This window comes from Pan troglodytes, chromosome 3, assembly GCF_028858775.2.
Source record: "Pan troglodytes isolate AG18354 chromosome 3, NHGRI_mPanTro3-v2.0_pri, whole genome shotgun sequence".
Taxonomy (NCBI): domain Eukaryota; kingdom Metazoa; phylum Chordata; class Mammalia; order Primates; family Hominidae; genus Pan; species Pan troglodytes.
In genome coordinates, this window is record NC_072401.2 from 151817765 (window position 1) to 152106122 (window position 288358).

A 288358-nucleotide genomic window follows, 5' to 3' on the forward strand; every position below is an offset into this window, starting at 1 on the left:
AAACGAGAATCACTGGGGATAAGGCTCCTGCATCAGGACTTTTAAATAGCTCCAAAGATGATTATTATGTGCTGCCCAGATTGATAACTACTGCCCTACTGCATCCTTTCCAATGTAACATGCATATTATGTATGAATACTCAACATTTGATGTGGGGCTTATATATACATAATACCATAACTCAAGCAATGTTTCTTTATCATTACTGCTGCACACAACCAAACTATTATTGTCACTGAAGTTAGGATAGCCTGTGTGGAAAAGACATGAGAAAGGGGATGGAGGTTTAGGTAGAAGACTTCTCCAGTAGTCCTGGTAATAAGCCCCCATGAAGACAGGCAGTATCACAGGGGATGAATAGAAGGTGATGGATATAAGATAATGGTAAGGAGGCAGAAGTGGCAAGACTTGATCACAGATGAAAGAAGGAGAAGGAGAGATCAACAGTGGCTCAGAGGTGGTTTGAATGATTCTGTGGATGAACCTAGCATAAATTTTCCCACCTAAAAATATTCAGACCTCACCCATCTGTGATGGTTAATTTTACATGTCAAATTCACTGGGCCAAGAGGTGATTAAACATTATTTCTGGGTATGTCTGTGAGGGTGTGTATTAGTTTGGTTGGGCTTCTATACTGAAATACCATAGACTGGTTAACTTATAAACAACGGAAATTTATTTTTCACAGTCCGGAGGCTGGGAAGTCCAAGATCAAGATGCCAGCAGATTTGGCACTTGGTAAGGATCCACTTTCTCTTAAGTGATACCTTCTTGCTGTGTCCTCCCATGGCAGAAAGGGTGAATGAGCTCTCTGCAACCTCTTTCACAAGTGCACTAATCCCATTCATGAGGGCAGAGCCTTCATGACTTAATTACCTCCCAAAAGACTCCATCTCTTCATACCATCACCTTGTGGGTTAGATTTCAACATATGAATTTGTGGGTGGGGAGGACACAAACATTCAGTCCATAGCAGGATGTTTCCAGATTAGATTCGCATTTAAATTGCTGAACTCAGTAGGCTGCTGTCCCCAGTGTGAGCAGGCATTATATTTGAGATTCTGAAAAGGGAGACAAAGGAGAAATTAGCCCTTTTTGCTTCCTGCCAGCTGCATGAGCTGGGATATCAATCTTCTCCTACCCTTGGACTGGAGTGTACACCATTGACTCCCCTGGTTCTGAAGGCTTCCCAAGTAGAATGGGAATCACACCCCTGGCTTTCCTCGAGCTCCAGCTTGCAGACTGCAAGCCATGGGACTTCTCAGCCTCCATAATCAGATGAGCCAATTCCTCATAATAAATCTCTTCCTGTTTATAGACATATCCTATTGATTCTGTTTATCTGGAAAACCTAATACTCTATCCTACCAAAACCAGCAGAAGCATCGTTTCTTCCATGCAATCCCTGCTATTCCCAATAGTGATCTCTTCTTCTGACCATCCATAGAAACTTACCTTTATTTCTCTGTAGTATTTAATATTTCTAGCCATTTACTCAAATAATGCACACGTGAATCTATATGGTAGGTGATCCATTAAAATCTCTTTCATATCTAAGGACTTAAAATTCTGTTTGGTGAATAAATGAAAGTTTAGCTGTTATGCCTCCTGGAAGCTCCTACTCTGAGATATTGGTTCAAAGCCAGTGTTCTTAATCCTTTTTGTGTGTCTGGATCCTGTTGGCAATCTGGTAAAGCTTAAAGATCCCATTTAGAACAATGTTTTTAAATGTATAAAATGAAATTCACAGATTTATTTTAAAAAATCATTTATACTGAAATATAGTTATCAAAGTAGTTTTGAAAAACAAACTTGTAATATAACACCATTTGAATCTATATCAATGTATCAAATAAAATATATTTAAAATATAGACAAATTAAAAATAAATTTATTTTTTAAAGACTTGGGAGGATGTTGTTTTTATTCTTAATAAGAATACTAAGCTGTGGAGAAGTCTTTGAAAAAGCTATAGGCCTGTCATGTTGGATAAAAAACTGATTATGGCCAGGTGCGGTGGCTTACGCCTGTAATCCCAGCACTTTGGGAGGCCGAGGCAGGAGGATCACGAGGTCAGGAGATCGAGACCATCCTGGCCAACATGGTGAAACCCCGTCTCTACCAAAAATACAAAAATTAGCTGGGTGTGGTGGCACACACCTGTAGTCCCAGCTACTCAGGAGGCTGAGGCAGGAGAATCGCTTGAACTAGGGAGTCAGAGGTTGCAGTGAGCCAAGATTGCGCCACTGCCCTCCAGCCTGGCAACAGAGTGAGACTGCATCTCAAAAAAAAAAAAAAAAAAAAAAAAACTGATTTTAATTTTTTTTTTATTATGTGTTACAGGTATTAAAAATCTTGATTTGCAAAGGTAAGTTACTACAAATGAATTGAAGCTTTCATAGCTACTTTACAAGACAGAGATAGCTTTTTTCAAGAAACCCATGAATTCTCCATGATTTTTTTTTAGTTAAATCTCAGTTGTAGTTCAGTTTTTCAACAGAAGACTAATAAATTCCTCTTTGGGTAGATTATCAACTTAATATGCTTTATATTAAAAAGAAAAAGAAAAGATGGTCCATGGTTCAACTTTGATGCCATCAAAATAAAATTACTTGTAAAGCTTTCTGGAATGTTTCCAAATTTCTCTTTTAAAGAAATTGGCAAAGAATTCTGCATCTCATCCTCAGAGGGTAAAGCATAACCTCCAGTGTTGACAGCTGGCAAGGATGTTCCATATTAGCAGTTTAGGCAGGAAAGTTTGTATATTTCCAAGGGTATCCATTATGGTGACATTAAGACCCACGTACTGTATTCAAAAGGCTCTTGTCTTATAGACCATTAAGAATTCCTATTTAAACTAGTTTTGAAAAAAGTTTTAAACAATAAAAATTACTCATCTCTTCCTCATATTGATCAACAAATAATTGTAGATACAAAATACTGTAAAGCAGCATGAATGTGCAGGGCACCACTGAGAATACACGACTTCATGTTTGAGGATAGTAGAGTTGATCAATAGCTGGCTAACAACATTGCACACTATTTATAGTCATAAAGATTATGATTTCATGTGATCTTTCTAATTTAAAAGTAATAACAAGTGTATTTTTGTAATATCCACAACAATTGTAATGTGATATGAAAATGTCTGAGTTTTTTTTGGTAACAAACTCACAGGCATACCTATACTGTTGTGGTTTATTATTAATAACTAAGCTCATAATTGAAGGGCAGTTAGAGTTAGTGATCACAAATGTATATTTTTTTCTATCCAAGTTCATGAGCCCCCAAAATTCTGACTTCTTTTCACAGAAGCCCTATGCTAAAGGTAATTGAGACTACAAGTTTACTTCTGAAATTCCAAAGAAAAAATATCAAATGTGATACCCATACATTTTCATTGTCCAAACCACCTTTGGAAGCAAAAACAGACATATTAATATGCCTTCAGTATATTAATAATTACACCAGAACAACATTCTGCAAATTATCATTCTGGACAAACTGAGATGTTTGGCCATGCTACCCGAGGTAGAAAGATTAAAATATACTACAGAAGTCAATGATGGGTTTATTTTGACAGAAATTCAATTCACCCCTTTAACAAAGAATCACAGAATCTGAGAGAATAAGTAACTCCAATTCAAATTAATAGTTAGAATTTTTTGCTTGTATCTTAGCAAATGTAATAAGCCATAGCCATCAATAAAGTATTTTTCTCATATGTGAAAATAATTTAAAGGGCTTTTTTTGGCACTATGCAAAATTTGCATTTATCCAATATCCACTTTCTATTAAAAATTTATCCTGGTTTGGGCAAATTATCTTGACAGGCAAATCTAAATTATTAAAATATTTAGAAGATGATCTTTTTGCTCAATTACTGTATCATTTCCTGTTGTCATCCATGATTCTATGGTGGGTGCTTTATGAGTTCCTTATGCAAGAAAAGTAGGATAGGCATCAAAATGGTTGACCATAGGCCTATAAATTGGTATTCAAGAGCTGGAGCAGGCAAGGTAGGTAGAGATTTGCTAAGTGTGACATTTTTCCCTGCAAACTCACCAGACCATAGCGTCGCAGTTCTCCTGGAGACACAGGTGCAAGGAAGAGGTAAACTGCTGCAGCATCTGTAATTCTTCCCAAGAGCCAAAGGAATCTCAGAAGTCCTGGTAAGGTCACAGGCTCTCCTTCATGGAGATGGAAAATTAAGTGAAAGAGAGAGATTGGGTCGGAAAGAAGAAAGGACTACTTTTTTAGAGGTATACTGTATACCAAATATTTAGCATATTACCTCATTTAAAAATAAACCTGTGAAAGTGCTGTTATTCCCACTTTGTAATTGAGGAAATTTAGGATCAAAAGAATTAATTTGCTGAAGGTTACAAAGCCAGAAAGTGCCAGAGTCAAGTTTTGAACCCTATCTTTCAGTCCCCTGAACTCTGCTCCACACTGATATCTCAACTCAGTTTAAGACATCAAGAAGGAAATGGTGCTTCCTGTGCCTCCCTCTTGCCCCAGGAATAATGCCTTCACTTCCTTCCAAATCAAAAGATGGTGAGGAATGGAAGCAGAAAGGCTTGAGTTTCTGAGAGAAAAAACGCAGGTCCTTAGGAGTATCAATCAGGAATATTAAGGTTAAGTAGCCCCTGCTACAAATGTTGTTGGGCTGTAAGAACAGAAAGTCAAGGTTTTTCCACAGCCCAATGCTATTCTCACTATGATACGATACACTCATCAGGTTTTCAACCAAGTCAATTATGATTTGTATTCATTGAAATGCCAATACAGATTCATCGCGACATATGTAGAAAACCTGACTTGAAATATTGTTTCATCAATTCCTTCCCATGCTCCTATTCCATCCCACATTTTTTAGGCCTGAGCTATGTAAACGGAGCTAGCTGTTTCTGATTAGCAAAATTAGCTTCCCTCCCTTGTGGGTTAACATATAACACAAAAGCCTTAACTTGAAGATAAGACTGATTGCCCTTTTTGGTTAAAAAGCTTTCAACAGAAATCACAGTTAATTGGAAAAGTTTCCCTTGTGATATAAACCAAAGGGGGAAAAAACCAGGCACTACAATAAAAAATTATCAGAAATTTAATATTTATCCTAAAAGGCAACATAAATTTAATAGCAATGGGAATTATATGGTATATATTTATCTATTATAATTTTCTGTCAAGGTACTCCATAAATGTAAATAAGATTAGAATATTTTAAAAAATAACTGAAGAGGGAGGCTTCATTAATTCTTTCATTGATTAATCCATTTATTTAGCATAAACAATTTTTTACATATCCATAATATGCTTGGCACAAAAAAATATAGAAATAAATAAGACAGACATAATGCCTACCCTCATGGAGCTCGTAAAGTAATAAATACGAAAACATTTTTCAAGTATCCAGTCTTTAATCCTCATTTCTGTCAGTAGAAGTCTATGCAAACATAGCCAGGGAGGTTAAAAGGAGCAATAGATTTTACGTCAAAAGGCCAGATACTGTTCTCACCCCAATTCCACCACTATCTCCATTAACATCTTACTTAAGATCCCTTTTTAGAAATGGTAGGAACCAACTCACATCAGTTTAGGAAAAATAATGGAAATTTACTAATACATATGGTAGGGATGATATTTCTTAACATGCAAATATTACTAGTTTCTCTCAAAACTTCTCCTCTTCCCTCCATACTCTTCTCCCAAGTTTCCATATTTTTATGCTGGACAATGAAGATAATGAGAAGAAAGAACAGGAGCAGAAAGAAAGGAAAAAACAAAGTGGGAACAATGAGACATAAATCCATGCCTGTTGGAGTGGAAGGGAGAATTTTTTCAATGTGTCCTCTGAGTAGTTCCAAAATAGGACTGGGGAACTAGGATCAGATGAAAGTGGTTTTTAAACAAATGTTCCTAGGGGTTACGAATTGATACTTAAGAAACCCAAGAAAGATAGGAATTCCTTTTAGATTACTTTTTATGTGCTTCTTTATGATTCTTGCAGACACTGGGTCAAGTGGAAGCCCTTCTTCCATCGGAGTTAAATTCAATAAGCTCTTTACTTCGTTTTCAAGCACTACATTTCAACAAAAATTTAAAATGTCTTCTTTAGTCCATCCCACGTGTATTCCAAGCTCTCTCACAGATGCTGTGAGAGATGCCTGTCTCAGGAACCTAAGTGCAGCTATAAAGTTTGAACTCTGAACACAGGACTCTACAGCAGTCCTCTTTTCTCTCTCTCTCTCTCTCTCCCCCCGCCCCCTTCCTTCCTTCTCCTCCTCCTTTTTCTCATCCTCCCCCTCCTCCTCTTTCTACAGCTTGCTGATTATAATAGGTAGAAGACAAACATCTCCAAGCCCTGTGGGGCAGACAGTTTGGGTTTTGGTCACAATTCTAGATTCACATAGAAGACCCTCTGACCTAGTTCGAGGAAGATACCCACTTCGAGTCCAATCATTTATGAGAGAGGAGCTCATCTCTGAATCTTTCAATCACCCAGAGCTCAGCTCTAAAATGGGGATAACAATAATTATAATATCTAACCTCAGCAGAGGATTATTGTGATTTTTTAAATGAGTAAATATAGATAAAAGTGATTTGGAAACAATAAAGTTCTCTTTAAATGCATTATTTATAGTACAGTACTCAAAAGCAATCTATTTGTTGTTTATAATAACAAGTAATAGCATGTTGACTCCAACCCTGCGTCTTCTCTCGAACAACCTTTTTGATTTAAAGCCAGTGTGACCGCTTTGGTGCTCAGGTGACTGGATTGCAATTCAAAGGGGCTTTTTCTTTCTTAGAGCAATGTTTGTTACCCTTTCAGAGTCACAGCATCCTGAGTCAATGATGAAAACTAGGGGAACTCTTCCCACAAAAAAACACTCACACATTCCCACACACAACATTTTGCATGTGATTTCAGGGACTCCATAAACCCACTGAAGCCCGTACAGGTAACAAGCAAAGAACCTCTTCTCTAGCTCAAGACACAGAGAACCCCCAGAGGCTTAGTAACCTCCAGCTCTTCTCTCTATTAAAAGAAGAAAGGGAAAAGTCACTTTCAATAGAGTTCACTGTCACAAATGAATGAAAGCAGAAAATCCAAGGCATGAGTAGAGAAGAAAAAAAGGAGAGGGAAAAAAACCCCCACATCCTCTTAGAAGGTTACAAATTTCATTTTTATCTCTCCAAAGATCCTTTGTTTTTCAATTTGACAAACAGTAAGCATTCTTCCTCATGTCATGCTGGAATGAGAATTAATGTATTTCTGTCTTGTTTATTTCCTTTGGTAAAAATGGCTTTTTAAAAATTCTTGATGGTAACACTATCTAATATGATGATTCATTCATTATTAGTTTCTACTGTAAAACAACAAAAATATGAACATGAAGGTTATATAATATTTACAATCAGATATATATATATATAGACTCACACAAAATGAGATGTCAGTATGTCTCCTCAACTTGCATTAAATGACTAATTTAAATCAGTTTAGAGAGTATTCTACTTGAACTAGAAATTTGATTATTCCACTAATTGTGCGAACTACTCATAAAGTAAATGGATAAATTTTGTTAGCATAAACATGCAATCTAGAAAATTTGGGCCAAAGCCACTATTTATAAATAGATTTTCAGCTTGAATTATGTGAAAATTGTCACATTTACCAACACAGAGTTGCAAGTATTTCAACAGAACAAACTGTCAAATCAAATTTGTTGTTATTATGTTCCATCTAACATACTAAATCATATGGACATTTACCTAAATCATGTGGAAATCTAGCTAGCATCTAGTCTCCCAATATAAGGCATAAATTAGAATCATCCTTGATATGAATTAAGCTGTAAACGGCTTTAGGCTTTCTTCAGTGCCCTATGGCAGTCCTTTGCTGAGTTGTTTACATTTGCCCTCACTACACCAGAATTAAAATCCTAGCTATGGCTTTTACTAGCTGTGAGAACTTTCACAAGTTACTTGGCTTCTCTGGGCCTCAATTTTCTTATCTGTAGAGTGGGGTGACCTGAAGGATTGTTGTAAGGACTAAATAGGAAAATGTGTGTGCCCCATACAATGCTAAGCACATATTAAGTACTCAACAAATGATAAATTGTTAATGCTAGAAAAGTTTACAAAAGACAGTGGATGAATTTCCCAATTGTTCTCCCCTGCTGTGGACATTACCCTGCACTCAAAAGACACACACACAAGGATATTCTCATTTTATAAAATTTAAATACTCATGTTAAAATTAAAAATTAGGTAAGTATGGTGCTGAAAGAAATAGTTATTGAACATTCATATTTTCCCACCTTATCTCAGCAGTAGCTCTTATGATCCAGAAGCTAAGTTTACTACCCGAATGTATCTTCTTCAATTTTTTCTATACATTTTAGTAATTTACTACCATTTCAAACATTTTATTTTTCTGCACATAATCCAAATATACTTTAAAACTCCACATTGAGGGGCCAGGCATGGTGGCTCATGCCTGTAATCCCAGCACTTTGGGATGCCAAGGCGGGAGGATTTCTTGAGGCCAGGAGTTCAAGACCAACCTGGTCAACATGGAGAAACCCTGTCTCTACTACAAATACAAAAATTAGCTGGGCATGGTGGTGCGCACCTGTAGTCCCAGCTACTCGGGAGGCTGAGGCAGGAGAATCACTTGAGCCCAGGAGGTTGAGGTTGCAGTGAGCTGGGATCGTGCCACTCACTACACTCCAACCTGGGTGACAGAGTGAGACTCTGTCTCAAAAACAAAACAAAATAAAACAAACAAAAAAGAACCTCCATATTGAAATTACCAAGATATGGGTCACTTACTTGTTTTAAAAATAAATACTAGAAGTTATATTTGAGAAACTAAACGTAATAGATATTTACTGGTGTTTTTAATGATTGTTTTTGTCCACCTGGCATGTGAACCCCCATATAGGTCTGTGTGGGAGGCACTTCTCATTCTAGAAGCCTAGGCCAGATGGCTGCTTTCTCAAATACCCCTGCAGCTCTGGGAAAAGCACAAGAAGAAGGTCCTGTCAATCAAATGCCCCATTACAGATTTTGAAACAGACATTCATGACACAAAGAAAGGGGGTGGGGAATAATCTGTTTGGCAATAGCCCCCAGCCTCCAGGAGTGGTGCAGACAGAAGGGACATCCAGAGTTCATCTGACAGCAGTTGATTCTGTGGCATAATTCTTATCTGTGGTCCTGTGTACTGCCTATTGTGCAAGTCTGACTTTCTAGCCATTACAATTCAATTAGGCACTGATTGCCTTGAGTCAATTCCTTTTCGGCTTAAATCAGCCAGAGTCAGTTTCTACTTTTTGTAAACAAGAACACTGACTGATACACTAAATTTAAATTTAGAAATGAAAACTTGAACGGCATTTTATAATAGGTATGTTGAAGAACAGTGGAATTTTCCCAAAGATTATAGTATCGAATTCCTACTCATTGAATCATTCAACTTAAAAATTAACAAAATATATTGACTTTGTACCTATCCAACGTAATGCCCACTTCTCTGCTTTGATTCTGCATTATTTAGGAATAGATGTGGTTAACAGTGGGGGCGAGTGGAGAATAATGCAAGTGTTTCTTCTCTCATGTTAAGGAAGTCCAAATGTAGGAAATCCATTGAGTTATCAGACACCTGGATCTTTGTATCATTTTTTTTTCCCACTGCATTGGATTTGGATGTCATGCTCTAAGTTACTTCATGGCCCAGAATGGCTGCTTTTGTGGTGCTAGTCATCACATGACACATTCCAAGCAGTAGGAAAAAGAAAGAAGGGAAGGGCAAAAGTAGGACTCTCCCAGGTGAATCGCTACCGTTTTAAGAAACCTGCCTGGAAACACGATGTCAAGCACCTGGTCAAATGACCACAAGGGTGGCTGGAAATGAAGTCTAGATAGCAAAGTCTAGGAAAAATGTGAGGCTCTGCTTCTAGACAAAAGGGGAAGATGGATGTTAAGAAGGCAACTAGTGTGTTTTCCACGCCTTCACACACAGCAACACTTGTCAGAAAAGGAGAGTAGTTGATATTCATGCTCCTCACACTTACTTCACTCAGTATTCAACCGCCTCCACTCCCCTGAAACTATTCTTGTCAAAGTCACCAACTTCCAAATTGCCACGTTAATGAAATGCTTCCATCTTCACATGTTTTTGCTTCTGAGCAGCACATGGCACCCTTTACCAGTCCTTCCCTCTTGAGACCTTCCCCCTTGAGACCTTCCCCCTCTTGGCCTTACTACTCACATTCTCCTGGTTTCCCTGCAACCTCTTGCCTATTCCTTCTGTCTTCTTTGCCGATTGCTTCTTCTCTGCCCTCTTCTTTGGCGACATACTCCCTCCAAGTGAACATAACAATCCGCAGCTTTAAATATCATCTACATTCTAATGACTCCTAAAAGCACATCACCAGCCTGACCTCTCCTCTGAGTTAGATAGCTATGTTTACAAATGTCTACTTAACGCCTACCCATTGGATCTCAAATGCAGGCTGTTCAAAATGGCACTCTTGATTTCTAAACAAAATAAGAACAATAAGCAACTGCTATTCAGATTTCCCTACCTCTGTAAATGAATAACCATCCACACAGAGTTGCTCAAGCCTTAACACCAGTAGTCTTGGCTCTGGTTCTTCTTCCGCCCTCAGACATTCAATTCACAAGTAGAATGCTGTTAGTTCCACTTCTAAAACATATTCCAAATCTGCCCACTTCTCTCTACCTCCACTGCTGCTACCCTGGTGCAAAGTTCCAAACCAACACCATTTTTCACCTGGAATGCAGAACTAACTGCCTGCAATGAACTGAATGTTCATGTTTCCCCCAAACTCTTAAGTTGAAATTCCATCCCCAAGGTGATGGTATTAGGAGGTGGGTCCTTTGGAAGGTGAATTAGGTTATGGGGCAGAGCCCTCAGGAATGAGATGTGTGCCCTTATCAAAGAGGCCCCAGAGAGCTCATTCACCCCTTCCACCATGTGAGGACCCAGCAGGAAGGCACCATCTATGAACTGGGAAACAGGCCCTCACCAGATGCCAACCCTGATAGTGACTTCATCTTGGACTTTCCACCCTCCAGAGCTATGAGAAATAAGTTTCTGTTGTTTATCAGCCATGTAGTCTGTGGTATTTTGTCATAGCAGCCCCTACAAACTAAGACACCACCTAACTAACTGATTTACCAGATTTCACACTCCCCTGCCCCACTTTTAAAAATATAAGCCAGCAGAAGATCCTTCACTGGCTTCCAATTTTGCTAAGAATCAAATCAAATGGCTTGCAAGGCTCTTTGAGATGTAGACCCTGCCTACCTCTCCGTCCCCAGCTCATACCTCCCTCTCCACCTCTGGCTATACTTCAGCTACATTGGGCTTCTTTCTCTTCCTTCTATATATCAGGTTCATTTTTGTTTCAGATTTCTTGCATTTCCATCTATAGCATTGTTCCCTCCAGAGCATCACCTAGTTGGTCTCTTTTTGCCGTTTATGTCTGTCAGATGTCACCGCCTCCGAGAGCCTCCCCTACCACCTCATCACCTCATCTGACATGGTTCGCCATTCACCCAGCCTCATCCCTCTGCTCTACATGCCTTTTGCTTTGTGTTAATATCCCTTACCCTTTATTGTTTTTCTGCATATTAGAATGTAGGCTCCATTACAACATAGAGCTTGTCTGTCTGGTTTTCACTACATCCTTAGCTATGTCTAGGATAACTATCTGTTAGCTGAACACATGCACGCTTACATGAAGAACTGGGCAGAAACACTGTATGAAATGCAGGAGGAGATGGAGAGAGACTCTGAAATACAGAATCTTCACATTCAGTCATATGAAAGCAACTTTTACCCAAGCCACTCCAAGCGGTTGTAAATAAAGGAGAAATTAAATCATGTCCAATGTGGCCCATAAGATAGTTCCAAGCATCAGGAAAGGCAGAAAATGGGGAAATTAGCAATTAGGTCAGGAGCAAAGCAGGTATTTCTGGAGGAAGGACTGTAGCAAGTGGCTAAAAATCAAGCCATGAACAGCCCAAGTCTATCAGTTTCCCTATTATGTGAATTCTGGGATGTGAGGCAGCATTGGGGCTCACTTCCTATAGGAACTAGGTAGGAGTTTAAACTCAGGAAGAAGCTATCCCAGGACAGAGAAGACATTTGTACCTTGGGCAGATAGTGTCATTTAGCCAGTATGGGTCATGTGACAATGGATGCAGGGAAACTGGTAAGTGATACCCATTGCTGCCAGTGTGTGAAAGGCTGTCTCCATACCCCTGCAAATATTAATGCTCTGTCTCTTTTCCCAAAACAAACAAGAACACAAGCACTTGTGCACCAGTGTAATCAGTATTGCACATGGCAAGTTTAATATCAATGATCAGTGTGGTCCTACACTGTTACTGGATTGTAAATTTATTATTTCTTTACGACTATTCAGGCACTGAAAAACATTCCTGGATATAATTTACCCTCACATGTAAACTAAATAAAGTGTGGGTATTTTTAAGTAATTAGAAGTAAAAATCATAAAATATTTTTACCCATAATCCCACTACTAGAAGCATATACTTGGTAAATATTTCCACAGAGGAAAAACTAAAACTGTATAAATATGTTTAATATAGACTTTATCATAATTTAAAACAGCAAATAAATTTCCAACAAAAGATATATTTAAATATACGTCTGGTTTATTAATGAATGGGCTATTAAATTTAATAATGAGAAAATGAAATAAGCTAAATGGAAAAAGCAGAATACAAATTGTATCTACACTAAAAGCATGACTATGTATACATTGCACATGTGCTGTGTGCATATATTGCAGCAGTGTGCTGAAGGTCATTTGTATCAGCTTATAAGAACCAGTTGTGGCTGGGTGCGATGGCTTATGCCTGTAATCCCAGTACTTTCGGAGGCTGAGGCAGGTGGATCACTTGAGGTCAGGAGTTCGAGACCAGCCTGACCAACATGGTGAAACCCCATCTCTACTAAAAATGCAAAAATCAGCTGGGCGTGGTGGTGGGTACCTGTAATCCCAGCTACTTGGGAGGCTGAGGCAAGAGAATGGCTTGAACCCGGGAGGCAGAGGTTGCAGTGAGTCGACATTGTGCCACTGCACTCAGGCCTGGGCAACAGAGTGATATTGGGAGCAAGCCCCCCAAAACTGGCCATAAACAAAATCTCTGCAGCACTATAACGTGTCCATAATGGCCCTAATGCCCAAGCTGGAAGGTTGTCAGTTTACGGGAATGCGGGCAAGGAACACCTGGCCCACCCAGGGTGGAAAACTGCTTAAAGTCATTCTTAAGTCACAAACAAAAGCATGAGCAATCTGCGTTTTAAGAGCATGTTCCTGCTGCAATTAATTCGGCCCATCCCTTCGTTTCCCACAAGGGATACTTTTAGTTAATTTAATATCTATAGAAACAATGCTAATGACTGGTTTGCTGTTAATAAATATGTGGGTAAATCCCTGTTCAGGGCTCTCGGCTCTAAAGGCTGTGAGACCCCTGATTTCCCACTTCACACCTCTATATTTCTGTGTGTGTGTCTTTAATTCCTCTAGCGCCACTGGATTACAGTCTCCCTGACCGAGCTGGTCTCGGCAGAGTGAGACTCTGTCTCAAAAACAAAACAAAACAAAAGAACCAGTTGTTAAATTTTCAGGAATTTTGCAAGCCAGTTGTCAAACACAACCATTATTAAAAATCAAATGAAACAAATTGTATTATAAAAGTAAGTAACACATTTATCATGTCCTAATTATTTTACTGCATTATCTATAGCCCTCAAGTTATTTACATCTATTGTATCTGTGTAGATGAACATTACTATGTCAGGGCATAATACTGCACACGTCTTCCAACTCTGCCTTATTTGATATTGCATTGATAGTCTGAAATTTGCCACAATGGGAGTGTTTATGACAAGGAAATTGACAAATATTACGCCAAGGAAATTGACAATCAGGATTGACTTTTTGTTTTGTTTTGTTCTTTGTCTAGACTTAGGAAAATGGTAAAGAACATGTTAAAATGCAAATTAAATTGTAAAATGTATCATGTCTGTTTGAATGGCATAAAAAACTGAGGAAACATCCCTCCAGTATTGGAAAATTATTATCCAATTTAGTAAAAAGTTTGCTCCTCTAAGGCCAGGCACAGTGGCTCACACCTGTAATCTCAGCAGTGTGGGAGGCTGAGGCAAGAGGATCCCTTGAGCCCAGGAGCTCAAGACCAGCCTGGGCAATATAGTGAGACCCTGTCTCAAATAAAAAGTAAAAGAAAAATAAAACATAAAAAATAAAAATGTCCTCCTCTAATTGATAAATGAGTGATGTTCTTTCAATACTTTTTAAATTTTCTCACTTTATCTTAAACGTTAATGTAAATGAAAATATCAACTAATATTTGTGTTATAACCACACTTAAAGAGCTAGTTATTGAACATTTAACAGCACAACAATGCGTGTGCATGTAAAACTACCAATCATGATTGTAAGGAAGCAACTAAAAAACTAAAATTATGGATGAAATACTAGTTTTAAATATTTTCATTTGTAACGATTTAAAGATAAAATAACACTAATAATTTTTAGAGAGAAAAAATAACAAATATTCAGGAAATTTAACATATTTCAAAAGAAGTAATATTATGTTATAAAACAATTGTAGGAGTTCAGTCAGGGTGGTGGGAGAAAGTATAAGAGAAAATTATAGGAAAAACACAAACCTTTTTGGAAGGCCAGAGGGTTTTGCAAAAGCTTTAGGAAAGGGTTATGGCTGAAGGCAGCCTCATCCTCTTACCTTGAGCTAATAGTAAAAAGCAAATAACAAAGGAATGTAGAGGAATTTATCTAAATAGCTTGTTTACTCATGTTATCCTGAGACTGATCTTTGATCATTCATGCACAGAATTGATCTGGGGAGGGCGACCATGTTAATTATCCACAGGTGTGTTGACTCAAAGCCTTTGTCATTAAATCTATACCAAATAAATGCCCACAGCACCAGCTGGTCAAGGCCATGACTGCTGACTCTTTACAGCACCCTCCTCAGTGCCTGTGGGCAGCCCAGTCCCCTAGCTCACTCTTTCACTGGATATTTGTGTCTGAGTGCATTTGTTCATCTGTCATTCGGCCAGGGTCTGCAGGTCAGACCCACCAATAATTAATCATCTCTAAATTATTATTTAAAACAATTAGTTATTTATGTCTTCCCTTCCCTTTCTTTCCTTCCTTCCTTCCTCAAATATGTACTGAGCCCCTACTGTGGGTAAGGGACTGTTTTACCATTCCTGACTTTGTGTAGCTTATATAATCTTGTGTAGAGTCAGAAATAAAACAAATAACTACGCAAACAAATATTTAAATGTCAATTTTGCAAATGCTATAAAAGAGAAGATCAAGGAACCCAGACTAGGAGTACAAGGAGGGCATCTTTTATGAAGTGACTTTGAGCTGACACTAGAAGAAAACATAGGAGTTAGGCCAACAAAAAGGGTAGAAAAGAGTACCCCCAGCAGAAGGAAGAGCATAAGCAAAGGCTGAAACAGAATACAAATCTCAACCTGTAGGTCAGCCTAAGGATAGGTTAGGGTGGGGTGGGGTGGCCAAAAGTATGTCTGAGAGTGAGTAGGAACAAAGCTGGAGACTAATTGTACAGGGCCTTGTAGACAATGGTAAAGGCTTTCATTGTCATTCTAAGAATGGTGAGACACCATCACTGAATCTTAAAATTGCCTAGGGAGTTGATGCAATGAAAATTAAGAGTCAAGTTAGCTCCACTGGGCTCCAGTTTAGAATTATCTACAACATAGAAAGTGATATAATCTCTTTTTTTCTTTAGCTTTATATTATGCTCTAGATAGTAGATATAAAAAAGGAGACCAACATGTCTCAGCCCCATCATACTGTAATCTAAGGAAAAGAATGTCATCAGATGTTTTGGTTTGGCCTCACTATATTAACCCAGATACAAGTAACACAAGCCACTCATCCCACATGGCCCAATCTCTTCCCAAGATTTCCACAGATTCCCAGGGACTTCAGTTTGCTTAGTCATTCTGACACATGAAGTTATTCCAGGCACATTTTGTACTTTCCTATGGCAACCCTGGAATCAGCCTTACTTAGCTTCCTTCCTTCCTTCCTTCCTCTTCCTCTACCCCCTCCACATTTTCCTCCTCTTTTGTCCTCTTCCCTTCTCTCTCTCTCTCTCTCCTCCTGTCTCTCTCCCTACTCCCCTCCCCCATAAAATCCATGAATGTATGCTGAGGCAGGAGGACTGCTTGAGGCCAGAAGTTCAAGACCAGCCTGGGCAACATAACAAAAACCCACTTCTAAAAAAATTTTTTAATTACCCAAGTGCGGTGGCACATACCTGAAGTCCCAGCTACTTGGAAGGCTGAAGCGGGAGGATCGCTTGAGCCCAGGAGTTTGAGGCTGCAGTGAGCTATGGTCATGCCATTGCACTACAGCCAGCAATAGAGTGAGACCACATCTTAAAAAAAAAAATTGTGAGTTTATTCTGATACTTCCAACATCCAATCCAACATTGCAGGTTTCATTCCTGTTTCTCCCTTTCCATATTTATAAATCCCTTTACTTACAATAAAAAACTTGGCTTCTGATATGGTTTGGCTGTGTCCCCACCCAAATCTCAACTTGAATTGTATCTCCCAGAATTCCCACATGTTGTGGGAGGGATCCAGGGGGAGGTAATTGAATCATGGGGGTCGGTCTTTCCCATGCTTTTCTCATGATAGTGAATAAGTCTCATGAGATCTGATGGGTTTATCAGGGGTTTCTGCTTTTGCTTCTTCCTCATTTTTCTCTTGCCATTGCCATATAAGAAGTGCCTTTCACCTCTCATCATGATTCTGAGGCCTCCCTAGCCATGTGGCACTGTAAGTCCAATCAAACCTCTTTTTGTTCCCAGTTTCAGGTATGTCTCTATCAGCAGCATGAAAACAAACTAATACACCTCCCGTTATTCTCAATATATTTTTCTATTTGCTCATGCCTAGAAGACATAGAAAATTATTTTAGAATTGCTACACCATACTACTGAGAAAACAATCATCTATATTTTTTTAAATGAAGCAACTGCAGTTCAGAATAACTTAAATGATTTGTTTGAGGACTTGTAAATGGCAGAGATAAGATTTTACTTCTCTTTCTCTGACTCTTCCTTCTATGTTCTTCCCACCATTTCAGTTTTTTCAAGACATGAAACAAAATAATAGCTATAAATATTTTATCATTACTTTTAATTTATCAATCCCACACTCTGGAACAGTACTCAAGGTGTCAGAAACATTAGGGAGTGTGGATAGTGCCAGTTTTTACTAGACTTTTGTGGGTAAATTCTACACTTTTCATGAGGCAAACATTAAAATACAGAAGAGGTTTTTAAAATAACTTATAACTTTTGCTGCTTCATCTTCTAAAAACTAGCCAATGAGATTAGTGAATTAATTCTAATAAGATAGATACACATTATTGTGAGCTTATTCTGATGCCTGTGAGCCTTTTCTCCACCATCTGCCCACTCACATTCCACAGAAGCAGGTTAGGCAGTGAGGGTAGAAATTACCCTGCTTCCCTAGATGGGGAGGGTGTTACTTTGCTAGAGAATTATAGGGTTAAGATTCCAAGATTTGAGATCTGGTACACAAAATCTTAAATAATGAAAAATTACAATTGCACTGTATTGTCAGTTTGCATACCCTTGTCACCTCTGAGTGGCTGCTGGATGTGACATCCATGGCAGAGCCCAGGTATCACTAGGCAGGTCTAGACCTCAGCATATAAACAGGCTGAAAATAGAAGTACAGTTGTGTTTTTCTTTGAGCAAGAACACCTAGATAAGAAAGATAAGCATTGCAGTAAGCATGTGTACAGTAATTACAGATGTGTTAACAGAGCTTGGGTATTATATGCCTCAAGATCTACTACTGTTTGGGCTTTGAAGCAACCATTATGCCATGATGGTGAAGCTATAATTAGAAAATATGTCATACCAACATATTTTTGCAAAACTAAGTGAAAAATCCCACTCTTCTCCTCTATAGAAGGAGTGAGAGGATTTTAGCCACAATTTTTAAAATTAAGAGGTGTTAGCAACAGGAAAGGCAATGCTATGTCTCATTTTGTGTGCCCCTGGAGTGTGGTTCTGCTCACTGTCCCTTCCTGGGACTGGGTGATGCCACCAGGAAAAGGATGCAATAGGCATGAGATAAACAGGAGAAGTCAATGAGTTGCCATGTATTCCTACTTCTAAAGAAAGCCATTGTCCTCGAGGCCTTATTTTTTAAAAGAATTAAATGGACTTTCAGTGAATAAAGCTTTTGCCCAAATAATCCACAGGGAAAAAAAATAATAGAATAGTACAATCTGCTGTGGGTGGTGGGATGTGATATGGTTGGTGGAATATTGTCTCCCAGATCAGTGTGTCTCCCCACCCCATCTTCTAAAGGCATCTCAGGACATGGCTTGGGGCCTGGAGGCTTAGAGATTCACTGGCTCCATCTCAGCCTGAAAAAAAAGCATATGTAATGAGCTTCACCTCAGCTTCCCAGGGCATCTAGAAGATGATGAGTGCTTACATCTCATCCTCTCAGCCACAGCTGGCAGGTGTCTAGCTCTCTGAAACTAGCCTAGATTTTGCTGCCTGGAATTGGTTTAAAAGTAGCTCCTGCCAAACGGTGCAAACAATGCAACTATCCATTGAAAAATGAATGAATAAACAAAATGTGGCACATTCATACCTACAATGGAATGTTATTCAGTCTTAAAAAGGAATGAAATTCTGACACATGCTACAAGATGGATGGACTTAAAAGACATATACTAAGTAAAATAAGCCAGTCACAAAAGGGCAAATACAATATATGATTCCACTTATGTAAGGTATGAAGAGTAGTCAAATGTATGGAAATGGAAAGTAGAAAGATGGTTGCCAGGGGCTGGGTAGAGGGGGAATGGGGAGTTATTGTTAATGGGTACAGAGTTCAGTGTGGAATGATGAAAAAAGTTCTGGAGATGGATGGTGGTAATGGTTGCACAACAGTGTGAATATACTTGATGCCACTGAACTGCACACTTAAAAATGGTTAAAGTGATACATTTCATGTCCTGTGTATTTTACCATACTTTTTTAAAAGTAGCTCTTGTAGTTTACAGGTTGTAATTGTTAAGTTTGAAGTGCATTCCATCACTACATTTTCTCATCAATTTATCAGATTTGTATTCAAAGTAAAACACTAATGAATCAGGAAACTTAAGAGCTCTTTGGGGGACCTTGCTGTTTTCACCACAGACACACAGTCTTCAACCTCCCTTGTATAAAAATTGTCCCTCTGGCTCCTTAACCAAATTGAATGTCTTTAGCCCTTCTAAAATAAACCCACCAAGCTCACTTTTGGCAGCTCACTAAGTGAGCTGTGCACTAGTTCAATGCGTCAAAACACAGGGTGATGCTGCCTTCAGGCTTCTACCTTATAAGACTGATAAGCCCCTTTTCTGGAAGTTTTAGGCTCAGGTTAACCCCACCTATTCCACAAATTCTTCTCATAACTTTCCCACCAGAAGTAATCTTTCTTTCTCTTTTACCCACATCTCACTCAGTGTGTGTCTTAGTCCATTTTCTGCTGCTATAACAGAATACTAGAGATTAGGTAATTTATAAACAATAGAAATTAATTTGCCTCACGATTCTGGAGGCTGGCAAGTCCAAGAGTCTGGTGATGGCCTCTGATGAGAACCTTCCTGCTGCACTATCCCATGGCAGAAGATAGATGGTAGAGGGCAAGTGAGCAGAGCACATAAGACAGAGGAAATCTGGCTGAACTCATCCTTTTATCAGGAGCCCACTCCCTCAATAACTCACTCATTCCTGTAATAAGGGCGTTAATCCATTCATAAGGACAGAGCCCTCCTGACCTAATCAACTCTAAGATCCCACCTCTTAATGTCATCATAAATGCAATTAAATTTCAACATGAGTTTTGAAGGAGGCATTCAAGCTGCAGCAGCATGTAATTCTGTTGTAATACTTCCTAAGGTACTTATGTGTTTATCACTGGATTGGAAGCACACCAACAGTAAAGTTGCACTCTATGATACTGGAACAAGTAGGCCACTTTTGACGTATAAAAACAGCAATTTCGGGTAATTCAACTAACTACTATTGTATTTATTACTGCATCACAATAATTATTTATTATTCATCTCTGTATCCTCCATAGCCTCTATTCACAATATTTTTCAGTAGTAGCTGCTCAGTGAATAATGCATGAGAATCCCAAATGAATGATGTACTACACAAAGCAATAAGTTTCAGGGAATGAGTAGAAATCCTTAGAGAGGAAGGGGAGGAGAGTACTAATTACTGGGTACATTTTTAAGCTAGAGAAGACAGGAAGACTTTGTGTTTTGCATACATAAATTTAATCTTTACCACTATCTGCTATTACTTTCTCCCTTTGGCCTATTAGGAAACTGAAGCTTAGAGAAGTCTGAAAACTTGCTCAAGTCACATGGCTAATATAGGATCCCTTTGCTTGTCATACTCTAAACTCTTACTCAACATCATGCCAGGAAGCTATTTTAGCTGATGAAAAAAAATTTTGTCTCTTTGGAATAACATTTGTGACTGAGCAATGACAATCAGGTGATCATCAGTAGATAAATAAACACTGCTCTCATCAGGGAATGAAAACATTGTATTTTTGCTAGGCTAGGCTGGCAGAAGACCTGTACATCTGACTATTGATGTCCCACATGTGAATACAAATGGGTGTGTTAGACTCCATATATGCATACCTCAGATTGGCTTGGCTCCACCTGCTTGCTCAATAAAGAATCCTAGCCACTGCCATTCATTTCCCAACTCCCTGAGCTATCCCACATCTGCCTTGAGGGAAGGCCAGGCTTCAACATAATCTCCATTACACCCATAATGACAGGACCTACATCAGCCCTGGGACCCATGCCTAACCTACCTAGAGCCACAGAAGTTTTGCCTCTGGTAAAGTATAGTACCACCAGGCATGGACTCTGGCTTCCCCAAGGAGGGTGTATAATTCAGCTAGTGTGTGTTACAGGAGGAACTGGAAATAATTCATTCAAGAGAATTTTTTTTTTTTCGAGATGGAGTCTCACTCTATTACCCAGGCTAGAGTGCAGTGGTGCGATCTCGGCTCACAGCAACCTCTGCCTCCCAGGTTCAAGCAATTCTCATGTCTCAGCTTCCCAAGTAGCTGGGATTACAGGTGCCCACCACCACGCCTGGCTATTTTGTGTCGGGCACTGTTCTAGAACCTGGGGAATCCATAGTAAACCAAAGTTCCTATTCTTGAGATGCTCACATTCTCTTGGGGAACCTGAAGTTGTCTGGCTGGGAGCATGTGCTCTTACACTTTGTAGCATATTGCAAATTCCAGTGACCACTTGGAATTTCCATTGCAATATTTGGCAAGAAAAGATAAACTGAATATATATAAGGATCAGATATAACAAAAATGGCCCAAAACACTGCATCTCTAAGAGTTCTAATATAATCCTAAATAACAGTAGAGAGTGTACTGGGCATGTTCAATGTAGCAAGGAAAAACCACTCCCCATATTTTAAACGGAAAAGGATTTAACACATGGAATTCATTGTTAAGAAAATCCCTGACAGAGCTTGGTCTCTAGAAATGAATCCTAGATCTACTCCTTAGAATCAAGTCACTATTCCTCTGAGGCCACCACTGGAGCAATTGGGTTCGAGAACACATGGTCATAGCTGTAATAAAGAAATTAGGAAGTGGGAATCAAGAAGCTGAACATGGCCTTCAGCTTCCTCTCCACAAGGAGCTGGAGAATAGACACAATAACATTGCTACCAGAAAACTTCACAGTTCATGACTTTGTTTGCCAATGAAATCAGGCAAAAGTCAGGAAAATAGGCTCCACTTCAATTTTGCATCCCAGATCTCATGCAAGTATACCAAACTGGAAAAATCTGTCTTGGGAAATGAAATCTTCACCTTTCCAAACTCTGAGTAGAGAAAAACATACTAGAAGAGTGATGAACTACAAATGGAATTAGCCAGTCCACAATATATACCACATAGAATAAAAGACTGAGGTTACCATGCTGAGGGACCACTACGGAGCTACTAGTCAAGTCACATCTCCAGCTCAGTGCCTGGCACAGCATCTGACACACATTAGGTGCTCAACAAATATTTAATAGATAAAGGAATGAATCAATGAATAAATGCATTGTGGACAACATAAAAATGAGCCATAATTGCTTGTATCTTTTATGCTTTTTAAAAAATATATTCTTAAATGATGCAGTGATGGTTGGTTGTTCACTCCTTTCAAATACAAACTGTAATATTCTTGACTTTCCCATTTTCCTTCTTAATCTAAGGAACTTTTAGAAAACTCAGCAAGTAAAATAATTTTTTTTAAATGGAAGGAAGCTAGATTTTTCTCCTTCCTCTTGTTGGACAATGAATTTCCCTTTTGAACTTTTGTGGTTGTTGCTAAATGTTTCCTCCAAGGAGAAATCTTCCTATTTTGTTTATTTTTAGAAACTGAAGCCTCCATACAGAGAAAGCTCTTGAAAACTGGAATCTTAAAAGGGAAGTGCTAAGCAGTGTCTCTTTTTTTAAGCCCAGAATAGCAGCAACTTTGAATAGGTTATAAAATAATAGCCCTGTAATGGATCAACCTGATTCTCTTTGTTCTGACCAACAGATTATTTTTGTGCTGACCAACAGCATTTTTCAAGACTACATTTCACTTTCTTTCCCTATGGCAGATAGACAACCAAATTCATTTACTCTTAACAAAACATTATCTACATGTTTTCCTTGCTTAAACTGGAACTAATTAGGATTGGTATTAAGTTATAGAAATTGTTGTTACAGAATATTAGAACCAAAAGTAGTTTGAAGGGTCTTACCTTTTTACTCTCTTGTTTTTAGGTGAAAATACTGAGACACAGTGAGGTTGAGTATTATTCTGCATACTCAGCCTCCACCCCTTCTCTTGGTGACATTCTTTCATGTGTATTTGTTTGCCTGGTAAATATCTAGCATGTATGACACACAAAGCACCATGAGAGACCTTGTATGTAAGCAAGGTTTTACACATTCCCCAAAGACGGCCTTTAATAAGGCTGTATGTAAGTCCAACCACATAGGACTATAATCTACTTCACAAAATGACAAGCATCTTCATGATCGCTCATTCCTTATCTGGGATTTCCTCTACCAGGTACTCAACTCTTCTCCCTCTTCATGTTAAAATCTATCCATTTTTCAAAGCCCAACTCAACTGTTATTCCATTAAGACTTTCTCAAGCCCTCAACCATAATTAATGACTACCTTTTCTGAATTTCCACAGGATTTTCTTCAATTGCCTATTATGGTATGTATCTGGTGGGGTAGATATTATGTAGTTGGATACATATCTACTTTTTCTTCTGGTTTCAGCAACATGGTAGACTAAGCTACTATGAAAACTATAAGTCCTTAGGAGCACTGGGTTTAAAATAGCCAAAAAAAAAAAAAGTTAATTTTTAGCTGATCTGTCCAGAAGAAACAGGAGTCCCCAAGGGCCAGAGGGCCAGAAACACAGAGGGAATTAAAAGCCAGACTGATAAATATAAGAAGTGAGACTGCGACAACCTTGGGAGGTGAATGGAAGCAGCAGTATTGATTTGGTAACAACTAGGGTTTTAATGCCATCAGGTCCAGAAGGCCTCTTATCCTCACCTGAGCAGAGGTCAGGAACTGAGATGTCTATATAGAGTTAGGCCCCTCAAAAGCTTTAATCCCTGCCAAAGAGTACTAAAAATCTCAGCCAACAAGATCAAGCAGATGACAATTAAATCTGTTTGGGGGAAAAATTAGTCTTTTGTGAGAAAAAATATTCCAAGCCTGTTGCTTTCTTTGGTGTATAGTCTGAATTTACTTGTTTCTGAAAGAAATCTCATGCCTAGAAATTATCATGGTCCTGGGCCAGTGGTGCCTCTGGGACACTGAAGGATATCAATGCCAAATTTCATCACCTATGCAGCATGAGATGAGCAGAGACAAAAATAAGCCTGACTAAAGGGGAGCTCAAAATAAAAATTCACAAAGAATACTTAACAGAGACTCAGGTAACTCATTCCATCTCAAAACTTGATATATAGGAAAGCAATCTAAAGGACCATGATTAAAGTATGTGTTTTAGATTTTTGAAATATAAAAGGCATTAAAAAAAAGGCAAGTCACTGTGAAAAAAAAGATAAAAATTTAAAAGAAATAATTCAAACTTTTGGAAATGAATAGCCATTTAAATTTACCATGGGTAAATTGGTTAAGCAGCATACTAGACTAAGCTGAAGAAGGAATTAGTAAACTTGAAGACTGATCTGAAAGATAAATTTCTATTTATCTATAGCTGAGTAAGACAGAGATAGATAAGTAGAACATAAGAAAAGACATGGCGAATAGATTGAAAGGTCCAACTTATATCTAACAGGAATTCCAGAGGGAGAGAAGAGGCAGGGTATAGGAAACAAAATATTTGGAGAGAATGGCAGATTGATACAAAGTATTGATAAAAGATGTATTTTACTCTTTTACTAAATACTTGGTTGCCTTGAAGCACAAAGCAATTATTCATATTTGTATTCTTAGAACATTGTTAGAGCTCATTAAATATTGATTTAATTAATATAATTTGTGTTTAAATATCAATAAAGGACAAATATTAATACACAAGATGTGACAGCTATCATTAGAGAAGTAGAAAGTACTCTCTGATGAAGAATTTATAGGGAAAGATTACTTTGAGCTGGGATTATTATAGAAAAATTCATGGACGAGATAAATAAGTATAATCTGACAAATAGAAAGAAGGGCTGGGCATTCCAAGTGAACAAAATAACCTAACAAAGGCACAGGGTGGAAAAATGCAAAAGACATTTGAGGAAAAGCAAGTGTAGTTCATTCTGGTTAACATGTATATACAAGGATTAATTGCAGAAGATTAAGAAAATTAGAACCATATTATGCAGGCGTTGAATGTCAGACTAAATATTTTGGACTATTAGATGAAGAAAAGACATCTCAGGTAACTCATTGCTGGCAGCTTTTTTAACAAAGGGGTAACAAGATCGGAACTGTCATTATGAAGAATGATTCGCCCCACAATTATGTACAAAATGAACTAGAGAGGAAAGACACGGGGGAAAAGCAAATGATTTGTGTGTCACAAAGGATTCTTGATGATGACAAAAATGCAACTCAACCTGGCTTGAGCAAGTAAGAGTTTTGTTAGATTGTAAACAAAACCTCCAGGGTAGATCCGGTCAGGTATGTCCTTATACAGTGTTATATACTCAATAATTTGGTGGCCCTTTATCCCTGGCTCGTGGGAGGTAACCTTCAAATCCATGGAATTTACTGAGTAATAGGAGTGTTTTTGTTATTCATGGTGGTCTCTTAGGTAGTCCAGACTAAGGAGGTAATTCATGATGGGAGCTGACCATGCCAGAAAGACCACCTTGTGATTAGAGGGTTGGGGATTTGAGCCATATGATATCAGCCTAACCTCCAGAGAAAGAAGATGGGCTGAAGGTCGAGTTCAATTATATGGCAAATAATTCAATCTAGCATGCTTATATAATGAAACCTTAATTAAAACTTGGGACAATGAAGCTTGAATGAGCTTCCCTGTTTAATGATATTTTGTGCATATGCTACACATAAAGGTGCTGGAAGGGTGATGCATCCTAACTCTGCAGGGAGAGGACATAAAAGCCAGAGACCCTTCCAGATCTCACCCTATGCACCTATTCTTTTGGCTGGTCCTTGTTTGTATCTTTTTTGGTATAATAAACCTGTAATCATGGCTATACCGCTTTCCAGAATTGCATAGGTCATTCTACTAGATTATCAAGCCTTAAGAGATGGTGTAAACTCCTGAATTGTAGCTGTTGGGTCAGAAGTGTAGATGGCTGGGGAACCTCTGAGCTTGCTGCTGTTATCTGAAGTGAGGGCAGTCTCATGGAGGACTGTGCCCTCAGCCAGGGAAGCTTGGCCCACCTTCAGGTAGTTTGGGTCAGAAGTTATTGCATCCAGCAATGCAAAACCCTGAGGTGAGATCCTGCTTTGCATGCTTAAGGAACCACATGGAGGTCTGGGTGACTGCAGTGAGTGGTAAAGAGTAATAATATATGAGGCCTGACAGGTAGCCAAGACCAGATCATGCAGGCAGTGGTCCTCAGCTCTGGTTGCATTTTAGAATGACTGGGAAGTTTTTCAAAGAAACCAGTGTCCAGGTCCCATCCAGGTCCATAAAATCAGAGTGGCTTTGTAGTTTTCTAAGTTCTTCAGGGAATTATCGTTGTGGTACAGGCACTGGTTGACCAGTGTATGAAGTAATTAAATTTTGTTCTGAGTATAACAAGAAGGTGATATAGATGGAACATTTGTCCCTTCCAAATCTCATGTTGAAATTTTATCCCCAGTGTTGAAGGTGGGGCTTAGTGAGAGGTGTTTGGGTCATGGGATTGGATCACTCATGAACAGCTTGATGATGTCCTTGCAGTAAGGAGTGAGTTTTTGCTCCATTAGTTCACACGAGAATTAATTATTAAAAAAAAGAGCCCAGCAACTCCTCTTCTCTCACTGCCTCTTTCTTGCCGTGTGATCTCTCTCTATTCATTGGCTCCCCTTTGCTTTCTGCCATGAATAGAAGCAGTCTGAGGTCCTCCTCAGATGCAGATGCCAGTACCATCCTTCTTGTACAGCCTCAGAACCATGAGACAAATTAGCCTTTGTGAAAAATAAAAATTACCCAGACTCAGATATTCTTTTATAGCAATGCAGATGGACTAAGACAGAAGCCAATGCAGGCTGTTGAGCAGAGGAGTAATATTTGCTTTCTTCAAATTTTAAAAGACTCACTTTGGCTACTGTGCCTAGTCAACAACAAGGGTCACTTGAAGCAGTTAGAAAACCATGCCCTATAGCAGAACAGGACCAGAGGTAGGAAGGAGGCCAGGTGCAAGATGAGGTGGCTTGGAATCGGCCACCTCTGTAAGTAGGTACAAACAGATGGCGGAGGTAAGAGAGAAATGGTTATATCTGGGGTATGTTTTGAAGAAGGACAATTTGCAGATGAATTGTATGTGGAGTATGAGAAAAATAAGTCACATATGAATACATGAGTTTTTCATCTAAGCAGCAACGTGTAAAAAAAAAAAACCCACAAAAAACAAACAAAAAAACAAATACTAATCACTGTTGCCAGGAGAATGCAGTTAACGGGCCAGGATTGAGTCACATGCTCACCCTGCAGCAGGAGGTGAAGTCAGTCTTGCTGAAAACACATGTACTCAAAGGGACAGAGGATATTTCACGAGTAAAAATCAGGGCATGCTACCAATAGTCAATCAGGGAATGCTACCAACTGCAAACTTTAGGAACAAAATTTATCTCTTCCTCTTTCCTTTTCAAAACAACCAATCCTAAAGCCATTAGGTGGGGCCAAGCAAAGTAGGCATCTCTTCCAGTGGCAGAAGGGGGGTAGCCACAGGGTTAGGGGGTTGAGTAGGGCGTCAGACCCTGAGTTGGGGCAAGGGAGGCATTCAGGTCAAGAGGCAGCAGTGGCAGCCAGCAGGGTATGTTGGAGCCTGGGTGAGGTGAGAAGGGCACTGCATAGGAGTGGGCCTTCAAGTTGACCTTGAGGGGCATCAGAGCCCAAGAAGGTCAAGGAGGAGTGATGCATGGGAGGCTGCCCAGTGCGGTATCCAAGTACCAGGGGGATGCGGACAGCACCCGTGCCAGGAGGCAGCCCAACCTGGGGTGTCAGGGTCTGAGTGGGATGTGAGGGAGGTGGCGGTGGGTGTGAACTGATGGCTATCAAGATATATGTGTGTGTATTTACACATACAGATATTCACTATTTCTGTCCGCTGCAAGGATCAAGATTTGTAACCCAACAGCAATGAGTATATGTATTGCTCAAATCTTAGTTCCTAAATATTCTCCAATAAAAGAAAGAGAAATGGGAAGTCCAGCACTAAGGCAGTAAAAGTATAACGTGAGTCCAGAGCACACCACCAAAAATAAGGATGTGCTCAAAAATGATGGGGACAACAAAAAAAGCACGTAGGATTCAGCTCAGATCCACTGGTCAAATTGGGAATATTTTGAGTATCAAATAAGTAATGGTAGTAACTGAACAGGATACTGTGAATCCAAACTGAAAAAATAAATGAATATATTGAAAATCTTAGGAAGGGTCGGGTGCAGTGGCTCACTCCTGTAATCCCAGCACTTTGGGAGACCGATGCAGGCAGATTGCTTGAGCTCAGGAGTTCCAGACCAGCCTGGCCAACATGACGAAACCCCACCTCTACAAAAAATACAAAAATTAGCAAGGCGTGGTGGCACGCACCTGTACTTGGGAGGCTGAGGTGGGAGAATTGCTTGAGCCTGGGAGGCAGAGGCTGCAGTGAGCCAAGATCACGCCACTGCACTCTAGCCTGGGTAACAGAGTGAGGCCCTGTCTCAAAAAAAAAAAAAAAAAAAAAGAAAGAAGAGAAAAGAAAAAGAAAGAAAGTCTGGAGAAGAATAAGATATTTACATAAGTTTCAAAATGCCTTCCTACAAAGTAGGTACTAACTACAAAGGGAAAAACTGTAGCTTTACAATGAAGAAGCTTGGCAGGGACCACTAACTCAAGTGATCAAAGGGAACATTAATGATGAGACAAACTGAAATTAAGCCACGCCTGATATGATGCAATAAAAAGAACATAGCATCACTTCTGTGATATTTCTGCCAAAATGCATAACTTAAATCTAAATCTGAAGAAAAATCAGACAAACCCCAAATTGAAAAATTCTACATAATAACTGGCCTGTAACCCTCAAATGTGTCAAGGTTATGAGAGCCTAGGAAAGACTAAGGAAATGTTCTAGGCTAAAGGAGACTAAAGAGACATGACAAGCACAAACCGTGATTCTGGACTGGATTCTTTTACTGAAAAGCACATTGTTGAGACATGGCAAAATTTGAATGGGTTCTCATGATTAGCTGGTGCTAGTTTATGGATGTTAGTTTCCTAACTTTAATAGTTATATCATGTTGTGTAGAAGAATGTTCTTATTTATTTAAAAAATACAATAAATTATTTAGGGTTGGTGAGACATCATGTTGTTGGGAATTTATTCTCAAATGATTCATCAAAAAAATTCTTTGTACTGAACTTGCATCTTTTCTGTCAATGTGAGATTGTTTTAAAAAAAGCAGCAGCAACCTTACTGGTAATTCTATTACAATAAATTTTTCTGTTATTGAATGAAGATACATTTCTTTGTATATCATCTTGGAAAATCTTGCATTGGAACACACACTGAAAGAGATCTGGGGATTGACCACAGTTTCTTCTTGGAGGAATTTAAATTAACTTTAGCAAACAACTTTTTATCACCCCTAACAAAACCCACATTAGGGTAAAACTTTTGCTCCAGGGAAAGTCTTTGACCATACCAGTAATAAGGAAAAGGTGACTAATTTTATCATCCATTCAAACAACACGTCTAACAGCAAAAGTTTAGACACTGTTTGAATTAAGATTTATTAAAATATAAAGCAGTTGTGTGTAGAGACAGATCAGGGCTGCCATACTGCATTTCTCTGCTGGACTTGCCGCACTTACCATTCCAAGTGACTTTCAAAATTTCCCACTGAATTGTGTGACCAAGCTGGTAAATGACATGAAATGAAGTAGGTAGTTTCAGGACAACTCCAAGAAAAACAACTAGGCTATTAATAGTGGTTTATGGTATCTCCATACTGTTATGGGACCTATAGTTTACATATTCTGGTTGTGCCAGGTCTATTAAAGAAATCTGAGAACGCTGAAGACATTAAGACAGTCCTTTTTAACAAGTAAGAATTTGAAGGAGAATTTCTTGTAATTACTTCAACATAGCCTATTTTCTATGTATTTGCAATTCTATAACCTAAAGGCCAAAACCAATCATTCCATGTCTAAGTGGTAAAGAAGATAAACACCTTGGAACAGATTTTTCTTTCCAGTTAGTAGATGTATAGCAAGTCGGCACGATGACTTTATTTTATTTATTTGTTTTGGTGGGGGTTGGGGAAAACCCTTCCTTCTCCATACCTTCTGAAACTGTTTCCGGGCCTACAGTTCCAGCACTTGCATTGGTCAGAAGAGGGTGTCAGACAGTGTGGGGCACTGACACAGCAATGGGAGCTGAAACAGAGGTCCCTGGAGGACTGACTCACTTTAGAGATTTTTCTTCATGAGGATATTGGCTAAGATTTTGAACCAACTAAGATCCTAGGGGTTCATGGGCTTATCACTAAAGGGAGAATGCCCAAGGAGAAAAATATTATTATTATAGTAATAATAATAAATAATAATTATAATTAATTTTAATACTAAAATGAAATGTAGCTTTATATCATAACCAAGTTATTAAGGATGAACATATCAGTTACATTAAGATAAAAACAATCAGGTAATCACATGCATATATCTCTTTGCCTTAAGTGTTTAATCTCAGATACATATATATATTCACACACACAGTGTTTCTGCTGTATCTTTCATACAAACGGTAAATCATGATCAATTAGTTATTTCAGATAGGGTGACAGGACTCTGGGAAGTACCAATGAAAAACTAAAAAACAAAAAAAAAAACTAAATACATAGCCAAATGAGTACAGATTTGCTAAGGAGTGTTGACTAAAGTCTGAGTAGATCCTTATTTCCATTAATAAGATATATATATTTTAACATTTGACTATTTCAAATATGTGTGTGTAGGGTATACAGAATGTTTGTCCTAAAATAACCAGATAATTTGCAATATAAACTTACTGCAAATTAAAGAATCATTAATTTTAAGCTATAATTCCTGAAGAGACAGACATTCTTGTGATTAATGAATTTTGAAAGCTTGAAGTGAACATTTTCTGGAGTTAGCATACCCTGGAGGCAATTTCTATCTCTGCTGCTTAATCTTTCTTATTTCCTTGTCTATAATCTGTTTCCTTAACTAGGTCATAACAACTTATTAATCATTATAAAATATTTATTATCCTTTAAGTACTCTTGACCATCATTGTTTTAATCTGATATGTAGAATGACATGAACATAATTTGTCACATTCAATATTTGTATAAACATTGAAGGTACTACCGAGAGGAGAAAACCACTAAAATCATGATCAATTTTAACAAAAATAATTTTTTAAAATTTTAAATGAAGCAAAGAGCCTAGATTTAAAGATTAAATTTTATATTGGGTTTGGGAAATTTCATCCTACAGAAACAAAATGAGAGTACTGTGGTACTTTTCATGATCTTTCACTTTTATGCCTAGATTTCCTCATCTGGAAAGTATGAATTCTACTAGTTGCCCAGATTTTCTTCTTACGAAGATTTAAGAGGAACAAATTCAAATTCCTAAGAAAAAAGTTGCTATATGATTTTAAAGTTGTTATTTTTCATCAATAATTGTTGCATCTGAACTGGCAAATGACAAAATAAAAATATAATTTTGAATATATAAAATTTACATGACATATAAATTTACATTATATGTATGGAGTCTTTGTCCTAGACACTTTACGGAAGTTAAATGTACCATAGAAAGAATCAGAATTTTCTCATGGAAAAAAACAGTAGTTGTGTGCCACATATATTTAAAGCATGCATATTTGATTATTTTCTTCAATTCTTCTGATATTTTCATTTAAAAATTAAACTTACAATTTTTTTTTTCAAAAACAGAGTTTCATCCCTCTGTCACCCAGGCTGCAGTGCAGCTGCACAATCACAGCTCGCTGCAGCCTTGACCTCCTGAGCTTATGCAATTCTCCCACCTCACCCTCTGCAGTAGCTGGGACTATAGGCACGTGCCACTGCGCCGGTCTAATTTTTTTTTTTTAATATTTTGTAGAGATGGGAATCTTCCTATGTTGCCCAGGTTGGTCTTGAACTCCTGGGCCCAAGTGATCCTCCCGCCTCAGCCTCCCAAAGTGTTGGGGCTACAGGCATGAGCCACAAGCCAAAATTTAGATTTTCTGAAAGACTTAACCAAACAGGTACATTCAAATTTTTTGAACCTGAAAAGGTAGTTTCAATTATTCCCTCACTTATTTGTGAAGAAATCATTAATATCTATGTAAAGTGCTGCAAGAATCAGGGGTGAAAAGGACAACGAAGCTCCAAAGGCAGAAGAACTATTGAGAAAACAGTTTGAGCCTTTTTTCCAGTCTGGGTACAGATTATGGGGTAGAGATGGAGAGTCTGCTTTTGAGCTGCCTTACCTTATACCCTTCCCCATTAAAGCTTAACAGAAAGCACTAGAACTTATAATTATTAAGATTGAAATGAGAATCATGCTTAGTTTCAAAAATTTAAGTCTATAGTCACCGGGTGCTCTCACTTAAAATAGTTTAGTTATTTCATCATTTTTTACTTCTGGGAGAAATTCTTGGCACATAGTGAACAGGAATGAAAACATGAGACAGCAAAAAGTCTCAGCACAGTGCAATCTGAAAGGTTCAGAGGCATCCTTTATGTAATAAGTAATGGAGTCACTGGAAAACTGCCTTTAAAAACAGAAGTCTCTTGCCAAAAGTGAAGACTAACCATAGCATTTGAGAAATAAAGCAGCATGAGGCAAACACCAGGAAATGTTCAAGGCAAGTTTCTTATGTAAAGACCCATAATGAAATATTTAATAAAGTCTCATTTAAACAAATTATGCTAGATAAAAATTTGCATTGTATTTCTTAGTCAAGGTGGAGTGGGGTTGAGGGAGTAAGCAGGAGAGGGAATTACTACCTGGCTAAAAGCAGCTCTAAAATTGTATCACAGGTGTGTGATACAAAGAGAAGTGTAGAGAACAAAGAGAACAATTTATTTTCCTTTATGCCCAGTTGAGTTTCTCTGCCCCAAGTGGTTTGTAGAAGACCCTTCTTGCATACTGCCAACAAAATTTTCACATCCACTAGATATTCCATGATTTATAAGTATTATAAATAAAAAGCAAAAGGGGTCATTTCTAATTACACAAAAAGGGGAGAAGAGTTTTTGGGCTGAAATTCTCCAATTGCCTTTAGCAGAAAAATGAAGCCTTTTAAAAAATACTTGGCACAAAAGTTTTTATTCAAGTAAGTGTTAGGTTAAGGGGAGTTAAAAAGAGGGTTTTTCTAACAACACTTTTTACAACCAAGAGACATTTAAGGTTAAAGTGGGCTTCCAGATAGTGAGGAGGCATCTGTGGCCAGCTCTTCCTAAAGAAGCTCCTTAAATCAGGGTGTGGCAGACAGAGTTGGTGGATCTTGTAACCACCAAAGGGAATTAGACCATCTCTGGAAGGACCAATGATTAATAATCAGATGGCCTTTCTTCGTTAGAAAAAAATGAGTATCTCAACAAAGAAAACGCCCATTAAAATGTCTTACTCTGCAAATTCTGCAACTTCACGAAAGGAAAAAAATCTGCTTCGGTTCTATAAATTGAATATCATGAAGTAAGCCAAGTTAAGTAATAGTTGTCTACCTAGAACCTACAAATTTTGTTTGCATTAGAATTTGAATACTGAAACTAATTTTTTCCTACCTCAACAAATCTTCAAATGTTGACCAACTGGGTCTTTATATCATATTTTTTCATAAATACCTTATGAAAAGTGATTGCATCTCAATTCTTATAAGAGGATCACAAATAAGATTCTTCAAGAAAACAAATGTGGAGAGTAAGATCACAAAAACATTTTTTAACTAAGTAACAGCTTTGGAAATACTTTCTCTTTTTCCCCTACCCCTGTTGAAAAGCAGTAACCTTTCTTTAACTTAAGGATGTAATGTAGGGAATAATGTTAAAATACTGGCATATTTTTATTTTTTTTAATTTTACTTTAAATTCCAGGATACATGTGCAGAATGTGCAAAGGTATACATGTATACGTGTTCCAAGGTGGTTTGCTGTACTTATTGACCTGTCCTCTAAGTTCCCTCCCCTTGTACCCCACCCTCCAACAGGCCTTGGTGTGTGTTGTTCCCCTCCCTGTGTCCATGTGTTCTCATTGTTCAACTTCTACTTATGAGTGAGAACATGGGGCATTTGGTTTTCTGTCCCTGTGTTAGTTTGCTGAGGATGATGGCTTCTAGCTTCATCCATATCCCTGCAAAGGACATGATCTTATTCTTTTTTATGGCTGCATAGTATTCCATGGCGTGCATGTGCCACATTTTCTTCATGCACTCTATCATTGATGGGCATTTGGGTTGGTTCCATGACTTTGCTATTGTAAACAGTGCTGCAGTAAACATACGTGTGCGTGTGTCTTTATAGCAGAATGGTTCATATTCTTTTGGGTATATACCCAGTAATGGGGTTGCTGGGTCAAATAGTATTTCTGGTTCTAGATCCTTAAGGAATTGCCATATTGTCTTCCACAATGGTTGAACTAATTTACATTCCCACCAACAGTGTAAAAGTGTTTCTATTTCTCCACAGCCTCGCCAGCATCTACTGTTTCTTGACTTTTTAATAATTACCATTTTGACTGCCATGACATGATATCTCATTGAGGTTTTGATTTGCATTTCTCTGATGATCAGCGATGTTGAGCTTTTTTTCATATGTCTGTTAGCTATGTAAATGTCTTCTTTTGAAAAATGTCTGTTTATATCCTTTGCCCACTTTTTGATGGGGTTGTTTTTTTCCTTGTAAATTTGTTTAAGTTCCTTGTAAATTCTGGATATTAGACCTTTGTCTGATGGGTAGACTGCAAAAATTTTCTCCCATTCTGTAGGTTGACTGTTTACTTTGGTGATAGTTTCTTTTGCTGTGCAGAAGCTCTTTATTTCCATTTGTCAATTTTGGCGTTTGTCACAATTGCTTTTGGTGTTTTCACCATGAAGTCCTCACTCATCCCTATGTCCTGAATGATACTGCCTAGGTTTTCTTCTAGGGTTTTTATGGTTTTGGGTTTTACATTTAGGTCTTTAATCCACCTTGAGTTAAAAATACTGGCATATTGTATAATTGTATTCACTATTTAAGAAGGGCCAAATCTCTTATCAAGGATCTTTGAGTGAGGAAGTGCGTGTTAGTGTTCTAAAGATTGAAAGATTGAAACCCGTGGTACCAGTCTGCAAGATGACCCCAATAATTGCTGACTCCTAGTCACACCCTAGTGTAGTCTCCTCCCACATCAAACAGGGCTGCCTTGTGTAACCTACAGGATATTGTGGGAATAACAGTGTATGACTTCCAAGGCTATATCATAACACACATTGTGGCTTCCACCTTGTGCTCTCTTGGATGCTTTCTCTAGAGCAAGCTTGTCCAACCCATGGCCTGTGGACTGTACACAGCCCAGGACAGTTATGAATGCAGCCCAATGCAAATTCATAAACTTTCTTAAAATATTAAGAGATTTTGTGATTTTTTTTTTTTTTTTTTTTTAGCTCATCAGCCATCATTAATGTTAGTGTATTTCCTGTGTGGCTCAAGACAATTCTTCTTCCAATGTGCCCCAGGGAAGCCAAAAGATTGGACACCCCTGCTCTAGAGGAAGCCAACCGACAAGTCATGGTGACACTTAAGCAACTCTATGGAAAGGTACTCATGACAAGGAACTGAGGCCTCCTTACCATTCATGTGAATGGGCTGTCTTGGAAATGGATCTTCTTGACCCAGTCAAGCCTTTAGATGGCTGTGACCCCTGTCAACATCTTGACAGCAATCACATGAGGCTTTGAGGTAAACTGCTCCCAGATTTCCGATCTGCCAAAAATGCTGAGATTATGCATGTTTATTGTTGTAAATCATTAAGTTTAGGATAATTTGTTTCTACAGCAATAGTTTACAAAGTCTTTTTCCCCATAAGAAATACTAACAGTGATACAAATGAACATGGCCATCTTAAGGCAAGTTGATGGGCTCTGTGGAGTTACTAGTACTTAGATGGAATCTTATCTCAATAAATTTGCAATTTAGTTTCTTGTTTCTCAAAGTCTTGTACCAAGACCAGCAGCATTGGCATCACCCAGGGGCTCATCAGAAATGCAGAATCTCAAACTCCACCCCAGAGCTACAGAATAGCAATCTGCATTTTAATGAGATTCCCCTATGACATGTAAATATATTAAAGTTTGAGAAGAAGCACTGATTTATTTGATTCCTGGTGTTACAGCCTGTGGTTGGAAACTTTGGATATACCTTAGGGGTACTTTTAAAAAAATACTGTTGGAGAAGCCCGTCTCCAGAAATTCTGATTTAACTGATCTAGGTTGAGGCCTTTTAAGGTGGTGGACCTAATGATGCTGCAGGATTTTCCTCTAGAAAAACTACATTGAAGCCTCAGAACAGCTCTGACTTCCTAGCATGCCCCAACCCCGCAGGAAGTTAGGTATGCCCAGGTGTAAGCCCAGAACTGCCTTAGAAGTAGTATTGTGCACCGAGCAGGAGACCTTTCTGGAGCTGCCATGCAGGGTGTGTATGCGTGTGTGTGCGTGTGTTTGGTGGGGCGCACCAACTTCACAGATGCTAGACCGTTGCATGTGCTTCTACCTTCTTTTATTCATGCTCTTTCAGGACTCAGTTCAACCCGAAAAAAAGCAACTATGCCTTTCTTCCTGAAAGGTCAGTTTGGATTGCTGTCTAGGGCTGCTCAGAAAACCAGGTGTTGAATGTTCTAAGGTTTCACGTGCCAAATTGGGATCAAACATATTTGAGCTTTATTTTTCCTAATAACAAAATGCAAGTAACTAGTATTTCTCTTAAGTCTTGGAAAAGATGTTTTTATTGTTGAATAGACACTACGGCATTAAGATTTCCACTATGATGGGTGCTCACAAATGATAGGCCTCTTAGGTAAGAAGCTTTAATTGACAACATTAAATATGCGGGGTGGGGGGAGTGGGTGCAGAGTCTCTCTTTCCTTTGTTAGGGCATCCCAGTGACAGAAACAATGCCTGACACATGGTACGCTCTCGATAAATATTCGTTGATTACATAACCCCCTCTACCACCCAATAACTTCTCATCATTCATTCAAAGTTACTGAACGTACCATATTCGCGAATCTGCAATGGAAACAGTGGAGGCTGTTTTCTCAAAGGATTTTCTAATAAAGCAACAAATCTTTAAAAAAAAATGAATGGTGTGCCCCAAGTCAATGCTGGGCTACGGATTTCTGCGGTAGTTTGGCCTGGGGTCCTCACTGGGAGGCAGGCTGGAGATGTGCTCCCTGCCCTTGAATCTCCTTCCTTTGTAGTTTTTGGCCTGCGCGGTTACGTTTCCCAGGCGGAGGATCCCGCGTCGCGGCTGCGCCCATTAACGCGCGGCGCCGGGCAGGAGCCGTCAGGCGGGCGGGGCTGCCCGGGACCCGCAGGAGCTGCTCCTCCCGCGCCGGCGCTCGGCCCCCTCCTCCGCCCCCTCCTCCCCTTCTCCGCGGTTTGGCATCCCCGGGGCCGGGAAGCCTCCTCCAGCGCTGACAGCCTGAGGGCGGCGGAGGGAGGCCAGAGCGCGGATGCTTGCCGGTGGGCCGGGCCTGACCGCTGCGTGGGAGGCGGGCTGCATTATTTCCCGCTAGGGCCGCGCTCCAGGGGAGGAAGGGGCCAGACACGGCCCTCTCAGCCCCGAACGGCGCGCGCTGCCCGGCGGGCGGGATCCGGGCGCGGCCGAGGCGGCGGCGCTGCACCCCGGGCCTGGGACCGCGCGCGTGGGCGGGGGCCCGCGCGACTCCCCCGGGGGCCTCTCCCACGCTCCGCGCCCCGCCCCACCCTTCCTTCCTTCCTTCCTCCCCTCGGCGCTCCCGGGAGCGTTCGGCAGACGCCCGAGCTTTGTGGGCGCCCGCGGGCCCAGCGCGAGCCTCGGGCGGCCCAACTTTGCCTCTCCCGGCCGGCTCCCGAGCGGGACTTGTGAGGCGTGGCCGGGTGGAGGAGGCGCTTGCGGGGGCGTGGGGCTCCCCGGCAGGCGGGAGGTACGGAGCGAGTCGCACTGGACAATGAGCTGGGCAGCTCCGCGCTGCGGACACTTTTAGCTGAGGGCGCGGGCGGGTCGGCTCCTCCGCGGCTCCTCCGCGGCTCCTCGGCCCCACCTGCGCGGAGAGGGCGGGATGCCAGAGCCAGGTGTCCCGGCGCGTTAAGGGCCCTCGCAGTCAGACGTCCCTGCACCGGCGCTCGCACCCTTAGACGGCCCGGAACGTCTTTTTGCGGGCGCCCTCGGAGCAGCCGCAATGGCCAGCACCAGGAGTATCGAGCTGGAGCACTTTGAGGAACGGGACAAAAGGCCGCGGCCGGGGTCGCGGAGAGGGGCCCCCAGCTCCTCCGGGGGCAGCAGCAGCTCGGGCCCCAAGGGGAACGGGCTCATCCCCAGTCCGGCGCACAGTGCCCACTGCAGCTTCTACCGCACGCGGACCCTGCAGGCCCTCAGCTCGGAGAAGAAGGCCAAGAAGGCGCGCTTCTACCGGAACGGGGACCGCTACTTCAAGGGCCTGGTGTTTGCCATCTCCAGCGACCGCTTCCGGTCCTTCGATGCGCTCCTCATAGAGCTCACCCGCTCCCTGTCGGACAACGTGAACCTGCCCCAGGGTGTCCGCACTATCTACACCATCGACGGCAGCCGGAAGGTCACCAGCCTGGACGAGCTGCTGGAAGGTAGGAGGGGAGGGCGCCGCACGGCAGGTGCGGCGGAGCGCCGGCAGGTGCAGTGGGCGCGAGCCGGCGCAGCGGGGAGCCTGCGGGGTGCTTTCCAAGCCGCACGGGAATTGATGCTTCTGTCTGCTTCTCTAGAGATTGGCTGGGGGTGGGGGCCGGTTGGGTGCCCACATACACGCTAACTTTCCTTCCCAAGAGGTTTGTCTCTTAAAGAAGGAAAAAATTTCCTGATGGTCAGGCCAATTTAGGCACTGGTGGCATCTCCTAAGATTGTTGAACTTATTTGTATTGAAGTGCAAACTGTTTGAGAAAATGGTTCTCCCATGGGGAGCTGGGTAATCCCCTACTAATAAACTCTGTTGGACCCTCGGTGTGGACCCTGGTGCAGGCACCTGTCATGTTCCAGTATTCGGGGTCCTGTTGTGACTGCTGTCAGAAGCTGTGGTTGTGAAATGCTCTAGGTTGGCTTTCCTAGTTTGCCTTGCAGCAGAAGTTACTTGAGATGAAGAGGGATGATCTTAGACAGCAGGTCTCAACCTTGGCTTCATCTTGGATCACACTGGGGACTTCGAAAAATATGGGACCCTGATCATCCCCCAACCCCCAGATATCCTGATTAAATTGGTTGGGTTTGGGGTGTGGGTTAGGCGTCTGGAGTCTCAAAAGCCCCGCCCCCCCAGGTGATTCTAATGTGGGACCCTGGTTAACAATCACCGTGCTAAAGGGTTTTCCACATTTGGTTGGGAAAAAGGTAAATCAAGGTCAATCTCTCCAGCCTTATCCTCTAATAAGAGTACCTAATTAGAATGATAGAGGCCATTGGATTCAGCAGTGGGGACTTATTAAAAATCAGTAATTCTGCTGTGTCAACCATGCCTCGGTCAAAGAGACTGCTTGGCTGGATGTTGGGTCATCCTTGAATTCCTGCAATACTTATGCCTCATCCTTTTCAGGTAGAAAAGGCATTATTAGTAGTTAAGAACCTGTTTCCAGTTCTAAATAACATCCAGAAAGACCAGGCAGAACCCAGGTATGTGCTGACTGCGTGTTTACATACAGTCCGCTCTTGTGCATCTTTCTTAATGCAAATGGCACATTCCATGTAGTCATAGCAATAGCTTGGCAGGGAGAGGAAGCTGAACATCAAGCCAAATGTTTTTCTTATATTATCTCAGCATGCTTTTCTGTCCTGAAGGCATTATCCCCATTTTGTAGATGAGGAAACTTAGGCAGCATGCCTTGCCTCACAGTGCCTGCAGCATATACTTTCTCGTCTACGATTCACCTCTACTGAGCTAATGGAGACACATGGAGGAAAACTACAGGTCGTTGAGTTTGTCTATTTAGTCAGAAGGTTTTGCTGCCCTGCCTAGAACGCGACCCAGCCAAAATTAAATTGTCTCTTCAGTCTACATATGTATGTGCTTGTGACTTCACCCATTCTGTCAGTTGTGTGTTTTGGTTTTAAGGGCTTCTTGAGGAGGTAAGGGGATAGCTGGAGGAGTATAAGTAAAAAAGGAAGATACAATGTTCAAAGGGCCTTGTTGCTTTTCTTAATCATGTTAAACACTTAAAAGCAATATTTGCCTAGCTATTTTAAAACAGAGTAACCAGTTGTTTGACTGACCCAAGATCAGATTTGCAGGATCAAGGCAATGCCTGTTTGCTTAAGCACTTGTTACTCAACATGCCCTTGGGATACTGTTGCTGGTATGGTTTCTTAAGAGTCAACAATGTTAATATCCTTCTCTAAAGAAATTTTAACAATGGATTTACTACATAAAATTGACATAACGTAAAGATGAATCTCATAGGAGAGATGATAAGATGGACATTATGCATGTCCATTAATAGGAGTACTTAGGATAGATTGCGTCTTTTACCGCCCACCGCATGCGTGGCCACTGGGTCTAATTCTGCAACTGTAGTTTCAACTATAAATTGACTTAACAAATTTCCTTCAAATCATTCACGGATTTTTAGTGGATGGGGATTTGGAAAAAACATTATCTATGGAGTCCAAATCATACCAAAATATGATAAATAATATAACAAATAGTTGCACAGCCAAAAATTTTTTTATGGCTTTGCCCACTTCTTTGAAGAAGTTTTTAATACAATAAAATTACTGCAAAAGAAGAAAACTTGGACACTTTTTTTGTCATATGGAATTCTCTCTGACAATGGGTCTTTGTTTAATTCTTCAATTTTCCCCCAAATTAGTAGAATACTCCATAGCAATGCAATTTTTTTTTAAAGAAAATATAGGTACAATAGTTCACGTCTGTAATCTCAGCACTTTGGGAGACTGAGGCGGGTGGATCACCTGAGGTCAGGAGTTCAAGACCAGCCTGACAAACAAGGTGAAACCCCATCTCTACTTAAAAAAAAAAAAAAAATTAGCCAGGTGTGGCGGCAGGCGCCTGCAGTCCCAGCTACTCAGGAGGCTGAGACAGGAGAATTGCTTGAACCCAGGAGGCGGAGGTTGCAGTGAGCCAAGATCACACCACTGCACTCCAGCCTGGGCGATGGAGCAAGACTCTGTCTCAAAAAAAAAAAAGAAAAAAAGAAAAAGAATCACGAATGCTTACTGTCAATCATTCCAGAATGTAAGTAGTTTCAACTTTTAATTAAAATTGTGTGCTCAGATTTTTCATGTAGGAGAACTAAGCAGCTATCTGTGAAGTTATTTGCATTAGTAAAAATAAGTCTGTAATATATTCACCACATTGTCAAAATTGACTGCTTTATTTCGTTTTGGTTGATTATTTTTAATAAAGCTCTCTCAGGTAGTATTTTACAACATTATGTTCAACTAGGCTCTACTTCTTCGATCCCATGAAACTTGTAGTTTAAGAGGTATGTTTTTTTCTGAAATGTCTTGAGTGAAGAATAGAAAGTGATGACTCAAAACAGTAGGACATGAACATTCATTCAGAGCCCCAGTCTCATTGAACTCAGATGACAAAAGAAATTTGCATGGCCCAAATTATTTTTTCTTCTGCCCTTGACCTTGAGAGTCTCTGGAGACTAAAAGCTGTTCTAGTGTGAGCTGGCGCTCCTCCAGCACTACACTAAACCAACAAGCACCTTCAATTTATTGATTTATCCATCCTTGCTGGATTAAGTTTGAGTTGATGCTGTGCAGTCCTGTAATCCTGTTTATTCTTTAAAACTAGATGGGGGACCTCTTCCGGCAGGACTGTGGCTCTTAATCAATATTGGAAAAATTAGTTGAGCTGTCTTAAGCTGTGAGCCTGCTGAGCTCAGTATCTATAATAACCAACAGAGAATGTCCAGATGACTTGTTCTTTAGCTTTCTTATTAGGGACTGATTCAGAATTCCTAGTTTTAGTTCTGTTCCATGTGTCTTCTCTCCTTCTGAGCGTTTGGTCTTCTATCCTTCTGGGCATTTTGAAATATTTTTAAAGTTTTGATGACCTAAAGAGAGATAACCAAGGACAGTAGAAAAAGTGCCTGACCAAGTCAGGATTCCTAAGTTCTACTGACTAGATTTGAGAAAAATTTCACCTCACTTCCCTGGCCTTGGCGTCTTTTTCTCTAGGATGAGAAGTTGGCAGACCACCTCTCTAAGTTAGGTCTCTTCTGATTTAAAAATGTGTATGTACCCGTTAATTATCTGAGGGGTCATTGGTGGAGCATATGATGGCTTGGGCTGCCATTCCCTAGCCAGAACCCACCTTTCAGAAAATCGATGAGGCTGCACATGTCCAGATAACAATCACAGAATGGGGTGTATATCTCTGATGAAGTACTTGCCAAGAGTCAAAGGCATTAAGAGCTACCTATGTCTGCCTCTCTCATTCCAAAATAAAATGTCGTTTTGTTATTTCTACCTTTTATCCCTTCATAAACAATAAGCTGATTGTTTTTTGGCATATGAGAGAGTTTTGGTTATTTTGATAATGATACTTTCATTCCTTCATGAAGTTAACAGGAACATGTAAGAAAAATAAGATTGTAAAGAAAACAAGCCCCTGAAGTTTGAGGTCCTACCAAACCTATCTACTGCATCTGTTTGGTTAGGTCGGTTCTTTGAAAGTGTTAAATAAACCAAAATATGTTTCTGAGAGTTTTTAAGTAAAAATGAATTTCCATAAGAACCTAGATTATACTTAGTTGTTTTTTCCTGAAAAATGAATTTTATAATAATAGAAACTGTGGAACTTATTATGGTAAGAAGGAAATAAACTCATGAGTTACAAGGTATTTGCACATAGGAATCGAAAATGGTACACACTAAAGTCATGCATGGTGATTGGACTTGGAAAGTTAATATTGAATTTTAGGGCTGCAAAACGTTCTTTACCTGTGAAACCCCTGGATTCTTCAAGGCCCACTTCAAATAGCACCTATGAAGTCTCTTCCCACTTCTCTGGGCAGTTGGTCTCAAATGGTTAGTTGAGGGCATACTATGTCCTAGACATGGTCACATGCTTATGGTCTCTTCCTTCAAAAAATGCACATTCTCCTGGGAGAGAGACAGTAAACATACAAACAAGATGGCTTCAGCTAAAGTGCTGTAAATGAAGTGGTGATGACATGGGGCAGGATGGCCATATTGGCCGGGGTGATGTGGAGGGCTTCCTAGAGGAACAGACATTGGAGCCAAGGCCTGAGGTCAAGTTTATAACTCTTTCCTCTGCTTACAGCATTTTTCTTTACTTCTATTATAACCCTTAGCTTTGTAGTCTCATGATATATTGGATCTGTTTTTGCACTCAACTGAGAGAAGCCTGAGGTCAGGGATCTTAAATACAGTAAATTCATTGATTAAATAACTCAGGCAATGATTTTACCTCTAAGTCCCTTAGTTGTCTAGGGAAGTTTTGTATGAATTAAGCTTTAATGGGATTCCTAGATATTTGTGAAAATATATGTTTTTGGAAAATTGGATTACATGTTAGATAAACGTATAATTTTGGGTGAAATTCTGCGCTAACCATTTTGGAGGGAATGACTCTTCCATAGCATCCTCTTCTATAAATCTGGTTGTCCCATCTCATTTCCTTAAAAACAAGGAAAATAAGATGTTCTATAATACAGCTGCATAAGAAGCTCTTTCCTGAGGTAAGAGGAAAATTTTCATTTAAAGAATAAATGAATCCTAAAAGGTTGGGGGAGGAAAGGGGATATGTGGGAGAGCATTTATGAGATTAGAGTATGACACAGTGATACTCTGGAAGTTATAAGACAAGATTAATATCTAATGGGTTTTTAAACTATGGAAAAGGATATTTTTATGGTCCTGTAATATGAAATAAAGGAAACCAGATTCTCTTGGGCAGTGATCATCTAACTGCTTTCTTCATTGCTCGTGAGGCTGAGAGGAGTTGCTGCGGGGTGTGTACCGCCTGGCTAGGTCTTTTTTCTGTATCCCTTCCTGCCCATGCTACCACTGCATCTGTGTTTTTATGTCTTCTACTTGTAAAGGAAACCATTACCATAAGGATTAGAGATGCTTTTCTTCTCTGCATTGCTACCATTTACTAGATGTTTTTTGAGCAGTCATTGTGTGAGGTACTTTACATATTTCATCTAACCCTTGTAATACCCTCTGAAATATGGCTGCATTGTCATCCCCATTTTACAGATGGGGAAGCTGAGGCTCAGAGATGGTAAAGAAATTGCTGCATTGTACCAATGTAAGAGGTAGAGCTGGCACTTGAGCCCTTTCTCCCTGGCTTTGGAAACTCTGTGTTCTTAACTACTACATTCTACCACCTGAGAGGAAATGGAGTCCATTCTGTTGGTGGGGTCTTTGGGAGGTGTCTTGGTTCATTTTCTCTTGCTATAACAGAATACCACAGACTAGGTAAGTTATAAAGAAAATTTATTTTATTTTCTAGTTCTAGAAGCTAGAAAGTCCAAGGCACGGCACTGGCATCTGTTGAGGGTCATCCCATGGTGGAAGGGTGGAAGGTGAAAGCAAACGTAGGATATATAGAGAAGAAATGGGGCTAAATTCCCTCCTTTTATAACTAACCCACTCCCACAGTAACAGCCTTAATCCATTCATGAGGGTGGTGCCCTCATGATCTAATCACCTCTTCAAGGCCTCACTTGTTAATATTGTTAAAATGGCAATTAAATTTCCAACATCTGAAGCTTGGGAGATGTGTTCAACCCACAGCAGGAGGTGAATAAATCATAAAGGCAGAGACTTCACAGGCTAGATTAGTGCCCAAAGAGGCCCCAGAGAGCTTGTTTTGCCCCTTCTAGCATGTGAGGATGCAGTGAGAAGCCACCATGAGTGGACCAAGAGCCCTCACTACACACCATATCTGTCAGCACCTTGATCTTTGATGTCCTCACCTCCAGAACTGTGAGAAATTGATTTCCATTTATAAGTCACTCCGTTTTTTTGTATTTTGTTATAGCAACTTGAATGGACTAATACAGTCTTCTTTCGCCTCTAAAGTTCAGTGATCTTGGGAAATGCTTCTAGGGGTGGGAAAGAGAAATGATTTTGGCTCTATCTGGCTCCATGTCTCTCTTTGAAAGTTGGCTGGGTACTTGACACCTCAGTAACATACAGGAGGATCTTTTTCATAGACTATCCTCATGAAAGGGAAAATTACAAACCCAACAGGGGGTGGGACCACAATTGTCTTGTTTATCCCTTTATCCCATGAAACAAATGCTTCTGGCACGTGATGTTTTTTGAATTAATTTTACTTTTGTGCCCTATTTAAGATGTTTTAATAGTTGGGTATAGGTGGATGTAGATGCTTTAAAAAACCTTTATTTATTAAGATAGCCAGTTGGACAGTTAGCCAGATTTACAGAGGTAGCATAAGTTCATGTTAAAGGCAAATATTCCTTGCCCCTTTGTGTTTCAATTTTTTAATATATTTTTCTTCAAGAAAAATGATGCAGTATATTTATGTCCCAAGAATTTATCAGTTTCACTAGTATCTGAGATTGAGATGTCTGACTTGAGTTTTCTCTTTGGACAGCTATCACAACCAGATTCTTTTTATTTTTATTTTTTTTTTGAGACTGAGTCTCACTCTGTCTGCCAGGCTGGAGTGCAGTGGCGCAATCTTGGTTGACTGCAAGCTCCGCCTCCCGGGTTCACGCCATTCTCCTGCCTCAGCCTACCGAGTAGCTGGGACTACAGGCGCCCACCACCACGCCCGGCTAATTTTTTGTATTTTTAGTAGAGATGGGTTTTCACCGTGTTAGCCAGGATGGTCTCGATCTCCTGACCTCGTGATCTGCCCGCTTCAGCCTCCCAAAGTGCTGAGATTACAGGCGTGAACCACCATGCCCGGCCCACAACCAGATTCTTTCATATTTATTTCTCATTATGTGTTTAAATCCCAGGATTATTCTAAGCCCGCTAGTATTTTCAGTGTCTACAGGAGTTCTCTGCCATAGCTAAGGCTTAGTTGTGTTCATCTTTAGCATTCTCATTTTAAGCAATTGTTTTTGCTAATTTTTTCATGCTTAATTTTAACACAATCCTAATTTTTTAATTTTGTGAGTCAGAAATAAAGTCAAGAGCTTAAATGAATATTCGTTTATTCCTTAAAACATGTTATAATTCAATCCTAATCCCCGGAATATTTTGTCCTATTTGCCGTGTTTTCAACAGCCTAAAGGAGAAGTCATTATATTGTAATTTGTCAGAAGCTTTTCCTTATAAACTAAAGGAATGGTAAAATACCGGTTTGGTGAGGTCGCCCTAAGTACTTTTCATTACACTATAACATTTACTGACATTTCAAACTAAGTGACTAAAATAATCTGCAATTTTGACCTACTCTGTTACCTTTTGTTTATTTGTTATAGTTACTTGCAACCAAAATGCAAAATGTTCACAATAGATGTTTTAAAATATTTTCATTGATCTCTTCCTTCACTATATGTTTTTAAAACTTCAGATTACTTTGTTAACTTTTGAAATAGCAATGTGAGGAGGCCAAGGAGGTTTGCTGAGAATCACTGAGATGAGACAGATTAATAGAAGAAAAGGCATGCAAATTTATTTAACATGCATACACAGGAGCCATCCGAATTAAGACCCAAAGATACAGGGGAAGTTGTCCATTTTTATGCCTAAATTCAACAAAGTATGGACAGCCATGTAGAAATATGATTGGATAAAAGGGCATGATTTAATGTTAATAGACTGAGTTGGGACACCCAGCAAGGCCTGTCTGTCTAGATTCTTCTTGGCCTCTGTGAGCAACATTCCTTTCTTCTGGGTGTGGGGCAGGACCCTCTCTGGAATGGGGGTCTTGTGACCTACAGTCAAACCAGGTAGGTCAAATCATTTCTTTATAGCCAGTTTTTACATACAAAGTGAAGGGGAAATTAGAGTAATATTTTTAGATTTTATGGCTGGCTTTGGGGGAAAAGGGTTTGGGTTTCTATGACCTTCCTTGGAGAAGAGGGATTCTAGTTTTTATGGCTAGCTTTGGAGGTGAATGGGACTAACAGCCAGGAGGGCGGCAGAAGATCAGAGAAAAACGTTTGCCTCTGAGGATGCTACTGAGGCCTTCATTTTGGGGTATTGTTTTCTGAGCCCCAACAGATGCAGTTATTTCTCAAAGGCAGTCATTGAGAGTCTCTCCCCTGATGCCCTTGCTCATCATCTTGGTCTCTTTACTTAATAGTATTTTGCCTTATCTGCTGAAGAATCAAGAAAAAAGGGGTTCTAGAAACTTTTTACTGGTTATATTGTTGTTCATTAAGCCTGTGTGGGAGAACTTGAGAAATAGTACTGTGTAAACTTGTCTCTTATTAGTTTAGTGATCAAAGCCAGTTTCTGGAAGTTTCTACCTAAATTTTACAATGTATTTAAACATTTAGCAGAGTCCTAGCATGCAGTGGCTGCTTGATAAATGGTGGTGGTCCTCAGCTTTTTTTTTCCCTATATATATATATATTTTTTCTGCTTATATATGACAGCCTTCAGATTTTTTTCTTTTTTCTTTTTAAATTCTTTTTACATTTTATAACTGGAGACAGAGTCTTTGTTGCCCAGGCTGGCCTCCTGGCCTCTAGCAGTCCTCTCGCCTCAGTTGCCTGATTAGCTGGGATTACAGGTGAAAGCCACTACACCCTTCAGATGTTTTGAGACGATGGTCATGCTTTCCTCTACTACTGGTTGAGTGTCCCTCATCTGAAAATCCAAAATGCCTGAAAATCTGAAACTTTTTGAGTACTAATGTGATACCACAAATGGAAAATTCCATACTTAACCTCATGTGACAGGTTGCAGTCAAAATGCAGGTGCACAACATGTAGTTTATTCAGCCTCCCCAAGGGGAAAAAAAAGATCATTCCAGCCCCTTTCAGCTCTGATAAATATTTTCTGTGCATGCCCAGTTCCCCCACGAAAGCACACTCACAAGGAGTAATAAAATGGCACATGCGTAGGCCGGCTGCACCAATGGCAGGTTCTCAACAATGCTCTACGTGGGGTTAAGACCTATGTACATTACTCACCGTTTTGCTTTGTTTATTCTCTGTTCTGTGGTGTAAAGATACTGTTGAAAACATCAGTAATACTTGCATGATACTCGTAGGGTAATGCAGATATTCCAAAATCTGAAAAAAATCTGAAATCTGAAACCTTTCTGGTCCAAGCATTTTGGATAAGGAATACCCAACCTGTATTTCCCCTTCTCTCTCTTCCTCTAAACACCACATCACCTCTTTTTTGGATAAACATCTGGTTTCTGAATTCTTTATCACTTGCACTGAAACTTTTGAGTTACCATCATTATCAATCACTTGCTTAAAACTGAGGGCTAAGCTTTCCTCTGACTCACAGCAAGATTAAAATAAAGGCACAATGGAGAAAGGAATGAGAGATTAAGGAGGAGAGTGTTCAGCAAAGGTCTTCAGAAGCTGAGGAAACTTTTGAGGAAAGTTTTACCTCTATTTAAATGCACCAGTTGAAGGACTGACCCTATAAGTACTATGCCCCGTTTATTTACAAATATTAGGTGGCCACGTTTCAATTTGAAGGTTTCTCTGTCTCAGTATCCTTAAGGTTGCATTGTTTCTCAAACTTTAACAATGGTAGCCATTTAAGATTAAAAACAATATAAAAATCCAACATCCAAATTGCAGAAGCCAAGTATTGCCTTAATTACTTCAGTTACTTTAGTTACATTGTCACTTAAATGTTTGTAAATATAAAATTAGGTATGCTTATGTATATAGGTTTTACATAGTGATACAACCCAAACACACTGACAGTGTAAATACCAACAAAAGTGCATTACCAGTAAAAATGCAAAATAGCAATATAAAGCTAGAGATACTCTGCTCAAACTAAATTGGTGTTCCCAGTGTGACCGTGGCACTGAGTGCTGAGTTAGGTATGCTGTATGTCAGAATGCCGTGTAATGAGTCAGTTTTGCACAGCTAATGAGTATTCCTGTAGAGCAAAATTATGTCCTCTCGCCTTAACTTGCTGTGAACATCTCTTTTATACGTATGAAGTCCACTTCCCTTTTTCCTTGTTAATTCCTGGCATAGTTAGAGTAATTGAAGCCAAAAGACTGTTAACTTAGAAGTAGTTGTTCAGATGTTCCAGAATAGGATTACATAAACATTTTAAGTTTTATCATCAAAATAAACGCCCTATGGGCTGGGCACGGTGGCTCATGCCTGTAATCCCAGCACTTTGGGAGGCCGAGGCAGGCGGATCACCTGAGGTTGAGAGTTTGAGACCAGCCTGACCAACATGGAGAAACCCCGTCTCTACTAAAAATACAAAAATTAGCTGAGCGTGGTGGCGCACGCCTGTAATCCCAGCTACTCGGGAGGCTGAGGCAGGAGAATCTCTTGAACCTGGGAGGCAGAGGTTGTGGTGATCCAAGATCGCGCCATTACACTCCACTCCAGCCTGTGCAACAAGAGCAAAACTCCATCTCAAAATAATGATGAAAACAAAACAAAACAACAACAACAAAAAAACGCACAATGAAAATTCCCATAGTGACCTCCTGTAGATTTTGGGATATGCTTGGCCCCATGTATGAGGAGCAAAAAAACCAGATCACAGATCTGATCTGCTGGTTCCATCCTACCCAGGAGATTAGATACGATTTCTTCCTCAGTGGGTAAGCTACAAAGCTTTTTGGTTACTGGGTGGGTTTTCGTTTTTACATTTAGCTAATTTATTTGGCCTTAAGTTAAACTCCTCCCAGATTTCAATGCTAAAACATGGATTTGTGGACATACCTATTTCTTCATAGATATTCATAGGGTCAAAGTAGATTTTGTACCCCCTTCTCGGTAGAAGGTATCACAGACCATACAACTGGATGTGACTTTAGGAGATGATTTGGTTCAGTCACTTGCCTGCAGGTGTATTGAAAAAGTACTGGTCTTTGAGGTGATCTTATTTTGTGTCCCCAGCCCCGCTCTGCAGAAATAGGTGTTATATTCATTGAGCAAATATGTAAGTAATGGTTCAGAGACAAGGCAAATGAGTATGGAGTGGGAACAGTATCTGGGCCAGAGCAGTGCACTTTGTGTTAGTCTGCTAATTCCTTTAAGTTTACATTCTGTGCGGTTTGGCCAGGAAACTCAATTAAGTTGTTTGCCATGACGGAATAATAAATCAGTCTTACTTTTTCTTACTCTGTATTTTTTCTTAGCCAGCTGGATGTGGGAACTCATCTGTGATGTATTTAAAATGGACCTTAAAATTATAATCCACCCGGTCTCACACAAACGCTGCGCTTGATGAAGGGTATCGAATCATCTTGTAGAGGCAAATATGCTCAAATATCTTTTCCTTGGTTACATTCTTTTGGAAGCAATGTTTTTCTTAATTTCCGAAGTTAGGAAAAATTCTAGGTTCCTAAGATTTTACTGATGTTAGACCTGAAGTGTCTTTCCTTTTCTTTCCTTTTTGTCTTCCTTTTTCTGTGTTACCATATTTAAGTATGTGTGTGTGTATCCTTTTCTCTAAGTTTGAAGAGTCCTTGCACTTTAGATTTGTAAATAAGTTTTCCTTTTTATCATTAAGTTCAGTGGTTGCTTCTACTCATAGAGTTAGGCATAGTCTCAGTGTCCAAATTTTATACAACTCAATATCTGCCACAAATGTCAAGACAGTTTGTAATTACAAACTAGTTAGTTGTGTTAGGCAGTTACTGGACATACTTTAACAGAGGTGTAGGAGAGACTTTATAGTAACTGATAGAAAAGTAGCCTAAAACTGCTATTGTTAAAATTTCCACCTACATAAGATTCCATGTAGTTCTTTGTCCTAAAAGGAACATTTATGTGTGTGTGTGTGTGTTTGTGTTAGGAACACTTAACATGAGATCTGCCCTTTCAAATTTAACTGCAACGTATGGTAGTATTAACTAATAGGCACAGTGTTGTACAGCCGATCTCCAGAACTTTCTCATCTTCATAACTGGAACTTCATACTCATTGAACAGCAGCCTCCCATTTTCTCTTCCCCTCACCCCCTGGCAAACACTATTCTAGTCTCTGTTTTTATGAATTTGACTTTTTAGATACCCTGTGTAAGTGAAGCCATGCTACATTTGTTCTTCTGTGGCTTATTTCATTTAACATAATGTCCCCCAGGTTTGTCCATGTTGTTGCATATGGCAGAATTTGCTTCATTTTTAAAGACTGAATAATATCTCATTGTATGTATATACCACATTTTCCTTATCAGTTCATCCATCACTGGGCATTCAGGTTGTTTTCATATCTTAGCTATTGTGAATTATGGTGTAATGAGCATCAGAGTGCCAATATCTTTTTGGGATGCTTATATCAATTCTTCTGGATATATACCCCAAAGTACAATTGCTAGATCATATGAAAGTTTTATTTTTAATTGTTTGAGGAACTTTCACACTGTTTCCATAGCAGCCATAACCTTTTACATTCCCACCAACAGTGTACTAGAGTTCCAATATCTCTACATCTTCTCTAATACCTTTTTTAAAAAAACCCATTCATCCTAACAGGAGTGAGGTGACATCTATTGTGGTTTTGATGTGCATTTCCATGATAATTATTGATGTTGAGCATATTTTCATATACTTGGCCATTTGTATGTCTTTTTTGAAATGTCTATTCAGATCCTTTCTCTTTTTAAAAATCTGTCTGTTTTGGGGTTTTTGTACTATTTCTTATACTTTTTGAATATTAAAGGATAAAGATCACACAATCTTAATAGATGCAGAATGCAGAAAAAGCGTTTGATAAAATTCAACATGTTTTCATGATGAAAACACTCAATAAACTAAGTATAGAAGGAATTTACCTCAAAATAATAAAGACCATATATGAAAAGCCCACAGCCAATATCGTAGTTAACAGTAGAAAAGCTTTTCTCTAAGATCAAGAACAAGGCAAGGATGCCCACTCTTGCCACTTCATTCAACCTAGTACTGGAAGTCTTAGCAAGAACAACTTGGCAAGAAAAAGAAATAAAAGGTATCTAAATCAGAAGGGAAGAAGCACAATTATCTGTTTGCAGAAGACATGATCTTATATGTAGAAAACCCTGAGGACCACACAAAAATTGTTAAACTAATACATTCAGTAAACCTTTAGGATACAAAATCAGCATACACAAATCAGTTGTGTTTGTATACACTAATAACAAACTAATAAGGAAATTAAGAAAATTTCATGTATGATAGCATTACAAAATTAAATACTCAGGAAAATTAAGGAGGTGAAAGCTCTTACACTGGAAACTATAAAACATTGAAGGAAGTTAAAGAATACACAAATACATGGATAGACATCCTGTGTTCATGAATTGGAAGATTTAATATTGTTAAAATTCCCACATTTCCCAAAGTGATTTACAGATTCAATGCAATTATAAAAATCCCAATGACATATTTATTTATTGAGACGGAGTCTTGCCCTGTTGCCCCAGGTTGGAGTGCAGTGGTGCCATCTTGGCTTACTGCAACCTCCACCTCCTGTGTTTAAGCTACTCTCGTGCCTCAGTCTCACGAGTAGCTGGAATTACAGGCTTGTGCCACCATACCTGGCTAATTTTTGTATTTTTAGTAGAGACAGAGTTTTGCCATGTTGGCCAGGCTAGTCTCGAAATCTTGGCCACAAGCAATCCACCCACCTTGGCCTCCCAAAGTGCTGGGATTACAGGCATAAACCACGCCCAGCCTCGATGACATTTTTTACAGAAATAGAAAAACAACCTAAGATTCATGCAGAACCACAAAATATCCAAATAGCCAAATCAATCTTGAGAAAAAAGAACAAAACTAAAGGCATTACATTTCCTGATTCCAAAATATATTACAAAGACACAGTAATTAAAACATTATGATACTATCATAAAAACAGACACATGGAACAATGTAACAGAACCGAGAGCTTAGAAATAAACTCAAATATGTATGGTCAGCTCTATCTTCAACAGGGTTGCCAAGAATACACAATGGGGAAAGGACAGATTCTTCAACAAATGGTGTTGGGAAAACTGGATATCCACATGCATAAGAGTGAAACTGAAACCTGGAACCTTATACATAAAAACCAACTCAAAATAATTTAAAAATTTAAATATAAGATCTGAAACTCCTAGAAGGAAAACAAAAGGGAAAAGTTTCATGACATTAGTCTTGGCAATGATTTCTCAAGTATCACACCAAAAGTACCAGCAACAAATGTAAAAATAGACAAGTGGGACTACATCAAACTAAAAAGCTTCTACACAGCAAAAGAAACAAATCAACAGAGTGAAAAGGCAACCTACAGAATGAGAGAAAATGTTTGCAGATAACATGTCTGACAAGGGGTTAATATCTAACAGTGGAGATTTTAAATGTAGAGAGATTACTGTGCTTCAGCTGTTTAAAAAAGAGTATGTAAATATTCCATTGATTAAAAGGCATATCACATTCGTTAGACTACAAAGTGCGCTTGTACTCTTGGGACTCTTGGTGTTTTAATGGTCTGAAATGGAAAAGATACTGGTAGGTACTTGGTGTCTTCATCTCCTGCTAGTGCCCCTAGATACCTTCAGTTGACTTTTGATGGACTGGCATGACCTACGAGTGTCTCAGACCATGCATGAGGCCCTTCAGGAGCCTGACCCTGAGCCTCCCAAAGTCATTCTAAGTAAACAGTAACACTATGTACTTATTTTGCCTGGATGCAATGCAAATGCAAACCATGAAATGTGTAAGTCTGTTTTGGAAATATGCATTTTCTTCATTACTTTGACAAACATGTTTTAAGTGCCTGTTGTATTCCAGGTCCTGATATAGGTGTTGGTAATATGAAGAAGGTACAGTCAGTTTTTTGAGGGAGCTTCTAGTCTAGGCAGTGGCTTGTAACCAGGGACTGTTTTTAGAGTCATTTGTGAAATCAAAACACCTTACCCACATGTTCAGTTCACTCTCACTTTCCAGTGATTGGCTTAGTTGAACTGGGGTGAGGCTTGGGTGTCTGTACTTATGCAACAAAATCACCTGATTTTTAAAGAAATTCTCCACTAAGAACCACTAGCAGAAACAAATAATAAATTGTGATTATGAGAAATTAATATGTTGTAAGCTCAGTACAAAGAGTGAGGAGTGACATAATTTTTATTTTTCAACTATAATATACCTATAGAAAGTTCATAAAACACACACAGCCAGAATTATGAAGTGAACCTCTTTGTGACTACTAGTCATGTCAAGAAATAGAATATTGCCGGCATCTGAGAAGCTCTCCCTGTGTCCCTTTCCATTTACAAGTCTTCTCTCTCCCATGGCAACAACAGCCTGGCTCTTGCTTTTCTTCATGGTTTTACCGCCTATGAAGGCATCCCTAATCGATATAGTTTACTTTTTCCGTTTCAAACTCTGTATGAATTAAATCATAGCACACATATTCTTTTGTCATCTTTTGCTCACCATTGTTTATAAAACTCATCCAAGTTGTTGCATATAGCTCTCATTTGTTCATTTTCATTAGTATGTAGTAGTTCATTAGTGACCTCACCACAATCTGTGTACCCATTCTCTTGTTGGACATGTGGGCCGACTCTCATCTTTGGCTATTGAGCAATGCTCCTATGAACATGTGTGTGTATATAGAATGTCTATGTGAATGAGTTTCTCCAGGCTGTTTTCCTAGAGTGTATTTCTGGGTCATTGGATGTGTGTTGTTGACTTAGCACTAGATAATGCCAACCTAAGTGATTGAACCAATCAGTTTTTCCTAAGTGATTTAACCAATTTAAAAGCTTTTCAGTGTATGAAGGTTCCTATTGCTTTACTAAACTCTTTGCCAGAGGTGCTTAATCTTGAAGGGTCAGTGGAAGAGAGACAAGGAGAGAGGAGGAAGGTTATTTCCAGCGTATAAGAAGGAATGAGAATAAAGAGGGTATGAGAAGTTTGAAAGGAAATTGCAAGCATGCTGATATGACACTAATGTAGGAACCTGCAGGGAAGTGGTGGGACATGAGGCTGGAAGTGTGTGATGTGCTGAAGAGTTTGGCCTTTGTTCTAAGGGCAGTAGAGAGACAAGAAAATCAAATATACATTTTTTAAAAACTTGTGACAGCTGTGTGGAGGGTGAGGCCCTGACATGGGGCTCTTTACTACTCTAATCCGGGAAGAAACGAGAGAAGGCAGGGTAGAAGGAGTTGGTTTCTAGTGGGGTTTAGACCAAAGTCAACAGTTCTGCCAATTTTGTTGAATGTGGGGGAAGGGCAGTGAAGAAGGAAGCTTGGTTTTTGCTTAGATGACTGAACAGTGGTTATTCCGTTCAATACTTTGGGGACTTTAGGAAGAGGAGAGTGTGAGATCAGGGTGGCAGTAATGGAGAGTGAAATTCGTTTTAGATGTGTAACGTGAGATATTCATAGATATCTAGAGAGGGATATTCTGTTAGTGGGTTGAACTCGAGAAAGATCTAGGCCAGAAATGTCGTCGGTGTTTGATTCCTCAGAGTGTAGATGGTGGTTGAAGCCATGGATAAAGATGCAGCTGCCCAGAGAAAGTCTAAGGAGGATGAGGGATGCCTGGGTGGGTGTGGAAAGAGGATCCTGAAAAGCAGACTGAGAAGGAGCAACCTAAGAAATGTGAGGTAAAGGTAAGGGAGATCATAGATGCTAGGGAAAAAAGGATTTGCATGAAGAGGATTAGGACTGGTGTCCAGTGCCCTCAGAAGACACTGAAGACACTGAGTGAAATTAGACAGAAAATGTGCTTTGCATTTGGCAGTTAGGTAAGAAGTACTTGGGGACTGGGGCTAGCCACATTTCAGCTAGCAGAGCCCAGGGAGCACAAGTGATGCTCCAGTGGCTTAAAAGCAAAGAGTGGGCGATGAAGTGGAAAAACAGATGAGGACTGGCAGTGAATGGAAGCCAAAAGCACATTAGGTAGAGTAGAGTGAATGGGGTGGGGCTGGGCGGTTCATGTGTTTAAGGTGGGACACACTTGTGTATAATCCTATAAAGAGGGCTGGAGAGGAGAGAAAGAATGGCCCTGAAACCTCAGCATGGGAGGAGAGAAGGACCCACGTCCTGTTAGAGGGATTTAACTTTGAATAGGAGGAGAGCACTCTGTCACTGAAAGGAAAAGGATGTGCGAAAAATGGGCACAGATGGAAATAAATGTGTAAGAATGAAGGTTTGCAGAGAGTGAGAAATTGGAAATTTCTAGCCTTTTTTTTTTTTTTTTTGAGACAGTCCCACCCACTCTGTCACCCAGGCTGGAGTGCTGTGGTGCTGCAACCTCCGCCTTCTGGGTTCAAGCGATTCTAGTGTTTCAGCCTCCGGTTAGCTGGGATTACAGGCATGCACCACCACTTGTGGCTAATTTTTGTATTTTTTAGTAGAGACAGGGTTTTACTGTGTTGGTGAGGCTGGTCTGGAACCCTTGGCCTGAAATGATCTGCCCACCTTGCCCTCCCAAAGTGCTGGGATTACAGGCATGAGCCACCGTGCCTGGCTGGAATTACCTAGCTTTTAATGACCTCTTTCTTCTTGAATAAGAGGCAGTTCATTTGGTTAAGTAAGGATGAAAGTTAACGGCCTTCTAAACATATACCCAACCAAGTTGTATTACATAATTGTAAACACTGAGTCAACCTGCTATATATGCAGTAATGCAAAGTGTCTTTGAATGGACATCAAAGGTAAAAAGCCATAGCTGTGCCTCTGGAAAGAGTCTTATAGGATATTGAAGGAATGCTTTCTGTTCCATTACCATGCCTGAAAACAGTTAAGTTTTATAACCACCTTACGCTTCTGTTTTTCCTCTTTCTATACAGAGACCAAAACCCTCTTTGTATATAGTACTCATATGATCAGGATTTGCAAAATGATTTCCCCTAAATTTTTTACAGTTTTATGGCCAAAGAACTTGAAAGAGAGAGAAGGCAGGGAAAGGAGAATGAATATGGATATATGTATCTAAATTCCCTTTAGCCAAAGACCACTGGGCACACACATGTAGTTGAACAAGTTGGGTTTATTACTTGTTCCAATGAAGAAGAACACACCTTATAAGATACCATGTGGTGTCTTAGTAAGAGGGTGTTAGAACCTATCATAGCATTTGGGCTCTGGCTGAGTAATATTAGGAAGGATCTAAGGAAACGGGGGCTCACTCTGTCTTGGGTGCTGTCAGAAGGCAGGACAATCCTATGATTGGATATCTCTATAAATCTTAGTTATAGGGAGGGCAGACTAGATTGAGGAAAAAACTACGGTGGTAAAGAAATGGCAGTCACTCACTTAGTGGAAGAGGGGGATGTTTGGTATTGTGGATTGCACAGTGACCTTGTTTTTGTGTCACTTTATCATAAAGTCTTAGAGTGACTTCATATGATATAGTCTGTGAGATTATGTCTAACAGAAGAACAAAATGGCTTGACTGTGAGTGACAGACCAGCTTGTAATAACATTGAAGTCTAGCTATAAGTCAGCTCAGTTCTGGGACTGCTTTATCTACTTATGAAAAAAATACATATGCGTGGTCCTAGTTGAACTCTAATTTTTATTTTGTTAATTTTTTATTTCAATAGCTTTTGGGGTACGAGTGGTTTATGGTTACATGGGTGAATTGTCTAGTGGTGAAGTCTGAGATTTTAGTGCACCTGTCACTTTGTTTTGGTGAGGGCAATTTTAACATACGTTGGCAAGAGTTTAACAAAGTCTCTCATACTGTGGGGTTTTTTCTTTTTCTTTTTTTTTTTTTTTTTTTTTTTTGACAGAGTCTCATTCTTGTCACCCAGGCTGGAGTGCAGTGGCACGGTCTTGGCTAACTGCAATCTCTGCCTCCTGGGTTCAAGTGATTTTCCTGCCTCAGCCTACTGAGTAGCTGGGATTACAGGCGCCCGCCACCACATCTGGCTAATTTTTATGTTTTTAGCAGAGACGGAGTTTCACCGTGTTGGCCAGGCTGTCTCAAACTCCTGACCTCAGGTGAGCCACCTCCCTCGGCTCCCCAAAGTGCTGGGATTACAGGCATGAGCCACCGTGCCTGGCCTCTCACACTGTTATTTTTATATTGGTACATTAAGATTTAATACTGTAGGATGCAGGATGTACTTTTTCAGCTATGTCCTTGTGAGAATGGAAGAAATGGGAGACCTACAAGTTGGCAAGGGAGTCACGAATCTTAAACAAGAATCCCTACAGTACCAAGAATCTGTGTAGGGGGAGGCTGATCACTTCTAATCAATCTTGCAGGTGCATAGTATCTAACCAAGAATGATTATTGATTTCTTTTTAATAGAGACATGGTCTCTCTGTGTTGCCCAGGCTGAGCTTGAACTCCTGGGCACAAGGGATCCTCCCTCTTTGGCCTCCCAAAGTGCTGGGATTACAGGCATGGGCCGTTGCACTCAACCTGATGGATTAACATCGAGAGTTGTAACTAACTGCCCAGGGAACCAACATCTTAAGTTCTTTTGTCAGCATATTCTCTCCTTGTAGGCAAATCTATATAAGAGACAAAATTACAATCTGCAGATTGTTTGATTTGGATGGGGACATTATAAGACAAGCTAGCTTGGGTACCTTGATGGCTGTTGTCGTCAAGGTATATGACATCTATACTTTAGGGGTTTGTGTGGCCAGTACACAGAAACACTAAAACCATGTGCTGAACCTATGTGCTGTAATGTTGAATGCCAAGATTACTAAAGTGGGTTTCATACCGTGTCAGCACCTAACATGAGAGCTTGTGCATAGTAGGCACTCAGTGTACATTGTAATGAGTTGTCTAGGCTTAAAGAAAACAGGGCCATGGGTGCAGAGAAGAGGGTGAGGCTATTGAACTGTTATTTGTGTCTGCCATGGATGTAGAGAGCCCTATCTTGTAGGCATTTGTTAACCTTGTAGGCATTTGCCAGCCTGCCTCAAAACTTTAATACAAGTTTATGATGGAACTAGTCTACAAGTTTGGTTTGTTTGCTTTATGGGGACAGGGTCTTGCTCTGTTGCCCAGACTGAAGTGCAGTGGTGAGATTATATCTCTCTGTAGCCTTGAACTCCTGAGCTCAAGTGATCCTCCTGTCTCAGCCTCCTGAGAAGCTGGGACTACAGATGTGTGCCACCATGTCCTGCTAATTTGTGTATTTTTAGTAGAGACAGGATCTTGCTATGTTGCCCAGACCTGTCTTGAACTCCTGGCCTCAAGCATTCCTCTTGCCTTGGCCTTCCAAAGTGCTGAGATTACAGGCATGAGGCACCATGCCCAGCCTACAAATTTTTAATGGAAACATTATGAAAGGAAGAAGGGAGAATGGGAAGGAATTAAAATTTATCTGTAATTGCACAAAAGCAAATTAAGGAGCTTCCTTTACCTACTTCATTCTAACATTCTGAACTTGTGTAAGGAAACAAAATGCAGAGAAATTTAGGAAGCATCTCTCCTTGTGGATATGTCAACTGTGTAGAAACAGGTTGACCAAGGAAATCTGATATATGAAATCTGCTCTTGTTTTGTTTCTTTTTTCATTGTTACTCTTTATGTTTGGACAGGCTTTCCCCCAGCTGACTTACTACTTATCCCTGCCCTTTTTAAAAAAAATTACCTTCTTTTGCTAAGATTCTTTTTTCTCTTCCATCTTATATTTTGAATCGAAAATAGAATTAAAGTTTTATGATAGATAAAAATAGTAAGAGCTTTTTGATGTGAGAGTTACTTTCTCTATAAAGTTAAAGCAAAATTCTGTTTTGCCCATTAATGCATATGTGTGGTTATAGTTATATTTTATTAAATTGATAACTGTTTTTGAAATTATATGACATTTTCCCAGATGATCATACTGTGAAAAATTATTTAGATAAGCCTACAGAGATGAAAAATCTCTAAACAGTGGTGGTTGGGCTAGATTTCACTTTACTGGTGTAGAAATGGTGTTAAAGCCTGTGATTGGTTCCCCAGTTATCTTGGGCAGTGCCCTAATTATACCCTTAAATAGAAGACATTGCTTCTCTTTTTAAGCCATTCTTGGGGCCAGGCATGGTGGCTCATGCCTTATAATCCCAGCACTTTGGGAGGTCAAGGTGGGTGACTTGCTTGAACGCAGGAGTTCAAGACCAGCCTGGGCAACATAACAAAAACGCTGTCTCTACTAAAAACACAAAAATTTAGCCAGGCATAGTGGCATGTGCTTGTAATCCCAGCTACTTGGAAGGCTGAGGTGGGAGAATCACTTGAGTCCAGGAGGTTGAGGCTGCAGTGAGCCATGATTGCGCCACTGCAGTTCAGCCTGGGCAACAGAGACCCTGTCTCAAAATAAATAAATTAATTAAATAAAAATAAAATCTTCTTGTATGCCTTATCTGTCACTGAATTATTCATGTGCCTTCGGAGACTCTACAATTCTCCATTAATCAGGATTTCAAGAACATTATGATAATAGTTAAATATAATATGGATATTAATAGGTTTTTCTCAGGAATTCTCTTTCACTATTTGGGTTACTTCTGTTTTAAGTATTTATAATATTTAAGGTTCATGTTAATATTGTTAACGATGAGTGTTTCACTGAATATGTGAAAAAATAATGGATTCTTTTTAGAAAAACCTTAGTATAACCCTCTTATCTTGTATGTCAAAAAGTCAAGAGTATAAAAACCTTGGGTGATTCTGACTTTCCTAAAAGAAAAATTGTGGTATCTCAACATATAATTTTTGGAAATTTTGGAACTTAAAATATCAGTAAACATTGAATTAATAAGCCACTTGCCAAATAATATAGCTCTTATGTTGTACTTAATAAAAATTAAGCAGAAGGTTTCATGAGTAATGAACACATCATTTTAACTACTTCAGGTCCTCTCCTATTTAAGTAGATACAGAAAAGCGTATATTTAAACAATAGTTATTTTAAATTTACATTGTGTAAGAAGAAAAGTAGCTGAGGTATATTTCTTTTAGCTGCCAGAACTCTTCCATAATGTTTGTGGTGCTTCATTAATTTAATAAGTGACCTTGTACCTGAGTATAATTGAGTCAGCTATGTGAAGATGTTGTGATTATTCTTTGATTAGGGCTGAAATCTATAATTGGAAGAAATATATTTGTATTTCTTTATATCAATATGTTGTGATATAATTATTTCTACCAGAATGAGATTTCTAAAACTAATTAGTAAATAGGAGGTTTGGGGAATCAGGAAGTACTTTAGAATTCAACTGGTTCATCCACTTCAGTTTATTGCTAATGATACTGAGGACCAAAATGTGGAGAAATGAATTATCCAAGGTGGCACATTTGGTCAACATATTTGGTCCAGTGCTTCTCACCCCGTAATCCTTGTTATTCTCTCAAAACCAATCTAGACTATTTAAAAGAAAGGGAGGTGAGAGAATGCCAAAGGAAAAGGGTGAACATCCCCTTTTAGTGAACCCACTAAGGTTAAGGGTTCACTTAATGGGTTTCCAGCATCTGTTCTTTAGACCAAATGCTTCTATGATAGAGATAATCATGCTAATAAAATCAAATTTTGCTTTTTAGGTGAGAGTTACGTGTGTGCATCCAATGAACCATTTCGTAAAGTCGATTACACCAAAAATATTAATCCAAACTGGTCTGTGAACATCAAGGGTGGGACATCCCGAGCGCTGGCTGCTGCCTCCTCTGTGAAAAGTGAAGTAAAAGAAAGTAAAGATTTCATCAAACCCAAGTTAGTGACTGTGATTCGAAGTGGAGTGAAGCCTAGAAAAGCCGTGCGGATCCTTCTGAATAAAAAGACTGCTCATTCCTTTGAACAAGTCTTAACAGATATCACCGAAGCCATTAAACTAGACTCAGGAGTCGTCAAGAGGCTCTGCACCCTGGATGGAAAGCAGGTAAGATGCTTCTAGCTCCCAGCTCTCCATCTGACTTTTAAACTCCCTGTGCCATGGTGGCTACATAGTCAACAATAGAAATTTAGTAGTGTGCTAGAAATCCTTCTGGGAGTCATACTTGTGTGTGTGTGTGTGTATGTGTGTGTGTATGTATGTAAAATTAACCTTTTTTGTGAAAAATGTAAGCGACTTAAGTACCTCAAAAGTGATTATAGAGAAGTCTATCATATACTTCTTTTGGTTATTGGAAGGAAAATGTAAATTTCTGAGGGAAAAGTATAAGTTGAGACACCTACGTTAAATGGCATGTCATCTATTTATGAATAACTGTTGATTTGTAAAGTCATTATGGACTTGGGTATCACAGGAGTCAAAATTAAAAGTATTTAACATTCTTAGAAAAACCTTTTCTTCCCCACTTACATATAATAGGGAAAATGTATTTCAAAAGAAAGTACTTTTATAGGAATGTCTGTAAAAGTTTCATAGGGAGCAATGGAGGTAATTAGTGAGCATTTTTGAAAAATGAAAAATTGCACAGGAAAAAGCAATTAAAATTATGTCAACAATGTATCAGGGAACCTAAGGGACAAAAAAAGTTGGCATATTGCAAAAACACATGAATAGCCGTTATGTGAGTGTTGAATTTTGCTACAATCAGATTATCATTGCTAAAAAGAAGCTTGGCTTCTGAAGTGTATTTTCCCCCAAATTCCATAAAGTTAAATTGTTTATATTTACGTTGTATTAAAATTATAGTTTCCAAAATTAAATTTGTTTCTTTGTTCCATTTTGCCTCTTCCCTGTAACATACTTAATTTATTTTGAAGTGTTCTGCTCTTGAAGTGCTGAGAATGAATAATATAAAACATTGAGCAGTGTCTTTGGGAAAAACACAATCAAATTAGTCTCCAATTTTCTAAGACCAGATCTAGTTAGTACAGTGCTTGCTGAAACATTAGCAATTTTTTAAAAATACGTTCTAAAGATTCCAGTAGATTATGGTAAAATTAGAATAACATTTCTAATTAATTAATAAGGTATATAGTACCTCATAGCCGCCTGCCCCCAAATATGTGTGAAGGATGATAGACACTTCATATAATTTAGTTAATAGCACAGCACAACACAAAACACCTTAAGATTTACTCTGCAAGTAAGGAAAAATAAATTAGGCTACAGGAAAAAGGTATTTGATAAATCAAATAGTTGATTCTTGATGGGCACAGGGAAGACACATATAGAGACAAAAATTTAAGATACCTAACCAAAGAAAAAAATCTAAACTCACCAATTTAGGGGAAAAAGGCATATAAACAGTAAATACAGATGTGATTTGAAAAATTAGAGCTCAAGTTTGGAAATCCCCAAATGAATGACATTCAGGGAAAATATAGGTGAAATAAAAGAAGTTGTAGTCAGGTGTGGTGGTGCACTCCTATAGTTCCAGCTACTTGGGAGGCTGAAGTGGGAGGATCCTTTGAACCCAGGAGTTTCGGGCTGCAGTGAGCTATGATTGTGCCACTGCACTCCAACCTGGGTGCTGGTGACAAAAAAGACCACATCTCCTAAAAAAAAAAAAAAAAATCGAGCATCTAATTCAAATATCTAATTGAAATAGTAACCATTGAAATTTAAATAGTTATCAAAAAAATTATCCTTAAAAAGGTTCCAGACTATAGATGTAAAAATGTTAACTAAAGCACATGCAACTAAAAATCAACATTTCAAAACAATACAGTGTGATGAATAGGACTTATGCTGGTATTTAAAGGATGGCTTACTATCGAGAAACTTCTTTATTCATGAGATCTATAGGATAAAGCATAATAGCACATATTCATAATCCCAAACAGATGTTGCAAAGGCCTTTGATAAAATACTCTATATTCAGTTAAATATTTAGTAATAAAAATGGGTGATTTTTAAAAATTACACTACAAAAAAAATTTCTATCTGAAACAACAAGCCAATGTATTACAAAGTAAATAAACACTGGAAGTATTTCTATGACAGGTCCAAGATAAGGATGCCTGATGGCGCCAGTATTCAACATTCTTCTATACATTCTTTCTGATTTTTATTTATATTTTACTAGAATTTCAGTAAGAATCTAAATGAGACTTTTTAGGAGGGGTAGATGGGGAACCTAACAAAATGATTTTTGAATTTAATCTGGAAAAATAGGAAAATTTTGGAAATAATAATTAATGGGCTTTCATGCTACCAGATACTAAATCATCATTCTCATACCACACCAAAAATAAATTCCAGGTGTGTTAGAAATATAGACGTCAAAATGAAACAAAAGGACTAAAAGTATGTCAATAGTTATGTTGAAATGGGAACAGATTTTCTAAGCATAACGTGATGGGAAAATCACAAAGTGTAAGGTTGAATGGACAACATAAAAATGAAAGATTTCTGGATGCCAAGCAAGGGTTTATATGCCTTAATATTGAGTTTAGTAATTTAATATGAAAAAGACAAATGCTACAATGAAAAAGATGAATAAAAGTCTAAACAATTTGAAAAGACAGAATTAGTGAACATTAAAAAATGTTGTTTCACAAAAAGGTGAATTAAAGAAGTGAGATGTTTTAATATTTAAAACTGACAAGCTCTTAAAGAAAATGTTCAATGTTTTTGAATATGCAGTGAATTGGTATTCTCAAATGGTGATGGAAGTGTAAAATTCATAAGCTTTATGAAAAGCATTTTGTTAATATGTATAACTATACAGATGTTCTTACTATTTGAACTAGTATATTAACTTTTGGAATTTATCCTAAATGACGTGACATGCAAACATAATTACACATAAAAATTTCATCGCAGCATAAAAGCAAAAAATTGAAAGTAGAAAATAGTTGTTATATTACCATGGAATTCATATGTACTGGCCATTGAAAATTATGTTTGGAGTAATATTTAAAGACATGAGAAAATGTTAAATGGAAAAAGCAAGAAACAAATTCCATGTAATATGTTTTCAATTCTTTGTACAGTTAAAGAAAAGTGGCAGCAGAAGTATTTTTAAAGCTAATTCAGAAGGAAACAAGATTATACTTGCCATCAGAAATTGAATATTTGCTGTTCTGATATCCACTACTACTTCCTCATATCTGCTCAAAAACAAAAACTCAAGCACTGAGAAAGAAAAGACTGATCTCAGATTTTAGAAATTCATACACATTATGAGTTAATTATTTTTTCATGTGCCAAAAAAAGATCTTTTAAGACTTTCAAGTAAAATATTTCTTTGGAAAAATTAGATTTAATTTTTGATAAACACAACATTGGATATTGCATTTTCAGCGAACCGGGTATTCTTAAAAGCTATAGTTTTCTTGGTGCTGAGTCCATGTTGTACTATATAGGTGAACTCGCTAATCTTCAAAACTTCAAGTCTGTTTTTGGTTGATATAAGTATAAAGATACTATGAAATCTGCAAACCTTTAAATGAGCAGTGCTCATTTTGATCTTTTTTTAATAAAAAAATTTCTATGGGTATGCATGCTTGATCTTGGCCAAAAGGCCAAGAAGCAATTCTACATGTATGTAAAACTATCAGCATTCTGAGAATTCTCAAGGAAAGGACACCTTTCCTTAGATGAAGAGAAAGGAATGAGAAAGGAACTAAGATCCGTTGATAAGTTGTCTGTGTACAAAATTGTAAACTGTCTGCCTAAATTTTATTTTTTCCTGGTTGCTTCCTACCCAGATTGGTTGTTTTCATTTAAAATTTTCCTGATCGTCAACACAAGGATAGAAATTAAATAACTTTTAGGCAATTCACCATGAACAGTCACTGACTGCATCATGACACCTGTGTGAAAGTTTTAAGGGGCTGGTTATCCTTTGAGTTTGAACATGTTTCTGATTGAAGACATGATGGTGTGTCATGTGCCAGTAGCATTTATGGGGCTAAAACAGTGTCCCTTGAATCTTTTCTTCCTTCAAAATGGGTGAACACATCTTGCTACTAGCAATGACTCCATTTACAAGGTCTGACTTCGTTATTAAAACTAACTAAATTTTATGTCTGTTTATAAAATCACTTCAAATAAAATCATATTTAGGATTTTGTCTGTATTAATTCTTGGGTTTTCTTTAGTGTAGAGCAGTGATTCTCAACCAGGGACAGTTTTGTCCCTAGGGCATGTATGGCACTGTCTGAAGTCATTTTTTGATTGTTGAAGCTGGGGTTGGGGATTCCACTGGCATCTGGTGGGTAGAAGCTGGGCATGGTGCCCATCATCCTACAACGTGCAGGACAGCCACGACATCATCCTTTCTTGTCCAAGATATTAACAGTGCTGAGATTCAGAAATCCTGGTGTAGAGTAAGTGAGCTGATTCAAAAGAAAGTGCTGCTTGTTTGAATAAATATTAACTGTGTTATTAGGCCATATGCTAAGCTTTATTTCAGAATTTATAGAAGTCCTGATAGTCTCTCTGTCTATTTCTTATCTATTTATGTGACTGATGCAAGATTGTTAGAATGTCATGGTTTGTAGGGTTTTTTTGGTTATTTTTATTTTTTTATTTTTTTTGGAGGCAGAATCTCACTCTGTCACCCAGGCTAAAGGGAAATGGCGATCTCGGCTTACTGCAGCTTTGACCTCCTGGGCTCAAGTGATCCTCCCACTTCAAGTTCCTGAGTAGTTGGGACTACAGGCACATGACACCATGCCTGGCTAATTTTTGTATTTTTGTAGAAATTGGGTTTCCCTGTGTTTCCCAGGCTGGTCTTGAACTCCTGGGCTCAAGCGATCCACTTACCTTGGCCTCTCAAAGTACTGGGACAAAGGCATGAGATGCTGCACACCCAGCCAGTTTGTTGTCTTTATTGTCTTGGATTTAAATCTATTTGTCTTCATTGTGTGAGGCTGAGATATGACTGAGTAGTACAGCTTTGCAGGGGATTAGATAAAGACATCCCAAATGGTTTTACTGAGAATTGAAAGTGAAGTGTAAGGTTAGCTGGGCATGGTGATGTTTGCCTGTAGTCCCAGTTACTAGGGAGGCTGAGGCAGGAGGATTACTTGAGCTCAGGAGTTCGAGGCTGCAGTGAGCTATGATCTCACTACTGCATGCCAGCCTTGGGGACAGAGTGAGATCCTGACTCAAAAAATGAATGAATGTGAAGTGTAAGGAATCATTTAATCTCATGAGTTTTCAAGTACTGTACTTAAAAGTGATATCATGGTTACTGATTTTCTAAAAACAAAATATATAACTATGTTGTTTATAGATGTGATGACCAGAAAACATGATCTGTAAAGAGGAGTCATGGTTATTCTCCACTTAAAGTAATTTTATTTTAACTTGTAATTAATTTTGATTAAATGCTTCACTTAAATGTTTTTAAAAATAAAACCTTCTTGGCCGGGCGCAGTGGCTCACGCCTGTAATCCCAGCACTTTGGGATGCTGAGGCGGGTGGATCATGAGGTCAGGAGATTGAGACCATCCTGGCTCAATCTCCTGACCTTTAGTTTTCACTGAAACAGGGTTTTAGTGAAACCCCGTCTCTACTAAAAATACAAAAAAAATTAGCTGGGTGTGGTGGCGGGCGCCTGTAGTCCCAGCTACACGGGAGGCTGAGGCAGGAGAATGGCATGAACCCAGGAGGCGGAGCTTGCAGTGAGCCGAGATCTCGCCACTGCACTCCAGCCTGGGCGACAGAGCAAGACTCTGTCTCAAAAAAATTAAAAAAATAAATAAAATAAAAATAAATAAAACCTTCTTGCACTTTTAAGTTAAAGGGATTGTATAGGAAAACAAATTTACTTTTTAAATTTTTTGAAAGAGTGACATTCTCATAATAAAATACAGCAAGGAGAATTTTTTTTTAATGCCTGTATTCTGTTGAGAGATGAAAAGGTCCAAATATAGCTTTTGTCCACATGTGTAAAAAAAAATTCTTGCTTTTAGCTTTCCCAGAAACAGCAGAGTTTTAACATAAAAGAAACATATTTTGTGGAATTTTGGAACAAGTTGATTCTTGTCATGGGCAGAGGCAAAACAGACCCAGAAATTGCTTGCAGTTGATGCTTTAGGGGTAAAACACTTCCAGACTTTGGGACCACTGCCAGCCTTAGGATGCTCACATGCAGCGGGTCCTCTTTGGGGAACATGGCAACTCCTTGGAGTGCCTGCTCTTATCAGTCACATTAGAGTTTATGAAGGTTCCCATCTTCACTTTTTAAAAAGTTTAGCTATTTCATAGCTACCATAACATAAATAATATTTATTTTGTACTTTACCTTTCTGGAATCACATTTTCTAGTGAAGATTCATTTGTTTTGAATCACCTAACCATATTTAGATAAAGCAATCTCTTCTCAAAAATTGCTACATAAAAGTCAAATTGTTGATAAGTATTCATAAACATTTTCTACAATTTATTTAACCTTGTTTTAATTTTTCCTTAAAGTAGGTAAGGACAGAATTTGGTTTTAATTCTCACCCTGCTCCCAATGCATGCATTTCCCTTTTTTTTTTTCTTTTGTGAGACGGAGTCTGGCTCTGTCGCCAGGCTGGAGTGCAGTGGCATGATCTCGGCTCACTGCAGTCTCTGCCTCCCTGGTTCAAGCGATTCTCCTGCCTCAGCCTCCCGAGTAGCTGAGATTACAGGCACGTGCAACCACACCCAGCTAATTTTTTTGTGTGTTTTTTGTAGAGACAGGGTTTCACCATGTTGGCCACGAGAGCCTCGATCTCCTGACATCGTGTTCCGCCCGCCTCGGCCTCCCAAAGTGCTGGGATTACAGGCGTGAGCCACCATGCCCGGCTGCATTTCCTTTTGTAGATGATAGAAATCTAGACAACTGAGTTTTGTCTTACTAAATACATTCGCACTTGCAAAGTGTGGGTAGCCCTGGTCTGCCTCAAGCAATGGAAAATTTATCCCAACCAAGAATCAACAGACTAAGAGCAACTAGTAGGATATTTCTGTTCAGCAGGAAATACAAGTATAGAAAGGGAGGAAAAATGTTATTTTGTTCTTTGATTCCTGATCTAAGGTGACTTACCTTAAATTAAAACAAAAGGTGGAGGGAGGTAGGGCTTAAATCTTCGCTTTTGATGAACCCCTTTTTAAAGGGTAATCTGAAAAGTGTGAAGAAAGAAGGAAATGTTTAGATATCCCTCTTCTTTTTAAGCTTGCATTTTGATATCCATTGTAAAGCAATTTCCTTTGACCTTAAATATTTTCTCCCTTTTAATGGGAAACTGGAGGAAAACACTAAAATCCTGTCAGTTGCAAATTAGAAGAGATATTTAGGAGAAACAATTTTAGCTTCCAACAAATTATGCAATGTAAAGTGTAGGTGGGATAAAAATGACATCACTGCAAACTCTCTTGTTTCCTCAATTATTCATTTGATGTCTAAGGGGAGTAATGCATGCAGCATAAAGATAGTGTTAAAATTAGTTATTAAGCTGAAATTTTACGCACTACCAAATTTTGTTATAAAATGTATTTTTCTTGGATTATAATAATGGTTATCACAATATTAATTTTGTTACATATGTATTTGACAATGTGTAGAGTAATAGCTAACAGCTTAATTAGGTAATAGATAACAACTAATAGCTTACTATGCCAGGCATTATGTTAGTGCTTTTTTTTTTAATATGTGCATTTTTGAATTTCAGTAGCTTTTAGGACACAGTGGTTTTTGGTTACATGGATGAATTGTATGGTGGTGAAGTCTGAGATTTTATTGCGCCCGTCACCTGAGTAGTGTACATTGTACCCAATATGTAGTTTTTTATCCCCTACCCCCTTCCACCCTCCCCACTTCTGAGTCTCTAAAGTCCTTTTTACCATCCTGTATGCCTTTGTGTTCCCATAGCTTAGTTCCCACTTAAAAGTGAGAAAATACACTATTTGGTTTTCTATTCCTGAGTTACTACAGGTAGAAGAATGGCCTCTAGGTCCATCCAGGTTGCTGCAAAAGATATTATTTCAGTCTTTTTTATGGCTGAGTAGTATTCCATGGTGTATATATACCACATTTTCTTTATCCACTCATTGGTTAATGGACACTTAGATTGGTTCCATGTCTTTGCAATTGTGAATTGTGCTACGATAAACATACACATGCAGTGTCTTTTTGATATAATGGCTTCTTTTCCTTTGTGTAGATACCCAGTAGTGAGGTTGTTGGATCAAATGGTAGATCTACTTTTAGTTCTTTAAGAAGGCTTTGTACTGTTTTCCATAGAGGTTGTACTAAGATACATTCCCACAAGCATTGTATAAGTATTCCCCTTCACTACATCCACATCAGCATCTATTGTTTTTTGACTTTTTAATAATGGCCATTCTGGTAGGAGTAAGGTGGTAGGTATGTCATTGTGGTTTTAATTTGCATTTCCCAGATGATTAATGATGTGGAGCATTTTTTAATATTTTTGTTGGCCATTTGTATATCTCTTTTAAAAATATCTATTTATGTCATTTGCCCACTTATTGATGGGATTATTTGTTTTTCTCAATGATTTGAGTTCCTTGTAGATTCTGGGTATTGGTCCTTTGTTGGATGCATAGTTTGCAAATATTTTCTCCTGCTGTGTAGGTTGTCTGTTTACTCTGATAATTCCTTTTGCTGTGCAGAAGCTTCTTAGTTTAATTAGGTCTCATTTTATTTATTTTGTTTTGTTTGCATTTGCTTTTGGGGTCTTAGTCACAATTTCTTTACCTAGGCCAATGTCCAGAAGAGTTTTTCCTAGGTTTCCTTCTAGAATTTTTATGGCTTCAAGTCTTAGATTTAAGTCTTTGATCCATCTTGAGTTGATTTTTGTATATGATAAGGGGTAGGGAATCCAGTTTCATTCTTCCACATGTGATTATCCAGTCTTCCCAGCACCACTTACTGAAAAGGGTTTCCTTTCCCCAGTGTATGCTTTGTCAAAGATCTGTTGGTTCTAAGTATTTTAATTTGTCTCTAGACTCCCTATTCTGTTGTGTTGATCTATGTTTGATTATACCAGTACCATCCTGATTTGCTAACTGTAGCCTTATAGTATAATTTGAAGTCAGGTAATGTGATGCCTCCAGATTTGTTCTTTTTGCTTAGGATTGCTTTGGCTATCTTGGCTCTTTTTTGGTTCCATATGAATTTTAGGATTCTTTTTTCTAATTCTGTGAAAAAATGATATTGGTATTTTCATAAAAATAGCGTTGAATTTGTAGATTGCTTTGGGCATATGATCATTATGATAATATTCTTCCAATCCATGAGCATGGTATGTTTTTCCATCTGTTGTGTTATCTTTGATTTCTTTCAGCAGTGTATTGTAGTTCTCCTTCTAGAGATCGCTCATCTCCTTTGTTAAGCATATTCCTAGGTATTTTATTTTATTTTTTGCAGCTATTGTATAAAGGATTGGAGTCTTGATTTGATTCTCAGCTTGGTCATTGTTGATGTATAACAGTGCCACTGATTTGTGTGCTTCGTAACCTGAGACTTAATTTATTTACCAAATTTAGGAGTCAGAGAAATCTTTACAGTTTTCTAGGTATATGATAATATCATCAGCAAACTTAGACAGTTTGACTTCCTGTTTTCCAGTTTGGATGCCCTTTCTTTCTTTTGCCTTATTGCTCTGGCTAGGACTTCCAGTAACTATTGAATAGAAGTGGTAAAAGTAGGCATTGTTGTCCTGTTCCAGTTCTTAGGAGGAATCCTTTCAAGTTTTCTCCATTCAGTATAATGTTGGCTGTGGGTTTGTCTGATAATGGCTTTTATTATTTTGAGGTATGTTCCTTCTATGCCTAGTTTGTTGGAGGTTTTCTTTTTTTTTTTTTTTATCATAAAAGGATGCTGGCTTTTATTGAATGCTTTTTCTGCATCGATTGAGATGCTCATATTGTTTTTTTAAATTCTGTTTATGTGATGTATCTCATTTATTGACTTGTATTTATTAAATTATCCCTGCATGCCTGGGGATGAAACCCACTTGACCATGGTGAATTATCTTTTTCTTTCCCCGCCCCCCGCCCCGGACAGAGTCTTTTTCTGTTGCCCAGGCTGGAGTGCAGTGGTGTGGTCTTGGCTCACTGCAACCACTGCCTCCTGGGTTCAAGAGATTCTCGTGCCTCAGCCTCCCAAGTAGCTGGAATTACAGGTGCATGCCACCATACCTGGCTAGTTTTTGTATTTTTAGTAGAGACAGAGTTCTGTCATGTTGGCCAGAGTCTCTAATTCCTGACCTCAGGTGATCCACTCGCTTCGGCCTCCCAAAGTGCTGGGAATTACAGGTGTGAGCCACTGTGCCCAGCCTGAATTATCTTTTTGATGTGTTGTTGGATTCAGTTAGTATTTTGTTGAGGATTTTTGCATCTGTGTTCGTCAGGGATATTGGTCTGTAGTTTTCCTTTTTGTTATGTCCTTTTCTAGTTTGGGTATCAGGCTAGTACTGGGTTAATAGAATGAGTTAGGGTGGATTCCCTCTTTCTCAGTGTTTTAGAATAGTTTCAATAGGATTTGTACCAATTCCTCTTTGAATGTTTGATAGAATTTGGCTGTGAATCTATCTGGCCCTAGGTTTTTTTGTTGTTGTTGGCAGTTTTTGTATTATTTTGATTCAGTCTCACTACTAGTTACTGGTTTGTTCAGGGTTTCTATTTCTTTCTGATTCAAGCTAGTAGGGTTGTATGTTTCCAGGAATTTGTGCATTTCCTCTAGATTTCCAAGTTTGTATGCATAGAGATGTTCACAGTAGTCTTGAATGATCATTTTTATTTTTGTTGTGTCCGTTGTAATGTTTCTATTTTCATTTCAAATTGAGTGTATTTGAATCTTCTCTCTTTTATTGGTTAATCTAGCTAATGGTTAATTTTTGTTTATCTTTGCAAAGAACCAACCTTTTTTTTTTCATTGATCTTTTGTATTGTCTTTTTTATATCAGTTTCATTTAGTTTTGCTCTGATCTTTATTTTCTGTTTTCTTCTGCTAGCTTTTGGTTTAGTTCTTATTTCTCTAGTTCCTTGAGGTGTGACATTAGGTTGTGAATTTGTGATCTCTTTCAGACTTTTTGATGTAGTCATTTAGCTCTGTAAACTTTCCACTTAGCACTGCTTTTGCTGTATCCCAGAGATTTTGACAGCTTGTGTCACTATTACTCATTTCAAAGAATTTTTAAATTTCCATTTTGATTTCAGTGTTAACTCAAAAATTATTCAGGAGAAGATTGTTTAATTTCTGTGTATTTGTATAGTTTTGAGGGTTCTTTTTGTAGTTAATTTTAGTTTTATTCCATTGTGGTCTGAGAAGATACTTGAAGTAATTTTGATTTTTTTAAATTTATTAAGATTTGTTTGATGGCCTATCATATGGTCTATCTTGGAGAATGTTCCATGTACTTATTAGAAGAATGTATATTCTGTAGTTATTGAATAGAATGTTCTGTAAATATCTGTTAGGTCCATATGTTCTAGAGTGTAGTTTAAGTCCAGTGTCTCCTTGTTGACGTTCTGCCTTGATGACCTGTCTAGTGTTGTTAGTGGAGTGTTGCGTTCTCCCACTGTTGTTGTGTTGCTGTCTATCTCTTTTCTTAGGTCTAGTAGTAAGGTACTGTTGTTACTAGAATGTAAGGTACTGTTCCAGTCATCACGTTGATTATCACTTAGATACTTTTCTTCATCGTGGTATTTTTTTATAGGCCCTGTGAGTTTTATGCTGTCAAGAGGTTCTATTATGGGGTGTGTTGACCGTTTGTTTCAAGATTTAGAACTTCTTTTAGCAGGCTGGTCTGGTAGTAACATTTCCTTAGCATTTGCTTCTCTGAAAAAGACTTTATTTTGCCTTCGTTTATGACACTTAGTTTTGCTGGATTCAAAATTCTTGGCTGACAGTTATTCTGTTTAGGGAGGCTAAAAATAAGACCCCACTCCCTTTTGGCTTATAAGGTTTCTGCTGAGAAGTCTTCCATTAGTCTGATAGGTTTTCCTTTACAGGTTACGTGATGCTTTTGTCTCACTGCTCTTAGAATTCATTCCTTTGTGTTGACTTTAGATAGCATGATGACTGTATGCCTTGGTGATGTCCTTTTTGTGATGAATCCCCCAGGAGTTCTTTGAGCTTCTTGTATTTAGATATCTAAATCTCTAGCAAGGCCAGGGAAGTTTTCCTTAATTATTCTTTCAAATAAGTTTTCCAACCTTTTTGCTTTCTCTTCTCCCTCTGGTATACCAATGGTTCTTAAGTTTGGCCATTTTATATAATCCTGTATTTTCTGGAGGCTTTGTTCATTTCTTTTAATTACTTTTTCCTTGTTGGATTAATTTGAAAGCCTTGTTTTTGAGTTCTGAAATTATTCTACTTTAGTCTGTTAAAAGTTTCCACTGCATTTTGTAATTCCCTAAATGTGTTTTTCATTTCCAGAAGTTCTGATTGGCATTGTTTAAAATAGCAATCTCTTTACAAAATTTGTCATTCATATCATAAGTGGTTTTTAAAATTTCTTTTTGTTGGTTTTTGCCTTTCTCTTGTATCTCCTTGTGTAGCTAATAACCTTTTGAATTCTTTATCTAGTATTTCAAATATTTTATCTTATTTTGGATCCATTGCTGAAGAGCTAGTGTGATCTTTTGGTGGTGTTATAGAACCCTGTTTTGTTGCCAGAATTATTTTTCTGGTTCCTTTTCATTGGGTTAGACTAATTTTTCTTGAATTTATTTTTGTTTCAGTTGTTTATTTTTGTGGGGTTTTTTTTCCCTTGAGAATGTGACTTTAATGTTTATTGTAGCCTGACTTGGCTCTTGGTTCTTTCAGGGATGAAGACACTGTATGAGTTATTTGGTTATAGAGAGTCTTTGTGTGATGGCTTTCTCAGATGGTTGTATTAGCAATGTGCTTGGTGTGTGAACAGGTTGATTGCTGTAGGATTGAAATGGCAGAGGTCTCTTGAAGCTTATCTCATTCCCTAGTGGTGTACCGTTTTTAATTAATTTATTTTCCGCAGTATTTTGTTTACTCAGTTGAACAGTTCAGACTTCAGGCCAGTAGGGGAAGTATCCATGGTTAAAAACCGGTCGTGGCTAAAGCAGGTGGGTAAATGTAATATCCAGTGGTGAACAGAGGTCCCAGCTTTGATGGAGGTAGCCAGGGGAGCTCTCAGTGAAACTGCTGAAATCTTTTCAAAGGGAAGGGAGGGAGCCAACTCTGCTTCCCTGCCACACCAGCAGGAAAGTGATCCACCTCCCAGTTACATTCCTGACCCAGTGTTCAGCTATTCAGATCAGACAGGCACCTCTTTTCATCTGCAGGCATGTTGCTGTTCTATGTAGAGAGGAACTGTGACTTTATACCTCGTGCAAGCCTGAACCTGGAGGGCACTCCTTCTGTGGGGATGCAGTCACCCTGAAGGGTTCCAGAAGGGCTGTCTACAGGTGTATGTATCCATGCTGAGCTCCCATGGGAGAAGCCCCTGCTGTGTCTTCAGCAGTAGGTGAGGGGGAGAAGAAGCACTCCCTTCTCCAAGATCCTTCACAAGCACCAGGGCTTCCTGGCTATTGGGGTAGAGGTGCAGACTTTCCCTGCTGAGCCCGGCACTGTGCCTATGCCTCTGCTGAAACTTCCCACAAGCGGAAAGTTCAGGGACTCAAGGCCTGTGTTTGGATTCTTTTGTCCCATGTGATGTGCCCTTCCCCTAGAAGTAGGAGTCCCTGAGGATCAGACCACTAGGAATGCTGCTGCTCCTCTAGGTCTAGCTACCCAGTGGGTACTCCAGGCTGGTGCTAGGGAATGTCTGCAAGGGATCCAGTGATGTGACTGGTCCTCAAGTGTCGCAGCAGCAGGTACCAGCACCAGCGCTGATAGAGGTGGCAAGGGAGTGACATAGACTCTAAGATTCCTTGGTTATAAATAGCCTTAGTGTGTTGGCTTTCTCAAATGCCAGATTGTAGTAGTAATGAACTGGTTATGTGGACAGAGTCAGGGCCTCTTGGTTAGCCAGGGTGATGAAGGCCATGGTGATAGGTGAGGTTACACATACATTTTTCCCTTCCTGGGTGCTGTGTTCTTCTACCTGGAGATGCTGTAATGTATTGGCTATGTTGGTTGACTCCCAGAGTGCAAAAGAGTGCCAGCTGTGGTGGTGGTGGTGGGATTTGTGTTTGCCATATGTTATCCAGGGGAGATACTCTGGTGTCTTAGGTGATGGGCAGTGCCATAAGGCTTCCAAAAGTTTCTGTTCTTTGTGTTAAGCTACCAGGGTGGGTGGAGGGACAATGCCAGATGGGGGCTGGATAAGGCAGGACTGCACTCTGGTTTTTCATGTGCAGGTGCATGCAGTGGCCCCAGTGGGGATCAGGGGTCAGTTCTCTGGCTACTGGGGTAATGGTCCAGGGAGGAGTGCAGCTGCATCTGCTGTGTAGAAGAATCTGCCTGGGGAGTGGGGAATAGCAGACGGCAGTAATTCCCACCAGCTCCCACGCACTTGGCAAGGCAGGTCTCTCGTAGGCAGTGTTCCACTAGCAGCAGCTAGCTAGGTTCCAGGCAATCTGTGCTCAGAACTCAAAAATGCCTCAGGCCATAAACCTTCCTTGAGGAGAAGGAAACCAGGGCTTTCAGGCTATGCCCTTCTTGGTCTGCCTATGAAGCAGGGGTGCCCAGCTCCTGTGCTCATGGCTGCAGCACACTTCCCACTCACCCCTTGGTTCTGGCCAAAGGGGTTCATCCCCCCCTTAAGATTATATCGCAGATCTCAGTTAGGAGCTTCTCTCAACCTGTGATTGCTGTCTGAGTTAGCTGGCCGACTTCTGCAAGGTCCCCTGTGAGGTGGGATCAGAAATGGCTTCCCTCCATCCCCGCTGGAGTCTGGGAATGCATATAAAGCCCGTCCTGATGCCACTGCTTCTCATATATTCCCCACTGCTCACTAAACCAGCTCCAGCACTGGGTAGGTGCTTATAGTTTTCCACCTGGCTCATAGTGTAGGCTGCAGCCCACTGCTTTTTTCAGAGGGTCTGTGGTTTCTTTCAGTTTTCATGTTAAGTTCCTCTGTTGCTTCTTGGAAAAAAGTTCACAGCATGAATCACCACACACTATTTTGTCTTTTCACGTGGTAGAGGCATGCAAACAATCCACCATCTTGGAAAAATTGTATATTCATATTCTCCACTGATCCTTACAACTTTGAGAGTTAGGTACTGTAATTCCCATTTTACAGTGGGGAAATTGAGGCCAAAAAATTCAAGTACCTATTCGGAATTACACAACTGGTGATGGAGCTAGGATTCATCCCCAGGAAGTGTGATTCTGGACCCTACACTCTTCCTGGCTGTCCTGTAAGCCCCTATGATCAGGCTCTGGGAGAGGCTTCAATGGTAATGACAAGGGACAGGTCAAATAAGCTGATCAGGCTCTGGGAGATGCTTCAATGGTAATGACAAGGGACAGGTCAAATAAGCTAATCAGGTGATTTCAAAAAAAAGTTGTTTTAGGTTTTAGAGTGATGCAGTTTCACTTGGTGTTTACCAGATAAAAACCTGGGTAATAAGTTGTGTTGCAAAATTATACTTTGAGTAGGATCTGAAAAATGAAAAAGTAGATTAAAGAGTGATTAGTGCTAGACAAAAAGATGACCCTTAGAGTTATTTTATAGATTTAATTTTTAAAATTAGGGAATATGATGCTTCAGAAAATTTAGAAAATACAGAAAAAATCCTTCAATTTTAATGCTATATTTTTATAATTGACCATACATATTTTCATATACAGTATACATGTATACTGTACAAGAAAAATGCTCAAGTACATTTGCATTAGAAAAATGTAAACAATTCAGAAATACGAAAACTGAGAGTCTGTTCACATCTGCCTTTCTTTCCTGATCCCACTCTGCTTCTTAAAGGGGATCAATAATAACAATTTTGTTGGCCAGGCACAGTGGCTCATGCCTGTAATCCTAGCACTTTGGGAGGCTAAGGTGGGCCTCCTGGCCAGGCTGGTCATGAACTCCTGATCACTTGAGGTCAGGATTTAGAGACCAGCCTGGCCAACATGGGAACACCATCTGTACTAAAAATACAAAAATTAGCTGGGCATGGCGGTGGACACCTGTAATTCTCAGCTACTTGGGAGGCTGAGGCAGGAGAATCACTTGAACCCAAGAAGCGGAGGTTGCAGTGAGCTGAGATCACGCCACTGCACTCCAGCCTCGACAACAGTTGAGTGAGGCTCTGTCTCAAAATAACAATAATAATAATAATAATAATAATAATAACAATTGTGTTAATGCAGTTACATACATTTGTGCACATACTTTTTAAATAGCGTGATTTTTCCGTGTAATCATGTATCCTGGAGTTCTTTCTTACTGTACTCTTCCATGTTGTTGTATCATCTTCATATCGCATACCTGAATGACTGAATAATGTTAAATTGGCTAGATATACCATGATTTATTCAGTCTATCTGTGGATATTAGGGGTGTTTTTAGTTTTTCCTTCTTTTATCCTTTGAGCGACTTATTGTGCATAGATTTCAACATGCTTTAGATCATTGTCTTTCCTTAGGATAGATTCCCAGAGGTAGGTTACTTGAAGAGGCTCTTAAGCATTTTGTGATTTGAGAGATACTATCAAAGCTGTAGACAAAAAGTTGTTCTAGTTGGTAAAGTCATGGATATATGCCCCAGTATTTCTATACCTGGGAAAGGCTTACAAATGGATTAGATATGAACCAGGTACAGTGCACGCACTTCATTTGTTTTATGGAAGAATACATAGTCTGTGAAATTCCTATTGTGTAAATTGAGGCCTGCATTCCTCTTACCACCTCCACCTCTGCTACTTTCTGCTCTAGAAACTACTTTAATGAAAAGAGAAGAAGCTAGTTGACTAGCATGTTGATTTTATGCCCAATGCAAATACAGACCAACTGACTCATCCTGAAAATATTTAGCAGGGAGAAAAAAAAAAAGAAGAAAATTTTTTTTAGTGAGTAGCCCACATTATGATACTTTGTCACTTTAATCTTGAACTAAAAGACCTACCATTTCATTAAATGTTTGCTTTATAACATTTGCCTCTATGCCAAAAGCCCTAAAAGTGAATTCAAGTGACTTTTTGCTTTGTGACATTTGACTCAGAATTGAGTTATAGATGCTTTGAAAAGTTAATTAATGTTTTTGGTCATGGCTAACTTCTGAATTTGTTTTATTGTTTTTGTATCTTATTATGAATGCCTGCTGATAGCAATTTTTACCAGTATGTGTCATATATAATATTACTTTACAAATTTTATTACATTTAATGAAAGGGTCATTTATTCATCATGCCTTTTGAAAACAAGGACAGCTGCAAAGTCAGTATAGTATTTTAGGATGTATAACCGATACAGGAAAATATTTAGTCCAGCTTTCTAATTTTGTAAATGAGAAGTTTTTGGGGACTCACAATAGCTTTTGGTAGCCTATTATAAACTGTGGTTCTTGTCTTCCATGTAAAACCCCAACTCAAAATTTTATATGTGATCACCTAGTTTGCGGGTCACTGTGCAGTTTAAGAAGCTCTCCTATGGCTTGTTTTACTCTGTTCTGTTTAGTTGGAGGAAGTGCTTACTTTCAACCTTATTGTCATTGATTTCTCTAGAGAGAAAAGGCTAGGCTTAACTATGTGTGTCTATATTCTTAGTGGTCAGCCTTAAGAAGAGGAATTAATTGAATCTAAGTTAAAAATTGCTTGTTGGAGAAAAATAGTGCTACAGTCCATACAAGCATACTTCAAAGATATGGCAGGTTTGGTTCCACACTGCTGCAATGAAGTTAATGACACAATAAAGTGAATATAAAATAAAATGAATATTGTAATAAAGTACATCACACAAAATGTTTGGCGTCCTAGCACAGATAAGTTATGTTTGAGCTATACTGTAGCCTGTTAAGTGTGCAGTAGCATTATGTCAAACAATGTACCTACGTTAATTTAAAAAGGTTTACTGCAGGCTGGGCACGGTGGCTCACACCTGTAATCCCAGCATTTTGGGAGGTCAAGGCAGGCAGATCACCTGAGGTTAGGAGTTCGAGACCAGCCTGGCCAACATGGTGAAACCCCATCTCTACTAAAAATACAAAAAAATTAGCCAGGCATGGTGGCAGGTGCCTGTAATCCCAGCTGCTTGGGAGGCTGAGGCACGAGAATTACTTATACCTGGGGGGCAGAGGTTGCAGTGAACCGAGACTGCGCTATTGCACTCCAGCCTGGGCAACAAGAGTGAAACTTTGTCTAAAAAAAAAATACTGACAATCATCTGAGCCTTCAAGTCATAATCTTTTTGCTGGTATAGGGTCTTGCCTTGATGTTGGTGGCTGCTGATTGATCAGGGTGGTGGTTGCTGAAGGTGGGGGTGGCTATGGCAGTTTCTTAAAATAACACAAGAATGAAGTTTACCTCTACCTTTCACGGAAGATTTCTCTGTATGTGTGATATGCTATTTGATAGCATTTTAGCCACAGTAGAACTTCTTTCAAAATTTGTCAATCCTTCCAAGTCCTGCTGCTGCTTTATCAACTAAGTTTATGGAATATTCTAAATCCTTTGTTGCCATTTCAACAATGTTCATGGCATCTATTCCAGGAGTAGATTCCACCTCAAGGCCACTTTCTTTGCTCATCCATTAGAAGCAACTCCTATTCTATTGAAGTTTTATCAAGAGACTACAGCAATTCAGTCATATATTTAGGCTCCACTTCTAATTCTAGTTTCTCTTGCTGTTTCCGCCACATCTGCAATGACTTCTTTTGCTGAAGTGTTAAACCCCCTCAGTCATTCATCAGGGTTGGTATCAACTTCTTCCAGACTCCTGTTAATGTTGATATGTTGTTGACCTCTTCCCATGAATCATAAATGTTCTTCATGGTATCTAGAATGGTGAATCCTTTCCAGAAGGTTTTCCATTTACTTAGCCTGGATCCATCAGAAGAATCACTACGGCAAGTATAGCCTTACAAAATGTATTTCTTACATCAGACTTGAAAGTTGAAATGACTCCTTGATCCAGGAGCTGCAGAATGGATGTTGAGCTAGCAGGCATGAAAACAACATGGATCTCTCTGTACCTCTGCATCAGAGCTCTTAGATAACCAGGTGCATTGTCAAAGAGCAGTAATATTTTGAAATGAATTTTTTTTCCAGTAGGTCTCAACAGTGGTGCTTAAAATATTCAGTAAACCATGCTGTAAATAGATGCACTGTCATCCAGACTTTGTTGTTCCATTTATAGAGCACAGGTAGAGGTAGATTTACTATAATTCTTAAAGGCCTTAGGATTTGGGGAATGGTAAATGAGCATTGGCTTCTTTTACTCTATTTGATAGCATTTTAGCCACAGTAGAACTTCTTTCAAAATTTGTCATTCCTCCCGAGTCCTGCTGCTGCTTTATCAACTAAGTTTATGGAATATTCTAAATCCTTTGTTGTCATTTCAACAATAGAGCATATATGCTATTACTGGGTATATACCCAAAGGATTATAAATCATTCTACTATAAAGACACGTGCACACCTATGTTTATTGCAGCACTATTCACAATAGCAAAGACTTGGAACCAGTCCGTATGCCCATCAATGATAGACTGGATAAAGCAAATGCACATATACACCATGGAATACTATGCAGCCATAAAAAAGTATGAGTTCATGTCCTTTGCAAGGACATGGATGAAGCTGGAAACCATCGTTCTCAGCAAACTAACACAGGAAGAGAAAACTAAACACCACATGTTCTCCCTTGTAAGTGGGAGTTGAACAATAAGAGCACATGGACACAGGGAGGGGAACATCACACACCAGGGCCTGTCAGTGGGTGGGGGGCTAGGGGAGGGAGAGCATTAGGAGAAATACCTAATGTGGATGACGGGTTGATAGGTGCAGCAAACCACCATAGCACGTGTATACCTATGTAACAAACCTGCACATTCTGCACATGTATCCCAGAGCTTAAAGTATAATTAAAAAATTGGTTGTTTAATGTATCCACCTTCATCAGTTGTCTTAGCTGAATCTTCTGGATAACTTGCTGCAGCTTTTTCGTCAGTACTCGCTGCTTCACCTCACACTTTTATGTCATAGCAAGGGCTTCTTTCCTTAAACCTCATGAACCAACTTGTGCTAGCTTCCAGCATTTCTTCTGTGTCCGCATCAGGTAAGAGCTTTGTCACCACTCTCAGCCTTCATAGAATTGAACAGAATTAGGACCTTGCTTTGGATTAGGCTTTGGCTCAAGGGAATGTTGTAGCCGGATTGATCTTCTCTTCCAACCAAACGTTCTCCACATCAGCAATATGCCTTTTAATTCATGTGATAACTAAAGTAGCAATTTTAATTTCCAAGAGCTTTTCTTTTGCCTTCATAACTCAACTGTTTGGGGGAAGAAGCCTAGCTTTTGGCCTCTCTTGGCTTTTGACATGTTTTCTTTACTAAGCTTGGTCATTTCTAGCTTCTGATTTAAAGTGAGAGATTGACTCTTCCTTTCACTTGAACACTTAGAGGCCATTGTAGTGTTATTAGTTAGCCTAGTTTCAGTATTGTTGTAACATCTCAGGAAATAGGGAGGCCCAAGGAGAGGGAGAGAGATGAGGGAGCAGCTGGTTGGTGGAAAAATCAGAACACAAACATTTATAGGTTAGGTTTGCTGTCTTACATGAGCGCAGTTTCTGGCGCACCAAAATGATTACAGTAGTAACATCAAAAAATATCACTGATCACAGATGACCCTAATGGCTATAATAATAATAAAGCAGTCTGAAATATTGTGAAAATTACCAAAATATGACAGACGTGAAGCGAGCACAGGCCGTTGGAAAAATGATGCCAGCGAACTTGCTTCATACAGGGTTGCCACGAAACTTCCATTCGTAAAAAGCTCAGTGTCTGTGAAGTGCAGTAAAGTGAAGTGCAGAGATATCCCTGTGTTTGCCTTTTCAGTAACCCTCTGCAGTTTTTCAGATTTAAAAATTAACCTTGGACTGGATGTGGTGGCTCATGCCTGTAATCCCAGCACTTCGGGAGGCCAGGGCGGGAAGAGTGCTTGAGCCCAGGAGTTCAAGACCAGCTTGGGCAATTAGTGAGACCTCATCTCTACAAAAAATTAAAAAGTAGCCGGGTGTGATAGCACATGCTTGTAGTCCCAGCTACTCGGGTGGCTGAGGTGGGAGGATCGTTTGAGCCTGGGAAGCAGAAGTTGCAGTCAGCCAAGATCACACCACTGCACTCCAGCCTGTCTCAAAAAAAAAAAAAAATTAACCTCATACTTTTGGTTTTAAATAAAGAAGAGTGCCACACTTGAAAGAGCAAGACAAACTTTCATGAATATTCTCCCTGTGTATTTTTAGGACATTTAATTGTAGTGTGATGCAGCTGCCAGACTCTCAGCACAGTGTTGGAAAGCTCTGTAGTCATTAGGCATTCGCCTCCACAGAAGTTTAATTCTCTGAGCCTGAGGACTGTTAGCGATGAAGCAACGCCCACCCAGAAGGAGCATTTCGCTTTTCTTTATGCATTTCAGGCTCTTAAGACTTTCAAGAAGATTTTATTTAAAATTTTCTTTTTTTGTTTTGTAGTGGTTTATGGCAGGCTTCTCATAATGTGAACATAAAGACATTTGATTATATTTGAAAATATTGTTCTTTTAGTTTGCCCACATTCTAAGTCATTAAAATGCCATTTTAAGAATGAGTTATGGAAGATATTTAAGTATCTGTGCATCAGTGCATACTGAAGCTGACGTTAGTTACATGGTTGCATTTTTGAATCATTAAGTTTATTAAACACCTAGTCTTTTACATTGTATATTTTTGTGGTAAAATATTATGGCTGACACATGCCATTTTGAAAATGCAAATTGAAAAGTTTTTATAAAAACCAAAAGTTGCATAAATGGAAACTTATAAAAGCCCACTTAAGTAACTTAATCCAAATTTTAACATCTTATATGCCTCTCAGCTTAATACAGTAGCCCAAATTTTACATGTAGACAGAAGATGAAAGTTTAAAAGTTTTTCTGGAAGTTAAAAGTGATTTTCTCTTGCAGAGCATTCCCACCTAGGCAGTACCAATCAATGTCTTAATTACTTCTTGAGCTTTTAAGACTTGAAAAATGTCAGTATAATTTGTGCCCCCAAGGAGCTGGTTGCATGCATTGGAGTCCAGAAAATACAAATTAAAATTTGATTTAAATCTATTTATTTCCCCTGACACACAATTCCATTATGAGACAAGTTTCACACGTGTACAGTAACAAATGCCATTAGAGATGAGAAAGACACCAATGTTTACTGGCAGTATTGTTTCAGACTATGCATGTTGTCATGTCGTTCTCAAGATCATCTTGTGGTAGGTATATGGTTGTATTCCCACATAAGGAATGCCACAGAGACATTCAAAGAACGTTTGTCCTTTGGTTTTGATTTGTCATATTGGATATAATCAGGATGCATTTATCTTATGAATCTCTGGACATTTTTTATTTGCTCTCAAGGCTCATTTCCAAGATTCAAAAATCAGTTTTACCACTCTATAATTATTCCTATTTTCCAGAATATGTTATGTAGTATAATTATTTATTCAATAGACTTGACTCTGACTAGCTTCTTAAACTTTTTCCAGAACTTTTATTGTATTCACCCTCAAATGTTGAAGAGTGACAACCATCAATGATATTCAAAGAATATGATATAGAAGTAAAACATTTCCAGAGTTTTATATACTATTTTGAGCCAATGTTTGGTAAGTGGGAAAACTGAATTCAAAATTGTCTATCCTATGTTTATAACTATCTAAAAATGGCTATCTAAAAATAGTTATGCATGTGTGGCCGGGCGCGGTGGCTCACTCTTGTAGTCCGAGCACTCTGGGAGGCCAAAGCGGGTGGATCACTTGAAGTCAGGAGTTCAAGACCAGCCTGGCCAACATGGTGAAACCCCATCTCTACTAAAAATACAAAAAATTAGCTGGGCGTGGTGGCATGCACCTGTAATCCCAGCTACTTGGGAGGCTGAGGCAGAAGAATCACTTGAACCTGGGAGGCGGAGGTTGCAGTGAGCTGAGATCGAGCCACTACACTCCAGCCTGGGCAACAGAGTGAAATTTTGTCTCAAAAAAAAACCACAAAAAACCCACAATAAAAATAGTTATGCATGTAGACAATACTATAAAATAATATAAAAAGAAAATAATTTGTCTTAGTGATAGGATTGTGACTGACTTTTCTTTCTGAAAATTTCCTTTATTGTTACAGTTATGCAATAAATTAAAGTCAGTATTTTAGGCAGTCTCAACATGTTTGGATACTATGAGAGTGAACTCACAAAGGAGTCAACTGATCTTCAGACCTTTGAATTTTGCCAGTTGCCCCTCTAAGAAGCCATTCTTACAGTGTTTGTGAGCAGTGGGCTAAGATATGACAGAAAATGTTTTTTGGCTAATGAATTAATTCATTCAGCTGTTATTTTGTGCCTATTCTATGGTAGGCACTCTACGAGACACATGAGGAACAAAGATATGTAAGACAAAGTCTCTGTATTTTGAGGAACTCTTATTGTAGTAGAAAAGACAAATGCAAGAACTAATAATAATTTTAAGTCAGGGTGAGTCTATTAATAGCCAGCAGTGATGCAAGAGACTGTGGTCAAAGAAGGGAAGCTAACTCTTTGTAGAGGCATCAAAAATGCTTCACAGAGGAGGTGACAGATTTGTTAAGGGTATTCCAGGCCGTGGAGTAATAGGTTTTAATTTGGTGCTTTAATTTGGAAGAATATCTCAGGAGACGGTAATATGTATTTTAGATCTTTTTTTAGGTCTTTACAATTTTAAAAAAATATATTTTGGCTTTTATTTTGAAATAACTTTAGACTTACAAAAATTGCACAAATTGTACACAGAGATTATATATGCCCTCCATCCAGCCTCCCGTAATGCTAATATCTTCTGTAAACATAGTGTAGTTATTTAAAATAGGAAATCAACAGAGTTGGTGCTATTAACTAATCTACAGACCTTATTTGAATTTTGCCAGTTGTCTCATAAATGTCTTTGTTTTAGTACAGCATCCAATCCAAGATCCCACATGGATTTACTTGTCATATCTCCTTAATATTCTCTAATTTATAACAGTTCCTTTGTCTGTCTTTGTCTCTCATGATCTTTTTGAAGAGTTCTGGCTAGTTACTTTGTACCGTTTGCTTCAATTTTGGGTTCTCTGGTATTCCCCTGTGAATACATTGTGGTTGTGCATTTTTGGCAAGAATACTAAGGAAGTTATATTGTGCCTTTTCAGTGAATCATAACAGAAGGTATATGATCTCAGTATATCTCATTACTGGTGAAGTTAGTGTTGGTCACTTGGTTAAGCAAGTGCCTTCTGGGTTTCTCCACCTGTATACATTTATAATTTTTTATAGAAATGAATATCTTGCAGGGAAGTACTTTGAGAGTGTGCAAATATCTTGTTTCTCATCATACTTTCACCCGTTAATGTTGGTATCCACTCATGGTTCTTGCCCACACCAGTTATTACTGTGGTGTTTGCCAAATAGTAGTTTTATATTTCCACATTTCCTTCTACATTTATTAACTTGATAAGGAAGAGCTATCCCTTCTCCCCTATTTACTTACTTATTCAATTATTTATGTCAGTATGGATGAAAGAATATTTTATTCTATGGGTTATAATTCCTTACTATCATTTTACTGGCTCAGATGTGGTCAATGGGAGCTTCTTCAAGTTGGAGTCTGTGTCCTTTGACATATTTAAGGATATATGGGGAGTAAGGATTATAGGGAACCTTGTTAGGTTCATGATTAGACCGTATGACCAACAAAAATACAGTAGCAATTCTGTATCTCAGTGACTGCTCAAGGTTTACTCTTCTCAGGTTTCTTCTAATGCTGCACCTTCTCTCCGTGTGTGTCTACAGACTCCTGATTTTGATTCTTTGCACACATCTACAGGTTTCCATGCCACTCTTTGTCTCTTTCAGCGTGTTTGGCATTAAGCCCCTAGACACTAGGATATGTCTGATGGAGTTGGTTGGTTATTGCCCAGTATAAGAGCATCATTATAGTACATTAGCCTCCACATTCTTGCCTATAGCTGGCTGCTTTTAGGTGAACACCCATACTTTATTTTAAACAGTTGCTGTGGTTTGAGTCATATGGCACTGCAACCTAAGTGCAATGAACTTGGCTCAGAAGGAGCTGTGGGTATTGCAGGCATCTAGAGATGCGATGACTGCGTGATTCCATGATTCTCAACAGGAGGCAGTTTTGCCCATGAGGAGACATTTGGAAATTTCTGGAGACATTGTTGGATGTTATGACTGGCGTAGGGTGGGGTATGCTACTGGCATTAATGGGTAGAGGCCAGGGATGCTGCCACATATTGTACAGTGCATAGGACAGGCCTCCAAAACAAAGAATTGCCAGCGTTACTGGGCCCAAAACATCAGTAGTGCCAAGGTTGGGAAACCATGACTTAATTTGATGGATATAAAGAGGAAAGATATGGGAGTATTAAGGGAAAAGCAAATGGTTTTGAAATGGCCAGGGTAAGGAGTGTAGGTATGTGTGTGTAATAGAATGTGGGTGTTTGAAATCAAATAGGTAGGCAAGGACAAGATGATGTAGCGCATACAATGCATTTCCAGGAGATTTGGACCTCATCCATTGGGCTATGGGTTACCCTTGAGAAATTGTAAGAGGATTAATTTGCATTTTAGAAAGTTTACTCTGGAGATTATGAAATGAGTTTACAAAGATGATCAAATCCTGAAAGATTGAATGTCCCCAAATGTGGGAAGCTGTTTTAGACAATATTATTTCAAACTTTTAACATATTTTACAGTTTCCTAGATGCTTATGGGAAGTAGCTCCTAAACTGTATTCCAGATAGGAAGCAGACATTCCTAAAGAAATGCCACTGGTTTCATAGGGTAAACATTTGGTTTTGGCAGGAAATGAAAAAGATAAAGTGGGTCAGGATAGTGGAGTCTCTTAAGTCCATGGACAGAGAGTATTATTTGGTTGGAGATTTTACAAAATCTTCATAAGGATTGGAAAGGAGTGGGATTTTATTTCTAATTTTAGGGTTTAGGAAGAGCATTAACTTTCCCTGTGCTTTTTGTTATCAAACTATTTGAGATGTTTGTGGCAGAACAGATATCAGGACTATTACTCAGAAGTAATGCTAGCATTGTGGGTAAACACTACCTTGTAATATGTGCTACTGAGCTTGTCAACATTTTTCACTAGCATATACCTGACATAACTATTCATTATCTGTGTCTGTGAAGTGCAATTATATTTGGGAAAACCTGTTATTGCAGTATGAAAAGTACTGCAGTATTTTACCCCCAACAAGACATTTTATTTATGAATGACTTAAAACAGACACTGTGACAACAAAAAATGTGAATACAAACATGCTTTTTGATAACAAAAGAAAATAATACTTTTCCTTAAAATTGTTTGAGTGCCACAGAAAATAAATGGTCCAGTATTCATAAGACTGGTCATGACAGTCTTATGACAGTCATGTCATAAGTGACATACAGTTTATTGACATAAGTGAAAATGCTTCTGTACTTTGGCTAATCATGTGTGTTATCAAAATGATTATTTAAAATAATTTATTAAAATAATTTTAATGGCCAGGCGCCGTGGCTTATGCCTGTAATCCCAGCACTTTGGGAGGCTGAGGTGGGTAGATCATGAGGTCAAGAGATCGAGACCATCCTGGCCACCATGGTAAAACTCTGTCTCTACTAAAAATACAAAAATTAGCTGGGCGTGGTGGCACGTGCCTGTAGTCCCAGCTACTTGGGAGGCTGAGGCAGGAAAATCGCTTGAACCCAGGAGACGGAGGTTGCAGTGAGCCAAGATTACACCACTGCACTTCAGCCTGGCGACAGAGCAAGACTCCGTCTCAAAAATAATAATAATTTTAATAATTACTATAATTTAACCTAAAATATTATATTAAAATGATCTATGGAACAACTAGCCATACTTTATTTTTTAAAATCAGAAGTCTGTCTTCCGAAAATAAAAAATTTCTTAACTATAGAAAAGGAAATTTTTTTGAAGAGGTGCCTAATCTCCATTAATGATTTGGCTTTTCATGCAGTTGTATTTGCAGTTTGTGTGCTAATATATTTAGGCGAATTTGGTGACATTATATTGTATAATGGTTCCTGGTTAATGGCTTATTTGAGCTGTATTTAGAGCAATTTAACACTGATACTGTATAGGAAAATGAGAGAACGGGATTAAATTCGTGGATGTTTTGCACGGAAGTTTTTAATAGGATAATTTATTTGAGCAAACATCCAGTCTATTTAATGAATCTGGAATGCTGTGGAGCTCAGAAGTCCTTAATATGTATTCACTGAGAGCCCCCCTTACCTGCCTAGCTCATTCAGAATTCAGATGAAGTGAGGTCCCTGTTCTTCAGGCATCAAACTCTATTTGATGAGGAAATCTAAAACACATAATGAGAGAAGTGACAAAGGGCTCGTGGATACTACTAGCCAGCTAGAAGACAGAAGTGTGAGCCAGAAGAGTTGGGAAGTGTTTGTGAAGAAATAGAATGCAAATAGGGCTAGAACTGGGGAGACTGAAGTAGAGAGACTGTTCCCATCCATCACCCAGCCACACCCGTACCCACACATGTACACGAACATGCATGCACGTACAGCAGTAGCAGCAGCAGAAAAGCAAGTACAAAGATGGTTGACAGTACTAAGGGAAATGAGAATAATGTGAGGACATAGTAGGAAATAAGCTGGGAGAAATTTGGAGATGGGGAGTTAAGTTTAAACGGGGGGCTATGTGAAGACTATATCAGTTTTTGACAAAACTGATATAATGAAAACTGCTTTGGGGTCATTCTGCCAGCTGGACTGAGGCTAAAAGAGAAGGAAGACCACCGGCATAACCAATCAGGAGACATGCTCACTCTAGATGTGATCTAGACTAGCATGGCAGAGGTGGGATAGAGGCAGAGGATATGGAGCAGAGAATCCAGACCGAAAGCAAGATCTCTAACCTTGGACCACCGAAACTGGAGAGCACTGAGAGCAATACAGAATTTTTAAAAAGCTTCTTCGTTGCTGTTTATACAGGTGCCAAGCCTGTGTAGCTGGCTACAGGTCCTAGCACAGAAACTCTTAATAAGTCCTGGTTTCCTAAGGGGCCACTAAATGTTGAACAAATGGAAATATCAAGGACCAAAAGTATGCTGCTACAATGATTTGATCATTTTGTTTTATTTAGAGACAGCATCTTGCTTGGTTGCCCAGGCTGGAGTGCAGTGGTGTGATCATAGCTCACTGCAGCGTCAAACTCCTGGACTCAAGCCATCCTCCTGCCTCAGCCTCCCAAGTAGCTCAGATTACAGGCATGCATCACTGTGCCTGGCTTCATTTGATCATTTTATTAAGAGCACATGGCAGCTCACCATTGTGTTAAGGCAGAAAAAAAGCCTAGTACATTTTCTTCTAGGAGCAAATTAAACAAATGTGATTTTAAAAATACATACTTCACTTTAACATTGACCTAATAGAAATGTTTTTGTTGAATTACATGTCACAAATTGCTTGTGTGGGAGGTTTTTAAAAAAGTAGATGTTCTTTGTATGAAGAAAAACTATTGTTTTTACCTAAGTACAATGTAAGCCTACATTATATAGCAATCTTACTTTGCTGTTAGGCTGATATGACCCAAGAAAATGTGACGAAGAACTACATTGTGACTGGAGCAAATTTTATGGAGTATGTGGAACCCATGAAAATGTCTTGTAAGCAAGCAATTGGGGTCCCCTCTTAATGTTGAATTGGCTGTCTTATTTGAGCCTGGGACAATCCTGGGTGTTACTGGAGAGACTGGGTCCCAGAGTCACTGTTCCTTGTCAAAAGCTCTTTTTATTAGAGGTTGAAATGCTGTAGGAGTCCTAGGGAGACATTCCCAGACACTGGTCGCTTCCTTGTTGCATCTTGGCAGGTCCCTGTGTTCCTTCCCTGGGTAATGTGTGCTGCCCCTCCCTAACTCATCCTCAGCAGAAGTGAGCCTCCCTTTCTTGAGACTAACCCCTTTTGTAATACTGTAGGGGTCCTGTGGGCAGAATTGGCTATGTAATTGTGGGACACAGTGTAAAATGGAAATGCAGACCCCTTGTTCAGAAATTACTAAGACATTCAAGACAGCAACAGTATGTTAAACCAAGCCTCGGGCTCTATACGACTATACAGTTTGTACATCCATGAAGGTAGCCCTGTGTGTGAGGATAAGCTGTGGTACCCTTGTGTTCTCTCAAGGTCTTGTGAGGCATAGAAGGGCTGCCTTGCCTTTTGCTTAGATGGAAGAAAGGGCATGCAAGTTGGCTGCTGCTATCCCCTCCTTTTCACATACCCCTGCCAACCATCTAGTGTTAAGAAGAGGGGCAGCTCCTTCCATTCCCTTCTGCACACAGGTGGTTTTGTTAATGGGAATGTCATTCTCAGAGGAATAGTTGACTTCTGCTAGCATTCAAGTGCTGGATTGTATGCCACAAAATACAAGAGGAAATTTAAAATTCAGTGGGTAATGTGGACTGTGAATCAAGGTATGCTGATGGGACTGAACCCTATGCAGAATGCAGCGTAGAGAGGTTTCATTTTAGAGAGCAAGCAAAAGATTAGAGAGCTTTCAATGCCAGGGATGGTATAGTTGATTCTCAATATTCATGGTAGTTCATTCTATGTGTAAACACTGAATTAACAAATACTAAGCCATTGCTCCTAGAGGAAATACAGGGTTCAGTTCCTAAGAGCCTTTGGTTCACAACTTTTTTTTAAAGATGGGATTTTGCTCTGTCAACCAGGCTGGGGTGCAGTGTCACCATCATGGGTCACGGCAGCCTTCAATTCCTGAGCTCAAGCAGTCCTCCTGCCTCAGTCTCCCAAGTAGCTGGGAAGCTGGGACTATAGGCACATGCTACTTCACCCAGCTAATTTTTAAATTTCTTATAGAGAACATACCTGGCTAGTTATTTTACTTTTTGTAGAGATGGGGTCTCACTGTGTTGCCCAAGCCAGTCTCAAACTCCTGTGCTCAAACTGTCCTCCCACCACAGCCTGTCAAAGTGCTGAGATTACAAGGATAAGCCACCATGCCCGGCTAACATTTTGATCAACCAGTCTACATACAAGCTTGTTTTATGTGTGTTTCTGTTTAAAGACACCATAGTTAATGTATACTGATGATTGATTAACACTGAATTCACGGCCAACATCATTATTACTCACGACTTAAAAAAGCTTCACTAACATGTATTTTCTCCATAAGGTCCATTAGAACCTTCTTTCACTTAGGAACACCAGATAGCACTTCAGCATTATGCCTGGGGACCATTTTAAACAGCTAAATCGCCAACAAAAAGGTCAAAGAAATGTGCCATGACCATGAAAAGACCGTGAAAAGGACACGTGTTTACCATATGAGAAATGAAACCAGGTAGAACATCACCTTAACCTCACCTTGATGTGCACAGGGCAACTCAGATTTTTTACCTCTCAGTGCATGTATGAGAATGACCACGAAAGTACCACAAATATTGATTTTGAGATTAAAGATAAATTTTAGCAAGTAGGGTGAACTTGTACTTACAGAATCTGTGAATAATGAGCATTGAACATACTTTGAGTTTCAACTAATAGGTAGCAGTGAGCAGATCTGAAATGCAAAACCACCTATCAACATGGCAAAGTAAGTTTACTGTTTGGTTTTAAAGGGATGATATAGAAGGATATAGTACATTCATACATAAAAAACCAAGGCAGTGTTTTTTAAAATTTGGGAGAACTGGTTCAAAGGATGGAAAAAGTTCCTGTGTCAACATTTCCAAATTAAACATGAAATGTATATTTTTCTCTCTGATAAGAGAATGTGAACAAGGTGTTGTGGGTTTGGTAACTGATTGTGCTAATAACAGTCATTCAGTGTCAGCTAATTACAATGTGTAAACATAAAATGTCCATCTAATAGTAGGTTGCATTAGATTCAGTTCATGAGTCATGTAAACAAGGGTTGTAGCAAAGCAGGGAGATGAAGAGAGTACAGTTGGGATAGGAAAAGGGTTCTAAGGTCTTCGCATGCTTTTCAAGGAAACTCATGTAGCCCCAAATATTGTCCAGTTCTAATTATTTGCTAACTAAAGGAGTTTCTTCAGAAAACAGAATTTAGTAGTTGTGATACAATGTTGAAATTCAGGAAATGAGAATTATAAATTTTGAAAGCATTCTCTCCTGCATGTCATGTTTGTGTATAAACTCTTTTTTTTTTTTTTTGAGACGGAGTCTTGCTCTGTTGCCCAGGCTGGAGTGCAATGGCGCAATCTCGGGTCACTACAACCTCCACCTCCTGGGTTCAAGTGATTCTCCTGCCTCAGCCTCCCGAGTAGCTGGGATTACAGGGACCCGCCACCACGCCCAGCTAATTTTTGTATTTTTTAGTAGAGACGTGGTTTCACCATGTTGGTCAGGCTGCTCTCGAACTTCTGACCTCAGGTGATCCACCTGCCTTGGCCTCCCAAAGTGCTGGGATTATAGGCATGAGCCACCATGCCCGGCCATTTTTGCGTATAAACTCTTAAAATGTTATGGTGGGGTCTATTTTGTGAAATAGATTAGATACGGCAGTGCTTGATGTGTTGACAACTTCACCAAAAATAAGGTCTTGAAGAAAATTTTAGTCATTCATAAGAAACAGTTTATTTTTATTTTTTGTGTGAAGTAAGGGTGCATATGTTAATCTTTTGGAGTTTTTACAATTTTGATTTTTTTTCTTTGGTCTAAGTTGCTTATATTACTTTGAAAACAATCCTTTGCAGTGATGGAAGTGCCTAGGAAGCATGTATAATTGCTTTCTTGCAGCAAAAGTTTTAAAAATATTTTTAAAAATTTGTCTTTCTGCCTTGTAAAAATCCATCCTGTTTTCTGCAGCCTGGTGTGCTATTTGGACTAAAGTTTTGGTTTGTAGTTATTCTTGCCATAGTTCCCCAAATCATGTTTTTTGTTGTTGTTGTTGTCGTTTGTTTTTTTGAGACTGATGTGTTTTTTATTCCTTGCAGTGTTCCATTTCACTGAGACGGGGTGAACAATTACCTCCCTCTCCCTTTTGATACTGTTTTGCCTTTTAGATGAGTATATCTTTTAAAAAATTGTTTGCTGACTTACCTAATCCAAGTAAGAATGTTTGCTATGAGAAAATTCTGATTTAATTCATTTTATAATGAAAAGTCTGCTTAGTATGCTTTTGAACAATTTATGGGCTAAATTTTGGAAGATTGTCTTTCTAAATTATTTTTTGTTCTCTGGAGCAGTGGAAAAAAAACACCTGCCTCTCATACACGTGTACACACACACACACACACACGCACACACACACACACTGTCTCTCTCAGTTTCAGGTTGTATTTGAGAAAAGCTTGCTTCTTGGAGATTCACAGTGCACATTAGCATATCAGAAACTTTTAAAAGTCCTGAAGTGAAGAAATCTGTTGGAACATTTCTCATATTACTCAGCCACAGAACCCTTTAATGCAAGAATACCTTATTAATGTCTCCTTGGACTGGTGTTTCATAAAATGCTGCCCTGAAGACAAACAAGCACTTAAATATTTACTCAAATATAATGAGTAGTACTCAAATCTGTTTAAAGCTCTGAGTTCAGTACAAGACATACTATTGGTCATTAAGACCCATCACTGTCTTCAAGAAGAAAGCAATGAAGGAGAATAAAATACAATGTGTGATAGGTGTTGTGAAAGAGGAAGTGCAGGATGCTGCAGTGAAATGATGTAAAAGGGGCACCTAACCCACACTTAGCAGGGAAAGCCACCTGAAGAAAGGATAAGGATTTGCTCATCCATCTCACAAACTTGAATGGAGTGTACAAATGTTAATAAGACAAAAGTGTCTGCTCTTTCAAAGCTTGAATTCCAGTGTGGCAAGGCAGATAATAGGTAAGTAAACTTAAATTTAACATTTTTCATAGTGAAAAGTGCTATAAAGAAAATGAGGAAATAGCTGATGTTTAGTTAGAAGAAAGCTCTATTAACCAAGGAAGCTGCTTGCTTATGGAAGCAGCTTTGAAAGTGAGATGGAAACCATGGACTTATTAGTGGCATCGTGAACATACAGAGCTTTGTGGGGTTTCTCCAGTTGCATTCACTGACCCAAGTAAAGTACAAAGAATGTAGAGAATTGTGTTGATCAAGGTTTGGAGTGTTCTCAGTTGTGGGCACTCACAGGAAAGTCAAGTCATGGATTTTTGACCCCCTTAAATTGTGGACCATGGAGAGGGGAGTGAAACCAAGGATGGAGGAATCTCGTGGAGGAAGGGAGGAATGTAAGTAAGAGACTTAAATTCCAGAGGTTGATGTATGGGTGTCATAAGGCTGAGAGAGTCAGAAGAACAGGAAGTTTGTAATCATGAGGATATTTTATTTAAAGGATTTAGAAGTATGGTCCCTCTGAATGATAAAGTCCAGGATGTGGCAGTGGGCTGCAGTGGCAGAAGAATTTTAGTGGTGCTGACTACACTGGAGCTGAGGAGGTTGCCTGACCATCACTGTGATCTGTGATATCACCCACAGTAATTGAAGTACCTGGGATGGAGAAGACATGAACCCAGTTCTAAAGCCTTAACTGAAGAGGGGATTGTCAGAACTGAAGAATACAAACTGGTGTCATTAGATGGCATGAGATTCAAAGGAATGGGGTTTTTGTTTTTATTAAGGGTGGAGAAGTGATTGGAAAAGTCACTGTGAGCATGTAGCAAGTGCTTACTTCTCATCCCAACTCTGAGGAAATGAGATATGGGAGAAGGAACAGCTTCCAGGGAACCTGAAATGTGGTTTGAGCATATCATTCTGTGGTCTGAAGAGGCTGTGACTTTTCTATGTGGTTAGCAACTGGCAGACACTAAGCTTCAAACCAAGTCTCCAAACTTGGTTCAAACCAACTCTATACCTAGGGCACTTTACCCTAGCAGCAGAGTTACAGAGGATACAGGATTTTTAAAAAATCACAAATTCATCAAGAAGCCAAATAAATATTAATTTGATGAATGCTGCTGGTGTTGTGAAGTTGTGTGCATAATGGATCATGGAGAACCTAGCATATAACTGTAATTCCAAAAATGTATTTATTTCTCATCTTTTTCTTCTTCTTCTTCTTCTTCTTTTTTTTTTTTTTTTTTTTTGAGGTGACGGTCTCACTCTGCCACCCAGGCTGTGCAGTGGTGCAATCATAGCTCACTGCAGCCTTGAACTCCTGGGCTCAAGGGATCCTCCCACCTCAGCTTCCCAACTCATTGAGACTATGCGTGGGCCACCATGCCCGGTCTATTTATTATCCTTTAAATGGTGGCTGCAGCAGCTCTGCTGTTCTCAGCTGAGCTGCAAGATAGTAGGGAGTAGGGTGGAGTTAGCTGGGACAGGTTGGCTGGGGCAGCTTCCCTCCACATGTCTCTCATCCTCCTTCCACCAGCAGGCTGGCTCAGGCCTTCTCATGGTAAAGGCAGAAGCAGGAGGGAGCAAATGGAAACACATATGGCCTCTGGAAGCCCAGGCTCAAAACTGGCACATTGTTATTTCTGCCTCATTCTGTTGGTTAAAATGAGACAAATGGTCAAACTCTTGAGACAAGGGTTGATGAAATCCCTACAGAGGACATGTATACAGGGAGGGGTGAAGAACAGGGGACAGTGAATAGTGCAATCTGTCATAGAAGCCTGAACTATAAGCTTCTATGAGTGAAAGTTAAATGACTACAAAGGAAAATAAATGTTGATGAAGAGCCTACTCTGTCAGGCTCAATGGTAAAATGACTAGAAAAATTTACCAGGAACTTCCCAATAGAAAGGATTAGTAATTATAGGATTATAAATAAAGGATTAAGAGTTAAGTAGGCCATAGGGGTGGGGACAAGATTTTGCAAGCTTATTTCCATTTATAACATATTCTTCCCCATAAGGAAATTTTTATAGGGTTTCAAATGAGCTTTGGAAAATTATTCATAAAATGTGATGACCATCTGTATTTTCCATATTGCTTAAAATCCCACTCCATAACTAAGTATATTGTCAAATGAGGTTATCAAATCCTAAAATCACATCCTTTTCAGCTACCATCTAGTCAGAAAGTTGCATATCCAGGGGACCCTGTGGGAAGCACTGGCACATTGGATTTTAAAATAGAGAAATTAGGTACTGTATCTCGTACTTTCATTAGGGCTATGTTCATGAAATTTTTATCTCTGCCTGTTCTTCATTTGTAATAATGTCTACCCTTCTGCAGAGGTTAGTTATTAAGCAATAAAGTATTTGGAAGTAGCTTCAAGGTTATAGAATATCATAAACCAGGAATAAATAGGAATAGTTTTGCTAAGAACATAGAAAGTAAGCTCTTAGGCTTTGCAACCCAACTACCTGGGTGTGTCCTGGCTTTGTCACACTCTAGCTGTGGGATGTTGTGCAAGGTAGGTAATCTATGCTTCAGTTCCTCCATTGTTGAAAACAGAATAAGAGGCCGGGTGCAGTGGCTCATGCCCATAATCCCAGCACTTTGGGAGGCCGAGGCGGGTGGATCACCTGAGGCCAGGAGTTTGAGACCAGCCTGGCCAACATGGTGAAACCCCGTCTCTACTATAAATACAAAATTTAGCCAGGCATGGTGGTGCGTGGCTGTAATCCCAGCTACTCGGGAGGCTCAATGGGTCAAACACCAACTTCACATTATTGTGGCAAAAAAAATATTTTTTGACCTTTACTCAGCACTTACAACAGGCCAGGCACTGTGCCAAGTTAAGAGGTTTATATAGACCAGGCCTCATTTAAGCCTCATAACCACCTTACAGGGCAGATGGGACTCTTATTCTCTCTTTTTTTTGAGATGGAGTCTCACTCTGTCACCCAGGGTGGAGTCTCACTCTGTCACCAAGGGTGGAGTGCAGTGGCACGATCTCAGCTCACTGCAACCTCTGCCTCCTGGGTTCAAGCAATTCTTCTGCCTCAGCCTCCCGAGTAGCTGGGACTACAGGCGCCTGCCACCACGCCTGGCTAATTTTTGTATTTTTAGTAGAGACAGGGTTTCACCTTGTTAGCTAGGATGGTCTCAATCTCCTGAGCTTGTGATCTGCCCGCCTTGGCCTCCCAAAGTGCTGGGATTACAGGTGTGAGCCACGGCGCCTGGCCCATTTTTCAAATTTTTGAGTTTTTAAATTAAAAAAAAAAAGTTTTTCCCTGTAAGTAAGAAAATAATACATTGAAAAATTTTTTTCAATGGAGATGAGGGTCTCACTATGTTGTCCAGGCTGGTATCAAACTCAGGTGATCCTCCTGCCTCAGCCTCACAAAGTGCTGGGATTTTACAGACCTGGGCCACCATGCCTGGCCAGGTCTTAGTTATTTAAATGTGAGAATTATTTTACAAATATAAATTAAACAGTCAAACATTTATTGTGGACCTGCCACATGTTGGTGATGTTATGCCTAGCAAAGAACTTAAGATATGATCTCCACCTTCAAGAAGCCAACTAGCAGTTGGGAAAAGCAAAATGATCACGTCTGAAGTGATGCCAGTGCTAAGTGTGATACAGGGCAAACTAGGTGTGTAAAAGGAGTATCCGTCCAAACTCCTGGACGAATGCCTGTGAGGTGATACCTTTAACTTGATAGCCTGGATTCAGATGACTGTTCCTTGGTTAGCCACAGCATATTGTGGTCAGGTGCTAACTTACACAGGAGCACAGTTAATTAATGTGTGGTCTTATAGGGTGCGTTTGCAGTCAAAGTGAGAATCTACAGAAAGAGAAGAGGAGTTTTGTAGTTAATGTTAAAGTGCTTCTGAAGCCTGAAAGGGTCCTTTCTTTTGGGAAATTGCAGAAAAAAGTCAGCACATGCTGTGGTTCTCCTTCCAAAGCTAATGCACCCTGTATCATTAACAATGAAGCAGTTGACTATTGCCAGGAAAAGCAGAAACTGGTTTATTTAGGGTAGGGAGGCTCGGCAGTGCCAAAGCTAATGCCATTTTGAGTCAGGTGTACATTCCAGTACATTTGGTCATTATTGTCTTGTCATTCCATCCTTTTAAATGTATAATTTCAAAGTTTATATGCAATTAATTTTGTTTGCCTATTTTCTATCCAAGTGACATGGTTGGTTGGTTTTACATTTTGACAAATATAGGCAAATTATCCTTCTAGAATGTCACTGCTTAGTTAGAGCTTAGCCTCATACAGTCTATAAAGGTGAGTGTTGGTCTGTATTTCAAAATGACATAAAAATTTTTAATGAACCATTGTATATAATAGAATGAAGGACACTGGTATAAAGAGGGGAATGTAGAATCCAATTTTCCCTTCATAGAAAACTTAAACATAATAAATTTCACGGAAACAATCTGTTAAAGTAACTTGAAAGTCTAAAACTGAACAGAAAGGTGATTTGTTAGCTTATCTTCTTTAATTATTGTTATTATGATACCTTATTCCTTGGAATTTGAGCTTCTACTGAAGAAATTATCTACCTTTTGACCTTGTTTTCTCTAGCTAAGTGGGGCTGAAGAGGAAATAAGTATGTAATAGGCCTCCCCCAGCAAGCATGGAGGCTCTTCCTGCGACCCCAGGATCTCTAGGACCTAGGGGAGCAGTGACAATACCAGCAAAGGGGTCCACAGGGTTGAGGACCCCAATGGTGACGCTGTGTGTAGCAGACCAGGAGCAAGTGGCAGAGTTGCTCACAAAACACACTGCTTGGAAGAAATGGACTTTTTCACAAAAGGCTTTGCGGTATCCATGAAGTGTGCACTGCCTTATGCTCATGACATATCTTACTGAAGATAAGTCAGTGTGCTAGTGAGACACCTACTATGTTCTGTTTATTCTTCCTATTCTTTTCCTATTTACTTTTCACAGGAATCCATGTAGGCACTACTTCTTTATTTTTTAAAATGAGTTTTTTATAGGTTAGTGTATTATTTTAGATATTAAGAAATACTATAAAGAGGTTAAAATCATTTGAGAATAACGATGCAATGATTGGTACTAGTAAATATGTACTAGATTATAACTAACTGTATTTGTGTACTTGATTTTCAAAAGTTTTACAGAATGTATAAAGAAGTTGGATGGAAACTTATTTGTTATTCAGGTGTTTTCCTACAAAACAGTCTACCTAGCCAGGGGAAAGAATAATGCCACTTCATTCTGACTAATTCTCTTCCTTCAAATATGGAGATTCATCTAATCCGCTGTTTTATTTATGGTTTTGAAACCAAAGTGGCAACTGTGTGTGGCTTTGGGTGTTCTTGTTTTAGGGTGGCAGAAGTTGGCATGGCATTTCCTTAGCCTAAGAGTTTTAATTTCATAATGTTTCTTAATTCTTAACACTAGGCAATATGTCAGTAAATTCTCTGAAATTTAATCTTATAAAAGTTCTATGATGATTCATGCTAGCCTTCCTTCCCCCAAATTGTGACTCATTTTCAAACTTGTGTTTGAAAAGCTTTGTAAGTTAGGGTGAAATATTTAGAGTTTGGCACTTGGATAGTTCCCTGAAAACTCAGTTGGTTTCTGCCAGCAGTGATTGCGATGACAGGGTTAGATTTTATTTCTCAGGTGTTTCTGTTGGTGTTTCATTTTGCAGATCTGAAAAGGGGGTTAAAAGGGAGTGCTGAAACAGAAGAATAAGCACTTAAAGTTTTGGTTCTTATGAGATGGAAACCATTCCAAAGGCACCTGGTGGGTAGGGCTTTGTTAGTTTCTGAGCATTGGACTCTTACCATTTTATCAACATCTCTACAAGACCAGGGTTCTGGGAATATTCATTGTCGCTTTTCTTCAGAGAGTTCCCATTGAATGTATCTAAGCAGGTCATGGCACAGAGAATTTTTAAGATCTTAAGGATTAGACAATGATAAACCTGAGGTGTACGTTCATTTTTTTAGCAGAAAGATGTGAAGCAATATGTGATTCCAGAGCAAATGTGAACTACTTTACAAAGCTTTGAAAGATGCCTTTGAAATATGTTTTTGTTTGTGTGGTTTGTTAACTTTGTTTTCCAAGACAAGGAATCTTTCCTTATGAGAGTAGCGTGATTTAATACCCTGGAATATGGTAATTGTGCTAAACCATACAGCTATAATTATAAGACACTAAATTGGCCAAAACCCTACTTTGAAGTTTAATGCTTGACATATTAAATGCTTCAGATCTCTTTCAGGAAAAATTTCTGTAACAATGAAATCATAGTATATTAAATTAAACTGTTTTAGTGTATTTATTTTAGATCATGAAATATCTGATTTTTTTGTTAGTAATAAAAACAGTTTATGAACCTGTCATTGTGAATGAAATATTTAGTGAAGTTTCCATTTAATTCCTTGCACTGACAAATATTCTTTTATGAATCTCTCATTCATCACTCCCTTCTCACTCCCTCTTTAGATTCGCAATCAGTTTTCAGGAGCACGTCTGTCATCATCATGTATATAATTAACACAGTGTCTTAGGTAGTGTCATCTGAATTACTGAACAGGGATAATGATTGGGTAATTTGAGATGTCATGATTGACCCCAGATCTTTCTTCTCTGAAGGGTAATAGTACATAATGGTTTCTAAACCATGGCACCCTTCCAATTGAGTAGAATGTACAATTTAAAAGAAAAATATATAGTGTTTACCTGGATATTTTTAGTTTCTTTTGCTTCCTTTATTATTTAGCATGCTAAGTTTCTAAAGCATTAATATTCATCACTCATATTCCAAATTGCTGTCAGTTTTCCTGTGATATTTGTTGGCGTCAGAATTGACTTCAAGCTTTTTATTTATGGAATCTGTTCTGGAGTTAACAATGAGCTAAGGTTTGGAGGAAATAATATGTTAAATCAACTATCTGATTCGATACCCTTGGATCCGAGGCTCTGTTTAACAAACACGAGAATCCTTAGGATGTGGTTTGTACCTTTAGTGAACTTATATTTAAATAGGCAAACTAAAGAAGCAGCCCCAGTAAGGAAAACTAAAACGCTGATTTTTTTTTTTTAATTTTAGACTCAGGAGGAACATGCACATGTTTGTTACATGGGTATGTTGTATAATGGTGGGGATTGGGCTTTTAGTGTACCCATCAGCCAAATAGCATTGTACCCTCACTCCCCTCTCACCCTTTTTGAGTCCCCAGTGTCTGTTATTTCTGTCTTTATGTCCGTGTGTACCTATTAGTTAGCTCCCACTTATAAGTGAGAATATGCATATGCAGCATTTTTATCTTTCTATGTTAGCTCACTTAGGACAGTGGCCTCCAGCTCTATCCATGTGGCTGCAAAGGACATGATTTCATTCTTTTTCATAGCTGCATAGTATTTCATAGTGTGTGTTTGTATATTCAGTATCTTCATAGTATAGTGTGTGTATATATATTCAATTCCATAGTGTGTATATTCAATATTGAACATTCAATAGTCATTGAAAATGTGATATGTATATATCACATTGTCTTTATCCGGTCAACTGTTGATGGCACTTAGGTTGGTGTCATAACTTTGCTATTGTGAACAGTGCTTCAATAAACATCTAAGTGCAGGTTGGGTGAGGTGGCTCATGCCTGTTATCTCAACACTTTGAGAGGCCGAGGCTGGAGGATTGCGAGAGCCCAGGAGTTCCAGACAAGCCTGAGCAACATGGTGAGACCCAGTCTCTACTTTAATAAATAATTACAACCCAAATAAACATGTAAATGCAGGTGCCTTTTTAATATAATGATTTTTTTTTTCCTTTGGATAGACATCTGATAGTGAGATTGCTGGATCGAATAGTAGTATAGTTCTGTTTTTAGTTATTTGAGATACCTTCATTCTGTTTTCCATACAGGTTGAACTAATTTACATTCCCACCAACAGTGTATAAGCCTTCCCTTTTCTCTGCATCCATGCCAACATCTGTTTTTTGACTTTCTAATAGTAGCCATTCTGACTGGTGTAGGATAATAGCTCAGTGGGGCTTTAATTTGCATTTCTCTGACTAGTTATATTGAGCATTTTTCACGTGCTTGTTGGCTGCTTGTATTTCTTCTTTTGAGAAATGTCTGTTCATGTCCTTTGCTCAGTTTTTAATAGGATTGTTTTTTTTTCTGTTTTGAGTTCCTTATAGATTCTGGATATTAGTCGTTTGCCAGAGACATAATTTGCAAATATTTTTTCCCATTCTGTAGGTTGGCTGTTTATTCTGTTGATTCTCTCTTTTGCTGTGCAGAAGCCTTTTAGATTAATTAAGTCACATTTGTCTATTTTAATTTTTGTTACATTTGCTTTTGGGGTGTTCGTCATAAATTCTTTGATATTTGTTGGCATCAGAATTGACTTCAAGCTTAGTCAAGCCTAGGCCAATGTCCAGAAGAGTTTTTCCTAGGTTTTATTTAGGATTTTTTATAGTTTCAGGTCTTACATTTAAGTCTTTAATACATCTTGAGTTAATTTTTGTATATGGTAAAAGATAGGGGTCCAATTTTATTCTTTTGTATATGGTTAGCCAATTTCCCCAGTACCATTCATTGAATAGGGTGTCCTTTTCCCATTTATTTTTGTCAACTTTGTTGAATATCGGTTGTCTGTAGGTAATGTGGCTTTATTTCTGGGTTCTCTATTCTGTTCCACTGATCCGTGTGCGTATTTTTGTACCAGTACCATGCTGTTTTAGTTACTATAGTCTTGTGGTATCATTTGAAGTTAGGCAACATGATACCTCCAGATTGTTCTTTTTGAATAGGATTGCTTTGACTGATTGGGGGGTTTTTGGGCTCCATACGAGCTTTAGGATTGTTTTGTTTTGAGACAGAGTCTAACTCTGTTGCCCAGGCTGGAGTGCAGTGGCATGATCACAGCTCACTGCAGCCTCAAACTCTTGGGCTCAAGTGATCTTTTCACCTCAGCTTCCCAAGTACCTGGGACCGCAGGCATGTGCCATCACACCTGCATTTTTAAAAAGATTATTTGTAGAGATGAGATGTCACCATGTTGCCCAGGCTGGTCTCAAAATCCTGGTCTCAAGATCCTCCTGCCTTGGCCTCCCAAAGTGCTGGGATTATAGGAGTGAGCCACAATACCTAGCGTGTTTTCTCTAATTCTGCGAAATATGATGTTGATAATTTAATAGAAATTATGTTGAATCTGTAGTTTGCTTTGGGCAGTATGGTCATTTTAACGATGTTGATTCTTTCAATCCATGAGAGTGAGATGTTTTTCCCTTTGTATTGTTGACAATTTCTTTCAATACTGTTTTGTTTTCTCCCTGTAGAGATCTTTCCTCTCCTTGGTTAAATGTATTACTGGTTATTTTATTTTTTTGTTGCTATTGTAAATGGAATTGAGTTCTTGATTTGGTTCTCAGCTTGAAAGTAAAACTTTGATTTCTGTATAATCTTTCAAGGAATGGTGACTCTGACTTTCACTCTCTCCCTGGGGTTGCCTTTGATTTCCTCTGCATTACCAGGCATCACCCCCAGGGTTTACTGGGAGGCAAGTTGTCTGTCAGTTGTTAAGGGAGCAAACTATGGAGTTGCAGTGTTGGGATCTTGGGCTGGTTTTTTAATCTTTCTGTTTTCTTACATGTAAAAGATGATGATAATAAAAAGGTTCCCCAACATTGCCTAGTCCCCTAATAGGTGTTGAGTAAATGTTAAACTGTTACTACTTGAACACTTTAATACTTTTTTAAAGCCCAAGTGTTGGCAGAAAGTATTTTGTTACTTACTTTTGCCACTTGAGTCAGACTGACATTGTAGGAAGTAATTTTTCTCAATGCTAAGGGAAGAGGGATGATAAACAATTAAGAGTACCTACCATGTGGCAGTCATTGCATTAGGTGGTTAGATCTGTTATTTCACTTAGTTCTCATGACACATTTAAGGAGGTAGGTTGCCTTAGCCCAGTTTGATTGATAGCAACGTAACTTAACCCCTTTGAATATCAGTTTCTCTGAGACCACTCAACTACTATGTGCTTAGAGTTGGAATGCCAGCTCCTGATCTTTTTGGCTGCAAAGCTTGTATTTCTTCTGTAATAACTCACAGAAATAGTTATGGAATGACTCTCAAAAATGTAGAGTATCAAAGCTTTTTATAAAAAGAGAATTTTCTACCAAAAACACAGAAACTATCAGTTTCAAACACTGCTGATTCTGAAGAGCTTATGCAACTTCACAAGCAAATTGATTTATTCAAATAATATTTGGAAATAAAATTTTGAGCAAAACAATTTCCTGCCTCCTAGCCTCCTGTTCATCTTTAAGTGCTGGAGGCCATCTGATTTCCTGCCATTGGTGATATTAAGGGCCCTTGACTCATTCTGAGATAAAACCAGTAAAATACCTCACCCAAGAAAGTAATTTACTATGACAAGATCTGCAGGAGAAAAGTAGCATGTGTTTTACTTATTTATTTTTGCATGTGTTTTAGAGCTTTACCACTCAAGGTCTGGTCCATGGGCCCACGTCAGCATTACTTAGAAGTTTTTAGAAATGCAAAATCTCAGGTTCAACTTCAGCTCTCTTGAATTCAGAGTCTACAATTTCACAAAGTCCTCAGCTATTTGTATGCACAAATTTCAGATTCACTGCTTTAGAAGGAAAGACTGGAGAAAACTGTGTGTAGCAATTACCTGAACAATTGTGCTAATTATTAATGTTCAGAAGAGAAGAATACAAAACCATAGTTTCTTTTCTTAGAGAATTTATAAACTAGTTGCCTAGCACTATAGTAGAGCAGTTGAGAGCTTGGTTGTTGGAGTCCAGCTGCCTGGGTTCACGTCCCAGCTCGCTGACTTGCTTAGATGCATGAGTCTGTTGCATCCCTAGTAAAGGGCTGTAGTAAGATCAGATGCCATCATACATGGTCAGTGCCTAGCATAGTGCCTGCCACATAGTTAGCCTTCAATAAGTGTTGGTTATTTACTATTAAAGAATCCTCAGATATATGAGTTCTGTAATTTGATTAGAGTTTAAATGCTTAAAATGTGGCATGATTTGATGTATTTGAGAAAAGAAAATAGTCATAGAGTGAAGATAGGGTTTCAAGTCTTGGGTTCTAGATCTGGTTGTACCACCAAGAGGCTGCATAACTTTGGGAAAGTTACCTAAGGGTTATCTACATTGTCTGTAAGATGGAGATAATGATGTATACCATGGCTACCTGATAGAGTTTTCTGAGGGTAAATTGAAATAATGTATGTGGCCAAGTGTGGTGGCTCATGCCTATTATCCCAGCACTTTGGGAGGCAGAGGCAGGAGGATTGCTTAAGCCCAGGAGTTCCAGACCAGTCTGGGCAACATAGTGAGGCCTGTCTCTACCAAAAATAAAAATAAAAAATAAAAAAGATAAGTTAGTGAAGCATGGTGCCATGCCTATAGTCCCACCTACTTGGGAGGCTGAGGCAGGAGGATCACTTGAGCCCAGGAGTTCAAGGTTACAGTGAGCTATGATCATGCCACTGCACTCCATCCTGGGCAACAGAGCAAGACCCTGTCTCTAAAAAATAAGAAAACAAGAATAAATGTAAAAGTATGTTGTACACTGTAAGGCAGCAAGTGGGAACTGATATTTTCAGACCCCTTTTGTATGGGGGCCTGGAGTTTAGTTACCTTCATAAAGCTGGCTATGTGAAAGACCAGACCAAAATCATTTATTTCTATATCATTATTATGATAGAAACAGGTTGAAATAAAATGGTAAGAAAGTGCAAGCATCAAAAATAAGTTGTACAGATATTTTGTCCCATGTACCTGGTGCTAGCTGGTTTTTGACCCTGACCTAATCGTGACCAGTGTCATTCCTTATAATGTAAATTGTATTCCCTTCAATATTCAGTCCCATTATGTACAATTTGTATTGTAAAAACTGGGCTATAAAAGAAACACCTGGACCTCATAGAAAGTTGCCCTGCCTGTGGAACTGATGCTGGAAGTATGCAGGGTCAGATGTACAATCCACTGTATACTCCATGGCATCTCCAGTTTGGGGAGAACATTGCCAATGCATTTTAGTCCTATTTTTACTTTTGGTGGGGAATTGTAATAAACAGATTAATTGAAATATCAATCTGGGCAATATTTATTGGCAAAGTATTGAAAAAATATTTGTGAAATGATGAATAGGGTAGATGTTGAAATTAGGGTTGCCCTAGAAGGTAAACTATGATAGCGTTAAAAAGTTGCCTCAGAAAGAATTGCAGGAGAAATCCTCTTATTTTAGTGATAGTTTATTGGTAAATGAAAAGTCTTCCTGAAGGGATCATTAAAATTACATGTATTTTTTTGTGGCTGGTCACAGTGGTTCACGCCTGTAAACCTAGGACTTTGGGAGGCCAAGGTGGGTAGATTGAGCTCCATAGTTCGAGACCAGCCTGGGCAATGTGGCAAAACCGTGTCTCCACTAAAAATACAAAAATTAGCTGGACGTGGTGGCATGCACCTGTAGTCCCAGCTACTTGGAGGGGCTGAGGCAGGAGGATTGCTTGAACCCAGGAGGTTGAGGCTGTAGTGAGCTGAGATGGTGTCATTGTACTCCGGCCTGGGCAACACAGCAAGACCCTGTCTCAAAAGAAAATTCATGTCTTTTTTTTTTTTAATGTTTTTAAAAATGGAGGTCTTGCTGTGTTGCCCAGGCTGTAGTGCAGTGGCTGTTAATAGGTGTGATCATAGCACACTGCAGACTCAAACCCCTGGACTGAAGCAATCCTCCTGCCTCACAGCCTCCTGAGTAGCTAGGAGTACAGATGCATATCACTGTGCCTGGCTTACACTTATTTATAGTGAATGTTAACTTAAACGGTAAGTACACTTTGATTCACCACAAATTTGATGTATATCTAAAGCTTTTTCAGTGTGATCAGTGAAGAAGGTTTTACCTTACCTATCTTGTATGACCTACATCTAAATATAGAGTTCATAATTCCTAGTTTCAGTTCTTTGAAATAAGTGGAGGCCAGGCGTGGTGGCTCACGCCAGTAATCCCAGCAGTTTCGGAGGGCAAGGCGGGCAGATCACTTGAGGTCAGGGACTCACGACCAGCCTGGGTAACATGGTGAAACCCTGTTTCTACTAAAAATACAAAAATTAGCCAGGCGTGGTGGTGCATGCTTGTAGGCCTAGCTACTGGGGAGGCTGGGATGAGATGGGAGGATAACTTTAACCATGGAGGCAGAGGTTGCAGTGAGCTGAGATTGCACCACTGCACTCCAGCCTGGGCGAAAGAGTGACAGTCTTGTCTCAAAAAAAAAAAAAAAAAAGAAAGAAATGGAGACCATGGATACCTGAAAGAAAAGAAAAGAAAGAAAGAAAGAAAGAAATGGAGACCATAAGATACCTGTGAACCAATCTGAGGACAGAATCCATTTAAATGTTATCAGACCCCCCACCCCTCAAATGTAAGATATCTTGACAACATTTAATTCAGTAGCAGTTTATTTTAGTAATTATGGAGCTTTTCCAAATAATTTTAGTTAATTTCTATTGAAAAACTTCATTTTTATATTCATATTTTCTCAATTTATATAATTAAATAATGTTGTCAGGCACAACTGGTGTAAACAGGTTTGGGAGGAAACAGAACTGACTCTTGGTATATATTAAACTCAGCTGGTGGAAGTGGGTGTGTTTGGGTATCAGAAAGTAGTCTATGAGTCCTGGGCGTCCAGTGTCCTTCAGCCAGAATGTTTCACAGAGGGAATAGAGAGCATTGTGGAGAGAGAATCAGCAAGGTTTTATTGCATCATTTGTTTTGGCAATTGGCTGTAAAGATGCCTGGCATGAAGGGAGGTATTTTGGTTTTTGGTTTGTGGAGCTTTTTTGCTTAACATTTTGTGAAGACTAACTTAAGGTCATTTGGCAGATGTGTTATTTCACACATAAAAGCTTCTATTCTCATGAGGCAAGGAAGCAAGAACACATTTTTCTTTGCCACTGAATGTCTCTTGCTCTGTTTTGGAATTGTGTTTAATACATAAAATCTGCACTGATTCTGGACTTCATTGAAAGAGATTCTGTAAGGTTGATTGGGGATGGAAATGAGGTGGTCTAGTAATTTTCAAAGTGCTACTGAATTACATAACAGTCTTTGTAAAACCAAAGGAACCCAAATTTTAGAGCAAATAAAACTTTACATTTTAAATTTGTTCATGTTTTTAAATGAATGTCTTTTTGCTTTTTTGTTCAAAGAGCATTTTGACAAAGAACATAATTGAAGTGTATGGGAGTGTATATAGAATATATTGACTTCTTAAAAATGGAGGTTATTTCCCCCCCTCCTAGTTTCCAGCATTTAATAGGAAGTTTAACTAAATGTGTATGAAATAAATTAAAAAAAATAACAATTTATATACTGTGAGTCACGCATATTCTTGCCATTTCAGAAAGGTCAAGATAAAGTATCGTATACTACTGTCACTCCGTTAATGAAGAGAGTATGTGCTGTACCTTGACAGAGCATTGGAATTGAAGGCAGAAGCTGAAGTTTCAGACCCTGGCCTGATTGATGTCTGGTGCAGCATTTAATTATTCTGAACCTCAGTTTCTCCTGTGAAGTGATGGTGATAGGTCTCTTTCATCCACAAAATGGGGACAGTAATACCTACCTCAGGGCTATTGTCAGGATTCAGTGAGATATATTAAAGGCAATTAAGAAAAGAGATAATCATTTTATTGCTAAAAAATAATTTTTATAAAATAAGGAGAAAAATAAAAATAAAACCTATTAAAAGCATTTAGCACTGTGTCACAGAGTATTTGATAAATGTAGCATTTATTTTTTTAAAAATTCAGAGATGAATGAATGCTCCAGGCTATTACCCTTGAGCCTGACACTTCTATTTATGTTGGGCTTAATGCCCTCTTGCAGAGTAATAGCACTCTTGGACATGTTGTTCAAACCTGTTTTCTCCCATGTCCTGCCTAATGCCCCAAAATAGAGTGAAATTATAGCTCAGGGACTAATAGCCAGTTACTTGCACCTTGGCTTTTGTTGCCTTGTGAACTGCTGGCAATTAATGTGCTGTGAGTGTCCTGTGAAGCCCTGTGTGGGAACTTTCTCCAGCTGAAATAAAGGAGGGCAGCACTGAAAAGGCTGGACAGGCTCCTTTCTTCTCTCCCTTCCATTCTCAGCAGTGTGACTGTGGCTACACAGTCCTCCCAGTTCCAATAGCTGGCACCTGCTCTTGCAGGGAAGGCTTCTCTGGGTTGGCAGTGCCTCAGCACCTACTGCCCTGCTTGTCGCCAGCTCTCCTGCCACATCCCAGGCGTCAGACCTCCTAGGTGGTTTTTATTTTTGTTTTGTTCTGTTTTTAGTGTGGCTAACTATATCATGAAGAAATGTTCCCAAAGGAATTGTTTGCTAGTCCTTTCTCATCCCTCCCACATCACATCCCAGCTATGTAGGAGGGAGGGAAACCATTGTTTACAACATTTATGCAACTTTTATTTCTGGAAAGGGTAACAATCCAATTCAACCACCTCCAACAAACGCCACCTTTCCTGTGCAGTTTTTTCTAACTACTTTCAGCAGAATTAATCACTACTACTTGGCTCACTGCAACCTCCGCCTCCCCGGTTCAAGAGATTTTCCTGCCTCAGCCTCCCGAGTAGCTGGAATTACAGGTGCCCACCACCACACCCAGCTAATTTTTGTATCTTTAGTAGAGATGGGGTTTCACCATGTTGGCCAGGCTGGTCTTGAACTCCTGACCTCAGGTGATCTGCCCGCCTCAGCCTCCCACAGTGCTGGGATGACAGGTGTGAGCCACTGCGCCGGGCCTGATTTTTTAATTCCATATTCAGAATAGAGAAGTGAAAGCCCAGTAACTGATTCAAAACAATAAATGACCCATATACTGCCCTGAGAGAAGCTGAATGCTGACTTAAATTTTATTTTTTGGAAGTGCGTTTAGTTAATGGTTAAGATACAACCCAAAATATGCATTATTGCTGTTCAAAGAATAATTTTTTAAAATCCTACCTCTTTTATTTAAAAAGAAAAAATACTCCTTATCATGCTGGTGCTTGAATATACAAAATGGTGCTTTAAGTGGAATAGGCTTGTGGAACAAATTCAAGGCCAATATCATTCATTTGTGAGTACGAACAGCTGAATAATGAGCTTGGCAAATGCTTTAAGATGTTAAACAAAATACTGTTAGAACAAAGGAATGACTCAATCTGACTGTGAGAGAATCTTCCCTCCTCTCCAGAGTTGGAACATTTAAAGCAGGGCTTTGACAAGTGAGCAGGACTTCCATTAGTGAAGGAGTAAATGAGAATTTTATTGGTCTAAGCAAAGGCATAGAGGTACGTGAAAGTCCATGGAGTAGTGGGCCACCATTGAAGGATCTACCATTGCAGATCCCACCATTGCTATGCATGCTTGTTTGCCTTTGAGTATGGGGGTGGGGATGGAATTGGTGACAGGATGAATCTTGTAAGGGAGGCCAGAACCAGATTGTGAGGGGCCTTCCATGTGGTGCTGAAGGCAGTGAGAAGCCTCAGGAGTGCTTGATATGATCTGATAGCCCTGTCACTGGATTGGAGTAATGCTCCAGGCCTGCCAGCCTTGATACCTATTTGTGCACTGTCCTTTACTTGACAAACTTTTTTTTTTGGAGGTAGGGGACAGGGTCTTGCTCTGTCATCTAGGCCGGAGTGCAGTGGTACAATCATGACTCAATGCAACCTTGACCTCCTGGGCTCAAGCAACTTACCCACCCCAGCAGTAGCTGGGAACTACATGCATGTGCCACCACGCCCGGCTAATTTTTAAATAATTTTTTAGTAGAGACGGGGTTTTTTCCATGTTGCCCAGGCTGGTCTTGACCTCCTGGGCTCCAGCGATCCTCCTTGCCTCAGCCTCCCAAAGTCCAGGATTATAGATGTGAGCCACTACAACAAGCCACAAACTCTTACATGTTTATTAAGTCTGTATTAGGACTCTTTCCTTCAGAAAACAAGCACAAACTGGTTTGAGGAGAAAATGGAGGGCTTATTGGCCTATGCTAGATCTAGCTGTGCTAGAAAACCAGGAAGCCCAAGTGCTTTGTCCTCAGGACTCAGTGTGTTTCCTGTGGCTTTTTCCATATGCCCCTGGTAGCTTTAAGGTGGTTCCAGCATAGGTCCGGGTTCCATTCCATCCCTTCCACCAAGCATATCTGAATGAACTTTCACAAAAGGGCGTAATTTCAGAATCAAACTGTGTAATTGGAAACTTGATGCTCTACTGGCACTGATCAAAGGTTGTCCTAGATTGAGTGGAGAGGGATGGTTCCCCGATGAAAAAGTTTGTTCTGTTATCAGAAAAGTGGGGACATGGATGCTGAGTGACAAAAGCCAACTTGCAACATAGACCTGGTTCATAAGGGCTCCTCATCCTTAATCTTTCGAGTAATACGTTTGTCACTCTTTCTCTTCACTTGCCAGTGAACATTGACCAGAGTGTCCTTTATTTACTGTTTCCCGCTCCACTAGACTGTGAGCTCCTTGAAATCGAGGATTCATCCCTTCACGTCAACAGCATTAACACAGATGTTGTACCAAGAATCTTGCTATGTATTAGGTATGCAAAGATAAACCAGATTGGAACCTGTTCTCTTAAGGTGCTTATCTTGATGAGGGACTTGGGTCATAAATGTGATTTAAGTACTCTAGTGTACTTGTGGGACTTCATACCTGAACACTTCATTTTATAAAGATTTAAATTTTTAGATCCAGTATGAATTTCTATGTGAGATATTGTTGTGTGTTTTATTTCCTTGTTTTGATTTTTTTTTAGAAGCAAGCTTTTAATATTATTACCATGTGCCTTTAAACACCTAAAGGAAGCTAATGAACTATTTGTTGAAGCCTCCACTAGACAAATGTACAGAAATGGAAGTGGGGTGATGGTTTTTATTTTTTGATTTTTGCCTTTGTCATGGTAGGAAGCTTATTTTTAAAAAATTTTACCTTCTATGAGCTTTACTGGAGTATGATTTTATATGCAATAAAATGTACCAATTTTTACTGCACAATTAGAGTTGTGACAAGTGTATAGTCATGTGACCACCTCTGAAACTCATTATTTAGAACATTAGCTGATTTTTATAAGCAATACACAACGTGAATGTACTTTCTCATTTAAGTAACAGTAGCTGGTTGGGTGTGGTGGCTCATGCTTGTAAATCCCAGCACTTTGAGAGGCCTAGGTGGGTGGATCACTTGATCCTAGGAATTCAAGGCTAGCTTGGGCAACATGTAGAAACCCCAACTCTACAAAAAATAAAAAAAATTAGCTGGGTGTGGTGGCATGCACCTGTGGTCCCAGCTACTCAGGAGGCTGAGGTAGAAGGATAGCTTGAGCCCAGAGGCAAAGCTTGCAGTGAGCCATGATTGTGCCATTGCACTCCAGCCTGGGCAACAGAACAAGACCTTGTCTCCAAAAAGTAAAAATACTTAACAGTAGCACATGAAAATGACTTAAAATGAATTCAGAAGGTTGAACTCACCAGCATTAACAACCTACAGATAAGAATATGCTGCATAGTTTTCTTCTGGATCAAAACATGTATTTTCCTTCTGTATACAAGCTGAGGTATATAATTAGTTCATATGAACTATACAGTTGGAATATGTGTTTCAAGAGGTTCGGTTTTTGTATGCAGCAAAGCGCTAGTTTATGAAAGGAAGAGAATGATTGTACTGATATTTGATAAGTGAATAAACTACTTACTTGTATCCTGTCTGAAAATGTGTCTGGCAGTGACCATGGAAACGTGGCCTCAGGGAGTCCCCTCTGGAGGGTCAGAAATAGCAAGAGGGTAATAGAGAGGCTGTCTGGTTACTGCCAGCAGGTGTTGAGAAAAGCTTGCAGTAATCATGGGTAAAACTCTTGAGACATCCATGGGAGTAGCTTATGGTGGGCATTGTACATCAATAAGATTGGGATTTCTGAGTTTTTACCCTAGGAGCAATGGGAAGAGGGCAGGCACAAGACTGCACAAATGGGTGGATAGGGGTACATTGAGGAAAACGGGAAGCCTACAGGAAGGTTGGAAACATGGGAATTGATGTCATGAATGAAGTAATCTGTACAGATGTAAAGCAGGAAGGAAGAAGGGGCTAGGACTGAGCCTTGAAGAATTCCACTAGTAATGGCCAGAGGGAGGAAGCTAGGTGGGAGAGGAGTGGCCTGGGTAGTCAGGGAAAGACAGATGAATGTGAGGTAAAAGTCAAGGGAAAAGAGTCTTTTAGGAAGGAGGTAAATGGAGAAATTCTGCCAAGCGGTCATTGTAAGGTGAGAACTAAGACCCACCCACTGGACTTGACCCAAGTGGAGGTTGCTGGTGATTAGGAACCTCTGCAAAGGATGATGGTGCAAAAGCCGTGTTAGATGTTTGTTGAGGTGGGACAAACTTCAGAAATATCTAAATGTTATTATAAATGATCCCATCAAGAAGTAAAAACTGACAAGATCCTGAGAAGGCAGGAGAAGGTGGATTTCAGACCTCACTGCAGGGAGGACACACTGACCCTGTGTAATAAGAAGGAAGGTGTAAAGCAGGGATGTAGGGGCTGGACGTTGTGGCTCACGCCTATAATCTTAGCACTTTGTGAGGCTGAGGTGGGTGGCTTGCTTGATCCCAGGAGTTAAAAACCAGATGGGGCAACATAGTGAGGCCGTCTCTACCAAAATAAATAAATAAATAAATAAATAGCCGGGCATGGTGGCACATGCCTGTAGTTCCAGCTACTCTGAAGCCTGAGGTGGGAGATCAGTTAAGCCCCGAGGTTGAGGCTGCAGTGAGCTATGATCATGCCACTGCACCTGCAGCCTCGACAATAGACTGAGACTCTGACACACACGCACACACATACACACATGTCCACACACCAAAAGAATATGTTGTATATAGGTTTTAGGGAGTAACTATTTTATTTATTTATTTATTTATTTATTTATTTATTTATTTTTTGAGACAGAGTCTTGCTCTGCTACCCAGGCTGGAGTGCAGTGGTGTGATCACTGCAGTCTTGACCTCCTGGGGTCAAGCAATCCTCCCACCACAGTCTTCCAAGTAGCTGAGGCCACAGATGTGCGCCACCTGCTTGGCTAATTTATTTATTTTTTGTAGAGACAAGGTCTTGCTATGTTACCCAGGCAGATCTCGAACTCCTGGACTCAAGTAATCTGCCTTCCTCAGCCTCCCAAAGTGCTGGGATTACAGGCTTGAACCACTGCGCACAGCCAGGAGTTACTATTTTCTAGTGTGTATGTATCAGTCCAAACTCAAACACCGTGATGGAAAATACATTTCTGCGTTAGCTGGTTTAGTGTTTCTCACCTGTTTTTTTTTTTTTGTTACTGTCCTTTAAGGAGGAAAATTAAATTTAAATGAGTTATATTTATTACTAAAAATTTTTTTAAATTTTACATTTTTGAGATTATGAATTTTCTTTGTTTTTGAGACAAGGTCTTGCCCTGTCCCCCAGGCCAGAGTGCAGTGGCATGATCTCAGCTCACTGCAGCCTTAACCTCCCAGGCTCAAGCAATCCTCACACCTCAGCTCCCACCACCCTCTTCTCTGAGTATCTGGGACTACAAACATGTGCCACTATGCCCAGCTAAATTTTGTATTTTTTGTAGAGATGGTTTTTTTTTTTTTTTTTTTTTTGAGCTGGAGTCTCTCTCTCTTGTTCAGGCTGGAGTGCAGTGGTGTGATCTCGGCTCACTGCAGCCTCCACTTCCCGGGTTCAGGTGATTCTCATGCCTCAACCTCCCCAGTAGCTAGGCTTATAGGCATGTACCACCATGCCCAGCAAATTTTTGAACTTTTATTAGAGACCGGGTTTCACCACGTTGGCCAGGCTGGTCTTGAACTTCTGACCTCAAGTGATCCGCCTGCCATGGCCTTGCAAAGTCCTGGGATTACAGGCATGAGCTACCGCTCCTGGCAGAGATGGAGTTTTGCCATGTTTCCGGGCTGGTCTTGAACTCTCTGAGCTCAAGTGATCTGCCTGCCTCAGCCTCCTAGAGTGCTGGGATTATAGGCATGAGCTGCCGTGCCTGGCCCAGAATCTTTTAATTTTATTCTAACGAGATAAATAGTAAGGGTTGAACTTTGGAGGGCCACAAATCATTGTAATATCTACAATGTTTAGCTCCCTTTATTGTTAATTTGCTAAGGCCACCATAATAAAATACTACATACTGGGTGGCTTAAACAACATAAATCTATTTTCTCACAGTTCTGGAGATGAGAAGAAGTTCAAGATAAAGGTGTCAGCAGGTTTGATTTCTCCGGAGGCACCTCCCGCTTTTGGCTGTGTGTTCACATGACTTTTCCTCTATGCATGCACACCCTGGCATCTGTGTGTGTCCACATTTTCTTCTCTTATAAGGACACTGGTCACATTGGATTATGGCCTATTCATATGACCTCATTTAACCCTAATTACCTTTTTAAAGACTGTGTCTCTAAATACAGTCACATTCTGCTGTCCTAGAGGGTAGGGCTTCAACATATGAATTTTAGGGGGATATAATTCAGTCTATAACACCTCCCAATAAGTTATTTTTGCCTCCCCTCCACCACAGAGGCACACTACCCCTTTGAGAATGCATGAGCTAATTGATAAAGGTTACTCTCTATTTTACTTACTGGATAGAGTACTGGGGATATAAAGTTGCATTCCTCTATTGAGCACCTAATATATGTTGGGTACCATACCAGTCTCTGGGAATATAAATGTCTCAAAGGAATTCTTCAATATGTAAACTAAAATGTTGTAATACAATGATAAATATAACAGACTGAGATGTTCATTAACTGTTTCTTGAATGAATAACTGAAGTAGTAGTGATTAATTCTGCTGAAAGTAGTTAGAAAAAACTGCACAGGAAAGGTGGCGTTTGTTGGAGGTGGTTGAATTGGATTGTTTAATATAGAGCTGTGGTTGGGCCACTGCACTCCAGCTGAGGTGACAGTGAGACACCATCTCAAAAAAGAAAAGAAAAAAGAAAGAAATGCAAGCAGAAAAACAACTCAAGGTGCCTCAGGCATGGAGGAATGAAAATGCAGGGCTTACTGGAAGAATCTTGAATAGCGTAGTATTTAGAAACCTTAGGGAGTATGTTAAGAAGAAGAAATAGTGAGCTGTGGAGCCAGTTTCTGAAGGATGTTGAATACGATTTTGCTGAGGGATTTGAATTTTTTTCTTTGAGCAATGAGGAATTAACAAAGTGAGCAGGAGTGTGACACTCCAGGAGTCCATGTCAAATCCTTATATTGTGCCCTCCGGAAGGACAGACACCACATCAAAGGGAGTGCCATTCACATCCTAGACATGAGCTAACATGAGAGTGGCTGGTGTAGAGATTTCAGGCTTCACAGTTGAATCCTGGAGCTGCAGAAGAGAACTCTTCCTTCATGAATTCCACCAGCCCACCCTCTATGCACATACACACACCACTTTATGGTACACATACATGTGTCTGCTGCACCATTGCATCTGCCTCCTGGATGTCCCCAAAGGTGGCTTCTCTTGTCACTTCTTCTCTGCCACTCTTAGGTTCCTAATCCCTGTCTCTCACCCACTTTGAAACCTGACACAGTCACCTTGCCTAGAAGGCATGGGCCGATTAAATGTACGTGCTTACAGCACACGTGCGCTGGCATGTGGTGGGGGTGTAGTGAAAAGCTGAGAGCGTGGGCTTCTCTTTATGAAGGTAAAGCTGTAACATTTGACCTCTTCTTTGAGCAGGGCTTTCATGATGTGCAGTAATATCATAATTAAAATCTTCATTGACGAAGAGAAGCCTTTCCCAATTTGCACGAAGGTAAATTGAATTGGTCATAACAGTGAAAGTGATATGATCATATGATCAGAAAAGTATTTTTAGAAAAATAATCCTAGTGGCAAAATAGAATTTGGATTAGATGGGAGTGGGACAGTGAGAGGGGAGGTGGTCGAGAGAACATGTTTTCATATGTTCTGCTTTGCTAGAACAGGAATCCCTGGGCACGTGACTTAGGAATGAGGGAAACGTAAAACACACAATGATCCAGCATATGAAAGGTAATAAGCAAGTGTGACTTCCTTTTCCTTCTTCTTTACTCTTTTGTTTGCAAACCCTCTTTGATGACTTTTTTTTTTTAATTTTTATTATTTGTGTGTGTGTGTGTGAGACGGGGTCTTAGTCTGTCATCCAGGCTGGAGTGCACTGGTGTGATCGCTGCTTACTGCAGCCTTGACCTCCCAGGCTTAAGTGGTTTTCCCATCTCAGCCTCTTTAAGTAGCTGGGACTACAGACATGTGCTACCACATGCCTGGCTAATTTGTGTACTTTTTGTAGAGTCAAGATTTCACCACGTTGCCCAGGCTGGTCTCCAACTCCTGAGCTCAAGCAATCCACCTGCCTCGGCCTCCCAGAGTGCTGAGACTGCAAGTGTGAGCCACCATGCCCGATTTTGATGACTCCTTGTGGAGAGTGCTTTAAGAGCAGCATTTTTCTCCCCTGAGAGTTACATGTTTGTTATTTTGCAGCTTTTAGGATTTAATTTACTTTCAGTATTCAAGCACCATGTTGATCAGGAGGTCCCAAGGATGCCAGTGAAGTTTATCTGTATATTTTGAGATTGTTGTTGTCCCTGGGCAATTAAAAACCCAAAACTCAAGGAAGCTAAATAACTTGTTCAAGCTTCTACAAGGTTATTGTATGGCTGAGGAAATGGCAGTATTAAATAGCTAAATGACTTGTTTTGTTTCACAGTAAATTGGGATAGAGCCAAGATTTGTAATCATTACTGTGTTCCGCTAAGACTCCAAAGTTGAGCAAGGCACTAATTAGGTAGACTGTCCCATCCAACCATCAGGTTCATTCCTGTTGGACTCTGTTCTGAGAGAAGGAAAAGAAAGGGCCTCTTTGCTCCGGATATTTGGAAACATTTGTGTTATTGGGTCATGGATAGGAAACAGCCTCAGAAATCCTCTGCCCCAGTGCCTCCATGTTATTGGTGAGATAATTAAAGCTCCAGAAAGGCTGTGACTTAAATGACACAGATGTTTGGTGACAGGAAGCAGGACTCCTGATTCCAAATTTAATGTTTTTTCAATTAATATATAATCTGTCCCTATAACTTAAAAAAACAAATATACAAAAACTCAAAGAGGTAAATTCATTTGTGTCAAAAAGAAATGACAAAAAGGAGTGAAACAATTTAAGGTAAACATCTGACTACTTTGTATGAACTTTATATAGATTGTGAACAGGGACTGAAAGTTAGTCAATGAAGATATAGAAAACTTACTTTCAGGGCAAGTGAGGAAGCATCTCTTTTGTGATGTAAATCAGAGTAGAATTGCCCAGATACAGGCTATCTTTTAACTCACAAGGGTCTTGTAAACCAGTAATAAATGTGTTTTCTATTTGCAGTTTCAACTAACCTCTATAAATTAGAAAAATAAATGGATACTGGTGAATCAGACACCTGCAGAGCTACTTGATAGGCCTTCCCTCAAGAGCCAGATACAAGTCTGTGTTTGTGTGTTCAGAGGGTAATATATCTAGGATGTGCATTACAAAGAGACAAAATACAAATTTTTTGGTTCCCAGAGGTCTAAGATGGTTCCCACTTCTTTAGATTATATCAGATAATTTATAAGACGTGAGACTGATAAAAGACAATGTGACACCCCATAATTCAATACAGTAACTCACAGAAGATCTCTGGAATCAGTTTGGTTTTCTAATATATTAACAGTTTGTGAGGAAAGGAAGGAAGCCAGGTTATACACATTGAAAAGTATGCACAGATGCACCCGGAATCCACAGAGATGTGTTTCCATTTGTAAGTATTTTATTACATTGGCAAATTACAAAGGGCTGGGAAAGTGGGAGATGAGAGATTGCAATTTGTGAAACTATTATTTTAGAGCTGAATTGTCCAGGGAACTTCAATGTGAAAGAAAATAATAAGACATTTTGTGTGATGTCTGTGTCTGACTTCTTACCTTTATAGAGGGGTGTTGCTTCAAGGTTGTATCTTGTAACCTTACTGCTAGGGGCTTATGGCTTTGTAATTCTTCCCAGGATTGGTCAGACCTCAGCAGAGTCATGAACATTTCTGACCTTATTGTGACTTTCTTCATGTCACCACCTTCTGTTTATTGGTTTTGATTTATTTACTTATTTTGAAACAGGGTCTTGCCCTGTTGCCCAGGCTGGAGTGCAGTTGTACAAACATGGCTCACTGCAGCCTCAACCTCCTGGGCTCAGATGATCCTCCCACCTCAGCCTCCCAAATAGCTGGGACCATACGCATGCACCACCATGCCTGGCTAATTTTTTGTAGAGATGGGATCTTGCTATGTTGCCCAGGCTGGTCTTGAACTCCTGGCCTCAAGCAGTCCTCCAACCTCGGCCTCTCAGAGTGCTGTGATTACAGGCATGAGCCACTGCATCCAGCCTGATTTATTTTTAATACATTAAAGTTGAATTATTAGGGACAGAGGAGAAACTTTAGACCCTCTGCTCTTCAAGTATTGGGATTTAGGGCCAACTTTATTAAGTAGTATTATCTTCCATATATATTTGTATAACTTTCCTCATAAAATTTCCATCCCATGTTGTGAAAGATCAGAATGTTAATTTTAGTTAACCTAATAAATATCTAGATATTTTAAGTTAATTTATTGAATGTAATTTCAAATTAAATGTATGTCTTAATTATGTTTCTGAGCTTTTTCTAAGTCTTCTATTTTTTTTAATTTTTAAATTTTTTTATTTTATAGAGATGCAGTCTCACTCTGTGGCCCAGGCTGGTCTCAAACTCCTAGACTCAACTGATCCTTCTGCCTCAGCCTCCCAAAGTGCTGGGATTTTAGGCATGAGCACTGTGCCCAGCCTAAGTCTTCTATTTTAAAGGCCTTCCTTGCTGTACGTACTCTTTGCTTCCTGGGACATTGATAAGTTTAACCTAGAAGTAGCTGCAACATAGAGGACAATAACTCAGACCCACATTTGACAGATCTTCTCTTTTCACTCCCTTATTCTGCCTCCTGGGCTTATCATTTAGCTTACTATTTAATATGACATTAGAATTGTCTAACGAATTGTTGGTACTGAGAATTGACTGTGACTGCGCAACACATCTCTCTTTCTTCCAAAATTGGCAAAACGACAGTTGGTTAATCATTCTGCAGGGCGGTACCTAAGCAAATGGAGTCCTATCTTTTGAAACCAGTCATTTAAGGCTGGGCTCGGTGGCTCACGCCTGTAATTCCAGCACTTTGGGAGGCTGAGACAGGCAGATCTCCTGAGGTCAAGAGTTTGAGACCAGCCTGGCCAACATGGTGAAACCCTGTCTCTACCAAAAATACAAAAATTCACTGGGCGTGGTGGCAGGCACCTATAGTTCCAGCCACTTGGGGGGCTGAGGCAGGAGAATCGCTTGAACCTGGGAGGCAGAGGTTGTAATGAGCTGAGCCTCTGCCACTGCACTCCAGCCTGGGTGACAGAGTGAGACTCCGTCTCAAAATAAATAAATAAATAAATAAACAAACAAACCAGCCATTTAAATATCATTCATTCCCTTTTTTCTTCAATAACTACTACATTATAGAGGAGTTCAAAGCCCAGGATCCTTGCCCAACCGCCACCCCATGGTGTGTGATTTCATTATATAACTTAATCTCTCTGAGTCCATTTCCTTGTCTATACTATGAAGATAATTATAGAGCTCAGTTGTCTGAATTAAATAAGATACTATCTAGAAAATATTCTCTCTGGCTTTAGAACTCAGTAAGAACTCAGTAAACATTAGTTATTAAGCAGTTACTATATTGTGCAGGCATGCTCAAGATTATATGTTTTAGGCACTTAATTTGTATCACATTTTTCAATTTCTTAAAGCTGCTGTCTTGCATTGTCATTTGGACCTCAAGAAAATGAATGATTATAATTGAGATGAAGAGTCACCAAAGTTCTTACCAATTTTAGGAAGTTATTTTATTTATAATTATTTTCTACTTTCCATGGTTAAGGACAGTACCAACCCTTTGCAACATCTGTTTTGCTTTTTGTTTTGTAGAGCTGTGATCTCACTATGTTGACCAGGCTGGTCTCAAACTCCTGGCCCATCCTCCTGCCTTGGCCTCCGAAAGTGCTGGAATTATAGCCGTAAGCCACTGCACCAGCCTAACACAGCCCATTTTATTTCTGACATTTCCTTATGGTTTTTAGGCCAGCAATATAAAGTTGACCCTCAGTTTTCCTTGGAAGTTAGAGTATAATGTCTGTCTCTTTAAGACAGTTGATTTTAACCCCAGCTGCTAATTAGGATGACCTTGGAGAGACTTTGGCTGTTACTGATGAAATACAGATGCCTGGCCCCATGCCCCAGAGTCTGATTAAGTGGTCTGGGTTGGGCCTGTGGCATCAGCATTTTTGAACTGTGCAGCCACTGCTCTAAGGAATACTTTTCAGTTTACTTACTTACCCCCCTACCCCCATACCCTACTCCCAAATTAAAAGCCTATAGCTCATCAGCAAATTGCAACAATTCCAGATAGTCTATAGATTAACAGCTGTTAATTTGTAGATAAATGAATTAGCTAAGTACATATATTGTTTAAAAATATTTTAAGGGTCGGATGTGGTGGCTCACACCTGTAATCCCAGCACTTTGGGAGGCCGAGGTGGGTGGATCACCTGAGGTCAAGAGTTCGAGACCAGCCTGGCCAACATGATGAAACCTCATCTCTACTAAAAATATAAAAATTAGCTGGGTGTGGTGGTGCACACCTGTAGTCCCAGCTACTTGGGAGGCTGAGGCAGGAGAATTGCTTGAACGCAGGAGGTGGAGGTTGCAGTGAGCTGAGATTGTGCCACTGCACTCCAGCCTGGGCAACAGAGTGAGACACTGTCTCAAAAAAAAAAATTAAGTCCAGTTATATTTTATTAGTACAGACTAACCATAACATATCTCCTGGAGTACTAAAAATTCATTTGGAGTTGCAATATCATTGTATAGGGTGAAAAAAAATTATCTTGATTCTTGTCACACTGTAAGACCCTTACTGTTCTCCTTTTAAAGATTTTGAGCACACCAATTTATGACAACACTTGTTTTGGTTTACATGAGTAATCTCTGATTTTGTAGTGAATAAATGGGTTTAACCATCCTGAGACAAATTCATTCATAATCTTTAGAGAAGATTCCCTGAGGGCATGAACATTCCATATGCCTGTAATGATGGAATATACCTTCGGGAGAGGAACTTCCTTGTTTAAAAACACTTTTAACAACTGCTGAGGACTATGGGTGTTGTGATTAAATTAAAGTGGTCATTGAGCTGTGGAGTGTTTAATTCTGTGGTTTCTTCTGACCTTTGTCTGCCTTTGAGTACACCAGCACTGTTTCTGTTCTATAGATCTGGCAGCTGTTAGAAATGCCATGCGTGTTTGCTAAGAATTGGGTGGTAATTTTATATACAATAACTGCTGATTGGGTTGCCCAGGGTTGAGTTTTTTTTTTGATTTGTCTTCCCACATGAAGTTGGTTAGATTGGAAAATTTGCTCCAATTGCTAAAGATTGCTTTTAAATGTGCAGTATATTAGCCACAGTTGTTGCCATAAGCAGCTGCATGCTGCATATTAGCTTGAATACACAATAAACATTTTATGGTTGGAATAGTGAATATCGCTGGAGGAGAGAACCTATTTCAAAGAGAACATAAATTGGCCTATAAAAAAGTAAGCAGAAACCTTAAACCTTAGGTTGTTAGGTTTGTGAGTCCTCTGCTTAGAACTGATGGAAGGGCTACCTTGTTACATTTACGGTGTTACCTAGGTTCATTTTAATTGTTTCACCTGATGCTGTGGTTTGAATGTGTCCCCCAAAAGTTCGTGTGTTGGAAACTTAATCCCCAGTACAACAGTGTTGAAAAGTAGAGCCTAATAAGATCTGATTGGATAATGAGGGCAGAGCCCTCATGAATGGACTGTCATTGTTATGGGAGTAGGTGAGTTATGAGAGTGAGTTGTTATAAAGTGAGTCTGGTTCCTGGTGCCTCTGTCTTGTGTGTTCACTTCCACCTTCCCCCTTCAACTGTGGGATGACCATCTGTAGACGCCAGTGCCAAGCCCTTGGACTTCCCAGCTTCCAGAACCATGAGAAATAAATTTCTTTTCTTTATAAACTACCCGGACTGTGGTATTCTGTTGTAGTCACACAAAACTAAGAAGACGCCAGGTGTCCGAGTTTGCATTCTAATCATTTAATGGAGATAATTTAGATATTAATACCAACACAGAAGTTACTTAAAAATCGAACACGGCCAGGAATGGTAGCTCACACCTGTAATCCCAGCACTTTGGGAGGCTGAGGTGGGAGGATAACCTGAGCCCAGGAGTTCAAGACAAGCCTGGGCAACATAGTGGGACCCCATCTCTACATAAAATTTTTTAAAAAAATTAGCCAGGTGTGGTGGCATGCACCTGTGGTCCTAGCTACTTGGGAGGCTGAGTTAGGAGGATCACTTGAGCCTGGGAGATGAAGGCTGTGGTGAGCTATGATTCTGCCACTGCACTCCAGCCTAGTGACAGAGTGAGACCCTGTCTCAAAAAAAAAGTACAAAAAACAAAAACCGATATTCTACTTGTCCCCAGCATTCTTCATTACTTGTGAAATTGCGAGTATATCCTTGTTGTTTTATCTTTGAAGGGGTGAAGTTCTGGGAGCTGCCTTGTGTGATGAGTACACATTTTCATGTTTTCTTTGTGTGACAAATGACTACCTAAGATGCAAATGTTAATGCATAATTTATCTGAGTTTGTAATTAGAGCAAGGCACTCCAAGCAGTGATTAAGTCCTTTTTGTTCATGCAATCTTTGTGCACTGTCATGAAGAGGTGGGTGCTTGCTGGGCTGATTGCTGGTCCTTTTCTGATTAGGAGACAACCCTCAAAAAGCAGCACTTCTGACTTTTTTCAGATCCTTCTGAATGGCAGGGAGCCTTGCCTCCTTTTCAGAGATCTTCCTTGTCTTAAGGATAAGTGGTGGGCGGGACACTGCCTAATGATAACTATGATCATGTAAAATAGCCACTGATTAAAGAGTAGTTCACTGGGCCCGCCTGGGTGCATTATTCTCATTGGGAGGCACTTACTGGGGTGGGGTCGAGGTAATTCTCTTTGATATTCAGGAGATAAATTGTACTCATCAGAACTCCATCAGTTAGTTAAAGGCAGTTTAGAATGTGCTTTCCTGATTATAAGAGGGAAAAATGCCAAAAAAAAAAATATCTCTTTCAATTGGAAGGAGGAGAGAGAAAAGCCATCTTGGAAGGCTGGCAGCAGGCCTGCAGACAAGCAGCTCTTTGGGCTGTTGCAGTAGTTATGTCCTTGACTTATGAAGGACAGACTGTTTGTGACTACACAAGTGACTGCTAAAGAGACTTTTCATATTCATGGAAGGTTTCCTGTGAAGTTGCAGGAGGAAATAGTTTGTATCTGCCCTTTGACTTTGCACCAGTGTCAGCCAGATCATACTACGGACCTCAATTTAGGCCTTAATAGAATTTAACTTTTGAGACTAAATCTCATACTTGAGTGGGAAAGCTAGATCTTACGGTTATCCACACCTACCGGCAAAAAAGGGAGAGGGGCTCATTCAATGCAGTCCTACCATTAGATTATTAGCTGACCAGGACAGGAACTGTTACAGTAGGTAGCTAGTCAGGCATGAGCAGGGCAAGAGATGGCTCTCCCCAACCTCCACCAGGAGTGTCAGGCGACCATCAAGTGATTGTCAGGCAGTTTAAAATAATGATTGGTCGCAGCCAGCGCCAGAGAAAGACAGTCTCCCAACAGATAGAAAACACCCAAAACCGGTGATCAGCAGCTTCCCCATAAGATCTCGGAAGTTGGGCGAGTGGTCTCAAGCATGTGCACTAAGAGGCAAAATGGGAGAGTTTAACTGGTGTATGACCTTCCTCTAGGAATGCTAGATTGGCAAGGGAAGAATGCCTCAGGTGAGCATGCGTACAACTCCAGTAAACACACTGTGCATGCAGGCCCTCCCAAGTGCTGAAAGGCCATTGTGCATGCAGGCAGCCCACCCCAAGGGAAGAACTGGGGGAGAAGGAGGGCGCAAGACCCCAGAAGCATGCCAACGTGTAAAACCCCAAGTCAGGCCGGGTGCGGTGGCTCACGCCTGTAATCCCAGCACTTTGGGAAGCCAAGGTGGGCGGATCACGAGGTCAGGAGATCGAGACCATCCTGGCTAACACAGTGAAACCCCGTCTCTACTAAAAATACAAAAAATTAGCTGGGCATGGTGGCAGGCGCCTGTAGTCCCAGCTACTCTGGAGACTGAGGCAGGAGAGTGGCGTAAGTAAACCCGGCAGGCAGAGCTTGCAGTGAGCCGAGATCGCGTCACTGCATTCCAGCCTGGGTGACAGAGCGAGACTCCATCTCAAAAAAAAAAAAAACCCAAGTCAGAGGTCAAACTGTGCACTTGATCTCTCAAGTCACCTACTTAGCCCTCTTCCAAGTGTAAAGACTTCCTTTCATTCCTGCTCTAAAGCTTTTTAATAAACTTTCACTCCTGCTCCAAAACTTGCCTTGGTCTCTCCTTCTGCCTTATGCCCCTTAGTTGAATTCTTTCTTCTGAGGAGGTGAGAATTGAGTTTGCTGCAGACGCATGTGGATTCACCACCAGGAACATACTTTGGTGCTCTGTGACTTGGATACGTTCTGCTGCTAACAGAACCAAGGTCTATACTTCTGAATGTGTGGCCACTATTGCAATCCCAAAGTAGTGATGGGTTTTAATACTCGTTGGGTAATAACTTTGCAACAATCTGGCAGTGACACTTAGCATTGCGTGTATTTTCCATCATATAGTGAGTGCTCCAGACATGGCCAATCCACAATTCTCACTGATCAGTTCTGCATTTTAGTTCATTCTGACTGTCGAGCTGGTTACCAAGCCAGTTAGCTCAGTTTCCCCAAGGTGATCTTGCTTTTCAATATCAAGTATATGATTTGGCTTGATCTGGAGATGCAGTGTTTAATAGATGTTATGAGCAGTCCATCCTAGGGCTCAGTAAGAGTGTGTTCCTTAATACTACAAAGTTCTGCCCCCACTACCATTGGAAGCCAAAGCGCACCCCCGCCCCACCCCCCGTAATTCCTTGTGTTTCTGTTGGTTAGATTTCACACATCTTTGTTCTTCCTTTCTTAGCTTAAGGCACAGTCTCTTACCCAGGACTCATCTGACACAAGTAGGACCTTTCCTTCTGGAAAATGACAAAAATATTCCCAACATAAAAATTAACTTCTAAAAATCCCTGCACAGGACTGAACTGACTGATGCTTTAGGGTTATCATATTTAGAAGGAAAAAAATGGACTGTTAAAAACTTTAGACAAATTAAACAATTTATTTGAGCATAGAATGATTCGTACATCAGGCAGCCTTCCGAACAAGAAGTGGTTCAGAGGCCGGGTGCAGTGGCTCACGCCTGTAATCCCAGCACTTTGGGAAGCTGAGGCGGTTGGATCACCTGAGGTCAGCAGTTCTAGACCAGCCTGGCCAACATGGTGAAACCCCTTCTCTACTAAAAATATGAAAGTAGCCAGTGTGGTGGCAGGCACTTGTAATCCTAGCTACTCGGGAGGCTGAGGCAGGAGAATCAGTTGAACCCGGGAGACGGAGGTTGCAGTGAGCCAAGATCGCACCATTGCACTCCAGCTGGGTGACAAGAGTGAAACTCCGTCTCAAAAAAAAAAAAAAGTGTGGTTCAGAGAGCTCTACTCTGCAGTGTGGGCACACGCATTTATGGATAGAAATAGAAGTAGGGTACAGAAACAGTTTGATTGGTTACAGCTGGGCATTGGCTTTATTTGATCATGATCTAATCCATTGGTGGCCTGTGATTGACAGACAGCTAATTGTTACAAAAGTATACAGTACACCTAAGTTAGGCTTTCAGTTAAGTTAGGTTATAATTCCTGAAGTAGGGACTTAAAATACAGAACAGCCACAGGCCAAATTTCTTTAACAGGATGTACTTATACTAAAAAATGATTTGTTGCTTATCTGAAATTCAGATTTAACTAGGTGTCCAGTATTTTATCTAACCAACCCTAGATGCAAGTAGTTTTTAAATTTTTATTTATTTATTTTCTTGAGACAGAGTCTCACTCTGACACCCAGGCTTGGAGTACAGTGGCATGATCTTGGCTCACTGCAACTTCTACCACCTGGGTTCAAGCGAGTCTCCTGCCTCAGCCTCCCGAGTGGCTGGGATTACCACCATGTCTGGCTGATGTTTGTATTTTTACTATAGACATGGTTTCACCATGTTGGCCAGGCTGGTTTTGAACTCCTGACCTCAGATGATCCATCCACCTCAGCCTCCCAAAGTTCTGGGATTACAGGCATGAGCCACCATGCCCGGCCAGTTTTTTTTTTGAAAGAAACAAAAAGATAAAGGAAATAACCCTGCTGATATTTAGTTGGGGCGAGGATAAGGTGGGAGGGGAAAAGCAGTAGAAGTGTTTTCCTGAGTACCACAACTGTGAGGAAAATTGACCTCACTCCAGTTCACAACAAGCTAAACATTTTCAAAATTATGCTAGAAACAGTAGGGGAAACGAGGAGGATATACATTTGCAGTGCGAGTAGCGAGGTTCATAGAAGATGTTCCCTCTGATGATGGGAAATGAAAAATAGAACATTACAGCTGGGGAAGTTCTTTATAGTTTACTTGGTCTGATATCTTCCTTTCCCCTAGGGGGAAATTGGAACTGAAATATTAAGAGGCTGAGTTACCTGACCACATTTTCATCATCATTTAGAGGCTGAACAAAGACCAGAATCTTGGTATTTATTTGATCCTTCATTCTTGGAAAAAAACCTGTACAACATGACTCTGACATACCATAAGTTTAGAGGCAATCCATGTAAAATTAAGTGCTTTTGATAATGGAGACATCTAAATTGAGCTTTCTTGTATAAAAGTGATTACTGCAGAAATTAAAGTAACAGTCACTGAAAAAAAAAAATTCTGCCCAGTTTCAGAAATTGCACTTTCGATCCTGCAGTGGCCAGATTCACAATGCCCTCAGCATACATTCTTAATTTATTTGGTCTTCTATAGGTAGCATCCCTATAAACTAAATGAATTTGGATTAAATGATTTCAATGGTAACTTCTAAGTCTGTGACTCAGAAATCTGTATTGTCTGAATCTCTCTTAAGGAATTTCCAGTCTTACTGATTTCAGACATACCGACATAAAATAGAGATGATTTAGTTGGCTGGGCGTGGTGGCTCACGCCTGTAATCCCAGCACTTTGGGAGGCCGAGGTGGGCGAATCATGAGGTCAGGAGATTGAGACCATCCTGGGTAACATGGTGAAACCCCATCTCTACTAAAAATACAAAAAAATTAGCTGGGCGTGGTAGTGGAAACCTGTAGTGCCAGCTACTTGGGAGGCTGAGGCGGGAGAATGGCGTGAACCTGGGAGGTGGAGCTTCCAGTGAGCAGATATCGCGCCACTGCACTCCAGCCTGGGCAACAGAGCGAGACTCCGTCTCAAAAAAAAAATTAATTTTAGTTGACTAAGATCAATTAAAAGTTGGGCTTTGATGCAGCTGTTCATTTAGAAAAAGGTCAAAATTAAAATTCAGCGTATTTAATGCAGAAAGCAAATGTCGGGGTTGAGGGATTGTCATGTTAACTGGAGTGGGTCTTCTTGGAGAATATGAGTTGAACTCAACCTTGCGGTAGCAGAACTTGAGGACTTAGGTTGAGGGTAGGAGGAGAGGAGAGTTTAAGAAAACCAAACATTGGCTACCGCATAAAATTTGTGCTTGGAAATAGTGTCAAATAGCATTACCACAACTTCCATTGCCCATGCTCTTAGTTCTTCCGTGATTATACTTGAATCCCTCACACTGGCTCGTCTACTCATTCCACTTCTTTTCTAAGGAAGCTTTTTCAGGGTCCTCTCAGCCACTCCCTCATCTGAATGGGTAAAAGATAAATTGACAAATGCGTGCATCTTGTGACATGTCCAGAATATGACTTAATAATGTTGTTAAATTATTGCCTTCTCATCTGTGTGTCTCTTATGTTCTGCTTAAAGAGATTGTCAGTTTGTTCAAGCTCTTTTTAGTTGTTGCTCCTCCAGTGCCTAGCTTTGAGCTTTGTACACGGTAGTTATTGAGTTGAGTAACATAGTTTGTTCTGAGTCATTTGTTCCACATGCTTGAAGACTTGGCTTAACCTAGTAGATAATAGGAAAGAAATGGAAATGCTCTTTGATGAAAGAGCCCCTCTCTTATTCATCCTTTTTAAATTCTCTTTGTGCCCATATGCAGCAGCTCTCAGCAAACCTGTATTTGGCAGTGTGGCCTGTATGACTAAAGAAATCCTGGCCGGGCACGGTGGCTCACGCCTGTAATCCCAGCACTTTGGGAGGCCGAGGCGGGTGGATCACAAGGTCAGGAGATTGAGACCATCCTGGCTAACATGGTGAAACCCCATCTCTATGAAAAATAAAAAAAAAAAAATTAGCCGGGCATCATGGCGGGCGCCTGTAGTCTCAGCTACTCAGGAGGCTGAGGCAGGAGAATGGCGTGAACCCGGGAGGCGGAGCTTGCAGTGAGCCGAGATTGCGCCACTGCACTCCAGCCTGGGCAACACAGCAAGACTCCGTCTCAAAAAAAAAAAAAAAATCCGTAGATCATGGACCCAGAAGCCCCTAGTTTTATGAGTGAAGTGAGACCCAGAATAGTTGATAACTTTCTCAAGGTTACTAAACATGCAGTTCTCCTCACTCTAGAGAGTGTTCTTTTTTTTTTTTTGGGGGGGGGGGATACCTTGCTCTTTCTCATCTTTGCCTGGCAGTACAAAAAATTTTGCTAGATCCAAGGGTGTTCAATTATCCATCTCTACCCTTTCCTTGTCGTAGGAGTGGAGTAGAGGAACACCTAGAAGTCAGGAGACTTGGCTGCTTCTTAACCCTGTACTACATTTGTGTCTTAGAGAATCCACTTAATTTCTCCAAGTTTCTGTTTCTACATCTTTAGAAATGGGGTAGGCCTCATGTGAATGCTACGTCTCTTCTAGTTTTATTTAGTAATTTAGCACTAGTTCTGAATTCTGTTGACTTTTTGAGGATCCAAGGATCTTCTGTTCTCCTCCTTCCCTCTTACAAAACATTTGCACAGTTTTTGCTAAAAGTAGAGGGGTGTAACGTGTGGGAGTGAGGGGAAGGGCAGAGGTGGGGTGAGGGAGATGGATCTGGGCTATGGTGTGCAGCAGACCTAGTGCCCTTCACTCTCCTGCCCTTCACTCTTCAGTGGTAGCATGGGATGCAAAAAACCAGCCGACTCAACAGGATAGTCTCTGACTTTTGGACATTGAGTATCTTTTTGGTGTTGGATGCCCTGTCTTCACTTTCCCTTTTCTTGTGGTCTGGGTTGTTTGGTGTCTCGATGTCTGTGAAGCATAATAAGACAAAGAGCAGACAGAACTGCTCTTTCAGAGTGTCACCAGCGATGGAACAAAGGCTCCTAAGGAATTCTGAGGTGTCGTGTGATGAAGCCATGGCAGCTCCCTCTGGTGAGGGAAAGAAATGTGCCCTCTTCACCTCCTTTGAAGTGCTGAGCCTACCCACAAGGATGTGTTTTTTCTAGAAGGAAAAGTCTCCACTTTTGGCAGCAGAACTGAAATAGAAAAATTGAGCTTGACCTATTTCCTCAGCAGTGAGTGCCTTGCATTGTCCTCTCAGGCAGTATGAAAATCCTTGAACTGGGAAACTGACAGCTGCAATCAGACACTTGCACTGGGGGAAACATCATGAATTTTAATAGGAGTGCTGCTCCTGGATGAGGTTGCGAGAGGAAAGAGAGCCAAGCCAATTCAAACAAAAGGAGCAGAAGGGGCTTTATTACATGAACAGCTCATGGCAGTGATGAGAGTAATATTCAAATTATTTATTTGACAACGATTTTGATGATTTAAGAGGGAAGGATTGCTGAACTCTTATGAAGTCGAAGGGGTTATGAATCTTCCATGATTATTAATCCCACTGTACTGAAGGCAAAGAAGGAGGGTATATCAAAACATGAATTGCTAACAGTAGCAGTCCTCAGACACCGCACTTTAGTGATACCCAGGAAATGAACTCCGGGAATGGCAGTCACCACTACTCAGATAAAACTGCTTCCCTCATGGACTCACCACACACAGGCACAGACGCATGTGCACACCCACAGAGCCAGTTTCTGGACATCCTTTCTGCCCTCTTTGATGTACATAGCACTTCCCCTACTGAGTAGCCATGCGGCATCCTGTTTGTCCAGGAAGGAAGTGTTGGAATCTGTTCTCATTGTCAGACCTCTCTTATGAAGCTGCTGCTTGTCAGCATTGATATTCCCAAGGTAGTCTCCTAAGTCAGGAAGGGTATAGAGGGAGTGCTTCTTGTTTTATATAATAGTCCCATCCACTTCTTTCACAACATGCCTTCCATGCCACTCCCAGACTAATGTTTGTCAGAAGTGGGGACTGCTTTTGAAAATTCATGCAACCGTGAGCTACTTTTGTGTTTGCGGCCACGCTTCGTTTAAGAAGGGGACCTGAGGCCGGGCACAGTGGCTCACACCTGTAATCCCAGCACTTTAGGAGGCCGAGGCAGGCGGATCACGAGGTCAGGAGTTCAAGACTACTGAATGTAGTAATTTCAGAGTCCCACTTTTCTGAATAAATCACAAAATAATGTTTTAAGTGAAGACGGTACTTAAAAAAATACATTAGGCTGGGCGTGGTGGCTCACACCTCTAATCCCAGCGCTTTGGGAGGCTGAGGCAGGTGGATCACCTGAGGTCAGGAGTTCAAGACCAGCCTGACCAACATGGTGAAACCCCGTATCCACTGAAAATACAAAAATTAGCCAGGTGGTAGTAATGTGCCCCTGTAATCCCAGCTACTCAGGAGGCTGAGGCAGGAGAATCGCTTGAACCTGGGAGGCAGAGGTTGCAGTGAGCCGAGATCACAACATGGCACTCCAGCCTGGGTGATGGAGTGAGACTCCGTCGCAAAAAAAATAGATATATTTATATCTATATATATTTATATAGATATTTATAATTTATCTATATATATTTTATATATATTTATAATTTATATATTTATATATTTATAATTTATCTATATATTTTTAATATATATTTATAATTTATCTATATATATTTATCTATATTTATCTATATACATTTATATATAGATAAAGCATTGTTCAGCAAGTTCCTGTGTTGGTGGGACTATTTAGCCCAGGAAGATTTCAACCAAGGACGGTTACCTGTGAGAGTGCTGGCTGACTTTCCAAAAACCATTTAGGAAGTACTGAAGAAAACAACCATACGCTGAACAGAACCAGCAATTGTGGTCTCCAGATTCAGGAGGGAACTAATTTCTGGGTGTTTGAGCCAGTCTTTCTCCTGTGGCTGGAGGGGAATGAAATGGGTATTTCCGTGGGTCGGAGAATTGGGACTCATGACAGACTAAGGCAGAACACGTGAGAAATGCACGTGAGGGCTGTCCTTCACCCAGATGAAGAAGGAGCCCCTCTTTGGTCCCCTGCCAGGGCTTGTTGTCAACCGGTGGAGGTGGTGGAGGAAGGACTTGGTGAGTCTTTGTCCCAGGCCTCACAGTTTTGAAGGTTTCATATTTAGTCTTGAAAAATGATCATGTAATGAATGTATACAGTTGTAATTTCTGTGAGCTTAAATAATGTGTTGCATTTACTGTAGAATATGTCTTGATTCCTGTAGCTCATTTTGGCGTGTCTTCATGCTTTCGTAAGGTGGAAGTGGCCCTGCCTCTTGGCATTGGAGAAGCCCTCTCTCTCCTCTCTGTACCGTGCTCCTTCCTAACTCTTGGCCTATTCTTCCAGTCCATAATAGAGCTCCTGCACTGAGGTCTACATGGGCTCCCATTTATCTTTGCCTGTGCTGTAAGCCAGAGTATCTTTAAATCGTGTAAGTTGCCCGAGGCAACCAGCTATGGCAGAAGAAGATAGGTGGCTGGAATTTATTGTGGAAGTAACATTTATTTACGTTTGGGATCCCACTAATGTTCGAATCCTTGCTTCTGTGCTGTCATGCCTCCCTCTTGTCTCATCACATCTGTTCTCTGCCTAAGCCCCATGGTTTTCCATAGCCATCTCCATGCCTATCCTTGTAGTAAAAGCTGTCCTTCCACCATGAATCTAATACTATGAGCCCTGAGCCTGGAGTCCCTGCCTCTGTGCTATTCATCCACTCACCCATCACTAAATATTCCCTGAGTGCCTACGGCACAGGCGCAGGCACAGTGCTGAGTGCTCTGGGTGTAAGAGCGAGAAAGATACGGTCTCCAGGTGCTGGGTGTCTTCCTAACTTTCCTGAGCTGCTGCAAGCTCATGGTGACCTACCTAAGCCTCCACCCTTGATATTCAATCAGGCCATATCCACCTGCCTACGTTCCCAAGTTTTCTTGCCACACCATGAGAATCCAAGGGTGACTTCTGTTCATAATAATGGAGAAATAATGTACCAAAACATCTTCCCGGAGAGGGGCTGAGAGGCCTTAATGCTGTGGTGAGGCAGGGTATTCATTCAGGTGCCAAGATGGATTGGGAAATATCCAAGAAGTAAGGAGGCTCCTCTTCTCAGGCTACATAACAGCCTCCTTGTTGGGAAGGGAATAATCAGTCCCAGCTGGAGAAAAGAGACTGCATTCCCTTTGCTTTTTCATTCAAATCTAATCTTATGACATGAGTTTCTGACATGAGTAGCATTCTTGCCCAGACTTGTGGCCCCAGGGAGGGGATGGTTATTTAAGACAGCTGGCTCCTCCAGCAAAGCATAGAGCTTGATGATAAATGCTTACAGACAACTTCCCTTACTTGCTGGTCCCAGTCCCAGTTTAATTGACACCCCTAGAGATTTGCAAAAAAGAAATAGATGTTTCTTTGAACGGATATCATGTCTCTGAATGCAAGAAAAAGATAAGATGCTACATGCATACAGTTCATCAGTATTTCCCAGCTTAAGGAATTCTTCAGGGAGGGATTCCTTTTATGCATTCCCTGTGAAACAAGTGTCCTCTGCCTTTAAACCCTGTCTTGTGTTATAATGTACAATAAATCTCATATGATTTTGTTTTTCCTTCCGTTGCTTTGTTTTTTTAAAGGAACTATTTCTATGAATCAGTGATTTTAAGACATCTTGCAGGGTTTTTTTTGTTTTCTCTAGAAGCTTAGATATAGCTCCAACCTGAATAATTTTAGGTTTTAGTTATTTTAAAATGCTTTTTTTTCCGAGTTGATGCTCCTTTTGGTCAAGAAACCCTGTTTGGAGTAACAGCTCTGCATAAATATTTAGGCCCAAATGTCAAGCATTTGCTTCACATTTCTTTTCCATAATTAGAGATGTAGTCTATGGGTGAGGAATGAATTGATTCAAATATCTTTTCCTCCATCGAAGAACTTTGGTCACTAAAATGGTTATAACACATACACTAAATTGAACATTCTGAGAAAGGCATTTATTTGAAAGAATTTGGAAGTATTAAGGGTATAAAGAATTTATCTTTGCAGTTTATGAAAAGTAATGATATTAATGATAGAATTATCTTTCAAAAGCAAAAGTTTGAGGAATAGATCCATGAGCCAAAAAGGAGAGAGTAAGAAAAACTAAGAACTGCTTAGGTTTCAAAATCAGTACTTAGTGAAAAAAGCAAATTGTAAAGACATAATCAGTATGACATAACTTACATAAAAGTTTTGAAACATACCAAGTAATATTCCTGGTTGTCTGTGGACAGATACCTCTATAATATGAGGTCTGAAAACCTGAGTTGGAAGGATATATGCCAAATGCTTGACAGAATTGTCCTGGGTTGGTGGGGAAGGAAGCAGGGCATTGGGGCTGGGGACCAGGAACAAAAGAGAATTTAACTTTGTAATGTTTTGTTTCCATGTATTAAAGGGATCTGAAGTAGACATGACGAAATGATATTTGTTAATTCTGGGGGCTGGGAATTATTTGCTGTAACTCTTCAATCCTGAATTAAATATATGAATTACCTTAAAATGAAAACAAAAAGAGTTTTCTACCCTCATTGTGAAGTTCCACGTAAATGGGGGCAGAGGTGCACAGCCAACAGTCATAACCTTTCTGTGGGTATTTGCATATTTAGAGTAGGCATTGATACGCCAATTAATCTAAATGATGAACTATCTTGCTTTGAATTCTTCTAAACTAAGTATTTGCTCTATCAACTTGCAAATCAGTTGTACATATGTTAGCATAAAAAGTTTTGGCTGTATTTCAGGAACAGGTGCCTTTTAAACAGGAAAATTTAATTGTGGTGTATGTCTCAGCCAATATCAATTTCACTTTTAAAATGTTGCCATAAATAATTGAAATGGATGGCATGCTTTTCGTTTCTGAACAGCCACAGGCATGTAGCTTATTCAGAGGATTTCTTCGACCGTAGATATGAGAACTTCATCTACTAAGAAGGCTGCTCTAGGGAAAAAAAAAATCTTATTGCTTTTCTTGTAAGATTTATGTTGGTTTGAAAATGAAAATTTTGATTCCTTGTCATGTGAAAACAGATGCAGCTATACAAACCAAAATCTTGTTTGCAGCACAGAACTGCCCCACTGATTTTGGACTCTAATCTACTCACCTTGCTGGACCACAACTTAAAACTAGGAAATAAGCAGAGAGAACTTTGTCATTCGGCAGTGTGAAATTTGGGAACTGAAGTTTATTTTCTTTCCTCCTAATCAAAGCCTCTAACTTTCAACCAGTTTACTCTTATTTTACACTTAAGTTTCCTAAACTTGAAATATCTCTTTCTAAGCTCACAAATGTTAAATGCAACAAATCGGAAGTTGGTGTAGGGGCTGCTAAAAAAGAGATTAAGATTGTCTTTTGATACAAGATACATCGTGTCATTTGATACACGATGCCAAGGGAGGGAAAATAATTTTATTAAGAAGAAATAAAAATAGACAAGATTTCTTTTCTTTTCTTTTCTTTTGAGACAGAGTCTCACTCTGTTGCCCAGGCTGGAGTGCAGTGGCGCAATCTCGGCTCACTGCAAGCTCTGCCTCCCAGGTTCACACCATTCTCCTGCCTCAGCCTCCTAAGTAACTGGGACTACAGGTGCCCGCCACCATGCCTGGCTAATTTTTTTGTATTTTTAGTAGAGACAGGGTTTCACCGTGTTAGCCAGGATGGTCGCGATCTCCTAACCTCATGATTCGCCCACCTCGGCCTCCCAAAGTGCTGAGATTACAGGCGTGAGCCACTGCGCCCAGCCAAGATTTCTTTTTTTAATAGTGATGATTTTCCTAGAAACCTAAATAGTCCCACTGTAGTAGAATGTAGTCATGGTTTCTTTGCTATTCGTGCTGAATAGTTGTTGTTTTCCAAAGTAAGTATAGAATTAACTAACTTATTTTCAAAATAAGTATAGAATTAACCTACCATGCCTCCTTAATTGAGGGTTCTCTTAGTCTTGATTCCAAGGGTCTTAACTGCCTGGATGTGCTCATTGTATGCTAAACAGACACCAAAAGGGTTGACTAATCTTATTTTTATGTACAGACAATCAATTCCCGAAAAATGCTGCAGGTTTTGCATTGATTTAAAAATTTTAAAGGTCATAATATTATTAATACATATTTATACCCTTAGAATTCCCAGTTTGTCAGCAAATAGACTCCCATTCTGTTATGCCATTGAAAGTAATGATAAAAACTGCAGTTACTTTTGCACCAACCTAATAAAACCATGATTGTAACTTGGGTTTGTAATTTGTTTTTAAAGAGCTAGCCAGTTTGTTTGAAGATATCAATTTCAAAACATATTCAGTATTCCCTAAGGTATGGGAGATTGGCCTAAACTTGTACTGACCTTATGATATTACTTAGAAGTTGATCCTTAAAAAAAATCCTAGATATAAGCTTACATACTTGCCATTCATTTACTCCATAAAAGTAAGATGTAGAAAAATGGTTTGATTATTTGGGTTTTAGACAAGTATAAAAAATTATCCGACTTACCTCAATAAGCCCTGTTATGTTTTTTCATAGGTTGTAAATTACACTGTTAATACTTCTTTAGGGAGACAGTATGTGGTCCAAGTACAAAGAGTATGTTCCAAGTTAGAGTGTAAATCTCAGCTCCTCCCTTACTGGCTGTATGACTTTGCACAAGTTACTTACCCTCTTTGAGCCTCTTTTTGTGTAAAATCGGAATGGTAGTCCCCACTTCACAAGGTAGTTTCCTGGGAGTTACGTGAAATTCATTGTGTCATTGCATAGTTAGGTATTCCATGCTTGTTCCCATTCCATTTCTGTTGGAAATAGAAAATTTTGGATTGGAAGATTGCCACCTTTTGCTTTGGTTCTCAGTTGCCTTCTCTATAACACTTATGATTTCATTTTTTGTTTATTATTTGAAGATGACTGAGTCCTAGAGAGCGTTTATTTAAGTTCCAGTCACATCTGCTTGAACACGTTCCACTCTAGCTTCTTCAGAGTAAAAGCTCATGATCATTGGACTCAATAGGTTTCTTCTGACTTCTTCACCTGAGTTCTTCTAAAACTTTGCTCTATTGGGGCGCAGAACACAATACCCCAAAGCGAAGGCATCAGAAACAGCCTGAGAAGCAAAGTATCTCTCTGACCTTCTCCTGCTCTCTGGTCTCTTACCCCTCTTTCTCCCCCAGGCAGGCCACGGAAACTAGAATCCCTTCCCCAAGGTGGGTCGTAGAAACCAGAACCCCTTTTCCCCAAGGCCAGCCATAAAACCTGAAAATATTCCTCTAACTTTCCCCAAACCTTTCTCTGTAAGAGCTGGCCATAAAGAAATTCTCTGACCTACCTTGTGTGGTAGTAGATCATAAGACCCTCATTCCAGAAAGAGTCCTGCCCCAAACCCAGGAGGAGGGACTGCTGCACACAGAGGTCGGGAACACCCTGGACAGACAGGCATTGCTGAGTTTCTCTACCTCAGTCTGCTAGCATTATGTCACAGTCTTTGTCCAATTATATTTCTACATGGCTGTCCATTCTTGATTGGACCTAAGCATACAAGTGGATAGCTGTATCTTTGGGTCTTCATTGTGAGGGCTTGTCATGTAAAAAATTTTTTTTAAAATTTAATAAATTTGTTATGCTTTTCTTTTGTTAACCTGTCTTTTGTTATAGGAGTGTCTACCGTGATCCTTACGATGGGGAAGAAAGGGATCACCTTTCTGCCCCTACAGTTCCAGCCTTCTTCACTTGGTGGAAAGCTCCAGAGTGGGTTTGAAACCTTTTCCTGTGGGAATTAAGACTGGGGGTAGGGAGTGGCTCTCAGTAGGGGGCAGTCAGAGGACTGACATAGAAATGACCTCTTTTACAGGAAGAGTGATGATTGCTTCTCCTCCCAGAATATATTTAGAAGCTCAATATCTCTGAATTCTTTAAAACCTTTTCATCCTATTGATAGAAAGAGGCACTTCCTAAAGCCAAATCTTTGGTCTCAGTATTCCATGATTGGTCTTAACTGGTGAATAATTATTATGAGAAGGTTGCAGTGGGAAAAGGTTAGATCCAGTGTTTTTTTTTTTAAGGAAGCAAACCAAATGTAGGGAGCTGTCTGCAGATGCCTTTGAGAAGCCCTTTACTGTAAGAACTGTCATCCTTTAGCTTCAGTTCTGTTTCCATGGCAACCACATGGTCCCTGAGTGCCTGGCTGAATGAATTTACAGGAAGCTGAAAAACATTGCTATTCTAAGTAGCTTTCTTCTTCCTGTAGAAAGGGTCCTTCCCTTACTGTAGGCCAGCCAACATTTACTGGGAACAAAGAGGGCTATTTATGCTTATTGTACTCTGGGCCAAGGGTAAAGAAATGGGGAGAATCCCAGCCTCTGCTTACTGACCTGTGAATTTGTTTATCTGGTTGTTGTCACTAGCATTTTGGAAGGACCAAATGATTTACCTTTCCTTTATTTCAGATATGGTTTCCCTGTTCATTTTTTTTTTTAATTAAAAAAATTTTTTTGAGACTGGATCTCACTCTCTTGTCCAGGCTGGAGTGCTGTGGCACCATCTCGGTTCGCTGCAGCCTTGACCTCCCAGGCTCAAGTTATCCTCCCACCTCTGCCTCTCAGTAGCTGGGACCACAGTTGTGCATCACCACGCCCAGCTAATTTTTTGATTTTCTGTAGAAACAAAGTATCATTATGTTGCCCAGGCTGGTCTTGAGCTCCTGGCCTCAAGCGATCCTCTCACCTCAGCCTCCTAAAGTGATGGAATTACAGACATGAACCACTCTACCTGGCCTCCCAAATCATTTGAAGCAAAACTTTTATCCTAGGGATAGAACTGTTTAAGAAAAATGGAGTGGGAAAGAGTCGTGTCTGGAATAGTGTTAGTTACAATGTAGTTAATTTGTTGATTTTATAGCCTTCAAGCATCTAGATGGGCAGTTATTTAAAATAAGTGTCTCATGCCAGCAATAGAAATAATGATAATGGCTCAGGCAGATCTTAGGTCATCGTTTATTGCATGTTAACGTTGTGGTATGTTCTTTACATCTTTAAAAAGTTGTATTTCTGCTTGCTTACATGATAGAAAACTGATATATAGTAGAATATTGTTTGGGGGGTTTAAAATGAAATGCAGCTCCCTTTTGGCGTTTTATGACTTGTAACATGACCATTTCTTAGGGAAAAAAATGAAGGCTATCAATATAGTTTTATTAAAAGCCTATAGAGTATTTTTAGTTTCAAAGATAAGCCATTTACTGGACTTCCTTTCTGAGTTCCTTCAAATCCTTTTTAGAAGCAATGTAGAAATATTTTGTTTTTTTTAACTACTCTTAGATAGAGACAACCTTTTAGCTGAATTCTGATAATGAAAGCATGTAATTTCAGCAGGAGGTAGGGATTTTTATTCACTCTCTCTCTCTTTCACACCACCACCACCCCCTACCACCTGCCAACACAGTTAAAGAAAATCCATAAAAAATGCTGATCTGTTCTATACTCCTGATATCCATCCTCCCATTATGTCTTCTATAAAATGTGGTCCTTGTTCAAAAGATGGACATTTCAAGAGGGCTAAGGTTTTCCCTTTACTCTGTTTAGATAAGTAGATGCCAGTTTAAACCAGTTTCTCACTGAGATCCAGTGATGTTCCTTTTGAATTTTTATCAGGTCTTAGAAAATGTCAATAAAATAGCCGTGGAAAATATCTCAAGAGACCCTCATTTAATGCAATCTGAAGTCTCTGAATAGCACCAAATGTGGAGTGTAATTGCAAATTGCATTGCTTTAAATCCCTTCTACCAAATTGTTGCAGTAGCAGATTTCACAAGTGGTTTTTCTCAAATCATCCTGAAATAATAGTAAAAGAGATTTAATTCTTGAAAGAGCTTATATGATGTAAGATCAGTTTTTAGAGTTATTTTAAGGTGTCCAGGGCCAAAATTTGATCAACCAAGTATTTGCTATATCTTTTATAAGGAGCTACATAGGATTTGACTGGTCTGCCCAAACAATTTATAGGTTATCTTGGGATAGAAAACTAACATCATAAATTTGGGAACCAGGACTACTCTGCATTATAATGAGTTGATAGGAATCCATAGAGTGTGAGATGGACCCTCTAGAGAGGGCTACCTGGAAAAAGTAGGACCCAAGGCATTTCTGTTGATTTCTTTTTTTCTTTTTCTTTTTTTTTTTTTTTTTGGAGACAGAGTCTCACTCTATTTCCCAGGCTAGAGTGCAGTGGCGCAATCTTGGTTCACCACAGCCTCCACTTCCTGGCTCAAGTGGTCCTTTAGTCTCAGCCCTCCAAGTAGCTGGGACCACAGGCATGAGCCACCACACCTGGCTCATTTTTCTATTTTTTTGTAGTGATGGAGTTTCTCCATGTTGCCCAGGCTGGTCTCGAACTCCTGACCCCAAGTGATCTGCCTGCCTTGGCCTCCCTAAGTGCTGGGATTACAGGCGTGAGCCACCGCACCCAGCCTCAAGGCATTTCAATCATTATGCATTCAACAGAAATGTATTAAGCAAAGCCTATATAGTAGGTGCTATGTAATGCTGGAATTATAGTGGTGAACAAGACTGCATGTATGGTGCTCAGTCTGGTGAGAGGTCCAGACACAAAACCAGGCAGTTAACCTCAATGATAACATCTATCTTGAGCGAGTTAGAGTATTGAGGAAACATCTGGATTTGGAGGGGCTTTGAAGATTTCTTTGAGGACATGCAAAGCTAAATCTTGAACAGAAAGAAATCTATGGACATTACTATGTAGCCACTTAAAATAGTGTTCCTTTTACTCTCTCTCAGAAAAATGCATTTCAACTTTTCTAAAAGCAGTCTCCTAAAATATAAATAATAGCTCTTTTAAGAAACTAAAATATTTAGACTTTAGAATCTTAGAGCAGGAAGGGGTCTTAGAGAAATCCAACTTGCTTTGACACCAACTCCTGTGTACTTCTGGAAAGAGTAAGAAACACAAGATTTCCAAAGAGTGTCAATGGGTCAGGAAATGGGTGTCAGTCTTGTGTTTCTTCTTCTTCTTCTTCTTCTTCTTTTTTTTTTTTTTTTTGAGACAGAGTCTCACTCTGTCGCCCAGGCTGGAGTGCAGTAGCGCGATCTCGGCTCACTGCAAGCTCGACCTCCTGGGTTCACGCCATTCTCCTGTCTCAGCCTCCTGAGTAGCTGGGACTACAGGCACCCGCCACCAAGCCCGGCTAATTTTTTGTATTTTTAGTAGAGATGGGGTTTCACCATATTAGCCAGGATGGTCTCAATCTCCTGACCTCGTGATCCGCCCGCCTCAGCCTCCCAAAGTGCTGGGATTACAGGCGTGAGCCTCCGCGCCCGGCCAGTCTTGTGTTTCTTACTCTTAATTCCTAACACACCCCACTCGGGTTCAGAATGTAAGTATCCAGGGAAGATTATCTCTGTGTGTCCTCTTTTTTATGTTTTGAGGAAAGGATTTATTATGCTACTAATATATGCATTGTATTAGTACATTCTCACACTGCTATGAAGAAATACCTGAGACTGGGTAATTCATAAAGGAAAGAGGTTTAATTGACTCACGGTTCAGCATGGCTGGGGAGGCCTCAGGAAACTTACAATCATGCCAAAGGGGAAGAAAACATGTCCTTCATATGGTCCCGGAAGGAGAAGAATGAGCCAAGGTGGGGAAGGCCCCTTATAAAACCATCAGATCTTGAGAGAACTCACTCCCTATCACAAGAAGTGCACAGGGGGACCACCCCCATGATCTAATTACCTCCCATGAGGTTTCTCCTCCAACGCGTGGGGATTACAGTTTGGATTACAATTCAAGATGAGATTTGGGTGGGGACACAGAGCCAGATCATATCATGCATAGTATTTTTTTTTTTTAATCAGACCTCTCCTGGCATGGTGGCTCACGCCTGTAATGGGAGGCCAATGCGGGCGGATCACCTGAGGTCAGGAGTTCGAGACCAGCCTGACCAACATGGTGAAACCCCATCTCTACTAAAAGTACAAGAATTAGCCGGACGTGGTGGTGGGCGCCTGTAATCCCAACTACTCGGGAGGCTGAGGCAGAAGAATCACTTGAACCGGGGAGGTGGAGGTTGCAGTGAGCTGAGATAGCGTCATTGTACTCCAGCCTGGGCGACAGAGTGAGATTCCATCTCAAAAAAAAAAAATTAATTAATAAATCAGACCTCAAGCCTCTTTCACACGTTTTTGTATCTTTTAATAGATACCAAATAGGGGAAGAAAAAGAGTGGTTGTGGCAAGCTGTTACGAGCTAGCACTGAAATTATGGCTGGCACCTATTCACCCTAACCTGATGAATCTGTCTAGTGAAGGATAGAAAAATTACTTTTTAAAGTGGTCCTCATTCATTTGGAAAACTTAGATGGACTCCTGTAGATACATTATTTTTCACTTGGATGTTTCCCCATTAGATCCTAACTGATTGCTTTAATTTTGCACCTTAGCAGAAATATTACTTTCCCCTTGTTTGTATAGCTTGCTTTCACAGGCCACATGGCATCCATTATTCCTGAGGAGCTTCTGGAAGAGTTAATTCTTCCTTGCATTGTAGAAAGAATTTAGAAGCAAACAGTAAGAGGCCTTCTAAACTGATACACTTTTCCTCACCCTTGTTAAGAATGATTCTGAGATGTTATTCATACTGATTTTTTTTTTCCTCAGACGGATTTAGCGACCTGGTCCATACCTCAGTGTTCAACTCGTTTAAAAAATAAATGGTAAAAGGAACATACAGATTACCAGAGTTAAAGAACACAGAATATGTTGTAAAACATAGAAAAATTATCTTAGTGTCCAAACATGAGATATTTTAAAGGTACTAAATATTTTATGGGTTCTGTTTTTATCAAATTGTGTTCCTTTATTCCCATAATAGTCAGGGTGTTCTTCTATAACATTCACCCTATTGTAACATTTTAAACTGTAATTATTAGTTGTCTTGTCCATTTTCATCACTAGACTGTGTGCTTCTTGTCTTTTATTTATGCCTGGCATATTATAGTAGGCACTTGATTAATGTTAGAATGAATGAATGTACAGTAGTACATTCCTTGGTGAGAGTTATTTTACTTTATATCAGATCCTGGGCATTTTATCAGATGTTCTACATTAAAAAGTATCAACTGAATTTGGGCCACTACTAGGAACAGTTAAATACGTAGTCCCAGGCTGGGCACAGTGTCTCACATGTGTAATACCAGCACTTTGAGAGGCCAGAGTGAGAGGATCACATGAGCCCAGGAGGTTGAGGCTGCAGTGAGCTGTGATCGTGCTACTGCACTCCAGCCTGGGCAATAGAGTGACTCTATCTCAAAATGTGTGTGTGTGTGGTTGTGTGTGTGTGTGTGTGTGTGTGTGTGTGTGTGTGTGTAGTCTCATATACTTGTGAAATTTAAGCATGGGCAAATAATGATTGCATTAGACTAAAGAGGTCTACTGTTAAATATGCAAATGTAATTTTAGCATAAAAATAAGATCGATGTGCTTACAATTCTGTTTATTTACAGTATCTAAAAAATGTTCGTATTTTGCATGCAGCTCACATATATAGATATATACCAAACCATTGCTTTGCTTTAAGTCAAATCTTTCTTATCCATTTTATGGTTATTTATTTTTGATTTTTGAGACAGAGTCTTGCTGTGTCACCCAGAGTATAGTGCAGTGGTATGATCATAGTTACTGCAGCCTCAAACTGCTTGGCTCATGCGGTCTTCCTGCCTTGGCCTCCCAAAGCACTGGGATTACAGACATGAGCCACTGCACCCGGCCCATTTTATGACTATTCTAGGGAGCTGCTGGTAGACTGTGTTCTTTAATGATCTTTCCACAGGGCTTTTGTACATTTCTTTCCCTCTGCCTGGAACACTTTCCCTTACAGATGTTCATGTGACTTGCTTCCAGTATTTTGTTCAAATGTCACCTTTGCAATGAAGCCTTTCCTGACCACCCTCTTTAGTACTGCAGCACCCATCCTCTGCATTCACTACTCCCCTTCTGTGCTCTTTATCTTCTGTTGTGACATAAATTTACCTGTGCACACACTTCCTTAATGAGGTCAATAATTTTTGTCTCTTTTTTCTTCCTTTACTGATGTATCCTGTAGCACCTAGAATAGTGCCTGGCACATAATGAATGCTCAATAAAAACACTTTAAATGAGTGGAGGCTGAAGTTGTTTAACATCTTGTGAGATATGTCCCTGTCCCGAGTATACCTGCGACATGTTTTGTTTCTCAGTTGTACTTCTTTTTTTTTTTGTGACAGAGTCTTGCTCTGTCGCTAGGCTGGAGTGCAGTGGTGCGATCTCGGCTCACTGCAACCTCTGCCTCCCGGGTTCAAGCGATTCCCCTGCTTCAGCCTCCCGAGTAACTGGGACTACAGGTGCGTGCCACCACACCCAGCTAATTTTTATACTTTTAGTAGAGACGGGGTTTCGCCATGTTGGCCAGGATGGTCTTGAGCTCTTGACTTCATGATCCGCACCCCTCGGCCTCCCAAAGTGTTGGGATTGCAGGCGTGAGCCACTGCTTCTGGCATCAGTTATATCTTTTATTCACTTTATAGCTGTCATTTCTTTGCCAGTAGCAGTGACTGAATTAAGGCATGTCAGAACCTAGTTGAAAAATTGTGCCCAGGTGTGGCGGCTCACATTTGTCATCCCAACACTTCGAGAGGCTGAGGCAGGTAGACTGCTTGAGCCCAGGAGTTCAAGACCAGCCTGGGCAACATAGTGAAACCTGGCCTCTAACAAAAAATACAAAAATTAACCAAGTGTGGTGCCGCATGCCTGTAGTCCCTGGAAGGCTGAGGTGTGAGAATCCCTTGAGCCTGGGAGGTGGAAGTTGCAGTGAGCCAAGATCGCAACACTGCACTCCAGCCAAGGCAACAGAAAGAGAAAAAGAAAATTGTATAATTTGGTTAACTGCTTAACCAAATAGGCATTCAGTGACTAGAACCTGAATCAGAGGGAGGCAGACATCTTATGTACACTATGTTTGGGAATCCAAACTTAAACTGACAGGTGAAATCATTAAAAGGTCAATTAAGAAGATACAAGGGCCGGGCATGGTGGCTCACGCCTGTAATCCCAACACTATGGGAGGCAGAGGCAGGCGGATCACGAGGTCAGGAGATTGAGACCATCCTGGCTAACATGGTGAAGCCCCATCTCTACTAAAAATACAAAAAAATCAGCCGGGCATGGTGGCGGTGGGCGCCTGTAATCCCAGCTACTCGGGAGGCTGAGGCAGGAGAATGGCGTGAACCTGGGAGGCAGAGCTTGCAGTGAGCCGAGATCGCGCTACTGCACTCCAGCCTGGGTGACAGAGCGAGACTCTGTCTCAAAAAAAAAAAAAAAAAAAAAAGCCAAATAAGCTTCTATGGAAGAAAAAAAGTCACCTTTTTGATATGTTATGTTCCTGAGACTTGTTAAATGCTTCTATTCCAGATAGTAACTTGATTATTTACTGTTATTTATGCTAATCAAATGCCAACTAATTTAGTACCAGGTGAAATATTTCCTTGTAATAAAATCAATTAAAAATTAACTGATTTTTTTCAGATTCATTCAGATATGTTTTTTAAAATTCAGTTATTTCTTCATGCTAAATTAATTGCAAAAAATGCAATTTCCCTTTTTAAAAAAAATTATATTAAACTTCAGTAGATATGTTTTTATTTGGCCAAAAAAATAAAAATCAGTTCAATTCCATTTAAGAACCATTTATTGAATATATGTATGTGAAAAATAAAATAGTTAGAAATATAAGGTAGACATAACTGACTATAAAACAAGACATTAATGACTACAAATAAGGTAAAATGAACAAGAACTGTAAGTAGAAAGAGGACCTGTGGGATTTCAGATGAGAAAGCGGCATGCTGTCAAGTGGAAAGCAGAGATGCAAAAGTAGAGGACTTGCACCTAAATTGCTGGGTTCTCATTTGTTACCTGTGTCTGGGCAAGTTTCTCTCTTTAGATCTGTTTTCTTATTTATAAATGAAGGATGATAATAGTATCAACCTCATGGGATTGTTGTAGGGATTGAGATAATACATGCCGCCATATAGACAGAAAATTCAGAGAGGTTAATTGATGCCTAGACTTAGTAAGTCCTAAATGTAAGTGGTGGTGAGGGCAGTGGATAATGTAGCCGTTGTACCACTCACCTGGAAAAGTTACTCTGGTCTGAGAACTCAGTTCCAATAGGAGAAGCCCATGCAGAGCCACAGTTCATTTAGCAAACCTGTATCAAGCACCCGCTAAAGCCAGGAACTCTACTAGACCTGTGGGAATGATGAACAGGGAATACCCATGCCCACCTGGAGGTCAGGACACTAAAGGGTGGTCAGGCTGTGGGTGCCTGTAATTCCAGCATTTTGGGAAGCCAAGACAGGAGGATCACTTGAGCCCAGGAGTTGAGACTTGAACTCCTGGCAACTCAAACTTATGGGCATCATAGGGAGACCCTGTCTCAAAAAAAAAAAAAAAAAAAAAGCCAAGTGTGGTGGCTGTGGTCCCAGCTACTCAGGAAACTGAGGTGGGAGGATCACTTGAGCCCAGGAGGTTGTGGAGGTTGTGGCTGCACAGTGAGCCGTGATCATGCTACTGCACTCTAGCCTGGGCAACAGAGTTGAGACCCTGGATGGATATAGATAGATGGATGGATGGATGGATGGATGGATGGATGGATGGATGGATGGATAGATAGATAGATAGATAGATAGACAGACAGACAGACGGATAGATGTCAGAAAGGCCTGGGAAACAGTGTGAGGAAAGGCATGGTGGTAAGAGTCAGCTCTGAAGCTAAAAATAACCCAGATGTCCTAAACTGATGAAAAAATGAACAAAATATTATATATCCGTACCATGGACTATTCAGCTACAGAAGGAATGAACTGCTGATAAATGTTACAACATGGATGAACTTTAAAAACGTGCTAAGTAAAAGAAGCCAGTCATCAAATGCCACATATCTTATGGTTCTGTATACATGAAGTGTTCAGAACTGGCAAATCTGCAGAGCTAGAAAGTAGATTATGGGTGCCTGGGATGTGGAAAGGGGTTTATGGGGAGTGACTGCTAATGGGCATGGTGTTTCTTCTGGGGATGATGAAAATATTCAAAGTAAATTGCAGTGATAGTCGCACAACTCTTAATATACTAAAAAAAACATTGAATTGTGGACCTTAACTGGGTGAATTGTGTGGTCTGTGAATTACAGCTCAATAAACGCTTTTAAAAAAACAACAAAACACCAGCAGTTTGGGCGACCAAGGTGGGAGGATCGCTTGAGCTCAGGAGTTAGAGAGCAGCCTGGGCAACATAGGGAGACCCCATCTCTACCTACTTACCTACTTACCTACCTACCTACCTATCTACATAAATAAATAAATTAAGATTTAGCTAGGCATGGTGGTACACACCTATGGTCCCAGCTACTCAGTAGGTTGAGGTAGGAGGATCACTTAAGCCCAGAGGTTAAGGCTGCAGTGAGCCAAGATTGTGTCACTGCACTCCTGCCTGGGTAACAGAGTGAGACCCTGTCTCAAAAGGAACAAACAAAAAACCCATTAGCACTGTGTGGGCAGGCAACCCAAAGTCATCTTGACTTGGCTGTTGGGTGAACAGAAGACATGGCAAAGACAGGGTTGGGGGTCAGTTGAATGCACCCTTTGAAGGAACATTATCTTGTCATAAAAGGTAGCTACTGGGGGCTGAGTGGTACGTGATCACCCAGTCATACCTGTGAGAGACAGTATACCGATACCCTTGCAAACAGAAATGACAGATTCCAGGGAGTGGTGGAAGATAGGTTAGCAAACCTGTTCCAGGGCCATGTCAAGAGTCCAGGTAAGAGAGAAGGAACCAAGGAATAGAAGTAGAGATGCTTGAAAACCATGTAAGAAGTAAAAAGGCCTAAATGTGAGCGGTTGGTGAGGAAAGGAGAAAGGATGACTCCCTGAATTCTAGCATGAGTGAAGGGGTGTGTGCTAACACCAACGGAGATAGAAGAGAACAGGAACAATTGAAAATACAGTTCTTAAAGGCCCTGGACACTGTAGCTAGAGCCGTTTCAGTGAGATACGGAAGCCACATCTTGCTTGAAGAGAATTGGAACAAACAGGCAGTCTCCATGCCTGTTTCTCTTACTGTCTGTGCAGTCAACTTTTTGGCATTGCAAAAAGGCACATCATTTGGGTCACTTAAATAATATGACCTGAGCCATCTACATTGTATCTAGTTCACTTTCTTCTCTCTGGAGCATTGTTTTCTAACTCTGTAGTGAGACCTTTTTTTTTTTCCCAATGAAAAGCTAAATAGTGATTCGGAAAACTTAACGAATATTGAGATTTGTCAGCCTGTTCAAGTACTAGAGCATTGTTTGCTTTTCCTAACTTTGTTGGAAATGGATTACTTCTTAAGAGGAAAGCTTACCACGTATCCCATTGAAAACTGGTGAAAATAAAACCTATCTATGTCCAAAGTCCTAGAAGATGGTTCTTCTGGTCACCACTGGGATAAATGGATGAATGTGCTCCCTGGGATAGATCCAGGTTCTGTGGAACTGAAACTAATACAGTATGGAAGGGAGGCCCTTTTTGAAAAAAGAATGTGAAATTGGGCTGGGTGTGGTGACTCACACCTGTAATCCCAGCACTTTAGGAGGCCGAGGCAGGCAGATCACGAGGTCAGGAGATCAAGACCATCCTGGCCAACATGGTGAAACCCTGTCTTTACTAAAAATATAAAAAATTAGCTGGGTGTGGTGGCATGCACCTGTAGTCCCAGCTACTTGGGAGGCTGAGACAGGAGAATCATTTGAACTTGGGAGATGGAGATTGCAGTGAGCCGAAATCGCACCACTGCGCTCCAGCCTGGCGACAGAGCAAGATTGCGTCTCAAAAAAAAAAAAAAACAAGTGAAATTGAGGCCACATATTTAGATATAGGGCATTAGAAGATCCCTGAAGCTTAAGCCTCATTAGCTTCATGGCAAATCTTCCCTTGATCTTGATAATGCTGGTGGTAGGGATGATGGGGGTGACTATTAACACATTGAGCACTCATGTGCAGACATTGTTCCAAGCAGTTTTTATATATTAATCCTCGAAACAACCCAAGGCACGGTAGCAGAGGTACAGAGAAGTCACACCCAAGGTCACACAGTGGGAAGCAGAGTTGTTAGGAGAGGGAAGAAGGGCAGTATGGAAAAGAATACTAAACTGAGAGCAGAGGCCTTCATGAATGTCAGCTTCACCACCCATCTGTGGGGAACCTGGGGGAAAAATCACGTACCTTTTTGCATGTACGTCCTTGACTTCACCTGTGAAAAAGGAATATTGATGCATGTCATGAATCCTTGACTCTGTTGTTCTGAGGTTGAGAGAATGTGTGAAAGTGCTTTGTGAAGGTGAAGTGCTTAGAAACGTAGTTATAATACACAGCTTTCTCTTCCACTTCAATACTTAAAATTCAGGCTTAAAAATTCATTTAGTTTTGCTTACTTTTCATTTCACTTCTAATGTGTCTAATTTATTTCTTGGACATGATTTTTGTTCTCAGGTTACTTGTCTGCAAGACTTTTTTGGTGATGACGATGTTTTTATTGCATGTGGACCAGAAAAATTCCGTTATGCCCAAGATGACTTTGTCCTGGATCATAGTGGTAAGGCAATTCTTCAGCTAATTCATTTTTCCATCTTTGTAACCCCTGGAATGAAGGCTTGGGATTTAGCCACTCAGTTGGTGCATGTTAAGAAGTCTGACATGTTGAGGAAAGATAGCATTGGCAGTACAATTTTTGAACCAATGAAAATAAAGAATAACATGAAAGCATTTGCCTACTTATAAAAAAAAAAAAGAAGGAAAGAAAAAGGAAAAGAATAACCCAATGCCTAATTCAAGTAGTTTTCACTTTTAGCAATTCAGTTCTCTCTCTTATTGCATTGTTTGCATTGTTTTGCCACTGAAATGTTCCATGCCTTCCTTCAGAATGGTGGTTGGCTGTGCCAACTTAAATGCATGGATAGTGTTGAACATGAAACAATTAGTCGTCCATTTTTTGTGATGTGTATGCATAAGGAAATCTATATTAAAAAGAAATAGATAAAAGGATAATAACTGTCAATGGTGATTATCTGAGGTGTCTTTCAACCTCATTGGGTTTTTTTTGGTAGCAACTTTTTTTTTTTTTAATTGAGACAGTGTCTCCTTTTGTCTCCCAGCCTGGAGTGCAGTGGCACGATCACAGCTCACTGCAGCCTTGACTGTGCTGCTGGATTCAAGTAATCCTCCTGCCTCAGCCTCCTGAGTAGCTAGGATTAAAGGCATAAGTCACCATTCCTGGCTAATTTTTAAATTTTTTGTAGAGACAGGGTCTTGCTATGTTGCCCAGGCTAGTCTTGAATTCCTGGCCTCAAGTGATCCTCCCACCTCAGCCTCCCAAAGTGCTGGGGCACACACACACACACACACACACACACACACACACTTACTTTGTTTATATATAGTCATGTACCATGTAAGGATGCTTTGGTCAATGATGGGCTGCATATATGACTGTAGTCCCATGAGGATTTTTACCATACCTTCTCGATGTTTAGATGCACAGGTCCTTACCGTTGTGTTACGGTTGCCTACAGTATTTGGTACAGTTACGTGCTATACAGGTTTGTAGCCCAGGAGCAATAGACTATACCATATAGTCTGGGTGAGTACTAGGCTACACCACCTAGATTTGTGTAAGTTTACACCATGATGTTCACACAATGAATAAATTGCCTAATAATGCACTTCTTGAATGTATCCTCATGGTTAAGTGACATATGACTATATTTAGAAAGAAAGCTATTTCTTTGGTGAGATGAAAAAAAATCCCCTTTTCCTGACTTTTGCCAATATATGGCATTTTCAAGTAGTATTTGGCAATAATAATCTCAACTATTTCATATGTTATTGGTCCTGGGAATACTGTTTTACCCTGTTGTCTTAAATTGCTTTAAACCTATTTACAGTAATAGTGATTATTTTAGCTGGTAGTAAAGTCAGCTTCCTCTTTAAATGAAGTAAAATTATACACACATCACATTTCAGAGGAGAGGGATCTTAGAGATATGGTCCTTCTCTTTAATTTTATGAATGAGGAAAGCTGGCTTTTAAAAAGGTAGACAGTAAACCACTTCTAGTTGTAGTGTTTCTGACAGTCCAGGATTAGAGAACTGTACTACCAAACAAATACAGTGATACCTAGGCTTTTAAAATTTTGAGAAGATACATTCTGTGGTACCAAACTTCCTTGTGTCATTACTTCTTGTTGCACTGTGTCAGTCATTCATGAGCTTGGGGGTCATTCGTCTACTCTTTTTGTTTTTCTGTTTTGTTTTTCATCTCTGCCAAATTTGATGGTTTCTATATTATATTCTGTTGGACTGGCCCTATTTCAGCCTGGTGACACCACTGGAAAGTCCTTAATTATAGATAATGTCCTGTTACGTTATCTGTGCTAGTGCTCTCCCTCATTCATGTGTGGTTAAGGTTAAATAAAATAGGCATTTATATATAATATTATATATAATATATAATAATATATAATATATATCATATATAATATAATACTATATATTATATAATAATATATAGTATTATATTATATATGATATATAATATATATAATATTATATATTATATGTATGTATCATCTGTACTTTACATCTTTCTTAAATTTAGCTTTAGTTTCATAATATTTCTTTGATGTCAGGTGTCATTTTGAAAGCTGAGCCACTGAAACTAAATATGTTCTGGGTTATAAAGTTAATATGTATAACAATAACATTTGTTGAGCCGCTTACTTTGTATGTACAGGCATTGTACTCAGTGCTTCATGGGTATGTTGTACGTTGATCTAAGCTACTTGGATCGTTGGTAGTTTTTGTGGATGGTGAACAGGGCCTGCAATAGTTAGAAGGTGGTGAGAGCTATTGATTTATTCCTTCTTGATCTCGAGTTACTTAACCTGCAAAGTAGGGATAATAATGGCTGTAAGGTTTTCTGAGGATCAAATGCATTATAATATAATATATGTCATGCAGTTGGGAGTGTGCCTATCACATAGTAATATGCGTCCACTGCTATCTTTGTTGTTGTTAATAATAATATTACACCAACACCATTATGTGGTAAAATTTTACAATGATTTTACAATGAGCAAGTCTCAGACCTAATTCTGCCACAGATACGTTTATTAGGAGGCAAATTTTTTTTTAATCAGTTATTTAACTTGTATTGTAATCTTAATGAGGTCCCAACTCTGTGCTTTTAGGCTTCTGATAACATCTTGTGTTAAAGGCCCATTCAGAATCCATGGAATTCAGTTTACCTGATCTTAGTGAAGTAACTACATCCTCAATTAATCGATGCAGGATTGGTTCCAATTCATAAACCTAGGATATAGTTCTGCAGTTCTAGGTTGTTGGCTCTTGATATTTACATATCCTGCTCATATAAAAGAGTAGCAATGCATTTAAGATGTTTCTAATAATCTACACACACCTTTCAACAGTCGATACTTTCAACATCCACAATGCTAATTAAGCAAAAATTGCTCCCTTTGTGTAAGGTTTTGATTAGAATCTTTCAAATGCTAACTAGCCTCCCCTTGGGTGTATTTTCCTGGTTAGTGTACTTCACTTGTCAGTTTACTGCCCCTGGGGTATAGACTAAAATTAATCCACATTTTAAACTTCCTGCATAAATTGAAGTATTTTAGAGTAAACTACTACAGACAGTATGTTACCTAATTTAACTCTTATAACAAGCCTATGATGTAAATTTTATTCTTACCCCAATTTCACTGGGGCAAAAAAAAAAAAAAAAAAAACAACTCAGGCTTACAGCCAAGGCCCCCTAGTTAACAAATGTCAAATGCATAATTCATTCAAAATCTACACAACTCCAAAACCTATGTTCTTCATTATTCAATTTAGAAGTGATTACTTTAGCAATACTTACTTCTGGTACTCTAAATATTATTTTATTTGGTGATTTATGGAAAGAACAGTTGTTGTTTAAAGCTATTCAGCTGGGCACGGTGGTTCATGCCTGTAATCCCATCATTTTGGGAGGCCGAGGCCAGCAGATCACCTGAGATGAGAAGTTCGAGACCAGCCTGGTCAACATGGTGAAAACCCGTCTCTACTAAAAATATAGAGAATTAACCAGGCGTGGTGGTGGGCGCCTGTAGTCCACTCAGGCCAGAGGCTGAGACAAGAGAATCACTTGAACCTGGGAGGCAAAGGTTGCAATGAGCTGATATCATGCCACTGCACTTCAGCCTGGGCGACAGAGCGAGACTCCGTCTCAAAAAAAAAAGAAAAGAGAGAGGGAAAAAGCTGTTTTCCTCATTTTTGATGTTCCATACTTTGAGAAGATGGAACATAATTCAGGAGGGGGTTCATAAGTTGGAGTCCCATATCCTTTTAAAATAAGGCAATCAAGAAGTTGGAGAGCACAATAAAATTGTAGTCTTTGCCTATCAATACTACTGATTTAAAAAGATAGTTGCACATGTATAGATTAGGCTGTGGATGTTTGTGTGTATGAAGTTAGGACATTGGAATTTCTGTACTTAATTAGCTCCATCTGGAACACTGAGGTGATATCCCAAGATGTGTAGCCTTGGCTGGGCGTGGTGGCTCATGCCTGTAATCCTAGCACTTTGGGAGGCTGAGGCGGGTGTACCGCCTGAGGTCAGGAGTTTGAGACCAGCCTGGCCAACATAGTGAAACCCCGTCTCTACTAATAATACAAAAAATTAGCTGGGCATGGTGGTGGGCACCTGTAATCCCAGCTACTTGGGAGGCTGAGGCAAGAGAATCGCTTGAACCCAGGAGGCGGAGGTTGCAGTGAGCAGAATCGCTTGAACCTGGGAGGCGGAGGTTGCAGTGAGCCCAGATCGCGCCATTGCACTCCAGCCTGGGAAACGGGAACAAAACTCCATCTCAAGAAAAAAAAAAAAAAAAAAAGATGTGTAGCCTGACTGAAGGTAAACTCAGGTGTACTTTTGGGACAATTGCTTTGTATGTTAAATTGTTTAACAGTAATACCTAATTATCAGGTAATAGTTCTGGTCAGTAAACAATTACATGTAACTCTGCTTTTGGTCGTTATTAAAACCAGATTTAGTTAATGCACTTTTGTTCTTTTCTAGAATGTCGTGTCCTGAAGTCATCTTATTCTCGATCCTCAGCTGTTAAGTATTCTGGATCCAAAAGCCCTGGGCCCTCTCGACGCAGCAAATCACCAGCTTCAGGTAGTTAATGGAAAAGGAATAGATGGTCATAGCAGGAACAGATCATTTTCCTTCTGTTTTCTCTAATTTTTATGAATTAATTGTCTTTGCCAGGGTCGTATGCAGCCAAGTTCCAGAAAAACAGAGATGATGTGACTTTTAAAACCAAAACTCAAGTCTGTTTCCCCAGTTATAATAATTCTCCTAAGAGACTTGTGTGGTTTTGTTCTGACACATTTTCTTGGGAACAGCTTGATGATCTAGATTCTGCTGGTATTTACATAGAAGCGTTTCACATTTTGACCCCTGTATGCTGCATTTTGAATTTTGTGCTCTATGATTGTGGATAATTATTTTCTTAACATTATCTCTTTTTTTAAAAACACATGCACATGCACACACTCTGCCCAGAAATGTATTTACTTGATATATTTCCACTGGCTTCTCCCTCATCAAATGATACATTCATAGCAGTGATTATTGTTGAAAAGTGGTATTTTGCTTATTTAAGAGTCAGACTTACCTGTAATTAAGTTTCTTGCAAGTCTTAAGCCTATAAATTTGTCATAATTTTGACTGGACATTTTTAAACATTAAAAACATACATAAATATCTTCATATATTGATTTTATGGGTTTGTTTATAGTAATTAAGAATAAGTCTGTTGATATCATTTCCCCTGAAGGAAAGAATTGTGAAAAACCATGATTTTACAGTTGGTGAATCTAGAACATGGTAAAGTTGTATCAATAACAATGGCCTCAAGCATCAGACTTTATAAAAGACCAAGTTTTTCAGACATTCCACTATTCGCCCTTCCCCCTTTCAGCACCCCCCCCCACTTTCTGTAGGGCAGGTTGTTTTACCCTTTTGAACGCACATTTAGAGCTGCTGAATAACCACTCTCCTTACTGTCTTCTACTCTGTGTATACTGCATGTGTACAGTAAAGCGGGGTGGCCACTACTCCAGTGCCTATTCTACAGCCAAATCCCCAGGTGAGCCATGACTATTGTGGCTTTGTTGCTCTGCTGGGTTTTTGTTTTTGTTTTTTGCCACTTTTCTGTTTCCTTTTGCTCCATTTCCATGAATGTATCTGGCTTATTCCAGTGCACATCTGTGTGGTATGAAATGCTTTGCATTGCACAAGACACTTTAACCTCCTCTATTTATTAGAGAACTGGTTATCATCAGAAGATTACCAAGTACCTGTCTGTATAGTCAGGAATACAAAGCGACTGAGGAGGCACATCACCGCAAGGGGTCCATCTTCTAGTTAATTTGGAGCAATGTTCTGCTACTGAAAAAGGCTGAAGTTTGTTGGTAATATGAAAATAGCCATAGAAGCAATTTTGATCTTCTGTGCTCACCCCCTCCCCACCCTGGGGTTAACAGTTTAGTAATCACTGAAATCTTAGAATTATTAGTACTTCATAATAGCATATGCCAGCGTAGGATTATGAGGTGTTCCTTATACATACAGGGAAGCAACACTGCAATATTTCTAGTTGTCAAATATTTATTTTCCTAGAGTTATAGACTCAACCTGTTCTCTCTAAAAATGTGACAATTAACAATGAGCATTTTTATCTGAAAATATCTCTGTTATTAACCTTATTTCAAATTGTATCATGCTTTCTGTAAAGTATCTTAAAACTGAGAAAGCTAATATAGATATGAGACTTGCATAAATACACTGACCTGGGTTAATCAAAGAGTAGATGTAGTTTTGGTGATAGCTTTACAGATGCTTATTACATCAGTAAAAATAATTAAATAACTGGGCACGGAGGTACCACCTGTGATCCCAGCTACTCAGAGGCTGAGGCAGGAGGATCCCTTGAGGCCAGGAGTTTGAGGCTGTAATGAGCTATGATGATAGTGCCTGTGAATAGCCACTGCACTCTAGCCTGGGCAATGTAGCAAGGCCCTATCTCTTCTAAAAAATTTTAATAAAAGGGAGAGTGGTTCAAGAATCGGGTGTGATTAATTCAATTTTGTCCCCCTGAGGTCAAAAGAGAAAAATTAACATATTGAACTAAAAACATGTCTCATAGCCACATTTGTCCTGCAGGGCAGTAGCTCCAGAAGATAGCCTAATAAATGTATACGTAACTCTTAACTTGAATTTATAATACTTAGAAACTGATTAAGGAAAATCGTAGCATTCTAGTACACACAATTTTCAATTAAGTCCACATTTGGATTTGAGTTAATAGAGTAAGCCTCAAACTCATCAAGTAAAAGTTGTAAGATTTTAAAACCACATTTTAGAGAGAAAATGATCTTTTTTATAAGAGATTAATTCAAAGTGTGTTCGACACTTTAGCTATAGAAAACCCAAAGCCTGAGTCAACCACTGGGATTTGAGTGAATCTCAAGAAAGCTACTATATTTATCTGTATAGTGCTTATCTGTATAGTGCTATATAGCGTGTTCTTTCCACTTTCTACCACCAGGAAGAAGAGGATTTTGTATTATTAAAAGCCATGGTACCCAGGAGTGCTTTTACAGATTACTTTAGCTATGGTGTATTTGTTGCCATTTTTAAAATTCCATGGGACTAATTGGAACTCAAACTGAGCTGGTAACTTTATGAACATAATATTGTACCTTTTCAATCTTGGGGCAGAAGTCCTAAATGAAGTCTTGAGACTGCCTTGAGTGAAGTCTTCTGGTTGACTAAATCCTTCAACAAAACTGTCACAATAGCTAAATAGTATGTAAAAAGCACATAGATATTAAGCTAGGTAACATAAATGGGTAAATGGTTACTGTTGTCCAGGCTGGAGTGCAGTGGTGTGATCTCAGCTCACTGAACCTCCGCCTCAGGAGTTCAAGCGATTCTCCTGCCTCAGCCTCCTGAGTAGCTGGGACTACAGGCGTGCGCCACCACACCTGGCTAATTTTTGTATTTTTAGTGGAGACGAGGTTTCACCATGTTGGCCAGGCTGGTCTCTAATTCCTGATATCAAGTGATCCACCCGCCTCAGCCTCCCAAAGTGCTGGGATTACAGACATGAGCCACCATGCCCGGCCATTATTTTATGATTTTAGCTTGTGAATCTTTCTTAGTCTGCCAAGGTAGAAAGTATTCAAAGAAAACAAAAAAGCCCCCAAGTTTCTTTCTTTCCTTAGAGTTGAGGGGAGGGGGATAAAATTTCGGGAGAGAAAATCCAGGGGTGTAGCAGAAGAGTGGAAGCATGAGGCAGGTGCTGGCTGGCGGAGGCACACCTTCCACTTGCGGCAGCAGCGGAAGTTGCAGGGGGAGAGGGCATGACATGGTGCTGTCCAGGGCCCCCATTAGCCTCCCCAGAACTGGAGAAATGTGCAGATAAGTGAAATTAAGAACTACTCATTCAAGCACATTGTTTAGAACTTTCCAAATGCTATAAAAACTTAGGGGACTATATGTGATTAGTATCTCTTTTAGGATGAGTTATTTTGGTGAAAATACAGACATGTAGTTATTGATACCAGTTAAATCCCTGGCAGTGAGTTTTGTTAAGAAACTAGGCCTGGGCAGGGGATGTATAAGGAGACTGATCTACTGCAGAGATCGCCATCTGCCAGAACTGCTTTTTCTCCTTCAGTCCCTTTCCTACAATCATTCCAAGGTAGCCTTTGCTATCAGTGTGGGATTGGAATACCAGTGAACTCTAACAGTGCTTACTGATTAGGAGCAGATGATCTGTGCAGATTGCTGTGTGAGGTGGAGAAAATACCAAAAAAAAAGGAAAGAAAGGAAAATTTAGTCTCACCTCACCGCAAGCTTACTAGTTTATTGCCGGTCATAATCTCTCTTTTGTGTGAATTCCATTGAAAAAGATTTTTTTAAAGACTTTATTTTTTAGAGCAGTTTTAGGTTCACAGCCAAAGGTACACATTTTCTGTGTACCTCCTTGCCTGCAGACTTGCGTTGACTTCTTCTATTATCCACATCCCCAATTAGAGTGCTGCATTTGTTACAATTAGCCTGCACCTAAGGTCCATACTTTACATTGAGGTTCATTCTTGGTGTTGTATGTTTTCTGGGTTTGGACAAGTTTATAATGACATATATTCACCATTACAGTATCATACAGTCTCACTTCACTAAAAACCTTTTGTGCTCTACCTTTTAAAGAATTTTTTTAGAAGAAATAACATTAATTGAAATTTAACTTGATTGAGAAGTAATCAGGGCTGTTGAATACTCTTAAATATTTTTAATTGTACAGTTAATTGTGCTACACTTGTATTCTAAGTACCCACATGTATTTGTTAATAAAATCTAGATCACTGACCATTATTTTTGAATGAGGGTTTTGAGTCAGAAAAATTAAAGTTTTGGAAATTTAAAAATAACTGGAAAAAGTTTTCGTTTTTACTGAAATTTTAAAATGAGCAATACAATAAATATGACTTCATAAACCCAGATATTCCTGTTTCCAGGTGATTCTTGTAATCATTAGTACTCATTGATCCACAATTTCTGCCTCTGCTCAAGGACTGGTACTCATTTTTTTGAGTCCCCTATTCAGGACCTTTACCTGTGCATTTGGTTTTTTATACTTATTAGTGTGATTTAAAATAATAGTTGTTGCTCTCTCATCTTTTCTTTAAAAAAGAATAAAAAGCAAATGAGCATCTCTTTTCTTTCCAAAAAGATGAATGACACTTTTCATCTACTTTGGGCAAAAACTTTGAAAATTTGTAATAAAACAGATTATAAATACTCTATTTAGAGGAGAAAAACATATCAATACTAGATGTTAACTACTAGTTTTGTGAAATTACTGCAGAAATAGATTCTAATGATACAATCAGGCATAAGTCATACTGAAATGTTTGACCAGAATTCTGTAGTACAGAATCTGCAAACGAACCTTTCCTAGGGGAGAGGTTTCAAAGTTTTCAAAAACTGAAAACTTTTTTCAGTTATTTTTTAAATTTCCAAATTTAATTTTCTGGGGGAAAGGTTCATTTGCAAATTCTATACTACATAATTCTAGCATAGGATCTAAATCGAGCTTTCAACCAAAGAAGTGTATGGAGATTTAGAGCAGATGTGTAGAAAACTACCAAGATTTGCTGACAAATGGGGAGGATAAGCTGTACAGAAAAGAAAAGGGAAGGAATTAGAAATAAGTAGTCTAGATAAAAAAGGTTGAAGAATGTTTTTCACAGACTTTGAGCAAATAAGTAGGAATTACAAGGAAAACTACCAGCAAATTTTCCCTTTTCATTAAGAAAATACTTAGAAAATGTGTTTGTATTATGGTGTACTTGATTTGGGAGAGCCACACAAACTTCTCGGTTATCCAAACTTCTTGGTTATCTTGGTATACACCAAGATAGTGGATATTGAAGGTTATGGAACAGCCTTCATAGTAAACCATTACAAATATAACAGCCATCTCTACCTTTGCTGGCAGGCGGGATACATGGACAAGTTCTCGTTCACATCACTAATTCCATAATGTCTTCTATATTTGTTTATATAGCTGTCAGAAAACTACTATTGAAAATAGTTCTAGTTTCACTCTTTGTGTTTTTTTTTTTGTCTGTAATGCAGTAAGATACATTATTTTTGCTTTTTGCTGATTTGCCGTCTGCTTTGAGCTGAAAACGAGTTGAAGCTCCATTGGACCTATATTGTGCATGCACCTAGTGTATTTATACAGTCTGGTTGTTGTGGGTTTTAATGGGACTTCTGTCTTCTTTGTTGTCTCATGGGCAGTTAATGGAACTCCCAGCAGCCAACTTTCTACTCCTAAATCTACGAAATCCTCCAGTTCCTCTCCAACTAGTCCAGGAAGTTTCAGAGGATTAAAGGTATGAAATAGGATATGTGGCATATTTGTGTGATTTTGTTATTTAGAGTTTCATAGTTTAGCAGTTTAATTTGTTTGGGGGCTTGAGTATAGTAGCAAATTTTTTTAAAAAGAGTTTAGGATTTTGAGCCTGGTAGACTTGACTTCGAATCTTGTGTACTGCTGTAATTTTGGCCAACTCACTTAACTCCTCTGAGCTGAAGTGTTTCTCATCTCTAAAATGGGAACACGGGGTTGTGGTGTTCTTATTTTAGAGATGAACATAATGTGGTAAAGTATAATAAATAGTAGCTTTCCAATTATTATCAAAATGATTCGCAGCGGTGAAGCCTTGGAGAACATCATGATTCTTTAAAAAATCTTGTTTCGAGTCATGACTTTAATATTGCTAACATAATTTGAGTTTGTCAAAAGCCTAAAATGAAGTGAAATACTAGCATAATGTTTATACTCACAAGCCTTAACACAAGGAAAATATGGTCATCTTTGGTGGGAACTTAGAAATAATCTTAGGTGTTGATTATGATGTCCTAAAAATATAAACAGTAACCGTATGATTAGCAGTTGATTTAATAGACAGTTATCTAATAGAGATGAGCAAAACCAATTTTGCAAAATTTCAACAAGTTTTATTTGATGTAGTAGTTCCTAATAATTTAAATTTAGAAGAGAAAATTTGCCTGGTAAAATAACAGTAAATAATTAGAGCTAAAGATGGAATTTCCAGCCAGACATGATGGCTCACGCCTGTAATCCCAGCACTTTGGGAGGCTGAGGCAAGTGGATCACTTGAGGTCAGGAGTTCAAGACCAGCCTGGCCAACATAGTGAAATCCTGACTCTACTAAAAATACAAAAATTAGCCAGGCCTGGTGGTCCAACCTGTAATCCCAGCTACTCCGCGGGCTGAGGTGGGAGAATCACTTGCACCCAGGAGGCAGAGGTTGCAGTGAGCCGAGATCGCGCCGCTGCACTCCAGCCTGGGTGACAAAGCGAGACTGTGCCTCAAAAAAAAAAAAAAAAAAATGGAATTTCCTTTGTAGAAACAAAGGGTTGTCTACATGGTAATGAATTCTGAGAATACTGATGTATACACAGTGTCATGTATGTATACATAAATTAACTTTAATTCCCTTTATGTGTTTTGATTGATCAGATATACTATTAGGAATGTATTTTCCAAAGTTGGTTCCCTAAACACTTCAAATATAGCCCTAGAGGATTTCTTTAAAGATGTTGAAGAATTTTTTTTTATTAGTAAACTTGATGGTTAGAACTCCACCACCCTTGCATGAGTGAGGAATGGGAACCTGCCAAGCCCAGCCTCTGACACCTTCAGAGCAGCATGTGAGGTCTGTGCTTCCCCACTTCTCAGAAGGTTTTGTTCTCCAATTGACTGTAAGGTTTGCTTGTCTTGCCCTGAGAATGTTGTATGTCCTTCAGAGTAGACTTGTATAATGTTTAAGTACCTGAGAATAAAAAGAGGAATTCTGGAAAAGGACAGAACATCTGTTTTTGTGCCTGCTTGCTTATCCTTGGCAGAATTTGGGCTGAGACTAGTAGGACGTTTGGAAGTAGGGAGTATCTAGCTCTCACCTACCTGTAATTACTGCAAGTTCCTTATATTTATCAAAAGAAGCAGGCATTTTTCTGAAGTACTAACTTGACTTAAGTCAGTTCATAATGTGATTTCAGTGGACTTTTAAATTGTCAATTCCCAGAAAAGTTATATAAATTAAGAATTAGTAGTAAGCTAATTATTTTCAGATTTTTCTCCTATTTTCCCTGGAACAGATTGGAAGTACATTGTTATTAATAGAAGTAACTTTCAAGAGAACTAAAATAAAAATAAGTTGATTTACCTCTTTTCGGGTTTGTTGTTTCAAAATTTGTTAACGCAAAAGCGAGTGGCTCCTAGAGCTGGTTAATTGTTCTAGGGCAGATCTAGGATAACCTTTCCAGTGAGCCACATGCCAAGGTCCTTCATATTCCTCCCCCAGGCCATTGCCCCAGGCGGGGCTGAGATCCTTAACCTAGGACTGCTTTGGGGGATCAGATGGGACACTTTAGTGCCTGCTTACTCTGGGTCTTGGTCACTTCCCCATTTTTTGTTACCCATTGGTAATCCCAGCTCCCGTCTTCCTAGTCCATCTTCAACTCTAAACCCAATATTGTCATTTTCTGTTTTTGCCACTAGGCCAGTTGGTGCTGCTTATTAGTAATTACAACTATGGCTTCAGGACAGGACAGCTAACCATTTCAAAGAAATACATGTTAATATTCTGTGCACACACCTGCCTCACACATGCACGCATACTTGTGCAGGGTCACTCACATTTGTTAAGATTAATGGAATTTTTAAAACATAAAAATTGTATTATTGCTGAGACATTAAGTAAAATTGTTCCTTCTATGCTAGGTGTATCTTAATTATTATAGTAACCCCAGCATTTAGCACACAGTAAATGCTCAAGGATTACTTATTCACACCAAGAGGAATAAAGACAAATTTGTTGATTAAGGGAAATGTTGATTACTGGTCAAGATTGAACATAAGATTATAAGTAAGACAAAGAACAGTTGTCTTTCCAGGACCACCCCCTGTTCTCCACCACTATGCCTGAGGCCTGTGGGCTTTGCTAACAGCTGTGATACTTCCTCTGGGTTTTCTTTTTCTTATCTGTAAAACAAGGACTTTCGATTTTAAATGACCTCTAAAATGCTAGGAATATAGTTCTGTTAACTTGCCGAAAAACCTAACTAAAAGGCTAGGAAGTCTATTTTTTGTCCTTTTACTTCAATGCTGTTGTAAAACACTGAATTTTACATTAAACATGAGTAACTAATGTCTCTGCCACACTGATTCAGCTTTTAGGCCACAATCCCAAAGCTCTCTAACTACTACCTATTCTCATGGGTCCTGCCTTATGAAAATTTCATCTCATTACAGTTCCCATAATCTGTAGTATATATTGTCATTGGGATGAAAACCTTCTTTTTAAATAATGCAATTTAGTCAGGTTACTTTACTGTACCAAATACCCTAATTTTGATGTCATTGCAAGGCACCAGCTTATTTTTTTTTATTCAGTGGCATGACAGATGAGGAATTACAGATAATTACCGTGTGTTAGTACTGTGCGTTTCCCTTCCCTTCATTTAAAATAGCTTATTAAGATCAGTTAAGAGGTAATGTCTGAGAATGGAGGATTGTTTTTCGTGGGCAGGAACTCTCTACCACTATTTATCCTAGTTAGATGCTCTAATGGCCTTGCGGGATAGATAATCTTTTTCCAGAGAATCAGAGAATTGATAAAAGCAAGCAAACCAAGCCACGACAGCATGTGCAGGAGCTGACAGTCTCTCTAGCTGCCAGGACACAGCATTTGGCATTGAGGGTTTTGTTACTATCTGGATTTTACTCACTAGGGAACTAAATAAGGTTAAGGGTAAGCAGAATTTGATGTTCTGTCACCGTTTTTCCCTCTTTGTATCCATGTCTGGGAATTATTTCAATATTTTGGTAGGGGCATTGAAAGAACTGAAAATGAAAATAGGATATGTTTAATCTCTGATCATGGATTGTTAGTGACACTTTGGTTTGCTCATTAAGAGAGATATAAAATATAGACAATCCACCCTCCTCTCCACAAAACGTACTCGTAGTTTTCTTGGTACTCTTACGAGAAAGGTGATTCTGCTAAGACTGTGTTCTTTGAGGGGCTGGAAAAAAGCCAGTAGCGGAAGGAAAGCTTTCTTCAACTTGTGAATGATTTCTTTGCAGGTGAGCATGTAAGAAATAGGGTGGTGACCAAGTAATTAAGGTTCTTTAACCTTAAACTGAGAGACTTTAGGACAACTGAGAGTTAGTGCTATCTTGATTATATATTTGTTTTGTTCAAGTAGTATTAAAGAAAAAACACTAATTATTCCAGATACTTGTTAAAGACTATAAGGGAGACTTTATTCAAAGAGTGGGGGTGGTCCCTAGCAATTGGTATAGAGACCACTGTAGTGGAGCCTTGCAGGGAGGAAAAGAGGAAATCCAGCTCCAACAAGGAAAAGTGGGGATTATAACCAAGGAGCAGGGTGGGAATCAGCAGATGGAAGAGTATTAGAGGAACCATCCAGCATAAGAGACTTCTGGCTCAACCGACTTGATAGGCTTATTGCTGAAGGCAGGCTGGGGTGATCTGACATCAGAGTCAGATACCAAGTACAGGGGATTTTCCCTAAACTGACTTAACAGGAATCTTGCTCAGACCTCAGCCTGGATTCTGCAAGGACAGGGAGGGAAGCCCAAGGTTGGGCCTAGTCAAGCAGAGGATTTTGTAGAACAAAAACCAAAAGAGGGGCTAAGCAGTTTTAAAGTGGCCTAACAAAATAAGTTTTGGTCATAAAAGAGTTTTTGTCAGTAGTTACCTAAAACCATAAAGTGTAAAAACTGGAAGTAGTTTCAAACCTTGTTTAGTCTTCAAGATGGAGAAACGGAGTTTTTGTTTTTGTTTTTGTTTTGTTTTTGTTTTGTTTTGTTTGTTTTGTTTTGAGACGGAGTCTTGCTATGTTGCCCAGGCTGGAGTGCAGTGGCGTGATCTTGGCTCACTGCAACCTCCGCCTCCCAGGTTCAAGTGATTCTCTTGTCTCAGCCTTCTGAGTAACACATTTGCTCCACAGGAAAAAGGGTTGAGAGATTGGGAGGGGAATAGGGAGGGGGAGGTGTGGGAAAAAGAGAGAGGAAATCCTGGGGTTAGGGAGGAGGCTGGGTGAAGAGGGGTGGAAAGACAGAGAAAAATACCTGGTGACAACTTTTCCTGAGAGGCTTGGGGGAAAAGTTTGCTAATAGGTATCTAATGGGAGCTCCTTGAAAGTGAAACTGTCCACACTGTGCCCATTATTTCCACCTAACCCCATAAAGCTTTAGTACAATAACAGAGTTCACAATGGTTTAGAGTTTTTGGTTTTCTTTGGAAGACAGTACTCAGTGGAGCTGAGTATTGTCAAGATTGGTATAGATTGGAATTAGCATATCCAGATTCAGCAGATACATGGGTTACAGGGATGTGGGATGATGTTCTGTGGTGGGCCTGTGATGGAAGTCACGCTGTGGGTATGGTGGCATAGCTGGGTGTTGAGCCCATGCTCATAAACACTACCAGCCCCAAGGACACAGTGGGAAAGCAAGATCAGTCTTCTTAAACAAATGATTGGAAACAACATGATCAGACCAAAAATTTGTAAAATTAGTTATTAAAGGCTGACGCCACCCAGCAGGTCCCTGTTAGGCCTCTTCCCCAGAACCTAGCTCCTAGGTATTAGAACTTGGCTTTGCTTCTGTTTGGACTTAGGGAATCTGGCTTTCCTGAAGGTTAGGGCTGCTCCTGGTGATGGTCACCTAGAGAGGAGGCATTTCTGCAGGCCACACACAGCCTCTCTCACTTCAGTGGCCCCAGGCTGCCTCCCACAGCCAGGAACATGGGGAGCCCAGGGGCTTCTGAAATAAAGACAATTCATGCCAAGTTGTACTATGCCTTTGTTACGAGGCTACAGATCTCCTCGAGACTCTGGTTTATTTTCCTTTTGTCTTCTAATTCTTAAGTTTTTTTGTGATTATTCCGAGCTATTCTAGTTAAGCTAAGGGTAACCAGGATAAAGGTCTTGGTCTGCTTAGGCCAGATTATTAAGGTGGGAATGGTGCCCCCTGGTGTGCAGCTACACAGAGGACCTGGAGGAAGAAGGAGACCTGAGCTCCCTCCCTCCTCTGCTGCCTCCTCCATTTGGAAACAGACACAGGATGGTGATCAGAAGCACGTGAAATGTGACAGCCCTTTTAGAATTTGTCTAGCAGGGTTTCTGGTGGTACCAGCAGACTCCACACAGGTAAATCTATTACAACATTTAGGGCCAGGTGCGGTGGCTCACGCCTGTGATCCCAGCACTTTGGGAGGCCAAGGTGGGTGGATCACGAGTTCAGGGGTTCAAGACCAGCCTGGCCAACAATGGTGAAACCCCATCTCTACTAAAAATACAAAAATTAGCCAGGTGTGGCAGGTGCCTGTAATCCCAGCTACTCGGGAGGCTGAAGCAGGAGAATCCCTTGAACCCAGGAGGCAGAGGTTGCAATGAGCTGAGATCCTGCCACTTCATTCCAGCCTGGGCTACAGGGCAAGACTCTGACTTAAAATTAAAAATGGAAAAAAAGCACGTGAAGTCCAAGTGCCTGGGTTTGATCTTGGCATGGCCACTCTTAAGCTGTTTTACCTTGGATAAGTCACATCACCCCTATCTGTGGAAAAAGGGATTAATAGGACCTACCGCACAGGATTGAGATTGATTAAATATGGAGAAAGCAGTTAGGGTAGCCTTGTTATTCTTTCTTACCGTAAACCTTGGCATTTCCAGGTTCCATTTTCACAGGAAGGCAGTTTTACTTACAAAAAACTAACATGCAGTAGTGTACAAGGGGGAAAGAGAAAGTGAGAGAAGTCAGACTCCAGATTTTATTACCTCCTCTGCTTTTCTATCACCAACTTTTCCTCTCAACTCTCCCTTCATCTCTGCTTTCCTGCCCTCTTCACATATTCCAACCCTATCAATAATCTATAAATGACTCTGTTAGAAACAGATTATCCCACCTGGCAGGCTGAGGCAGGAGAATTGCTTGAATCTGGGAGGCGGAGGTTGCATTGAGCTGAGATCGCACCACTGCACTCCAGCCTGGGCAACAGAGCGAGACTCTGTCTCCAGGAAAAAAAAAAAAAAAAGTTATTCTGGCAAGGCACAGTCGCTCACGCCTTTAATCCTAGCACTTTGGGAGGCCGAGGTGGGTGGATCACCTGAGATCAGGAGTTTGAGACCAGCCTGGCCAAAATGGTGAAACCCTATCTCTACTAAAAATAGAAAAACTTGCTGGGTGTGGTGGCACGTGCCCATAGTCCCAGCTACCTGGGAAGCTGAAGCAGGAGAATCACTTGAACCCAGGAGGCAGAGGTTGCAGTGAGCGGAGATTGCGCCATTGCACTCCAGCCTGGGTGACAAGAGCAAGACTCTGTCTCAAAAAAAAAAAAAAAAAAGAAAGAAAAAGGTTATCCCAAAATTTAGCAGCTTAAAACAAAAGTAAAAAATTTATTTTCACACACAGCTCTTACGGGTCAGAAATTCAGGAGCAGCTTAACTGGGTGGTTCTGGCTCAAGATCTCTCCTGAGGTTGCAGTCAAGACGCGTCCCAGGGCTGTAGCCGCCTGAAGGCTTGACTGGGAATGGAGGATCCCCCTCTGTAGTCACTCATTCACTTGCTGGCAAGCTGGTGCTGGCTGTTGGCAGAAGGCCTCGGTTACTCGCCATGTGGACCTCTCTGTAAGTTGGCTTGAGTTTCCTCAGAACACAGCAGGTGGCTTTCCCCAGAACCAAGTGATAAGAAAGAGAGAGAGAGAGAGAGAGAGAGCCATACAGAAGCTGTCCATTCTGTGACCTAGCCTTGGAAGCCAGACCCCATCTCTTCCATAATATCTTGGTGGTCACACACCAGCCCAACTCAGCATGGGGAGAGACATCACAAGGGCATGAGAAATGGGAGGTGGGGCTCACGAGGGCTATTGTGGAGTCTGGCAGTCACATCAGCCTTCTCTCCATTTTCGTCTCTTTATCAGCCACTCAAAATTTCTGCCCTGGGCTGGTCTGGCTTCCTCATCCTGTCCTTTCCAACCTTCCTGTCCATCCTCTTTTTTGAGGGCTGCCAGAGTCTCACCCCATCAATTTTATTGCTTTGTTCTCCTTCCAGTCCTTTTGTTCGTCAGACTGATGACTCCCTACTCATTCTTTTTCCTTCTCTTCAAATCCTAGAATCCCACTCCTGCGGACCTCATTTGCTTCTTTTAATGCTCGTCTTCCTGATTCTCCATTTTTCTGCTTGACCCCAACCTATGATCTTCTGTTCCCTCTGTGCAAGTTCCTCAGAGTCTCTTCAATCTAGCTGATAACTTTTCCCATAGGAATATTTGCTATGCTTAAATCACAGCATTTTCTTTGGGACAGATAGGCAATAAAGAGTAGTAAATGTGTCATCAGCTGCCAGATGGATGAAGAAAGCATTTCCCTGAACTTTAATTCATCATTCATGTTCCAGTTTAAGACTTTTAAGGCAATAGTAACTTCAGGCTTCACAGTCACAGCACATCTGTGGACACTGAGGGATAAAATGTTTTGTGTTTTGATGCTGAAGTGTATGCCTGGAGGCTGTCTGCTGTGAGCATTCTTGCCGGTTGAAAGAAGGAAGAAAAAAGTACATTTGGAACATTATCCAACATCTTGAGATTATGAACTGTCTGATGTGCTGATATTTTATCTGATGATGTCTCCTGGGTCTGCTGGTGGTGAAAGATTTTCCAGATTTGTGAAGTGTGATGAAAGGGCTGGTAGTATCTCATCCTGACTGGCAGAGCTAAAATGTAACTCTTCGACCTTCTGAACTTGAACACTTCTTTTCGAAGCTGTGAAATGTAAATCCACAGTAGCTGCTGACCTTAGACATTTTTGCTTTTCCCTGGAGCTTTGGCTTTTCTTTTGTAATTAAGACTAGTTGATAACCTTCAATACTAAGAAACTGACCACTTCTCATTACCCCAGAGATGGATGGTGACTTCATCTTTCCATATAATTGATTTTGTAGAACAAAAACCAAAAGAGGGGCTAAGCAGTTTTGAAGTGCCCTAACAAAATAAGTCATAATGCATCTCACACTTTGAGGACAGTGATTTGCACATTGTAGTTGCTCAGTCAAATCTGGTGCACTTGGGAAGTAAATGACTCACCTGGGCTGAAGCCCATCTTTCTGAGGATGCAGGGAGGGTTTACCAAGTAAATCAGTGTATAAATAGGATCAATTGTAAGAATTTCATTTGAATACAACTGGCATATGTGTTAAACTTAAATGCCCCATTATTCATGAAAGTGGGCCCAGAAATTCTTCTTGGTAGTGCATTATAGGTAACTGTATGGAGTTAAAGACTTAGAGATTGTCATTGTGGCTGCTTGTAGTAGCCTCCATAGTTATAACAGAAGAGGCAGACACCTCTCTCATCACCCTGGCATCCTAGAAATCAGTGAAACCTCACAGTGAAAGCATGCAGGTATTTTTAGCAAGTAGGCATGGTCACACCACCTGTCTGTTGGTCACAATCCAGTAAGCCAACACCTTACTCGAAAGGCTTACTCAGAGGGGTGCGATGAGATTCTCTGCTGGTTTTGGCAGGCCATGTAGTCAACTGTGGTGGTATCTGTATTTGGAAGAACAGGAAAGCAGAAGTTGGGCTCCATGCTGCCCCTTTGATAGACTGTAGAGCTGGCTGTTGTTTTAAACCATATTCATGTTCAGGCAGTGGATTCTATTTAACACTGTTAACCAACCACAAGTCTTAAGTGCCACTGTTTTTGCCAAACGAAACCAAATCTAAGCATGCAGGCTGTGTTACCACCCTCTGGGTGCTGATTCCGATTGTTTTCATATCTCATTACTCATACTGAAGTATTTCAAATTATCAGAAATCCAATATGAAACTAATAAAGGTTTCTGTTCTTGAATACATTCCTAATTCAGCATTTATAATACTTTACACTGGATTTTATTCTAGTTAGTGGAAACAATGTTCCTAATGTTGAAAAAACCCACAAAAATGCCAATGATGCAAATCTATTTACAAGTACTGTCTAGTGTATTTTTTAAAAAAAAATTCAGTAAACTTCAGAAGTTACCTTTTTAAAGAAAAAATTTATCTTAAATTCTATTTGAGGAAAGGCTGTGAATTTATCAATTTGTGTATCATATGACTGAATTACAGGAATGTTACTATAGTTATATAATCATAAAACATGTTCTAGATATACCATAGTGTGTATTTTGATCAGCAAGTCTAGAATTAGGTGACTTCCTTTAGTTGGTTCAATAGCCTTGCAGGACTTTTCTCATAAACTTAGAGGATAGGACAGTGTGAGAATCGCCAAGAAGCTCTTGGGCTCTGGAGTCAGGCCTGGGTTTGGATTCTGATTCCACATTTGCTGTGGTGATGGGCAAGTTATATAACCTCTCTAAGCTCTGATTTCTTCACAGGTCAATGGAGATGATGACCATACCTAACTCATTCAATGCAAAATACTCACTTCATGACTTGGTACAAAGTAGGATTCAGTAAACCATGTGGGTGTCCTCTTTCCTTTTCTTACAAAGACAAGGTTGTTTGGCTATAGATGACTTGCAGTGGTTAGAGTGACAGAGTGAACTTACACAGATTATGATAGCTGAACAGTTAATTAAAATTGCTGCCAGAAACTTCATCCACAGATGTTCTCAACCTTGGCTGCATGTTGGATCATCTGCAGAGCTTTTAAAAAATCCTGATACCTGAGATTCTTTAATCAACTTGGGATTCAGATTGACAATAGAATTTTTGAAATCTTCCTATGTGATTCTAAGATGTGAGGAAAGAATGGCTGCTTTATAGCAACAACCATACCCTGAAGGTTTTTCTGTTTTAGAGTTTAAAAGTGCAAGAATTATCTTGGAGGAAAAGCTTTCCTAAGAAAGTTCTTGCTCACCAGGAGTTTGCCTGCTGGCCAAATTCAGCCAATCACCTGTTTTTCTGAATAAATGTTATTGGAACATATCCATGCTCATCTGTTCATATATGGCCGTTTTCATACTCCAGCAGCAGAGCCAAAGAGTTGCCACAAAGAACCTGTGACCCATGAAGCCTAAAATATTACTTCCTGGTCTTTCATAGAAAATGTTTCTGACCTGCCGGGCATGATGGCTCACACCTGTAAACTCAGCACTTTGGGAGGCCGAGGCAGGTGGATCACTTGGGGTCAAGAGTTCAAGACCAGCCTGGCCAACATGATGAAACCCCATCTCTACTAAAAATACAAAAATTAGCCAGGCGTGGTGGCACACGCCTGTAATCCCAGCTACTCGGGAGGCCAAGGCATGAGAATCACTTGCACCCGGGAGGCAGAGGTTGCAGTGAGCAGAGATCGTGCCACTGCACTCCACCCTGGGTGACAGAGTGTCTCAAAAAAAAAAAAAAAGAAGAAAATGTTTCTGACTTGACACTTATAGTAGACCATTTACCACTTGAATTGTGATGCCATTTTCCAAAATGCATTCAAGAAAGTCAACTCACTACAGACAAACATTTCCTAGATTCTGTTCAAGTTTGTCTTTTTATTTAAAAAAATGAAATATTAGGGAAAATCTTTCTCAAACCATGTTTTTATTCTGCTCTCACACCAAAAAAACAATAAGCACAGAAGAAGACTTTTGTGACCAAATGTGGGGGATGAGTTTCGTTCCACCACCAAGTGAGCAATCAGTTCTATAGCAGACACTAGGTGGGTGTCCTCCCAATTCAATTCTGATGCTATCTACCTGGAGATAGCGTCAGATCCCATAGGTTGAGGGCCCATTCCCCAAAACTACCCCCTCCTTCAGACACCAGTGGCAAGTCTGGGCCTCTGGAACTTGTGAATGACCAGCTTCAAGTTGGAGTTCCCATGACCCCTCTTTGGGTTTGATTAATTTGCATTTCACTGAACACTTCACTGTACTCAGGGAAGTGTTTACTAATTTATTATAAAGGATATTATGTTACAAAGGATACAGATGAAGATATGCATGGGGCGAGGTATGGGGGAAGGCATGCACAGCTTCCATGGCCTCCCTGGGCATGCCACCCTCCAGAAACCTCCACATACTCAGCTAGCCAGAAGCGTTCCTAACCCTGTCTTTTTGGATTTTTATGGAGGCTTCATTACATAGGCATGATTGACAACCCTGTAGAAATATGACTGGACAAAAAGGGGTATGATCTAAGCCCAGCAAAGCCGGTTTGTTCTGGTTTTTCTTAGCCTCTTTATAGAGCATTCCTTGCTTCAGGGTATGGGGCAGGACCTTCTCTGGAATGAGAGTCTTATGACTGCAGTCAGATTAGAGTCCTGCTTTAGGCAGGTGAAAGGAGGGCAGGAGAAGGTCAGAGAGATTGTTTTCTGAGGCCTAAAGCATCCCAACATTATAACAAGGGCTGTGGGAGTTAATGAGCCAGGAACATGGATGAAAACCAGTATAGCACAAGGGTAGCTAGCATTATACTCAAGTCAACAATAATATGCCATAATGCAGTAAGTAACCACTCTTGCTACTTTTTTTTGAGACTTGCCTATTTCAGAACAGAGAACAGTTTTAGTGTAGTACTTAACATTTCTCCTTAAACTTCAAATTTGTAGAAATTTTGGTAATCTGCTTATCAAAGAAGTTTACCATAGGACCCTCTGACATAACTCCCTGGCTAAAAACAGAAAACTGGAGTGTTGCTCTTCATCAGATGTCCTCCATCAGCCATGAATGCCTTTAAATGATGCTAGCAGTTGAGAGCACTGTAAAGCATCTTCTGCTCTGTTTTCAAGTCTTTTTAAAAAAGTTCTCAGCAGCTGGGTGCAGCGGCTCATGCCTGTAATCCCAGCACTTTGGGAGGCCAAGGCAGGGGATCTCTTGAGGTCAGGAGTTCGAGACCAGCCTGGCCAAAATGGTGAAACCCCGTCTCTACCAAAAATTTAAAAAATTAGTCGGGCGTGGTGGCGGGTGCTTGTAATCTCAGCTACCCGGGAGGCTGAGGCAAGAGAATCGCTTGAACCCGGGAGGCGGAGGTTGCAGTGAGCTGAGATTGTGCTGCTACACTCCAGCCTGGGTGACAAAGTGAGACTCTGTCTCAAAAAAAAAAAGTTCTTAGCAGAAGAGGATTCTTGCACATTTCCCTTCCTTGCTTATTCATAAAAATGGAGCCACTGCTGCCAGAGAAGTGACGAGGTGGTGCAGGGGCACCAGATCCCAGAGAAGACACTCAGCAATATCTTCAAGGTTCTCTTCTGTCACTTTCCCTCCTTGGCCAAGCAGAATCAGGACCTCATTAGGAAATATATCCCCCGCCCCCTTGCCACTGTCAAACACAATGCTGTCTTTCTGAACCAGTTGGCAATTATGAATGGCATCCTGAAAAACCGTAAATGCTGCCATCCATTATGCTTTGTTGAGGAGGACCCTACTAGCATACAGCATCTAGGCACTTTCTTTGTGCTGTCTCAGCATCATAGTTGCTGATGGAAGCGGAATGCTCATTAGCATTTTAAGAGATTTTAATAGAAATTGTAAGTTTGACAATAGAAATGGGACGGGTTTAATCTTGAATGCCATATTTGATCTCTCTGGTACTAATTCAATTCTTGCTTCAGTAAGAGAGTAATTCATTTACAGGAGACAAGGGAATATACACATTTTGCAAAGGAAATGATGAGAATTTTGCAAAGTCACAGCTTTATTTCTTGTATTTTCATTGCTCTTTGTCTGCATGTCTCTCAGGGCACTGGGAATGCTTTGCCTTATATTTAACAATAGATGCTTCACAGTTGCCAGTGATCTGTCCAGAGATCTTACTGAATGCTCAGCTTTTCTTCTACCTCTGGAAAGCCAAGCTTCGTTAGTGGGAGGTCCTATGAACTGAATCACTAGCTGAGCGATTCAAACACAAGCTCAGATTTGTGCTGTAGCAAAATGGCTCCCTCTCACGGCTCTTCAGAGTCATTTGTAACCATCAGCACCTATCCTGAAATGCAGAGGTTTCACTGAAGGTATTAAGCTTAGGTGCACCTATCCCTCCTCATAAGGTTGTAAACATCTGAGCAGTAATAATGATGTGTCTTCATCTTCTTATCCCTTAAAACAGCACAAGTCATTGCTGTAGATTTTACTGAGGAGTGAAGAGGGAGAAAGAAAATTGTCTCTGTGTCTAATTATGTTTCTCTGTTCAGCTGCACTATAATAAAATTATCCTCTTTATTTTTTCATGCTTTTTTCTTCTCTTTAGGAAAGGCTTATTTTCAAATAAAGAAACATATTTGGTTAAGTAATTGGATAAGTCATCCCTGTTAATGCTACATAATTGTTTGTTTTAATGCTTAAGGCTTAACACCTTTTAAAAAATATTAATTTGACAGCTTTGAAAAAATGTCCTTGCCCTTATTGTTTGCTAAGAAGCTGCATTTCCTGGTGTTTAGTGGAGCCTTTGTTAGGTACAGTTGAAAGTGGCCCTTCGCTTGGCCCCATGCCATGCTCGCTGTTGCTCGCTCTCACTCTCTCTGTCTCCTCCCCCGCCGCCCCCCACAACGAGGCCCCCTGTTCCTTCTGAGGCTCAAGGCTTCAGCCCAGGTGCCACTCTCTTTTAGTCACTGGAGACCAGGCTTCCATCACTTGTCCTGTTTCCTGGTCTCTTTCCCTGCTCCATGTCACCCGCAAATCCCAACATATGCCAGGTTTGTAATTGCTGAGCTATATAGGGGATCAGGGTAGGGTGGGAGTGAAGGTTTAATCAAATAAACATTGGGAAAATTACAATGGTTCACAGGAGCTCAACTGATAAACACTTCAATTAGTTACTGATCCACATGAAAATGTACATTGAAGTAGAAATGCCTGTGTTTCAACCCCTCCTGATGTGATGAGTGTCCTTCACTCAGACAACACATCAGCTTGCAGTAAACCAGTGCTTACCCAAATTAGCTCAAGAAAGGGACTTGTTGTAGGACCATTACCTGCTTCCAGGACAGATGAACAAGCAGGCTTCATGGAGAGCAGGGACCCAGGTACAGGTCTTAGGACCTCAGCTGTGAGTGTGGGGACCTGCACTCTGCTCAAAGTCCTGAGGCCTAAGTGCTGGGAGAGGCGGTGGTTCCTGCCCAGTGACCATGCCTGACCCAGATGCCTGTGGCCTGACCATGTGGGGCTGCGTTGCCCTGGGCTGTGAGATTTAAGACATGTGAGTCCACTGGTCACTGTCCACCATGCTTCCTGAGCATTGATTTTCCACCTCCCCTGTTACTTTATTCTGGGGCAGGCAGTGATTAGCAGAGATCTTTTTATCTTCTGAGATACAACTTTCCAGAAAAATCATGTTCATATTTTTATTCCTATTAAGAATTTGGCTGGCCAGGCCAAATGGTGGTGCACGCCTGTAATCCCAGCACTTTGGGAGGCTGAGGCAGGCAGATGGCTTAAGCCCAGGAGTTCGAGACCAGCCTGGGAAACACAGTGAGACCCTGTCTCTACGAAAAATGCAAAAATTAGCTGGGTGTGATGGCGTATACCTGTAGTCCCAGCTACTTGGGAGACTGAGGTGGGAGGATCTCTTGAGCCTGGGAGGTGGAGGTTGCAGTGAGCCAAGATTGCATCACTGCACTCCGGCCTGGGCAACAGAATGAGACCCTGTCTTTTATTTAGCAAAAGGTCTCTTATGGCCATTTACATTCAACAGTTCACAAACATTCTTTTTTTTTTTTTTTTTTGAGACGGAGTTTCGCTCTTGTTGCCTATGTTGGAGCACAGTGGCACGATCTCAGCTCACTGCAACCTCCACCTCCCAGTTCAAGAGATTCTTATGCCTCCCAAGTAGCTGGGATTACAGTCATGTGTCACCACGCCTGGGCGATTTTGTATTTTCAGTAGAGACGGGGTCTCACCATGTTGGTCAGGCTGGTCTCAAACTCTTCACCTCAGGTGATCCACCCGTCATGGCCTCCCAAAGTGCTGGGATTATAGGTGTGCACCACTGCACCAAGCCCACATTCTTAATCACTCATTTCAAGGTTCTGTGCTAGATGATTAAAGAAAAGGCACTGATAAACTAATATTGAGTTAGTGTTACGTGTCAGAGACAACGTGATTTTACAGGGATAAGCTAATTTTTATTCTCTAGCAAATCTTTGAGTTGGGCACTGTTACTACCTCCATTTTCAGGGGAGAAAATGAAGACTTGGAAAGTTTAAGTAACTTTTGAAAGATAAAAGCAAATTGAATTATTGTAAGTATAAAACGCATCAGAACAAGTGGTGGGAAACACATTAGACAAGTAGGTAGGGGGACAGATCATGGCCCGAATGCCACGCTGAAGATTTTGGAGTTATTATGTTGGTAACAAAGACACACTGGGGTTTTTGAATCCTGGAGGTGATATCCCAGCTACTCTTAGGAAAAATTTCTCTGGCAATACTATGTGGAATGGGAGAGACTGAGAGTAACTAAAGAGGCCTTTGATGCAATGCCAAGTGAAGCCGGAGAAGGACTTGGACCAGGGTGGTGGCCGTGGGTGGGGAATGGAATAGAGAATGGTATGATTTTCTTTTAGGCTTTCCTTTTATGTCCCTTCTCTGGACCTTGTTTTTAAACACTGTAGCTTTTTAAACATTCTGCCATAGAGTGCTGTCGATTTGGAGTTGCCTTCAACTTTAGCAGCTGAAAATTAAACAGAACAACAAAAAAATTAAATTTTGAAAAATTGCAGTTGTCCATCAGTTGTCATTTATCATGAGGAAATAAAATGATTAAACTCCTAGGAGTCACATGGTTAGCCTGGAGCCATTAGAATTATCTATAGTTCTAAGCCTTATTGTGCCACTAATAACTATCTTATCCAGCTGTCATGCCATAGAGTCTTTTAATTCCTTTTATGGAAGTAAAAAATAACATAATTTCAAAAAAAGGTAACTGATGATTTTTCTTATGTCTAATCTGAATGAAATATCTAAGGAAGAAATGCACTGATGTGATGTGCATAAGGAGAGAGGTGAGATGAGAAGAAAGGGAACGCCTCCTCGGTTTCTGTGACACATTTTTACATTCTGTAAGCATTTTCTGTGTCAACGGATTAGTTAGCTAAGGATTTGTAAATTATCCTGATAAATAATGGTCATTCTCCTCTTTCAGCAGATTTCTGCTCATGGCAGATCTTCTTCCAATGTAAACGGTGGACCTGAGCTTGACCGTTGCATAAGTCCTGAAGGTAGTTCTCAATCTGATCATTACTTTGATAAAGGAAATCATGCATGGGGACTTGGTGCTCACCTAAAACTCACTTGTGCTAAATTACGATCTTCCTGAAGAGGGATGTGATCACATCACCTGTCAGCCCCTTTGGCCTTAGTAAGAGGCGGGGATGGGGGTTACTTCAAGATAAAGAAAAATCTCATTGTCATTAACTAGGTTATTGAAGCTTCAGATTTTAGACTTGGGCTTCTTTTATTTTTGTGGTGATCTGATCACAACTTCTAAATATATTTCCTTTCTCTCAATTAGATAACAAAACTGTGTTTTCTTGATTTGGTGTCTTCTGTGTGCTGGACACTGGGACATGTAGTGAGAAGTGGGCAGATCTTAACCCTTCCCCCACATACCTTTTTGAGAAAGCTTTGAGCCAGGAATTAGCCTTAACAAGGCATCTATCTTATCTGGGTAGAATTTTCTCTACTAGAAAATCTTGAAGAGAAATCTTGGACATTTTGAAGATTAAATTCCCACCACCATCCTCTTCTCCTTTCTTTGTTTTTTTTTTTTTTTTTTTCTTTTTCTATCATCTTATATCCCCTGCCCCTTTCTTGAACATCGACAAAAAAGTTTGGATAAGTTTTAGTGAAATATCCTTTTTACCTAAGGCAAATCACTTATTTCACCTGATATCTCAGGGATTTGTTAGGTTTATTGATTATAGGTTTCTGATTTCAACCAACGAAGTCAAAAGGAAATTGGTGATTCAGGTGTTCTATTCAGGAAATGTGTGCAGATATTTTATTTAGTTTCACCATAGATTTAGAAATAAATGCATCGCAGTTTACTATTTTACAAATATGTAGGAATCTGTATAAAATGCTGATGTTTTCTTTAGAATTTGCATTTATCCTTTTTGCAGGTGTGAATGGAAACAGATGCTCTGAATCATCAACTCTTCTTGAGAAATACAAAATTGGAAAGGTCATTGGTGATGGCAATTTTGCAGTAGTCAAAGAGTGTATAGACAGGTGAGTGGACAGTGAGGATAATTAATGAATAATGAAAATGATAAATAATGAAAACTGTATCATCTACAGATACAGTTTTCCTTGGAGTTTATTCTTAATTTTAAAAAGGCCCTTCTGGAAAGTCTCTTTCATTTTCCCTGAGTCTGCCCTTGGGACCAGCCATTTCTTTCCTTTTGTTATTTATTTATTTATTTATTTATTTATTTATTTAAAAAAAAGGCAGGATCTCACTCTGTTACCCAGGCTAGAGTGCAGTGGCACCATCATAGTTCACTGCAGCCTCAATCTCCAGGGTGCCAGTGATTCTCCCACCTCAGCCTCCCAGCTAATTTTAAAATTTTTAATAGAGACAGGGTCTTGCTTTGTTGCCAGGCTGGTCCTAGGCTCCTTGCTTCAAACAGTCCTCCTGTCTTGGCCTACTGAAGTGCTGGAATTACAGGCATGAGTGACTGTATCCAGCAGGGATCAGCCATTTTGCATGCCCACAGGAAAAAAATATTATGTATATACATAGAGTATAAAACTGTTTTATGTGCATTTGGGATGAGATATATATAAGGTCTCATCATGAGCCAGAGAGGAATGAGAAGAATAAGTCATTTTTAAGAACATCTCCTATATTTACTGGTGTCAGGCATTGTTCTCAGTCTGTACTTGTATTAAATCGCTTAATCCCTACAGCAATCCTCCCTCTCAGTTAATACTTAATGGAATATTCCAGTAGTTCAGGACATATGAGCTCTGACTCTGTTTAAGATCACAATCAGGCCAGGCCTGGTGGCTAGCTCACACCTGTAATCCCAGCACTTTGGGAGGCTGAGGTGTGTGGATTACATGAGGCCAGGAGTTCAAGACCAGCCCAGCCACCATGGTGAAACCCCATCTCTACAAAAAACAAGAAAAACAAAAAAAAAAAACAAAAAAAATTCCAGGTTGGGTGGCACACGCCTGAAGTCCCAGCTACTCGGGTGGCTGAGGCACGAGAATCACTTGAACCTGGAAGGCGGAGGTTGTGGTGAGCCGAGATCGTGCCATTGCACTTCAGCCTGGGCAACAGACCAAGATTGTGTCTCAAAAAAAAAAAAAAAAAATCACAATCAGCCTACTTTTGCCTATTCCAGATTTTTTATAAACAATATTCAAACCAGAAAAGACTCAGAGTCTTGGTTCAGATTAGAGTCTTGGTGTTTATAGGCTGCTATCCTTCCCATTCTAAGTGATAATTTTTATCATTTCTGGAGATTTTTCCAGAAAGTTTTGGTAACTACAGTTTTTCTGTTTTGTTACATCTCCGGTGAAGCTTTAGTACTCCTTATATTGGTACACAAGATAATGCCTTGTTCTCTGAGTCCTTTTACCCAGCTCTTATACACAGACTGCCACCTAAGTAACAAAGTAAGCATCTAAAGTATGACTTTTAAAGACTAGTCAGAAATCTGAGGCAGGATTTAGTTTTTGTTATAGGGAGAACAATTTAAGGACAAGTGATTCTTCCAGGCCAGGCCTCATCAGTGTGTACTACAACCACCTGGCAAATCCAGCTGCGCTTGAGATAACAAGTGTATTCTATGAGTACTGTTGTGTTCTTTATTGAATGGTTTTTCTATACTCAAAGACATTTTTGGCATGTTAAAATTAAATTATTTTAAAGGTGATTAAAAATTAAATAATGGCTGGACACAGTGGCTCACGCCTGTAATCTCAGCACTTTGGGAGGCCGAGGCAGGAGAATCACCTGAGGTCAGGAGTTCAAGACCAGCCTGGCCAACATGGTGAAACCCATGTCTACTAAAAATACAAAAATTAGCCCAGTGGTGGTGGCAGGTGCCTGTAATCCCAGCTCCTTGGGAGGCTGAGGCAGGAGAATTGCTTGAACCTGGGAGGCGGAGGATGCAGTGAGCCGAGATTGCGCCATTGCACTCCAGCCTGGCTGACAGAGCGAGACTCTCTCTCAATAAATAAATAAATAAATAAATAAATAACATCAAGAATCTTATATCCATGTGAGTGATCTCTCTAGTGCCAGGAAAGAGCATTTAAAGATGTGACTAACTTGGTACCAGATCAGATCCTAGCTGAAGTTTTGGCTGAGAAATAATGAAAGTCAGGGGACTTCACTTTTGAATTATGGGCTAATATTGTTAATGGACTAATGTAAAAATATATTGATAATAAAATTTTCTGTTAATTTGGTTTTTTAAAACTTTATTCTGTCTCCTAAGAGAACTATTTTGAGATTTACATATAAAAAAACTATTTCCTGCCTCTCCCTGATGTAACAGAATTGAAATACTTTAAATATGAGTTTCTTAATATTATAGTTAATATTTATGAAAGAATATTTAATTAACATACAGTATGGCTTTGTTTTTGTTTTTAATTTTTTGGGTACCTTTGTCCCCTGACTCCACTAGATATTTTCTTTAATGCACAGAGGAAGAGCCAAGTTTTTGCTTCCTGGGTCTGTGCTGTAGAATACAACAGGAATGGACCAGGTGTGGTGGCTCACACCTGTAATCCCAACACTTTGGGAGCCTGAGACGGGAGGATCAGTTGAGCCCAGGAGTTCAAGACCAACCTGGGCAACATAATGAGACCTCATCTCTACAAAAAAAAAAAAAAAATTTTAAAGTATAAAAAAGAAAAAAAACAGGAATGATGGTATTTAATTTATGTCTTTAAATGGTCTTCCTCTGATTATTCCATAGGTCCACTGGAAAGGAGTTTGCCCTAAAGATTATAGACAAAGCCAAATGTTGTGGAAAGGTATAGTATGCATAACTCCTTTGTGAAAGAAACTGGAGTAACTTGGTGAGGTGTTTACTGTGATGAAGGAATTTAAGTGGGGACTTGACACAACTATCACAGCAGGAGTAGAGACCAGTAATAGTGGGAAAAACAGTTAAGTGGTTTTATTCCTGCTATTTTTCAGAAACTTTAATCCTAAAACAGTAAATTGATTTGATCTTGGTCCTAACTAGAAAACGTAGATTCTTTTCTCTGGGAGATACCTATTTTAACACCCAACAATACTCAAAAGGTGTGTCAAGAACTCTGAGGGACCTGGGACTTTACTTGCAAGCTAACAAAGCCTTCCAGCTTCATATAGGCCAGCAGAACACAAGATTTCTGAGTCAGAGACAAAAGGATTTGTTATTCCTGACACAGCAGGTAGCATGAGCTTCATGCTTGCATTGGTTCCCCTTAACTCCCAAGTCCCATGGCGGTGAGGCAGAGGGGCCCAGCTGGATGATTTACACACAGTGGGTTTATGTCATAGCTGGGGAACTCTGAGCTTAGGAAACCCTCAGTCTTAGGAGGAGGTGCTAGCAATGCTGCCCAATCTTTGCCTCAGAGGAGAATATTATTTTCATTATCCTGGTCAGGAAACACATCTGCCGTTTGCCCGTAAGGGAGACTCATCTTTGTCTTCCAAGGGTGTTTCCTGGACAAACATCCTTGGAAAGATAGTTTGGAACAGAAGCTGATGCATGATGAGCAGAAATGCTGTGAAGAATCATCTCCTCAATAAGATAAACTTTTTTCTTCTGTCCCACTCTCTAACTGGGGTTGGGAAAAGATCAACCAATAAAATGCTGCTGCAGTTACTGATACTTTAACTATGTTTGAAAAAATAAATATTCCATTGCAGCAATGACAAAGACCTTTTTAGATTCCATTGTGGTAACACATCAATTAAGAGAACAAGCTGTAGAGCGACATCGTTCAACACCAGAGCTACCAGTCACGTACAGCTACAAAGCACTTGAATGTAGCCAGTCTGGATTGAAATAGGCTGCTAAGTATAAAATACACACCAGATTTTGAAGACTTAGTACTAAAAAAAGAATGTGAAATACCTCATTAATATCTTTGTATATGATCACATGTTGAAATGAAAATATTTGGATATATTAAGTTATAATTTTAAAAACCTTGCTTTTTAATGTGGTTCTTGGTTAGAATTACGTATATGGATCATGGTGTATATTTATGCTGGACACTGCTGCTCTAGAGCCAGATTCTATAAAGTGTATTCCTGGCCCTGCCTCTTCTTGGAAAATTTATTTAACCCTTCTATTTCTTCCTTTAAAATGTGGTTATTATCGACACCTAGAACATAAGATTATTGTGAAAATTGGTTGAATTAAGCCATGGAAAACAGAGAAGTGCTAGTATATAATAAGAATTCAACACATGTTAACTGCTAACATTATTAATATGACAGAGGAGTTTAGAATTTATAATTAGCAGGATTTGATCTGATAGTTGTCATTTTATAGTTATGGAACTCCTAAACTGGTCTTCATTGGACTTCCACAAAATAGTGTATTTTTAACAGGAAATATAAAATATTCTGCTCAAATGGTTTAGAAAAATCTTCTCAGAACTCCAGAATGGAAAATCCAGGAGGCAAATTTGTCATTTTTTTTTTTTTTACCACACTGTGATAATTACTGAAGCATAGACTGCATAGACTGTGCAAAATGCCCCTTTTCCTTTGAATAAGGTTTTCTTTCGCTTAATTTTCTTTAAATAATTTGATGTGCTTTTACTTATTGTTCTAGCAATATTACTAATGTTTTTCACTGTAATAGCCTTTTCTCCATACGTGTAAGGGTTCTGCTTTCGATGTGGTGGTGTGCGATTTAAGCAGAACGTATCATAATTTGGTGAGCCAGGTTCTATAGAACTACATTAAAAATTTTTTCAAAACAATAAAAAAAAATAAAAAGGTGCTATGGTAAGGATATGGTTTACGTGATTAAAATTTAAACAGCTGTTTCCATGGTTGGAAAGAAAAGGTCTTTGTATGCAAAAAATTTACACTAAGGGCTGAGGCAAATGGATAAGTCAGTTCTAACATTTGAATCTTATTTTTTCTAGTCTCTGAATGTCATTCTATTTTTATAATGCATGATCAAATATTTTTCCACTTTTACATTTTGCTTATCTAAACAACTATTTCCTCATTAAGACTATACAAAATTATAATTTTAAAACTTGATTAGTTACAAATAAGTTGATTTTTCCCATTACATTTTATTTTTAGAAAAAAATTATATAGAGAATTTTTGTTAATTTGAGGGGGTGGTATTCAGTCACTGTTTTGGAGTGTTGGCCACCTCTGCTTTATACAGAAAATTAATAATGCTGAAAATAATATCTGCTATTTGTTAAAATGTATTATTTATCCAGGCTTGGATATATAGGAACTTTGCACATTACCTTTAATGACTTGCAAAACAGATGCGCCAGTTTTACAGATAAGGAAACAGACTCAGATTAAATAGCTTCCAAAAAAGTCACACAGAGACTGACCTGTGACTGGAATTTTGGGCTGTTTGGTTACACAGCCTGTACATTGGCTGATCTACTGTGTTCCCTCTCTAAGTTCAATTTATTCATTTCTTCAGGTAATACAAACTTGGGAAACATTCTTACTCTCTCTCGCCTTCTGTTTGTTCATCCTTAATATACACAGGCATTGTTAGATTCATGTATTCACCTAAATTTTGGTGCATATTCTGTCTGCAAGACACTGTGCTAAGAATAGGGTGATGTATAAATTAATACCAGTTCTGCAAAGAATGCTGGAGTTCAGGGGAAGCACGTGGGAGAGAAGTAGGTGACCAGTGAAGATGCTACAGAGGAAGAAGCATTTGGGCTGGAGCAGGAACAGTGGGTAGGGAGGGTTTCAGTAGGCAGCAATCAAAGAGCGGTCTACCAGGTGGTGAGAACAGTCTGAGCAAAGGCCCAGAGGACAGAAAGCACGTTGGGCCCTTCTAAGTAGGAGATTATTACAAGAGCTGCGTTGGGGCCAGATTTATAGAGGCTTTTGAGAATGCTATGGTATTTATAAATTTAAGAATTCTTCCAGTTCTAATATTCTCTTTCATGCTAAATAAATATCTATTGAATTCCCACAGTGTACAAAGCTCTGAGCTTTCTGTTCTGGTGCTTAGAAGTGGTCCTTCTTTGTCTTCCTACTGTATACAGTTTTGCATTCATCATCTACATGGGCCCAGGCAGGACATAAATCCAGAAGTGTATTTGGAAGTATTCGTTTCCCCAGGCTGTGGGAATAAATTACCACAAACTTGGTGGCTTAAAACACCCAAAAATTACTGTCTTCACAGTTCAGGAGGCTGAGAGTCCGAAATCCATGCTTCCTTTGGGGGTTTTGGGGAGAATCTGTTCCTTGCCTGCAAGCATCCAGTGACCAGCAGTATTCTTGGGTTGTGGTCATATCCCACCAGTCTCTGCCTCCGTCTTCACGCTGCCTTCTTCTCTGTCTGTGTGAAACTTCCCTGTGCTTCTCTAGGAACATTTGTAGTGACATTTAACCCTCTCCCCGCCACAATCCAGGGTTATCTCTCCACTGCAGAACCCTTCATCACATCTGCAGAACTCTTTTCCCAAGTAAGGTAATATTTGCAAGTTGCAGGGATTAGGACTTGATGTCTTTGTGTATCCATTATTCAGTCTGTTGCGTATATTTATCACAGAAATCACGTGGTGATTTGTACATTTTCTCTCTCTCACCACTTTCTCCTCAGCAGTGTGCTCTGAGCAACACAGATACCAGCTGTGAAGCCATTGTGGGCAGCACAGTGTGTGATGTGTCTACTCCTTCACGTGAACACTTTGGTACCTACTGTTTGTTAGTAACTGTGCTAGTTGCTGGAGAGTGAGGTAACCAAAACCTCCACAAGCTCTCAGTTCCAGAGGGTTAGAGACCAGCACACAAACAGTTGAAAGATGGTGGGATGAGAGCTGTGATTCGGGGCTATGAGAGCAGGTGAGAGGACTACCTGACCCAGCTGTGAGTGAGCAGGGGAGGTGACTTAGAAGAGGAGAGATCTAACCTGGTCCCGAGAAGTATATAGGAGTTTGCCAAGAAGTAGATAAAGAAAGTTCCAGATAAAACTATGGCTGGAATGGTGGCTCATGCCTATAATCCCGGCACTTTGGGAGGCTGAGGTGGGAGGATTCCTTGAGCCCAGGAGTTCGAGACCAGCCCTGGCAACATAGTGAGACCCCATTTCTACAAAAAAATAATTAACTGGGTGCACACCTGTGGTCCCAGCTACTCAGGAGGCTGAGGCGGGAAGATTGCTTGAACCTGGGAGGTTGAGGTTGCAGTGAGCTGGGATCACACCACTGCATTCCAGCTTGGGTGACAGAGTGAGCCTCTTCTCAAAAAAAGAAAACTACCTGTGCAAATGCCTAGAAGTCTAGGTAAGGGATTGGCAAGAGGAACAGAGAGAACTGAATGGATGAATGGATGGATTCAGAGGCCACCAAGGAGGTAAATGGGCAGACATTGGTGATTGTGGGTATATTATCCACCCGAAAGGAGGAATCGGTGCAATTCCTGTTTCTGCTTGGGACAGCCAGGTTTGTTCAATAAGATGGAGAACACAGAGGAAAGGACTGCTTTATGGGCTGGGATGGGTTGAGACAAGATGATTAGTCTGGTTTGAGAGAGTTGTTTTGTCTCCTATTATACCCCCCCATTCCTCTCTCTTTGTACGTTAAAAATCACCATGTCCAAAGATAAGGCAGTGTCCTTTGCCAAGTTAGCAGTTTTGTCATTTACTCTCACACAGAACTGTGGAACACTGCCATGAAATGATTCATATGTAAATTATTTGGAGTTAGAATCATGAATCACTTAACATATATAATGGTAGATAATTGAATAATGTAAGTTCAGTATGGCTCAAGACAAAAGAGATATTCATATTATATTTAGAAATATTCTCTTGGAAAATTTAGTCTAGAGAGCATTTTTTACATATTAGAAACAAAGACTACATACAGGTTGCACAAGAAATAGATAATGTTTGTAACGATTTTTATGCAGTACTTTTATTTTGCTTCTGATGATGATTAGTTTCAAAAGTGGATTGTTCCTTCATAGACAATTTTACAGGGACAGCAAGAGGTTGAGAAAGGCTAACAGCTCCTATGTTTTAACAAAAACATTCACTCTGTGCTTAGAATATTAGCCATTGTCAAGTAGAATTCAGTAGGCTAATAAATGGTGGAGGAAATGTTGCTGCAGTATTTGAAAGGTAACACTGCTGGTGGCGCTTAGGAGAAGTTCCACAATGTATCCCAGAAGACCTTCTGTTGTGCCTTTTATTGAAAAAGATAATAACTTTTGGGAGTTGTAGTCTCCTTATGTGGTAGATATCTTATTTACTTCAATTTGAGAGAGATTCTTGGGGTACTGGTGAGGGGATTATCTTACAGATATCACTAAATTAGCAACACAAACACAGCCCCCAGGGAGAGGCGAATATATAGACTCTTCTAACTTTGGATAAAATGAGGAGCAGGGAGGAGAATTGAAGTGATAGATTCATTTAGCTTTAAAATAAAAAACCTATTTAATGACAGTAGCAACTGTTGTCTTTGCTTCACACGGAGGGAAATAAAGTGATGTGCTTGCTTATACATGTTCACAAAAGTGTATCTAACCCTGCTTTTTAGTGTGATTGAGGATATGCTTGGTGCAGATGATCCAAAAGCTTCAAAATATGTGAATCAATGGAGAGGGTTTGCCAAGTCTTTTCTTTGTCTTTGCAACCACGAGGGGCTGGCTGTACAGCTGCTTCCCAAGGGAGGAAACGGGGCTCTGTGTGCTGCTCTGTAACTTAGACAGGATGGGCTTGGAGACAGGTAGGAGACCCTGTTCTTGACTTCCCAGCTGTGGTTTACTGGGGTCTAAGAAACACTATTCTTCAGATTTTGAAGCGTTTGTTGAGTCCTGAGCCAGCAGTCAAAGACTTCCTAGCCCTGTTCATTAAAAGAAGCATAGATTCTCCTCCTTGCACAAACCCTGGTGTGATTCTTAACCCCCAAATCAGTGTGGTGCTACTGCATGCTCTTATCTTTTTAAGGAATTAAATATTTTCAGCTTACAGCTATAATTTTTATTTTGAAGAATTCCAACTTGGCATTTACTGAATTCTTCCCCTTTGGAAGGTGATAATGTGTGTATAAGAAAGATGGGCTTGGATGTCAGAAACCTAGTTTACATTCAACCTCCAGTGACTGTTTCCAAGGATAAAGTGTTCAAACATTACACAAGTACCTTACACAGCTACTAACAAACAGTGACTAGATTCCTAGTAAATGTTGGTTTCTTTCTTTCCCATACTTCTGTTTAGTAGATTTGCACTGTCACTCGCTAACATTTATTGAGTGACTGCTTGGACAAGCACAGTGCATTCAGTGCTCAAGAAACACAACCTACCATGTGCAGGAGCTTGAAACAGATTTTTCTCCACATGTTATTTATTCATTTGTTATAATTTCTATTTCCAGCTATTGTCCAAAAGGGTGAGGTGGCTCTTAGCTTCATGCATCCATGTGTAAAAATACGTGTACACATGTTGAGAGGTCTTAATGTCTCATTTAAAACACAGCAATCATTGTTCATGATTCATGGGTTGACGTATTAAGAATAATTCATTAATTCTGTAAGTAAACATTTTGCTACAGTGCTGATCCCAACTGTGTTACTCACCAGGATTGATAATCAGGTGGTGTTTTCAGAGGAGAGTGATTAGAGCTAAAATGAGAATAGTGGTCCCCGTGGTACTGTGTGTTTTCAGATTTCTGAAATACAAGATGTTAAAGAACATCCATCTGGTGAATGATTTCATATCCAGTCATAGAGGAAGAAAGTTCTTTTTTTTCATAAATTTCAGCATGAAATTCAAATTCATGTTAGTAACAGTTTAAAAACTAAAAATGCTTAATGCCAGAAGTTAGATGTCATAAGCATGCCAAGTTTTCTTATATGCCTAGTCTTTATTTGTGAGTGTATACCGAAATCAAAAAGTGGCTCTGGCTGAATTACAAAGCACAGAGCTGTGTGCTGAAGCTTTCATAGCATCACAACCTCTTAAGGTGTTAGAAATAATGACAAGCGAGAAGACAGTATGCTTAATACACCACAGAAGTATCATGGAGCCTTTTGGGGGATGTTTAGGAGTCTGTATCTTTTTGGTAATGTCAATAATATGTTCACACTGACCCTGTCCCTACGGGGACAATTAGGTCAGGTTTAGTTGGCTTTGTGCCAAGAGCAGTGCTTTCTTCGGCATCAGATCCACAGGCTGTGTTTGTTTTGCTGTCCTCCAGGCCTTCGAGAGCAGAGGGTTCTGTGATTTCTGATCTCCTCTCTATACCGTTCATTTGACAGGAACACCTGATTGAGAATGAAGTGTCAATACTGCGCCGAGTGAAACATCCCAATATCATTATGCTGGTCGAGGAGATGGAAACAGCAACTGAGCTCTTTCTGGTGATGGAATTGGTCAAAGTAAGAGGATAGAGAGATTTTCTTGGTGCCTAGTCCCACAATTTACAACATCCTTGAAGGACCTAATCAGAAAAGTGTATTGCTACCTCGTAACTTTCATTATTTATAATCGCCGATTTTAGTGGCACTTGTGTCATTCTCTGCTTTATGCCAATGAGCCATCTTTCTTACTTTCATAGGATTGCACTGTTGATGCTTTGATATGTTCTTTTATGTATCGTTTAGGGTGGAGATCTCTTTGATGCAATTACTTCGTCGACCAAGTACACTGAGAGAGATGGCAGTGCCATGGTGTACAACTTAGCCAATGCCCTCAGGTATCTCCATGGCCTCAGCATCGTGCACAGAGACATCAAACCAGAGAATCTCTTGGTATGTCATCCCTGCTTTTTCTGTTCCAATGAATGCCTCTCTTCCTTTAAAAGGAGCACATGCAAATAATGACATTTTATAGTCTATACCAATCCTACATTATGAGACTTTAAATTTAGAAAATTAGCAAGACTCATGTCAATGACCATCAAATACTAATGGAGTTCTTGAATTTTTCTGCATTTGTTATTTACCAGATGTATCATTTCGTTCTCACTCTGCTATAAAGAACTACCTGAGACTGGGTAATTTATGAAGAAAAGAGGTTTGATTGACTCACAGTTCCACAGGCTTAACAGGAAGGCCTCAGGAGACTTACAATCATGGCGGAAGGTGAAGGGGAAGCAAGCACCTTCTTCACATGGTGGCAGGAGAGAAAGAGAGCAAGGAGGGAAGTGCCACACATTTTTAAACCATCATATGTCATGAGAACTCACTACCACAGGAACAGCATGGGGGAAATCTGCTTCCATAATCAAGTCACCTCCCATAAGGTGCCTCCCCCAACATTGGGAATTACAGTTCAACATGAGATTTGGGTGGGGACACAGTGCCAAAGCATGTCACCAGATATAAGAAAATACATTTTCATTTATATTTTAATTGATGGTACTGACTTAAAGGTGAGCAGGAAAATTATTTTATAGGGCCGAAAATTGTGAAGAATAAATTTGAGACAGAATTAGAGGCTCATAGGAGACAGGAGTAGAACGTGGGGGTTCATTTATTTGCAGGGAATAATTTTGGAAATAGTCTAGTCCATTCATCTCAGCTTTACTAAAGGCATGGCAACTGAGACCAAGAGATGCCATTTTTTTTATTAGAAGTCTCTTTTATCCTGTTATTCTACAGAATAAAAAGTCTTATTCCACTATGGTACCCAGAGTTCTTCATAGTCTGATCTCAATTTGCCTTTTCAGCTTCCTGTCCTGTTAATAACTCTTATCCATCCAACCCAACATGGTCTAAGCTTCAAGCCATATTGAACTCACCTTCGTGTTGACTCTTGATAACTAGACACGGCTTGCTAATTGGGAACCAATCCTCGTGACCATGTTATAGAAGAATTTTAGAGAAACTGGTTGGGGGATTTGACATTTACACTCCTCCCAGCCCCCCACAAACACACATGACATAGTTGGCTTCTTTATTTCCACCTTTCAGGGCTCTCATCCTCATTCCTGCTTGGGAGGCAAGCTTATCTGAGTCTTCTACATCATGTTAATCCAAACACAGATTCCTCCATCCTCAGTTTTAAGTTAAGACTTGACTTACCAGCAGCCTTACACCTCCATTGCTTCTGTCCATACTGGTCTTCATTTGCAACGCCCTCTCTTCCAGCAGTGTGGTAAACCATTCATCTTGTAATACATTGAGCAAAAGTTAAGTCTCTTTAACATCACCCTAGACTTTCTAAAGTTCAGTCACAGCCACCTCGGGTTTCTGCTGCACTTGCTACGGTGTTGTGATCTTTATCATATACTTGTCTGCCTCTTTGGGATTGTAAGTACCATGGAGGCAAGGTTTGTGTCTAATTATCTTTATATCTCCAATGGTTTGGACGGTGACACGTAAACACATAATGGACAGCAGAGTGTTGCTCACTGACCACTGACACTCAGCTAGCAACTGGTGCTAGAGCATGAGCCTCTACAGCCTGCTGTGAGCACCACACAAATAACTGTTGAAAGGAATATGCATTGATGCACAGCGTCTGAAGCCATCCTGGGGACTTCTTATTTTTTGGCTAATCTAATCCAGAGTACCCGTCTTTTCTTTTTGGTAATATCTTTTGATGATTTCTGAGTATCCATTTAAAAGTATGTGAAATTTTATCTCACTGTCTTCTGCCTTGAGGGAATTATATTTCATTCCTATATGTTCTTATTAGGAAAAGAAATATCCCTGCTCTGTGTTAAAAAAAAAAAGGGGGGATTGTGGACTTGGTTTTACGAACTCTAACAAGGAATGGAGACAGAGTTGTAAACCGAGCCTCAGGAGGAAAGTTAGGATATGGCGTTCTCTCCTCAAAACAGGCTTCTTGCCCATTGGGACCTTGCAGCACGCCAGGCTCCTCCACTGTCGAACTGAGTTTGGCCCGGGCTTCGCAAACAAAGGCACAGGGCTTTCTCCAGGTGTGCCCAGACACAAACACTGGGGCATTCATAAGGATACCCCCTTGACTGCTTCCTGCTCTCCACAACCTGCCTTGCCCCACTGGCTCCAGTTACTGCATTCTCTGAAAATATGGGAGCCACAGGTTCCCAAGGAACCCCTGCAGCCAGTCTGTCCAACAGCCCTGATTTAAGGCCCAGCAAAGAAGGTGACTGAGGTGCTTGTGAGCTTCCCTATAAACCAGGGAGTCCATTTCCCAGCTCATAGATCTCACTCTCACCTCCTGTTTCTTCTCTTTTCCACTCAGAGTTTCTTAATATATGTAAAGAATCTGACACCGCCTCCTTTTTTCTTGTCACACATCAAGGGTGGATAATATTTGTCACTTCTTCAGGAGAATTGGCTAAAATTTAAAAAATTTAAGAGTAAGTAATGTAATGGGGATTGATGTCTCCAACATCATGAGTCTCAGAATGCAATCAGGAAATCAGAGTCACACTCCTCATCGAATCTCCCCTGTCCTAGATGAGCGTCCACCCCTTCCCAAACCTACAGGAGCCCCCTTGTGTTAGCCCAGAAAGGGAGGAGAAGGAAGAAGAGGATAAAACTGACCTCTGGAAGAGGCAAATGTGTGATGTAGAAAGGCTCTTCTGAGCCTTCAGAAATAACCATAGCCTCATATAGCTCAGTAAAATGTGTTTGCGATTGAAAACCTAACTAGATCACTTGGCAGTTTCTAGATTTAGTCAGCAGGTTGGTATTGGCCTGGGAGGAGAGGGTGCCATTGAGATACTAAAAGTAAATACCCAGAGTGACTGTCGGCCTCTTCTTGCTCTAAGAACTAATTCAGTTTTTAAACACCAGAGCATTCAGACATCTGATTTGCATCCCGCTGTCCGGTAAGCAGCATCATAATTTAAAACCCTGTCAGTGGAGATGTATGGGTAGCTGTGTCAGGGAGCACAGGGGTGGCCGTTAATGCTGTGAGTTACAGCCTGGTGGTGCCGTGTCAGAGTTAAGTATGAGAGACCAGTGATAAATTCAGGTTGTCCAGGAGTTCTGGGGATAGGAGAGAGAAGAGAAGAGGGTTGGTTTCTCATATTTGAAGTCCTTCTAAATCATTAAGTTGACATTTTATTTAGAGAACATGCAGTGTTCATTTTGTATGTGGGATCTGCATTCCTCGCATTTTTTATTTTTGCATTCTGAGAGCAACTTTTGACAGAAGCATCTCACAGCTTGTGGTGGGGCGTTTGAACACTGCAGGGCTAGAGTTCTCACAGTTGTGATTGTTTAAATTCACTCAAAATCTGTAAGTAAGTGCAGGCTATAGTCAGGGTTCTGGCAGGCCTTTCCAGTTATTTTTCAGGTACAGAATCTTGCAGAATGGTGCTGTGGAATGAATAATGATCCTGGCTGGAGCCCCTGCCTGGCCATATGACTAGTAACCTGAGTGCTGTGCGCCTCAGTCTCCTCGTTTGTAAAATGGAGGTAACAGTTCTCTTCCTAGTTGCCCAGTGGGGTGGCTCTAGAAGTCCAGTGAGATAATCTTCGAAAGAATTTTGAAATCTCCAAAGTCCTTGAGAATGTCAGTTTCTGGGGAGACCTGAACTCTGCCAGAAAGCCTTTGGAGTCCCTGTTCATCTAGTCACCTCTTTATTAAAGGCAACTGTTTTTAAAGCAATGATGTATGTGTCTCTGTATCTATCTAGAGAGAGATATATGTATAATTTCTTCCTGCTTTGAAGACAGTCTCCCACTAAGATTTGAAATGTATTCATATTAGACATGTTTGCTTCTGTGTCCAGCATTGGGGAGAGATGAATCAGATAAAATATGATTTCAGGCTTGTCTACCCCTAATGACACTTCCTTTTTGATGTTTAGCCAAGGAATATCACTTGCACAGACATAATTCAGCAGTTATAGACTGTTCAGTCCCTTTCTATATATGCTCCTGCATCTGACTCTGAATTCTTTATAGAGGATGTGAAAAACAGGACTTCAGGGACTTCTGAGTATCTGACAGCAACCTCTGAATACCCCTAGGCATCACTAAATGGAGTCTTTAAAATAAATACTATTTTTCAAAAATTGTACCTAATGAGTATATTTTTAAGTTGTAAAAACAAAATAACAGTGACATTAATAAAACTTTTTTTTAACTCTCATGATGCAGACAGTTAGGAAATTGTGCTTATAACATTCTTATCGCTGTAATTACTTAGGAAATTTCTTTCCAAAGTCTGGGTTTTGGTAAAAGCATTATAAATTCTAACTATAATTATATCAGATTGTTCTTGCTAATGTTTACATTAAACATAATGGGTGGAAAGTTTTCCTAAGACTGTGACGTGACTAAGAATCTGGAATCCGTTACTTTAGGCTGAATCATTCATATCTTTGAAAATGTTTCTGCTGACTTGTGGGCTGACTCAGAGTTGTAAATATCTATGAGGGACTCAAAATCCTCATCATTACTCCTGTGGAACTTTAAAGTCATAAAGATATGTGTTAGAGATGTGTATTCAGTATATAAGACTGGAAAACGTTATTCAGATACTAAAGGTGAAACATGTTTTTATTAAATGGATAAGGACATCACAGGTAAGGGAGGTATTTCAGTGCTGTCCTCTTTAAAATGCCTGTAAAACTTGGGGAATTACTGGCCTGGGAGAGCCCTGCGGTTCTCCATTCTTTTTTACTGATGACTATTTAAATCACTCCCCCTCATTAAGTAGCAGACTAATGGATGATGTTGCTAACATGCTTATCTTGAAAAAACATCATTTTCTAAATTTTTCTCCTTCTATAGTTAATAGTGGTTGAGATAAATATCTGGTTCAGCAAAATATGAGACAAAGCAAACTATGCTTAAAATAGAAAAATAGAAACAGGCATTACAATGAGTATAGACTAGGTCTCTGCAGCAGTTTATTCTCTGAAATTCCATGTTTTCAAAATGGACATCCAAGAGACAAATAGACTATACACTCAGGTTCAGGATTGCATGGTGAAGCTTGAATTATGCTGTCATATGCACTTGTTTGCTTCCAAAACTATTCACTTAGAACATAACTTTCTAAAGTTATATTTATCCCATAGTTTTGCTTATATATGAAATTATTATGAAACCAACACATGTTCATTATAAACATTTTAGAAACCACTGAAAAGTATAAAGAAAATTAAATTAATCCTTCATGCTACCACTTAGAGATAAACTTGTTAACATTTTTGAGTATTTTATATGGAATTTTGCATTTTTAACTCTGCATAATAGTGACTATTTCCCATATGATTAATATATTTGAAAAATGCTTATTAGAAAGTATGTAATATTTTATTGTGGTAATGTATCATAGTCATTGCCCTATTACCCATTTATGTTGCCCTTAGTTTTTAAAAGTCGTAGATAAATTCTGAGATTAGCATCCTTATATATAACGTTTGGGTCCATCTCTATTCCCCTAGAGGAGGTTTTGAGAAGTAGACTTATTGGGTCAAAGGTTATAATTGATATAAAGAAATTTGCTATATATTGCTGAAATGCTTTCTAGAAAGGTTCTTTAAGCATAAATAGTCACGTCTCCACCAGCATTTTTAAACCTTTTCCAATGTGATAATTATCTAATCAGCCAGTCCTTCCAGGAAATGGAAGGAACATTTTTTATTTTTTTACTTTTTAGTTTTTCTCATCTATGATTACCCACAAAGAAAGAGCATTTATTGAGCCCTGTTCTGAGCTTTGTCTCATTTCACCTTCACACCAACTTCACAAGGGAGGTACTGGCATTATCTCACTTCATAGATGAAGGAATGTGCTCAGAGAGGTTATGTGACTTTCAGAGGTCACACAACCAGATGTGTGGACTTGTTATGGAAGTTCAGGCTGCCTGATCCCAAAGGTCATTTTCTTTCTAAACTTCCAAGGTTTTCCCCTATATCATATTTGTATTTCATCATTGACTATCTAGACAACAAGGACCCCATTGCTCCCCCAATTTTATTTTCTGAACTAAACATGCTAGTCCCGTGGAGATCACCAAGTGCTTTGGTGGACACTTAATACACCATTTCTTGGGCTCTCAAGTACATCACACACAGTAAATGCTAAATAAAGGTCAGTTTCTACCTCCAGGATTAGAGGCCTCTCTCACGCCCATCAGGTACACAGCCGCCTACACTCTAACTACTGTGTAAGCAAGCACGTGTGTTCATCGTACTCCTAGGGAAGGAAATTTCTGCAAAAGTGGAAAATATTTTTTCCAAATTTCACACAATTGTGCAAAATCTCTGAAGAGAAAAAAATTAGCACTTTAAAGCAACAAAGATGAATCATGGTGTTAGAATCACAAGGAGGTGTCGGGCACGGTAGCTCATGCCTGTATTCCCAGCACTTTGGGAGGCTGAGGTGGGCAGATCTCACGATCCCAGGAGTTCAAGACCAGCTTGGGCAGTATAAGGAGACCCCGTCTCTACAAAAAATAAAGAAATTAGCCTAGTGTGGTGGCATGTACCTGTAGTTCCAGCTACTTGTTGGGGGTTCCGTGGGGGAAGGATTACTTCAGCCCAGAGGTTGAGGCTGCAGTGAGCTGTGGTCACACCACCGCACTCCAGCCTGGGCAACAAAGCGAGACCCTGTCTTCAAAAAAAGAATCACAAGGAGAGATTTCATTCGAGTTTAATAGTAAATGTATTTGTGTCCTTTCTGCCTAATTCCAAGAGCCATTTCACAATTGTTGAGGAAAAAAAAATCTTCTGATTGTTGGCTGATTTCTGTTTCAGGTGTGTGAATATCCTGATGGAACCAAGTCTTTGAAACTGGGAGACTTTGGGCTTGCAACTGTGGTAGAAGGCCCTTTATACACAGTCTGTGGCACACCCACTTATGTGGCTCCAGAAATCATTGCTGAAACTGGGTAAGACTTCTGGCGGCCCTGGTTAGTACTTTAACTTTGATGAGAAAGGTCTGTTTTGTTGCTATTGCTGCTTGTGTATACAGTTGGTAAGAAAGGTCTGTTTTGTTGCTATTGCTGCTTGTGTATACAGTGCCTCCTGTGAAGGTGGCGAATGGAAAGAAGTGAGAGTCTGTTGCCTGCACCATGATTTTGACCTCAGGAAGCAGATTTTATGCTTACCTGGCCAGAGCCCTGGCCTGGACTTGTGTCCTAAGGCCACTCTTGAGAATATGGCGGTAGTCACCAAGACTGTGGTTAGGTTGGCAGAAACAGATGCCTTTTTCTAAAGTGTGATTCATTCATCTCTATGTGAAATGAAATGAATAATTTAACACTAAAATAATCCTTTTCCTGACAAATAAAGGCAATACTCCAGTACCATGGAAGGTTCTTGGGAGTCATCAGTTCTCTCCCCCTCACCCACTTTGTTTTCCTAGCTATGGCCTGAAGGTGGACATTTGGGCAGCTGGTGTGATCACATACATACTTCTCTGTGGATTCCCACCATTCCGAAGGTAGGCGGCCTTTTGGGTGAAGTATTTGAATTGCAAATGTTCTCCCTTGGGTCCAGAAGCAGATACTTTGCTCCTGGAAGTCGGGACTGTTTGGTCATTAAAAATGCCAGTTAAAAATTACATAAAACACCTTTCACTTTTTAATTTACAGCCTATTAATGTATATTCTCATTAGCATACTTTGGGTGTGAGGTGAAGGCCTTTGCTTTGTGTTTGGTTGGTCCTCTGAGTTTCCAGTGTTCATTCTTTCATAAAAATAAACCCATAATACAGTGTCTACCATGTCCAATTTCTCCATCTTTTCAAATGACAGCAAGATTTAAAGAGCCTTGTGAAGCAGTCCGAATCCTTCCAGGTATGTCATCTTCCAGTTCTTCATAGTGGTCTCTCTCACTCAATTAGACAGCAGTTTTTATATCCTCTTTCCAAGCATTCAAGTTTGTTCTCATAGAAACAGGATCTCTTTCTTCTTAAAATTCATTTTATTGGTTCATGTGACATTTAATTAAGAATAGAATTACAAACACTTGTGGTATAAATAGGCGTGGGAATACACAGACTGACTGAGTCTTGGTAACCATTTGCTTCACATGGTGGGAGCAGAGATGGCCACTGACAATGGTCAGAGTATTTGAGCAGGGCACGGGAGCACACTTATTGGCCTGGCAATCTTTGTGCAGGGAATGAGTGAGGGGCTTCAGCCACAGCTCTTTTGATGAGTTTCATCTCCCCCTCTGGAGCAAATGAATTACTCTGAAGCAGAAGTTCATCTAACCATGCATGTTCTGTTTTCTTCTGAGTTTTCTTGACCTCTTTTCACTTTAATCTCTTCCCTTTGTTCATTTTGTAACTGTCTAATGAGTAGCTACTCTGTGCCAGGCATGATTTTAAGTGCTAGGAATAAAGTGGTGAACAAAACCTGAGGTTGTGGTTTCCCTTAGTTTGTTTGACTAGCCATAACAAAATATCATATACAGTGTGGCTTATAAACACCAGAAAATTCATCCTTCCATTTCTGGAGGTTGAGAATTCCAAGATCAAGGTACTGCAGATTTGGTGACTGTTGAGGGCTCACTTCCTGGTTCATAGATAGCCATCTCCTCACTCTAACCACATACAGTGGAAAGGGCAAGGGAATCTCTGGGGTCTTTTGTAAGGGCCCTAATCTTGTTGCTGAGAGCTCCACCCTTAACAATAGCATGGCTGCCCAAAGGTCCCGTCTCCTACTACCATCACATTGGGCATTAGGTTGCAGCATGTGAATTTTGGGGAGACATGAACATTTAGCCTATGGCATGGTGTTTATAGTGTTGTACTGGGTCACTATGTGAAAAATGGTTTTATCTTCTTTTCTGTCCAACATTTTATTATGAAAACTTTCAAACATACAGAAAAGTTGAAAGGATTATCTTTTTAAAATTCTGTTTTCCCATTGCGTTGAACAATTTTCTAATTGGCATTGCAGTAAACATAAGACTGACAGATGTTAGTCTCTACTTTTGAAAGCCTTATGCTATAGATAAAGACACACCTTACAAGACTATTGATCAAAGAGAATAAGCAGAGCGTGAGGGAGTGCTTAGTTCAGGGCTGGAAATCACAAGGATGTAGCATTCATGAAAGATGTAGCATTTGAGTGAGAACTTTGTGGTATTAGTGGAGTTTTTGTAGGTGGAAAGATATTTCCATCTGGCCGTCAACATCGTGGTCTTCCACCAAAGTCATTAACTAGGTGGGTTACACAGACTGTAGAATTACTGTACATTTCAGTTAGCTTTTGCTGAGTAACACACTACCCCTGAAGTTAGGAGTGTGAAACAATTGCATGGATCAGTTGAGTGAATCTTCTGAGCTGGCTGGCCCAGCGGGGGCTTGATGGTCTAGGATGACCCCACTTGCACACCTGGTAGGTGGCTCAGTGTCCACTGGGACAAGAGAGATGACTTGGCCCTGTGCTTTCATCATGCAGGGGCTGTCCTGGGCTTCCATGAGAGTGGATGCAAGATTCCCCAAAGCAGCCAGAGACAGGGCAAGTTCTACTCCCCGAGCACTTCCTCAGCCTCTGCTCACCTCACACTTGATGTGCCCTTAAGCAAATCAAGTCAAACAGCTAACCCGAGAGTAAATGTGGGAGAAAATGAGCTAAGTATATAGTGGGAAGGGAATAATTTGTGGCCATTTTTAAAGTCACACCGGGCCTTGGCTGGTCTCAGTGATGTCATGTTTTGGGAGAAGGGGTCAAGTGGAGAAGGGGAATGCATCTTGATGACAGGTGATCCTGGGCCAGTTACAGTGGAGTTCCCTTTCCTGGCTAACCCAAGCTGGGATCCGCTGGGAAAGGGTCTTGGGTGATGAGTTTGAGAGGACTGTGTGCTCACAACTCCCTCTAGTGTTTGCAGTTGCTGGTGCAGCCTGAGAGTTTTTTCTTTCACTGCTTTTTACTTTTTAGAAAAAGTGAGACTCAAATTGAAGAGGATGCATTTATCATGGATTGATACTGAACGGGGAGCAGCTTTTTTGTGGGGTCTAGAGATAAGTTTAGCTAATCAAAAGCAATAAAGCTACATTCTGAAAGCTGCTGCCCTTATATGCTGCCTTCAGAAGCAGGTCATAGACCTCCAGGTAGCTTTTAAAAATTAAGATAGCGCTTTCCCTCTTTTATATCGTATTGTGATGAAAGAGAATCTGTAATGTTAAACATGTGTTACCGAAGTGTCTTCATGGCATACAGCGACATTCTGGGTAGATTTTATAACCTACTATAATACAGAAATGTATGTCATTAATTACGGACATGGTACTTTAAATTATGGTAAATAAGTTTGGTATAAAGTAGATTGTCTACATTTGTACTTAAAAGTCCTTCACATATTTCAAAATAGTCTCTTTGTTTTATACAAAAGACAACTTTAACCCAAAGCATTTAAACTACAATCATTACTTGGAATTTACAGTTTTAGCTTCTCTGACGGTAGCATCTTTCATTCTTTCTTCCTTCAGGCTTTTCAGGTTTTAGTTGTAGTTTGACATGTGTTCTCTTTCTAGTCTTTTTTTTTTCTTTTTTATAGGCAGGATCTTGCTCTGTCACCCAGGCTGGTGTGATCACAGCCCACTCCAGGCTCAAGGAATCCTCCCACCTCAGCCTCCCAAGTAGCTGGGACTACAAGCACACACCACCATGCCCAGCTTTTTTTTTTTTTTTTGGTAGAGATAGGGTCTCACTTTGTTGCCCAGTCTGTAAATTTTATTTTTTAATCTTTTTAATTTATTTTTTAAGAGACAGGGTCTCTGTTGACCAGGCTGGAGTGTAGTGGTGCAATCATAGCTCACTGCAGTCTCCAACTCCTGGCTCAAGCAATCCTCCTCCCTCAGCCTCCTGAGTAGCTGAGACCACATGTGTGCACCACTATATTGCACTAGTTGTTGAAGTTTTTCGTTGAGATGGGGTCTTGCAGTGTTGCCCAGGCTGGTCTTGAACTCCTAGCCTCAGGCAGTCCTCCCACTCCAGCCTCTCAAAGTGTTGAGATTATAGGTGTGAGCCACTGTGCCTGAGCCATTTCCCTCTAGTCTTTTTCAACATCAGATTCATCATTACCGAGAAGTAGATTGGTTTTTCAGAGGCACCCAAAATTTTAGTTGTTGTCTAAGCAAGTCTGCTCTTAGGGTCACTGACAAAAAGTATTATTTGTGTGACTATACTGAAATTTTTGTTTCTCTTAAAACACACACAAAATGCTCCAAGTGGAATGTTTGAACATCATTTGCGAAATAGCTTACAACATTTTCAGGTTTACCTTTTCTGAATTATAATGCTTTGTCATTGAAAAGAGAGCATGTGCACAAACTCTTTTGTTGTTTTTCAAGTTTTTCTTAACGGACATTTTTAGACTTATGGCACCTTGGTCCAAAGGCTATATTGTTTTAGAATTTAAAAATGCCATGAAGGATCTCAGCCAGATTGTGGAGTATCAGTGCGATACCGGATCCAGTGTGGATTTAATCAGAGCAGCTTTTCTTACATGACTGCTAAGAAAGATAAATTAGCTTTCTATTTTTCTAGTGCGGAGCAGGCCCCAACTGTCAAAGCTCTTGCAACTCACAGTGGATACTTCAGGGTCCCATTCTCATTGCTGAGACACCCTATGGTTTTGTTTGTTGACTCAGGGTATTTTGCCAAGAACCAGCTGCTATAAATGACTGCTGTGCACACACTTCCAGCTTTTTAGCTATTTATTAACAAAATAAAAGCTATATACATTAACAAAATATAAGATATTTGAGATTCCAGAAAAAATAAGGGAGAGGTGAGTGGAATAATAGGTAAGGATGACTAAAAAGAATGATTGTGGAAATAGCTCATTTTAAATATCTTTTTCTAACATCATATGTTGGAGCCCTCTGGTTTTCTGAAGTTTTCCACTAAATCTAATAATCTTAGATGTATTCTGTACTCACTTTGAAGGAGCAGTAAGCTGAGTTCACTCAGCAGGGAAATAACAGTGAAAAGGAAAGAAAACATTTTGACACTAAGAAACGCGTGTGCATTCATAGGAAATCACTCTTTGGGACAGTAGTGGGAATCTCTTTCTCTTGCCTGGCCCAGTTATCTGTTCTGACTTTCGCTCCTCAGTGTGCCTCTTCACCAAACTCTGTGGACCAGTGGGTGTCCATTCAGCTGGGCTTGCTTTTTTTTTTGTTTTTATTTTATTTAAGTTCTAGGGTACATGTGTCCAACGTGCAGGTTTGTTACATATGTATACATGCGTCATGTTGGTGTGCTGCACCCATTAACTTGTCATTTACATTAGGTATATCTCCTAATGCTATCCCTCCCCCCTCCCCTACCCCATGACAGGCCCCGGTATGTGATGTTCCCCTTCCTGTGTCCAAGTGTTCTCATTGTTCAATTCCCACCTATGAGTGAGAACGTGCGGTGTTTGGTTTTTTGTCCTTGCGATAGTTTGCTGAGAATGATGGTTTCCAGCTTCATCCATGTCCCTACAAAGGACATGAACTCATCCTTTTTTATGACTGCATAGTATTCCATGGTGTATATGTGCCACATTTTCTTAATCCAGTCTATCATTGATGGACATTTGAAATAGGAACACTCTTACACTGTTGGTGGGACTGTAAACTAGTTCAACCATTGTGGAAGACAGTGTGGCAATTCCTCAAGGATCCAGAACTAGAAATACCATTTGACCCAGCCATCCCATTACTGGGTATATACCCAGTATATAAATAAAAGGATTATAAATCATGCTTCTGTAAAGACACATGCACACGTATGTTTATTGCAGCACTATTCACAATAGCAAAGACCTGGGCTTGCTCTTAAATGTCATGAATATTTACAAAGCTCACAAACTCTACTCTTTTTTTTTTTTTTGAGACAGAGTCTTGCTCTGTTGCCCAGGCTGGAATGCAGTGGTGCGATCTCAGCTCACTGCAACCTCCGCCTCCCAGGTTCAAGGGATTCTCCTGCCCCAGCCTCCTGATTAGCTGGGATTACAGGTGCGCACCACCATGCCTGGCTGATTTTTTTGTATTTTTAGTAGAGACAGGGTTTCACCATGTTGGTCAGGCTGGTCTCGAACTCCTGACCTCAGGTAATCCACCCACCTTGGCCTCCCAGAGTGTTGGGATTACTGGCATGAGCCATCACACCCAGCCAACTCTACTCTTTTTAATAGGAGAGGAATGAGGGAGCCATGTCATCACAACAGCCCTAGAATTTATTGCTAGACACTGTCCTGAATGATCTGTTTCTCAGGACACCACGCTTGCCCTTGTTCCCCTTTGAGAGGGTTGGTAGCAAAACCCTGAAGGCTGGGTGAAGAAATTCCAAGAAAAGTTTGCACACTCGCCGGGTAATACTTAACTTGCACTCCTGGATTTTGAAGTTGACTCCAACAGCCCATTCTGAGCTTTCTCATGGGGCCTTGTAATGGCCTGGAAAACTAGTGATGCTGTTCCTCACTCTAGCCATTGATGCACCCACCAGGTGAGGGGGCTGTGGAGGTGAGGTTATATGGGAGGTTGGGGAAATGTTTCCACATTTCCATGACATCATTCATGAGAAGTCAGGTCAGCCTGTATTCATCAGGCACTAACTGTGTAAGTGCACCTCCGAGGGTGGGTCAGTCAGGCGCAGGTTGGAGGGATGCCCCTGTGAGCTGCTGACATGGGTTTGCCTCAGCCTGTGCCATTCTGCTTGGCATCTTGGGTTGGCCCTTCCTCTCAGACTGAGCTTAAATGAAAGTCAGTTTCCAAGAGTGAAGTAATTATTTCATGATTGTTTATCCAGATCCTGAACTCCTTATGACTTTTTCATATGTTGGCTGTTCCACTGATCTTTGGCTGTTAAAGTGCAAAGAAGAAGGGAAAGGAGATCGGTCTTAGATTTTCTGCCTTTCCTTTCTTGTTGCCATGACAGCTTGAGGGCAGATGCTGATTTTTTTTCCCCCCAAAATGAGGATTTCCATTATTTGTGGATTCAAATATTTTCTTGAGTGTGTGTGTGTGGTAAATATACATAAGAAAATTGATCATTCTCACCATTTTTAAGCGTACAGTTCAGTACCACTAAATGCGTTCACATTGTGTGCAAGAATCACCACCGTCCCTTTCCAGAACTTTTCCATCTTCCCAAACCGAAACTCTGCATTCATTAAGCAAATGTTTGAGTCATTGTCTCTGTCTCTTTAATTCCTCGGCCTATGGAAATGTTCTTTGGCTCATTATCTAAAAGGAGAAGTTCTGTCATTACAAATGGAATTGAGATACATAATTGAGATACGGAATGCCCAAGTCAAAGCCAGAGACTGGACTCCTTTCCCCACTCTTCCTGTGGACATTTTGTTGAAAAATTCTACGGTGACTTTGACTTTTCTTCCATTTCTTTGTCACTGGCTTAGTGAGAACAATCTCCAGGAAGATCTCTTCGACCAGATCTTGGCTGGGAAGCTGGAGTTTCCGGCCCCCTACTGGGATAACATCACGGACTCTGCCAAGGTACCCTCCAGGCCTGTTTCTGTGGGTTGTATTACGTTGTGGGGTCCTCACCCATTGCACAGGGCTGTAGCTGCGCTAGGTGTTGCATTCCAGAAAGCTCCTTGGCTTTTAATGTGTGGTTCTTCTTTTAAGTTCATCCCATGGTATGGTCTCTGAAGTTCTTGGCCAAATTCTTAAAGCTGGACTGGCCATCTTTCCAGTTTCCCTCCATCCTCTTGTGCTCCTCTAAGTTCTCAACATCCATTATTTCATTTACTCAAGAAATATGTATTGGGCACCCATCAGGATACAGGGATGAACTTGTGAAACACACTGAATTGCCAAAAGGAAAAATACTGCAGTTTTAGACTGTGGAATAATAACATTGACCAGAACTCTTAGGTGAAAACATCTTAGTTTCACATGGACTCAGGAGAGACTGTCTTTTCTTTTGCACTGCTTATAAGGCATTAGGAGAGTAGGTGTAATCACGTTTAGGTTTGAATCAGTTAGCAGCTGTGCTGGCTCTTCTCTGAAGTGCTTGCCACAAACTCAGATTTCTGTATTTATGCTGGAATTACCTCCTTTCTCCTCCTCTGTGGTCTGACTTGTTTGTTTATTTGTAGGAATTAATCAGTCAAATGCTTCAGGTAAATGTTGAAGCTCGGTGTACCGCGGGACAAATCCTGAGTCACCCCTGGGTGTCAGTAAGTACCCACATTCCCAGGGAATGGGCCTCACTGTGCTCTGTGGCCAACAGCACGGTTCCTCACTGTGATGTTTGCACATGCAAAAGTTATGCATCCAAGCTCCATGGTAGATGTCTGTCTGTCCCATTGAGCAAGTAGCATAAAGATGGCTCCCCAAGAAAGCAGTTGGCACTAGGGTCCCAGTCTTAGACCCTGCGCCGTGAGTCACCTGGGCAAGTCACTGTCCCTTTCTTGGCCCCAGTTTCCTTATCTGCAAAATGGAGTTGGCCACAGTGCTCCTTCAGGAGGCTTTTAGCTCTCGTCTTCCACGGTTCGGGGTTTGAGAGTTTCCAGGGTTTGCCCTGGAGATGAGCCTGTTTCAGACTCTGACCTTTGTGCCTTCAGGGAACGTGCTCTCAGGAGACCTCTTGCTGTTGATGGGGAGGCTGAGACAGGATCGCTTCAGAGCTGAGTGGAGACACATGATATTGACTAGAGTTCCCTCCCAGAGGCTCAGGTGGTCTCTGGGAGGGAAACATGATCCAATAAATGGGGACTGTGGGAATTACATTTCTCCCATTTCCGTCATTTCTGGGAGGCTCCAGGAGAGTGAAGTTAGTTTAATTAGCCCAGGGCTTTGTTGACTCCGGTTGGGAAGCTCCCTTCCACTGCCCCACCCACCCGCCATCCAGGGGCAGTTTCTCTGGACCCTGCTTGCTGCTCTCTTGGGCTAAATGACGTGGTTCTTGGACCAAGTAGCTAAGATACCACATTTTTTTTTATTATAAGCAATAAAGACTAACAACTAAATGAATTCTTGATTAAAGTGAAAAACAATGATCTTTGATGCTTCCATGGGAGGGATCATACTAAATCGTGTGCCTTGGGTGAGGGTCTCAGTAGCCTAAAGTGTGTCCTGCTTTGTGTCCTGGGAGACCTGTGCCCTCTCCTGGGCCTACTCTAGTCCTGAGGGGCAGAGGGAATGGTGTGGGGTCTTTCTGAGGGCATGGGCCTACTGAATAACAATAGTTATTTTTGAAAGATCATTGTTTCCCTAATTCTGTGGCTAAGAGGGGCCCATTTAGGAAGAGGTCAGGAGGGTGGTTGAGGCGGGGAGGGGGACTCTTAAGGAAAAGACAACTCAAACGGGAGGATGGAAAAAGCATTGTATTTGATTGTTTTCTTTCCTGTAGGATGATGCCTCCCAGGAGAATAACATGCAAGCTGAGGTGACAGGTAAACTAAAACAGCACTTTAATAATGCGCTCCCCAAACAGAACAGCACTACCACCGGGGTCTCCGTCATCATGGTGAGTGGAAGGCGGCAGGTCTGGCCTGACTGCGGATCCGGCCTTGAAGTTTTTGAATTAGGTAGCCGGGAGCTGCCCTCACATGGAAGTTGGTGCCTTCCGTAGTCCTATTTCATATGAAGATGGGCTTGGCATGTAGAGGGCACTCGTTCGGCACCTCCCAGGCTTTGGGCACTGGGTGGAGGGGCTGGTGGAGGGACCAGCAGGCCTGGTGTGAGGGGTCCAGGCGTCAAGGAGCTCCTGGCCGGGCCCTCTGGGCAGCTGCTTCCACTCTTGTCTCTGCCTTCTCATCTAGAGAGACTCCCAAGCCCTGGAGGGGTGTGTTGTGTTAGGAATTAACTCCCTGCCTACCCCAAGGCCTCGAAATAGATTATTAGAGATGTGAATTATTCTTTGAGACTTGGGATAAGAAACAGCCAAAGCTAAACATATTTCAGTTTTAAAAAATCAGTGTTTTATAAAACACAGTTTGGGGCTTTTAAAGGTACATAACCAAGGAAAAAAATATATATTCATTTTTCAGGGTTGGTAACATTTTATGAGATGTCAGTGACAATGATGGCCTTATTTTTTTCAGCCTTTTCTTCTTCCAAAATGTTTCTTAAGGCAACTTTCCTAAATACATAAACACAACAAATTAAAATGAAAAGTGACATGAGAGTAAATGAATCAAAAGGAAAAAACATTGAACCAGAGGTGAGGGCAGCACACCCGCAGCAGCTGTCCAGGCCTGAGCCAATGCAACCCTGGGCCGGAAGGCCCGCTCACCGTGAGCAGGTAGAAGCCAGCCAGCCACCCAGGCAGGGACCTTGGTTCTCCCCCCGCACTCCCAGGAGCAGGGAACAGGGGTGGAGTGGCCTTTCCCAGAGCTGGAGTTGGCTGCAGCGGCTTTCGAATCAGACCTGCCGAGGTGATGGGCGTCTGAGTTTCACATGTGGGCCCCCCGTGACCACACTGAGTCCTGACAGCTAAGGATGGGCCACCTCCACAGCTCCGTCACTCGTACTTGGGACAGGCCTCTCATCCTCTGGGAAGGTCCTCCTTGTTTCCTACCCAACTAGAAGGGAAACAGTGGCATATGCTCATGGTACATGGTTGTCTGGGAGCCTTACCTAGGAAGACGCAGGGTCTAGATAGAAGCTATAAGGAAGCCACACACATAACCCACATCCCCACACACCACAAATCCCCCACACCCCCCACACCACACATCCCTCACACCCCCCAACACCCCCACACCCCCCCACACCACACATCCCTCACACCCCACACACCCCCCACACCCCCCACACCACACATTCCTCACACTGCACATCCCTCACACCCCCCACACCCCCACACACCCCCCACACCACACATCCCTCACACCCCCCACACCCACACACCCCCCACACCACACATCCCTCACACCCCACACACCCCCCACACCCCCACACACCCCCCATACCACACATCCCTCACACCCCCCACATCCCCCCACACCCCCCAAATCCCCCACACCCTCCACATCCCCCCACATCCCCCACACCCCTCACATCCCCCACACCACACATCCCTCACACCCCACACACCTCCACACCCTCCACACCCCCCACACCCCCACACACCCCCACACACCCCCACACACCCCACACCCCCACACACCCCACACCCCCACATACCCCCACACACTCCCCACACCACACATCCCTCACACCCCCCACATCCCCACACACCTCACACCCCCCACACCCCCTCACAACCCACACCCCACAACCCCACACACCCCACATACCCCCACACACCCCCCACACCACACATCCCCTACACCCCCCACTCTACACACCCCACACCCCAACACACCCCACATAACCCCCACACACCCCACACCCACACCCACCACACCCACACCCCCCACATACACACCCACACACCCCACACCCCCACACAGCCCACACACCCCACACCCGAACACACCCCACATACCTCCACACACCCCACACCCCCCGCCCCCACGAGCGTGCAGCAAGCACTCTGTTATATGCATTGAGCGTACACCAGGTACCCCCACACCCCCCCACAATTGAGCGTATACCAGGTACCCCCACACCCCCCCACACACCCCCGACACCCCCACACACCCCACACCCGAACACACCCCACATTCCCCACACACCCCACACCCCCCACGAGCATGCAGCACTCTGTTATATGGATTGAGCGTCCACCAGGTTCTCAGCACCCACTGGGCCGTCATTCTCTTCTGTCCCCTGGGGCAGCTGCGTTTATGTGGCCACCCTCTGTGTGTCCTTGCAACTCCCCAGCTGCTCCCCTGCCAGAAAGCGTGCTCTCCCTCTCTCCCTCTCCAGACAGAGCCTGGGTTTGCAAGCTGAGTCTTTTGATGGCTTGCAGGACTTTGGGGGCGCTCTGTGCCAAAGCAGTGAGAAGGCCTTTTGAGTTGTGGTTTCCCTTGAATTTTAGCAGTGTTTTGCTGAAAGCCTGAGAAAGTCAGAGTTGTCAAAGAATTACAGCTTAGACACTTTGAAAAGAACCATCTTGATTGAGCCAACAGCATGAGAATGTTTCCAGCGATTCCCTTGCGAGAGCTAGCATTGATGGATGGGCTCAGTGGTACACAGCCTCGCTGTGCACTGCGTTGTAAGGCAGCTTCTTGGAAAATTTAGAAAAATAAAACATTAAAAATTGGCATACTCAACATGTCATGAAAAAACCTTAAGAAGAGAGATTGGTTAGGATCAAAATTTAATAACCATGTTAAGTCTTCTGAGAGGAAGAACCTTTAACCGCCCTGTGCCCAGGGCTTAGGAGAGTTTGCTCGGAGACTGTGAAGGGAGTCATTGCTGGGGTCACTTTTTGACTCAGGGGCCCAGATAGGAATCAGTGGCCATAGGCCTGTGCCCGGCCTCTTTATGGCTGGCTCTCAGCTGACGTTCTGGAATGATTAGCTGTTCTACAGGCTCTGTCCTAGATAATGATGCTTAGACCCCCTCAGACAGAACCTATGTTGTGTGGTTTACAAATACCATTTTTCATTTGCTGATGAGGAGTTCAATACTCAAAAGACAAACCCCTGGGCTCTGACAGGGTGTTTGTGTGAACGAACAACCCGTTATTGTTTGCAGCTCTGATGGTGATTGTAAATGTTGTGTGTTTATGTGTGTTCAGTTGTCATTTTGCGCATGTTGGCAGGGTGTCCCCTCTAACCCCATGTTCCCTACACAACTCTGCAGGCTGTTTGCTCAGAGGAACTGCTGATGTCATGATCCCATTCAGTACCTACAGGGAAATTCAATCAGGCTTGCCTCTGGTGGCACCCATTCTCGATGGCCAAAACACCAGCCTGTGACTTTTGGGCTGTCCCCAAAAGTGGGAGGGGAAGGCCTGCTGCTGATGCTCCCCTGGCGCAGGACCGGGTCTGGGGCATGGTTGTGTGGGGGAACTTGCGATGCTGCCGTATTGTCCTTCTCGTCCTCCTCATCCTCCTCACGTCACTGTGCGTCCTGTCTTCGGAACAGTTTTAAGTGTTTTTACATTAAAAATAACCTCAAAATGACTCTCCCTGGTGCTCATATGTCCTCATAACTGAGACTGTGGGGCCAACCTGGTTTTCTGCAGATACAAATGATAGTGGAAATAGTGTCAACCGTCTGGAGGTTGAATCATCAGATCACTTACAGACAGGACCTTCCCATCTGCTGTCACCCTAGTGTTCTCACCCCCAGAGCTGGGGCCTGAGACTTCAGTGAGAAAATTATGGGCTAGAAATTGGTCCATAAAGGTGAAAAAAAAAGTAAAGTTGATGGTGTTATCTGCATTTTATTTGACAGTTTGATTTGACAGTTTGAGAGGCACCTCAGAGTTTCCTTCTTTACCCCGCTGAGACAGTGGGAGAGCCTGAAGCAGAATCCTGGTATTCACCACGCTGCGTCCGACCAGTGCTTCCCATCCTCAGCCCCTCTCATGCCTGCATGCTTGTCTCAGTTTCTGATGCCGCCGTCCGGCTCTCAGCTGCTTACTGGTGTGGGTCTTCTGTACCTACTCACATCCTTTCCAGCCAGCCAAGCAGGCCCCTGGAAAACTTTATTTTCAAACTTCTCAGCTTGCCACACTGCCTGCCTTTCCAGATCAACAGCTGGTGAGAGCACGGGAGGAGTCCCGTAGTTCTCCTGCCGATGCTGTTTCCCACTTAGGTGAAAAGTGGCTTTTCGGAAAGAGCAGCCTAAGATGGTGCCTTCCTGAAGGCTTTTGTTCTTTCTCCAGCTGCATTTCCAAAGATGAGTTTGTATCAGTAAGTGTAATCTCAGCCAGCCTTTGGGATAAGAGAAGATAATTTAATGGGTGAGGCCTTGGTTTCAGGCAGGGCTGAGGTGTGGGATTACAGTTCCCATTTTCTTGGACTTGTCCTTAGCATGCGTAAGAAAGGACAGAGAGGGTGCATGCAGGACGGCCTCCCATGTACCCCGGGGGGCTCGCCCCAGCTGCAGAGACCAGGAGAGACCATCTTGTGGTGGGAAGGGAATGCCGTCACTCGGCGCCTGTGGTGCAGACTTGAGAAGAGACGGATTCAAGGGCATTGCCTTCTTCGCTGGGGGATTATGCCTTGTTTCAGGGGGAAGTTGGGGAAGGATTTGGGTTTATTGCCTTAATTTAAGATAGACAAAACTGTTTCACTCGTGTTGCTTCTGTTGAAAGTAAGTCTAGTTTCTGTCCCTGCTTCTCTCCTGCCTTCTGCCTCTCCCGCCGCCTGCATTGCTTCCCTCTGGCTAGGTCCAAGGCCATGGTATGTACTAACCGCACTGCCAGCCTGCCTTCTGCCACACACACCCCTGTGCTTCTGACAGGAAGAGAAAAGGAGAAATAACGGGGGGATTGTTTTCTTGTACCCAGGAGACATTTTGTGGTAGGAAAAACCTGTATGCTGGCTCTCTGCTTCCCATGTAGGTGGGAGCATCTTTTAGTGGAGTTTTCCACAGTTACCCTTTCTCCAGGTAGTTGAAATTGTCCTTGGAAATTGTAGGGATTTGGGGAGTTTTGTTTATTGAGACAGGATCTTGCTCTGTTGCCCAGACTGGAGTGCGGTGGTGTGATCCTAGCTCACTGTATCCTCAAACTCCTGAGCTCAAGCCATCCTCCTGCCTCAGCCTCCAAGTAGCTAGGACTACAGGTGCACGCCACCATGCCCGGCTAATTTTTAAATTCTTTGTGGAGATGGAGTCTCTGTGTTGCCCAGGCCTGTCTCAAACTCCTGACCTCAAGTGATCCTCCCTCCTTGGCCTCTGGAAGTGCTGGGATTACAGGTGTGAGCCACTGCACCCGGCCAGAAATGGATGACTGTTCAGCTTGAACTTGTCAGGGCCTGTGGAGAAGCAGCCATTCCATAGGTGGCCCCAGGTGCCCTGGAGGCCGCCACCCAAGTTCATCTTAGAAAGCCCTGTTGTTGATTCTTATTTTCTCCAGACTTTTTTTGTTGTTGTTAAAGTACTGAAAGAATCTTTAGTGCATTTTCCCCTCTCCCTCCCCAGGGTAGTTAGATTACAAAAGGCCTCCTGGCAATTGTCCCTTTCAGCTAAAGGTGCCTGGGAACTGCCATCTCCTTCACTTTTGGGAAGCCCATTGAGATGGCAGCTTGACGGGCTTCCCTGGACAAGCAGGAAATAGAGAAGGAGAAAGCAGGACCAGGGTCCCTTCCCCAGCCAGGCTTAGAACGCAAGGTGACTGCCTCACATCTTTGTGGCTGTTTCTCTGTTCCTTGAAGAGCTGAGCAGATTTAAAAACTTTCAGGATGTTTCAGGATAAGGAAGCTTTGCTTCATGTGAAGAGAAGACAGGTGAGGAGATCATGGAGGATCTGAAAAAAGAGTAATGTGGCTCCATCCAATTCCTGGGCCTTTTATAGGCTTCACAGCATCTCAGGTTGTTAGGAGGATTAATTATTCACAGGACATGCGGGTAACTTTTCAATCTGTGACAGAGAGCTTTATTTGGAAGAGTAAACTCTCCAAGACTGAGCACCCTTGTAAGGTTTGCTTATTGTCTCAGAATTCTTTTGAGCTTAAGGTCTGGGCTTGGGCTGAAGGGGTGAGAACCCAGGCACAGCCCAAAGCGAGAGAAGACGACAGACATCCAGTGTGTCCTGGGCTGCCAGCCTGGGTCAGGGTAGGAGCAGAGGCCAAGGACAGCCCCTTCCCCCGGTGGGTTCCCAAAACCATTACTCTCCTGTGAGGCTTCTGTTAGAAGCTTGGCATTATTTCTCCTCTTCTGTTTCTGAGGCCCGTGCATGCTCTGTCGTGCTCTCTGCTCGTGGCAGCTGGGACCCGAGCCTGGGCCCGGGTAATGTGTTGTCTCTGCTGTTTCCTCCTCAGAACACGGCTCTAGATAAGGAGGGGCAGATTTTCTGCAGCAAGCACTGTCAAGACAGCGGCAGGCCTGGGATGGAGCCCATCTCTCCAGTTCCTCCCTCAGTGGAGGAGACCCCTGTGCCTGGGGAAGCAGTCCCGGCCCCCACCCCTCCGGAATCTCCCACCCTCCACTGTCCTCCCGCTGCCACGGGTGGTGAGCGGGCAGGAACCTGGCGCCGCCACCGAGACTGAGCCTCCTGCAGACGGGCGAAGCCGCCTGCTGCCTCCCAGGAAGCCAGCCCTCTGCTCGGCCTCGCCGGCCTCCCTGCTGCAGGCCTCCCTCTCTTCACCGCCTGCGCCTGAGTTCGCGGGTCCTCCGCAGGCCGCCTGGGAACCGGAGCCTGGCGTGCCGGAGCCTGGCCTGGTGCTCTGGGCTCTGCCTTCTGGTTCCTGGAGGCATCAAAGGCTGCATCCGTTCTGCCAACAGCTGTTCGGAGAGACTCGTTCCAGATCATCCCGTCATTTTCAGTTTGTTGGACATTTTACAGCTTCACCAGGAGAATGTGCAACTTTATTCCAGCATTCGATGCATTTTTATAGAAACACTTTGGATGAACCAAGGCCTTTTCCTTATTTAAGTAGACTCAGAACACTCCCTTTCTTTTCTTTTCTCTTTCTCTCTTTTTTTTTTTTACGAAAGACTTAGAATTGCATTTGTCCTTTTGTGGGTGTCCTGTGAGAGGTGATATGGGGGCTAAGAGGACTGGCTTTCTAATAGAAGAAGTGAGCGCCTGAGAGGACGATTTGGTCATTGGACATGGATTGCAGGCTTTGAGAAGTGCTCAGAGGCCCAGGGCAGCGGGCTCAGCCATTCGGCTTGGGGCACCAGGCTCACCAGAGACAATGCTCAGTATTCATTTGTACACAGACGATGGAAGAAGCCACTTCTTCCCTGGGCGGTATGGGTTTTCCCCAGCTCTTCCCACACGTGTGTTAGGAAATGCCCATGAACTTGCCCTCTGGGTTTTTTAATGAGAGGCTTGGCGCATGCGGCACCCAGCGGCTGCTTCTCTGCAAGCCAGCGACTTGCCGAGCAGAATGAGCTCTGCTCCTGAGCCCCGGTACCTGCTTCATCATCTGCATTTCATCTGGAGCAGGGCAGGTGACCACAGGAGGAGGCATGCCCGAGGCAGCCAGGACTGGGCGGGAAGGTGCTCCCTGGATATACTCTGTGAACCTTCTGGAAGGCTGCTGGCAGTTTTTCCTTTTTGTCCACCACCCTGCTCTTTTTAATAATTGTACATAATTCGTGTATTTGTTTTACCTGCTCATCTTCTAAACTGGTGAGCCCTATAGTTCGTTCTCATTGTTAGATTTTGCCTTTTACAAGTGTCCCCAACCTGCAATAAACTTTTCCCTCTTGAAAAAAAGTAATCAGGGATGGGCAAAGGTTTCTGTGCTGTTGTTTGGCTAAGGATGTATGGGATCAAAGTTCTCCTCCTCGGCCCGGGTTCCAGCGGGTACCAGTGGCTATTTTGCAAACTCTCAGGGCCACTCGGGGAAAAGAGGAAGCTCAGAGAGAACACACATGGAAATGAATCTTGGTTGAAGTTTGTCTGGTTACAGGTGCAGAATGGGCGTGGTGGCTCAGGCCTGTAATCCCAGCAGTTTGGGAGGCCAAGGTGGGTGGATCACCTGAGGTCAGGAGTTCCAAGACCAGCTTGGCCAACATGACAAAACCCCATCTCTACTAAAAATAGAAAAACTAGCCGGGCGTGGTGGCGCATGCCCATAATCCCAGCTACTTAGGAGGCTGAGGAGGGAGAATCACTTGAACCAGGGAGGTAGAGGCTGCAGTGAGCTGAGATCGTGCCGCTGCACTCTAGCCTGGGTGACAGAGTGAAAACCTGCCTCAAAAAAAAAGACACATCACAAAAGCTCAAGAACAAATGGTGTGCTTGGTGTGCGACAGAGGAACCTTATGAAGCAGCAGCAGGAAGGGCAGAGAGTTGGGGCAGTTGTTCCCCTGTCTCTCTCTGAGGTTGTGTGGTCTCCTGTCTGCTTTTTCCAGTGCCTTGTCAGCTACAGCTTTCTCTGCAAGACTCTTGTTTCTGTCCCCTCATAGTACCCACTTACCTGTGGTTCAGGTTACCCTGGTACTGCCAGGCAATACAATGAGATCTGGGCTGGTGCTGACCCCTGATCAGGTCCGGAGGTTGGCCACAAGGTGCGGTGGGTTGCGGGCTGGGGGAGCGGGCGGCGGGCTTCCTAGGCCCACAGCTGTAGCAGGGTCAGGCTGCAGGAGGACGACAGTTTCAAAAAAGCAGTGATGTATAGGTCTAGAACATTCTGCTTGTGCCTCCTCTTTGGTTACAGGACAAGCTTTTTCATAGCTTTCAATAGAAATATTTTTGTTAGTGGAAGGGAAGAGCTAATAAAAGGAAGAAGGAGAAAAATGCAAACAGCGATAGAACAAGGCCTCTGGCACTGATCTGAGCCCCAAACCCATCTCCCTCCCTTGAACTGTGAGGTTCAAAGAAAGACATCTGCTAAAGGCAAAATAAGTGGCCGGGCAGTGCCAGTCACTGTCAGGATGCAGGAGCCTCTTCTTGTCGGTACATGCCTCCACCCTCTGTAAGGATGGAGACCGGAAGTAGCATGAGCTGGCAGGGGCAGCACTGCCTAGCCATCCTGTTAAAATGGTTATGACCCCAGGAAAACCTACAGAAGTATGTGGCGCTAGGGGAGCAAACCAAGAAGTCAAGTCACACCTCCAGGGTCATAGAATTGGCAGGAGGTGGAGCCACGATGCAGTGTTAGCTTTTGCTGACTCTAAAGTGCATGTTCTTTTTGGGGGCGGGGCGGGGGTGACCCTGTCTATCCATGGCTAAATCAAGGCCTGGAGGGGAGGAGCTAAATAAAGGTTCTGATACAGGCAGATTGTTCATCTGCCCACTTGTTTAGCAAACGTTTATTAAGCTGTAATTCTGTCTCAGGATCTAAATTAAATACAGGTACTTAAAACTGCTGGGTTCCTCAAATGCTGCACAGAGAGAATGGCATGATCTGTTTCATGTTGATTCCCTTACTTGAGCCGGGCCGAGTCTCAGCCTCTCATTTTCTCTCTCTTCCTCTCACCCTCTCTTTTCAGAAAGGTTGCTATGATAGAAATGTATTGAATATATAAATTGAAGACATTTGGCAAAACTTCCCCAAGAATATCTTCATGGCTAAAATGGTGAAATGTGAATTAGGAGATGGTGAAGACAGCTCAGGACAGATTCACCATGTTGAAAGCAGGAGTGCTGATTGATGTTGTCTTGGAGAAAGATCACTAGAACAGTTTGCTGTCCCACAGAAATATGCAAGCCACAGGAGACAGCATTTCCTAGTATCATGTTAAAAAAATTTTTTAGAGAAACAGGTGAAATTAATTTTTATAGTATATTTTATTTAACCTAATATGTCTAAATACATCCAAAGTATTATTTTGGCATGTAATCAACATAAATCACTAGGATGTTTTACTTTCTTTGTTCTAAACCTTTGAAATCTGGTGTGCTTTACATTTATAGTATGTCTCAGTTTGGACAGGGCACATTTCAAGTGTTGAACAGCCACGTGGTTAGTGGCTGCCATGCTGCAGCTTCAGTCTTTGTTCTTAACCTTTTTTTTTTTTTTCTGCATATGATTTGAATAACAACTTAGAATGCTTTCCTGTTTTTTTTTTTTTTAATGGAATGGACTCATTTAAAAGGATCTCAGCAGGTGAGGATACTGATCCAAACCCACGGTGTAGAAGTGAAGTGTGAAGTGCTGTGATTCAATTCTGTAACTACCCAAGGCAAGGCCCTGGCCTGCAGCACGGCTGAAGATCTGGGCCTGGAGGATTTCAATGATCGCCCAGTCGTTAGGAGCCAACACAGCTGCTTGAACATTAGCATAATCTTAACTGTGTTATGAGAAGCACGCGCAGATCCCAGGCAGTGCTAGCTGGGGATGGAGTTCTGTTCTGGGGACCTTGTTGCATGTGGTGCAGAGAAAGCAATGATCACCCGACAGAGGACAGCTGGAGTGGTGAGGCGGTGTGAATCCTGGCAGCCAAGGACTGGTGGAGAAAACTGTGAGGTAAGAGGAAAGTCGAGGCACATTTGCTCAATGTCTTTGGCTGTGTAAAGGACTGTTCCATAGAAGGGGCACAGCCTTTTTTTAGTTGCTCTGGATGGTCAGCCTGAGGTCAGCAAGTAGGGGGCACAAAAGGTCAGATTTGAGGACAGAGTGAGAGTAAGATTCTAGTAACAGAGCAGTGCAGTCACAGAATCAGCTGCTTTCTAAAGAAGAAGATCATGACAATCACACAAGTTTGCAGCTTATGGAGTATTTCATCCTATCTCATTTGAGATATGCCACAGCCCTAAGAGATAGATATTAATATCCTTGTCTAATAAATAAGGAAATGGAATGGTCAAGAGCTTCCCCAGGCAGGGCAGGTGCCCCATGACAAGGTTTCCTCTTTTGGCAGTCAGAGATGTGTTAGGAGTGCTGCGTGTGTAAGACACAGGTGGGGTGCGAATTCATAGGAACATTCACAGTTTGGCTTTTAACCTTGCTGGAGGAGCCCACTCTCTCAAAAGAGATAGCTTGCCTGGCCAGGCACGTGGCTCGCCTGTAATCCCAGCAAGGCGGAGGCAGGCGGATCACCCGAGGAAGGCAGTTCAAGACCAGCCTGACCAACATGGAGAAACCTCGTCTCTACTAAAAATATAAAATTAGCTGGGTATGGTGGCGCATGCCTGTAATCCTAGCTACTCAGGAGGCTGAGGCAGGAGAATCGCTTGAAACCGGGAGACGGAGGTTGCGGTGAGCCAAGATTGTACCATTGCACTCCAGCCTGGGCAACAAGAGCAAAACTCTGTCTCAAAAAAAAAAAAAAAAAAAAAGTTGCTTGCCTAAAGGCCAAACCACCCTTCATTTTCTACCACTTTGTCAGTGGCTGAGAAGTTATCAGAGCAGGGGCACTTATTTAGATCAAAGTCAGAGAGTGGTTTTTCCAGAGGGAGGCTGACATGTGCAACTTTGGTGAGTCTTGGCCAGGGGGTTCTAAGGGGCAATCTTACGATAAAAACCAAAGCCTTGAACTCGAAGACAGCTGTGGGAAGGCCTTGCCAGCATTGAATGGCTGAGGGGAAGAAAAGCATATATTTGATACAGAGACAGTCATTGGCCCCTACCATGCCCCTTCAATTTGGGCAGAGCTGGGCACCACAGGCCTCCAGCACCGTCAGGCGGGCTGAGTCTGTTGCATTGCGAGGAGTGGTTGGATGCCTGTCTGTGTTGAGGCTAAAGTTAGTTCCGGGGATGTCTTTCAAATTATCCAAGGCCAAAGCTGCAAAGCAGCCAGCTTCCTGCCAGGTATGAGGAAGGGACAAGCCTGCCCAACTCCCTGGAATCTTGGTTTTGGCAAGGAAAAATATTCCTGAATTTGAGACAGAAAAATAGTTCACTTCATGTTTCTGGCATAGATCGCCAAGATCTCATAGGAGCAGTCACAGTTTGTCTTCTAACCTTGCTGGAGGAGCCCAGCTCTCTCAAAACAGATTGCTTGCCTAAAGGCCAAACCACCCTTCATTTCATGATAGAAAAATGTGATGTGCCTTGCTCTGAGCAGTCTGCGGTTCTGGTTCATAGCAGCCAGGGCTGGGAGTGATGTGTCAGTGGTGTTAACAGTAGTCTTGGGTCTTTAGCGATCTTATGACTATAGAGCATGCAAGAAGTTCATCATGGACTCAACTTTTCAAGTCTATCTAAAAGAAAAATCCAAAAGTTTTTTCTCCCACTCACCTGAGAGGAAGTAGAACTTTAAAATGGTTTGTTTGGCTATTTATGTATTTGCTACTTTATGGTCTTGCCCTTCCTTCTTACAAGTAGGAAATTTTGAAACTTCCCAGCCTCCTTCCCCTGCAAGGATAACTTGTGAAGCCTATAGAATTAACAGTGGTTCAACTTTATGCTACACAAAACGGGGGTAAGCTGGGCTGGGTGTTCTTCTGCTTGAAGTAGGAAACGATTTCCTTCCATGTGGTAGGGCAAAAATAGCCAAGTGGAGGCACTAGCACATTTGCTCATGTATAGGTTATGCAGATTTTGAGACTAAAGTTACATCCTGCTTCTGTTTGTGAACATACTTTGGCCTAATGTGATTTCATGTGGGGCTATGGGGCTAATCCATAGTGAACACACACCAGGAACTGGTGAAGTTTCTCCACCTAGCTCAGTGGTGGGTTATTCCAGCTTTTAAATGAAAGACACTTCTGCATCTGGATCCAGGAGGAATCTGTTTATATCATGGGTCAGCTGTCTTTTTTAGCAGGGATGGAGAATGGGTCAGGACTGTCACAGTAGAAAGGACTAAACCAGGCCTTTTATTTGCATGGCTGGAAGCTCTTGAGATCACAGCCAGTAACAAGATACCAAAGAAACCTAGTGAAAATCTCTACCTCAACCACCTTTCATGGTGAATCTAAGCTGCTGCAAGCTGTTGGATTTGCTAAGAAGGGTACAAAGTAGGTGCAGTGGGGCTACATCCCAAGTTCCCTGACCATCTCCTGCAAGCTTGACTCACACAACCACTGCCATCTCACTGCCCCTCTGACAGGTGTAGGAGGACATGTGACACCAAGTGTGTGGTCGGCCCCTGACCCTCTGGCTCGGCTGCTCTTAGAGCGAGTGGAAAGGGCAACCCCAGGTTGTCAGTTCCTGACCTCATGCCCTGCTCACGGCTACTCGTGATTCCTGTGCAAGACACTCAGAATCTTCCTGTTGTGTATGCTAAGCAGAAGTGAGGTGTGATGTTTCTCAATGGATAAAATAGCTCTTTTATTGAAGTAATTTATGAAAACACTGATTTTTGGTGTACTTTGGGAGTAAGACACTGTCATCTGAGAGTGCGTTGTCTACACGTTTCTATCGATGTTTTTCGGACGTTCATGTTGTCTCTTAGCTCTCCTGCTTTCTCCCAGAGATCTAATGGTATTTCTTAAATGACAGCATCTCAGGGACTTGATTGGTTATATTTCAGTAAGAAACAGTATGTCAGGGAGGAAAATCTTAATTTCTGGAGGCAATGCATCTTAAACCAGCCCTCAGTTACTGTACATGGACCAAGCACAGCCCATCCAGCCGCATCTACTCACTGTGCAGACACACTGCTCCCTCTGTTGTGGTTCCCTCATTTCCAGCCCCAAAACACCTCTACTTTCACTTCTTTTCGTAGCTGGCTTACATTTATGTAAAGTAATAGCCTTTTTAAGGAGTTAGTTAAAATTGAATAAGTAAATATTGAATAAACTGTAAATGTTATTACTGAACAGATTCTGTCATTAAGAAGCCCATGTGTTGATGCCAGCCTTACTTGTTTCATGAAGTGTTGTTTCTTTTAATATTTATTTTTAAATTTTAATTATTATTATTATTTTTTGAGATGCTGCAGTCTCACTCTGTCACCTAGGCTGGAGTGCAGTGGCACAATCTGAGTTCACTGCAACCTCTGCCTCCCAGGCTCAAGCAATTCTCCTGCCTCTGCCTCCTGAGTAGCTGGGATTAACAGGCGCCCACCACCAAGCCTGCCTACTTTTTGTATTTTTAGTAGGGACAGGGTTTCCCCATGTTAGCCAGGCTTGTCTCGAACTCCTGACCTCAAGTGATCCGCCCGCCTCGGCCTCCTAAAGTGCTGGGATTACAGGCGTGAGCCAGTGCACCCGGCCAATTTATGTTTCAATTAATTTTCGTTAGTCGTAAGTTTTTAAAACAATAAAGGTAGTGGAGATACTGATTTTTTTTTCAGGTTTCAAGAGGAGCTTTGCTTTAGGCTTCTTAAGCATAGGGTGGTTGAAGTATCATTTGTGTGGCACGACTTAGGTATTGGTATTTTCTTCTACCATTGTTCACTTAAGAAGTTTTCAAAGAGTAATATTTACAAGTTAATGAGGATATTAACAAACAGTGAAGATGTTCATCAGTTAATTAATTTATCAGCAACCTGGGTATTTCTTTGATTCTAAAATGTACTTTCCCTCCCCCACATTTCACCGTCGTCTGTTTTCTTAATGATGGATCTCAGATGAAGTGGTACATAAAGAAGAAGTTCCTTGCTAGGCATTTGTAAGAAAGAAAGATTCAGGTCTAGGTCATTTGTGTGAGTCTCAGTAAGAGGAGAGATCTGGCCAAAGAAAGCTCATTTTCCTGTTTTCAGTCAGGAGGATCTCTCACATTGGTTATTGATCAAAAACTAGGACCGAATCAGAGTTTGACATTTTCTTTGTGAATCATTATTATTTTATTAATGATGTTTAAAATTTAGGAGCAAAAAAGGCATTTCCAACAATTCAATTACAGATGTCATTTTATTCAGCTTTTTCTGTCAAACTGAATTGTTCATTCCAAATCCTTGCTTTTAGAGAAGAGCTGAGTGTGTAGGAAAAAAAGAAAGAGGGACCACTTGAAGTCTGTTGCAAGAGAAATAGAGATCAAAGTTCACAACATACAAAGAATTTATTTATGCAATACAGGCCTTTTCTCAAATATTTTTCACAGAATTCCACACAGTAATCTACTAGAAAAGTAGAATTATACAACACCAAATAACATTGTTTCTTAGTACAAATTGCTAATCAAAAGGAAGGTGGAGATGATAGTTTAATAACAAATAGTAAAACAGGTGTTGCTGAATACAGCACCCGGTAGCCTCTATTTGCAAACCCGGGGAGGGAAGGGGGTGCCCCAACAGTGGCTCCGCCTCATTGTCCAGGCACAGGCAAACCGCAGTAGTGAGCTTTGGTACTTACTTGCATTTACTTTAAAGGAAAAACAAATGTTGTGAGCTCAAGAGCATTTCCATCATTTCGTTTTGTTGTGCTATGAAGTGAAGATGACAGATCAGGAAAAAATGGTAACTATTTCACACTTGCTATAAATTAGATTCCTTGTGGTAACCACACAATAAAATAGCCTCCCCCAAACCATACTTTTCTAGGTCTAAAACATGCTTGAAGAACAATATTGATAGAATTAATTGAGATGTTTTAAATTACATTTACCATAATTTAAACATTACTATTTAAATCCCAGAAATATTAGTGCTGAAGAAGCACAGTTGTTTGGAAAAATACAGGACCCAAATTACAGCATCAAATTTTCCTATTCCAATATTGTAACCCACTTCCCCACTGTGAAAATCCTATTTCTCAAGCTTGTAGATGTATGGGAAATGTTCTTCATAATATTATAGCTGGAATAAGTGGTTTACTTGCTCCACTGTATGTTTCCATAATTGGTGAAAATAGACTTCTCATTATGACTAAAAATATAGATTTTTTAAAACTACAGAACCCAGCAGCCAGTTTTCTGCTTTGCTAATCCCCCCCAAAAAAGTCAAGCAAAGACTACAAAAATAGCAATTATTAATAACTTTAAAAAATATTTTGCTTCTTTGAGCAAATTTAAGTTACATTCAGATGTGGTAGAAGAGAATGATGCTCCAGGTACTTCTGCTCATCCTAGGGGCAGAGTTGATGTACAGCTGTCACCATCAGTAGCGGGTTTGGTATTCATGATGCCACCGGTTAAAGTCGTTGTAAAATAGCACAATGCTTCCTGAAGCCATGCCAGAAATGATGCACCTAGGAGAAGCACAGAGAGAAGGACTTTTACAAACCTGTGTGTCCTAGAGATGTTACTAAAAACTGCTCTCCCCAAATCCACAAGGTAAATATAGAAGCTGGCAGTCAAGGCTCCAATTTGTGAGAACTAAGGTATGTATTTCATGACTAAAATGTATCCCTGAGTAAGCTCAGAGTACTGCCTCTGACACTCCACAAGGATCCAAGCCACAGCTTGCTTTTTCATTGAAAGGGTACGGACAGCTGGTGTGTGCAGGATGAGTCACTAAAATCTGAACAGATTTGGTAATTTCTAAAGGGGGACTGGGCTGGCAAGACCCATCCATTATATAAGCAACAGACTCAAAAGAAGGAACCACAATCTCAAAGTAACTGCTGGTGGAAAGAAGCAGCACACACTCAAGTGACAAGAGACACCACCTCTGACAGGTACAGAATCAATGAAGAGTGAAAAAGAAGAGTGTTGTTGACCATAATTTAAGCTGGTCTCCCCTCTGTGGAGAAGTAGTCTATGTCCATCATGCTCTGGGTGAGGACCTAGTCCTCGTAACACAGTGACTCACCGAAATCACTGAAGATAAGAACTTCTGCAAGCTTCTTGGTCTCCTGTCCCCAAAGAGGTGGTGCAGGGAAAGAGATGGAGAACATAGGTGAACCTAAACTGAGCATAGCCAGATTTTTCTCTGTGTAGTTTGGTTAGGACCAGCCCTTAGAAGCCATATTCAGTATCCTTCCTAGTACCTCGTATCAAAATTAGGAACTAAAATGTGTCACTACAAAAAAAATCAACTAAAAACAGAGGAAGACAGTAAGGAGGAAATGAGACAAAACTCTAAGGCAGAGAGAAAATTAAATAGCAAAGTGGCAAAAGTCAGTCTTTCCTTATCAGTCATTAAAGAGATTAAATTCTCTAGCCAAAAGGAAGAGATTGGCAGAATGGATAAAAAACATGATCCAACTATATGCTGTCTACAGGAGACCCACTTGAGATCTAAAGACAAACATCTTGAAAGTGAAAGGAAAGGATGGAAAAGATATTCCATGTAAGTACTAGCAAAGAGAGCTGAGGTGGCTTATACTAATATCAGACAAAATAGTCTTTCAGTCAAAAACTGTTACAAGAGACAAAGAAGGACACTACATTGAGAAAAGGGTAAATTCACAGAAATATAACAATTATATATGCATTTATCATCAGACCCCCAAGATACAAAGAGCAAATATTAACAGAATTGAAGGGAGAAATGGTTCTACAGTAATAGTTTTAGACATCAATACCCCACTTTCAATAATGGGTGGAACAACCAGGTGGAAGATAAGGAAATAGGACACTTGAACAATACGATAAGCCAATTGGACCTGACACACGTATATAGAACACCTTCCCAACAATAGAATATACATTTTTTTGCAGTGCGCATGGAATAGTCTCCAAGATAAACCATATGTTAGGCCACAAGTGTTAATGACTTAGTAAAGATTAAAATCACAAAGTAGCTTTTCTGATCATAATAGAATGAAACTAGATACCAATAACTGAAGGTAAACTAGAAAATTCACAAATATGTGGAAAGTAAATAAATGATGGGTCAAAAAAAACAACAACATAAGAGACATCAGAAAATACTGAGACAAATGAAAAGGAAATACAACAAGCCAAAACTTATGAAATGCAGCAAAAGCAATGCTAAAATGGAAATTTTTAGCTGTAAACAACACATAGATTTAAAAATATCTCAAATCAATAACCTAACCTTACCTCTTAAGGAACTAGAAAACAGACAAAACCCCAGGCTAGGCAGAAGGAAGAAAATAATAAAGAACAGAGTAGAGAGAAATAAAACAGAAAATAGTAAAATGATAGGAAAAAAAACCCAAAAATTGGTTCTTTGAAAAAATAACAAAATTGACAAACCTCTAGCTAGACTAAGATGACTTGGCTGGGCATGGTGGATCATGCCTGTAATCCCAGCACTTTGGGAGGCCAAGGTGGGTGGATCACCTGGGGTCAGGAGTTCGAGACCAGCCTGGCCAACCTGGGGAAACCTCGTCTCTACTAAAATTACAAAAATTAACTGGGCGTGGTAGTGGGCACCTGTAATCCCAGCTACTTGGAAGGCTGAGGCAGGAGAATCACTTGAACCTGGGAAGCAGAGGTTGCAGTGAGCTGAGATTGCACCATTGCACTCCAGCCTGGGTGATTGATAGAGTGAGACTCCATCTCAAAAAAAAAAAAAAAAAAAAAAAGGACTCAAATTACTAAAATCAGAAATAAAAGTTGGGATATTACTGATTTGGCAGAAACTGAGTTCAGAGAGACTATTAGAAACAACTGTATACCAACAAATAGGGCAACCTAGATGAAATAGACAAATTCCTGAAAACAGTATACCAAAACTGAATGAAGAAATAGAAATGATTAGACTTATGACAAGTGAAGAGATTGAATCAGTAATCAAAAACCTCCCAATAAGAAAAGTCCTAGACCAGATGGCTTCACTGATGAATTCTACCAAACATTTAAAGAAGTATTAACACCAATCCTTCTCAATTTCTTCCAAAAAATTAAAGAATCCAGAACACTTCCTAAGTGATTCAATAAGGCCAGTATTACCATGACACCAAAGCCAGTTGAAGACATTACAACAAAAGAACACACAGACCAGGATACAAAATACTAGCAAACTGAATTCACTAGCATGGTAGTGGGAATGTACACCATGACCCAGTGGGAGTCATTCTGGGAATGCAAGGATGACTCACCATGCAAAAGCCAACCAACATACAACATACTACATTAACAGAACAAACAACAAAACAAGCCCACATGATCATCTCAACTGATGCTGGAAAATTTGACATGTGACAAAATTCATCATCCTTTTATTATGAAAACAATAGGAGTAGAAGGAAACTACCTCAAATGATAAACAGCATGTATGAATAACTCACAGCTAACACCACACTCGATGAAAAAAAGTTTTTCCCCTACGATTGGGAACAAGGCAAGGATGCCCACTTTAATCACTCTTATCCAACACAGTACTGAAAGTCCTAGACAGAGCAATTACACAAGAAAAAAGTATCCAAATTGGAAAGGAGGAGTGAAACTGTCTCTGTTTACAGATGACATGATCTTGTATGTAGGAAATCCTAAAAATTCCACACCAAAACAAAACAAAAACTTAAGAGCTAATAAAAGAATTCAGCAAATTTGCAGGATATACAACACGAAAATCAGTTGCATTTTTATACACTAACAAACAATGAGCAGTCCAAAAGGAAAATTAAGAATTGCAGTGAGCCGAGATCATGCCACTGCACTCCAGCCTGGGTGACAGAGCGAAACAGAAACCCCTAACAGCCAAAACAATCTTGAAAAAGAAGAAATATGTTAGCAGTTGCACATTTTCTGATTTGAAAACTTACTTACTGTTACAATGCGACAGTAATCAAAACATTGTCATACTGATATAGGCAGACCAACAGAAGAGAAAGTTGAGAAATAATCCCTCACATATGTGCTCAAATAGGGTGCCAAGACCTTTCAACGGAGAAAGCACCTTCTTTTCAACAAATTACGCTGGGAAAATAGGATGTCCACATGCAAAACAATGAAGGTGGACTCTTACCTACCATTATATTAAAAAACTAACTCAAAATAGATCAAAAACCTAAATATAAATTAAAACTTTTAGATGAAAACATATGGGAAAACCTTCATGACCTTGGATTTTGCAGTGGCTTCTTGGATATGATATCAAAACAAAAGAGACAAGATAACAAAACAAATTCATAACAAAAAATAGGACTTCATAAAACGTAAAATCAGGGCTGGGTATAGTGGCTTATGGCTATAATCCCATCCCTTTGGGTGGCTGAGTCAGCAGGATTGTTTGAGCCCAGGAGTTTAAGACCAGCCTGGGCAACATAGTGAGACCCTGTCTCTACAGAAAATAAAAAAGCTGGGCATGGTGGCACATGCCTGGAGTACCAGCTACCATGTAGCTGAGGCGGGAGAATCATTTGAGCCCAGGAGGTTGAGGCTTCAGTGAGCTGTGATCGTGCCACTGCACTCCAGTCTGGGCAAAAGAGTGAGACCCTGTCTCAAAAAACAAACAAAAAGTAAAATCTTTTGAGCATCTAAGGATATTAGGAAGAGAGTGAAAAGACAACATCACTGATCATTAGGGAAATCAAAACCACAGTGAGAGACCATGCCTGTTAGGACAACTGTTAAAAAATAGAGCAAGGTGTTGATAAGGATGTGGAGAAATTGGAACCCATGTAAAATGGTACAGCCACTGTGGAAAACACTTTAGGGTTTCCTCAAAAAGTCAAACGGAACTGCCATATAACCCAGCAATTCCACTCCTGGGCATACACCCAAAAGGACTGTAAAAAGGGACTTGAATAGATATTTGTATGATAATGTTCATAGCAGCATTACTCACAATAGCCAAAAGGTAGAAACAACCCAAGCGTCCATCATCAACAGGTGAATGATAAACAGAATACAGAATATTCATATAATATTCTGATACGTGCTACGACATGGAAGAACCTTGAAAGTGTTATGCCAAGTGAAATAAGCCAGGCACAACACAACAAATATTGTATGATTCCACTTAACAGAAGGTGCTTAGAAGAGGCAAAGTCATAGAGACAGAAAGTAGAATGCACATGAGCTGGTGGGAGAGAGAGTCATTAACATGCAGAGCTTCTGTTTATGATGAAAAGGGTCTGGAAATGGATGATGGTGATGGTGGCACAACACTGTAAATGTACATAATGCCACTAAATTATATATCGAAAAGAGTTTAGATGGAAAATATTATATGTTGCCACAATTTTTTTTAAAAGGAACAAAAATGAGTGACTATACGTTAAGAGGAAATAAGGTGCCAGATAAAGGTGATCCCCCCAAAATCTACCACTTGAGAGCTTTTAGGAAATAAGCCCTATCTTTCAGGGAACTCTCCATATGCAGAGATATGCAGAGATAAAGGCATTTTACATTAAACATCTTTACAGCTCTTTCAATTTTATTTACTGATAAAGATACTTCTTCAGGCTGGCAATGGCCGAATAGGAGCAGATCTGGTCTGCAGCTCCCAGTGAGGTTGATGCTGGGTGGATGATTTCTGCATTTCCAACTGAGGTACCTGGTTCATCTCGTTGGGACTGGTTGGACAGTGGGTGCAGCCCACAGAGGGCAAGCCGAAGCAGGGTGGGGTGTTGCCTCACCCAGGGAAGCACAAGGGGTTGGGGAATTCCCTCCCCCAGCCAATGGAGGCTGTGAGGGACTGTGCCATGAGGAATGGTGCACTCTGGCCCAGATACTGCGCTTTTCCCACAGTCTTCACAACCTGCAGACCAGGAGATTCCCTTGGGTGCCTACACCACCAGGGCCCTGGGTTTTAAGCACAAAACGGGGCGGCCGTTTGGGCAGACACCAAGCTAGCTGCAGGAGTTTTTTTTTTTTTTTTTTTTTTTTAATACCCCAGTGGTGCCTGGAATGCCAGCGAGCCAAAACCGTTTACTCCCCTGGAAAGGAGGCTGAAGCCAGGGAGCCAAGTGGTCTGGCTCGGTGGGTCCCACTCCCATGGAGCCCAGCAAGCTAAGATCCACTGGCTTGAAATTCTTGCTGCCAGCACAGCAGTCTGAAGTTGACCTGGGACACTCAAGCTTGGTTGGGGGAGGAGTGTCCACCATTGCTGAGGCTTGAGTAGGTGGTTTTACCCTCACGGTGTAAACAAAGCCTCTGGGGAGTTCGAATTCGGTGGAGCTCACTGCAGCTCAGCAAGGCCACTGTGGCCAGACTGCCTCTCTAGATTCCTCCTCTGTGGGCAGGGCATCTCTGAAAAAAAAGGCAGCAGCCCCAGTTAGGGGCTTATAGATAAAAACCCCCATCTCCCTGGGACAGAGCACCTGGGGGGGAGGGGCAGCTGTGGGTGCAGCTTCAGCAGACTTAAATGTCCCTGTCTGACAGCTCTGAAGACAGCAGTGGATCTCCCAGGACAGCATTTAAGCTCTGCTAATGGTCAAACTGCCTCCTCAAGTGGGTCCTCAACCCCTGTGTCTCCTGACTGGGAGACACCTCATACAGGAGAGCTCTGGCGGAGGCCCCTCTGGAATGAAGCTTCCAGAGGAAGGAACTGGCAGCAATCTTTGCTGTTCTGTAGCCTCCACTGGTGATACCCAGGTAAACAGGATCTGGAATGGACCTCTAGCAAACTCCAGCAGAGCTGCAGCTGAGGGGCCTGTGAGAAGGAAAACTAACAAACAGGAATAGCGTCAACATCAACAAAAAGGATGTCTAGACACAGAAAACCCATCCAAAGGTCACCAACATCAAAGACTAAAGATAGATAAATCCACAAAAATGGGGAGAAACCAGTGCAAAAAGCTGAAAATTGCAAAAACCAGAATACCTCTTCTCCAAAGGATTACAACTCCTTACCAGAAAAGGAACAAAGCTGGACAGTTTGAGAAATTAACAGAAGTAGGCTTCAGAAGGTGGGTAATAAACTCCTCCGAGCTAAAGGATCACGTTCTAATCCAATGCAAGGAAGCTAAGAACCTTGAAAAAAGGTTAGACGAATTGCTAACTAGAATAACCAGTTTAGAGAAGAACATAAATGACCTGATGGAGCTGAAAAACACAGCACGAGAACTTCATTAAGCATACACAAGTATCAATAGCCAAATCGATCAAGCAGAAGAAAGGATATCAGAGATTGAAGATCAACTTAATGAAATAAAGAGAGAAGATTAGAGAAAAAAGAATGAAAAGGAACAAACAAAGCCTTCAAGAAATATAGGACTATGTGAAAAGACCAAATCTACATTTGATTTGTATACCTGAAGGTGACAGGGAGAATGGAACCAAGTTGGAAAACACTCTGCAGGATATTATCCAGGAGAACGTCCCCAACCTAGCAAGACAGACCAACATTCAAATTCAGGAAATACAGAGAACACCACAAAGATACTTCTCAAGAATAGCAACTCCAAGACACATAATCATCAGATTATGTGAAGGTAGAAATGAAGGAAAAATTGTTAAGGGCAGCCAGAAAGAAAGGTTGGGTTACCCACAAAGCAAAGCCCATCAGACTAACAGCGGATCTCTCAGCAGAAACCCTACAAGCCAGAAGAGAGTGGGGGCCAATATTCAACATTCTCAAAGAAAATAATTCTCAACCCAGAATTTCATATCCAGCCAAACTAAGCTTCATAAGCAAAGGAGAAATAAAATCCTTTACACACAAGCAAATGTTGAGAGATTTAGTCACCACCAGGCCTGCCTTACAAGTGCTCCTGAAGGAAGCACTAGACATGGAAAGGAACAACCAGTACCAGCCACTATGAAAACATACCAAATTGTAAAGACCATCGACGCTATGAAGGAAACTGCATCAACTAATGAGCAAAATAACCAGCTAGCATCATAATGACAGGATCAAATTCACACATAACAATATTAACTTTAAATGTAAATGGACTAAATGCTCCAATTAAAAGACACAGACTGGCAAATTGGATAAAGAGTCAAGACCCATCAGTGTGCTATATTCAGGAGACCCATCTCACATGCAAAGACACACATAGGCTCAAAATAAAGGGATGGAGGAAGATTTACCAAGCAAATGGAAAGAAAAAAAAAAAAGCAGGGTTGCAATCCTAGTCTCTGATAAAGCAGACTTTAAATCAACAAAGATCAAAAGAGACAAAGAAGGCCATGACATAATGGTAAAGGGATCAATGCAACAAGAAGAACTATCCTAAATATATATGCACCCAATACAGGAGCACCCAGATTCATAAAGCAAGTTCTTAGAGACCTACAAAGAGATTTAGACTCCCACACAATAATAGTGGGAGATTTTAACACCCCACTGTCAATATTAGATCAATGAGACAGAAAAGTAACAACAAGGATATTCAGAACTTGAACTCAGCTCTGGACCAAGCAGACCTAACAGACATCTACAGAAATCTCCACCCCAAATCATCAGAATATTCATTCTTCTCAGCACCACACTGCACTTATTCTAAAATTGACCACATAATTGGAAGTAAAACACTCCTCAGCAAATGCAAAAGAATGGAAATCATAACCAATAATCTCTCAGACCACAGTGCAATCAAATTAGAACTCAGGATTAAGACACTCACTCAAAACCGCACAACTACATAGAAACTGAACAATTTGCTCCTGAATGACTACTGAAATGAAGGCAGAAATAAAGATGTTACTTGAAACCAATGAGAACAAAGACACAACATACCAGAATCTCTGGGACACATTTAAAACAGTGTTTTGAGAGAAATTTATAGTACGTAATGCCCACAAGAGAAAGCAGGAAAGATCTAAAATCAACACCCTAACATCACAATTAAAAGAACTACAGAAGGAAGAGCAAACACATTCAAAAGCTAGCAGAAGACACTAAGATCAGAGGAGAACTGAAGGACCCTTCAAATCAATGAATCCAGGAGCTGGTTTTTTTGAAAAGATCAACAAAATAGACCACTAGCCAGATTAATACAGAAGAAAAGAGAGAAGAATCAAATATACACAATAAAAAATGATAAAGGGGGTATCACCACTGATCACACAGAAATACAAACTACCATCAGAGAATACTATAAACACCTCTACGCAAATAAACTAGAAAATCTAGAAGAAATGGATACATTCTTGGGCACATACACCCTCCAAAGTCTAAACCAGGAAGAAGTCAAATCCCTGAATAGACCAATAACAAGTTCTGAAATCAATAGCCTACCACCCAAAAAAAGTCCAGGACCAGACAGATTCACAGCCAATTTCTACCAGAGGTACAAAAAGGAGCTGGTACCATTCCTTCTGAAACTATTCCAATCAATAGAAAAAGAGGGAATCCTCTCTAACTCATTTTAAGAGGCCAGCATCATCCTGATACCAAAACCTGGCAGAGACACAAGAAAGAAAGAAAAAATTTCAGGCCAATATGCCTAATGAACATCAATGTGAAAATCCTCAATAAAATACTGGCAAACCAAATCCAGGAGCACATCAAAAAGCTTATCCACCATGATCAAGTGGGCTTCATCCCTAGGATGCAAGGCTGGTTCAACATACACAAATCAATAAAAGTAATCCATCACATAAACAGAATCAATGACAAAAACCACATGATTATCTCAATAGATGCAGAAAAGGCCTTCAACAAAATTCAACACCCCTTCATCCTAAAAACTCTCAATAAACTAGGTACTGATGGAATGTATCTCAAAATAATAAGAGCTATTTATGACAAACCCACAGCCAATATCATACTGAATGGGCAAAAACTAGAAGCATTCCCTTTGAAAACTGGCACAAGACAAGGATATACCCTCTCTCACCACTCCTATTCAACATAGTATTGGAAGTTCTGGCCAGGGCAGTCAGGCAAGAGAAAGAAAGAAAGGGTATTCAGATAGGAAAAGAGGAAGTCAAATTATCCCTGTTTGTGATGACATGATTGTATATTTAGAGAACCCCATTGTCTCAGCCCAAAATCTCCTTAAGCTGATAAACAACTTCAGCAAAGTCTCAGGATACAAAATCAATGTGCAAAAGTCACAAGCATTCCTATACACCAATAACAGACAAACAACCAAATCATGAGTGAACTCCCATTCACAATTGCTACAAAGAGAATTAAATACCTAGGAATCTAACTTACAAGGGATGTGAAGGACCTCTTCAAGGAGAACTACAAACCACTGCTCAAGGAAATAAGAGAGGACACAAATAAGTGGAAAAACATTCCATGCTCATGGATAGGAAGAATCAATATTGTGAAAATGGTCATACTGCCCAAAGTAATTTATAGATTAAATTCAATGCTATCCCCATAAAGCTACCATTGACTTTCTTCACAGAATTAGAAAAAACTACTTTAAAGTTCATATGGAACCAAAAAAGAGCCTGCATAGCCAAGACAATCCTAAGCAAAAAGAACAAAGCTGGAGGCACTATACTACCTGACTTCAAACTATACTACAAGGGCTACAGTAACCAAAACAGCATGGTACTGGTACCAAAACAGATATATAGACCAATGGAACAGAACAGAGGCCTCAGAAATAACACCACGCATCTACAACCATCTGATCTTTGACAAACCTGACACAAACAAGCAATGGGGAAAGGATTCCCTAATTAGTAAATGGTGTTGGGAAAACTGGCTAGCCATATGCAGAAAACTGAAACTGGACCCCTTCCTTACACCTTATACAAAAATTAACTCAAGATGGATGAAAGACTTAAACGTAAGGCCTAAAACCATTAAAAACCCTAGAAGGAAACCTAGGCAATACCATTCAGGACATAGGCATGGGCAAAGACTTCATGACTAAAACACCAAAAGCAATGGCAACAAAAGCCAAAATTGACAAATGGGATCTAATTAAAGAGCTTCTGCACAGCAAAAGAAACTATCATCAGAGTGAACAGGCAGGCTACAGAATTGGAGAAAATTTTTGCAATCTATCCAACTGACAAAGGGCTAATATCCAGAATCTACAAAGAACTTAAACAAATTTACAAGAAAAAAACAACCCCATCAAAAAGTGGGCAAAGGATATGAACAGACACTTCTCAAAAGAAGACATTTACGCAGCCAACAAACATACGAATAAAAGCTCTTTATCACTGGTCATTAGAGAAATGCAAATCAAAACCACAATGAGACACCATCTCACACCCTTCAGAATGGCAATCGTTAAAAAATTAGGAAACAGATTAGGAAACAGATGCTGGAGAGGATGTGGAGAAACAGAAATGCTTTTACATCATTGGTGGGAGTGTAAATTAGTTCAACCATTGTAGAAGACAGTGTGGCGATTCCTCAAGGATATAGAACCAGAAATACCATTTGACCCAGCCATCTCATTACTGGGTATATACCCAAAGGATTATATATCATTCTAGTATAAAGACACATGCACATCTATGTTTATTGCGGCACTATTCACAATAGCAAAGACTTGGAACCAACCCAAATGCCCATCAATGATAGACTGGATAAAGAAAATGTGGCACATAGACGCCATGGAATACTATGCAGCCATACAAAAGAATGAGTTCATGTCCTTTGCAGGGACATGGATGAAGCTGGAAACTGTCATTCTCAGCAAACTAACACAGGAACAGAAAAGCAAATACCTCATCTTCTCACTCATAAGTGGGAGTTGAACAAAGAGAACATATGGACACAGGGGAACATCACACACGGGGGCCTGTTGTGGGGGTGGGGGCCTAGGGGAGGGATAGCATTAGGAGAAATACCTAATGTAGATGACGGGTTGATGGGTGCAGCAGACCACCATGGCACATGTATACCTATGTAACAAACTGCGTTCTGCACATGTACCCCAGAACTTAAGGTATAATTTAAAAAAAAGATACTTCAAAGAAATATAAAAAGCTTTGCATCACTGTAATCAGAGCCTTTGCTACTTAAATTCTGTCTATTCCTTGAGAACTCAGCCTTTGTCCAAGAGTGGCAATGTCATCAGAAAGAAAATCACACTTTTTAAAAAAGTGTTCTTGGTTTGATTGTACAGGTGACCCCCACAACTCAACTCCATCAGCCCATTTAAATAAATTCCCTCTGCAGGTTTTACTATACAATTTTGAAAAAAAAAATTTTTTTTTTTTTTTGTAGAGACAGGGTCTTGCAATGTTGCCCAGGCTGGCTTCGAACTCCTGGGCTCAAGTGATTCTCCTGCCTCAGCCTCCCAAAGTAAAGTACTGGGATTACAGGTGTAAGCCAACACGACCAGTCCCCTCTGCAGTTTTTGAAACCCCTTTTTGTAGCCCATGATTCCAGTGTTACCTCTGGTCATAAGACAGCGCCATGGCCCGGATTCCAGCGTCGCATCCTGGATAGGCAAAGAGCTGCTTGAGGTCCGACACCTGCCGGACCACGACCACTCCTCTGTCTCCTCCTGTGAGCAGGTACTGCCCATCTCGGCTCAGCTGGATGGCCTGTGAGACACAGCAACATTCAGTAGAAATGTGGTTCTAGGAAACTTTCGGCCCCCACCCTGTTTTTGAGTCATTCTTACACCAGCTACTACGGTGCAGAGAGAAGAGAGAGAGATCCTCAGGAGTTTTTAGAAAATCGTGAGTTGTAGAAGATCTGCCGTTTTTCAAAAACCAAATGGACAAAGTTCATCAATGCTTGAGATTTTTTTGGCTTTGCTTTTTTAAATACTAGGTAGCAAACTCTTCCAGTTCTACAAATGCTACTGGAATGGTATGTGTTGTGGACTGGGACCAGTGCTCTAATGAGAAGCCCTGGCATCTCTTCATTTGCACTGCAGACATGCTAATAAGCCTGTTTTGTCCCAAGACTTGGCAGACGGTGCCACCTGACCTTACATCCCCTCTAATCCCCTGCAACTCCGGCTGGAGGGAGGCGGCCAGCAGCCTCGGCACCTTCCCTGAGCCTGCTGGATTTTGACAGCAGCTGGGAAGAAGACTTGCTAGAGAGCTACAACTTCCAGGGTGATTAAATCTCAGTTCAGCATTTTCTTGCTCCAGGGCTGACAGTGCTCCAGCCTGTGGTTTAGTCAGCTCTAGGCTGTGCCCCTCTGTCCTTTCCTACTAGCGCTGAACAGACAGTACAGGCTCAGAATTTGCTCTTTGATCCTGTAAAATGGGCATCCATGAATGAAAGCCTGCGGGCCAAGTGCAGCCCACTGCCTGTTTCATATAATTGTTTTAACATTTTTTAATGCTTGAATTTTTCATGACACATGAATATTTATATGAATTCCAAATTTGAATCCCCATAAACAGGTTTTTTTTTTTTTTTTTTTCCCCTCGAGACAGGGTCTTGCTCTGTCACCCAGGCTGGAGTGCAGTGGCGCAGTCTCAGCTCACTACAATCTCCACCTCTCAGGTTCAAGTGATTCTCATACCTCAACCTCCTGAGCAGTTGGGATTACAGGTGCCCACCACAACACCCATCTAACTTTTGTATTTTTAGTAGAGACGGGGTTTCACCATGTTGGTCAGGCTGGTCTTGAACTCCTGACCTCAGGTGATCCACCCGCTCGGACTCCCAAAGTGCTGGGATTACAGGCGAGAACCACTGCGCCTGGCCTTCCATAAATAAGGTTTTAGCGGAACATCGGCACACCTATTTGTTTATGACTGCTTTCACAGGTAGTTGCAGCAGAGAATGTAGAACCCTCAAAGCCGAAAATATTTACTTTCTGTCCATTTATAGAAAAAGTGTGGTGACTCCTAATTGTCCCTCCCTACTCCAAAAGCCAATCCTATTACCCCTTCCTCTCCTCCTGCCTGGTACCTCCAAGCCTTGTTTTCTTAGCTTATTAAGATACAAATTTCCTTTCTTTAGTGGATGGCATCAGAGTTTTAAAGCCACTACAAACACCTGTAATCGCATGTCCACCTGGACACAGGGGAATACAGATGATTGTGCTGGCAAGCCAGAAAGAAAAAAACCTAATTTCTGATTGATACATTGACACTGTTCTACATTCAGTTCTAGCATAGCTGCCTTAAGTCTTCACTGTTTGACATATCTTTTAAAAAATCATAGAAAGGCAAAGACTTTCTTAGCCATTTATTTCACATTCACCCAAATGCCAACTTTTAGTGGTCCCTTAAATACAGCTTATTCTCAAGAACACAAAAACACATCTAGGAAATAAAAACCCATGTGTGGAAGACAGTTACATATTCTCTAAGTTTTGTTAACTAAACACAGATATTAAGATATTTTCAAGATGAGCAAAAATCAATATGCTTTTCCCCCACTCATTTCACAAATGGCAATCTCTAGGGGTGTCTGGGAACTGCAGTGGAGACTGGGACAAACAATTATTTGCTACACTTATAAAATTCAGCTGATGAAAATCCATTAACCTTATGGTTGTAGTTCACTTGAATTTTATACTTGAAGTTTTTACTGGATAAGTGTTATACTAAAACAAAACCATTGATCTTTAATTCTTTGTTCTAGTAAAGAATCTCTAATCCTGCTTCCATCTGAAATTAAGTAAAACCTGGGCTTTAGGGACTATACAGTCATCAGCATTCAAAACATTTTAATGAATCAGATGCCTCCCAAGGTGAAAAAAGATTTCACTGGCCTCTTTCAGGAGAGGCCAAATTCCTCTGGCAGCAAGAGCCAGGGTAACATTTAGCAAGCAGCACCTGATCTCCCACTCAAATTCTGACAGGCCGCCTCCGCATCCAGGTTGGGTTGTGACTAGAGGTTTTCAGAGGGCCCCAGAGACATGTTATTCTCATCCCCTGAAATCCTGAGTGCTCTGGACAACGCCGTGGCTGCACGGGTTTTAAGGAGGTAGTAGCAGGCCACAGCAATCTGCTGGGGATGACCACATTCTAAAACAGCCTGAGGAAGGGAAAACAAATGCATTCCCCCGGGGTGAATGGTGGTTCTCCCTTGTTTAGGACAAAATAACTTTGCTGCTCTGTACAGGCTGCCTCCTTAAATATCAGCTATTCATAAAGACATCTCAACACTGTCTAGTTGATGGACTGTGATATGCTGCTAACCAAAATGCCACAGAGCAATCTGGCATCTAAAATAAAAATAGGTGGGAAGTGCAGAGCTTCCCCAGGCTGCCTGCCTGCAGGGTTCTTGGTATTTCACAGAAACTTAATTTCTGGTCTGAGCTGATGACTAATTTGTTTCCATGGTGTCCATTCCTTATATGGGCTCAGATTGAGGAAGGAGCTGGAGATTCTGCTCTGTGGTGTCTTGGATTCCCAGCCTGTGGCTTCCTTCCTTGCCTCTTGAGGTAGTGAGCTGTGAAAGTTTCAGTCTCTGGAGCTGTGGGCAGGTATTGCTCATTTTAGGCAAGCTCGCTTTAATCACACAGTTGCCACTTGCAAGTTAGCATGATAAAGTGCAGGAGTGCTGGGAAAAAGGCAATGGATTGTTTAAGCCTAAAATCCAGTGGGAAATATTAAAGAGGGAAAGAGCAATGGCTACAGGGCAGAGAGGAGAAGCATGTCTGTACGAATGGTCTGCAGAAAGCCTCCCGCTGCTGCCTCAAGGAACTTCCCAGAGCCCCTGGTACTAACTGAAATGCCACAGAAATTGCTTCAGTCAGCCAGGGATCTCAAATTATTTTACAGATTTATTAGCGTAGCTGACAATATAATCGCAACTCAAAGTGACAGATTATCCACATTATTATTGTAAAGAAAAGAGGAAAAGAAAATCCTTTGATGTGTACTTGGTTTAAATGCAGCATTATGGGAAGGTAGGGAAAAATAAAAGCGAGTGCGAGTGTGTCTCTGTGCGTGCCTCATGGAGGCCGGCAGAATGTGATGGAGAGACTGCAGAGAACAGTGGAGACAAGAAGTAAGCCGTCCACTGAATCAAGAAATGAATCCCAGGAGACAGAGCAGCAAGGGTCCTTCATTTCCTCAATGTAACCTATATGTAGGAGCTTTGTTCCCTGAGACCAGTATTTACTTAGGAGAAGGGGGTGATCAGACTAGATCTGGGAAAGTGGGAGAATTTATGACATCTAAGCTGCATAGGTCAGAATAGCAATGAGTGAAATATCCAGAGCTAGCCCAACGCCAGGGTAGAAGCCCCTGTGACCCTACTCCTGCCCCCAACATGTCCTGGGTCCCCTCATTGTATACAGCTCACGTGCCCCGCCCTCCAGCCTGATTCTGGAAAATGAGGACCACCCCAGCTTTATTTTACTTTAACCTTCACCAAGGAGTTTGGAGGTAAGAAACGACCTTGAGAAACTAGCCTCTGAAAAGAACAGTTCTTACTCTTTTTCTCAATGTCTAATACTTGTGGAGTCCTGTCCTGGAGATGAAGCAAGAGCCCAGAAGGTCCACTGGCGGTGCCATTTCGGGTAGACCCAGTGGGAGAAAATGCCTGCCTAATTCGTATCATAATTTGAAGCCCAACTTCTTTAACATGTTTTGGTCTTGTTGTCCATAATTAATAATCCTAAATAGTCATAATCCCTACTGCTTCCACCACCAAGCTATTCAGATGTGAAGAGAATCCAGTTTTAAGTGTCATCTAATGTACTATTTCAGCTTTCATACTCAAAAAACAATGTGCAGTGCATTTCTTAGAAAAAAAGAAATGAGCAGTGCCACTAAAAGCCACCCAGGATGGCTTCAGAAGCCCCTAAGAAAACCTCTTCTATTGAAGGACCGTCCTCAGCTGCGCTGAGTGATGCGGTCAGCACAGCTGGCACTGCTGTGGTGTGCAAAGTGTGTGAGCCTTGTCTGAGTGCTACCTAAAGATTTTTTGTTGGTGTGGAAAAGAGGCCCTCAGCATCCAAAAATAGAGGTTTCTTTCACGAACACTCTCCCTCCCCACTTGACACGCGTTGAGGTAAAAGTCGTGAATGCTGAAGAGTCCCCAGGGCACTCACTCTTATGTTATCATCTGTTTCCATCGTGGCCTGGAGTTTTCCATTCACACTGAATGTACAGAAGAGGCCGTTTTCATAGAATATGACACAATGACCCTCTCTTGAAGCCTGAATGAGTTTTGGTTTCAGGCAGTTTTCAGGACCCTCCAAGGTCCTCAACAAGTCTCCATTCATGGAATGTATGAGACATGGTCCTTCTGAGAAGAGAGGAGAAATAAAAGGCAAAATTATTTAATGAAAACAGACAATACGATCCGAATCTTGAGCACAGATCAAACAGGATTATAGAACCACACTATAGATGTAGAAAGCCTTTAAAAAACTTCCATCTTACGTGTAAGTTATTTTGCAAAATCTCCTCTTCATGTTTGCCAGATCTCACCTTCCACTCAGGAGAGGAGAGAAGCCAAACCATGTAAGTCCAAGTTCACTTTCCTCAAGAGACAGGAAGTTACTCTATGAAATTCATTATGCGAACAGGCAATACAAACTGGAGGAACTGAGAAACAGGATAAGCTTCAAATTCTAGCACAGCTTCAAGGAGGCTGGGATGCAAACAAACAAGGGCTGCGGGCAGGTACACTAAGACCTCTCCCTGCACCTTGCAGGAGCCCCAACGGCCACGGCACTGTGGGCCTATGCAGGGACAGCCAGCTCAATCAGCCTCTGAGTGCCTTAGCCTTCTTCCCCCGCAACTGCTCACTACTTTTTTTACACTGAAAGGGGGTCCCTGGTAGTTCCTCTCAACCTCCAAAAAATTCACACAGGAACCCTTCGGCCACTTCTCCTTGGCAACTGAGTGAGCCCACCTCCCTGCTGCCTTCACAGCAAGCAGCAGCACCTACCACTCCCAACGCCTGGGCGGACCACCAGGCCAAGGTGCCAGAGGAGGCCAGGCAGCTACTGGGAGCCCACACACAGCCAAGCTTTTTCTTTCTATTGAGTACCTGCTACATGCAAAGCAAAGAAGGAATAAGGAACAAAGATTGCTTGTGTGATGAGCAAGTTCCAAGAGATATCTCAGTCAGATAACGGGGGTCACTGGGGTATGCGCCCTGCTACTCTACTGGCTAAATTACTCATGGCCACATGGAATCATTGCCTTTTCCCCACAATGACTATTGAAAGCTTGCCCTTTTAAATAAGGCTTTTAGCTCTTTCTTGACCACTCAGGTAGTTGATAAATTTTTAAAATATCCACAGGCAGTCTTTGCTTTACACAGTTCCAACATGCATGAATTTCAGTTATCACTCCTTAAATAACACCAGCCCTCCAATAACATAGTTCAAATTTAGGTTGTCATAGTAATTGCATAAAGTATGCACTTTTGTGGCTAGCTCTTCAGTCCACAAATCACTATATAAATAACAGATGTGCATCATCATCATCAGTGACCAATCACATCACTCCTTTCAAAATATGTCGATGACTGCTCACTGCATATCTGTTATTCAGTTCCCACACAGACAGCAAACTGTGCAGCTGTGTTGCTTTTTTGTCTCCCAGTGATAAAGCCATGTAACATTTCACAAAAATGGATAATCAAAAAGGGGTATTGGCCAACAAAGATGAAACTGCAGTAAAGAAATGGAAAATGATAAAACTGAAAGTACAATTTGAATTGAATATAAATGGAATTATAGAAGAAAGAGCTGCCTGTGGAATGCTGACCCTGCTGAGACATGATAGATATGCAGCCAGGAAGGGAATGAAGGAACTTATCAGTGTAAGTTAGGGAAGAAGGTGTAACAAAGATGTCCCAGAATTGAAACCAGCAAAAGCCTCACATTAAAGGAATTCTAGGGAATATTTCATGACATTGAAAGCACAAAAGATAAAATGTTAGATGCTGGTCCCAACTTAGAAAAGAGTATGACAGCTCCCCAAGGCATAGAAAAGATGCTAGCTCCTTACATGTATATAACAAGAAGGCAGTAAGCACCGTTCAAACTACTCTTGATATGTTTTTCACAAATAAAATAATTATCAATGTATCAAATGTTTTAAATTACAGTGTATTAAGTACATGTGAGTTTTACTACTTTTTTCATGTTATATGTATAACTGAGTATGAGTTTTTAATGTTTTGACAAAATTATTCTTAGAGACAGGGTTTTGCTGTGTCACCCAGGCTGGAGTGCAGTGGCATGATCATGGCTCACTACAGCCTTCACCTCCTGCAATCCTCCCATCTCACCTTCCCAAGCAGCTGGGACTACAGGTGTGCACCCCATGCCCAGCTAATTCTTAATTTTTTTGTAGAGATGGGGGTCTCACTATGTTGCCAGACTGGTCTTGAACTCCTGGCCTCAAATGATCTTCCCACCTTAGCCTCCCAAAATGTTGGGATTACAGGCATGAGCCACCGTGCCCAGCCTGACAAAAATTTTTAAAGACCATGGAACAACTGTAAAATTTACCAATGATTATTCAGATCACTTTGTATGGTTTCAGTTTGCATGCTCACTTTTACAGTTCCATACTACTGTGCAAAAAGAAAAGATGACCTGTAATATATAATAGGTTCATTTTATGACTCCTGTTGGCTCAGGATGTATGAAATTATTGAGTATAAGGGAAAAATCCAGTGGTTATAGAATTCTTGCTATCATTATTACTATTTCAATGTTTTGACCAAATTGATAAACATAATCCTTTAAATATTTAAAACACCTTATTAGCTAGACTAATAAGTATTACACTTTAGGACACAGAGGAGCTGATCCAAATACTCTGTTTCCCCACCAGATAAACCCAAAAGATGTGAGATATAATACTTTGTTGTGTGTTTAGACTTCAGCTCAGAGCAGAGACAGAGAGATGGATAGACTATTATGATGGGATAAGTAAGCAACGAATTGGAAACAGCTCCATTCCTAGTCAGATCCTGATTTGTTGCATGTGCTCTAAGCTCGCTTAATATCTTGGGCCTAAATATATGATGCTGTTTCCAGCACAAACCTCCAGGCAAACCAGCTTAAGTATCTTTCTACTCCACTCTCAATGCCATTGTCGCCCCTGCCTCATTATAACAGACAGGGTCAGGGGCTTCCATTCAGATGTAAGATGGAACCTGGCCCAGTAATAGCTCAGAAGAATAAACAAATATACAAAGATGTTCCTTGTTCCTGCTTCATGGGAATATGAATATTAATAGGATATGTTTGTAAAAACATCTTAAACTCCTTAGAGCAGTGCTGTGAAACAGAACTTTCTACAATGATGGAAATGATCTGTATCTGTGCTGTCCAATGTAGTAGCCACTAGCCATATGTGAGTACTGAGCACCTGAAATGTGGCTAGTGCCACCAAGAAACTTACATTTTATTTAATTTTAAATAATTTAAATAGTTCCATATGACTAATGGCTATCATAACAGACAGAAGCTTTAGAAAAAAGGTACCAAATTAATCTTTGGTAATTTGTTTCTAGAAGACAGCAAAAAATGCATCCATTTTGTGAAGGTACCACAGGTTTACCTTGTGAACCACTCAACACCAGGCCTAGCTCGGCACACACTGCAGCACATGTGACCTCATAGTCATGGCCTGTCAAAATGGCCCGAGGAGCAGCAGTCTCACCTTTAGGAAAAAACAGATAAAAAGAACAAATCAATTCAATTTCATGCATATTAAATAATCAAGAACTTGCTCCTAATTCCCATCATGCCTATTTAATTTATAGTTTGGGAATTTGTCCAGCAATCCTACTTTAGGACTAGATCCAAGTTACATACTATACTTTGATTATGAGGGCCACATCCTGCTAAAATGTCAAGTAACCTTTATGTGATTATCAAGCAACAATGGTTGAAAACTCAGGGTTAAATACAACAAAATCTGTATTCCAAAATGCCTCATAAAAAATTAGCCCCTCAATTAGATGTTTTATGGTCAGATGATTATAAAATTAGGAACTTTGGCTCAATTTACATTTCAAAGAAAGGCCTCGCCCCTCCTTCCTCCCTCCTCATCCTTTGTGGGCCGCTGAAACCCATCATAATGAAGACAGTCTGAACTAGACTTCTGCTACCCCCACAGGAATTCTGCAGCCCCTCTCTTAAATATGTATTCTCTCTACTAAGCTTATGTATTTTTCTGATATATAAATTTCATGGATATATTTCTCTGTGGTTCATTCAAATAACCGAAAAAAAAAACCCAACATAAGAAACACCTAAAAAAACCAAACTCTTACAGATAAGTCTACAGATAGTGATTGAAAATGAGGGGCAGTGGGTAGAGAAGGGGAGATAGAGGAGGAGTATCCAAAAACTGGCAGATATTGCCAAATACTTTCACAACTTGAAAGAACAAGTCATCCTGTATGTCTGTCCCAAACGAAAAAGAAAACGTATGGTTGGTTGGTTGGTTAATAAGGAACCCACCATGACTAAGTAAAATGGTAATGGGCTTGATTTGTGGATGGGTTCGTGCCAAGCCACAAGGATAAACTGGATTCCATGTCTAGCCTGAAGAATATGATTTGAAGACTAAACGGATCCTTTACTTTTATAGTCTCTAAAGGTAAAGACACAAAAAGTCTTTCCAAATGGAGAGCAGGATTCTATTAGCATTCCCAATTTCTTGATTTGGATTGGTTTTATAGTATGCTTGATAACTAACACTGTGTAATCCAGAAGAGACAAATGTGCCCACAGAGTAGGTGGCTACCACCAGCTATGGAACTCTGTGGAAGAGAATCGCTTGTATCTTATCCCCAGACACCTGACTATCCTTGGAGCAGTCACCCACTCAGAGGAAGGAAGTTCAGCAGCTCAGGGGAAACCCACTGGAAACCTACTGTACTTGGAAAGGCAAATGCTGCTGTCAGAAAACTAACCCAGCTTCCAAAGCAAGGGTTCTTCCAGTAGGTCACTGGGTTATTTGAAATTTTATGCAAAATGTATCTACATGCCTGTTTTTCTAGGTAGCAGGGGAGGAAAATAAGTTTTACTGAATGGACAGAGGTCCATGAACAAGAAAAGGTGAGAGGCTTCTACCCTGAAGAGAGGTCTGGTCTCTGTGCTTGTAGCCCCACTTCACCTGGAGCCAGCAGTCACTTCAGGTCTAGCTTTTCACAGGACAGTTCCAATGCATGTGCCAGAGTACATAATGCACGGCCATGTCCCTACAATGTCCTTCAAGGCTTTGGTGACTGTAGGTAATTCTGAGTGAGACTTAAGTTGAAGGAATGTCACACGGAACTTTGCACCACACTGGCAGTGCTATGTGCAGCCAGCTGCTGGACCTAGCCTACAGGCTTAGTGATAAAGGGAGACCAAAAATAACATACAAAGAGGCAAGGGGATAGGCAGAACAAGGGGCTTCGTTTCATTTGATTCCAAGTTTTAACACTTCTTTGGGAGGCAAACTTACCTTAATTAGAAAGTTGACTTGACATTTCCCAAGCCACAAAGAATTTGTCACAAGAGCAATTTTGTTTCTTACAAAGTCCAGAAATTTGGGAAAATTTTAAAGAAATAAAGCAAATAATGTAAGCCAATCTGAACTACTTAAGCTTCTGTTAGGATCCACAAATTTTTTTTTTTTTTTTTCTGAGACAGAGTCTCACTCTGTCACCCAGGCTGGAATGCGGTGGCGCGATCTCAACTCACTGCCAGCTCCGCCTTCCAGGTTCACACCATTCTCCTGCCTCGGCCTCCTGAGTAGCTGGGACTACAGGCGCCCGCCACTGCGCCCAGCTAATTTGTTGTATTTTTAGTAGAGACGGGGTTTCACCGTGGTCTCGATCTCCTGACCTCGTGATCCGCCTGCCTCGGCCTCCCAAAGTGCTGGGATTACAGGCGTGAGCCACCGCGCCCAGCCAGGATCCACAAATTTTAGGAAGAAGTATACTGTTTTAAAAAGTTATTGGCCGGGCGCAATGGCTCACGCCTGTAATCCCAGTACTTTGGGAGGCCAAGGCGGGCAGATCACCTGAGGTTACGAGTTAGAGACCAGCCTGGCCAACATGGTGAAACCCTGCCTCTACTAAAAATACAAAAAATTAGTTTGGTGTGGTGGTGTGCACCTCTAACAGGTAGGAGAATTGCTTGAACCTAGGAGGTGGAGGTTGCAGTGAGCCGAGATCACGCCACTGCACTCTAGCCTGGGCAACAGAGCGAGACTCCGTCTCAAAAAAATAATAAAATAAGAAGTTATCAATACTTTAGCCCTGATTCTTGGTTTTCCTTTTCCCCAGAAGGCTGTACATTCCACAAAAATACCATACAATGTTGTTTCTGAAATTACTGTCTAATTAGATCCATTGGCAACGTTTTTTTTTTTACCAGCAATTAAAATCACTAAGATCTAAGGAATATATTTTTGGTGTGATTGTTTTTTTTTTTTTTCTTAAGTTACCATTTCATGGATGGTGAAATTTGTGTTTTAACTTGAATTGTCTTGGAATTCCTCAGTGGAAAGTGAAGGTTTGAAGGAAAGCTGATGGCAAATGAAGGCATTCTAAGTATAAGACAAAGTAAACAAAGGACAGATAGATAATGGTGGTCCCAGAGGATGATGTCACTTAAGCACATCAATGCTGACTTTTTGTATTCTTGGGAGCATGGTGGAAGAAGGGAGAGGATTGCTGTCAATTTTCTTTCTTTCTTTAATGTAAAGGAGTTGAAATACTGAGCATTTTCTATGACTATAAAGTTAAGAGTTTAGGAAGCCTCGTGATTAACTCCAGAAGGTGGGTTAAGATATAAGCATTATTTTTTTTTGTAAACTCGTAAGATTTTTATCATTATGCTTTGCTTACAAAATACTAGTTTCCAATAATCCAAACTTTATTAAATGATTTTTCACTCCACAGATCAGAACACACACACATGCAGAGTAATTTCAAAACTGAAAAAGAATTTCTTCTTTTCCTAGGGCCTGATCTCTAAATAAGGAACTATTCAATGCTAGGACTTTGGCTTCAAAGTTTGGCAAAATGTTTGCTAATCCCGGCAGCAGGTTAGACAGTTCAGGAAATACAAAAGAGAGAGAGAGAAAAAAAGAAAAAGAAATTAAAAGCGTAAGGGTAGACTTATGATCATTAGATTCTCAGGTAACCAGTTTTACAAACAGTCACTGGATTTCCAGTAAAAAGACAGTGCTACTTAACTTTCCTCACCTATAGGAAATGTACATTACTGGCCTCTATAAACCCACATACATCAATATAAGGAGAGATATGTCATTTCCTCTAAGAAATGCTGTTTCCAATCTTCTTTAAAGATTGTATTCCCTTTATTATCTGCTGTACAGATTGAGCATTCTTTACATTTTCTCCTCATCAAAAAGTACGTTCAAAATAAATACCTACTACTTGATTTTTATAAGTTTTATAATAAAGAGCTTGAAATAGTTACACTTCAATATAGCAGATATATGATATGGGATTTAAATCTAACAGGTCAAAATTGTTTAAGTTCAATGGACATTTTGGGAACCACTTGCAATGAAATTACTGAGGGTAGCGGGAATAATCGGAGGCAGAGCAGAGGCTTTACATGTGGCTCACAGAATCGATCTTTTTATGTCTCTGTAGTTACACTGTATACATCATCCTGGATCACAGCAGAGCCCAAGTGACAACATCCCACAGAAAGGAAAGGCAAAATCCCTCCATATCTGTGTACATTTCTGTTTGGAAAGCCTAGAAACAAAATCTTGGAACCATATAACTCATTCTCACTGCAGTGTTCTCAGAAATCTGCCCCTCCCAACTACTTGTCAGCCCACATAGTTAATACCCAGGGAGAAATAATCAGCTCAAACAAGATGATTCTGGCCATATATTACTTTTCAAAGATGCCAAAACTATCAATAATCTCTTATTGAAGTCTCTAAACCAAATGAAGAACAAGAAAAAAAAATCTTCTGAAAAATATCAAGTTAATTCTTTTGATAAAAATTTGCAATAGTTAAGGGATACAAAAAGTCTTTACCTTTGCTTTCTGAGATAGTAGGATCTACCAAAGGCTAGACCATAAAGCATAACAGATTCCCTTAAGAACCTTTTAAAGTCTTACTGCTTGAAAAATTGTCATGGCCTTCAATAATGCTGAGAGAAAATTTTATCTTGCTGCTAGTTTAAGGGACTACACTTCAAACTCTTCTTTAAGAAAAATAAAAAGAGAAAGAGGACAGACTTCTAGGACTGCTTTGAAAAGCTTGAGCAATTACTTCAAAGGAAAGGGTGTCTTTGTCCAGAGAGCACGTTTATGACTACTGATGCAAATCCTAACCAAAGGCTGAAAAGGATACCCACTGCATCTTTATGGATGGCCTTAAAGGAAGATGAACAAGTCAAATGAGATTAAAGACAGCCCAAATTCGACTGCAAATACCAGGGCACATCAGGTTTTACAGAGGCACTTCTCTCAGTACGTAATACTAGATATCAATACCAACTTACAGAGACAACTATAACAACCTAACTTGCATTTAAGCAACACAAGATCTCTATGCTAACCACTTAGCATTTATATTGGACTTATGTTTTATTTATTTATTTTTTATTATACTTTAAGTTTTAGGGTACATGTGCACATTGTGCAGGTTAGTTACATATGTATACATGTGCCATGCTGGTGCGCTGCACCCACTAACTCGTCATCTAGCATTAGGTATATCTCCCAATGCTATCCCTCCCCCCTCCCCCCATCCCACCACAGTCCCCAGAGTGTGATATTCCCCTTCCTGTGTCCATGTGATCTCACTGTTCAATTAAACACCAAAAGCAATGGCAACAAAAGACAAAATTGACAAATGGGATCAATTAAACTAAAGAGCTTCTGCACAGCAAAAGAAACTACCATCAGAGTGAACAGGCAACCTACAAAATAGGAGAAAATTTTCGCAACCTACTCATCTGACAAAGGGCTAATATCCAGAATCTACAATGAACTCAAACAAATTTACAAGAAAAAAACAAACAACCCCATCAAAAAGTGGGCGAAGGACATGAACAGACACTTCTCAAAAGAAGACATTTATGCAGCCAAAAAACACATGAAAAAATGCTCATCATCACTGGCCATCAGAGAAATGCAAATCAAAACCACAATGAGATACCATCTCACACCAGTTAGAATGGCAATCATTAAAAAGTCAGGAAACAACAGGTGCTGGAGAGGATGTGGAGAAATAGGAACACTTTTATACTGTTGGTGGGACTGTAAACTAGTTCAACCATTGTGGAAGTCAGTGTGGCGATTCCTCAGGGATCTAGAACTAGAAATACCATTTGACCCAGCCATCCCATTACTGGGTATATACCCAAAGGACTATCAATCATGCTGCTATAAAGACACATGCACACGTATGTTTATTGCGGCATTATTCACAATAGCAAAGACTTGGAACCAACCCAAATGTCCAATAACGATAGACTGGATTAAGAAAATGTGGCACATATACACCATGGAATACTATGCAGCCATAAAAAAGGATGAGTTCATGTCCTTTGTAGGGACATGGATGAAATTGGAAGTCATCATTCTCAGTAAACTATCACAAGAACAAAAAACCAAACACCACATATTCTCACTCATAGGTGGGAATTGAACAATGGACTTATGTTTTAAAACATTAGGTGAAATATTTTAACACCACTTGGCAGAATAGCAAACGTTTTCATTAGTTGTGTTTCTTTGGTGCCCTCGCAACATTAAGTATATTTATCAAACAGACTCTGAACCACTTAAAATTACACCTGAAAGAAGAGAAAAGAGGAATTTCTCTAGTATCTTGCTCATAAATATCCAGTGAGAAGAATATTTCATAAGGCCTATATCCATTTAGGAAAACAGGTGACAATCCAGGTACAAATAGATCTGACATGTATTTTCTGGCAAACTTGTAGTTACTTTATAAAAAGTGAATGAAGTTCTTGGTGTTTTGGCGTCATCTCCTTACTCTTATGAAAATCAGATCACTTTGAAATGCAGTATAACGTTTTCACTTGTAGGTTAAATATGTTGTTATTAGCAGAGTGAATCCTCTTCATTCCATTTTCTCAATACCATCTATTATGAAATGAAGCGGGATTAAACATTTTCCTATTCCTAGTTTTGTACAACTAAAATTATTTCTTCCAATTGATAGTTAGTTTAGATGACTCCTGGCTGGGCCAGAAAATCACATATCCCACTTGTTCACCCATTCATTCCTTCACTCCTTCATTCACTTAATAATATTTATTGAGTTTGTATTCTTAAGATATGTGAGGTACTATGGAAATAAGGAAAGGAGTAAAACACAGCCTTTTATTTAAAAATAACTTGATTTTAAAGGATCATTGGATCTGGTTTTGTCAACTGTACTATAAACCTGCAAATTATAATTATAAATATCTATGCTTGTAAAGGTCAACATAATAGTACTGAAGTCCATACCACTTGTAACAACTAATTTTGTATGCAAAATCAATATTTAACAATAATTAACATGCTTAAAGACCACCAATATAATTTTCTTCATTAGTAAAAATGTATCATCTGAACTTTTATAGAGGAAAATCAAAATATAAAACCTGGCTTTATAAAAAAAAGTAATAATTTCAATAGAAAACAAATTAAGAAATAAAATATATTTGTTTAAAAAGCCCAAATACATAATGAACTTATTAGGCATATAGATTATAGATAAAAAACAAAAATATATTATACAATATATGCCAGTCATTTCCTAAAGACGGATACCTCTATTTTACATGTGCCTTTTCTACCATTTAGTTACAATTGATTACTACAAAACATTCATGTGAAAACTGAATACTAAGCTTTCTCATGCGGCTCACCATAATGGTAAATCAAGAAAGGAAATGGCTTTGCTAAAGTGGAAATGAGCTTAGATATTAAATGTTTCTTAAACCTTTTCCATTAACTTCCTAGTTTTACAATGGAAATTATACTGCATTTTAATTATGCTTAGAAAAACGACTTGAAATTTGTCCTATACATTTCGTCTTCACCAAATCTTTTCCCTTCCCCTATTCATCATGGTCTCTTTGGTGAAAAATCACAATTTGATTAGACATATAGACTATAGATGACAAGCCATAGCTGCATTTAGAGTACAACAACCATCAGACAGGAAATTTTAGTAGCAACTTCTTGTAAATAATATTAGAAGTATTAATGCAAGACAAGATAATGTTGGTACAAAGAACAACTGTAAGTCCTTGGTATATAACATTTCTCCTCTCTATGATACATATAAATGTTGGTAACACGGGAATCACCCTCTAAGACTAAGGTTGACCCTTGAACAACATAGGTTTGAACTGTATGGGTCTACTCATTTGTGGATTTTCTTCTGCCTCTGCCATTGAGACAGCAAGACCAGCCCTCTGCTTCCTCAGTCTACTCGGTGTGAAGACAACGAGGATGAAGATCTTTATGATGATCTACTTCCACTTAATGCATAGTAAATATATTTTCTCCTTACGATTTTCTTAATAACATTTTCTTTTCTCTAGCTTACTTTATTATAAGAACACAGTATATGATACATATAACATACAAAATATGTGTTAACCAACTTTATGTTATCAGTAAGGCTTCCAAGTCAACAGTAAGCTTTCAGTAGTTAAGTTTCTGGGGAGTCAAAAGTTATATGCATGTTTCTGACTGTGTGGGGGGTTGGCACCCCGACTCCTGTGTTGTTCAAAAGTCAACTGTACATTAGAAAATGGGTTTATATGAGTGTGTACCTGCAAGTGTATACTTAAAAGTATACCCCTTAAATGTATATTTGAAAAATACAAAATCTTACCATGACATGTACTGTCATAAGAACTCAGTATAATACAGTTGTCTTTTTGTGTATCTTGCAAATACTAAGAATGCTTTAGTGATAGGATTGCATCAACTTCTCTATAGCTGATATTCTAATTAAATGTATAGTTTAGATAACTCTGACCTAGACTGCCTGAGTTTAAATCTAGGCTCCAGCACTTGTTAGCTATGTGAGCTCCCTTGGGCAAGTTTCCATAATTCTAGTAAGGAGATCCTAAAAGTGTCAAGGCCCAAGGCAGAAAGTAAAGGCATATTTATAATTTCTCCATGCCTCATCTATAAGTCAAGGATACTAACAGTAGATACCACACAGGGCTACTGTGAAGATTAATGAGTTAATATGTAAAGCACTCAGGATGGTGCCTGGCATGTAGTGAGCACCCATTAGTATCATCTATAAGTAGTAGTAGCAGCAGGCCAGGCGCAGTGGCTCACGCCTGTAATCCCAGCACTTTGGGAGGCCGAGGCGGGCGGATCACAAGGTCAGGAGATTGAGACCATCATGGCCAACATGGTGAAACCCTGTCTCTACTAAAAATACAAAAAAATTATCTGGGCACGCTGGCGCCCACATGTAGTCCCAGCTACTCGGGAGCTAAGTCAGGAGAATTGCTTGAACCTGGGAGGTGGAGGTTGCAGTGAGCCAAGATCCCACCACTGCACTCCAGCCTGGTGACAGAGAGATACTCTGTCTCTTAAAAAAAAAAAATAGTAGTAGTAGTAGCAACAGAATGATCCCTTTTTTCACTCTGTTATAAACACTCCTTTCATTGAAAGTATAATATTTCATCCTATGCTGCATAAAAGCTAATTAGAGATGGTTCTCTCCTTGATACTTCATATAAATTCTGATACAACTACTAACATTTGGCAGCCTAGAGGCTAACAGTGGGGAGTGAAGGTACAGTACAGTAATTTGGTGCATTCCCCAAATTAAAATAGCTTTTTTTTTTTTTTTTTTTTTTTTAGACAGGGTCTCACTCTGTTGCCCAGGCTGGAGTGCAATGGTGCAACCACAGATCACTGCAGCCTTGACCTCCCTGGGCTAAGGTGGTCCTCCCCTTCAGCCTCCTGAGTAGCTGGGACTACAGGCACCACACCCAGGTAATTTTTTTTACTTCTTGTAGAGACAGCATCTCCCTATGTTGCCCATGCTGGTTTTGAACTCCTGGGCTCAAACAATACCCTTGTCTTGGCCTCCCAAAATGCTAGGATTACAGGCATGAGCCACTGTGCCCGGCCTAAAGTATCTTTATTGTCTCTGATTATCAAGGTAGTACATGCTCATTATAAAACATTCAGATACTTCAGTAAAGTATGATGAAGAAAATGAAAAATTGCTTCCAAATCCCACTACCTATAAATAAATGTTGCTAATATATGTCTTGTGATCATTTCATACTTTTTCTATGCATAAATGTACATAGAATACAAGTGTATACACATATAGGCATAGGTACTTATATATGTAGCTTCGTGATCTTTTACACTTAGCAATACAAAGAGTGTATCCCTCCATGTCAATATTACAAATTTATAGTATCTTTGTTAATGCCTGTACAGGACTTCATTACATGGACATATCATTACTATACTTAACTGATGTGCTTCTTTTTTCCTACTTGCTTGAGACTTCATTTGTTGTTTTCCCATGGAGGGGCTTGGTCTTTGGTTCTAGGTAAGCTATGGCTCCTGTAGCTGCATATGAGTGTCTGGTAACATAAACATGGTAAAATTCTACCCCCCAAAAAGAAAACAGGTAGAAAATTTGCTGAAGTGAAATCTTATCCAGATTTGTTGCAAATGCAACATTGTCTGATTTTTATGAATATAAATTAAAACTGAAAATTGGTTTTATCTATTTATCCTAAATACCCAAATTATTTAAAATTCTTTATAATACATCCTCCTTAACATTTTTAATGTTCTTTTGTTAAAAATACGTAAGTAAGGGACTCTGAAAACTATAGAGGAGTTTCATATCTTTAGCTATTAAACACTCCTGACCCCACTCACCCAAAGGAAATAAGGCAGTCTCTCAGTTGTGCAAAGTTACAAGCTACAAGAATGAAAGCTTAAAAAGCTCAACAGTCATGCAGCCTTAAGTCACAAAAGGCAGAAACAATTCAGAGAATTTTTTTCTTATATAAAAACACTTCAAATCCAAAATCTGAAGTCTTATCAAACACATTCATTTTCTCACTTGAATGTGAAAAAAATTACTGTTAAAAAATTACCAGATAAATGAAATGTAATGATATACTTAGATAATGGCCCTGTTAAAAGACCAAGAAAATCAATTTTTAAAAATTTGTTAACACTTATAAACTTCTGCTCTGTAAAGCCATATAAATGAGCATAGCACATAAAAATTGAGGTAACTAGAAAAAATAGGGTTTAACTGTTGCTTTGTAAAAAAAAAAAAACAGATTTAAATATTGAATTTCATATAAAAATGGTTATCTTTTCATAAATTATCAGTAATATCTAGAGTAAAATGTGAGTTACATAGGCACAAAGCTGTCGTAGAATTTCTCTTACGAAATGAGCGTTTTTGGAAGGTAGTAAAGTCAGTCTACTATGTTGTTCCAGGAAGCTTTAATTAAGTGTATCCTTGGTAGTTCTACCAATAATGTTATGGACCACCCCCCCGCGCCCACCCCCCCGCCGGCACAGAGTTCTGCAATATTTTAAAAGCAGAAGAATCCTACGTTTAGTTGACTAGAAGGAATTTTTACTTTCTTAGACTAACGCCAACTATTGTTTGAAATTAAATTTCCCATATGAGCATAAAGTGTCAAGACAACTTTCTTTGGCATGGCACTATTAAAAAGGTCTACATATGAAGATACTCAATCTGAGGGTATAAATCATCAATTCTTCTGTTCTCATATTTATATGGCTATAACCTATGGGCTGAATGGTACAGTCATTTTTCTCTGCAACCAAACAAGGTAAATAAATGTGATATATTGGCATATCACCCCGCCACTCTGCATATGGTGCACATTAAGGTTGTATTCATTTGCCATATGAATATAATTCCTTTTTACCACATCTACTATTAGTTACAAGCAGTAAATACAGAGTTGTTTTGCTGGAACTTGAGGGCCTGCATTGCATCATGGAGCACTAAACATCCTGGACCTTCTGGAGAATTTCATAGACATACTTTTAATGTCACCTGAACTTGAACACTGCCAACATACCATTTGAAAACGCTTCTTGATAAATGCTTCAAGGAAAAAATAAAAATACAGGGTAGCTGTAGTGTGACAGTACATTCCAAATGCAGGCCCAGAAGGGAAGGTCTTGATGAGACACACACAAGAACTCTTGTTCCTGACAAAGGATCAGATCAAGAGTCATATCCAGGTATAGAATGGTTTCTTGTTTCAAGCATTACTTTCTTATTCAGAATCTAGTGAACATAAGGAACCTAAACTTAAAATACCATCCAAATAACTTCCTCAACGGTAACTTATTGAAGAGCTGTGATCAAGAAGCTAACAAGTTTATTTCATCACCAACTGTGGTGCTTTGTTTCATTAGGCAAATATTGTGCTTGCTTTTTCCTTACACAAAATATTTATCGTACAGTTGCAAATCCAGGTTAGGGTAGGGTAAAAGGAGGAGTAAAGTGATTTCTTTTTAAGGACTCATATGGTTCAACACAAATGTACATACCTTGACATTTGTGACCCTTAAATAATATATCACAGGCAATTAAAAACAAAGTACACCTGTCTTAACCAAGTACCAATTTTCATGTTTCCCAACATTAAGTCCCCAAATGCATCCAGCAGATGGTGCTCTAGGACACCTACTTACAGAGAGTAATATTGTTTATATTACATCCACCTAAATTTTGGCAAGACAAAGAATAAGAATTTATCAGTAGCTTCAGTAAAACATACTAGGCTTCACAATAAAAAGGACATAATTCCTAAATATGTGTACAAAAATATGCATACACATAAGCACATGTGCACAGAGGCAGCCAGTAAATAATTCACACCTGGACATGTTATGATACTACTTTTCTTACAGACTTGATGAGTAGTCTATGTGTATCAGTAGTATTTATAGTCACATGGCAAGATCATTCTAAATTCATTAAAAAAAATTTAGAATGCCTTAAAGTTAGAATTCATTTTTAATTATAGCCGGAATGTCTCATTAGGGTGATACTAGTAAAATTAACAACAGTAGGATTTACGGTAATGACTTAAGTGATTGATGAGCGTATAACAAAATGAAGTTTTAGACAGAGAAAAAGCAGGGCAGCTATGGCATACAGTACTTTAAAAAACAGCTCTGTGGTCTGTTAGTGCTAGCCTTATGGTTAATAAAACCTTCTTTCTAATTAACGGTGCTGAAATATTCTTAAAGAACAGAATCTTGTTGTTATGAAGAAAAGTTAGGTTTTTTTTCTCAGTAGACGCCAATCCCATAAAGGAGAAAGCTGACATAGATTAGCATGTCTGATTGCAATGAGGAAAAGAAAAAAAATGCCACCTTTCAATCAAATCAAAACCAGAATGCGAGAATGGAAAATGTATTACTGAAATACTACACACACAAATCTGTGCAACACCCTCACAGTTAGCAACCATTTGCTTCTGAAGCTGATCGAATGTGGCTTTAAAAGATATTATTCAGATATCTAAAAATACCTAATAAACATTTAATTTTTTAAATCCATGTTTATGAATATAAAAGTGAATAAATAATAACTGTTTTGTATATATTCATCTTGCTTATCTAAATAAGATCATGTCAAAGTTTAAAGTATTTATTTATCAATCGAATGCACTGGGGAACATTTTCTCCAAAATTTAAAAATGTACAGTCTGGAGAGCATTATTCTGAAGGTGAAATAACTATCTCAGGAAAAGCACTTTGGTGACAAGGCTCAGTCCTAAAACACAGAGTACTAGGACAAGGAGAGAGAGATGCCATGCTTTCATGTACAAAACATCTCTCAGTGAAATATTCTTGGTTAATTTCATTTTTTAAATCCCTAATTAAATGGAATCCTATATTCATTTTTCTTCTCATTGAAAAAACTGCATTCCACAGGAGATAATTATTACAAAACAATAGAGTCAAAGATGAAAAACTATCTGGTATACAGGAAAATAAGCCTTTTGCTATGTAGTCTAGGCAGGCTTCATAAAACATCTACACTTTTTAAAGCCCCAAATTACAGTATTTATAGGTTTTACACTTGATCTTAGCCAAAAGGCTGAGAAGCGATGTATTTATAGGTTTTATCCAGTTTGAATTAGCCTGAGATTGCCAAAGCAGTATGTATATTAATATTAGACAATATGATATTTTAAAAACTTTGTCATACAGCTATCAACTTTACATATAACATCAATATTAGATATGGAAAAAACAGTGTATGTAGGCTTATGACCCTAGAAAGTAAAATGACTACCTATTCTCATGATTTTTTAAATAAAAAAACCCTGAGATAGACCTATAAAATGCAGAAAAAGCAATAACCTGGTTTTCTTTTATCTATTTTTCCTTCAAGAAAGAAAAAGTCTACAATAAAAAATTTAAAGTTGAGGTATTAATGTGCATTTATAGAACATATTGCAATTATATGTATATACACGCTTCACCACTTCTTAAAGGTCATTTACATTGTATCTAAGAGGTACAATATAGGAATACACATAACCTAAAACCCTTCATCTGAAAAGCTCTGACTTCAGCAGCTGCATTGTGGAACCATCAATGAGCCAGAGGCTTATAAAATCCGAACCAGCTTGCATGAATGTTTGAAACAGTTTACACACGGTAACAATGTCTTTGTTTTTGTTTGTCATTTTCTTTTGAAAAGCGTAGACTGCATTTTCCATTTTTCTATTCTAATATGTGTAAATTCTCATTATAAGAAAAAGTGCCTATTTGTCTTTCTCCTGGATTCATCTTTCAAAGCTGAAGCAAAATTAAATCGGGGCATCAGACATTATACAGGGGCTTGAAAGGATAAGGTTCACTTTGAGAAAGGTAATTTAATTCAGTCAAGATACATTACAATTTTCTAAAATTTTTATTAGATGTGCTGTTATATTATTCTTTTATTGTTTTTCTTTTCATTGCTAGCATTACTAGGAGGTAACGTCCACCATACTGCAGACAATGAGAGGGTATAGATGAAGTACGCTATGAAAAATATAACATTATAATATTTACTCTAATGCCAAGAAGATGGTGTTTTGTGGTGATTTATTTGCTCTAATCATCCTTTGCTTCTGATAACACCTTAACTCAGTTCTGTTGTTGCTTTCATTTTACAGACAAGACAGAAGGACCACAGCAAAGCTTGGAACTTAGATTTTTTTTTTACTACAAACCCCAGGATTTGTTCAGTCCTACTTAATTCGTTTTTTAAAGGCCATGCATGTAAAAACAATCTCTAGGTTGAGTTACAAAGTATTTAAACATATGAAAATATATTTAAATGTATACATATATCATGATATATATCATACTTTCTTCCTTTGCGAAAAGCTGAAAATTCCTAACTTTAAGGCATACTTAACTTTCTGAAATGCAATAGCAATTACATACAAGTGTAGCTAATAGGTCTTTAGCTGCTTTTTAGAATACACACTGGTAATGATGGTGTATAACATAGAGAACATGATTAAGTAAAATAAAACAAGAAACCAAGAACCCAAATATCTATGTGTGTTCAGATTTCTTTATGTGCATGAAATATCTTACATTTTTAAGGCAAGAAAAAGTTCTTAAATATTTTGAGATAAATAGCAAAATGGTAGATTTATTATCAATTTTAAATATAGGTTTGCCTGAGATAATTGAGTGAATCTCGGTAACTGGATTTACAGAAACAAGAAAAAAGAAATTGAAAGTAGTCACTTATTCTAAGAGGACAGACAGGAAGAAGGACCAGAATATTGTGTTCATGATGAAAAGAACATGGTACTTTTCAAAAGAATATGAAAAACAAAATCCCTGAAATTTGCATCTTTGTAATTTCTATTGTAATTACAGAGATGTCTGTATAAATGTGAAATACATGTACACCTACTCCCCGACATATACACACACTACAATTTGATCACAAAGTCTGTATTATCAATAGCATCACAGCCTTAAAATTATTTTTCATATCCTATTTGCATAGGAAATTATCCCTTTTTTGATTAAAACAGGAAATATCTATTAGATGTTCATTGAATAAAAACTGTATTTACCTATCACATCAAAGTCTATAATGTACATAATAAGAAACAGCTTTGAAAAATACTTCACACACACTTCTTTTAACATTATACTAGCATTTGACTAAATGTTTTGAAAAAAAGGTTCATTTTCATACAAATATTATACATTTAAGAACAGCTTTGAGAAGTCAATCCAAAATATGATGGACTTAAACATATTTAGACCATTTCACAATCTGGGGTGGAGTGACAGAGCAAGGACCGGGTATTCAGGTAAAGTCATCAGGAAGAATGTGATCCTTCCTTAACCAAATACATTGCAACTTGCCTTAAATTAAGAAACTGTAAATATTTAAGAGCAGTTAAAATGCTCTACCTTCTGAAGTAAAAATCTAAAGCTATTCTTGCAGGAATTCTACAGTGTTGTCATAATCATTTTAATTAAATTCTCATTTTTCAGGTGGTCCCTTTAATTGTTTTTTCCTACTTCTTAATGTGTTTTTCTAAAGCCATTTCTTTTCTGCAGCTGTGTGCGATTGGTTTTAATGGTAGCTGCTTCCTTTTTTGCCTTCTGTGAATTACAATTTTAAATGGTTACACATTTTTTGTTTTACTGCCTTCAGCATAGTTTCATAAAGATGTTTAAGGCTGTTGGTGAACATTTTCATTTCCCATCTGAAAAACCAAGAGCCAATTTGAGTATTCCACATTGGCCTTTTATGACCTGTTTTATCTTTTTAATACGTAAATGAAAGCATAATTTTATCAAGACTAGTTTCTTTCTATGAAATTATAATTTTTATTTTGTTCTTTTAAAATATGAATTCAATAAGGTAATATGTGATTGCTCTTTTATGCTGTATCTTCATGAATAAAAACTACTTTATTTGGTGACAGCTATTTCCAATGAAGAACTAGAATTTTTGGATCATAAGAATAGCCTATAATATGAAACATAAGATTTCATGCTTAGATTTTAATTATCAATGGTCACAAAATTGATAATGAGGCTATTTGGATCATTCTTAAATTATAATAAATAAAAAATACTTGATAATCCTGTTTCACTTTTACCATAACAAAAAGGTAACTTTACTGCAAAATGTTATTCTCTACATCCTTGTAAAAGTTTACTTTAAAAATGAGTCATACTTACTGCCTGGGTTATCTCCAATCCCACTGCATTTTCCATTCCAATACCACAGCAAAAGAGTTGCATCACGTGACCCTGAGAGAATGTAGCAATTTCCCCCAATATATGACTCAGAACGAGCAAGGCAAGTGACGACATCCCAATGGCCAAACACCACTTGGATCAATCTTCCTGTAATGCAAAACAATTTTCTTTAAAAATGCTATTAAAAAAATAAAAATTCTAGTGAACAGATAACTTGTAAAACAACGAAGCTATATGAACTCTGATGGTCATAATTCAGATTTTATAATAATTTGACATGGTCCAACCTAACAGTTTTCTTTGCATGCTAACAAGAACAACAAAAAAACAATTGAAAAGTGTTAACATTTTTGAAAGGCATGTGTTAAAACTATTTCAACAAATAATACTTGAGGACCATGGCACTGTATCATTACAAATGGCTTCTATAAATTACAAATGAATCATGTTTACTGATTAAAGCAGGCCCAGGAGAACCCTTTTGGAACCATTTTAACACTTTCTTGAGTTACTCTATATGATTCAAAATTAAACTTAGTTGCTTTTCTGTAAAAGTACTCATAATTTAGATGTCACTAATAAAAACCTATTTCTGATTTACTGAAGATTTAATGTATTTCTTGTTTTAAGTGACCTATACAAAGACAATATAAGACACTTTGGAGAGCTTCTACCTTTTCAAATCAGGATTATATGGAAATTATGATGAAAGAACTAATATATTGTGATTGCAATTTGAGCCAGGTGATTCTTTGTCTTAATTTTCTGATGAAAATTCCTTGAGGGTGAAATCAAGATGGTAATGACTGGGGACAAAGGAGAGGAACCCAGTAAACTTACTATATATCTAGGGCTTCAAACACAGAACAGTTGTTCATGTAAAGGTGTCAGAAAAAAAGTAAAGCCCTCACCCTTTTTTGTTATTTTTATTTATTTTTTTGAGGCGGAGTCTCGTTCTGTCGCCCAGGCTGGAGTGTAGTGGCGCGATCTCGGCTCACTGCAAGCTCTGCTTCCCGGGTTCACACCATTCTCCTGCTCAGCCTCCCAGGTAGCTGGGACTACAGGCACCCACCACCACCACGCCCGGCTAATTTTTTGTATTTTTAGTAGAGACGGGGTTTCACTGTGTTAGCCAGGATGGTCTCGATCTCCTGACCTTGTAATCCACCCGCCTGGGCCTCCCAAAGTGCTGGGATTACAGGCGTGAGCCACCGTGCCCAGCAGCCCTCACCTTTTAAGAATCTTTGTTTAACCAGATATGGTGGTAGTAATTCACACAAACTTGTCTAAACAATTAAATATCTGTGACAGACCCCCATTCCATCTTTAGAATTTCTAGCTTACATATTTCCTTTGAAATGTCTACAGAGTCTACAGATGAATGCCATACAATGTCTACCCTTAATATTCAGCATGGCTTTCTTTTTCTTTAAATAAGTTTTTATATTTTGATTATAAAATATAAAATATAATTCCGATGTTCAAGAAAAAAAGGCTACTAAGCTGAAAATTAAATTAATATGCCTAAATAGGTTATGTGTTTAACCCGTAATACATTGTAAACTTCTTAAAAGGTTAAGGTCCCAAGTACTGGCATATCAAGTGTATTTAACTTTTCAAGATAATAAATATAAGATAATATTTACATTAAATTTTTAAAATTCTTGATTTTAATAAATCTAAGGCTTATGAAGGCTGAACATTTAGAAATAAAATTCTGAAATATTATCTAAATCAGATGGAAAAGTCAAATACATGTTTTCATTCATGAGTGGCAGTCTTGCATATAGCCTACTTCTAATAAATTTAAAATCAGATTCACTTCAATCTCAAGTTGCAAAACTAATATAGTACTTTTTTTCTCCTGTGATTAAGGGAGAGCAGACTTCAAAGCAAGTGTCTCTAGCTGCTAAATGTTCAAGATGTTCACTTTTGAATTTCTTCAGCCTTTTAAGTTGACACCAAAACATTTCATTAAAAAATAAGCTTATATCAATAAAGAATAAAATAGAATCCAAGACCTTCAAGAATTAAAAAAAATTGAGCAAATTAAATGTGAAATATATAATAATTTTTACTTCATTTCCAATTTACATGACAAACAGAATGTGGAGGTTCAGTGGTAAACTGGCGGGGATCAGATTACACGCAGGCCTTACATAGGATAAGACAAAAGTTAGGTAGCTGAAAGCAGTCTTATTAGTAACTAGAAAATCAAAGGTTAAATCCATGTATTTTAACTACTGAAAGAAATACATCATATATACATCATATATCATGAATACATCATATAGTGATGTGATCATAGAGTATATATATGACTTCTGCTTTAGCCTATGCCTAAATGCTGAGAGCACATAAAATATAGGTGTGATTTAAATAGATTATGTATGGGCAGGCTTATTTCAGATTTGAAACCCAACACTCAGTGGGTTGTAGGAGTGAGGATGAGTGAAATAACTAACCAGGTACTTGAGGTAGACGACATAGAGGAAACCCAGGTGTTCTTAGTGCAGTAGGAGGCTTGCAAAGAACAGCTATTCACTTGGTAACTTAATTTCCAACTCATGTGAGGACAAAGGGAAAAAATTTAGCTGTAAAGGTGGGATGGATTAAATATAGGGGCAGAGTTTTACAAGAGTCACATGGTAATTCTCATGAGTTGAAGTCACTGCTCTGTTTCTCCAATGTCAGTGTAAGGAAACATACATTCAGTCATGGTGGTTCCTTTTCAAAATTTTTAGTGTTTTGATTGTTTTCCAAAAAGTTATCACAATTAGTTTTCATTCAACAAATACTTAGCACCTATTAAGTGCCAAGCATTAGGCCTTCTTACCTGTATACAGTGGTGAACAAATAGACATGGTCCCTGCCCTCATAGCCTTTACAGTCTTGGGGGCAGACAGTCATTAAACAAACCCAGACTGGTATATAATTATGAATAGGGATAAGTATTATAAAAGAACAAGGTTGGATTAATGACAATAACAAGATAGAACAAATTTACACTGGGTGTCAGGGAAGATCTAAATGAGAGAGTGACATTTAAGCAGTTACATCTAAAGGGTTTTATATGTTAACACAAATTAACTTTATTCTTTACAATTTATACTTTGGGCTCAACTCTGGAAAACATTATTTTTTTAAGTTTACTTTTCCCTGTTCTGGCAGCCTTCCTCAGCAATATTTGTTATTGCTATAAGGTTGAGGTTCACTCCTCCTAAATAAATCACAGCATATAAATACCTGCTGCTCTTTTTGGTAAATTATTTTCTGATAATCTTATAAGTGTTCCTCAACCTTTATTTTTTGTTTCCTTTAATACCAGTCCACCTCTCCACACACTAATATCAAATATTACCACAAGCACTAGAATATCCCTTTTTTGACAGAACAAATTTTCTAGTTAATGTTTTATTTGACAGCTGTGCTACAAATAAAAAAATTCAAGCTCAGGACTCTGCACCACTGAATCTAAAATGTGGCCTGAAAATAATTCCGACTGCCAGGGGAAGGTTTTATTGTTGCCTCTGCTGTTCTGGTTGTGGCCCGAAAACATGATTTATGTTTAAAGAATTTCCTGTTACAATCCATGTTTCTCCTCCCTCCTCCCCAATCTAATAAGAGAAGGATTTTTTTTTGGCTTGTGTGCTAAAATATAATTGAATTTAACACTTGTGTTAGCTTTGCCATTATATATTACTGATCATATGATTTTCCCTTGATTCTGTGCTAAACTTAAGAAAAAATATTTAATATTCCTATTGTTGTAAAATCACAGACACATATTTACCTTAACTGAAATTATTTTAAATAAAACTAGCATCAGAGTTTTTATACAAGATATTAAGAAAGACACCAGGACTATCGTTTGAGATTTTTTTTATACAACTTTTCTGGTAAGTATAAATATTTTTATTTCACAAGCTAAGTCAGTCCCACTGAAATGAAGTTTAAGGCTATTCCTTATTTGTACGTTTTATACACACAAACACACACATTTTTAAAGACAGTACATTAGAAGGTATTTTGAAAGAGGGAAAAGAATGACATCAGGTTTATGAAGTCTAATGTAACATGGCAGACATACTAGGAACTTAGTGTTACAAATTACAGCATTTTCCCCAAAAAATCAGTGACTGACTGGTAACACCTAGATGAGACAACATGCTATGATCACAAAGTGTGCTACATTTAAAATTTAAAAAGCTAGGTCCAAGGCCTACTTCTGTCACTATTAGCTACATACATTTCAATGAATTATATAATCTCTCTAAACCTCAGTTTTATTATCTGAAAAATGGGGATAAGACACCTGTCTACTTCACAGGATTATTGTGAGACTGAAACAATATCTAGTATGTGAGAGAATTTTATAAATTCTATAAAATTGTGTGAATATAGGATTTTAATTATTAGTGTTATATGAAAGTGAAGTTAGCTTTACATGTTAATACTGAGTGTCTTTAAAAAGCAATAATATAGAATGTCAACAAACTAAAAACACTCAAATGTCAAAACCAAAGATAGACATGGTTTGTGATTCCATTTATATGACATTCTGAAAAAGGCACAACTAAAGATGAGGAATAGATTAGTTGTTGCCAGGAGGTTGAGGGTGGGGTAAAAAGTTGACTTCTAGTAGGTGGCACAGGGTATTTGGGGGCACTCTGCACCTTGATTGTGGTGGTGGTGAATTACTCTATGGTTTGCACTGTAAACCAAAAAGAGTGGTTTACAGTTCTATTAGTTCTATATTACAGTGTAAAATTCATTTTCATGTTTAAAAATGTTTTAATCACTTAAAAAACATATGGAAAAACAATATGAAGTCCAAAAGAATATTTGAGAAAAACTCCAGGAGTTTAAGACCACCCTGGACAACAGAGTGAGAACCCTGTCTCTATAAAAATTAAAAAAAAAAAAAGCAAAAAAAACAAGAAATAGCTGGGTGTAGTGGCATGTGCCTGTGGTCCCAGCTACTTGGCAGGCCGACGCAGGAGGAGATCACCTGAGGCCAGGAGTTTGAGGTTGCAGTGAACCATAACTGTGCCACTGTACTCCAACTGTCTCTTATACTGTCTCCAACTGTCTTCTTTAAAATAGGCAGAAAAAAAAGACATGTCCAAGACTCAAAGAGGAGTGTTTAGGTTCAATAGTAATCCACCCCATAGACTTAAACATCTAGTAAAAGCCCAAATAATCAAAAAGGCTTGAATGGTGATGTTTTCTTTCCTACACCTACAGAATAAAGATGCAAACTATAAGAAAACCATGTCATCAATTCCATATAACAAACAATAAAGATTAAAAAGATGTTCAAGAACAAACTCCTTGAATAACCAAAAATTAATTGCTCTATAAACTATATTAAGGCAGGAGTATGGACTCAAACATTTTATAAAGATTATTAATAAGACTGAAAGATGATTTACCATAAAGCATTCAAATAACTAGAAATTTTAATTTAAAAGATTTTTCAATTCCTACAACATTAAATAAAGATATATGTAGGCCTTTGTTCCAGTTGAAATATCTACTGTCATAATATACAGTCATGAGCTTTATAACAACTTTTTGGTCAACGATGGACCACATATATGATGGTGGTCCCATGATATTATAATGAAGCTGAAAAATTCCTGTCACCTATTGACATCATAGCTGTGGTAACGCTGTAGTGCAACGCATCACTCACGTTTGTGGTGGTGCTGGTTTAAATGGACTTACTACACTGCCAGATGTATAAAGATACAGCACATACAATTATGTACAGTGCATAATACTTGATAATAAATAACTCTGTTACTGGTTTATGTACTTATTATCCCATACTTTTTATTGTTAAAGTGTAGTCTTTCTACCTATAAAAAGAAAAAGTTGATTCTAAAATAGGCACAGGCAAACCCTTCAGGAGGTATTCCAAAAGGCAGTGTTATCACAGGAGATGAAAGCTCCATGCGTGTTCTTGCCCCTGAAGACCTTCCAGTGGGACAAGAATGTGGAGGTGGAAGACAGTGATATTGATGATCCTGACCCTATGGAGGCTTAGCCTAATTTATATGTTTTTGTCTTCGTTTTCTAAAAAAATTTTTAAAATAGAAAAAAACCTATACAATAAGGATATATAGAAAATATTTTTGTACAGTTGTACAATGTGTTTGTGTTTTAAGCTATGTGTTATTACAAGAGTTGAAAAGCTTAAAATCATTAAAAAGTTTATAAAGTAAAAAAGCTTCAGTAAGCCAATTATTAGTAAAGAAAAAATTTTAAAAACAAATTTAGTGTACAGAGTTTTATAAAGTCTACAGTAGTGTACAGTCATGTCCTAGGCCTTCACATTCACTCACTGCTCACTCACTGACTCACCCAGCGCAACTTCCAGTTCTGCAAGCTTCATTCATGGGAAGTGCCCTATACAGGTATGCCAGTTTTTATCTTTTATTATTATTATTTTTTACTTGCAGAAGACAATGGAATGGCTTTTATCTCTTATACCATACTTTTACTGGAACTTCTCTATTTTTAGATGTGTTTAGACACACAGATACTTACCGTTGTGTTATAATTGCCTACAGTATCCCATATACTAGTATGCTGTACAGATTTGTAGCCTAGGAGCAATAGGTGACCCCATATAGCCTAGGTGTATACTGGAATATCCCATCTAGTTTGTGTAAGTATACTCTATGATGCTGCACAACGATAAAATCCCCTAACAATGCATTTATCAGAATGTATGCCTGTTGTTAAGCAACACACGACTGTAGATCAATTAGCTCTAAAGAATTAAGAGCTCATTTTAATTATTTTAAATATCAAACTATATATTTACTATAACTTTATTTCATCCTGTAACAATTTCTAAATTATTTTAAGGGACACCATTAAATTTCTCAACGTTTCTCAATTTCTTACATGCAAAAATTTGTAAACATTTACTCAGCCGGATCTCCTACAGTAATACTGAGCTCAGCTTGGTTTGTCCCTTAGGGAGATGCATGTAAATGAATATATAGACTGAAAATTTTTATATTTTAACAAGAGCTCCTGTCACACATAAAAGCAATAGTCAGCTACTTTTCTTCATGATGGTGTAGATTTCAGCAAGATTCTAGGCAGAATTGGGTGGAGGCAAGATATCTACTGCCAAGAGTTAGACTTAATGAGTCTTTCAAGTAGGAAAAAGAAAATCCTTTAAATAATACAAAAGTGAGAAAATACACTTCTGTGTATGTGCACTTGCTGTAAGATTATGCATATACTCATGCATGGTATTTACATACCAGGATTTGCCTTCAAAATGAATCATTTATTCTGTAAGCATGAGCTTGGGTCACAAACCCAAACTGTCTCTTACAAACATGCTGAAGCAAATTTAATAGTGGACTATATATAGTAGATTATTATTTGAAGAGGGAAAACAATGCCCTCTTCTCCCTATTTTGTAAATTTTAGGATTTTGTAATTTTTGGAAGGAAGCAGATAAGAATGCATCCTAAGCCTCTCAATACTACTTATAGTAAACTTTAGTTCACTGATAAAGAAAATGAAAATTACCTGTGTCTGTAGAATAGACTCTGAAACTCTTATCCCAGAAGCCACAGACGAGAATATAGCGGTTGTCTGAAGTGATGACAAAGCACTGGGAATGCACTTGAATACTTTGGTCTAAAAGGTCAGTGATTTGCCTCCTGTGCATTCCTGTATTGCTGGCTGTAAGAATAGGGAGAAAAAACAACTATTAAACCCACATGGGCAAAGAAATTCTATAGTGAGGGAGAAGAGGAGACACATTCCCAGATAAGAGTACTTGATCCTTAATTTTAAGTATAATAATTGAAAAACCGAGTAGGAAAACATATCCAATTGCTGGAAAAATGTGGGTAGCTAAATTCAATATCTCAGTTAAAAATTTTGCTTAGAGGAAAGAAAGAATAACACACTACAATTTAAAAATAGAGCACAATTCACAGAACATGCTTTCTAGCTCTTGGGCAGAACCAAACTAGATTACAATCTCCAGATTGCATCACAGTTAGGTTTGTGTTTCTGACAATCTCATTACATTTATTGTCATGAGAATGGTTCATGTTGTGACAATCTATTACCTTTAACATTTTGTCACAAGGAAGAGATATTAGGATTTAAATGTCATATATTTGAAATATTGTAGCATCTTGTACTACTTTGGCTTTAACGGGTCTTTAATTTGACTAGATGGGAACTCCCATTTCCCCTGTTTACAACTGCACTTGCATGTAAGGAAAGGGTAGAATGACTGTTTATTAAAGATTCCTGTAATTGAAAAAGTCAAAGCACAGCAGACTGCCACTTTCTTACTCCTTATTTAAGCAATAAAACAAGACAGCCTTGGCAGTGTGTTTCAAAGTGCTACGGTGCACCTGAGATGGGGTTTGTCACCAAGAAAAAGGTCAGACATAGAGCAACACCGAGCACATGGGAAGAGTAATAATCGTCCAGAAATACACCATCGACTGTGCCATTATCAGAAACAGAATCTTCACTGAGATGACTTTTTTGGCATTGAGGCCAACCAAATAGAAAGCTTTGTTATTAGTGATCTAAGGGTTATTTCACCATCATCTCTCCAGTACAAGTAAGGATTCTGATGCTGCTAAAGAAATTTGATTGTACCAGAAATCAGAACAAACAAACTTCGGCATCTGATTATTAAGCTTTTCACCATAATTTTCAATTTTTTGAAAAATCAAACATAGAAAAATATTTATATGCTATTCATTGTATGTAATAACTATATTAATGTGGGTAGTTTAATAGAAAGCTCAGAAAGTAAAACAGAAGAAAAAAAAGTATTCAAAATACTCTCCAGTGCTGTGCTGGGAGCCACTGGGGACACAGAGGACTGATGGATCTGTTGCCCTCATGGCACACACAACACGGCACACACGTACACATACATGTGCAACACTGCAGAAATTCTGCTAATGTCTGTGGACACAACCATTTAAGATTATTGGATAACTGTTTGATAATGGAGGCTTCATATGCTTTTGGAGGATTAATGGGCTAGAAAGTGACAGCAGTAGTGAAAAGGGCAGAATCCTAGTTGGGAATCATTTTTTCCCTCTCCTTCTAACAAAGGGAAGTTGCTGGCAGATAATAAAAGCTTTTGTGGATATCATAGTGTTATTACAGAGAGACAGTGTCCACCAACAGCAATCAAGTATCCCATTGCAATGAAGTTGTGTGATACAATTTTTTTTTTAATTCCAAGAAACCTAGCAATTAAAACAAGGTATGTGGTACTTTCTGCACTGGTTACTGCAGTACTTTGTTCCACATGAGAGCTGTAAACATGTTTATTCTTGTCAGTGTTTATGTGACTTTTGCTCCTATGATATAAACTTTCGCTGAACTTTCTTGGGGGATTGGGATGATCTCTTGGGAGGACCTCAACAGATTTGGGCATGTACATAATTTTGAATTGAGTGACCACAAAGTACCCATTGGCAAAGGCTTGATGCCCCCTCAGCACACACGTGAACTATTTTCTAAGCAAGTGCTTACTTGTAATTTAACATTGCCAAGTCCCCCATCCAGCTAAGGTATATTTATCTAGATAAGCAGTCTTCAAACTAGGGTATGCATACCCCTGGAGGTGTAAGACTTCCTAAGAGATACACAGGTTCAGAAGTTAATACCAGTAATTTTCTAATTCCTCAACTTTAATATATTCTACTGCTTGAAATTGATTTGCCTGAGAACTCTCCTGTGAGTTTTCCTTTCTTACCTCTTCTTTCTCACGCCCTTCTTCTACTAGATAAAATAAAGACATATTTCCCTTCCACACAGAATCTTACTATGTGCTTTAGCTGAGTGTAATTTCTTGCCCCCAATAAAGGGACAATTCAAAATACTGAGGTGATACTGAAAAGTGAATGTATAAGTATCAAATCATTCTGCAAGTCAGGTGGTTTCCAATTTACTGCTTTCAATAAAATGGAATAAGGATCCAATCATGCTGTCAATTGGTAGATAATTAAAAATAAGTTTTAATGATAGACTGTTAAAATTATAGATTACTTAATAATAAACCATAAAAATAACTCTTAATAATAGATCACTATATGAATTGCCACTAATGCAGAGAGTTCAAAGATTTGAGTGGTACAGTTGAAACAAAGCTCTTTCCCATCTATTTTCCTAAGTGAGTAACATTGCTCAGAGGTTCCATCTATAAAAACAAGTAAGATAGACCTGCTGATGATGTATTTTTAATAAATGTTCATTTTATGTAAATAAACATTTATTAAACTTTATAATATAATTAAATAAATACATTAATATTTGTAATAATCACTCAATACAGATAAATTTATTTTAAAGGCTGAGCCTTATGGTCATAGGAAATTTTAAAATTTAAATTGAATACATATGCTTAATTTTGCAGACACATTTTTATGGCTGAAAAGCATAATAGGGTAATCAATTTTTTAAAGTTAACATAAAATTATCTGGGGGAAGTAGAATGAAAATATAAATTCAAGATAAAAAAGTAATAATGTGAAATTTCCATATGTTAATGGGTTTTCAATGTATTTTTTAGAAACAGAAAATATTGAATATCAATTCACTCTGATATTTAGATTCTACTGGATATATTAAAATTTTGTTTACTATCAATTCACTCTGATACTTAGATTCTATTGGATATATTAAACAATTTTTACACTATGCCAGAATGTATAACTTTTGCAACTATTTGAACTTGTGATGAAAACTTTTAGATGTCAACTTAAAAACTGTCTGAGAGGATACATGGTTTTAAATAATTCTTTTAGGAGGTAGAAGTGTAAAGTCTGTTGACCAGTGATCTAGGGCAGGGACAGCAAAACTAGGGCCAAAGGCTGAATCCTGCCCATGCCTGATTTTGTATATGTAGTTTTATTAGAAAAGAGTTACGTTCATTCCTTTCTTTTTTATTTATGGTGGCTTTTGTGCTATACTGGTAGAGTTAAGAACAGCTTGAGTTTCCCTTATCTGAAACACTTGGGACCAGAAGTGTTTTAGATTTCAGATTTTTTTTTCAGATTTTGAAATATTTTCATAGATTGAGATATCTTGGGGATGATAGCCAAGTCTAAACACAAAATTAATTTGTGTTTCATATAGAATATATATATATATATATATATATAGCCTGAAGGTAATTTTATATAATATTTTAAATAATTTTGTGCCTGACATAAAGTTTGGACTGTGTTTGAATGTGACCTGTCACATGAGGTCAGGTGTGGAATTTTCCACTTGTCTTGTCACGTTGGTCTTTAAAAAGTTTCAGAGTTTGGAGTATTTGGGGCTTGGGATTTGCAGATTAGAGGTGCTCAACTTAAAATATTTACTATCTGGCCCTTTACCAAAAAAGTTTACCCATGCTTACCCTAAAGGGTTACAACAATTGCTGAATTCATTTAATTAGACTTGATAGCATAGGATATTCATTGTCAAGGTGCAAAGAAAATGATGGGTCTAAAATTCAGAAATAATGCTTTAAATGACTCAGCAAATGGGCTTTATTATTTTCCTGACTTTTAAACTACCCAAGTGAGCATTTTAGTTTTTTTTAATATATGGCAAATCATATCTACTCAAAACAAAACAAGATTTAAGAACCAGAGTGGTATTTATCCTTCATATAGATAATTACGTATTAGATTTCTGATTATACTTGGGGAAATGATAAATGAATTGGTTTAGAGCTTAAGGTTATTTCTGTTCATCCTGATAGTCTATCTGCTAATGGTAGCCATTTAGCTCTCCATTGAAACAATGCCTTTTAAAGACAAAAATGGTAACTATATAAAGGGAACATCTTGGATTTTAAAATAATAAATCTGCTTCATTCATATGCTTTCTTTAAAAACATTAAAATTCTAACAAATTTATTTGTGCCAGGAAAATCTGACAAAATTACAAGCCAAATATCTATGCCGATAGCATTACACCACAGGTAGGCAAGTAAGTTTTTATTCTAAAAGTTATTAAATAACATCTTCAAAATCGAGGCTTAACATTCTTAGTGATGCCACATTTGAAATCCCCACACGTAAGGATGAAAAATGCTAAACTAGAGATTTCGACTAATCTACTCAAAAAGCCTAACAGCAATTAAATATTCTAAGTCATCTGCTGCAGATGCTCATTTCATCCCAATGGCTCTTTCTGGTCGTCTCCCTATTTTTTTCTCCCCTGAACAAATTTAACCTCCAATGGCAATTTATTGGGCTGTAGGACCCTAGGAAAATGAATACAAATATCTTAACACTACCATTGGCTGGGCAATATATTTCAACTTTGAAACTGCTCTGCAATTGCACATTAATCCCCTCAGACTGAATAGAGGGTCTAGGAAGAAAGGATTGATCTCCTTTAATGATGAAACCCTGGCACTACAGTTTTATTTTTCATAACGCAGTGCTGCTAAGAACCCCACTGTTATTATGAAAATTTTCCTAGCAAAGGAGCTCCATCACATTACCGGTGCACCAATTCATCATAACGTGCCTTGCTCCTGCTCATCAACAAGTCTGAGTGATGAAAAGATCCAATATTATCCTGACAGTACTTCATGCGCATTCTCAATCACACATTATTACAGCATCCATATTAATTTTCAGTGACACGCGTCCTAGGCCTGTTCAAATTAGGCAAACCAACGAGGGGGAGTTGATGAAATACCAGCATAGCCACAGCTCATTGCATTCCAATTTGCATGCAAATGGTTTATCAGGAAAATTCCATTCCCAGCAACCAGCAAGTGAAAAACAACTGTAATCTACACTTCAGGGCCACCATACAGAGCTTAATGAATCGCAAAGAGAGAAGGAAGTGACAGACCTATGAGAGGATCGATTTCCACTGGCAGCTGGTATGGCTGGTCTTGTACAGCACCTTGATGAGCTGGAATTCACAAAAGATAAAGAAAAAAGGCATTATTTTTTATATACTAAACTACATAAAAATGCGTAAGTCAAACCTTATGTAGAATTGTTTCCAATCTCTAAATCTTTCATGCAGTTTTGTGAAATTTAAAGAACAAAAATCCAGGTGCTTTTATGGCTAGCTTATTAAACATTTATTTTAGATTAGTGCCGCTCTGAACATGTGCCATCAGCAGTGGCTCCAGTCCTAGGCCATAAGCTATAGCAGATGCTTGACTGGCAACCTCTGATGCTGCAACAAAACAAAATTAAGTGGTAAAGCGCACTGAAAACAAAATGTGACAACCATCTGCTGACTGTAGCAAATACTATTTTTTTGTTACTTCTTAAAAAGGCAGTTTTGAATGCTACAGCACAAAGGATCTACAAAAATGTCAACTTATGATGGAGAAAGGGAAAGCTCTAAGTCAGGGAACATTTAGTGTTTCATCCATCACTTAAAATCAATCAATTGAAAGTTTGAATAAAAACAAAGAAAGCTATCCGCAGATAAATGTTTTAGTTAAATGCATTTGGCTGAAATATTTTCTTAAAGATTGGATTGAGGGTTTAAAAAGAAGTTTTATTAATATTTAATATTTCCATGGTTTCAATTTAAAAATACTCTGAGAAGGAGATGAATAACAAAAATCAATCTATCCTAAGAATACTTTGTTCAATTCTCAAAATGGTTTTAAAGATTCAGGCATACTTATTTTATAATTGAAGAGAGGTTTTGCAGGCTGTTTCCCTCTGAAAGGGAGAAGGACTTTCGGTAGAGAGGAAGTATATCAGGAATCAGGAACTACCTGATGCAACCTCGTGCAAATCATAAACCCTAAAACAGGGTTCAGAATAGATTATCTTTTCAGCTTCATAGTTCTGACAGTTAAATTCTGGGCCCTTTTCCAAACTATTTTCCCCAAACGACTCAGCCATTCACCCTGCTCAGTATCTACTTTTTATAGACTCACAAGCATTCACATTATTGCTTGGTTGGTATTAGAGCTCTGCTTAATGCCATTGATACCGGTGGGCTAGGGGAGGTCCCCAAACACCAGTGGGACCTCAACCCTGGCTCTTGACACTGTGGTGAGAAGAAACTCAGGGACAAGTCAGAAAATAGTGAAAGTATGGAGATTTATTGCAAAGCAAAAAGTACACACTCAAAAGGGGAGTGTGGGTGTACTCAAGAGAGAGTCGTGGACAAGGGGCGTTGGGGTTCCTATCTTTATGGGTTTCTGTTAACCAAGGGGTGGAATGTTCATGAAGATTCCTGGAAAAAGGTGGCGATTTCTCAGAACTGTGGTGCCAACCATTTTTACACCAAATATGAGTGCTCCTGGAACGGTCATGGCCCTGGTGGGTGTGTGATTTGTATGTTAATGAGCATATAATGAGGTCCTATGTGAAACCTAGATCAAACTCAGCACCATGTTGGGTCCAGACAGTCTCAGCCAGCTTGGCCTGCACCCTGGTTTTTTCAGGGTCTTATCAGATCTTAGCTTCTGCAGCTATTTCAACAGTTTCCTTTTGATAGTCAAGAAACTGCTGCCTGGAATTTTCTATTCTCCTGCGATTACTGTATATTATTCCTGTCTTACCATAAGATTTTAGGAAATCTATCTGTCTTTGAGGGGCTGAAAATAAATATGGGGTACATTTCAATAAGTTCATTAGATTATTTCATACTTACTCTGTCATAGTTTCTCCAGTTAGTAAATACCAACTTTTTAAAGATGTTTGGAAGATCATTAATACTGATAAAACACCTAAGTACAGTATTGGCACTAGAAATTACAGTATGTATAAGAAACTAAAGTAGCTGAAGAAAAGAAACCACAATGACTCTTTTAAAAAAAACCCAAAAGGTATTTGTCTTTGCTGATTACTGTCTCTGCTGGCAAAGAAATCACAGGATACTCACAAGGGAGGACCAGGAAAAATGCACCACAGCCTCTGGTCTACCCAATAGTGCCACTTACTTCCAGCAATACCAGTGTCAATCAACATTAATACCTTTAGAATTTCCCTCTACTTCTCTGATAATCTGAGATCTTAGAAACATTTAAACCAAACTGTCAGTGAAATGGGTTTAAGGAGGTTTGCTGATGCTTCAAATCCTACTTCTGCCACTGACTGGCTGTATGACCTTGGTCAAGTTATGTAATCTCTATGTTTCAATTTCCTGATCTATAAAATAGGTTAGATTGAACCATATGAAATTGCCAATAACTGACTGTTTTGACCTATAAAAAAACACGATTTCATATGGTTTCAACCTAAGTACAGAACCTACATCCTCAGGTTGTTAAGAAGATTGAGTTAATACACATAAAATGATTAAAACACTACTTGAAGAGGCATGAAAGTTTATCTACTCCAGCCATGTTTTGCCAGTGAGGACACTGAGCCCAGGGAGCTCGCCTTATTCTGCATCAAATATGCCCAGTCAGTGGCAGAGTTTGAGCCCAGGTTTTCTCACTCAGATTTTATGACCACCTCTCCCCTCTTTCATTAGAGCAGGAAAGTTGGGACCTGGATTCAGCACTGTTCTTTTTGGCCACCAGTTAGAATTTTTTTTAAGAAGAAGGAAAATCTTAGAAACTAGAAAAATGCTCTATAAACATTTGCTGGTGTTATTCTAATTTTTGGAGGTTTTCAAGATCCTTTGAATGAGAAGGGAGGTTAAAGATTATTTATTTTCTAAATCAGATACTACTCAAAGAACTGAGGGGAACCAGCTGTCTAATGAATGAGCTATGGAAATCATAGATCCTCAGAAAAGAAACAGAACCTAAAATTAAAAAAATAAATATTGTAATATGGATTTGATATTTACCAAAGAAAAACTGTCAGGGATTTTTGATGTTTGTTTTAAATCAAGGCATAGTGACAGGTAAAGGTAGCAAGAGATAGAATGAAAGGTTAGATTTATGTAAACATACCTAAAATGAAGCATAGACTTAATATAATAAACGCTTAATATTCTTAGTTGCAGGTGCAGCTCAAATTGGAGATCACATTCTAGAAAGATAACTGCCTGTGGTGTATTCCCATATGTTATCGCTTTTTGTATTTTTCTGGTGAAAAGTTGCTGTGTCATACTGTAAAGGCAGTATGTATGGAAAGGGTGAAGACAAACATCTCTAATGACATGGTTATAGACACAATGAAAGCTCACTGAATAGAAATATAGGCAAGATTCTGCAGAACCTTGCAGTTCCCCTAGCTATCTTACAGAAAGGTGAGCCAGGACTGGGAACAGTTGGATGCATCCTAAGTGGTACTCCAGCAGTGGGACTCTACCCCTAAATCACTTTACATATTTATTTATAGAAAAATTGGAAGTGGAGAAGATAATACCTGACCACTAGGTATTAAGGGAAGCAAGCTTTGTAGTGAGGGACACCAGCTTGCTGGAAAGGTGAAAGCCAGAGGCTTAGTCATCAACGCTTAGGGTCTTAAATGCTTAGGGTTATCAGTGCTAAAACTTGAAATCAGCTGGAGACCGAGGAGCCCTGTGGTTGAGCCAGCTCAGTTCCCATTGAGCCAGCTCTTCCTAGGCTAAAGTAAAGATGGGGGCAGAGTACAGTCAGGGCTTTCCAGCAGTTGCAAGGTTTGCCCCTCCTCACATCTGATGTCACTCTGTTTAAACTGAAGAAGCTCTCAGGGCTGCCACAAACAGCCACCCAGGATAAGCATCATCATTGGTGGTCCTGAAGTCACACATGCTGGTGCAAAGCTCTAAGGGTAACCGCACATAGAGTAGGTAAATCCTCTAGTGTATTTGATAGAACATATCACCAGCATGTTTTTCTTCTAAAAAGTGTTTAGAGAAACAAAAAAATCACATTTCTTAAATAAATTGTAATATTTAGTCCCAAAATATAAGTATGTTATTTTCATAAATATTTACTTCTGTAAGAGAAGTTTACTTAAAGAAAAAAGAATAAAAGGACATAATAATAGAGATATTAAATATCTGCCTCCATTTTTACTGTCTCTACCTTTTCTGAAATCTATTTTGTAGTCAAATATTGGCATTTATTTTCATCGTTTCATTTCCAATATACCCAGGAAAATGGCTATATTTAATCAATTCTAATACCAACTACAGAGTCTTTGTGGTAGGTATACCTTATTGAGCTTAGTCAATGTACCAAGTTTTTGTTTGAATGTCAATTCTGTTCCCTTGTGAAAGCTGTTGCATTTAATTTGGCACGAGGTCCTTGTTCAAGAACTTGTATTTTTGCAACCATTTCAGGTATTCTAACGAGCAGTGCTTTATGCACACTTCAGAGATTTAATGACAATTTCATGAACTATTAAAATGTATCTTTTAAATTTGCCTACCTAAAACAACGGCTTGGGAAAAAACTCTATAATCTCCAGAAGTTTAAAAGATTTTCCTTCTTCTTAAAAAAAATTCTAACTGGCCAAAGAGAACAGTGCTAAATCCAGGTCCCAACTTTCCTGCTCTAATGAGAGAGAATACATTACAGAGGGGTGGTCATAAAATCTGAGTGAGAAAACCTGGGCTCAAACTCCGCCACTGACTGGGCATATTTGATGCAGAATAAGGCGAGCTCCCTGGGCTCAGTGTCCTCACTGGCAAAACATGGCTGGAGTAGATAAACTTTCAATGCCTCTTTAAATCTGCACTGTTTATGATTCTAATGGTTATTTCAGTTGAGCATGACTGTGTTGAGCATTTAATGGAAGAACAGAAGGTACTTACAGATATTCAATATTTTGGCTATGTAATTTAAGTGTTCTTTTTTTTTTTCTATTATCCTCAACAAATACTACCAATACTACCATGCCAAGCACAAAAAGGTACAGTTTCTGGCACATAATAGACAATCAGAATTGTTTACTGTGGCTGGACATAGTGGCTCATGCCTGTAATCCCAACACTTTAAGAGGCTGAGGCAGGAGGACTGCTTGAGGCCAGGAGTTCAAGACCAGCCTGGGCAACATAGCGAGCCCATCTCTATGAAAAGTTAAAAAAAATTAGCCAGGCATGGTGCTGCGTGCCTGTAGTCCTAGCTAATCAGGAGGCTGAGGCAGGAGGATTGCTTGTGCCCAGGAGTTCAAGGCTACAGCGAGCTATGATCACACCACTGCACTCCAGCCTGAGTGACAGAGCAAGGCCTTGTCTCTAAAAACAAACAAAAATTTGTAAAAACCCAAGTGTTTATTAAGTAAAATGAAAGTAAAAAAGAGAAACATTTGATAAATAAATAAATATATACTGTTTATGGACATAATATAGAATATCATTATATTAAAATACTATACTAGAAACAATATTTATCTCCAAGAATAAAGATAAACCACCAGAAGCTAAAAAGTAGTTTATGTTTTTAACATTTGTACTATATGCCTCACGTGGGCCTTTTTTAAGCCTTTCAAACTATTAAACAATTTGATTCAGACTAATGCTTGAAAATTAAAAGCTTAAATGTTGAGATATGCTATATTTAAGTGGGTATTACACAGTGTTCAGCAGTTACCATGCCTTATAATGGTATTTCTTTACTTACCAGGAAGGTTGTGCCATTTGTTCACTGCAAATAACCTGTTAGCAGTGACTGTGATCACAGCGGGAGTTGCCAAACCAGGCTGGGTGTTGGCTGCCACGTGAGTAACAGGGGAGTTGGAGGGAAACTTGAGGACCATGATAACATCCTGCTGGGCTTTGTCTGTGAACATCAATGGACTCTGCAGGAGGAGATACTGTTGAGTGGGCATGACAAGACCCAAATAGACAAGAAGGAAAAGACGAAGAAAGACAAGAAAGAGAGGGGGTGCAGGAAAAGAAGAGGAAGACCATATTAACACGAGTTGTAAGTGGAAGCACAGTGAGCAGAAAGGCTTGTAGAAACAGCAGTCATGATCTGTTATTCATGTATGTCGTTAGTTGGAATTTTGGGGGACTGAAGTAGAATACATTAACAGAAACATTTTAAAATTTATAAATTTTATGAGCTCCCTTTCCCTCCCCACTGCCACGAAAAACTAAAAGAATGATTTGATTTAGATTCTACACAGGCAAAGTGCTGGGGATTGCATTAAACCATTCTGGTTGCTATCGTGTCACATAATGATCTTTTAGCACTAAAAAAACAGTAAGAATGGACAATAGGCATAAAAGCAAGCCAAGGTAATTTCCAAAGATCATCAAAAGTTGTGTTGAGTTAGCAGGAAGATTTTGACAACTACAAAGAGGTAATGAAAACAAATACATTTATAAACAATAGTTAGGCTGCATGCATATATTATTACAGTAGAGAAATAACTTATGAACGTAATATACAAACTTAATTATAAAGGTGTTTGAAAGCAATGCATAAATGTACTTGTAAAAACAATATATTTATATAGTGTACCAAATCATAAACACTGCCTATTGTAATGCAAATGCTACTGCTTTCTGCTGTAGCTAGGAATAAAGAGAAATACCTAGGTGTTCCTCTTCCCTGTTGGTTAAAAAACAAACAAAACTAGAGCTCAAGACTTTTTTGATTTCTCCTTCAAAAAACAGAGTAATTGAAAATGTTAAATGAAACACTGTCTGTTCTAATAACCAGCAACCAAATAAATCTTGAAGACTACTAAGGATTTGGAACATTCTTACAACCCATATGTCATAATCCAAGACATATATAACACTGCTCTGATTTATTGGCTTTATTTATACTTTGTGGTGGTGTGCTATCATACAGTAATTGCACTGTACATTTTCAGCAATTCTCTCCTACCATGTCTGTTTTCTAATAGCTGATTAGTATCATTCAGAATTGAAACACTTTGATGAAATGCTTCTGGCTGCTTTCCTTCTGCCATATTTCAAAACACCAGGTATATGTAAATGTGGAGGCACATATATTTAACACATATTTATTCAGAACTGGTAATAAAAAATTAAATACATTTGCATTTTTATTATCAGTCCTTTTAAAAAAGTTATTAAGAGTACTTAGAAAAACATATTGCACTAAGAATTCCTATTTGCACTCTTTGCATAAAGGTGTAAATAAAGGCAACTAATAAGCTACCCGGACACCCTTCTGAGCAAGTGGCTAAAAGCCAATCAATATTATGAGTTAATCCTCCCTGGATGCTCATTCAATTAAAGGTGTCAGTAATGCCTCATCTGATGTGGCCTCAATTAAATCCAACTATCTGATGGTGTGAAAACACAGGGGGATACAGCAACAGCAGCAAAACCAGACAAATAGGCAGCCTTCGTGTGCCTGCTAATTACTACACCTGGTGTATATTATGGTTCATGCACTTAACGCAGCACGAGGTGGCTTTAATTTCTGCTATATTTGTGTGTGTGTGTGTGTGTGTGTGTGTGTGTGTGTGTGTGTGTGTTGGGATGCATTGATGGTTGATGGGGGAGCTCATCTGAATGTTACTAAAAACAATAAACATGTGGCCTTTGATTTTTAAAACCCTGTATCACTAGTTTTTGTCACACAAAGAACGTTTTATATAGTTTTTAAGGAATTCTGTGAAATTAGGTAAAAATGAGAAACAGGGAGCAACATGAAGGAAAATATCCCATAAGCTAATTTTAAAGAAGTCCTGGGAAAAGGAAATGAACATCATTTCCAAGTACCAAGTCTTATTTTTCGATTATGTAGTTTTTAAATAATATTTACGAAAGTCAATTTATAAACTCAGAGAAAATCAGAGTACAACATAATCATAAAATCTCACTGAAAGGAAGTACATACATATTTCTGAGCTTAACAGCTCATACTATAAATATAATTGGGCTCAAATTGAATAGTTCCAATGTTTATGCCCTTAAAAAACACGAAAAAAATCTCTTCATGAGTAGGAAGAATGTCTTGTTTACATAGTGACTCTGGTGGGCCAACTCTAAGCCACACGGCAAGGACCAGCCACCTTCCACAGCAAGCTGCAGACACCATGTCCAGAAATGTCCACTGCCTTCGTACAAATATCTGTCCCTCTAGTCTGCTCCTCCATACCCCATCCTGACTAGAGCTCCTGATGCAGGCAAGCAGCAGGAAACTCTCTTGGGCGTTTCATCATATATCCTTGGCTAAAAAGCATGAATGAGAAACACCAGAAATAAGAAAACCACACCCCACACTGCTAGGCTACTCTGCAGTGACAGCAGCAGCTGCAGATGAGCAGAGCAACTGGTAAAATAGGGATAAGAGAAAAAAAGCCTCTTTTAATACTGGGTACCTCTGTGAGCCAAGGCTGGGGTACAAGTAGGAAATTGCTAGCCAGGTTTCATCAGTTTTCCCAGATTAAGTATATGTTTGTTGACAACTCTGGTTTCTTTTTAAACTGCCTTTTCCCCATGCACATATGGACAAAGCGAAAAACACAATTTGTGCAAGTCTGAAGAGGAGTTCAGGTATTCAATTCAGAGGATAAAGGTAATGGAAAAGACGGCCTCCCATCCTTATATGAGCATGAGCCTTCCCCGCCTTCTCACCCTCGGGATAGCAAAGCTGCTCTGCCTGTATGAGCCAATAAGCCTCTGCCATGGAAGAAGGCTGGGCAGTGACCCCAGCAGAAAGTCAATGGAGCAGAGGAGGTGCTTCCATTTGCCAGCACCAATGCAGCCTGAGTCTCAATGGCAAGCTATTACTAAAGCTAATTCCAAACGCAAACATAAATCATTCTTACTATTTTTATGGCACTATCTTCCATTGTTCTTGCTAAATGTTTGCTCCCTATGTAGTCTTCTGCCCACTAAAGTCACTCTTCATGTTCATCTAAATCTGATTTTACTGATTTAAAAACATGTAGGGGAAAGAGTGATGTAAACAATTTTTAAAATGTGTATAGCTTATGATGGCCAATTCATACTGCTAGATAAAGAAGGAGAAAAAATCTTGGAAGAAGAAAGAAAATGACAAAGAGCACAGAGGGAAAAAAAGACACAGAAGGTGATGTGGGAAGAGAAAGGAAAAAAAAAAAAAAAGGAAAAAAGAGCCAGAGGTAGCAGGGCCTCCTCTCTATTTCTTACTTTCTTCACTGCTACTCTTTCCTTCCCAGTATTTATCACAATTCTGCTATCTCTACACCACAACATGGAATTTGACTTTATATAATTGTTAATTATATTTACGGGAACAGACTTTGTAGTTTCTATTCTTAATTTAAAACAGCAATGAGCAACTTCTTTTTATGAGGGACAATTGAAAAACAATATGTATAGTCTATTCCTTAAAAATTATGTTAATCACGCACTTCAATTTGTTACTCTGCCAATTTTTTTTTCCTCATTGAAGAATTTTCCCCCTGAAATTTCAGGAACTATAAAGGTAAAATGGCCACCTTATTTTGTAGCTCAAGTCTATTTCCGTACCCATGATTCTGGGCTGACTTTTGACTTGCTTTGACCAATGAAATGTGGCATAAATGATGTGTAGGTTCAAAAGCAAGCCTCAAGAAGTCTGGCTGCTTCTGTCTGTCTTCATTCTCATGGGACTGCTCCTACCATGGGAGCGGCCTGGTCTAGCTTCCTTAAGGATGAAAGGCCACATGGAAAGAGAAGCCTGGCTACATCAGCCCACCCCCAAGCAGTGTGTGAGTGAGGCGAGGTGAAAAGAGCAGAAAAGATTTTCATCTAACCCTCAGAATCATGAGAAATACAATACATGGTTGTTTTAAGCCACTAAGTTTTGGGTGGTTTGTTATATCAAACCATCATTTTTCTCCCCACTGTGGTCCCTGACCTTCAGTAACAATATCTTATGTATTAGAATTTGTTTTAAAATTCCCAAACTGAAAAATATATTGGGATGTAAAGAATAAACACAACAGCAAAACTAATCTAGAAACTCAGAGAATCAAACCGGAAAAGTCATCAACCCTATGTCTGGAGTCCTTTATCCTACAGTGAGGATTCATGACAATTATGGACCTTTCAATTCTGTAACACAAGACACCAACTGATGAAATACAAGAGCACTGGAGCAACATTTACCTTCTCAAAGATTCCAGGAGACAATGCAATAACATCTGCTGGTTGTTAGCAGGTTAACAAATATTGCATTAAAAAACAAACCCACATATGGTGGAGAAACTCAAGCACAATGAAAGACTGTTATGAATATCAAGCAGATCTGAAGGAGAGGCAAGAAATGAGGAGAGTAAAAATAGCACTTACCACTTGCATGGCAGAACCTCTGGGAGGATGGGGCTCTATGAGTAGTTGAGAAGGAGTCTGTCCAAAACTTCGGATTTGAGCTTCAACAGCCTGAAAAGGGCAGGGGCAAGTCTGAAGGTTAAGAGGTGCTAATTACAGGAAATAGAACCCCAACTGTCACCTGAAAATATCATTCCATACTCTGGCTTGTTTCATGTTGAAAATCAACCTGTGTTTTCACAGTGGGGCTAACCACCTGGCAAGGGCATTGAGGGTGAGGTCATCATTTAGAACCGTAGAAGCTGTTCCTCTAAAACTCTGCAAAACTTTCTCATCTTGCTCAGTGATATGAAACAGAAACCAGCTATTACAATCAGAAATTGTCCTTTTTGGCTTCATCTCTGTTTTCTTGCACTTGGTTTTCCTGCTTGCATCATCCCCAATGATGAAAAGCTAATCTTTTACAGGTATAGAGAAAAACTATTGCTTCTTTGATTCTAGGTCCCATTTCATCCTGGGGAGTAAAAAGGAGGAAAAAAGAAACACAGCACCTGTGAAAGTGGCTTGATGCTATATTAATTTTGCCATAGGAAGAGCATTATTGTTGACTGTCTCTTTGAAGTTAGACAACTAAATAACAAAGTAAAAGCCATATGTTGCATCTAAGCATGAGATGGTTAAACCAGGGAGTCACTAAACATGAGGAACGTGTGTATGTGTGCTCTTTTTGAAAGACGTGTGCTTTTGCAAGGCACTCTCCTACTATGGCTCTTGGTGCACACATAGCACACAAATGCCCATTTCCATCACCAACCACCCATCATGGGAAACTGCTAAATGCCAGGTGCTATCACATCTGTAAGCATTGTGTTTACTTGTTTATATCTGTTTCTTCCCAGTAAAATATAAAAGCCATGAAAGCAGGACCTTATGTATCTTCTTCACTGTTAGATCCCTAAATTGGCTGAATGAATAAATGCTACATGATGGGTGAGGGGAGAGAAGGAAGCAAAGATACATAAAGGCTACTTCGACACTCCCGTAACAGTCAGTATGCTTAACTCCCAGGCTAAAAGGATGAGGAAAACCCTCAAATTAATAAGAATAAAAATCGGAGCCAAAAGGAAGTGAGGTAGGGACTAGGATCATTTTCAGAACATCATCTCAAATATTTTTTGATAGAGTGAAATTAATTTATGATTAAACATCAAGAACAAGCTTGAGAAAAAAATCATAAAATGGGAACCTGAAGGCTAAAGGTAGTCACAAAGAAGAAGGTAGCAACACTGCTAATTTATGATATATGAACTTATGGACTTAGTTTATGAATGAGAACTTTATATCTTTTTGAAGAACAGCTGGTAAGGATGGGCATGATGGCTCACACCTGTAATCCCAAACCAAGACAGGAGGATCGCTTGAAGCCAGGGGTTCAAGAACGGCCTACATAGTAAGACCCTGTCTCTACAAAAAATAAAGAAAATTGGCTGGGTGTGCTGGTGTGTGCCTCAAGTCCCAGATACTTAGGAGGCTGAAGTAGGAGAACAGCTTGAGGCCAGGAGTTCGAGGCTGCAGTGAGCTATCATTGCACCACTGCACTCCAGCCTGGACAAGAGTGCAGCCTGGACAAGAGTACAGCCTGAACAAGAGTGCACTGTACCAGCCAGACCTGTCTCCTTGACAGTTGCCTTCTGTGGTTCCTGCCCGGCAGCCCGCATGCCTCCCTGATTAAAAGGGGAGGGAGGTGGCAAAGAACTTATTGCTTCAGCACTTGGCCTATCATGTCAGATGGCTCAGAGTGCTAATCCTGACTCTGACACTTATCTGCTGTTTGACTTTAGGCAATTAGCTTATCTCCGTTTCCCATCTACAAAGAGATAGTAACAATACCTAGTTCACATAATTGTTTGGAAAATGAAATAAGATAATGCATATAAAGTGCTTAGCACAGTACCTAGCACATACAAAGCACTAAATAAAATGCTGTACTGTATTATTATTTCATGTGGGAGTTGGTGTGTTCCCCACTTAACACAGCTAAAATAAAGAAGGAAGAAATGCCTCAGGAGTTTATGTAGGAAGAGAATGAGAAATACATTATTCAAGAAAACTGAAATCTGGCTTGGGATTTCAAAATATACCACAGGGCTAAGAGCCTAGAGACAGAGAGATTTCTTTGGAGGTTCTGAGAGCAGTCCAAAACATGAGGAATTATACACCTGGGTCCTTATGGAAGCTATGGTAATAGTAACAAAGAGATGAATATGTGAACCAGCTAAGGAAAAATCAACAGGTCTTAGGGACTGATGACTTTGAGCAATAAAGAAAATACAAAACTAATTCCTTTTCTTAAAAAAAAACTTGCATGTTTCAGAGAATAGTAAAGCAATGAGCAGAAATAGGAATACAGGAGTTTCTGTTAGGGAAAACAAGTTTGGCAGGAGAAAGACAGTAAATTTTATGTCAGACACATGGAATCCAACGTGATAGTGATAACCATTTATCTAGGTCAGTATGTCCAATGTGTAAAAGCCTAAGAATGGCTCTGAGGTGAGAGAAAAGAGGTATTGATTTTGGTGTCATTCATATAAAAGAGAAATTTAAGTTACTTTTTTTTTTATCTTTCTCTCTTGTTGTATATGTGTGCATGTTTTTAAGCAGCAGAAATGACCTCCTTTTTGAAATGAAATATTACATGAAACCTCAATACATGGAGATAGGGTTACTCAACTTTACAGGGGTGAAACCATCCCTAACAAGCCTCCTCAGCAGCCTCTGAGACAATTCTGAGAATTCTTTAGGGCTCTGGAGCACAGTTTGAAACTATACTCGTTAAGCCCTAGGATGAAAATACATGAGACCCAGACACAAAAGCACCTAGAGCAGAACCTCAAGAAGTATTTATATTTAGGGTACAAATGAGGAAGTAATGAAGAAGACAGAGAGAGGGCAGTCAGAGGGTGGGTGGGAGGAAAAGCAGCATAGAGTGATATGGAAGCCATAGGATGAGGGTTTTGAAGAGAGAATGGGCAGTAACGCCAACTATGATAGAGAAGCTATGAATGATGACATTGTAGCATATACATCTTTATTATAGATACAAATTTAATATAACTGGCCTTAATATTACATGTAGTGTTTTGCACTTAACAATGTTTTGAGATGAAAGGTTATGGATGAGACAACTTCTGAAAATACCAATCTCCTCTTTTTAACTAACTTAACTTTAATCTTAACATTTTAATACAAGTGGCACATTATGGAAAACTCTGAGGAAAAGGCTTAAGTCACGTAATATAGTGGTCTGATTATTCTATCTCAATGACAGAATAAAAGCTATAGTCTTTCACACAGGTTAAATAATAATCAATTTTCTTTCCAAGTCTTGAAGGCATCTGAAAAGGCTGTGGAATTCTCAGACACAAATGCTTTACTTCTTAACGAACCTTTCAGTTCTTGATATTAAAAATGCAACAGAAAGGACTTTTTCAAGTGTGAAAATTATAGAATAAGATTGTAAGGTAATGACTATGATCTCAAAACTTTATAGTCACACTGTATATCATCAACTGATAATTCCAGTTCTCCTCCTTGTTTTTAAAATTCATTTGCCATTTTTCATTCATCTTAATCTCTGAAGCAATTTACAGAGATTCTGCCTTCTGTGGCTTCAATGGCTTAATGCTTAGACTGGCTCTGTAGTCTACTCCTTTAATCTCTGTCTTTTGCTGACTTGTCATCCATAAATAAATTTATTACTGTGAGTTCTCTTTTAGCACTATGATTCACTCAACTTAAGCTTGCTTTCTTGGAAATTTTTTCTACTGGGCCTCAAACTCTGCCCCTATCTGAAAGGTTTCCAGTCCTATGACCAGAGGATTGCCCACTCCCATGAAGTTTGCCCTGGCCATCTTGTGTGTAAGCACATGTATGTCTTAGCACATCTAAAATCTTAAAATACTATTTTCTATTTTATCATTTCTCAGTCAAGAATTAGATTCTTCTGATTTTTTAAAGCTCAGAATCTTGTCTATATTTTAAAAATTTTACGTGTTTCACATATAAAGTCACTACGCCCAATCACTTCGAAGTTTATCACATTCATCAATCCTTTCTGAATCTAGGCCCCTTATAATTTCAAGTATCGATTATTATAACAGTCTCTTTGCTGGTTTTCCCCCTCTATTCAGTTTCTGCCTTCAGCATATCCTGCAGAACTGAGTTTTCCCAAACTCGCCTTTATGCAATATTTCTCTGATCAAATGTCTTCAAGTGATTCCAGTACTTAAAAGATAAAAGCTAATGCCAGGCATTGCAGGTTTTCCTATCTCTCTAACTTTTATTCTCTCATTCTATCTATTACCTTATACCAGTGTTCCTTTTCAGTCAAGCTGGTTTTCTTCTACAAATATAAGCCATCTCTGCCTTACATTTTCTACCATGCCACTGACCCTCCTAGAATGGTCACTCTTATGTTCAGTTTTCTAAGTTCTACCCCTCTCTAGAAAACCCTGTTTGAGTTCTACCAAGTTTCCCTAATCTTGTTAAATAATATTACACCTGTTCATACTGCTCATTACAGTATATACTTGATTCAGAATTTCCTGTAATGTTATTTATGTCTGTCACTACAACTACACTATAAGGCACTGGTCCCCAAACTTTTTGGCACCAGGGACTGGTTTCATGGAAGACAGTTTTTCCATGGACCTGGTTGGAGGGGTGGATATGGTTTTGGGATGAAACTGTTTTACCTGAGATGACCAGGCATTAGAGTCTCACAGGGAGCGTGCAACCGAGATCCCTCGCATGTACAGTTCACAATAGGGTTTGCGTTCCGATGACAATCTAATGCTGTGGCTGATATGACAGGGGCAGAGCTCAGGCAGTAATGCTTGCCCACCACTCACCTCCTGCTATGCAGCCTGGTTCCTAACAGGCTGTGGCTCGGCGGTCAGGGACCCCTGCTAGAAGGGTCTGAATACCATATATGTGCAACAGGTGGAACAGTACCTTGCACATAGTATTTAGACAACAAAAAATTTACTGAGTGCCTGTTATATAGCAAGCTAGCCAGGAACCCTTATGGCTCATCTATGGTTGGACTGGGGACAAAACCAAGCTTGAGAGATGAGCACACTTCTTGATGAGGGCTGACTGAGGTTGCAGGGGAGGATAAGGAGTGTTAAGTAAAGGCTGGTATTTGCTATTAGAAAGAAACCAAATGAGTCTCTCAGGGAAGCTCTGAAAGATGTCACTAAAGGCAGTAATTCTCATTTCTTCAGCTCCAGCATACTGGAGGATAGGACAACACTCCATTGTCTCACTATAGTAGTAATTCTTAAGGTCAAGTGAGAAATCCTGGGGTAATATGTATGATTTGAAAAAGTCCCTCAAGTGATTATGTTTCTTGCCTTATCTTCACTTGCCTATTCAGCCCTCTATATAGAGCAATAAAAAATTTAAAGGCATAAATGAGGTGTGAAATAACAGGAAACATACAAGCATCCTTAAACCCTG

At 39.9% G+C, this 288358-nt stretch overlaps 2 protein-coding genes and 1 non-coding gene across 23 annotated transcripts in view; 2 read left to right on the forward strand and 1 right to left on the reverse strand.

The window, feature by feature from the left end:
• The first annotated feature begins 37718 nt into the window (after positions 1 to 37718).
• On the forward strand, positions 37719 to 214829 carry DCLK2 (doublecortin like kinase 2). Of its 8 annotated transcripts, XR_001717226.4 has the most exons (18): positions 37917 to 38757; positions 61731 to 62065; positions 151340 to 151442; positions 155982 to 156083; positions 157009 to 157059; positions 161784 to 161878; positions 178672 to 178747; positions 179651 to 179759; positions 182468 to 182525; positions 189982 to 190101; positions 190327 to 190473; positions 197376 to 197509; positions 197986 to 198063; positions 204984 to 205080; positions 205686 to 205766; positions 206942 to 207058; positions 210886 to 210968; positions 213420 to 213509. XR_001717226.4 is itself a non-coding variant. In XM_001150899.7 (17 exons), exons 1-17 carry the CDS (start codon positions 38337 to 38339, stop codon positions 213645 to 213647), a joined length of 2352 nt encoding a protein of 783 aa, XP_001150899.3. In that variant the 5' UTR covers positions 37719 to 38336; the 3' UTR covers positions 213648 to 214829. The 8 variants fall into 8 exon arrangements, 6 of the variants coding, with proteins under 6 accessions (XP_001150899.3, XP_016807837.2, XP_016807838.2 ...); XR_010156355.1 differs by lacking the exon at positions 157009 to 157059 and having other exon boundaries at positions 37719 to 38757; positions 178675 to 178747; positions 213420 to 214829; XM_001150899.7 differs by lacking the exon at positions 210886 to 210968 and having other exon boundaries at positions 37719 to 38757; positions 213420 to 214829.
• LOC112209091 (U7 small nuclear RNA) lies at positions 167688 to 167750 on the forward strand. The gene has a single exon (XR_002943761.1). It is a non-coding gene; the product is annotated as a U7 small nuclear RNA (small nuclear RNA).
• Positions 214830 to 221926: 7097 nt separating the features above from the next.
• LRBA (LPS responsive beige-like anchor protein) overlaps positions 221927 to 288358 on the reverse strand; it is a 761353-nt gene continuing 694921 nt past the window's right edge. For 10 of the 14 annotated variants that reach the window (XM_054683898.2, XM_016952354.4, XM_063809070.1 and 7 more), the window contains 9 exons: positions 282860 to 282949; positions 278235 to 278427; positions 272603 to 272665; positions 267281 to 267436; positions 259700 to 259867; positions 243012 to 243113; positions 239531 to 239727; positions 234949 to 235100; positions 221927 to 223072 (listed from right to left, as the gene is read on the reverse strand). In XM_054683898.2, coding sequence (XP_054539873.1) covers positions 222982 to 223072; positions 234949 to 235100; positions 239531 to 239727; positions 243012 to 243113; positions 259700 to 259867; positions 267281 to 267436; positions 272603 to 272665; positions 278235 to 278427; positions 282860 to 282949 — 1212 coding nt within the window. In that variant the 3' untranslated portion in view covers positions 221927 to 222981. The remainder of the gene's footprint in view (positions 223073 to 234948; positions 235101 to 239530; positions 239728 to 243011; positions 243114 to 259699; positions 259868 to 267280; positions 267437 to 272602; positions 272666 to 278234; positions 278428 to 282859; positions 282950 to 288358) is intronic. The other 4 variants (XM_063809071.1, XM_526701.8, XM_016952356.4 and 1 more) reach the window with 1 other exon arrangement.

Bases quoted from the DNA above. Each gene is read 5' to 3' on its own strand.
- DCLK2 (XM_001150899.7), top strand. From the start codon at position 38,337: ATGGCCAGCACCAGGAGTATCGAGCTGGAGCACTTTGAGGAACGGGAC. The intron at 38,758-61,730 runs GTAGGAGGGGAG...TTTGCTTTTTAG, and splicing joins CCTGGACGAGCTGCTGGAAG to GTGAGAGTTACGTGTGTGCA. The intron at 190,102-190,326 runs GTAAGAGGATAG...TGTATCGTTTAG, and splicing joins TGGTGATGGAATTGGTCAAA to GGTGGAGATCTCTTTGATGC.